The 250857-nt window shown below is 42.0% G+C and overlaps 12 protein-coding genes across 26 annotated transcripts; 4 read left to right on the top strand and 8 right to left on the bottom strand.

Annotated features, from left to right (window-relative positions):
* Window positions 1-9757: 9757 nt before the first annotated feature.
* vps54 (VPS54 subunit of GARP complex) lies at window positions 9758-40772 on the bottom strand. Of its 2 annotated transcripts, XM_049572478.1 has the most exons (24): window positions 40634-40772; window positions 34041-34206; window positions 33452-33693; window positions 29834-29918; window positions 28661-28695; window positions 28429-28560; window positions 27959-28344; window positions 26544-26670; window positions 26144-26173; window positions 25044-25151; window positions 24782-24837; window positions 23466-23562; window positions 22902-23233; window positions 22392-22521; window positions 21816-21997; window positions 20116-20228; window positions 18451-18514; window positions 18186-18291; window positions 15388-15475; window positions 15125-15246; window positions 14695-14775; window positions 14480-14587; window positions 13780-13874; window positions 9758-12784 (listed from the first exon to the last, which is right to left on the bottom strand). In XM_049572478.1, exons 2-24 carry the CDS (start codon window positions 34174-34176, stop codon window positions 12679-12681), a joined length of 2961 nt encoding a protein of 986 aa, XP_049428435.1. In that variant the 5' UTR covers window positions 34177-34206; window positions 40634-40772; the 3' UTR covers window positions 9758-12678. The 2 variants fall into 2 exon arrangements, with proteins under 2 accessions (XP_049428435.1, XP_049428436.1); XM_049572479.1 differs by lacking the exon at window positions 26144-26173.
* A 4394-nt stretch (window positions 40773-45166) lies between these two features.
* LOC125886371 (E3 ubiquitin-protein ligase pellino homolog 1-like) lies at window positions 45167-71054 on the bottom strand. The gene is made up of 7 exons (XM_049572549.1): window positions 70834-71054; window positions 57723-57905; window positions 51688-51817; window positions 51244-51345; window positions 50368-50565; window positions 50082-50270; window positions 45167-46328 (listed from the first exon to the last, which is right to left on the bottom strand). The coding sequence occupies exons 2-7, from the start codon at window positions 57806-57808 to the stop codon at window positions 45750-45752; spliced, it is 1284 nt and encodes a 427-aa protein (XP_049428506.1). The 5' UTR covers window positions 57809-57905; window positions 70834-71054; the 3' UTR covers window positions 45167-45749.
* A 5225-nt stretch (window positions 71055-76279) lies between these two features.
* Window positions 76280-239037, top strand: LOC125886369 (equilibrative nucleoside transporter 2-like). Of its 3 annotated transcripts, none has more exons than XR_007449027.1 (14): window positions 76280-76855; window positions 80989-81047; window positions 81126-81207; window positions 82075-82226; window positions 82332-82471; window positions 82653-82787; window positions 83126-83223; window positions 83518-83593; window positions 85115-85221; window positions 85590-85698; window positions 86709-86794; window positions 86882-87078; window positions 87194-87967; window positions 239003-239037. XR_007449027.1 is itself a non-coding variant. In XM_049572546.1 (13 exons), exons 2-13 carry the CDS (start codon window positions 81010-81012, stop codon window positions 87303-87305), a joined length of 1332 nt encoding a protein of 443 aa, XP_049428503.1. In that variant the 5' UTR covers window positions 76717-76855; window positions 80989-81009; the 3' UTR covers window positions 87306-88039. The 3 variants fall into 3 exon arrangements, 1 of the variants encoding a protein (XP_049428503.1); XR_007449026.1 differs by lacking the exon at window positions 239003-239037 and adding an exon at window positions 100216-100340; XM_049572546.1 differs by lacking the exon at window positions 239003-239037 and having other exon boundaries at window positions 76717-76855; window positions 87194-88039.
* On the top strand, window positions 89903-102571 carry LOC125886386 (galectin-related protein-like). Of its 3 annotated transcripts, none has more exons than XM_049572572.1 (6): window positions 89903-90027; window positions 93032-93081; window positions 95595-95678; window positions 96372-96460; window positions 99934-100117; window positions 101576-102569. In XM_049572572.1, the coding sequence occupies exons 2-6, from the start codon at window positions 93043-93045 to the stop codon at window positions 101717-101719; spliced, it is 540 nt and encodes a 179-aa protein (XP_049428529.1). In that variant the 5' UTR covers window positions 89903-90027; window positions 93032-93042; the 3' UTR covers window positions 101720-102569. The 3 variants fall into 3 exon arrangements, with proteins under 3 accessions (XP_049428529.1, XP_049428530.1, XP_049428527.1); XM_049572573.1 differs by lacking the exon at window positions 89903-90027 and adding an exon at window positions 91083-91540 and having other exon boundaries at window positions 101576-102570; XM_049572570.1 differs by lacking the exon at window positions 89903-90027 and adding an exon at window positions 92015-92609 and having other exon boundaries at window positions 101576-102571.
* On the top strand, window positions 104676-126572 carry aftpha (aftiphilin a). Of its 5 annotated transcripts, none has more exons than XM_049572483.1 (10): window positions 104676-104826; window positions 107842-109546; window positions 113172-113344; window positions 114643-114772; window positions 115140-115196; window positions 115985-116107; window positions 118712-118772; window positions 120028-120111; window positions 122345-122468; window positions 122614-126572. In XM_049572483.1, the coding sequence occupies exons 2-10, from the start codon at window positions 107876-107878 to the stop codon at window positions 122753-122755; spliced, it is 2565 nt and encodes an 854-aa protein (XP_049428440.1). In that variant the 5' UTR covers window positions 104676-104826; window positions 107842-107875; the 3' UTR covers window positions 122756-126572. The 5 variants fall into 5 exon arrangements, with proteins under 5 accessions (XP_049428440.1, XP_049428438.1, XP_049428442.1 ...); XM_049572481.1 differs by having other exon boundaries at window positions 118709-118772; XM_049572482.1 differs by lacking the exon at window positions 104676-104826 and adding an exon at window positions 104896-104957 and having other exon boundaries at window positions 118709-118772.
* LOC125886380 (SERTA domain-containing protein 2-like) lies at window positions 128212-148692 on the bottom strand. The gene is made up of 2 exons (XM_049572564.1): window positions 148374-148692; window positions 128212-133749 (listed from the first exon to the last, which is right to left on the bottom strand). Exon 2 carries the CDS (start codon window positions 133743-133745, stop codon window positions 132771-132773), a length of 975 nt encoding a protein of 324 aa, XP_049428521.1. The 5' UTR covers window positions 133746-133749; window positions 148374-148692; the 3' UTR covers window positions 128212-132770.
* Window positions 169538-179491, bottom strand: LOC125886387 (ras-related protein ORAB-1). Its single transcript, XM_049572574.1, has 6 exons — window positions 179305-179491; window positions 176267-176339; window positions 175983-176078; window positions 175792-175887; window positions 174120-174251; window positions 169538-170949 (listed from the first exon to the last, which is right to left on the bottom strand). Exons 1-6 carry the CDS (start codon window positions 179316-179318, stop codon window positions 170752-170754), a joined length of 609 nt encoding a protein of 202 aa, XP_049428531.1. The 5' UTR covers window positions 179319-179491; the 3' UTR covers window positions 169538-170751.
* Window positions 183644-196545, bottom strand: LOC125886361 (E3 ubiquitin-protein ligase TRIM39-like). Of its 6 annotated transcripts, none has more exons than XR_007449024.1 (3): window positions 196394-196545; window positions 192036-194870; window positions 183644-183895 (listed from the first exon to the last, which is right to left on the bottom strand). XR_007449024.1 is itself a non-coding variant. In XM_049572535.1 (3 exons), the coding sequence occupies exons 2-3, from the start codon at window positions 194859-194861 to the stop codon at window positions 184712-184714; spliced, it is 1644 nt and encodes a 547-aa protein (XP_049428492.1). In that variant the 5' UTR covers window positions 194862-194870; window positions 196394-196545; the 3' UTR covers window positions 184483-184711. The 6 variants fall into 6 exon arrangements, 4 of the variants coding, with proteins under 4 accessions (XP_049428492.1, XP_049428491.1, XP_049428493.1 ...); XR_007449023.1 differs by having other exon boundaries at window positions 183644-184078; window positions 192215-194870; XM_049572535.1 differs by lacking the exon at window positions 183644-183895 and adding an exon at window positions 184483-184900 and having other exon boundaries at window positions 193407-194870.
* On the bottom strand, window positions 199431-201077 carry LOC125883232 (E3 ubiquitin-protein ligase TRIM21-like). Its single transcript, XM_049567470.1, has one exon. It carries the CDS (start codon window positions 201075-201077, stop codon window positions 199431-199433), a length of 1647 nt encoding a protein of 548 aa, XP_049423427.1.
* On the bottom strand, window positions 205322-212806 carry LOC125886362 (E3 ubiquitin-protein ligase TRIM39-like). Its single transcript, XM_049572537.1, has 2 exons — window positions 212701-212806; window positions 205322-209081 (listed from the first exon to the last, which is right to left on the bottom strand). The coding sequence occupies exon 2, from the start codon at window positions 209070-209072 to the stop codon at window positions 207438-207440; it is 1635 nt and encodes a 544-aa protein (XP_049428494.1). The 5' UTR covers window positions 209073-209081; window positions 212701-212806; the 3' UTR covers window positions 205322-207437.
* Window positions 218884-220443, bottom strand: LOC125883224 (E3 ubiquitin-protein ligase TRIM21-like). The gene has a single exon (XM_049567458.1). It carries the CDS (start codon window positions 220441-220443, stop codon window positions 218884-218886), a length of 1560 nt encoding a protein of 519 aa, XP_049423415.1.
* Window positions 228698-249556, top strand: actr2a (actin related protein 2a). The gene is made up of 9 exons (XM_049572581.1): window positions 228698-228817; window positions 236150-236248; window positions 237525-237740; window positions 237882-237954; window positions 238757-238893; window positions 239983-240132; window positions 240243-240388; window positions 241584-241716; window positions 242454-249556. Exons 1-9 carry the CDS (start codon window positions 228770-228772, stop codon window positions 242622-242624), a joined length of 1173 nt encoding a protein of 390 aa, XP_049428538.1. The 5' UTR covers window positions 228698-228769; the 3' UTR covers window positions 242625-249556.
* Window positions 249557-250857: the final 1301 nt, after the last annotated feature.

Here is a 250857-nt window from a genome sequence, read left to right as displayed (position 1 = left end):
TGGTTTCTTTGAGGCACTTCTGGAGGTTCAGTAGGCTGATATATCTGATGTGTATATGTGTATATATACACAAATATACACATATGTATACATCTATCAATCAATTTAATTTATAAAGCCCAATATCACAAATCACAATTTGCCTCACAGGGCTTTACAGCATACGATATCCCTCTGTCCTTAGGACCCTCTCAGCTGATCAGGAAAAACTCCCCCAAAAACCCTTTAACAGGGGAAAAAATGGTACATAAATTAATTGATTAATGTAACGGTACATATTTATGTCCAGTTTTACATGTCAGTGTTTGTTGGGGATTAAGTGTTTGAATGCATTAAGGCCTTTATCAGGGGTGTCACACTCACTTTAGTTCATGAGCAACATACAGCCCAGTGTGATCTCAAGTGGGCCGCACCTGGAAAACCACTGCAGATTTAACCTATAAATAATACTCTTTTAGTGTGAAGAAGTAAAAGCACATTTTGAAAACCTTCATCCGGAAGGTTGAAGAGTGGGCCAGACTGGACCCTCTGGTGGACCAGACTTAAGGTTTAAATATCTCACTAAAATACACTTACTCTGTGATGATGGTTAATTTAACCTGCTGACATGATGTAAATATTTTGAGGGTTTGTAAAAAAGTAGAGCATTAACAGAAGTATCTGAGACAGTGTCACACAAACCTAAATCCTAATCCTAAAATTGCATTTGACAACAAACACAAAATAGTAAAAAATAGGAAGTCTTAGCACAACCGATGGCAGATAAGAACAAAGACAGTAGCTCAGTCCATAGGGACTTAGGTTGGGAACCGGAGGGTCGCCTGTTTGAGTCCCCGTCCGGACCAAATATGGAGCGTGGACTGGTGGCTGGAGAGGTGCCAGTTCACCTCCTGGGCACTGCCGAGGTGTCCTTGAGCAAGGCACCGAACTCCCCCAACCGCTCGGGGCGCCTGACTAAGGGCAGGCCCCTCACTCTGACATCTCTCCACTTTGTGCATGTATAGGTCCTGTTTGTGCATGTGTGTGTCTTTCAGACCTGTGTGTAATTGACAAGCAAGAGTGAAAACATTGAATTTCCCCTCAGGGGATTAATTAATAAAGTAAATAAACTTAAACTTAATAGAATATATTTATTTATTTATGTACATATATAATTTATATAAATATATGTAATTTATATTTAAATAATTAATTTATCTATTTAATTATCTATTTACATGTTTGGGAAAAACCGGAGCACCCGGAGTAAACCCAATAAGTTGACATTGCTGCTCGAGCCTCAAGTGAAAATTTTGTCCCTCTGCTAAGAGGCCCTGGTGACTGCGGGTCAGGTGTTTCAATATTTCCTCAGGGTCTCTCATTTACTTTTCTTGGTGTGTTTTCTCTTTTCTTTCTTCTTGAGGGTCTCGCTGCCCGAATTACGACTATGCTCAGAGTCTGTTTGGGCTCCTGATGGCACAAACTCTTCTGGGGTCGATACATTCAGCTCAGGTTCTGCTGCATTAACCAGGGGTGAAATGGGGCGATAACGTCTCCCACCACACATACAAAGTCTACCCAGATGCAGCAACCTGAGTTTACATGTCTTTCTGATCGCCAGGTCTGTTTGAGCTGCTGGGGTCAGTGCAGATTCATCCTCAGATGAATCATTGTGCTCAGGTGCTGGTGTATTAACCGGGGGTGAATTGGAGGGATTACGTCTCCCACCACACCTGAAAAGTCTACCCAGATGCAGCAACCTGAGTTTACTTTTCTTTCTGATCCCCGGGTCTGTTTGAGCTGCTGGGGTCAGTGCAGATTCATCTGAGGATAATTCACTGAGCTCAGGTCCTTCTTTGGAAACAGCAATGTCTTCTTTACCAGATACAAGATCTGGTGACCCTGGGTCAAGTGTTTCAGTGTTTTCCAAGGGACTCTCATCGGAGCAGCAGGGATGGCATGGGGATCCAGTGACTGGTAGTTGAGTAGAATCATCTAAAGATGATTCATTGGCCTCAGGTTCGGCTGCGTTAACCGAGAGTGAACTGGGGTAAAGAAGTTCCTCATAATACCTGAGGAGTCCATCTGGACACAGAAACCTGAGTTTCTGTTCTGCTGCATTAACTGAGAGTGAATAGGGGCGAAGATGTTCCACAGAATACCAGACCAGTCTACGCGGACACAGAATCCTGACTGTACTGTAGTTTCTGAACTCCACGTGTGTTTGAGCTGCTAGTGGTTCAGAGTCATCTGAACGGGATTCACTGAGCTCTGGTCCGTATTGGCTAACAGCTTCGTTGCAGCAAGAAAAATGATCAGATGACTCTGGGTCAAGAGACTCAGTCTTTTCCCAGGGTCCCTCATTGGCTGGACCACAGCATGGGGATCCAGTCACTGGTGATGGTGCAGATTCAACTGAGGATGACTCATCGAGCTCAGGTCCTTCTTGTGAAGCAGCTTCTTCGCTGCAAGGAAAAAGATCAGGTGACTCTGGGTCAAGAGACTCAGTCTTTTCCCAGGGTCCCTCATTGGCTGGACCACAGCATGGGGATCCAGTCACTGGTGATGGTGCAGATTCAACTGAGGATGACTCATCGAGCTCAGGTCCTTCTTGTGTAGCAGCTTCTTCGCTGCAAGGAAAAAGATCAGGTGACTCTGAGTCAAGAGCCTCAGTCTTTTCCCAGGGTCCCTCATTGGCTGGACCACAGCATGGGGATCCAGTCACTGGTGATGGTGCAGATTCAACTGAGGATGACTCATCGAGCTCAGGTCCTTCTTGTGAAGCAGCTAGTTCGCTGCAAGGAAAAAGATCAGGTGACTCTGGGTCAAGAGACTCAGTCTTCTCCCAGGGTCCCTCATTGGCTACACAAGGAATGAATGGGGATCCAGTCACTGGTGATGGTGCAGATTCAACTGAGGATGACTCATCGAGCTCAGGTCCTTCTTGTGAAGCAGCTTCTTCGCTGCAAGGAAAAAGATCAGGTGACTCTGGGTCAAGAGACTCAGTCTTCTCCCAGGGTCCCTCATTGGCTACACAAGGAATGAATGGGGATCCAGTCACTGGTGATGGTGCAGATTCAACTGAGGATGACTCATCGAGCTCAGGTCCTTCTTGTGAAGCAGCTTCTTCACTGCAAGGAAAAAGATCAGGTGACTCTGGGTCAAGAGACTCAGTCTTTTCCCAGGGTCCCTCATTGGCTGGACCACAGCATGGGGATCCAGTCACTGGTGATGGTGCAGATTCAACTGAGGATGACTCATCGAGCTCAGGTCCTTCTTGTGAAGCAGCTTCTTCGCTGCAAGGAAAAAGATCAGGTGACTCTGGGTCAAGAGCCTCAGTCTTTTCCCAGGGTCCCTCATTGGCTGGACCACAGCATGGGGATCCAGTCACTGGTGATGGTGCAGATTCAACTAAGGATGACTCATCGAGCTCAGGTCCTTCTTGTGAAGCAGCTTCTTCGCTGCAAGGAAAAAGATCAGGTGACTCTGGGTCAAGAGACTCAGTCTTCTCCCAGGGTCCCTCATTGGCTGGACCACAGCATGGGGATCCAGTCACTGGTGATGGTGCAGATTCAACTGAGGATGACTCATCGAGCTCAGGTTCTTCTTGTGAAGCAGCTTCTTCGCTGCAAGGAAAAAGATCAGGTGACTCTGGGTCAAGAGACTCAGTCTTTTCCCAGGGTCCCTCATTGGCTGGACCACAGCATGGGGATCCAGTCACTGGTGATGGTGCAGATTCAACTGAGGATGACTCATCGAGCTCAGGTCCTTCTTGTGAAGCAGCTTCTTCGCTGCAAGGAAAAAGATCAGGTGACTCTGGGTCAAGAGACTCAGTCTTCTCCCAGGGACCCTCATTGGCTACACAAGGAATGAATGGGGATCCAGTCACTGGTGATGGTGCAGATTCAACTGAGGATGACTCATCGAGCTCAGGTCCTTCTTGTGTAGCAGCTTCTTCGCTGCAAGGAAAAAGATCAGGTGACTCTGAGTCAAGAGACTCAGTCTTCTCCCAGGGTCCCTCATTGGCTGCACAGAGATGGGATGGGGATCCAGTCACTGGTGATGGTGCCGTCTTGACTAAGTATGACTCATCGAGCTCAGGTCCTTCTTGTGTAGCAGCTTCTTCGCTGCAAGGAAAAAGATCAGGTGACTCTGAGTCAAGAGACTCAGTCTTTTCCCAGGGTCCCTCATTGGCTGGACCATGGCATGGGGATCCAGTCCCTGGTGATGGTGCAGATTCGTCTGAGGATGATTCATCAAGCTCAGGTTCTGCTGCATTTTCCAGGGGTGACGTGGGGCGAATAATGTCTACATTATTCTTGTTGTGAATCTCGGAGCTGGTCCATACAGAGGTGCTGTCCAGCTCTTGTGTCCTGTGCTGAGTGTCATCACCCAGACAGTCCAGACCAGAGCTACTGACAGCACGCTGATGCAGCAAGCCCACATTATCCAAGCTAATGAACTCCGAGTCTGTTTGAGCTGCTGCCTCTACAACAGGTTCATCTGAGGACGATTCACTGCGCTCAGGTTCCCCTGTGTTAACAGGGAGTGAACTGGGGTGGAAAAGTCCCTGCATCAGCGTGCTATCCAGCTCTCGTGTCCTGTGCTGAGTGTCATCACCCAGACAGTCCAGACCAGAGCTACTGACAGCACGCTGATGCAGCAACCTCACATTATCAAAGCTTCTGAACTCTGAGTCTGTTTGAGCTGCTGCCTCTACAACAGGGTTGTCTGGGGGCAATTCACTGCGCTCAGGTTCCCCTGTGTTAACAGGGAGTGAACTGGGGTGGAAATATCCCACACCAAACCTGATGAGTCCTCCCTGACCCTGTAACCTGAGGTTACTGTAGGTTCTGGCTAAATCCCAGCTGTGAATGATCGGCATGACGGCGGTTGAAGTGAACTGAAAGGAGAATTTCAGTGTCTTCTGATGTCTAACAAGAGTCGTCAAGTTTCACAAGAGTCTACACGAACGTGAGACAATGTGGTTGCTGGCGACGGGGAACTCAGAAGGTTGGACGGGGTATATTTACAAACTTTTTAATCAAAGCTGTGACGTCACAGTGACATCACGTTCAATTTACCCCCCCCCCTAAGCCCCGCCCCCTTAGTTACTGTTGCCACGTCCGTCAATCTTTCGCTCCCAGAAAGAGATATGGAGTTTTCAGCGAAAGGATATTCCAAAGGAAATAACATCAAATTTCTGTTAAAACTGTTCGGAGATAGAGAGAAGACGACAGAAAGGTCTTCAATGTGCATGTGAGAGCTACATTCACAATATCATCTGCTGGCGGAGTATAAAACGCGAGAACATGCAACGCAAGCATCAGGCACCCCACGTCTTGACACTTCACGTGAAGGACAAAAACAGGAACAAATAAGGTTCTTGTACAGCAGGGTAAGTCAATTTACGGTTTAAATTTAAGTTAATGTTGAGTTATGTTCCCTCCTTGGGGCAGACAAAGGGAGAGCAGCTAGCACACAAAGCTAGCGTTAGCTAACGTTAGCTAGTAGCATTAGCCCGACAGTGAGTTTAAACGAAAAAGACAGTTACTGTCAGACACATTTACTCACCCGGAGAAAAACAAGATGGCGCAGAGAGCCACTGGATCCGTGTATGCTTTTATCGGCTGGCTGTGTAACAACAGGAGTCATTTGTAACGACGACCGTGTTCACTGTGGGCACATCACACGGCGCTGAAGTTCGCTTCCGATTCGGTAGTTACCGTTAATGACGTCGCGGGGCTCCCCGGCTTGTCGCTATGGCAAGCCTTTTAACATTTAATCGCTCGACTGGATATTCATTACTGATATCTGCAACATAGTTTTGCCTAGTCAGAACTCTTATTCAAGATATCCCTTATTAAATTTTGCCTAGTCAGAACTCTAATTACAGATATCTGTAATTCAGTTTTGACTAGTAAGATTCAAACTATTTTTGCCATTCATGTGTATGGGGTTTGTCATTATAGATATCTCCAATGTAGTTGCAGATATCTACAATTGTTATTGCGGATATCTGCAACTGAATTGTAGGTATCTGTAATTCCAGTTTGAGATATCTACAATTTAATTTTGACTAGTCATAATTCAAGTTCAAGATCTCTTTAATTATCATCAATTGAAGATATCTACATGGTCCTTTCTAGATATCTTGAATTGAGTTTCAGATAGTCAGAATGACGTAGATATCTGCAACTGAATTATGACTAGTCAAAATGACGTTGTAGATATCTGTAACTGAATTGTGACTAGTCAAAATGACGTTATAGATACCCGCAACTGAATTGTGACTAGTCAAATGACGTTGTAGATATCTGTAACTGAATTATGACTAGTGAAAATGACGTTGTAGATATCTGCAACTGAATTGTGACTAGTCAAAATGACGTTGTAGATATCCGCAACTGAATTGTGACTAGTCAGAATGACGTTGTAGATATCTGTAACTGAATTATGACTAGTCAAAATGACGTTATAGATATCCGTAACTGAATTGACTAGTCAAAATGACGTTGTAGATATCTGTAACTGAATTGTGACTAGTGAAAATGACGTTGTAGATATCAGCAACTGAATTATGACTAGTGAAAATGACGTTATAGATATCCGCAACTGAATTATGACTAGTCAAAATGACGTTGTAGATATCTGCAACTGAATTGTGACTAGTCAAAATGACGTTGTAGATATCCGCAACTGAATTGTTACTAGTCAGAATGACGTTGTAGATATCTGTAACTGAATTATGACTAGTCAAAATGACGTTATAGATATCCGTAACTGAATTGACTAGTGAAAATGACGTTGTAGATATCTGCAACTGAATTGTGACTAGTCAGAATGACGTTGTAGATATCTGTAACTGAATTATGACTAGTCAAAATGACGTTATAGATATCCGTAACTGAATTGACTAGTCAAAATGACGTTGTAGATATCTGTAACTGAATTATGACTAGTGAAAATGACGTTGTAGATATCAGCAACTGAATTATGACTAGTGAAAATGACGTTATAGATATCCGTAACTGAATTATGACTAGTGAAAATGACGTTATAGATATCTGTAACTGAATTATGACTAGTGAAAATGACGTTATAGATATCTGCAACTGAATTATGACTGATCCCAGAGAGTCTCAGTATTATTTAAAATACAGTCTCAGATTTGTGAAACCTGTTCTATTTGTGGAGATGCAAAAAAAAAATCAGTGTTTTTCACGCATAGACCGCTTTAGACCAGGTCCAGATCAAAAAACAATGTACTTGGTCAATTCTGGACTAGACAGGACTATTTATACTAGACGTGTCCCCTTTTTTGTATTTTCACAAGCAGAATGAATATTTTACGAATCTGAAACTGTGTTTTATCAGCATTTAATCTCTCTGTGATAATCCAGTCCATGTTAGACAGGATTTAGTATCGTGGTTTTCGATCTGGATCTGGTTCAATGTGGTCTTTTTGTGAGGATTCACAGCCTACACCTGAAAACTACAATCCCCAGAAGGTGGTGTGGCCGCTAACTGAGTGTGCACAGGTGTCCTTCATACTGCTGATGATTAGAGCAGGAGTGACATGCTCTTAACCTGCCTGTTCATTGTGTGTGTTGTATGCTCTGATGAAGGTCTTACTGACCGAAAGCTAAGCAATAAATGTGAATTTTAGTGCAAATTTAAGTGTGCGGAAATCCCCCTTTTTTTAATTGTGGACCTTTTTTGTTGTTTTTCCAGCACCTTAACCAAGACCTGGCCGGGTTGAGCAGTGGTCCTCCCTCAGTTTGTGAAAACCACAGACAAATGTATTTTTTTTTTTTTTTTTTTTTTTTTTGCATCTCCTTACATAGAATAAAATATTTCACAAATGTGAAACTGTGTGGTTATTTGTTTTTTTTTATCAACATTTATTCTCTGTGATAATCTAGTCCATGTTTGATCCGTTTCAGTATAGTGGTTTTGATCTGGACCTGGTCTGACATGGTCTATGTGAAAAATACAGTGAAATGTCTTTTTTTTTTTTTTTTTTTAGCTCATTTTCACAAACAGAATAAAGGTTTAACAAATCTGAAAGTGTGTTTTTGAATAATATTTAGACTCTCTAGAAAAATCTAGTCCAGATTTGATCCATAGAAGTGTAGCAGTAACCTGGTCTAATGTGGTCTACATGAGAAAAACGCCTCTCTCCTTGCTTTACATTTTCACAAATAGAATAAAGGATTCACAAATCTGAAAGTGAGTTTCAGACAGCACTGAGGATTTACCTAAAATGTCCAACCTGCTTTTACGACAATAAAAAGTACAAAAAGTCAAAGATGTCTCTCAGCAATATAAATGACTTTTCCCTTAAGTCTCCCCTTAACTGCTGAATCAGACGTGAACTTCAGCGTCATGTAAATCAGTTAAGTTGAGGGAAAAATTACTTCTTAGTTTTGTCTGGATGACGTCCAACATGAGATTCAATTTTCCTGTTACCTGCAGATTCATTCATCTGTTTTATGTAGTCATGTTCCTCTATATCCATTTCACACAGTATATCGATTTATGACTTCCTGACCGTCATCAAGGAAACATTCGTCTTTTTTTTTTAAAGTAGCTATATTAAATTTTGCTGTTAACCCTAATAAACAGCAGAGATGCTGGTCCCATCTGTTTCTGTATGTAACGCACTGACTACAGGTCAGTATCTCATACAGCCCCACCTCAGAAAACAATATATGAACTGTGCCTTTAAAGCTAATGCCTGGTTCACACTACACGACACTACTGTCCATTCCAATGGTCACCATGTTAGATTACACGATTGTGGAGTCATAACATCGTGCTGTGACTTGGCTGACAGACATGACACACTACACATTGGCCCACACCATAAACCCCCGACGTGTGTGATGTCATCAGGTTATTCTTGTCCTATTTTTATTGTTGTTACTGTTATTTCAGTCACTGTGTCTGTTCATGTGCCAGCTGAAATGTTACTGTAGTAATGTAAAGAGTGCCACCAGAGGGGCGGAGCTACATTTGAAGCACAGCATGCAAACATACAAGCCACTAAATCCTCCACAAGTTCCTGCAAATGTTTCACAATAAAAGCCTTTTAGAAAATGAAGGGATTCACTCAACTGAAGTTAAAAGAGGCTTTTAATTTGAAACAGATACAGGAAGAGTTGAGTTTGAAATGACGGCGCGATGCATTAACTTCATCAAGGCAACGGAAGCAGATAAAAAGTAAAAAATATAAAAGTACAGAGGGAATAATAAATAACGGCCCGTTTATAATGTGGTCTGTTTCAAATGAGGTGGTGAGGAAAAGCCACGATTTTTTAATTTATTACTTTATGCTCGTCTCCATTATGAAGAAATAACACTGTTTGCTAGCTTGATGCTAACCGTTGATAAAGTGCCTCTGCTGTTTCCTTTTTACTCTGTGTGCTAACGTCCCTTACAGGAAATATCTAAAAGCCTGGGGTGTTCTTGTTGCACAGTTTCCGTGACAGCAGATCGCTCTGTGTTCCTATTGGTCAAAGTGATGGCTGTGACGGGAGAAGTCATGAACTACAAAAAGAAAATCAACTTTCTGTCGGGATGTCGTGAAGCGTCCCAGATGTGGCGTTGGTTGTCGTCTACAATGACACACCACATGAGAAGAAACGACGGATTATCGTGTACGACACTTGCTGTTCACGATCCAGCCGTCACCGTACGACGCTGCGTCTGTAATCGTGTAGTGTGAACACGGCATAAAAACGTGCAGCAGATGAACAAACTGAAAAACAACAAGTCGCTCCATCATCCTGTTTTATTCACATCAGGTTTGAAGGATTCAAGACATTTTGGATTCTCAGACATGCAACCCAACTCATTCACTCTCTCACACACACACACACACACACACACACACACACACACACAGTGGTATGGTAGGCACACTGTAGCAGAGAGCTCAGATGTGTCGTCTCAGATCAAAAGTAGGCACTTCTGAAGCAGACAGTGATGACAGACTGACAGCTGCGGTCACATGATCACACACTCTGAATTCAGCCTCTTCTGTTTCTAAACTGGGACGGTCAAGATCAGCTGTCGCATCACATGACCTCGGGAGCTTTCTCGTGATAACAGGATATAATCTGGAAACAAACTACTTATATGAAAGTATGTCAGCTGTTTAATGCAGTGAGACAAGAGACATGAGACCCTGGGGTCATTTCATCCTGGACTTTCTGGGAGCCAAACGCTGCCTGTAGTGTTGACGTCCATTTCAGAGACGGGACATGATGTGGCCGCAGCTGGTCAGGTGTGTTTTGTTGGGCTGGAGCGCAGAACGACTGAACTTCACTCAGGAACAGAAAATCTGACATTTCAAGAAAACTACACTTTGGCGCCCCGAGTGGCCGAACACAGTCAGTGCTGTAATAACCTGTACAGGTGTGGCCAGGTGTTCAGACTCTGCTCAGGCTGAAGTGTGCCAAGGTTTCAAAAAAGTTTGACAGTACAGAAGCCTCACCTCCTCACTCTAACCTTCCCGTATAATCAATCTACCGTTTGTTATAGTTATCCTGCAGTAATCAGTGTGTAGCTGCTGCCATGTTGAGGCAGAGGGTGCTGTCTGTAGCTCTGGTTGAGGGTGAGAGGCTGTCAGCAGATAAACAGAGATCTGTGTGGGTACATGAGACCCTAAAAAAGAGGCTGGATCATGGGGAGTACCACCAGTTGGTCCAGGAGCTTCTCCTCCATCATGGACGCTTACAGGCAGATTTTAGGATGACTCAGGGGCAGTTTGACAACCTGCTGTCTGTCATCAGCAACCACTACCACCAGTTTCTCCTCCGTTGTTTACTAACTGTAAACTTGTTGTTGTGACCACCACAGAAGCCCCGCCTCTCAAATCACCCCATTGGAAAATTGGGAAAAAAGAGATGACGTGGGGCGCTTTTCTGCTCTGAGTTGAAGTTTTCTCAACTCGAGTTGTTGTATGACGCATTTATCTACAGCGTGTTACCTTCAGTGGATGGCGGTTGCCGGTTTGTAGAAGCAGCCAAAGTATCACCACAGAAGTTAGACACTGACTGTTGTCGTGTTTAAGCAGCTGATATTGTATCATACCGACCATGAGAGATGCTGCCTGGCTGGCGGTGAGTCAGAGACAGGCAAAGAACGTAAGGACATGGAAAATGTACCAATAACGTTGGATGATGCGGCATTTATTAGCAAGCTTGATAAATAGCTAGCAAGCTAGCTTTCTACGTCCTTTAAATCCATCACTGCTCATATTCAACACAGATATCACGTCAGCGGGCTCGTGTGTGACCGTGACCACCTGTAACCAACATCAGCCTGAACACAAACACCTGGGAGACACAACTTGGTCACTTGATTATCTTCTGACTTTAGGAGCCGATAGAGATTTAATTTAATTTAACCTCCTGACATTTGATTTATTTTGGAAAAACAGGACGAACCTGCTGCAGACGCATTGTTTGATTAAAGTGTCACTTTGTGCAGATTAAATCCTGGCGGTTTGTTTTCTTCATTAAAAAACAAGAAGAAGAAGATCTGATGTAGATTGTAGAGATGGAAATGAAGTCAGATTTTCTGTTCCATTTTGAGTCATTTGAGCCTCGGAGGAAACAAAAAGCTCACGTTCTGTTCATGCAGATTAAATAAAACTACAGTAGGAGGGAGAACAGTAGTTTGAGTCAACAGCTGATTTTCATGCTTCATGTTCTGCAGTCAAACTCATCCATTTACTACACGTATAAAAATCACCTTCGTCTCTGGATCGTCACGACTGAAGAAAATTTAATGCATCATTTGAGTGAAGGAAAAAAAATTGTGTAGCTGAAGAGTCTATTTCCTGAATTAGAAAGTGTTTTACTTTGGTAACAACAGGATGTAGCGGAGAGTCGCAATGCTTTCACAGTCTGGATGTTGTTTATTTAAAGTTTTTAAGGAAATTAACTCTTCAATTACACATTTTTGGGTTCCTCCAGGTCTCCAAATGTCTGGATGTCCCGGACTTGACCACAACAAGTCTGGAATATATTCCTGTTTTGGAGTATAAAAGTTTAAGAATCCATTTTACCGCAGTCACCTCAGCAAATAAAACCAAAACCAGCTGATGAAGGAGGTTTGGAAAAAGTCTGGAAACACCGTGAAGGAACCCTGTTGATTCTTTCAGAGCAGGAAAGAGAGAAATATTCTGTTATCTGAACCCTGAATCCTCGGCTGGGAACGTTGAGCAAACGTTTGTGAAACCAGCGACAGAAAAAAATCGGTCTCAGTGTGCATTGGTGATAAAAAATCCCTTCAGCTCCGACATCTGGAGAAAGAGTCCGCCACAGTATAGAATGTTTTCAAGACGACAGAAAAATAAATTACCCCGCCATTTCTTAAACATTATCTACACCCTTGGCTCCCACTAAAAGTGTCTCTAATAATTTACTAGTATTCCTGTTGGATTGCACACAGTGAGATGAGGTGGCAGCAGTTTTTAAGGAGGCTCTGTGTGTTACTTGATTAAGTCTTTTAAGGTGGAGCAGTTCAGGAAGCCTCCAGTGTGTTGCTGCGCTTCTACTCCCAGTTTTGTATTTTTGGTCCCTCCGGGCCTCCTCCACCCTCAGCAGGCCGCCGTCGGCCCCCGAGGTCGGCCCCCCCGTCTCCGGGTCAGTCGGTCGGTCCTGGACGTCCCGTCTGCGTCCTCCATCACCTCTTCTGCTCCCAGATCTCGGCCATGTTCAGGTCGAGCCGCTCGAGGCTCTTCAGCGCCTGGACGTTCTCTGTGTAGAAGGCAACGTCCACCACCACCAGCCTGCGAACAACCACAGTCAATTCAACTGTCAGATAAGAGCTCAAACTGTTCATTGATTAGCCGAGTGATGGATCACTAATCCCAATCTATTTTGTTGTTTTTTAAGGAAGTTGAGAACGGTCGTCTGTGCAGTTATTTTGTTAATGCCGGAATTATTTTTGCTATTGAGGTAACAGCTCATTTTTTAATGATAACAGGTCGATTTTAAGTTGGTTTTCAGGAAAACAAAAGTCTAATTTCTCAAAGTAACGACATTATTTATCACGAGAAAACATTTTCTTTTCTCACAATCACGGAGAACTCAAAAATGAGACTGTATTCATAATCAATACGCCACAATAATATAAATAACCAGCGCCATGACAGTGACCCACCGTCTGACACCAGCACACCGTGAGGACGGAACCAGCGGTCTCAGAGGGGACGGAGCACCTGCTGCAGCAAGCCAACGCGCCGTCTGCGGTCATTCTGACTTGACCAGCGGACTTCACTACAAGCTGATTGGCTGTTGAAACAGGTGACGTGCTTTAAAACCAGCTGCCGGCCATTTGACCAGCTGAGTGTCAGGTGACACCATCAGTCGGCTTGAGTCCAGCTCAGACCGGCCAGTTCACACTGCTGACACTTTTCTCTGCAACGTTCTAAAACGGTTTTAATATCATTGCGAATCTTTGGTCTGAACTGGGCTTAAAAACTCCAAAAGCAGTTTACAGAGACAACGAGCAGGAAACTGAGTTCATATTTGACGCGACCCTTAAACTATTCGTAGATGTTGTTCAGTTTATCTTCTCCAGCCACAAACAGCTGTGTGTGTTGACATGAATTAAGACAGGAAGATGTGAAGACAGAGTGAAAAATACATTCTTTAAAAATACCTCGGTCGATGAGACTTGAATTCTCCTCGCAGTGGACCAGGAAGTTGTCAGTCATTATCTTTAAGTGTGACTTTAGTAATGAGCCGTGTGTGTGTGTGTGTGTGTGTGTGTGTGGTTTACCCGTGCTGTGGTCCTCCGTCATTAACGACCCCCAGTCGAGCCAGCTGCCTCTTCAGGTGCATCTTATAACTGGCATTAATCCTCAGAAACAACATCTGTACAGGAAAACACACATCTGTGTGAGCCTGCAGCAGATTTATGTTCACACAGCTGCACATCAGAGGCCGGTACTACGAAGCCAGTTCAACATACCCAACATATCTTCTCGTTATCTGGTTTCAGTAAGCCTAACGCTGACTGTCAGACAACGGGTATCATGAAGCTGGTTACCTTCTTCCTGTTGACCTATTACGTCACAGACCAAACAATGGACAAACAAGTTAGCCGTAGCTAACTTGTGGAGCATGCTCAGAGCGCCTCAGCCAGTTTGGGTCGGACTGACTGTATACATGCACATTATCTGGGTGTGTTAGTCCCACTGCAATCGTACTAAATCAAATTTCTCAATGTCTCAACATGCCTACAGATATTTTAAAAGTCCGGTTTTAGTCAGCATGCACAATAAATCCATTTTCTCTAATGTCATGTAAACATACAGACTGATTTATGCTGGTGAATCAGTTTCACAGTAGGTGAAGTTACGTCGCTAACTTCAAATCCTGCTTCGTCGTACAGGCCTCGGAACACACACACACACACACAAAAACAAACCATGATGCATTACAATAACAACAGAGGGGTGAGTTGTGTCGAGTCTCACCTGCGTCTGCTCTTCAGGTAGAAGTTCAGAAATGGCTTCGTGCATCTTCGCCATCTGTTTGCAGACGTTTCTGAAGCAGGCCGAGGGCATGGGAGCCTTCACTTCATACTGAGCACACAACAACAACAACAACAACAAATACGTCCTGACAGATCAGCATCAACATGTGTTCAGTGATCAAACTGAAAGCTGACGTGCAGAACACCTGATCTCACCTTAGATAAAACCTTCTCAAACAGACTGTCCATGATGGCCACCAGCTTAGCAGATATCTCTGCTATGTGATCGTTGTAGTCCTGCAAAATATAACAAACAGCCTCAGCAACACGGACCACAACATTTTACCACAATGACTCAAAGCAGAGAGATGAAATGTTCACAATTAAATTTTCATTTCACGCTACTTAATACTTCTGCTCCACTACATCTCAGAGGGAACGTGTTCCTTCATGTGTTGAGAAAATTCTCCTCCTTCTTGAGCTAAATAAACTCTTCAAAAACTCTCTTGGATCAGCTGTAAAAGTCATCGTCACAAATCTGATGCGAACACTTCTTCTTCTTGTTTTTTAATGTTGAATGAAGTGATGTAAGGAAACCATAAAGTCACCGTGTGTGTGTAAGTGTACATCTCTTTCTGTGCTTTACCTTGGTGATGTGGTCGAAGTGTCTGAGGACGCTGAACTGTTTGGGCTGCAGTTTGGTCTCAAAATGAGCTCTGATGATGGGAATGTAGTGAACCACGAGCTGCAGGCAGCGGGAAGCTAACGCTGCAAACACACAGATGGAGGCTGAATATTAGACAGCAGACACAACACTTGTGTTTGTGGCTGAGTGACAAACTGAGCATCTTCATTTTCAGATAAACAAGCCCTAAAAGCAACGTGACTGATGTGTGCAGCTGGTCATACCGAGGTTTTTGGTGGTGATGGTCTTCAGGCCGACGACCTGCAGAGCTCCGGCTCCCAGAACCAGCTGGCAACTCCGAGAGTTGAAGTGCTGCAGAAACACAAAAACACGGTGATAATTTAAACGGGACCTGTTGTGCTTTCCCTTATTTACTGTCACATGTATAATGCTACAGTGTTGGAGGGTCATATTAAACATGGCCACAGTTACAGATAATAAGGTGAAGGTATAGAAAAACAATCCCTGTGAAAACCTCAGGCTCCAATGCTCTGTTTCTAACAGGTTTTTTTTTTCAACTCTGGCGTCAGTAATGACATCAGCTTGTGACAGTTTTGTTGCAAGTGTTTACATCACATACACTGCTACATGTAGCTACATGCTAACGTCACAGAAACATGTAATCTTGGATGCTGATGTAAATTTCTCCCCAACTTCAGATCATATTCCTGCTGGAACGTGTCCTGTTGTGTTAAGAAGCTTTTATTGGGTGATTTTTCACAGCAGAAAATTGTTACCGTCATTCTCCAGCTTCAATGATGGTCCAGAGATAAGAGCTTAGATCGGGCCCAAAAAATCCAGCCCAACCCCACCCAAGCCTGTGCGTGCTCTGTCCGAGCCCGGCCTGGTGACTGTAATCATGTGAGCCCGAGCCCGGTTTAAACCCGACATTTTTCGAAGGACACAAACGTGGACATTGAAAACTGACTCTCGTCTTTCTTTCCATGGCAAGCCTTCATCATGTGCCTCTGAAGTGTCGAGGTCCCCGTCTTTTTACTGTTATATACCAGCATCGGCTGCACTTGACGAAGCTGTTAGACACGCTGTCACCGTTGACGACTCACGTGTGAACATCTAACATTTCTGACAACTGTACAGGGGCTGAATTTTTATATAACTCAGCTGTTTACATTTTATTAAGGCTTACAGTTATGCATAATTAAGAGCATGATTACTCTGAGTGACACTTAGGGGTGGCTGATTGACAAGTGGCTACCATAGCAACGTCAGTCAGGTAGCGTAACCACAGATTCAGAGTATAGGTGTAGCCGTAGCTGTTGCTATTTCAGTATGTTCATGAAAGTCAGCTGTAATGTTTTGGTCACCTAAAAGAGTCTTGATCAGTGTTTGGTCACACTTGCCATGACAAACAGCGTCACGCTACGTCACAGACATGTAACATCTAAAAGCGGAAGGCTTGGCCAGTATTAGTCATGGAAAATAAGAACCATTTTAAAGTTTTCCATTTGTATCAGGCATCGAATAAGTTGTTTGCTCACATTACAATGTCGATGCTGAAACGATGTATCGTGCAGCTCTTAGCTGATGCATATTAGCGCCACGTTATGTCACCAGCTAACTTACAGAAAATAAATTCGCTGTAATGTTACATGACGTGGAGAGTTATACCTGGAAGATTGCTCTAACAATTTATTTCATTACACACAACAAAATTGCACGACTTGTCCAGGCCTGGAAAATGAGACTGACCTTTCCAGGTTTTCTATGACCGTGTGAATCCCGCTTCAAAAATCTAAGATGGCGTCAGCCAAGATGAAAAAACTCATCATGGCTGTGTCCATTGTTTTGATTCAGTCTGCAGCATTTCTACAGCTTAAAAATGTAAATGTTAAATTTTAAAAGTGAGAAGTTTAGAAACAGCTGCTGATGACGGTGTGGGCGTGTACAAAGGCTACGACCCTGCTGTAGCGGCCGTGGGTTTGAGACATGTATAGCTGCAGACAGAGTCCGAACACGACATGCCGCTACAAACTGCAGCCTCCTCTGGTACAAGACAAACCCACCAACCTGACTGCGGTCTGAACCCTGCTTAGGGTTGGGACTCGTTAGGATTTTAACGATTCCGATTCCTTACCGATTCCTACATTATATTCATTATACTTGCTATACTTAAACAAGTATATAATAAACACAGATGCAGTCATACAAATACAAAAACTTTATTCTAACTGTTGCACAGTACAATTAGATGAAAATACACATTTGTGTGTGGTGTGTATTTCAGATTTAGAGCTTGTATCATCTCCCTGAGAATATATAACAACAAGAAGTGATTCTCTGATTTCTACAGTAACACTATTACCTCAAATTAACCACAGCAATGTAATAAAAAATACTTAAATGCATTCATGCTTGGGCACTGTTATTTACGTGACAACACCTGAACATAACACACACAGACACACATTGGCTGTTTGTTTCTACCGCTCCCCTCGCTGGAAGCATCGGACCTCCCGCCGCCCGCTCCTGTCTCAAACACGGAGGTCTCCCTCTCCGCGGAGCACCCACGGTGCACGCCCGGCCTGTTAAATAGCCTGTAACCATGACAACTGTGTGACACAAACTTTAGTCATTAAATAATGTCGGGCTCGATCGGGTTCGGACAGAAATATGCGGCCCGTGCCGCGCTCTAATGGAAATGCACGTGACGTTTTTTTTTTTTTTTACAATCTAGGAACCATTTGCAGGAACCGTTACTCCAAATGTGATGGAAACGGTTCCAGAACCCAAACTTTGGACCCAGTTCCAAAAAAGAACCGGATCCGGATCCCAACCCTGACCCTGCTACAATGCTGTCATGAATAAATGAGACCGAATGTAGCATTAATGAACTTTATAATTCACATTATATGAAGACGCAATTTACTTTTTAAGCAATAAGATCTCACCCTTCCCATCACCCTCATCCTACCCTTAACCTCCACTCTTTAACATAACACTTCATGACCAGCTAAGCGCTAACTGAACATGATGTGGTCTGAGGGTTCAAGGTGGTTCTGACCTTGAGGAGGTCCGACAGACGTGTCAGCATGTCGGTGGCGATGGATGGGATGTCGTTAACACACTGACAGTATTCCAGAAAGATCCGGATCAGCAGCAGAACCGTCCTGAAAACAAAAACAAAGAGACGATGGTCACAAACAAACTCCTCACAGGTCAGTGTCCTGCCGTCTTTTATCGTCCTACATTAACAGTACTGTGTGCTTTGGTTTAACTGATGTGTTACATCAGGAATGTTCCATCTGTGGCTGTAGGAGGTCACGTACCCGACGACAGCGTATTTCTGCCCGTTGACGAGCAGGAACTCGGTGGGCTTCCTGTCCTCTGGACCTGCACACAGGAAGTCAACATGTCACAGCTGAAGTCTTCAAATCTTCACATACATTAACGGAGCTCTGTTTGCTCTGAGAAGTGACGTCTCTCTGATGATTATCAGAAATGATTCCCAAACAGATTATTGATCACAGCTCATATTTCCTGTCTTTTATCAGAGTGAAGGTCAAACGGGAGCTGATCCACACCCACGATGTTGTATTACGTATTTATGGAGCACTTTCTGTCCTCTATCTGACAGACGGATACACGTCCATGTCCACAACATCTTGCATCCTTCAATGCAGAGTCCCTTTGTGTCAACACAACAAGCAGCCAATCAGAACACCCACAGCTAAAACTTTGTGTGTCAGAGCTGTTGAAGATCACCAGTTCCTTTTTGGCTGAATAAAAATAAAAAAGGACATGTGCTGTTGCACTGTTTTTAGACATGTAGCCATAGCTAACTTCCCCCTGAAATCCTGTTTTGTCCCCTGAACAGTAGGGATGGGAATGAGATCCGGTGTAACAGGCCCTGAGGCCGAATTGTTAAAGACTGTAGTATCGATGAGCTCCAACGTTAACAGTTCTGCTAGTTTATAAGAGATATTTCTTGTTCATTTAGGTCACATAAACATTATCTTGTACAGTATTTATCTCACCAACTCTGTTTCTAATTTGCAGTAAGATGAAGACATTCATCACTGATGCATTTCTGCTGTTCAACCCAGAGGTGTCGGAGCCTCACAGCCGGCTGCATGTGCGTGGGGCGGGGCCACGTCTGCCACTCTGCGTCACACCATGCTCTCAGTGACGACAGCGGAGAGCGCAAAATGCTCCTAAGTATACTTCACAAGAATTAATGCCGACACTGCTTGTTGCCATAAGTTCAACAACTTCTTTTCATGTGAGGGCAGAAACACGAGCAATCTTTGGACACATCCAGACAAAGTGAATCACATACAAGTGGAGAAATGCTCCGTTTTCGACCACCTAGCTCGTAGTTCATCTCCCGTTACCACATCCACCCCGGGTATGTTATAGTCTAGAACAGTGGTTCATTCAGGTTGCTGAGGTTTCTGCCATTTTTCTCTCGTTAAAGGGATTTCTGGGGAGTTTTTCCTTGTCTGCTGTGATCTGTGATATTGACTTCAAAACAATGTCGTTGCAGAATATTAATTTATATACTGTACTAACACACATAGAAAATAAAGCAATGTTGATTCTGTTCTTAGTTTGTTTAATTTTTTTTCTCGATCGATAAGGACATGTAAGAGTAGTAGTATTGTTAAAACCTTAATGTTCCCATTCCTACTGAACAGTCAGACATTTTGGTGAGGACAGTTTGTCCCTGAAGCTCGGCTGCAGCTGAAAAGAAGACCAGCACGCTCAGACACTAAACTAAGACCATGCAAACTGTAAACTGTAAATTAGCACAAGCATGGATTGTGCAGAAAAAGGAAATCATGAAGTGTGATGTTACAGAGTATGATAACATCCACATCACTCATGTGTGTAAGTGTTTTATAGTAAAATGATTATCAGCCAGTTCCAGTAACTTCTGTTATTACAGTTTTGAGAGGTTGTATGTGTTAAAGGTTTTGGTGTTTTTTGGTCACCTGGGATTTTGCGCTCTGGTAGTGTTATTCTTCCATCAGCAATGGAGTTCACAAGATCCTGAAACTCAGCAGGAACCTCCGCCTGCTTCCAGCGCTCATTATCCAGGAGGAGGCTGCAAATAAACGACAGACAACATCAGGACACACAAACAGAGCCGACACTGCAAAACAAAGAACTGGAAGAGTTTAAAAAGTTAAACTCAACATTATAAAAGCAGGAACTAAATCATATGAACACTCCTCAACCTTTTCATGTTTGATACTGATATAAACTTCAGTGATTGAATGGAACCAAGTACATTTACTCAAGCACTGTACTTAAGTACAAATATGCAGGACTTGTACTTGACTTGAGTATCTTCTTCTCACATCACTTTCTGATTCTATTTCACAATATTTATCTGACAGCTTTAGTGACTTTACAAATTCAGATTGTTGCACGAAGAACAAAGAGTTAATAATACTGGATGTTTTCTTGGGATTGTCCCAAATTGAGTTTGTGTCTCAGGCTGCTGTCAGCCCTAGAGTGGTCTCCTCTGGTCTGAATCAGGGACTCATGTTGTTCCAAAGTTGTATAATTGCCTAGAGTTGGTTCGTGTTCTCACGGCAGCATTTACAAGAGGACCAGATCAAATGCCTTGTGTGAGAAAGCTGCTCTTGATTGGTCAGAATTTCCATGTGGGAAAAATCCAGGAAGTAAAGCAAACGTTGAAGAAGAGTACACTTGCAAGATAAATGTGACACTTTCTAATGTCACAATGGAGGGACAACTACGCAGGTTGATTTTAGCGCTGCTCATCGTGGACTATATTGCTGTCATTGTTCATTTTAGTCAAAGCATACAGTTTGAAAACGAGGCAAACGCGGCTCCAACTAGAAAACAATGTTTTGATGCATTGGATGTGCTGAATGTGCATATTAAGGCAGTACAGGAGGAGGTGCACATTAATAATCCTCCAGGACTGTAACATGCTCATGTTTAACCCAAACAATGTGTCATGTGACTGCAGTTGCTTCACATCCAGGTCGGAACACCTTCTCACCACAAACCAACCGCACCAGAGTTCCTTTGGAACCGGACTGAGACCACCTCTTCAAGAAGGTCTCAGTCCGGTTGTTTTGGTGTGTTCACACCTGAGTGTGATTGCTGTGTTCACACCTGCCCAAACGAACCGCACTGAGGGGGCAAACTAACTTGAGTTTGACTGAACTGAACCAAACAGTAAGAGAGCACCCTTAGCCTAAAGTACCTCTGAACTTAGAGACTCTTTATCTGGGTCACGTTGTGTTTTTGAAACAGGGGAGAGACACAAAGCTGCTGCAGGCCAACTTGGCTGCAAGTAAGAAATCAGTCACTATAAAACAGCTAAACCCAGCACCACCTACTTTGGAAGATACGTATGTAATAATTTTAGAAATATTTAAAATGGAAAAGTTGACCTTCTCTTCAAGGATCCAAAAGAACATATTCAATTAAATCTGCAATAAATTGATCAAATTTATGCCCACATTAAGAGCAGACTTTGTAAAACTCCACGACTGTTTCTTCTTCCTCTCCCCTCCTGATACGAGCAGTAGAAATGTAAACTCCCTTAGTTCTAGTGTATGTAGTCAAGTTCATGTACAGGGTTTGGGCAGATATGAATGTGTACGAGTATATCTTCCATATCTGTGTACTTCATATTTGAGCTGCAGGTTACCTGAGTTTGGTCTTGCGCTCTTCGTGGAAGCGGTGGACAAAGCGGTTGGCCTGGCTCTGCAGCGCCCCCCTCAGGGAGACGCTGCGCCTGCCGCACAGCTCCTCTGTGTCCCTGACGAAACCCTCCACGGCCTGAGAGAGGCACACAAACTCCGCCGAGCTGAGACGCTCCAGAGAGCCGTCCTGTTGGAGACAGAGACGATACCAGAGGTCAAACCAAATCTTAACATTTATGAAAACACTTCGAGGTTTGAATAAGTTTTGTTGAATTCAGTGAGTTTTCCTCTTCGCAAAACAAACACATGAAAATATCGACCTCTGCAAAAATGAAACAAACTGGAGCATCATGAGAGACGTGGACACACTCTGTTTAGGCTGCTGTTGTTTAACTTCACCTTTCTGCATCGATGTGATCCTGAGTGCACCTATTTAGTTTCTGACATTTGAATTAAGCAGTTCGGTGTCGGCTCATTTCACATACAGACATTAGGAAATAAACTTCATATATAAGATAATTATCTTATGCGATAATAATGTCGTCATTAGTGTCTGATGTGAGCTGATGTTTATATCGTACCTTGGCTCTGGCTGTGAGGACTTTGACACAGCGGTCGTGGCTGACGTCGGACGCGTTGTAAAGCAGCTCCTGGATGTTATTGATCACACGGTTCAGCTCCAGATCAGTGGGCATCATGTTCTCACCGGACCTGAACAAAAACACACACACACTCACTGTCTGACACATTTACAGACAAGACACCTGAAAACTTCACCTGCCATCTTAAAATTAACACCGGGTTCACCCTGGACAGGTCACCAGACTATCACAGGGCTGACACACAGAGACAGACAACTATTCACACTCACATTCACACCTACGGACAATTTAGAGTCACCAATTTGAACTTGAAAACATTATTTAATTCCAAACCTCGAGGGAGTTACTGGTCAAAATATAAAAGTTGCTCATAACCACGTCATCATCTGAGCAATCTGTGTCAACATGTTCTGTGTCAGAGTTACAGAACGAACCAAACCGAACCCCAACAAAGCTCGTTACTGCTGAAGGTAAAGCAGAGTGACGTACATGAAGCTCTGCTCCCTGCTGACGGAGGTCTCTGATGTCCCGGATGCAGAGTCGCTGCTGGCTGCCTCCACCCGACTCTGCTGGATCCTGGAGCCCACAGTGGAGCTCTGATCCTGGACCGCCTGCTGCTGCTGCTGGGCGTCGTTCAGAGCGTCGCTGATGAACAGACCCTCGTGGGTGAGGTAGGCCAGCTCGGCCTCCCCCTGCAGGAGCGACGTGCCGTGGGGAGCCTCCTGGACTGAAGCTCCGGACCCGACCTCCTCCAGGAGCCGGTTCTTCTGGTTTGATGCCAGAACCTCCAGAACCACGTTTTTAACCACACTCAGAGTGGCCTGGGAGACAGATGGGAAATAAAAGATGCATCCAGTCATGTTTTGATGACACCTGAGCCGGTTAAGCGCTTGAATAATCTTCTACGTAGACCTCTGCTCATGGATTAGTCTGTTACATTTACATTTCTTTTCTTACCACATCTATGATACCTGAGCCTCCCTCTGAACACTGACTGAATGAGATGAGTCAATCATGCGGGATCATTTTCTGTAGCTGAGACATTTAACTCACCTTGATCCTCTGCAGGAAGAGAAGGAAACTCTCAAAGACGGTTTTCAGCAGCTCAAACCACTGAGGGAACGTCATCAGACGCATCTGGTCAGCTAGCCTTCAGACACATACACATTTTATATAAAGTCAAAGGCATCCTGTGACATGAGAGTCATTTCTATATCATAATTAGGGATGTCCCAGTCACCTTTACTGATAAATGAATCATTTATCTGCCAATACAGAGTCCTGATCCGATGCTTTTATTCCTAGACCAGTGGTTTACAAACTTTTTGTCCCCGAGGCACACCAAAGGGCGAGCCAAAATCTCAATGCACCTGTGTTTATATCTGTGCACAACAGCTTCTAGAACGTGTGTCATCACTCTTATCACGACATAACATGATAAAAATAAGAAAAGGTAAGACAGCTTTCATGATTCTGTCTACTGACAGTTTTTCCTCTTTTATTTCAGCAGTAGGTCGTCTTCGCTGGTGCTGTGTTGTAATTTGCTGCGTCCAACAAAGCGACCGATCGTCCAACTCACAGCTTTCTCCTTTAAATGTTATCATCCCTCACACTGGCTGCCAGTCAGGGCCTGTGATGTGTCACACACTAACAATTCCCACATAAAAATAGCAACAAACAGGTTCCCTGTGAAGGATTTCTTAAATTAAACTGAATTAAATTCCATTTTTTAGCTAGTTTGCCTCCTTATTAGGAAATGAGTGCACACAACACACTGATACATTCATTCATTTTCCGTAACCGCTGTTAGGGGTCATGCGGAAACCAGTACGTGGCCTCCTGGGAGCTCCTGGGAACATTATCTACCTGCCATTTATGAGACTCAACAGTCCTGATTCCTCACAAAGTTTAAAGTGATGACCTTTAATGTCAGTGCTGAATGATTCACCTCTGAATTAATCACACATCTTATCTAAAGTTAATCACTTTTAGCTCTTTGATTTCATTTTCTTTCATTTATATAGCACTTTTAAAGTTATTACTATTATTATCATTAAAAAAAACCCCAGAGAATTCCTGTTACAACAACAAACTCACTAAAAAGAAACAACTGTACTCTAGAGAAGGCGATACAGGTGACACGTAACTGTGACTCTAACCCACAATATTGACATATATCATGATATAATACATTTAAAAAGAAGTTTACAGTCTATGATGTCCAGCAATATGTGACAAATCCAGGTCACACTGATGCAGTTCAATTTGTAAATGCCACAGTAAAGTAACAAAACCAATATGTGATCACAGTATATGATGGCTAGCAGTGTCACCCTTTGAATCAGCTTACATTCACATTTCTCACTTACTTAGTGACGACTTCAGTGTCAATTTCTTCTATGTGCAAAACATTTTCTGCCACACACTGAAAAACACAAACACGACAGATGAGGAGAGTTACGTCATTACATAATAAACAGGACTGCCCCCCCGAACAGTCGACCAAACGGTAGTCGACCAATTAGGTAAACGGGAAACTATTAATATAACATATAATAAAATAACAACTGAATGTTTGATGACTGATCTGCAGGTTAATGTGCTTCACACAGTCGCTGTCAGCTGTTGTACCTGAGAGACGATGGCCTTCGCAGCCATGATCATCTCATCGCTGTAAATGTCCAGAAAGTCCAGCTTCCTCTGCCGCAGCAGGCCGAACACCAGAGACTCCAGACGCTCCTGAAACACACACAGAAATAAAAGCAAAAAATAACAATTCCTCAACAACAGATTCCAAATTTGTGCAAGTCAAACTCGATCAGCAGCGTTTCACACGACAAGAAATTTAATTAGATTATACATAAATTAAGATTTCTTTCACAAGCTGAGATCACAAACAACAACTCCATAATTCATAATTATTGTCTAGATATTGACACTATGATTATCTAACTCAATCTATCTATCTAAAACACACAGGATGAATTTTTAAATTGCAAAAGAGACACAAAAACACAACCAGCTGTAAATAATCAGACCTGATTAAATTAAGGATTAATTGAGTTGTTTAAAGAAGATTTTGTTCAACAGTATTTGATGCAAACATTCATTTTGCACTACAGCATTAAAATCCTTACTTTATCACTGTATGATTCGACTGAAAATAAATATTAATATATAGTAAATTAAAAATTTAAAAAAAGGAGAGCCCAACCCAAACTCAAAGATCATCCTTCAGAATGAATTAAAGTAAAACACATTTAACTCACACTCAGAGGGTTTATTTAACCTGCTTGGAGATCAGACAGATTCACCACATGGGTACAAATGTTAACTCGTAATCAGAAACTCTGTGGAAGCCATAAGTGGAAACGAGGTGTGAAACACGCCCATGGGTGCAGAGGTGGCTGACAATACATTTGCTTCTTACAAAACGTGGCCGCTAGCTGTGAAAGAAGGTTTCTCATTATAACGACTTATAACGACTAAGTTGTTTAATGAGCGTTCTGGAGCTTGATGAGCTACTTGACACCATCTGAATCCTCCTGAAGACGCTAACTCCTCCCACCTGGCGCTCCAAGCACGTTAAAACAAACACTCAAATAATTACATTCAGGATTTGATGGATCACTGACTCACACTGCAACAACGAGACTGATTTCAGCAGCAGGCGTGATTTTGATGGGATTTTCATGTATATGTGTGTGTGTGTGTGTGTGTGTGTGTCCCACCTTCTGTGAGGCAGCGTTTGGTTGGTGGACCTGTGATGGGCACAGCATCCGTTAAACACACAACAGTTCACATCAGTGCTGAGAGGCGTCTCTCTGAGTAAATGTGATTGTTGGAAATCTGTCTTTTTGTTGACAAATTCCACTCCACATTTACTGATTTTAAATAACTCACATCCTTTGTGTCACGTGACATAACTCCCCTCAGCTGATTTCTTTCACCTGTGGCTGATCCACGTTTGTCTAGTTGTGTTCTTATATTTATGACAAGCTTCAGAGTTATAGTTCCCATCAGGCACTGGGGTAAATACTGTGTGAAGAGGGTTTAACTATAAAAGGTGACAGACTCAGGGATGAATGAATGAATGAATGGTTTGGAGGTGATGGAGGAGTGTGTTCAGACCTTCTCGAGGACCTGTGGCTCGTCCCTCAGGCTGCGGTTCAGGTCGCTGCGTGCGTACATGCTGAAATCCTCCACCATCATCTTATCGATCAGCTTCTCCAGCTCACACAGCTGCGAGCCCAGATGTCTGAGGGACAGGCGGACAGAAACACACACAGACAGTCAGACAGTGAGATGAAGTGAGTCTACAACTTCCTGTACGGAGGCTTTAAAGACTGTGACTAGATCTCTTTTAAAAACCTGGATATTATTATCATTATTGCTAAACAGCAAACCCGCCTGTCACTGCGCTCATCATCTTCTGCTGTGAAGATTCAGCCTCATGATGCTCTCATCTATGCTCGTCTGTCTTTGACTAAAAATAGACTTAAATCTTACTGTTGCCATAAAAAGACTGCACAAATTATGATAGCTGAAACGTGACTAAAAATAAAAGCAGACTTGGACGAATCAAGGGCTCCAATTGTTCTTTATTTTCCTCCACAATGAATTCAGATTTGGTTGTGTGAACCCAGGTGTACTGCTCGTAAGGTGTTGAGTGTGAAGGTGTCTGGATGAGCGTTGTCGACAAAAGCTTCCAGCAGCAACACCACAGGCCGAGCAGTTATAGTTCCTGTTCTGATCAGGCAGGTTTTCAACAGGCACTGCACTTGTATTTAAAATGTTACGACACTCAGTCTTATATTATCAGGCTCTGCTGAAAGAGCAGCAACTCAGGAAGAGACTTCCTCTTTGTATTTATTTTGCAACAGGCAAATGAATTTCACAGAGCCTTCTTATGGTGTGATCAGGCGGTCGACGGATTTTCAGCCTGAACACAAAGTCAGTGGAAACACACAACACACTCACACACATAAATGTGAGTTTGTTGTAAAGGCTCAACTTTAGATACGTATCCACACACAGACGGAGCCTTCTGTCCGTAACCTGCGTTCTTGTCATCCGTATTCGTGCATGTTTTCTGAAAGCTCACGGATACAAACAGAGCGGGACCACAGGAAATCATATGAGCAGTATAGCCAACAGTTCAAGCGAGACACGACCATATGACACGACGAGGACCTGATAAAGACGAGAGAGGTTATGCAAGTTGGTCAGAGATTTTAACATCTATATGACGCCACGCACAGGGGCAAACAGCTGGGAGGAGACTGGACGGCATTAAATGTGAACTGGAGAGGAGCCCAAGAAAAGTGGAGGTCCATGTAAGACCGATGGATCTATGCCAACGTGAAGAACGTGAAATTTAAGTGTCTCTTTTTGTATGTAAGGGAGGATAAATGAGCGCTGGGCTGCTTCAACTGAGGCAAAGACAAATCTGCAGTGGCTGAAAATGTTCAGCTTACATTAACATCCACACACATTTGGTACAATGGCTGTTTGTAGAGCATCAACACAGACACCTGCCCACTCACCTGAAGCTGTGGATTCCCTGCAGCTCCTGCTGCAGCACCTCCTTGGTGGTGGAGATGAGCTCCAACGCTCCGACGAACTCAGATGTGGAGAGCAGCAGCTGCACGGTGGGCTGCGTCTGATGCACCGCGGCCATTAACTTCAGTTTGTTGTGCAGCTTTACGCAGTTGTTGCGGGTCAGGGCGGTGCGGAGGGCCTGTAGAGGCCCCTGGCACATGACCCTGTCGATGGCGGCAGTTCGGCCCCGCAGGACGGCCACGGCCCGCTGCGTTTCCTGCAGCCGGTCCTGCAGCTCGTGCTGCGAGGACATGGCGTGGAAGAACGCCTCGGAGCGCAGCGAGATCTGCCGGGCAATGCTCACCTCCACCACGTCCAGGTAGTGACTCAACTGCAGGAAGGCAGAGACACAGAGTTTAACTTTAAGTTTACGTGTCTTAGAAAAGCCTGTGATGTGTGTTCTGAGAGAGTTCACCTTCTCCTGCAGCAGTTTGGAGGACGCCACGTCTCTGCTGCTCTTCCCACCGGCACTGTTGAAGTGCGACCAGGGCAGGACGGTGTTGAAGGTGGCCGGGTCCTCCAGAGCAAACTCAGGCTTCATGAAGATCTGCAAATAAGTTTCAGTTAATAAAAATCAGGTTTCTGAGCAGAAATTTTAGTTTCCTCTACTCTGATCCAATAAAAACAGAATAAAGTCGACGCGTTACCTTCGGGACTTGTTCCAGCTCAGCTCTGGATTTATCTAGGAACAACAAAAGCTCTGAATCAGTCTCTCATCATCGATTGATTAGTCAGTTGTGCTTTAGCTCATTTTACATGATAAACAAACAAAGTTGAATGATACATAAATAACCAGAATTATCGCCCTGCAGTTGTTCGCCTTTTTCTCTGACAGTCTCCATCCATGTCAGTGAAAACATGGATGCTTCACACACAGAAGATCTATACAATCAGCACAGTTTAAAGATTAGAGTCACCAATTCAGTATCTGACCAAATGTCTCCCCTTCTGTTCCTGAGATATGACGCTGAGACAGAGAAGTATTTTATGTAGAACGTTATGATGTCACAGTGAAGCGACGACTATTGGTCGACTAGGAAAACGCCTCATCGGGAGCAGCTCTACCTTGGTCTGGGAAATTACACAGCTCGGCATGTTCCACTATTTTCTGACATTTTACTGACAAAAAAATGAATCAAGAAGATAATAAGCAGGTTAATCAACAATGAAATAATTATAGCTGCTGCCCTAAATTAAAGGGAGATAATGAAACTATCTGTCTGTGCAAAGTGCCAACAGTCAGAAACAACCTACTGTCACATTACTCATCTCAAAACCTCGAAACCAAATCATACCTGATGTTTATTACAAGTGCCATTTCCTGTCAGGGGTTTCCACGGTTACAACTCAGAGCAATTCAAGTGCATCTTTGAGTTCTACATCAATCTGTATTTAGCAAATTAATTTGATTATTAATCAGTTTGATTTATTTACTAAAGGAAAAAGTAAATATTGTCCGATTCCAGCTTCTTAAATGTGAGTATCTTCTGGTTTCTGTCCTCTGTGACAGGAAGTGTGGACAAAATAAGGAATCTGAGGACGTCATCTTGAGCTAAGGAAACACAGATCAACATTTTTTTTTTTACCATATTCTGACATTTTATAAACCAACTACTGATGACATGATCGAGAAAATAATCCACAGATTAATCAACAATGAAAGTAACTGTTAGTTGCAGCGCTATCAGGCGTGTCCCGCTGCAGAGGAGCACGACACTGGTGGTGGGAGGTCTGTGCATGTGTGTGGGTCATTTTATGGACTGGAGCGGAGGCGGTCAGGGAGCGTCCTGCAGCAGCAGCAGCTGGTTAATAATTCATACCGTGGTTGGTGGTGATACTGGAGACAGCGTCCACGTCGTCTTTGTTGGGACAGATCGTCTTGCAGCGCTCGTGGATTCTTTCCCTCTAAAAGTAAAAACACAGAAAACACAAAAAAGCTTCAGGATCATTCTGACTGAAACTCAACATCTGCAGCCGCACTTTGATGTGTTTGGCCTGAGGGTGGCGCTCAATGACAAAGAGGAAAGTTTCCAAAGGCCACGGTTACAAGCAGCACGCCACAGGAATAAGGAAGCATCAGGGGAACGTCTGACAGCTGTTCTTCGGTCTCATTGTTTTATCGTCTCTAACACATCACCCTGAAACCTGAAGGGGGAAATGAACACGATGTGACAATGACATGTCGATGGTGACATTTCTAAGAACTCAACAGCTCTTACAGGAACGAAAAGAAGTCGGTTCAGGTGACAAAGTTCATAAACAACTCAGCCTGGAGTTTAAAACCACAGTCGGCTTATCTGAAGAGTTTTATAACCAATTTCAAAACGTTTACTCCCTTTCACAGCTGTAAGGGCGTGAAGATAAAGCTGAGTAATAATGTTTTAAAGAAGGAATAAAAAGCTGCTGTATGAGCAGATTTGTGACGAAACTTCATGACCCAACAAACAGGAAGAATGAGAAAAAAAAGACCTTAAAACACACATGCAGCTAAAACAACAAAAAAAGGATGTGACGTGAGGAATGTAAAACAAACCCGAGATATTCTAATACTCTGTCAGGTCTAAAAATGTCAGCGCAAAGCAAATCAGTACAAGACCCAAACCACGACATGTCAGAAAGGATTCAGATGAAAACACTTTATGTGCTCCTCCAGATTCTGTTGTGTTGTCGAACACAGCGTTACAACATTAAAAATGTGTCCCAGATTCCACCGTACAACACTGAGGCTTGTTCCATTTCCAGCGTTTGACGTGTCTAATGATTTGATCTGATAATAAAACAGGAAACGGTCGACACGTTCAGCTGAGCAGCAGGACGCCTCCATGTTCCTGGCTCCTCCCTGATGTTTTACTGTGGTCACATATTGTAAGTGTTCCCCATTAAAATCTCATCTGCGGTGCACCGCTACAGTTTTACAACAACCACGGCACAATCATAAATAATAAAGTACACAAGCGGAGGAACAACACTGCCCTGACAGATTTCAGTAGAGAGCAGACTCACCAGTTTTCATACTGTCAACAATAAAAATGTTAAATACTTTGATATGGGATTTAATCTGAACGTTACAGTGGCATGATGAAGTTTGGGCAGCCCTTTTGTTAGTGAACACGAAGATGAACTGCAAATGGCATGACGTTAAAGGTGAGGATCAGGGTTTTATTTCTGTTTTGTACAATATTAGAGTAAAACAAAAAGGAGCAGCGTGCAGAAGTTCGGGCACCCCAAGACATTTGAGGTCTCAGACAACTTCTACCAGCCCTTAATGAGCTCGTTAGGGCTCTGGCTGGTTCACAGTCATCGTAAGGAAAGGACAGACGCCTGTACTACGACGCAGGAGTTGGAGTTAGTGAGGTAACTTCAGGGTTAACTCTGGGTTTTCAGTACTACAAAGCTGGTTCTCTTTTTACCGGCATAAATCACCATGGTAACTGATGCTGAACAGCTGACCTGATCACAGCCGGTCAACATCCCGACCTCTGACCAATCAGATCACTGAAGACAAAAGAATCAGTGAGCAGAAGTCCAGAGTCAGGAGAATCATTTCACTGTTTCCACTGGTTTTCAAACAGAGCTCCATTCAAACACTAGGGCTGCAACTAACGATTATTTTCACTGTCGACTAATCTGTCGATTATTTCTTCAATTAGTCGACTAATCATTTTATCGAAAAATGTGTTAAAATGTTGAAAAATATCGGTCTGTCTCTCCCAAACCCCAAAATGATGTCATTTAATGTCTTGTTTCGTACTCACGCCAAAGGGTTTTAGTTCACTGTCACGGGAGAGTGTGTAAAGCTGCCAATGTTTGACCGTAAGAAGCTGCAATAAGAGTATTCTGGGGTGTTTTTATAGTACTTTCCTATGAAAAATGACTCAAACCGATTAGTCGAGTACTGAAATAGTCACCGATTATTTTATTAGTCGACTAATCGTTGCAGCCCTAACAAACACAGAGATCATTCACACACTAAACACATGATTTTAGCAGGATTTAAAATGATGCAAAGTTTGTTTGAATCCTCAGTGATGGCTGACAGTGCTGCTACTTTTACACTCTGATTCATCACTGCAGCTCAACTTAACATGAAACACCTGTGTGATGAGAACTGGGATAAAACACATCATATTTTGTCAGTAAAATCATCCACACACTGTTAATCAGCTCCTGTTATTATAAATGTGTCAGTCAGACAGACGTCGTCAGTCATTAACTACTCCTCCACTCTTTACTTCAGCAGCAGAAACAGTCTGGTGTTACTTTAACGTGTTTATGCGACATATTCAGAGGAGTTTCATCACATATCATACGAAGCAGCCTTCATTCATGGGATATTTAAAAATAGCAGCTTTGTGCATTTAGTCCTTCTCAGGCAAGCTCAGGGGTTTAGTGTTGCTGTAGCCCACAGGAAGTGAGGATTAGAATATATGACCTTCACATAATCCGCTCCAAATGAATCTATATTTTTAAAGTCCTCACTAAAAGTGTGTGTCATATAAAAACTAAAGTGATGGTCAAAGTTGTCACAGTGAAATTTAAGGTGTGCTGATGGATTCACGTCATCAACTCATGCATTGAGTAACATTACAAGTTAACGTTCCACCTTAAAAGTTGCCGGCAGTCGGCCCAGTGAATGAAGTTATTTTTTCTCAGACTCCAGCTGCTGTGAGAGGCAGCAAAACATCCTTTCATTTTATAGTTACAGTTTACTAATAAAACTCTCCACAGTATGAACAGTGGTTACATGAGCCTCAAAACCAGACACAACTCAGCCCTGAGCAGAGTGACCGTCCTCTACTGACCAATCAGACTGCAGTGTTCACAGCTCCACCTGTTAGTACCAGATCTGTGTGCTAGGTACCCCAACAGAGCTTCATATCCTCACAGGCTCTAGCTCTCCTAAAGCTTGTCATCGTTTCCTCCTCTTTAAAACATGCTTCCTATTTTTTAAGGATCTCCATATTTGATGGTATGACAGTTAGGGAAAAAAATCACATCTGGTTTTAAACCTCTCGACCAACAGGAAAAACAAAAAAACTTTCCATTTCTGCAGTTACACGACACAGAATGAAAGACAGGGAAGCTTGAAACTGGTCGATGTGTTTCCATCCTGTGTATTTTAAATTTGAGGATTCAAATATATGAATGAAAACATTCAAACTGAGCCAAAAATCTCTCCGATCTCAAGAGGCTGCTGTGTTGAGCCTGTAAAAAAAAAAAACAGCAGGAGCTGAAACTGCTTCAACAGGATTCCTGACACACCCACAAACACAACAGATATCACACACGTCACATGTTCAGCATCAACGCTACGCCCTCCTTCCCCAGCAGGAAGGTTCAGTCAGTGGGTGTGCCGAGGTCTGAGCCGCAGTGATGCTGAGTGAATCCGTTCTCTGTCTATCACACACGCTCTGAATAATTCAGTGTGGGTGTGTTACCTGAGCCATCTCCTGCAGGTAGGGCCCGAAGTGTTCCCTGGTGATGTTGGGGAGGTAGAAGGAGGGCATCACCTCCGTCTCTGCGAAGTCCAGCCCCCATGTTTTGGTGAAAAAGTCGGACTCCCGCTTGGCGAGCCGCGGGTCGTTCAGCGCAGCGGGGAGGTTGACCTTGGAGCTGTACACCGTCCACCTGTCGTGCTCCGCCACCACGGACGGGCCGTCACACAGGCCCCGCCCCTCACCTGCAGGAAAGCAGAGTCAGGTATTAAAGCAAAGTGTAACGTCTGTACCACTTTGGCATCAAGTGCTGACATGATGACAGAAAATGAATCTTAGACAATTTGTTATCAATCATAAAAGTCACTTTAAGTTGTCAGACAAGAAAAAAATCCAAACATATCCTGATTCCAGCTTCTCAGATTCAAATATATAATATTTTCTTTGCTTTATATCACTGTTAACTTTTGCTTTTCAACTGTTCAAAAAATACAAAATAATTTCAGACGTCACCGCAGACATTTTTCACTACCGTCTGATAATCTATTATCTAACTTAAATGCTGCGACAGACGGACTGCAGCTGTTCCCACCTGTGGGCTCCTTGGGGCAGACGTCAGGCAGGGAGCGGATGGACCGGCAGCGAGGGGGGGAGGTATCCCGCTCCTTGCGATAGATCCCATCTCGGCCTCCACGAGGCACTGGGGAGGAGCTGTGGCTGGAGGCCATGGCATTGGGACTCGCCTCCCAGGAGGCTAGCTGGAGACACACACACATGAATGATGCTGGCGTTAGACACAGGACAGGAAAACTAAAGGACGGGGCTGTCGATGTATTTCTCTTGTCAACAAATCCCATTCAAAAAACCAAACCAACAGTGTGTGTATCCTCTGTGCTGCAGAGCTCCACTCTTGTTTAAAAAAAACACGTCGGTGAGTCACACTGTTGCACCGGGTCACACGTTCCTTCATCACCACGAACACACACTCAGTTTAATTTGACTCAATCTCACACACACCGCCCTGCTGCCACAAATACGACAGCACCAAATGTAGATCAGGGCTGCACAATGAACTGAAATCATAATATGGCCGAGTGTAAAATCAACCTGAGGAGCTGCAGTTTTTGATAAAGGTAAAATGTGTCCCGACAGAGATGCCCCCGCCCACAAATCATACTCCAGACTTAAGGAAACACGCTCGTCTCAGGGATTCCCACACATTCATTTATTTGTAGCAACATCTGCCGCCATTAACGATTGTTTATAGCAGTGCTTCCTAACTGGTCCAGCTACAGGGTCCAGATTTCTCCTTAGTCATTAGTTCACGGTCCACACAGTTAAATACATTAACCATCAAACTTGTGTTTGACCATGTGGTCGAGGAGTTTGCTGTCTCTGTGAAGTAGCTTTCCATTATTCACTCACTCTACATCAGGAAACCTCACTTTAAAATAAAAGCTCTGTGGCAGAAATCCACTGCAGTGTGTTTTCTACAAACTTGACTGAGATAATTCTGCGTCAGGTGCAGCCCTCGTCACAACATACCATTATTAATAAAGCGCTGGGGTGTTATGGAGATGCCCTGGCCTATAAATCATTTACCAGACTTACACATGCCGCATTTTTGCACCCTCAAATTCACTGTTTTAAGACACACACACACACACACGCGCACACACACACACTTTTGTGCCTTTTTTGAGCCTTAAAGCTGGCTCAGAAAAGGCATAAAAGTAGCCCCACGCCCGAAGTCGTGTTCCCTAAAGAGCATGTGTGCAGCCTCTTTAGGGAACAGGCTTGTTTCAGGGTGTCTCACACATTCACCGCAATAACAACATCTGCTGCCGCCTATTGATTTTTTATTTTTGGAGCTGGACCGTTCATTAGGAGCGCTGTTGGAATATATATACCGTTAACTTATTCACTGCACCACACTCTCTGAGAGCAGATCGTACTCTGGGCACAGACAGAGCAGCAGAATGCTGAGCGCAGTGAAAGCCAAACTTCAGTGTTCATTGTGCTGGCTCTGAAAGTTTGCTTTCACTGGCCTCTGCAGCAGCTGCTCCTCTCACCCTCGATCGACTGATCAATTATCCACCCTGCGACTTTAAACTGTGCAAACTGCTGCTGAGGAAGAAAAGGAATCATGAAGAGTTACACGCTGCGTTCATGAACCCTGAATTTAGAGAAGGGACACACACACACACACACACACTCAAAAAGTAAAGTTTGGCGATTCATCTCCATCACAATGGCAGACCCGTTCCACTAACTTCCACTAAAACTGCAAATATCTGCAGCCCTGATGTGGATTTTTTTTTTTTGGTCAAATTATTGAACATGTTCAAATAATACAAACGCAAAGTAAAACTTATCGGCAATGAAAAACAAAAACTCGTTCATGTTCATGTTCAAAAGAGATGAGAAGAAGTTAAAACGTTTCTGGTCCTACCAACTCTTACTGTTATAAATTAACTATAGAAAATAAATCTTCAGATTAATTAAATTAAAAGATAATTACAAGATTAATCAGCCACTGAAAACAGTCCCAAACAAAAGCACTATTTTCTCCTGTTTGACAAAAAACTACACTGAGCAGCTGTTTTGGGAAACTGAGACTTTTCCTTTCTTCTTGAGAACATGTTATTGGTTTTGATATTTTCATGGACTTTAAAGATGATAATAAACATACAGAATAACATCAGGCAGATCCTGTTGAGCTGCGCTGCAACATTTTAAATCGCCTGAATAACGATGAGCATCAGGAGTAAAACATCTCGTCCACACAGACCGATTGATCCAAACTGTCTCAGACTCTGTCACTGGTGGAAAGCTCTCCAAAGTACAGGAAGTCACACGTGTTGTTCGGTGACGTTGACTTCAGCCAGCTGCAGAACTTCAATCCAAAACTGAAAGTGTATTTTTGCTTGCTGTGTGCGGCAGGTTCAGGGCGGCGATGCCAACTGAATCATAGTTCATCCTCTGTGGCACGTCCGCACCATCTGTACTACGTCTCTATCAGTTCATCAGCTACACACTCTGAAAACTGTTTTTACTGTTAGTCAAGCAACGCAGGCGATGAGAAGTGACTTCTTCACACTGAATGAAAGTAACGTCACTTGCGCCCGTGTAAACACTACAGGTTGTGACTACAGCCTTATTTGCACGGACATACAGACGTCTACATTCAAACAGGATAAGCAAGGCTGTATTTTTCTCTTGAATTTACTGACATTATCCCGACTATGACGTCAAGGCTCTGCAAAGCATCATCACTATAACACATCCATCTCATTATCTTTTGATATTTTGCTCTTCTGATGGATTTGCTCCTGAAACGCATTCACACCAGGATAGTCCAGGGTTCAACTGGGCGGGGAGTGCTGAAAAATTTCACACCTTCATTTGGTTCAGTTCACTTTCACACTGCACTTTTTTTAACGCGGACCAAATCGCCCGGACAACGTCACGCAGTTACAACAGCTGCTCGTTTGGGGGTGGTACTGCCCGAAATGACCACTGACCAGGAAGAAATAAAGAAACCTCGTCTCACTGATTGGCCAGGACCGATAACGGAAATCCATCCCCTTCAGCCGGCTTGGTCACCACAAAAACAACGGAGCAACACCAAATTTATGCAGTTTTGGGATTTCTGCTTTTACTTTGGTGTTCAAACCTACTCCACGTCTGCCCAGGAAAAATTTTCCAACTTTTTCTTTCGTTTTTTTTTTTTTACCTCTGCTTCTTCCAGTTCACGCTGTTGGCTTTGTTTTTTTTTCTACCCAAAATGCACTGCGCTGTACGTCACTTCCTCTCTTTGGTTCACTGGATAGTCCGTTTGCATATCCCACTGTAGGGTTCACTTGCAAGTGAACCCTGGTGCAGTTGACATGTATTCTGGGAGTGTCCAGTGATCAGGCCTTTCTCGACAGAATTTCATACAGCACTAACACAGATACTTAACACTGATCTTCCTTTGTAATTTTTTACATTAATTTTAGGAAGCACTGATTTTAAGGCAAAGCGTTCTGACAAATATGTGTTTGGTATTTTGATATCTGCTTGCAAGAAAGCCCTCACAAGGCGCTAGTTGCTTCCTGAAGCTCCACATTAGACGAGTGGATAGATAATGTAAATTATATTTATGTTATGAAAACGATCACTCTCTCTTCATCTTCAGAAAAAGGTGTTCATTAAATTCTGGGCGAAGTGGGTAAAATACATAAGACCCTTACAACATGATTCAATGTGACAGTAAACTGAATTTATTTGGGGTTTTCTGCAATTTCCTGAACATGTTGTGTTCATCTTCAGGAAACTGTAATTGCAAAAAATGTTGTTTTTTTGTTAAAATATTTTTGGGATCTTACGGACAGCTACTGATGAATAAAATTATATTCAGATTAATCAACCACAGCCCCAAAAACTGGTACAATACCCAGCACTAATTAAGACCGACTAAAAGTATGTATGACACTAGTACTATGATGTAACGTTAAGTTTATTCACTCAACTAGAGTGCAAATTCAAGGTATTTGTACTTTGAAGTCAAAATGCTAAACACGCTCTCGTACCAGCTTCTCCAAATGTGAGGATTTGCTGCTTTTTTTGTTCCATGTGACAGTAAACTGGATTTATTTGGGTTTTATAATTCTAGTACAGACATATGAAGATGTCATGTTCATCTTCAGGAAACTGTCATCGCAAAAAAATTCAATTATTTTGTTAAAATATTTTTGAGATCTTACAGAAGGCTATTATTTCACAAAATAACATCAGATTAATTAATCGCAGCCTAAAAACTTCAATATAAAACCAGCACTATTTGAGACCGTGCTCGATCTACTGTGCAGTGCTACATCCACCTCATCACCAAAAAGCAGTGATGACACAGAAACAGAGCTGTTAAATGAGCGTGGTGGCGCCTGACTGAGCAGCACAGGATGTGAATGTGTTGTTTCAGCTCTAATCTGACTGCTCAGACAGTGGAGGTGTAAGACCCTCTGCTGTTAATCCCATCACACTGACTGACTGAGAGGATTAGAGGAGAGGTCTGCAGCCTCACTCTTACTACCACCACTGTTTTTAGCTCATCCTGTCAACACATGAAAAACTGTCTCATCGTCTCATCGTCTCATCTCCAACGACAGAATAAACATCTCAAAGTGTAAAACTTCAGAGTCTCACAGCCGGCCTGGCTGCTCATCTGCCCACTGAGACATCTGTGAGGTAAAAATAGAAATAATTGGCCGATTTATTTTTTTGGATGACAGGGCTGCTTTGTAGAGCGAGGTGTTGCACATTAAAACAGATAAAATACTTCATTATCCGCCGTCTTACAAACCTTTAAAACTGATTTAGATCTGTGTTTCAACATGAGAGGGAAAGAGTATTATTTTACAGGTGTTTACTGTGTTTCCATCGTCATGTGTCCATGCTTGGTAGAAAAAGATGCTTTTCTATATAATCACTCTGTAATAAAATGATCCCAGCGCGCTGTCTGAGCAGAGAAGAATCAGAATTAACCGACAGCCTTTCAGACCAAGTGCCTCCTAAGTACTTGTTATTGTTTTTGTTTTTTGTCTCCCTGTAGTTAATTCTGTTTTCTTTTTTTGGCATAAGGCTGCAAAAAGGGGAGGGGATGTCAAATATTTTTTAAGCACTGGGGAGGGACTTAGGGACGGGCATACAGCTTTAAATGGTTATATTTGTTACCTATTTTACCACAGATTTTTAAAAAGTTAGTATGCCTTCCAAACCACTTCTCATAACCAGACGATTTAAAAACAGAAATTAGCATTGACTTTTCAAATTTGCGACTGTCTTAGGAGACGTCATGTGCGACAAACACCTTCCTCAGAAAAAACAAATCAAAACCAGATTTAAGCTTAAAATACCGATGTCATCAAAATCACTTAATTGTAAATCTTGTTTCAAAGTTGGGGGGTTTTTTTAACTCCAGGATTTTGTCTTTTCTTTGAGCTTTCAAACATCACAGAGTAAATTAGGGATGCACGATAATATCGGCACGCCCTTGGTGTCGGCCAACGTCAGCTTTAAAATGAACAATCAGAATCAGCCAACATGCTTTTTCTCATCTTACACAATGAATGAATATTACATACATTAAAAAGTACTGTATTTCATGTCTCCATCAGCTGAGGGGCTGTCACGATAAAAGTATGCATGTATAATATGATGTTAATTCCATGACAGAAGAGACTTGTTGATCACTAGAATTAGGTGGGGAAAGAAGTGGATATATTGATATCGGTATCAGTGTTCTGTCAACTGATCTGTTATCTGCATATCAGATATTGACCCCCCCCCAAAAAAACAATCAATATTGTGCTTCCCTAGTAATAACAATTTCTGGTGAAGGGAGGGTCATGCATTGTCAGGCAGTCACTCAGGGAGGCTCAAGGAAAAATATTTGTTGCTTTGGGGAGGGTCCAAATAAATCACACCCCACCACCCCTCCTCCAAGTAAAGAACAGTCCCTAAATTAGACTTAGCAGTTAATGAGTTATTCATGAGAATATTCAAAGCACAGTTGGTAAGCAAAATAAGCTCCAGCCTACACATCGGTCTGTATTTTTAATTTAATGCCTTGGTGTTGTTTAATCTTTATTTTATGTAGCTTGTTCCTCTTGGAAAACTGGCCGAAATAAATTCTTACTAAGTAACTGAGTGACTACAAAGTACAGTATTAACCTCTGAGGTGTAGAGGAGGAGCAGAATACACAGTGGCATGAAATGGAAATACTCAAGTTAAGTACAAGTACCTCAAAATCGTTACACTAGGTTACATTCCTGCACAGCTGCCTTCCAACAGGACAGGCAGCAGTGACAGAAGCTAGCCTGCTAGCGTTAGCTTAGCTCCCGTGCATTCACTGCTGCAGCCGTTAGCGTTAAATCCACCGAGCTGACGGTGAAGTCGACAATAAACGGCAACACAACACACACGAAACCAGATTTCAGTGTCGATGACAGGGCTGACAAGGCTCTGAATACCCGCGGGCCGTGCCTGGAGCTAACGCTGAAGCTAATGTTGTCAGCGGGGGTTACACGTAGACTGGCTAATGCTAGCAGGTTAGCCGCGCGGCTAACAGTCTGACAGGCGGAATGAAACGAGAGACACACCGGGGAGGTTCAGTGACCGCGGGGCTGCGGCCGCGTCCGTACCTGTCGTGTGAAGCACAGCAGCCGGTGTTTCTCCTCTTCACCATCACAGGAACACCGGAGCAACCGGGAGGAAAACAACAGCACTCACAGCAACAGATACACCGACCATCATGCACTGCAGGAGGAGGGGCAGTTTCTTCTTCGCTTCTCATAAAGCTCGCTGCTGCCACCTGCTGATCAACTGACACCTGTATGAACACACAGTAACAGTATGTGGACACCAGTGGTGGGATGTAACTGAGTATACTCACCTCACTGTTGTATTTAAGTACAAATAAGGGTACTTAAACTTTACATGAGTACACTGGTTTGCTTCCTACCTACAAAACTCCACTGCCTCTGTTTCAGCAACAATGTGTCCTCTTCCCCTTTGTACCCATCTCCTGTGGCGTACCACAAGGCTCCATACTAGGCCCCATCTTATTTTCCTTGTATCCACCTTATTCCTGAGGGCACGACTGTAGAAATGATTCTGGGCTCAACTTCCTGTGAGACAGAGGAAGTAGCAGTAAACTAGTTAGTCCCAGTGGCTACTCTTAGTGGCTATCCGCCAACGCTGGTTCTTTTCCAAAGTAATTTGCCTTCAGTTTAGCAAATACTGATTTATCTTTTGACAAATATTTAACTAAGGTTAACTTGGCATTTTCTAAAATGTCTTTGCGTAGCTCTGGTACCTGTTGCGCTGTCCGTGTCTGTAACGACCAACAACCAGTCTGAGCTGAAGTTTTATCTTCAGCAACTGCGTGTTGAACGTGTAACCGGAACAAAAAGGGATTCTTCCTGTTGCCATGGTTACCGTTGATGTGGGAAATAAACCCACAAGAGTTTAACCAGACATAGCGAAAAGGTATTAAATCAGAATTATCATATCGTAGACTGACAGGTCCATCACTCAGCGTCAGTACATGATGTCCCTGTCTTTCCCCGTCTGACTTCATTCTCAACCTACTTTAGAGAATAAACTGTGAAATATGTATTTAGTCATCAGGGCTGAGAATGTGTCACTGATTTACTTCCTTTATATCATATAAAGAATGAACGTCAAAAGTTATTTCTTTTACTCTTCTACTCTGTATTACTACAACTGAAGTCTGCTGCTAAATTCAGCATCATGTTTCACTTAGAACAGTTTTTAATAAATCAGAAGACATGCACCACCCACCCAAACAACATGGCAGACAAAGTGCACCCCCAACCCCCCACCCACTCCCCGATGGAAGTGTGCCCCCCAGGCAGGACAATGCACCATGCAACATCACAAAACTGCTCAGGACGTGACAAAGAGCTCAAGGCATCCGATCAAACATCCATTGGGCATGCCGGTACCTTACCTCACAACCCACAGGACTCAAAGGATCTGTCCAAAACATCTTGGTGCCAGACAACACAGGACACCCCCAGAGGTCCTGTGTCCAGGCCTTGACAGGCCAGAGGCTCCTCCATAGATCGGACTTGGCTCTGACCCGTCAAGGCCCGGACAAAGGACCTTTGGGGTTCCGGTTTGTCCCACAGATGCTCTATCAGATTGGGATCTGGGGAATGTGAAAGCGAGGTCGATGCCTTGAGCTCTTTGTCACATTCCTTGGGCCATCCCTGTGCAGGGTTGGCAGTGTGGCATGGTGCACTGTTGCAGTGAGTGGGGGTACTTGGTCTATAACAATGTTTAGGTGGGTGGAGTGTGTAAAGGAGCATCCACATGAATGTGAGGACCAAAGATTTCTCAGCAGAACATTGCACTGTAATGAAATGATCGATGACTTCACCTGTCAGCGGCTGTGATGTTTTGGCTGATCGGTGTACCATAAAACTTAAATTAAATGCTCAGTCCCTTTTAAGGTATGGCTACCTTGACAAATTAACGCCTGTCCCAATTAGACGTCTTGAATAGAAGTTCTTTAGATTTATTAACGCGGGTTCTTGGCTACCTTAAATGTTTTGAACCACTGGGCCCAGATCTTTATTTCACAGTGTGAAAACAGTTTGTATAAGTAAAAGTCCCGCAGTTAAATTATTACTTAAAAGTTTTAAAAAAGTATTAGCAATGAAATATGCTTAAAGTTCCCATTGTAAAAGTTCTGATTATTTTGCAGTGTGGCTGATTTCAGAGTGTATTATATTATTGGATTATAATTATCGATGCAGTAATGTGTTGTTCACTCTAATGTCGCAGCAGGTAAAACCTAGAACTCATTTTTACAACCTTATGTACGTTGCCACCTGGATGTGGTTTATATTAATTGTGGTGTCTTGTCACAAAAGAATAAAAACCTATTTATTTACTATCGTTTAAGAAACTTGTCTGTACACAATATTTTCTGAGGGTGTGATTATTATCTGTAAGGTAATATCCCTCCAGCACACGCAGCTTTCCACCGACACAAACACACACAGCTGCACAAACATCAGCAGTGTGTGTTTTTATTATTTGCAGTAAAAACAGTCAGCGTGCAGCACGACCACAAAGCTGCGAGGCAAACATAAATAACACGTTCAGTCTGGATCACATGAAATGAGTCAGTGAACTGGTCAGCTCCTGTTTTTACCCTCCTGCTGGTTTCATCTGTGCTCACTCACACTAAGAACAGCTGAGGTTTTACTGGTTTGACTGAAGAATAGTTCATCGCTAAATTCACTCATTAAAGGTCTGTACTTTTCAACCTGGGCCCTGTTTTCTCATGGTTTTGTGTCAAAGTGCAAAAGGCCGCAGCGTCATCCCTCGGGGCATTTGTGCACCGTCAACATACGTCCAGTTAAAGTGAGCTGACCGGCTCAGACTGTTATTCTAAGTGTCTGACAACATTATGGAAAGGATCCCTTCAGAGATAGACCTTCTTGTTTCACTAGAAACAGCCCCAAAATCGCCATCGCCAAACACACCAGACTTCATAAGTAATTTTGTAATTGTAAAACACACTTACCATGAAACTTCAGTTACAAGCCTAGTGCCAGTTAAACACAGTCTCTTTCTCGCCCAGTGTGACTACACATTTTGACAAATAAAGGCCTGTCTCAATTAGAGGCCTGGTCTGGTTGTCAAGCAGTTCATTTTATAGAAGTTCCTTAGATGTATAAAACCAGGTTTGTTGACTATCCAACGCTAATAGTTACCTGCTTAGATCGCACACATAAATATTAATGTGTTAACTTTTGTCGATATGGAGATGCTATACATCGCCAGCTCAGTTCATTTCATTTTACTGAAACCATGAGCAACAGAGAAGACTGTAATTGCAATGTCACACATTTAAGTGGTGACTCCCTACGTTACCTCCTACGTTATGTGTCCGTTCCTCAATTACCCGATAAGTTATTCATATTTCTTTAGTCCCTGAGAGTCCACCGATCAAAAGAATCAAATGTGTTTTTATAAAAGTTAATCCAAGTTGTGAATGTTGTTTAAACAGTCATGATGTGTCAGTAGGCTCTAACCCTTGAGTGCTGTGAAAGCCTCTCTGTGTGGAGTTTGCATATTCTCCCCGTGTCAGCGTGGGTTTCCTCCAGGTGCTCCAGCTTCCTCCCACAGTCCAAAGACATGCAGGTTAACTGGTGACTCTAAATTGTCCGTAGGTGTGAATGTGAGTGTGAATGGTTGTCTGTCTCTATGTGTCAGCCCTGTGATAGTCTGGCGACCTGTCCAGGGTGAACCCTGCCTCTCGCCCAGTGTCAGCTGGGATAGGCTCCAGGCTCCCTGTGACCGTCAACAGGATAAGCGGGTACTGAAAAAGAATAGATGAATAAATGGAAAGGTATTTTTATGTTAGAAATGCCTTCCAGTATTTTGTGCACAATCTCCAGGGGAGCCTCTGTAATGAAGAATCTAATTTGACATTTCCAACCAAATTCTCTCCATGCACATGAATTAGAGCACTTCCATTGAAAGCTGCAACAACTACACCATCCCTCCCTCGACATCTCAAAATGACCCTTGTCGAATTTCCCCCCATTTATTTTTAAGGTTCTCTGTAGAATGGGATTCCTCTGACAGATCCCACTGGCACTGATAAAGAACTGTATCTAAACTCGTCTATTTCACCAAAGACAGAGGTTAAAATGAAAGTTCTGAGGGTGACAAAAGAGGTCATTGGGTCATATAATCAAAAACGTTCATCATCTTGGGAACAGGAATGATTGGAGCAAGGTGAAGGAAACAACATGATAGATTTGAAATATTTCTTATTTCAAAGTGGCCTCATGGTGGCACTAGAGGTCAGAAAGTCACCAATATCACAGGAATCCTCCTCTGGGTGCATGACATGGTGATCTGGTCATCTAAATGTTAGTTTTTCAGTATTAGTAAACCTTTTTATCTGATATATGCAAAGTGTATGTAAATGCATGTGTACAAGAGTGGCGTATCCCTTTCACAGCACCTTGGCAGAATGTGAATCATCTAATGAGTTTATTAAATGTTGACTCGTCATGTAACGACTTGATCACGCTGGTTTATGGACACTCATGCCTGTAGTGTATTTTTATTTTGTGTAAAAACGACACTTAGTCTGGATGTGTGTGCTTCAAGTCACGAGACAGCCGTTAAAAAGTTTCCCACGAAATATATTTTTGTCACGTTAAGATACAAAGCTCGTATTAAAGTCATAAAATACAGTTATTCTGTGTACAAAGAGGAAACAGCAGTACAGAGGAAGGTCACTTGATTTCAGAGAAAAGGATCAAACACAGAAATATGTTATGGATCACCTGATTTCTTTTTCTTTCTTTTGTTTTTTACCATTTCCTGCATACAAATTCTGCCTTTAAAATCATGCACTGGACCACAGTGAGACACTGAAACCAAACTGGGGATCTCGTCTTAGTGTTAATGGCTCTTTAAGGCAGCTGTTGAGTTAAGACATTACTGAAGACGACAGGGAATAAATAAAAAGCAAATCACACATCGTCACAGTTTTGTCTAGGGAAGAACTTTCACCACTTGGAAAGAGGGCGACACTGCCTCAATCATATATAATATTAGAAAAAGCGGGAGTCAGCCCAGTACATGTGTCGATATTGGTCAAAATTAAGTTAAATTAAGTTATAAAAATTAAGTTATGTAAAAACTCAAAGCTGTGTCCACCTCTCTGTTGGTTAAGGCTTGACGTAAGAAGTCTGAGTGGGTTCAGTCCAGCGGGCTTTGGAAGATGAGTCTGATGCAGCCAGACTCTCCGCTCAGCGGATGGATGCAGAACGGGCAGGCGGCGTGGAAGGTGTGCGTGCCGTGCGGCAGCGGGATCTGACTCCAGTACGCCGTCGTCTTCTCTGAGCAGACGTGACCGCAGGGGACGAAGGCGTGGGTGGGGGGCTCTGCGTCCACGTAGAAGCCGGCCTCGCAGCCCAGCCACAGCGGCTTGTAGGGGCCCCGCGCCCGGCACATGGGGCACTCTCTCTCCTGACACTCCGCCTCCACCTCGGGGTCCCGGCGGCTCCCCCAGCCGTGGTAACCGTGCACGTGGCCGCAGTGCAGGTAGGCCCAGGGCTGCTTCTCATCCAGGACGTCTTTGCGGCGGAGGCTGGGGAAGGCCAGCGTGTTGAAGCCCACAGGGCACTGCGGACGCCCGGCGTTCAGCTCCTGCCGCAGGGCCTCCAGGTGTTTGACGGTGGGTGTGTGCGCCAGACCCTCAGCTGTCCGCCACAGCAGGGTGGCACCGCACAGGTCGATGAGAGACCCGTCCACCAGCTCGTTAGACTCGGGGTCCACCTGGAAGACAGACGAGCAGAAGATATTTAACATCCTGTTTAAATTTGAATTGTATGAGAGCCAAATTCAAGATGTCAGCTCCTGTCGTGCTGCTGTTCCAAAAGATCCTGTCACTTTCTTCAGCCTGTCTGAAAAAGTGAAACGTGTCCCTGGAGTTCATTGTCCATACTCTAAGATAAATGACCACCAACTTGATTTTGGAATTTAAACTTTTAGATTTTAACAAACTTAAAGGAACCCTGTGGAGTTTGTAATTACTCAAGGCCCAATCAAGGACAAGCTCTAGGCGCCTGGCGTTTGTGCGGCAGCGCTCTGAACTCCTCAAATTGAAACTTGAAACCTTCTGTAGTGGTCAAAGGGCTTTCTCCAAGAAATCCCTTTCTGAGAGAAACCTGTTCATCTTAATCCAAACCACAACTTTTTTCCTAACCTTAACCAAGAGGACTCTTTCTGGTAAAAAGCCCTCGAGGAAAATTTCTCCCAACTGCTCACGACAAGAAGTTTACAGTTGTTAAACAATGAAGGAGAAACTAGTGGTGCTCAGTCGCTCAGCGGGACCACTGGACTCCCTGTAGTTAGTATTCATTCTAGTTTTGCTCGGCCGACAATAGACAGCAAGAAGTCATCCTTAAAATTTGCCTATAAACATCCATGATGGAGGAGAAGCTCCTGGACCAACTGGTGGTACTCCCCATGGTCCAGCCTCTTTTTTAGGGTCTCATGTACCCACACAGATCTCTGTTTATCTGCTGACAGCCTCTGTTTCTCAAGCACGCTCTCTCTGCTGCACTGCCGTCAGTGGCTCCTACAGAGGCCTGTGTGTGTCCAGCTGGAGGAGGAAGAGCCACACGTTCCACTGAATTCCTATAAATCAAATGTTCGGTGACACTTTTCAGCAACGGATTTTTCTAATTAGACAACATGACAAGATGCATGTAATTTGCACAATATGCCGTGCCGCTATAAAGTACACAGGCAACACGACTAACTTAGGTGCTCGTCTGAAGTGGTGACATGGTTTAAGTGTGGAGACGTCTGCCTCCCCTTCCTCCTCAGATTCAGCTCCTACTAGACCCCGGCAGTACTTCTGTCAGAGACTTTTTTTGTGCACTACAAAGGCCTGTTTGTAAAAGGGTCATGTAGTTTTCAGAGGTCAAAAAGAAACAACAAGAACAAGATGTTTACTGAGCTGCAGGACGAGAGAAACAAATGTGAAGTAAAAATGACACTTTTTTCGTTTTTTAATAGTTTGCTGTTTGCAGGAAAAACTAAAGACATAAAATCAAACTCCGCGTTGAATCACACTGCATCAAATTCTTTTGCATCACATCAAACTGCTTTGTATTGTGTCGAATCGCACTGCATCACACTGGGGAGAATTATATCGCAGTGGTAGCTGCTTCATATGTTATCTGTAATGAAGTGGATCTTTGGTGATGCATTGAGATGTTAAGCACAGTGGCCTCAGTGACTGAGTCGCACATCTGCAGTTTGCATCACTCACATAAGATAAGTTAAAGCAGAACTTTGCTTATCACAGAGTAAGTTGTTGTTCAACAGCTGGAGCACAAAGTAGAAAAATGCAAATATAACTGAAATATCAGTAAACAAAGATCCAAAATCCACAAAATTGAAATGCACAGTGGCAAAAATATAAAGTCCAGACTGAAGACTACGGCCTCGATCCCACAGGAAGCATGTTAGCAGGTGGAGGTGCCTTTTCATAACTGTTTTTAATGAAAATCAAACTCACGCTCCTGCGCTCTAGGTGCCTGGCATTTTTGCCACAGAGCTCTGAACTCCTCGAGTTAAAAAAAACTTCAGCTTGAAGCAGAAAAGCGCCCCACATCATCTCTTTTCCACATTGTCCAATGGGATGACTTAAGAGGCGGGCCTTCTGTGTTGATCACGACAAGTTTACAATTGGTGAACAATGGAGGAGAAACTGGTGGTAGTGGTTGCTGATGATAGACAGCAGGTTGTCAAACTGCCCCTGAGTCATCCTAAAATCTGCCTGTAAGCGTCCATGATGGAGGAGAAGCTCCTGGACCAACTGGTGGTACTCCCCATGATCCAGCCTCTTTTTTAGGGCCTCATGTACCCACACAGATCTCTGTTTATCTGCTGACAGCCTCTCACCCTCAACCAGAGCTACAGACAGCACCCTCTGCCTCAACACGGCAGCAGCTACACACTGATTACTGCAGGATATTATCAATATTATATTATTATAAAAAAAAGTTAGTGTTAAGGTTGCTCCTTGGTGTGCTGCATATAGATATGTATGTACAATATCATATTTTACATACAGGTTAAAGGGAAATTTCGGTTTATTTCAACCTGTCTCCTATCGTCCTAAATTCGTAAAAATAATAGTTAGCATGTTAGCCGTTAGCCTAGATACAGCCGGGGCGCATAGTAGCATCAGACCTGTTAAAACGTAAGTGAACGGGCAACCTTCAAGTGCAAAGTTAGTCCACTAAACAAGCTTTTTTCCACAAAGACCGCCTCATATCGTTAGGATAAATGTCAGAGAACATATAGAAAACGACATGTAAACGTGTTGTCTTACCTTACCGGTGTGCTGCCATGTTTGTTTACCATCTAGCTCTGCTTTCCAAAGCACGGCCGAAATATCGCGAGAACAAGCAGCGATCTCATAGCGTGCCTGAACATGCAGCTGGAAGGATACACTGACGAAGAGCTTCGTGAAACTGAAGAACGGAGGAGGAGGAGGAGGAGAGAGAGAGGCGCAACAGGTAGAGGACGAGAGAGGAGGAATGGCTGCTGCAAGGCTGCGTAGCTCTGGAGATTGGTGGTGTACCTGTGAATGCTGTGCCCCAGTGCCCACAGAAGAGGAATGCCTCTGTTGCAAGGAATGGGACCGGTTGCAGCCTTATTTTCAAGGTCTGAATGTGACCGAGGACGAGACACCTCCACCTGGAGTAGTATCCAGCTGGGCTTTATCTAGAGCTCGCCAGATATATTTCGGCCGCGCTTTGGAAAGAAGAGCTAGATGGTAAACAAACATGGCAGCACACCGGTAAGGTAAGACAACACGTTTACATGTCATTTTCTGTATGTTCTCTGACATTTATCCTAACGATATGAGGCGGTCTTTGTGGAGAAAAAGCTTGTTTAGTGGACTAACTTTGCACTTGAAGGTTGCCCGTTCACTTACGTTTTAACAGGTCTGACGCCCCGGCTGTATCTAGGCTAACGGCTAACATGCTAACTATTATCTGTATGTCACTAGTCACTTGAACCAAATTTAGGACGATAGGAGACAGGTTGAAATAAACCGAAATTTCCCTTTAAGTGCACATGGTTGATTCAAATGTTCTATGATTATGTCACTGATGTTGCACGGGATGAACCATCAGTCCTGTAAGTCAGAGGACAAACATGCATCCATTAAATATTGCATGCATGTTCCTGCCTCTGGTTTCCTGCTGATCTGCTGATTGACAGTTGGTGGCAGTAATGTGCAAAATAACTACTAAGTAATAGCACAGATGAAGGCTGTTAGCAAAGAGACATAAACTGTAAACTACCACAAAGATTTTAAAAATTGGCTTTGCAAATGTTTTGAGGAAAGAGTGTGCATTCAACTTGTTTGGAAGATTTCAAGGATTCACAGTGAGCTTTGGTGAGAAACACTGAATCTCCACAGAGCAGTTTTAAAGGATTATTTGTGTTTACATTAATGAAAACAAATTACAGCTCCCATGAGGAGCCGACGGAGTCACCCACCATCTTGCCCCTCTGCTGAGATGATCTGGTTTCCCGCAGCGTGAAGACGTTGCCGCAGACAGATATTTCCCTCCACAGACCAGGTTTAGAGTCTTGGCTGAAGCCGTGTCGCGGGTGCATCACCAGAACGCCATTGGTGGTCAGTCCGTCCATCTGACCGTCCTGCATCCTCCACTTGGCTGCTTTTTCCTGCGAACAGGTCGAGATTTCACCTCTTAGTACACAGAACACAAGTGATGAATCGCAGCGTCGTCAGCCTCTGACAGCACCAGTTACTGCAGCCTACCCCGAGGAAGATGTTCTTGGAAGAGTCGAAGCCTGCGGCGTAGATCCGTGCAGAGTACGGAGGGTTTCTTTGGCAGATGATGCGGCAGGCGAAGCGGGAGATGGTGCTCTGGACTGTCTGACCATCAGATTGATTCTGACCGCCGGGCAGCGTGTCCGTCACCACAAAGTCGATGGGATTCTCTGTCGAACGACCGATCTGTAACGACACAGGGATAAAATTCATGTTGCCAAAAAGTGTGTGTACACAGGAGCGTTTATCTTAGTGTCATGTTCACATGAAGTGGCCTGTAGGTCCCACCTGTCTCAGGAAAATGATGATGACTGTGCAAGAAACAGCATGAAAAGTCAAACTGAGAAAATGTAACCTTCGATATTTTTTAAAAAATGGGTTAATTTCTGGAATTTTTCTCACAGCAGTTTGTCTGCAGCTGTGTTGATTCTCATTTCTGTTTCCAGTTCCTCAAAATGTGGTTCCTTGTTTTTTTGTCTTGGCTTTCCTGTCGCTCTTAACTGTCTTTTGTGGGTTGAGGAAATTCTACCAAGCGGCCGGCCCACATTGAGCAACATGCAAAATGTACAGTGGTCAAAAACAAACACACCCAGGAACAAAAATCACTGCTATTCTTCTTAGACGTGAAGACGTTTACAGTTGGGAAACATTAGTGGACTTTTTAGAGATGCAAGATTTCAACAACAGCGATGAAAAAATAAAATAAAATGAACTGAAAGCAAGAACGGGCACCAAAAATGAAGCTCGTACTATTACACCAAGAACTCCTTCTCCTCATCCTGATGTAGCAAACAAAAATAAACCACGAAAAGTTGAATCTGATCTGTGTGTCTGAACTGACATCAGTTAGTGGATGCTACAGACCTGGAACATGTCTGTGTTGCTGTCGTGAGTGTACTCCACCACCACCGTCTGTGCCCGGGACAGTGTGTATGAAATACTGTGCTGCTCCTTGTTGCTTACAGCCTTCAGAAACACACAAGAGATGCACTGTTATAACGTGTTTAATGCTTTAATGCTGAAAGACAAACACCACTGTCATTGTTCTTAATGTTAGATAATGGCATATTTTATTCATGCTGCAGTGTGTGGAAACATAAATATAAATCCACTTATTAATCCAGGTAATGTTACAGACACAGAGCCGATAAAAAACACAAATATACAGGTACATGTAATACGATGTTTCCAAGCCTCATCAGTTTCACTTTCTGTGTTCTTGTGTGCACACAACATTCAAAGCTCTCACTCCTGTGCTGTGTGTCGCAGGGCCTTCTGTGCACAGTCACCTGTGTGTTGTGCTCTCACCTTGGCAGCCTGAGGTGTGCATGATGAGTGGACAGTGCTGGGTTTCACACCGTTGGCCTTGTTCCTGCGACACAGAGCGAAGCGACTTTTCCGCCTCCCCTTGTCACCGTTGGGCAGAGAGCCGTTACACCTGAACACACAAGACGGGAAATGTATTAGAACATTCATATAAAATCTGTACAGGTTATCAGGACACGTCAAACCTGCAGCACTGACTACAGAAATTACTTTTTATTAAGATCAACACATTCTCACTCCGACCTCGCCACATACTGATGTTTGGTTTCAGCGTCCACATACGACGTGCAAGGTACCCTGGGTGTGTTGGTTATTGACGTTCTAGGACACTGTGTCAACTACAAGCATTGTCTCCTTTACAGTTTACATGCAGTCTCTTTCAAAATAAAAGCACTATGTCAGTACAACACTGCGAACTGATGTTTTTTTTTTCCTCCAAAAACAAACACAGGTGGTTAGGTTTAAGAAAATACAAAGAACAGGGTCTGGCTTTAGAATAATCTTACGGGACACAAACACCGCTCTCTTGGGTGAAAGTCGTGGTGTGTTGGACACATCCACAAACCGTCAGACAGGTGGCGTAAAACTATAACGGCAACAGGCTGCGTATCATGCTGACGTTAAAGGACGCCTTTTTTCGTTGGTTTCTGATGCCGCAAGTCACTGCCCATCTTTGGATTACGACAACTTTGGAATGAGTTGATATATGACGCCTTAAAGGCTTATGAGGCAAACATGTAAATGTACATATTTGATCATATAAATCTACTAAAACAAGCCCAAAACCCTGGTTCCTGCCTCAGTGATGAAACAAAGCAGGGCTCAAAATACTAAGTGGATAAGCACAGTAGTACACATTAAATCTAACCTGTGCACATATTTGCACCTGGGTTAAATAGGTCTTCCTGAATATGGGACGTCACCAAAGAAATCCTAATTTGATAAAACAGTTTCCATGTTTGGTTTGTTGGGATGTGCAATGGATTTTTGTTAAACACATTCCAATGACTGTATAAGACTAGTAAATAGGAAGTAGTTTCACTGCACATTACTGTACAGGGAACAACACTTTGAGAATATGTCCTTATTTTAAACTCATAAATAAAATGCACAGATGTTTTCCTTTAGAGGATTTGTGGATATTTTCATCATGTTCTGAATGACCCGGACTTTGAGCAAGTCGAGTTTTTACTGTACAGTTTATGGGAACATTAGGGGAAGGGACAGTCAGCTCAAATTACATTACAACATGATTTCTTCATATTTGAACCGTCATAAAAAAGAAAGCAGTCGACACTGGATTTCTTTTAATCAGATCCGGCTGTGGGCAAAGTGCAGAGAAAGAAGAAGTACCAAAATTACATAAATAAACTGGTGCATGCAATTTTAAAAGTTTCAATCACTGATGCATGTACGCAGTGAGGAAAGTATTTTAAGCCCTGCAGTGTGACGGTCCAGGGTCCCAGACAGCTTTAATTCAGCTCTGGATACAATAATACAAAAGCAAACAAAAGGTCTGAGACCACAGCAGCAGACCTCCCTGAACCACAGGCGCTCCTTGTGTCCACACTGAATGGCCTTCAGTCAGGAAGTCAGCTGCATTCTTCACTGTGGTGGAGTTTCTCAACACACTGAACAGTGTTCAGGCTGAGTTATGCTGCTCCCAAACAATAAACACTTTCTACCAGAGGTGGGGCGAAGTCATTGTTTGGCAAAACACAAAATAAGTCATGAAATCCTAAATCAAGACAAACGTCTAAAGTCCTGATCTTTGTGTTTTGTGCCTTAAACAAGTTGTTATGTGCCCTTCACTGAATGTTAACTTACAGAAATAATAATGCTCTTACTAATTTCAAAAACATGTTATAACACCTAACAACATTTTCTAAAACATCCCCTGACTTGCATTATGGATCAGAGGTCGACCGGTTCATCTGTTTGGCCAGTAAGGACTTTATACAAGCTATCATAATGAGGGAGCGGGGCTTCGATAACGGCATGTAGGTATGGCCGAAAGGATTCTGCAGGGAGTTCCCCACATGTAAATACAAGGTAGTCTGAGTGGGCGGAAGTTCGCTGCAAAGATCAGCCTCTCATTGGGCGGAAGTCTCGCCCTACCACCTCCGGTTGCAGTTTTCAACACGTCCTTTACTAACTTTTGCAGTGTTTGATCTTGCAGGGATGTAGCCATTTTTCTGCCATGGTTCGCATCCTGTAGGTGATATTTTTGTGGGCGTGTTACACCAAACCCTGTTTCCCCCCGGCAATATTTTTGCAAGTGCACCGTTGCTGGTGTTTTAATGATAATGACATTTATTTTTAATGTAAATACATAAAACTTCTACTGTCAGTGATTTAAGTCTGTAAGTAAATTGTTGTAGATGTTGTAAGGTGTACATATGCCCACATATCAGCACATATTGCTTCAATAACTAAACTCAACCCGTGTATATTTGGAACAAGCGTCCATACGGGACAAGCCTTTAATTCCTTTCACACAAACCTCTTGTTCATCAAAGATGGGAAACAGGCTGCTAGGATATGGAAACCGTTTATTCTATCCATCATGAATATTAGTCTACTTTTGCAAAACAGAGAACGAGAGAGACGGAGGGAGTTGGGGGCCGTACACATGCCCTCAGATTCATTGTTTTTAATGTAGACGCGCAGCAGGTGCACTCAAACACCAGAGCGATGCCTCACACGTGTTCCTGAGCAGGGCACAATGGCTGCACCCTGAGATCAACATCTGGAAAGCAGCAGCATGTACCGCATGTCATGTGACGAGGAACAACCAATCACAGCTGACAGATATCTTACTTTCTTCCATAAATATCAGTCTGTGATAAATATGGAGGGGAAGTTATTTATTTAAGTGCAGGAATGTCAGAGCTTTACATCTGTCCCACGGACGATATGTTTGGCTTAATACTTGTACTGGTGTAGTACAAAACAGCGCCTGGAAGAAGATCAGCTCTGCACTTAGGATAACTGGTAAACAGACTGATATGGTGCTGGTTATGGTCACTTAGCAATCTTGAAAGTTGACAGAGTTAGCAGCAAGAGTAGCACTAGGGCCGGGCAATATGGTATGATATGATACACGATATATATCAAGGGAGTTTCTATGAAATGGGCGTCATGCTTTCAGCTGCAAGTCAAAGCCACATTTTGAGATGGCACAAGCACTTTTATAAAAACAGACTGTGACCAGAATAAAATACAAAGACAGCTGCACAACATTATAAATGATATAAAACAAACAGCAGGGCTGTACGTTAACGTTTTGCACACAGCACTGGAGCTACAGAGGTTTAAAGGTTTGCAGCACAGGACACTAAACTATAACATGAGTATAAAGGGATCAAGTCGGCCTAAATCCACTGTAGTTTAAAACAATTAAAAATCTTTGCTGGAGGAGTAATGTCTCTTTCCATGGCCTTTCAAATGAATCTAGTGCTGGAAAATGATTTAAATATTTTAATTTGTTCAGGCTGTTAATCATGTTTATGCACCTAACATGAACAGAGAGGCCGAGGAAGGGACAGAGACAGTTTGCCCTCATTATACACATCTTGTATGTGAAGCGTCTGTGTTGTCACTGCTTTTATTAAACACATCTGTCGCCTGCATCCAGGCGCTGTCTCAGTGTCACAAAACAGACTACAACTACCAAGAAGGACGGCGATGATCCACCTCACACACAAACTAGCAGTGCAGTGCTGTACTGAACGTGTGCTGCGGTAACTCTCTCAGACTGATGTAGCGTAGCACGTACAACATATGGAGCGACGTCACACTGTAGACGAATGAACAGACAGATTAAACAGAGGAGCAGCTCTGTGTCTCTCTGAGACCCTACATCGATATAAACAGTGTTGTCTAAATTTATATCTTGCTTGAAAATATATCGATTTATCGTACATAGTTGACAAATCGCCCAGCTCTACCAAGCACTCAACCAAGTGTTTTCCAGGGGGTTAAAGACACGTCATGTGCACGGCCCCTTCTGACAGTCGATTCACGGCTCCCAGCAAACCAACACAACACACCTTCATCCAGTATTATGAGAAGCACTTTTTGAATCGTTCGATCAGTGGATCCTTTGAGACTAAAATGTAATCAAGGACTGGTCCAAAGTCAAGTCAAACAAACATATTTCCCAAATGTTTCTCTCACAGCTTTCACTGGAGACAGGAAGCTCTGTGGGGGAGAGAAGGCTGAAGAGCAACGACTGATTGAGTCCACATTTAAAAGCAGGACGTCGTGGTGAAGTGGTTTATTATTTATCCATCAGGGCGCCTGTTAAATACAACTCAAACTGAAAACATTTATCTGCAGAACGTTATTCTCGTCCTGAGCTGTTGTGCATTTATGAAAGCTGAATGTTATTGGACCTTTAATTTAAAGTTTAGCTGGAGGTTATCTTCAGAGCCAGACTGCTGCCAACCACGGGTTAAGTAAACATTTGAGTTCAGTTAAAAGTGGAGCCATTCTTTGGCTGGATAATGCAAACTTCCTGCGTTTCAGATAAAGAGACGCCCACCTCCTTTTCTTAGACAAACTCAGACCACCCCAGCTCCACTGTGGCTCCACTGCATGACATATAACACAACCTCTGTTTTCACAAACTATACGGCTCTTTAAAATTAAACCTTGTGACCAGTGTAATTGCCAGTTACTGGCTCTCTCAGATTGTTGAGTTCCACATGTGGACACTATGATCCGAAAGCAAACAAAGGGTCTGAAACCACAGCAGCCACAACTCTCCTGACATCTCTCCACCTCCCTGAACCACAGGCGCTCTCTTGTGTCCACAGTGAACGGCCTTCAGTCAGGAAGTCAGCTGCATTCTTTGCTGTGGTGGAGTTTCTCCACACGTTAAATGGATGAGTTTTGCTCCTGAACATTTTCATACTGCTCATAAAGATGCTACACGGTGCACTGAGCTCATATGATTTGTTTGATCCTTTATATCTATCAAAATTGGCAGTGTTCAAATTATTATCTGCACCTAAAGGGTTTTACACACTTAAAGGGACAGTTCTCCCCAAAATCACATATTTTCCTCTCACCTGTCGTGCTATCTATCAGTCAGGATACTTTTGGTGTGAGTTGCTGAGTGGTGGAGATGTTTACCTTCTCTCCAATGTAATGGAGCTAGATGGTACTCAGCCTGTGAAGCTCAAAGTGCCACAAAAACATTTGAAAAACTCAACATCAACGTCTCTTTGCAGAAATCATGACCAGGTTTCTCAAGATAATCCTCAGACCTTGTTGTGAGCAGCTTCATATAGGAACTATTTTCTGTCTACTGAACTACACCTGCCAACTGTATCAGAAGAAAGTGTGCATCTACTGCTAAGAGTTTACATCTTGCACTATCACGAGCATGAGCCTCTTGTCTCTGAGCAGATGCACGCTTCCCTGTGTCAACACAGAAAACTATGACAGCAATGCTGCGGCACGTCACCGTACCGTGACCGCTGTAAAAAATAATACAGTGACAGAGACCTATCCACAGGAGATGTACTGAATTCAGGTGAAAAAGAACTTTAAGTCTTATTTTGATGAAAAGATTTTTTTTAATTAACAGGAATGTGGCACAAAGTGAAAGTGAAGTGTTCTGATTGTTTGATTTTGCGTAGAAAGATTTGGCACAAATTTATTTATATTTGGCTCCACATTTAACACGTCCACACAGATAAAGAGTAACCAGAGTTTTGATAAATCTTCACCTTAGAAGGTGTTTTAAAAAAACATTTGTTCTAGTGACCTAAAACTCTGTGTTTTTAAACATCTGTGTACGTATAAACAGGGCCTTATTTTTGTACAATTTAACAAACCTGATCTAAAAACAAATTTTATTCTTCAGAGAATCAAATGCTCAGCAGTAACGTGAAGTGCACATATACGAGTAATTAAAAGGCTGAAACAAGCACAACCTTTAAAACTCTCCATCTTGATGATTAAAAGTTTCGAGCGCAGCTGTTAAAGCTCCTCAGAGAGCTTCTTACCCGAGCACAATGAGCTCTCCATATTTGACTGGTCCTTTGGTGGAAGCAGGGGAGGTGGGGATGTTCTCCTGACCGAGAGAAAACATCTGTGCAGCCTTCAGGGGGGGAGGAGGGGGAGGAAGGATGAGGTCTTTCCCACTGTCACCTTCAGAGCGTCTCCATCAGCGCAGGTACAAACATCACCTGCACACACAAACAAAAGAAGTCACTTTATAAGTTTGAGTTCTCAGGAAAAACGTAACTTTGGAGGTTTCATTTAAAATGTAACAAACACTCTTGAGACATTCACACAAACACACACACAGAGGCTTCAACACAACAGCATTCATCACTACAATACACCCACACTGTCTTTGTGCTGGGAGCAACAGTGAGACAATGTGTGAATTCACTCCAGTACACTGAGCACGGTTGTTAGGTGTGCGTCTGTGACGGGTGACTCACTGAGCAGCAAACTGGAACTGATGTTATGATCCTTTGTGCCATGAAAATAAAACAGGCCGAGTGTCACTCAGAAACATGACTGTGATGTCAAAAGGCCGAGGACGATGCAAAAACCTCCAGGAGCTTCAAAAATGGTTGTTATGACGAATCATATCTTCTGGTCGTTTCTCAATGGAATAGAGCAGTGATACTCAATTTACTGCCCACAGGCCAAATCTATATGAAAAATTCTTACGCTGATACTCGCGGTATTTTGACTTGTTGGCATATTGACGTTATACTGTTACCCACGGCAACAACAATCATGGCTGCCAGCAAAATTATTAGCGACTCTGCAGTGGTTCCAGAGAGAGGAGCAGCTTCAGTAGTGTGGAATAAACTGTGGCGTCCTGAATGTTTTACTTCTCTTAGCGCTCAGAGGGAACGCATTCAGCGGCTCCTCTGGCAGCAGCACAGCGTCTCTCCCTCTCCTCTCTCGTGTCGTCAAGTGATTTTGTCATAAACTTCTGGTAATGTAACCCTACTGTACGTGAAGCTCGCAGCTCGACAACAAACTCCATATATGTGAATAAGTAGAGGACGGTCACTCTGCTCAGGGCTGAGTTGTGTCTGGTTTTGAGGCTCATGTAACCACTGTTCATACTGTGGAGAGTCTGCAAAATCTGCAAATCTGCTTGGATGTTTCTACAAGAAGCGTCTCACATGAAACATTTTGGTGTTAAGATTTTATCTTCTTACCTCACAGCACACAGCAACAGCAACCAGTGAACACCAGTGAGGGGTCAAATTTACCGTGGGCAGCATCTTTATGTTTCTAGTCAGTGTTTGTGTTATCTTTGTGAAACCACTGATGAACTTTTAACTGAAGTGAAGTAAACACCCTTAAGAGATAAAAAACCAAGACCACAAAATGCTTCATATCTAAAAATATTTATCTATATAAAGCCAAACTGCCGAATTAATTGCATCGGACAACCACCAACATGAACCACTGATTCTCTGAACGCTGCATTTTGTTTTTGCCCTTGGGAGCTGTAGTTTGACAAAATAAACTCAACTTTGAACCCACTTAGAAGCTTTTTTCTGAGCTTTCATGACAGAATTGAGAACAAACAATGTAAAGAACATACCAAACATATGACAAACATTAACCTTGTTGTGCACAAAAGCCAAAAAAGACAATTGTTTCCAAGAATTCAACTGACTGAACATCTGTTTGCTTTAATACCTCCACCTGCCACTGATATCGTCACTAAAACTATTTCTTTATTTCACTTTTTTTCCCATCACTATGATCCTCACAACTCAAACGCAGTTTAAAAAGAAAAATTCCAACTGAATTAAATGAAACAGATTAGCCACATGTTGTCACAAAGTGATTTGTGCCATATGAGAATAAAAATACTCTGAATACCACAAACATGAGGGCTCACCTCTCACTGTTACATGCTAAAAACATGTGAATCCAGGTATGTGACTCCGCCCCCACATTTGTTCACCGACACAGCCGTACCCAAGCTCTAGAGAAGTGAAGCATAAAGCTGAGGAACCTTTGAGAACAGCAGGAAGGGTGGCGCTAACCTGTGACACCTGGACTCAAAGCTCAGTGGATTCATATCGTTCATATAATGAGGACATTATCAGACAAAGGACAAGAGACCGCTGTCTCACGTCCTCAAAACTAGAGTGGGACATTATCTGACAGAGGACAGGAGACCGCTGTCTCACGTTCTCCAAACTAGAGCAGGACATTATCTGACAGAGGACAGGAGACCGCTGTCTCACGTCCTCCAAACTAGAGCGGGACGTTATCTGACAGAGGACAGGAGACCGCTGTCTCACGTCCTCCAAACTAGAGCGGGATGTTATCTGACAGAGGACAGGAGACCGCTGTCTCACGTCCTCCAAACTAGAGCGGGATGTTATCTGACAGAGGACAGGAGACCGCTGTCTCACGTTCTCCAAACTAGAGCAGGACATTATCCGACAGAGGACAGGAGACCGCTGTCTCATGTTCTCCAAACTAGAGCGGGACATTATCTGACAGAGGACAGGAGACCGCTGTCTCATGTTCTCCAAACTAGAGCAGGACATTATCTGACAGAGGACAGGAGACCGCTGTCTCACGTCCTCCAAACTAGAGCGGGATGTTATCTGACAGAGGACAGGAGACCGCTGTCTCACGTTCTCCAAACTAGAGCAGGACATTATGTGACAGAGGACAGGAGACCGCTGTCTCACGTCCTCCAAACTAGAGCGGGACATTATCTGACAGAGGACAGGAGACCGCTGTCTCACGTCCTCCAAACTAGAGCAGGACATTATCTGACAGAGGACAGGAGACCGCTGTCTCAGGACACCAAAGTCACAGCGGAGCAAACACTGCAGACCTCCTGTAACAGACAACACGTCTAACATGTGTGTTGTCATTCAGTCAGCAGGACACCTGCATGAGAAGTGTTCAGGTGCTTCATCTGTCCTCTCAGTGGGTGTTTGTATCGCAACACTCAGCATGTTGCAGTATCTCAATAATATCATATCATGGGTCATTTGGTGATTCCCACTCCTACTGGTTAAATGTCTGACATTTAAACTGAAGAGTTTACAAATGTTGGCTCATGATACCATGCTGATGAGTGATAGTTTAGAAGTGATGACATCTCTTGCTGACCTTTTGAGCTAATGATCATGATCTTCTCAGAGCCCTCCGCTCATCAGTGGGGGTAAAATACAGCTTTATGTGTTAACATGATAAATAAGGTTACAAACATCCACCTCGAGGCCTGACTCTGACTCAGGTTTCCTCTTTTAACAGACACTCGAGATAAAATCACAAGAGTCAAATGACAGGAAACAAAAACAGTATCAAGAGTTACTGGTATTAATGTCAAAGCAAAAAAATATCTGAGGTTAGGATGTTGCACGATGAAGAGATGGTGAAGATGATGATGACTATTCTGTGTTTCCACGAGCTGAGATACAGAGCTGCAAAATATATTAACAGCTATCAGCCTGGTTTGAAAATATGACATCAGCGCCTTCAGGACACACTGCACCAAGAAACCTTCACAAGTTTTCTCTGGTACGCTTCAACGTACCATGTTATAACTCATGTTTTGCAGAAAATATCACTATTCACTGTCACTGTGTTTCACACTATCTCACTGGTCTACAGGCAACACATCAAGAAATGCAGCAATACACCAACAAAGGCAGAGAAGAAGAAGACAGCTACTGAGTAAACATGAACGTAAATAAAATTTGAAGAAAAAAAAAACAGCTTTGCAAATGTTTTATGAATAAAAAACTGCATTCAATACGTGTGTACACTGTGTTCTGATGAGCAACACTGGACGTAAACAGACACTATGTTTGTTTACAAGAAAACTCCACAGGGCAGCTTTCATGAGTGAGATGACTGTTTAGGTCATCAGTTAGCAGCTACACTGATCACAAGACGAAATGCGTCAGAATACGTCTGTCACATGTAAATAAACTGCAGTCATGTAGCTCTTCTTAAATCAAAGTGCTTTATAATGTGACTCTTGTTCAGTTTCCTACATGTTACATGACGGTAAACTGAATTTATTTGGGCTTTGGACTGTTGGATGGACAAAAAAAGACATTTGAAGATGTCAGTGAAACCTTCTGAGATGTACAAGTTGGGAAAGGTCAAAGCAAACAGCTCAGTTAATCCCAAATTAGTTGGGAAATGTGAAGGAAAACATCACAACTGTTACAGTCTGACTCACCAGCTGGACCTGTAATGACATTTTCTGTAATCTCTGGCAGAGTGAAATACATTTCTTATACTTTTTATTATATAATAACATTTATGCATGTTCTTAACAGAGCCTTAATTTCATTTGCAAACTTGTGTGTGAAATTTATCTTTGCATTAGGGATGCATGATTTTTTGTCAATATCTAATATACAGATATGCGACAACTCATTTGGCCGATAACCAGCAAAGGGGGGTGGAGGGGGTCGGACTCCGGGTTTTTTTCGGACCTAATTGTATTGTGGAGTTTTGCACAGCGGCGACCGGATCTTTGCTCTCAAAACACAAAAAAATGTGATGGCACAACAGTCTCTTTCAGTACATTATTCTGTGCTTTCTTTTGATTTTCACATTGGCTAGTCATCCTGTTTAATTTGTCTTCTGATTAAATTGGAACCATTGAAACAAGTTGTAGGAAGCCTCTGCAAGTAATTGGTTGCTGGCAGACACTCTGTGCTGCAATAAAATGGTTAATCAGCAGTGCCGTGCACTGTAGAGCCGATGTGCTGCTGGTTCTGCCGGCCTGAATAGAATATAATGTCTATAGCCTTACTGTTGTGTAGGAGCATTTATAGACTGAGCTGAGCAGTGATGCGCGGGTCGACCCGTAACCCGCGGGACCCGCAAATGGACCTGCGGGTCAGGCAGCAGTGATCGTCTGTTAAATCGGTCTGTAAATGATATTTTGACATTATTGGCTATTACTGTCATGGCATCCGAAGGTACTGATGCGTTGAGCAGGTGACAGTCTGCGGCCGTTTTCAAAACACACTTGTGCCATGCACTCCAAAAGAAACTTGTTGAAACTTTAAACAATAATTTATTGTACAAAACGGGGGAAACAAATGTTGACAAAAACGGTTCCATAATTCATATTAAATTCAAAAGATAACGAAGAAACAGCTACAAGTTATAGGGAATAGTGATAAAGTGGTAAAACTTGGCATTGATCCACAGCCTCAGACGGATGTGCTCAAGCGTGCCGTGCACACAAGCTCAGTTGGTAGGCTGTACTATATTTTCACATTTTTAACAATGCAATTTAAAAGTTTTGATTTTTATTGATAACCTACATTTACCAACAACAAAAAGACTACATTTAGCACGAATACCTACCCATAGAAACGAATATTCGAATATCTGAATATTTGGCCCTAGCTGACACTCCACAAAAATAGCACTTTAATTCCTGTGTGTGATTTATCCTGGCTTCATATGAGCAGAGGAAATCTCTGTTTGTCGCTAGGCTAATTTATACGATGTAAAATGCCATAGGCTTGTGCTAATAAAGTTAGCATGTTGTATTTGTTTGGAAAACGTGTTTAGTATAAGACAGCTGTTTTGTCAGTGAACCTTGTGAGCTGTAATGGAGCTAAATGTTGTAACGTTACCTTTGTTAAATGTTGCTGTTGTCCCTGGCTTCATATGAGTAGAGGAAACGTCTGCTAGCCACTAGGCTAATTTATACAATGTAAAATGCCATAGGCTTGTGCTAAAAACATTAACATGTTGTATTGGTGGGGGAAATGTGTCCAGATAAAGACAAGTGTTTGTCTGTGAATGCTGCGAGTTATAGTGAAGCTGATTTGTGTTTGAAACTGTCTCTATTAAGCCATGTTTAATGTGTGTTTAATGTGTGTTTTAAATCAACTAAACTTCACAGCACTTCACAGAAACCTCCGTCACTGACTCATGTTTTGGAGGTGTAACTGCAGAGTGACACAGACACACCACCGCACAAGTATAAATGCTCTCAACAGCGTAGGCAATGTGTGTAGGCTACGGCGTAGGGTCTGCCACACAAGTATTAATTCCGCAGGTCCTTCTGCAGCAAAAAGTTAGTAACGATATCATAAGTACTTAAGACATGTTATCTTTGGTTAATGGCCCTTTAATCGTCATTTACCAGCATGCCACAGTTATCTTTTCTGCTCCGTTACTCTGGTGGTAATAACGGCAGTATGAGGCGACTGTGGAAGGGTTACACATATTTATTTCATCGTCTATTTATCCTTCTTTTGTTTTTTGCCCCTTATATTCTTCATACATACTTATATCTTTCAGATGTGTTGTTTTGTTACTTGTGCTTTATCATTTACCTTTTGTACACAACGACTTACTGACAGCTACTTTTACTGACAGTTAAAAAAAAAAGAAATTGGTTTGTCATATCGGCAGAAATTGGCGTGTTGGCCAATTCCAATATTTCATTTTAAAGCCAATATCATATCCGCCGACACCTATGATGTGCTGATATTTACATGCATCCCTTCTTTGCATTTTTCTTTGTACCGTGTGGTTTGTTCGTGTACTGCTGTTGTGACGTTTAAGCTTTTCACCTGGAAAAAGTACAGTATCTTTCTATCTTGGTTTAGAGCTAGGTGCTGATCAGCTGAACTTGTATTTTAACCTCTGTGAGTCAGTGATTAATGATTAATTGTATAAATGACTCATCAGGAAGTTATTTTATTTTTGTCTGCAGTAAAACCAGTGGCTGAAATCTTCCACACTGCAGTTCAGTGCTCCTCCAGCCTGATGCTTCCCACCTCCTCTATCCCATTTCCTGTGGGGAAACCCTGCAGCCCTGTTGGAAATCTGCTGCGCTCAGTGGGTGAAAGACATTTATAGGTCCACGTATCATGAAAAGAGCGCCTCACCCCTCCATCAGCTTATTTCAGCGGCCATGAATACAGCCAGTGAACTGCAGGAAGACAGAGACCCATTCACTGCCTGTAACTGGACACCAGATAAAGAGGACGACTTCTAAAGTGACTTCACTCCTCCACAACAACCGCTCTTTTGTGCGTCCCTTTCCTCTCGTGACGGAGACGTAGAGTCCCCCCGACTCCGACATGGAGGTGAATCACACGTCGCTCTGTTCACGCCGCGGCTCAAAACTGATTTTATCCCTCACATGTGACTCAGATCTCATGGTTTCTGATCAACAACACAAAGCTGCATGGGGTCGAGGTTACACAACCTACTTTTGACTACAGTTTGCCGACATCACCATGGCAATGGGTGATTCTTGACATCATTCAAGTTAGCGCAAGTTATTTATTTATTTATTATCATATGCACAACAATTACAGAGCGGCAGTAGTTGGCAAGAAAACTCGTAGATCTCATGATACTGGAATTTCTACCTTTGAATGTCTAACATTTTTATTAAAAGATAAATATAACAAGGCTATGACGTGAAAACAATGACTTAGTTAGTAGCAGAGAGCAGCAGAGTGACTGAATGAGAAGGCACAGCTGGTACTGGTTTATCAATACTTTGAGAAAATGAGTATTCAAATATCGTACCAATACATATTTTTGTACAACACTAATCTCAGGCTCCCTCCAACAATACTCTTTACATATGTATAAAAAGAAAATCATGCAAGTAAAAAATGAGAATCTACGACAGGGATACTCAACTTGTTTTGCTCAGGGGGCACTTCCCCCTGCACTTGATTTAATAAACAAGATCTCAAGATAGGGAAGGCGGCAGAGGGGAAGCGCTTTTGAACATGGCGGCAGGGGTATGAAGCAGTTGCCGCCCATGTGAACGTGCACAGATTTTGCTCTGAGTTCACAGTATTGAAATTCTGGTATCATGGAAGCAGAAAGACGACAAGATGGAGCAGCTGATGATGTTGGTGTCTAAATATCCAGAGTTGTCAAACACAGTGTTGCCAACTTACAAGGATGACTAGAAGAAAAACTGGGCCTGCGATAACATCTCCACCAAACTTCAGACGACTGATAAATTGTCCAAACACGTATAAAATCACAGCGGTGTAAAAGCATCTTAATGTATAATAAAAGTACAAAAAAAATGCCCACTGTGGATTAGGAAATGATTTGGGAGACCATTCAACATCCTGTCGGGGCCAGATTTGACCTGCAGACCGTAAGCTGAGTGTCACGGATTTAAGACTTAAAATAGTGCTGACGTTAAAATATAGGGATAATATAAATGTTAATGCGCCAAAGTATCTAATGACTGAGTTCATGTCTGTGTCTGTGTTGTAGGGCTGTGGAGAAAATCAAATATCACCATATTACCTCGATATTGATATTGTGATGCTAGTGGTGCTTTCAAAAATATTTACACAATGAGATTTCTTATAAATGATCATCAGTATTTTGAGTATGATGACTGAGGCCCTGATCACACAGAAAGTGTTACAGCAGCTGGAGGCGGCATTTTGTAATTGTTTTTTTTTTTGTGTGTGTTGCTTCACACCTCGTGTTTCTGCGCTCTAGGTGCCTGGCGTTTCTGCTAGAGCTCCCTGAACCCATCGAGCTGAAAACTTCAACTCAGAGCGTTCAGGAAATTACATCACATTACTGCAATACGGCCTTTAAAACCAGGAAAAAGACGACACTGACGATCACGCAATATCCAAAATCTAAGACGATATCTAGTCTCATATCACAATATTGATATAATATTGATATATTTGCCCATCCTGCTGTGTTGTTGATTTAGTATATTAATCACATAGTCTGCTCTCATGTTTTAACTTATTATTGTGGTGATTTTATGTTATCTATGTTATTATTGGCTTACATTCTCTTTCCATTGTCATCACAGCATACCGTAGTTTTCTTTCAAGTGTTGTATACTTCATCTAAGAATGCAGTGTTTAAAATATGTAAAATATCCAACAATACTAATTATTAGGCTATGACAGAGATCTGCACTCGACTGACTGCTTTCTTCTTCTGTTATGTTTCCCCTTTGTATCAGAACGTTCAATGCAACAGAGAAACTAACAGAAATCAGCTGTGGATGTTAAAGAACAGTCTGAGCCCGACTTCATGTGACATCTCTAACGCGTAACCACCACCTGACGTCTATTTAAAGGCAGCCTAAGTTTGTGCTGGCTAACCAGGTGCAGAGTGGTGGTGAATTTAAACTTGTGAATTATTTATCTAGAGCGGAAACAAACAACACAGCAGGTTTCACTAACATCACCTGGGGAACTGTACTGCGAGGCCAAATAACTGGGTTAGACCGCTATCTCTGGGCTCGACTCAGGTTTTCCAGTATCACAAAGCTGGCTTGCTTTTAACAGGGGTAGATCACCATGGTAACATACACGCCCAGGAGCAGGTTCACGTGAGAGGATATGATAAAAACATGTAATCAGCCCAACTACTGACCAATCAGATCACTGGAAAAACCGAGTCATCATTCCTACAGGATCCTGATAAAATAACTGACTTTACAAGTGACAATAAAGAGCAATAGATATTTTTACGAGAGGTCGACCGATTTATTGGTTTGGCAGATTAACTGGCAGAGGGCAACACCAGCTGGGTTTGTCTTCACACCAACCCTGAAGAGGAAATACCTCCCTCAGCCCACACACACACACACACACACACACACACCCACAAACTAACCCGGTTCTCAACGACAACAGACAGAGATAAAGACTGTGGCTGTGAGGTATCAGTGAGCAGCCTGTCAACCACATCAAACTGTCTCCAGAACAGGCGGAGTGCGGATGTGTGCGCTGGTTGGAGGGAGGTCAGAGACACAATACCGTCAGTGTGCACCAATAATTCAATTACGAGCAGATTAGGGCAATAGTCTGGTCTCATTACTGCTTCTAACTGAGTTTAAAACAGATTATTTCAGATGAGTTAGAATCAAAATTAGGACACATGTAACCAGATTAAAAGACGGGCCATTCATCAATCTTTGAATTAAAGCACAAAAGACGTAAAGCATCAGATCAAATCATTATAAAATCATCATAATTAAGTTTCGGAAATCTCTTAACAAGGCTGGGTGATGGTTCAATATAATAATCTGGTGTCTTAAAGGTCCGGTGTGCACGATTTAGGGGGGTATATTGGCAGAAACAGACTATAATATAACAAGTATATTTTCTTTAGTGTATAATCACCTGAAAATAAGAATCACTGTGTTTTTGTTACCTCAGAATGCAATGTTTATATCTACACAGGGAGCAGGTCCTTGTTTACAAAGATCGCCATGTTTCTACTAGGGATGTTCCTGGCGACTAATTTCCCTATTGACTAAATGGAAATTTGAATTAAGACTAGTCGTCTAGTCTTAATAAAAAGACTTTAAAAAAAAAAAGGAAAACACTCAGAAAACAGTCACAATCTTCAACAACCATGTTGGATTTTAAATGCTGCTGAAGTACGAAACACTTTGCTCCGTGCGGTTTGAACGTAAACCTGCACATTATCTGACAAAAACTCACTTATCTTATTCAGATAATATAACATCTCTAAAGTTTTGTGAGAGCACATCTCTCCAGTTTAAAACTCCAGTCTACTGGAGCATTAACACAGGGAGGGGGACTGCTGTCTGACGGCTCTGTAGCAACTACTAGTGGCGGGCGGCTGCATGACAGTTAAGCGGCCTCATACATGAATAAAACACCAATTGGTTTAACCGACTAATATTTCTGGTGCCGACTAGTGAGGGGGCGGACGTTTAATTGTTTAGACGTCTAATTACGCGCATCCCTAGTTTCTACAGTAGCCCACAACAGACAAAACAAACCCTGGCTCCCCAGAGAGATATTCATGTTTTTGCGTTGGCTATTGTAGTCAGCAGCCCCTCTGCAATGTGTTTTAATCACCTGGTCCATTTGTTTTGCAGAGGAAACTTCTGTGGACAATTCAGCTCATGGCAAAGTCCTCCTAAACATCTGAATCTTCAGTTACCAGAGAAAAAAGCTGGGTGCTGGGCTAACAGCCTGGCTCTGTTATGCCAAAGTAAAAGACTAATGTGTAACTTGAAACTACTTTTTTCAATCTCTTTACCGGTTTTAATCACCTAGTCCGTTTGTTTTGAAGAGGAAGAGACCTCTAGAATAATTCAGCTCCTGGTTAAAACCTCCTTAGCAATGAGCACTGAAGGAATTCTAACCGGGAAAAGTTTAAGCTAGCTGATGTCTGTAACCCTCACCGCGAGACGCCACCAAACCCCCCTGAATCTTACACACTGGACCTTTAAAGTTATCAATAGTGAATCAATAACTGAAGGTGTAGTTCAAGAACATGTTCATTTCAATCAAGATTGAATTAAATTAAATTAAGGTTCATGTTTTGCACATAAAAAGAGTTTGGTTTGTGTTTAATGCATTGTGCACAATGCGTAACAGTTTGTTGCTTTTAACATAAGGTTGATTATCTTATCTATTCTTTTTTTTTTAACATTTGTCATGCTGTGACTTGTGTCAAATTCAGATTATTTCCATATCACAGCGATTCCCACAAGAAATGGTTTAGTCGAGGCTGTAAATAACCCAAATCCCAATGCATCGTATGGTAGATAACGGCCTAAACAATAGGTACATTATATGTGATGTGTTTTTCTGTGAAAAAAGTTTCTCTGTTCCTTTTCGTAGGGGGCTAATGCTATATTTCATAAAGTAAAATAGGTGGTGATACGAACTTCCACCCTTTCGCCCAGCTTTAGGTCGAACATGACAGCTTGAACTGTGACAATCACTTCTGGTCACCCTCTGCTTCAGCGCTGCTTTAATCCACCCACACTAAACTTTCTCTGGGTTTTAGGTCAACATATGCGTGTGGAGAAGAGGGTTGACGACGTGTCTGTAAGCTTTAAATGTGAGCGGACAGTTGGACAAAGAGGGCCAACTTTCAAGTTTTACATGGGGAACAAAAGCAGCGTCTGTGGGGACAGATGCTCTGGTAGGATGGTGCATGTTAATCAGTTTGTGTGGCCTGAACAAAAGAGGCCAGCTGGGCCACAAAGAGACGGACAGACCGGCGTGACAACCACAACCGCTGCTGGAGCCCTGCGTAGGACTACATAATACATATACGTACACTATGGTGAAACACATGTGTACGTGGAGTTGTAATTATAAATGCTAAAAAAAGGCAACTTAAAATTAAGACTTATAAACTAATTATATGGAGAAACACAAACATCATGAAGTACAGGAGTATTTTTGGATAACATACTGCATATACATACACTATGGCAAAAAGTATGTAGAATAATATTTATGATCACTCTGTGAAAAAGGCAACTTAAAATTCAGACCAGAAACATTATAGAGTGTAGGAGTATTCAAGGACTACAAACTATAGTATGGCAAAAAGTTTACATGCATGGGGTGACATTTATTACCCTTTTAAAAGACAGCTAACTTAAAATTCAGACTGATAAAGTCCATATACATAAATGTAAAAACATCATAGAGTAAAGGAGTACTTTGGTCATAGTGTATATATGTAGCAGTGATCCCAAAGTACCTAGAGAAGTGTATATCATAACTCTTTAGTGGTTAAATTGGTCATTTAAAATCAGATGTCAGTACCACACGCGTTTGAAGAAAATATAAAAACAATTCAGTGTATAGGAGTATTATAGTGCCACTTGAAGAGACAAAGAAAAACATTTAAAGATTAAACTTATATCATTATAATTACATTATAAGTCACTATAAGAGTATTTAAGTGACGCCTATGGTTGCTATTATTATATATCACCCAATAAAATAATAAAAAAAATTACCCAAATATCAACATAAACACACCACCATTAAACATCATGACTTTAACATAGGAACATAAGCATTATTGGATATTTCTGAGAGAGACACAACCTTTATTCCTTAATAATAACTTTTAATTACGGATTTTTATATTAAAAAAACATGTGAAAATACTAGTTATTAGTATTTAAACGTTATAAGTTACAGCAGTTAGCTAGTTAACGTTAACGTGTATGATTTTTGGTCGGTTCAAGTAAAGAACTCATAAAGTTGCTAATTCGTCGCTAACTAGCTCGTTAATTAGCACTTAGCATAGTTAGCAGCTGTTAACGTTAGTAAGAATGAATATAAACTACTTTTTAAACAATAAACTTACCGAAGTTACCGGTCGTCCTAAAGCATTTTCTGTTCCCGGATGTGTCCGTTCCGGTTACCGACGGTGTTAACTGTTTGTGAGCAGTTAGCTGAGTTAGCTAGTTAAATGTAACCCGGGCAGTTTAACGTGTTCTCCAGTCGGTAGTTGAGTCGTTACATTAAATAAAAAGTCAGTGAGGTTCGACTCCGTCTGTTCCGCGCTGACACCAACTGAACTGCATCCGGAACCTGAGCCTTCAAAGTAAACTGCACCTACTTCCGGTGCACATTTCAAAATAAGACCAACAAATTCAGAACTCGTATTTCAAAGGTGAAATAATGTGTAGTGTTAAATTAAACAGCTAAAAAATACGTAATAAGAAGTTGTCGGTAACACAATTTAATTTAATTTAATTTAATTTAGTTTTATTTTATTTTATATTTTATCTTATTTTATTTTATTTTGTTTTATTAATTTTAATTTTAATTCAATTTCATCTAATTTATTTTAATTCATTTAATTAATTAACAAATAAATATTTTTTAAATACAAAATTTCATTGTTAATATATTGTTATTCGATTTACTGTATAAGATATAATATTATATTATCGTATTTTCTTTAATATTATTTTTCAATATTTTTCAAATAACATTTTATAACCATAGACCTGTTCCAAAGCCTATTACTTTAAAATCTTGAGGGGAAATTTGGCTGGTGCATCAGCATAAGGATTGCAATAGTACAGAAATTAGTCAAAGTAAAAGAAATAAATAAAAAGAAGTGTATAAGGAAACTAAAATCAGAATGGAATAAAAAAGGCAAGGCAGTTTTATCTGTATAACACATTTTATACACAAGGTCAGTTCAAAGTTCTTTACAAAGCAATAAAATAAAAACACAATAAAGGATACAGAAAAGAGCAAAGAGAAATATATATACTTAATAAATGTCTTCAAAAAAATCACCATTAAAATAGCAGAGTGCAGACAAGAGGTGCAAAGATAAAAAGATTATTAAGAATAATTCAAAAATGAGAAATGTTTTTAGCTTTGACTTAAAATGAGTCAGAGAACAAAAGAATGAATATTATTACAGTATTACAGAATTATTATTCCGTTAGTTTAGAAATAACCCTTAAAGCAATGAAAACAGAGGTGTTATTTTACATGAAACCATTTTGTAAAATGGAAGTTGTGTAAAAAGTCTCCCTTTTGAAAATAACCATCAATCTTAATATCACATTATACCTTAAAACCAGTGTACTGCTGCAGCCTGAGTCCCTTTGCCTGATGTTCATACAGTTGGTGAACTATAATAATAAAAAGAATACAATATGAAGAATACATATATACAATGGTTTAAAGACATACAGTACAGTTAACAAGGAAATGAGGTGTGCACACACAAGATTCAAGATTAACTTTATTGTTTGAAGGGGCAAATTTGTCTTGGGCTCTCCACCCATGCTGCAGCCATAAAAGATAAAACATACAACATAATGCATAAATAAATAAACATTACACACCAAACATAACAATAGTGCAACAAAAGAAAGAAAAGAAGGAAAAAAATACAATAAATGAATATGAATTGTTGTATATTTTTATCAATACCATTGATAGATAAGTAAATGTACCACGTTGAAACTACGCAACCCGACTGTGTAGGAACTGTTTTCTCTGTTTTGTTAATATTTGCTGTCAAGAGGTAAATTTGTACCAAAATTTAACAAGTAACAGGTGTTTTATTGTGAAAGGCCCAAACCAGAACTTCTTGTTTTTACTGGTTTTACTGGTCTCTATCTAACTGTGTCTGATAAATTCTGTATTGTACAGTAACTCATTTATAAGGGTATATAACCTGTAATGAATTTATGAAGGCAGATTAATCGTTAACTTGTGCTTCATGGATCAGTTATAAGCCAATCAGAGTACATGAGAACAACTTCTATGCTCTAAATTTGTGTTGTTAAATCTCTTTCAGCAGTGGTTCTCAAAGGTTTTACACCATATTCTACTTCTCCAAATACCACCGCTATCCCCAGTGTTACATCCAGTAACATGAACCTGCTGTATTCAGCTACACAAGGTTCACTCAGCAGGCAGGTTTATTCCTAATCAGATTATCTATTGTTGAATGTTGACAGTCACAGCCATGCTGTACAAACGGGTAGCACTAGAACTGGCAGCTAAAGGGCCAGTGTGTGAGATTTAGGGCGATTTAGTGGCATCTAGTGGTGAGGACTGCACACTGCAACCTGCTGAAACTTCTGAATTCCTTCAGTGTTCATTGTTCAGGAGGTTTTGACAGAGAGCTGGGTTATCTGCAGAGGTCTTGTCTTCACCAGAACAAACAGACCAGCTGATTTAAACAAGTAGAAACACTGATTAAAGCACTTTCACGTTAAAAAAAAAAAAAATCTGTGTTTTTGTCACTCTCAGTGTCACATGGAGGTCGGGTAAGGTGTCTGTGGAGTGGCAGACCTGGGTGGTGGTTCCCATTTTCAAAAAAGAGGACCGGAGGGTGTGCGCCAATCATCGGGGTATCACGCTGCTCAGCCTCTCAGGGAAAGCTTACCCCAGGGTGCTGAAGAGGAGGCGCCGACCACCTGTCGAACCTCAGATTCAGCGGGAGCGTTGCAACTTCTGCCCTGGCTGTGGAATGAACCCGGTCTCACTCTGAAGTCGTCGCAGCGACTTGCTGCATCAGAAACCAATGAAAAAGGCATCCTTTAACATCACCATGATACATATAGTACTTATAGTTTAATGGCACCCGTTGGCATCAGGGGGAAATGTGGCAAGACAAGGATGAAAGTTAAGGCGACAAAAGTCCAACAGTGTTGGGTGGGAGGGGTGGTGGATGGGTCCAACAAACGTCAACTTTCATCCAAAAGAGGGGTGTTTGCGTCTCGTAAGATTCGGAAGTCAAACCCTGTTATTTTTTCCTAAACATAACCACATGTTTTTGTTGCCTAAACCCAACCATGTGTGTTAGCTGTTGAAGGAAAAAAAAACATCTATTTGTAGTGTTGTACCGATGTAGTGCTTTTATTTTGAAAGAGACTGTATGTGAACGTTAAATTTCCTGTGAAAACGGAGGTGAATTTTGAAAGAAGACAATGCATTAACAGGCTTAAGTTGACATGATGTCCCAGAACATCAACAACCAACACACCCAGGGTACCTTGGACGTGGACATGGAAAGTCCATGACCAAACGTCGATATGTGACGAGGTCGGAGTGAGACTGTGTTGGTGGAACAGTGGACCAGCTCTTTGCTGGAGGGGTCATGGGAGTTTGCTCATCCAGTCTGCATGTGTTTTGTGGACTTGGAGAAGGCTTACGACCACGTTGCTCGAGGAGTCTTGTGGGGGATGCTGCGGGAGTATGGGGCACAGGGTCGGTGCTACGAGCCATCCAATCCTTGTATGATCAAAGTGAGAGCTGTGTCCATGTACGCGACGTAAAGCCAAACATGTTCTCAGTGTGTGTTGGCCTCCGCCAGGGTTCTCCCTTGTCTCCAATTCTGTTTGTGTTATTCATGGACAAGATCTGAAGGTGCAGCTGGGGGGAGGAAGTTGTCCAGTTTAGTGACCTCAGAACTGTGTCTCTGCTTTTTGCAGATGATTGGGTGGTGGTGACTGATGAATGGTTCTGTTGGCTCCATCACACCGTGATGAACTGGGGCGGTTTACAGCCGAGTGTGAAGCAGTCGGAATGAGAGTCAGCACCTCCAAATCTGAGGCCATGGTTCTCTGCTGGAAACCGGTGGATTGACCCCTCTGGGTTGGGGGAGAGTTACTGCCTCAAGCGAGGGAGTTCAAGTATCTCAGAGTCTGGTTCACAAGTGAGGGTAGAATGGAGCGTGAGATGGATCGGTGGTTTTGTGCAGCGTTGGCAGTGATGTGGGCGCTGCGCCGGATCGTCGTGGTGAAGAGGGAGCTGAGCCAGAATGGGAAGCTTTCCATTTACTGGTCCATCTACGTCCCAACCCTCACCTATGGTCATGAGCTCATGACCTCAGACAAACCAGCACAGGAAGGTACTGGCCTCAGTTACACGTAGCACACGAACACATTCCTGCAGTGTGTGGTGTGCAAACATGCAGAGCAGGGCCAACCAGCCTGGCAGCTCAAATATATTAAGTAATCCTGTCTCCTGGAACATGAGCCACATCATTTAACACGTAGTAAGTGTCTAAATGTCTGAGTATATCCGTCTCAGATTAAATCTACCTGAAAGAAACTGTTAGTGGATTTAGGTTAATGTTTCCCTTTCTGTGAATAGCTTTCCACTGAAACTCAAAGAAGAGAAAGACAAGCTTCACTTCTGTCTTTGCCTCTTCCTCTCACATTAAAGCTCATGCTCATTTTGACAGATAATGTCATGTTGACTGACTCAGATAACCTGTATTTACAGAGGTTGTAGTGAAGTTGGCAGTGTGTAAGGCCATCTAGTGTTAAAGATGTGAAATCACTAGAAAGAAGGCTACATGTAGTTTTTGGAGACTCAAAATAAAATGTTAACAATAAAAACAAACAGCAACACTTGAAAGAAAAATTAAATGACATACATACAAACATTTTAAAACCAGAGAATATATTTAAGACATCTTTCAGTTTCTGCTTCTAAAAGTGTTTGAATGGATGAAAAGTTATTTTGTTGTTTTTCATATTTTGTTGAGAAAATAGAATTATATTAAATTATTTATTTAAATTATAATTTAGTATTGTAGCCTACAAGTTGAGGAAAACCAGTTTATACAAGTCACATTAGGAACAATCTGGAAATCCATCGGTAAAAAAATAAAATAAAATTTTTCTTCCTTTACATCTACAATGTAGATTGCAGAATCTGTCCTGAGGGATTACATTAGGAACATAAATATCTAAATAATAGCTTTCTAATAGGCAGGCCTAAAGCTTTGGGTCACAACAAAAAAACAAAACAACCTATATAGACTTTTTTATTATTATTATTTGCAGATGTTAAAGGACGCCTTGTTTTTGCTGGTTTCTGATGCCACAAGTCACTGCTGCCCAAGCACCAGATTCTGACGACTCTTTCTTTTTGAACAGTTTCTGGCTGTGATAAATGGTGTCATTTTTGGCGAATTTAAAAGAAAACATGCCTTCCAAACCCACCGGTTTGGAAACCTTCAGGTTCTGAGGGCAAAAACCAGCAGTAGAATAAAATCAAAATACAACCAATTGAATTTGTATGCCTAAGCTATAATAATAATAATGATAATAAAAGTCATTGCTCAGTTCTTAAAAAATGATTTGACATGCCTCCCCCCTGTTGGCACCGCCTCTTCCCCCCTCATAAGTAAAGAACAATAATAAATAGTGTAACATTAGCAAATTAAAAAAGACATCATGCCTTCTAAACATGTTAAAAATAGGCTATGCCCCTCAGCTAAGCTAAAATAATAATAATAAAAAAAGGTTCAACTCCAGTGGTTAAAAAGTTATTTGACATGCCTCCACCTTTCTTGCACCACCTCTTAAATCAAGAACAGTCCCTGGGCTGATGTATTGTAATTAAGTTCATTTTCAAAAGCTAAAAGGAGGGTTTATGATTGGAAAATTTAGATTTATTAATATATTTTGCCAGTAGAATTGAACAGGTGATACATTACCCTACTGATGTGCTTTTGTAGAAAAGTAAGTAGCTTAGAAAAGCCAAACTGTACATTAAAGGGAAATCAGTGTGCTATGCTGGGAAATAAAAGAACAGACATCTTTCCAAATAACACGTGAGAGGGGGGAGGACCCAAACAGATGTGTCAATCATCTGTAATCAGTTAACAAATGTTCTTCATGTCTTTATAGAAACAACTTGGTGATAAAAAAAAATCTGCATAAACTAGTTTCCCTCATTAACCACTGTGCAGCACGCGCTGGCAACACTCCATAAAGTCCCGGAAGAAGGCACACGAGGTCTTCCTCTTTAACCGTCATCACTGTCCGCCCGCGCCAGATGCTCCATTCATTCAAACAGAACCTGACGCACGAGGACCTCCCTGCGACCCTCAGGTGAGCCCCGTCTCCTTCATCTTCATCACTTCTGCTTAAACGTGGTGATTTATTATGAACCTCTGAAACATGTCTCACATGAGGAGCCTCTCTCCACGTTTTACTATGACTCTCTTAAGGCGCCATTAAATGAGGAAGGCGCGCGAGTTAAACGTGTCATTACTAATACATGACAGGTAGACTGTAACCTAACATGTTATATTATATATATATATGTCCGACATAACCGGACACGTGGGATAACGTCTTTACATTTAGGCTGCTGTGTAAGGTCTTTACTCTGTTGTGCTGCTCAGAGGGTTTATGAATAATGATTTTACACAAACTGGATCTTTGTATGTTATCATATAGATTATGTATGTTGCCTTCACAGCTGGAGGAAACATGGTAGATACACTCGTGCTGTGTTGCCAGATTGGACCGATAATAAGTAGCCTAGTTTTTAAATTTGATTTAGGTTTATAATAAAAATAATAAGTAAAATGTGGATGTAACCTGTGCAGAGGAATATTGAGTCATGTTGCCTCCAGTCTTCTGTGGTTCTAACACTTATTAAATATGTGTAATAGAGGTCAAATGGAAAATAAAAATATCTTGTATTTATCTAAAAGTCTTTTAGACAGTTGCATTCAAACACCAAATGAACAGATGCACACGGAGGCCTGTTTTATCACTATGCTGTGACAGAATAATTATAATATTAACTTTGTAATGAACTGAAATCATAATTAAGTTTTGCAGGTGATCAGTTATCAGTCATTTATTGATATATAGAAATATAGCTGAACTTTTTGTTAGTGTCCAAATGGCACAAAAACAAAGCCCAAGTGATCCCACCCACCCAAAACAAGTTTACCCGCCTAGTGAACTCAAAATTAAACGGAAAACCGCGCGAATTGGCGACAACAGCTGATGTGGCGCCAATGTGGAAACTACTGTAAGTGAGATGACGCAACCAGATGAGTCACAACCTGCCCGTATCACTGAGTTACTGACAGTGTGAACTCAATGTGCTGGCTGAATGACAGACTTTAGTCACTGTTCTGTGTTTTAATGGTGAAATTTAGTTTTAAATAAATGAAAATACCAAAATAATTAGTGAGAAAGTTCCTGTGTGCACAAATAAATAGATTCAAATCCAAATTTCCTAATGCACACTGTCACTTAAAGTTGTTTTAGTGATGAAGAGGAGGAATCAAGGTGATAAAATCTGCATTCAGACCTTTAGTGAGGTAGAAGTCCTAAAGCCTGGGTTCTCAACAGGGGGTCTGTGGCCCCGAGAGGGGTCCTCAGAGTTACTGCAGGGGGTCAGCCAAGTTATTGTTTGATAATGTGAGTTTGAATCCAACATATTGATAGCAAAAATAAATCACCCTATTGATACAAAAATAATAATTTACAGGTCACAATCTTAACGACAGGCTAAAAGTTCATTTATACTTCTGCGTTGAATCGACACTGTAGCTACGTGCACCTCTCCAGAACTGTAACTACGTGTTGTGGTGACGTAGACCTGCTGTCTGTTTCTGTAAGCTGAAACCATTTCCTTCAGTGGAAACAAAGCTTGTATTTAATTTCACAGATAAGAAACACTAAATTGTGAAGACAATAAAGCCTCCACTAAAATAAGATTTTAAGTCTTGTGTGTGATTTATCCTTTATGGATATATACTTCGGGATCTATCCTGACTTTATATGAGTAGAGGAAAAGATCGCTAGCTGCTAATTTATACAATGTAAAATGCCATAGGCTTGTGCTAATAACGTTAGCATGTTGTATTTGTGGGGAAAATGTGTCCAGATAAAGACAAGTGTTTGTCTGTGAATGCTGTGAGTTATAGTGAAGCTGATTTGTGTACTTGTGTTTGAAATTGTCTCTATAGAGTGTGCCAGGGCTGACGTCAAAACCCAGAAGTTTAGCATCGCGCTGGTTCCCGGAAGAGAAAGTGAATGTGATTTTTGCATTGCGTTTTGGATTATGTCAGAAAATAAGCTCTGTGGCTAACACAAGTTTATGATACTTACAGGTTTTGTTCAGCGAGATAATCTTCACATATGAACACCTTTCATACCGCATTTGAAGCTTAAATGCCGTCACCAGAAGTAAAAAGCTAACGTTAGGCTTTAACGGACTACATGACTACTCCACGGTCGCATGACTCTTGACGTCACCGCCACTAAGCTTTCAACTGATTTCAGCCTCTTTATGTTAAAAACATTGTATAATGGGGAAATCGGACTGTTGAAGCTAAATAAGAAGCTGTAATGGCGGACTGCCAGCACTCTCGCCTGTTCGGGGGTGATGACGTTTAATGTCCCTGACAGGGTTTGTAGTCGTATTGAGCAACTTGTTAGCAACCGCCTTTTTTACGACACGTAAAATCTTCAAAATTCACAAGTAGGGTATTTACTGACGTGTTTTATGTCGTAGAACAAAACCTGAAACTCACTTAAGCTTTTGTTAACCACAGACCTTATTTGAGGCATTTTACCAAAATTCCATTCAAAAAACGTATTGACTTTTAGACGAGAGAACCAGAAGTGCTAAAAGCGCTAACGGAGTTCCGGGTTTACTGGCACACTCTATTAAGCCATGTTTAATGTGTGTTTAATGTATTTTTAATGTGTGTTTTGAATCAACTAAACTTAACAACACTTCACACAAACCTCCATCGCCGACTAGTGTTTTGGAGGTGTAATTGCAGAGTGACACAGACACACCACCGCACAAGTAAAAACGCTGACAATGGCGAAGGCCATGTGCGTAGGGTCTACGCACAACCATAAATCCCTTTTAACCGTTACCTATGAATCCTTGTGCAATCACGCTAAATCACGCTTTGGCTGTGTCTGAAATCACTCACCACTCACTGTATAGAGAGGTCGCCATTTTGTAATGCTGAACGAACAGTGGGGATTATTACACCCTATAAAGTGGACTCAAAGTGTCCCACAATGAAAAGTAATGAACAATGGATGATCACTCACCAAGCAATATAACTGTCAGTTTAATGTGTCGTCGTCTGTTAACGAAAAGATAAAAATAAATCAGCAGTTGATTTTCTTTAGGCTAATAACGCTAGCTAATGTTAGCAAGCTGGGTCGCCACTGGCTCTGATTTATGCTATACGATATTTTCTGTTGACCATTGTCTCATTTTGCTTCAGCTCGTCAGTTGTTTGTTTATAAATGATGTTTATAAACGCAGTATGGGCTTCTACATGGATTTCTTTCATCGAGTCACAGTTAAGAGCCAGACTCAGCCTCTGAGCAGCTTTTCTTTTATATTAGTCACTACAATTTATCGGAGCCAACACTCATCCTCTCTGTGTAAAGAAACCGTCACACCAGTGAAAGAACTGGTCAAATATTGTGAAACCACACCCACACCTGTGGCAATTACCACCGGAACTGAAAGTGACCCGAAGAGTGTGTCCAGCCTCACAACAAATAATAAACAACACAGGTTAAATACACAGTTTGGCTCCTACAGGCGTAATGCCGAACGTCACACATTAAGTTCACAAGTTATTACACGACTGACGGTAAAACAAACTTCAACCAAGGTTAAACAGAAAACGAGTGACATCAGTAGGACAGGTTAATGATATATTAACCTATCACAGGGCTGACACATAGAGACAGACAACCATTCACACTCACATTCACACCTACGGACAATTTAGAGTCACCAATTAACCTGCATGTCTTTGGACTGTGGGAGGAAGCTGGAGCACCTGGAGGAAACCCACGCTGACACACGGAGAACATGAGCCCTCTTGCTGTGAGGGGACAATGCAAACCATCCGCCCCAGTAACCTAACAGTTAAATATTATTTATAATTTCGGCCAGTAGAGTGCTCCAGCGATGACGCTTTTCACCCTGGTGTCCTCGTCAAAAAGCATGTGGTATTTTTCCACTGGATTTTGGATTATTTCTAAAAAATCCGCTCTGTGGCAAACAAACATTTGTGATACTAACATTTTGTTCAGCAGGACAACCTTCACAAATAAAACCCACCCTCATGTTTACTGAAGTCTTAACGCACACGCCAGAAGTAAAGAGCTAGCTCGTGTGCTGTGAACACATCCTGTGGGTTGTTTATTCAGAGGCTTCTCTTGGCTTCATGCAGAAACGTGACAGAAGCAACAGCATGTGGAACGAGAAGAAACAGAGTCCACCTGCTGACCGGTGAGTCTGACGTTTGGTTTGTACATTTTATTTGTATAAATTCTAAATTCAGGTTACGAGAGTGTTTTGTCTCCACAGCGGTCAGGCTGTAGCCGCCATCATCTTTGTGCTCGGTCTGGGAACTCTGCTGCCCTGGAACTTCTTCATGACGGCCTCTCAGGTTGACAGCCACACCTTCCTCTTCTTCATGATTTTAATTTATTTTACAAGTGTAGTTATTGACTGTTCTTCTTTTTACAAACAGCTCAGCAAACCCCATTGGGCATTAAAATAATAAAACATTTAGATGTAAATACACAACAACAGCACAGTGTAAAGGTGCGGCGTCTTTAGTTGGTCATGCAAAATGCTTGCGAGTGTTGAAGCCACAGTATAGTTTGAGAAACAGAGCTGTGGAGTCCATATTTTCATGAACTGTCCCTTTGTGGAGTGAAGCAAACAGGTCAGGTATCCGAGAGGAAAACACTCCATGATTATCTTGTGGCAGTTTGCCTCACAAGACGGTTTGTCACTTATCGCAGCATGTGCAAGAATATCATACAATCGGCCGGAGCAGGGGAAGGCAACCTGCCGCTCTTCAGCTTCTCTCCAGTGACATAAAATTATCAGGCCTAGAGTGATTATTGCATTCTACAACTGTAAGACCGTGCAGCCTATACATCAAAGTAAAAAATGTTTTAACGTTTCATCAGCTATAATGTGTGTTGTGTGGCCTAAAGCAGGGGTCAGCAAACTTTGCTATTGAAAGATCCATTATTGACCAAAAAAAAGACAAAATAAAATCTATCTGGAGCCACAAACATATTTGAATAAAGGCATCTCTACTTAACTTCAGGAGCGATGTAGCCTGGAGCGTCTCTATCAAGGCTCGAGAGGGAGAAAAACAGAGGATTTAGTAATGTGTGGACAGATTAATTAACTGCTTAATAAACCATAAACTGCTCAGATCATACACAACAAACATTTCCCATGTTATTTAATATAAAAGTGTTGATCGATTCATCTTCTTTTTCCCTCCGTGTTAAAGTATTTCAACAAGCGCCTCATGACGCCGAACATCACCTCCAACGGCACATCAGGCGCCACAGCCAAAGACTACAACTACGACAGCTGGATGGCCTTGCTTTCCCAGCTGCCCCTGCTGCTGTTCACGCTGCTCAACTCTTTCCTGTATCAGTGGTGAGTTAACGCCGCCGCCGCCGAAGCAGCAGCTGACATGAAAACACTCGTATTGACCACAGATGACATGTTGATGATAATACCTCCTGTCTGGTCTGTGTGCAGGGTGAGGGAGCGTCTCCGTGTGGCCTTCAGCATGATCGTCATCCTCATCCTCTTCTCCCTCACTGCCGCTCTGGTCCAGGTCCCCATGCAGCCGGACACCTTCTTCTCCGTCACCATGGCGACCATCTGGTTCATCAACAGTAGGTCCACACACACACTCAAATGAATTATTATTATTAAATTAATAATGAAATATTTGTTTACTAATTTGTCATATCGTCAAGGATACCATAAAATATTGTGATTACATTTTAGGGACATATCGCCAACCCGCCATATGCAAACCTCTGTGTGTGTGTGTGTGTGTGTGTGTGTGTGCAGTGTTTGGTGCGGTGCTGCAGGGCAGTCTGTTCGGTGTGGTCGGTCTGTTTCCTCCTCGTTACAGCACTCTGTTCATGAGCGGTCAGGCTCTGGCCGGGATCTTCGCTGCACTCGCGATGCTCCTCTCCATCTTAAGTGAGTGACAACATGAACTAACCAACACAAGTGTGTTTAAACTCCAACACCAAAAATACACAAACTCCATGTAGATATCTTCCTCAGTCCTATACATATACTGAGTTACTGGGACGGTGAAAACAGCCGGTGACTTGGTAGGTTTAAAGACTTCAGGACATGAGTGAATGTAGGCGCAGGGGTGGTGCAGTAACTTATAACCTATTCACCAGTATAACTGTAATAAACTGGGAGTCACGCAGTAATAACGGCCTGCAGAATGCGTAGTTTGGTAAAATAGTTATAAGAAATAAACCTGTGGTTGTAAATGGAGCTGAAGCGTCTGATTCTCTTGGCAGGTAACGCAGATGAAAGCTCGGCAGCGTTGGGATACTTTATCACTCCGTGTGTGGCCACTCTGGGGACTCTGGTGTGTTACCTGCTGCTGCCACACCTGGTGAGGAGGACACGTTACAGTACAACACACACACACACAGACACACACACGGGAGGTTAAATAACAATTATCTCCAGTTCCTAAACATTCAGAAGGAGATAAATCCAGCTGTGCACATTGTCTTCATTTATGATTACTATGATTTTTAAATCAGTCAAGGTTATGTTGTTGTCTTGTGTATGAACTCTGTCCCTGAAATATGAGATATAATCATTTTATTGAATAACATATCATCTCGGAGCCTGTGTAGAGCTCACAGTATTATGTTCTGACAGTGTCGACTCTCCTCTGCAGAAATTTGCTCGTTTCTACCTGAACAGAAGTCAGTGTGAGAATGTGGACACGAAACAGGAACTCCTCAGCAGCACAGGTCGGTTCTTACAAACTCTCGGTCAGCGACACAATAATGTTACGTCAGTGATATGAGGGGGGCAGTTTCTATTATATTTTAATTTATGTTTATAAAATGTAGCTAGAATAACAAGAAAATTAATTAGATTAGATTTTTGAATATTATTAACAAATCAGGTTCTTTGAGTGAAATGTTTTTGCCAGAATGTCTTTGGAGACACTGAAAATCAGTCCTGAAGACAGTCACACGTGCGCACTGAGAGAATAAGAGCTCCAATGTTTCTGTCGTATTGTCACAGGGGGTGTATGTGTCATGTCTTTAAATAATTACACATATTTACACACACATTTGTTAGGAGGAGTAGATACAGTGTCCCACGTCTCACCATCAACAGTATGGTCTGTCTGTTATATTTAGCAGGTGGTAATGCTATCAGAATACGTGAATATCTAGTTTAAGTATTTTTTTGTCAAAAATGGAGATTCCATCCTCAGTAATGTTGTAATCAGCTACAGAAATATCGTCATGTATATTTGAGCTTCAGTGTGATAAGAACATTAAGCCAGTTGGCAGTGCGTCACCGTTTATACTCAGCAATGACACTGCGTATTTTTCTCATCTCGTGCTGCTCTCATTTAAGGTTTGTTGTGCTATTTAAATAATATATCCTAAATATTTAAATTAAATTATTTATTAAATTATTATTTAATTATTAAACAGCATTGAACAAGTTTCAGGGACCGGCTACACAAAACACCTTAAGTTCTGTCCTTAAGTATAGACACTTATGGCTTAATTTCTCCTTAGCTGAGGGACTAACACGGTTGCACAGAATCCCTTAAAAGCTTTGCATCAACTCATTAAGTGTGTTGAAAGAGATTTTACAGCAGTCAAAGTTTCCATGGAGATGATTTGTTTGCTTGGACTCACACTTGTGACGCTTGTTATCGTCTCTCAACGTTGGCTGATAGTTAGACAGTGGAAAAATGGCAGAAGAGAAGAAGAATAGAACAAGAAACTGGTCAGAGGAGGAAAAGATTAAACTTCTGGAGGACTACAATCATAGAGAGCACAAACTACAAAGTAAATTTGATCCCCAAATACCAGGAAACAAAATGATTGTAGGGAGAAACTGAGATAAAAATGAATTCATATCTAAAGTGTAAAATCAAAACCATATCCACTGGATTCTCCCGGTTGCAGAACACTCTTCTCAGGGTCATGTTGCTGTTAAGATAGAGTCACAGGTACCTTAAGATTTATTTTACCTTGGTTTGGTTGCTAAGGTCTTTGTGCAACGGTCTAGGGATTCACAAGATAAGGAGAAAAAGGACTTCTTAACTAAAGGTGTCTTGTTCAACCGGCCCCACACTGGATATGTCGACCATATTCTATATTTTCCTTTTTGCATTAGCATGCTAACGTTAGCGTTGTCAGTTAGCTACACAACAGATACACCCGACGGATCATGAGGTGCAACCTGCTTTAATCACACAATCAGTAAAGTCACTGATGTACTCTTATTTCCTCCCTTTAAAGAGAAGAAAGTCTTGAACAACGAGAAAGAACTCGAGGCCCATGGGAAGTTCATCATGGAGCCAGAGGAGAACCAGGAGCGTTCGTCGGTCCTGAACGTCTTCAAGAAGGTGAATGACTTCACGCACTTTACTCTATTTAATATTTGTCCAGATGGTTGAAGACATAGAATTTATACAAATGATTTGGACATTATGACTTTTAAAAGGACCGAAAGTAGCAAACAAACTGTGATGAGTGAGTGTTCCTGCTGTAGTTTATCATTAATTAAATTCTGACTTTTGTGACTCAAACATTTTGGTCTTTGTCTACTTCCTGTTAGCATCAATAACATTCTCACTCTGCACTTTAACATGTTGATACTTATATTAGAAATATTCTTTTTGTTACCTTAGAAATGTTGTTTTTTACTTTTCTTTTTACTAATCTCTACTGACAGTATGAGTGTGTGTTAAACGAGTCCTTGTGTGTCCTGCAGATCTGGCTGATGGCTGCCTGTGTGACGTGTGTGTTTGCCGTCACCCTGGCAGTGTTTCCTGTGATCACAGTGCGAGTTCGGACCGTCTACACGGGCAACGCTGCCTGGGGTGAGACGTCGCACCATCATGCTGTGTTCATGTCTTAAGAGAGTGATCGTAATTAAGAGTTTACAAGCCTTGAAATAGCATCAGAGTCTTAGTTATGTCTGGCTTGGTGCTCAATAATATTTTGGAAGTGCTCGAAAACCAACCAAATATAAGTCACATGGTGAAAGTAATTACACACAAAGGGTCTCATGCATGAAACGTGAGCAGAATGAATTTGTGTGTAAAGTCTTTGCAGAAGGAAACGTACATGTATTCATAATTCATCGGTATGTTAGCAGCTCTAATCTTTTCGTGGGTACTAACAAAATAAACGAGCTAGGTTGGTACAACACCGTGAATTTAAGGTATTTTTTTCTTCAACAACCAATGCATGTGGTTATGTTTGGGGGGAGAAGAACAGGGTTTGGCTTTTATAATCTCACGGGACGCGAACACTGCTCTCTTAGGTGAAAGTTGGTGTTTGTTGTTCACCCTGGACAGGTCACCAGACTATCACAGGGCTGACACATAGAGACAGACAACCATTCACACTCACATTCACACCTACGGACAATTTAGAGTCACCAGTTAACCTGCATGTCTTTGGACTGTGGGAGGAAGCTGGAGCACCTGGAGGAAACCCACGCTGACACACGGAGAACATGCAGACTCCACACAGAAGGGTCCAGGTTCATACCCTCTATCCAGGGTTCGAACCAGGAACTCTCTTGCTGTGGGGTGACAATGCTAACCACTGCACCACTAATTGCTAATTGGAGCACGCTGTCAATTTACAATTGACTGGCATTCATGAACAAACACACGTGTCTACGATTAAATCCGAGTTTCCCGCGGCGTTCATGAATCCTGTGTAGGTTTCTTAGTACCAAGGTTTTTTATGTGCAAATCTACTCACAGATTTACTGACTTATTTCATGAATGAGACCGACTGGACGCAGTGTTTCATCACCAGGTCACAGTGTGCATAAGCGTCACGTCACCAGCTCAGTCCCGCTCTCCTTCTCTTACAGAAAAAGTGTTCACTTGCGTTTGCTGCTTCATCGTCTTCAACGTCATGGACTTGGTCGGCCGCAGCGCCCCGTCTCTTGGCCAGTGGGTGAGTCTGCTGCTCAGTGTTGCTTTATGTTCGATTCAAATGTTCAGTCGTCATAGTAATGGTTCGACTGTGTTGCCGTTTGTGCAGCCCTCGAAGGACAGCCTCCTGTTTCCCGCCGCCGTGTTGTCTCGTCTGGTCTTCATTCCTCTGCTCATGCTGTGTAACGTCCACAACTCCAGACTCACCGTCCTCTTCAGCCACGACTGCGCCTTCGTCACCATCATGGCCCTGTTCGCCTTCACCAACGGATACCTGGCGAGCCTCTGCATGGCCTACGCTCCACAGTGAGTCCGCCACAGGAAGTGCAGTCTCTGCCGCGTCTACTGCACAAAAAGATTTGATTGTTGAAAGTCACAGTGGCGAGAGGTCATGTTGTAACTGTGTCTATGTGTCTGTCAGGTTGGTGCGGTATAAAGACTGCGAGACGGCCGGCTCCCTGATGACCTTCTTCCTCGTGCTGGGTCTGGCAATAGGAGCGTCTTTCTCCTTCCTACTGGGAAGACTGGTTTAGACGACTGGGTTGAGCAAACCACGTGAGACTCAAACAAAACAAAGCACCAACATGTGATGAAATGTTTAGTTCATCCTGTCAAGAAAGAAAGAAAGAATGAACCCAAGTACGGGCTCTTATTTTGTCAGCATGCTGCGAATCTGAGTATTTATTTTTCACTGTAGACACATCTTTTATTTTTGGTCCCACCACTGGTTAAATGAAATTACACGGCCCCTCAAGAGTCACATAGTTTAGAAACAAATACCTGTAAATCAACATTTACGGTGTCAGTAAATATACATGGATTATTGAAGGGAAAACTACAATTACAGGGATTATTAGGGATTATGAATTATTATTATCAAAGAGTGTGGTTGTCTCCGGAGAGGCCAGATTAATAATTTATCAAAAACAGGAATTTTATTTTTTTATTGATTTGTACTTTTATCACATGGCGTAATGATCAACCTCAATTATGTGTATTTTTTTCCCCTTTAATTTAAAATTCCTGCTTTTATTCTGAAGACAAGACGAACATTTCAGAACTCAGAGCTTTCCAAATTAATGTCTTTTGCTCGTCACAGTGGTTAGCATTGGTGCCTCATAGGAAAAGGGTTCCTGGTTTGAACCCTAGGGCGGAGTTTGCATGTTCTCCCTGTGTCAGCGTGGGTTTCCTCCAGGTGCTCCTGCTTCCTCCCACAGTCCAAAGACATGCAGGTTAACTGGTGACTCTAAATTGTCCGTAGGTGTGAATGTGAGTGTGAATGGTTGTCTGTCTCTATGTGTCAGCCCTGTGATAGTCTGGTGACCTGTCCAGGGTGTACCCTGCCTCTCACCCAGTGTCAGCTGGGATAGGCTCCAGCCCCCACCCCACCTCCTAACACAATAAGCAGAACGGAAAATGTTGTATGTTGGATTAAATTAAACGAGACACTGATCGAGTATTGAGAGTTTAACGGGTTAACAGAAGTCACACGCTGATGAGTTTTATATTTTACTTCATGTTACTGTATTTAAAATTCAGAGTGTGTATCAATCACTGAACGTAAGTTTTTTTGTTGGTTTGTTTTTTGTTATTTATGTTTTAATGCACAGATTTTGAATTTCAACTTGTTTTTATTTTTACTGCATTTTGATGAGCGACCATTCATATTATATTAATGTGTTTTTACGTCATACTGCTGGGCCTGGTTGTACTTCATTTTTTATAACTGAAGACATTTTTATTACTTGCTTATTTATGTTTTTCCTGCCTTCATATTTTATTAACTGAAAAGCAATTTTCTGTTCTCTTTTAATAAAAAGCACAAAACTATCATTGTTTTTGTTTTTATTTACAAGTCAGTTGTGTAGGTTTTTACATACAAGGAATTTGAAACTAACCTGGAGTGTGAGATGGATCAGCGGTTTGGTGCAGCTTCTGCAGTGATGCAGGCGCTGCGCTGGACTGTCATGGTGAAGAGGGAGCTGAGCCAGAAGGCGAAGCTTTCGATTCACTGGTCCATCTACGTCCCAACCCTCACCTATGGTCATGAGCTCTGGGTAGTGACTGAAAGAATGAGACTGTGGACACAGGCAGCCGAAATGAGTTTCCTCTGTGGGGTGTCTGGGCTCAGCCTTAGAGATAGGGGGAGGAGTCAGACATCCAGAGGGAGCTCGGAGTAGAGCTGCTGCTCCTCCGCGTCAAAATGGGTCAGTTGAGGTGGTTCAACATCTGATCAGGATCCTCCTGGGCGCCTCCTGTTAGAGGTGTTTCAGGCACGTCCCACTGGTAGGAGGCCCCGGGGCAGACCCAGAACACACTGGAGGGATTACAGATCTCATCTGGCCTGGGAACACCTCGGGGTCCTCCAGGAGGAGCTGGAACGCTTTGCTGAAAAGAGGGACGTCTGGGGTGCTTTGCTTGGCCTGCTGGCCCCGGATAAGCGGATGACAATGAATGGATGAAAAACAAGTATTGCAACAGTCAGGAATCACAGAAATAAAAAAGAAATGTACAATTAAGAATATATGTAAACTTTATGTTGCCGCCCAGACTTTGGCTTCCTTAGCTTTCCTCCTTGTCCCGCAGTGTTTCCCCCTGATGCTGCCGGATACCATTAAACTATAACGGCAACCAGCTGTGTATCATGGCGACGTCAAAGGACGCCTTTTTTCCTCGGTTTCTGGCGCTGCAAGTCACTGCCCAAGCGCTGGATTTCAATGACTTCGGAGTGAGACCAGGCTCCCTCAATCATACACACTGGACCTTTAAAATCAAAAGAGCTGTGCAAAATTTAAAAACGAGAGAGAATGGAATGTTCAAAATATTGACTGCAGAATGTGCAATTGTTCACAATTCAAAAAATATGTGTGAAAATAACTCATACCAGTAACTATGACATCCCATAACCTAGCAGTGACTAAGAGAGATAAGAGTTAAACACTTATTATCAGCTGTAGAAACAGGAGTCATTCGACGGAGTCAGCAAGCTTCATAAATTATGACGAAATATTTGAAATGAGCAAATGGATTTGTTTTTACTGTTCAAGCACGGATCCTCTGTTGCTTCCTCTTCCTCCAGCTCGGCCCTTTCCTTTGACCTCATGTCCTCCTGCTTCCTCCCATTCTTTTACTCTCCACATGGAGAATGAAAAGGAAAGTTGCGACAAGACTTTGAGGTTTTTAAGTGTTTAAAAATGAACCAGCAGAGCCAAAGATAGAGACACTGTGCTGTTGGTGAAGCTGCAGGCGTGTGAGGTGAGTTCTTTGGCTTGATTCTGTTCTTGATTTCTCTCTTTATAAATAAACTGTGAGACTAACAACTGTTATATTGTTGCCGAAGTTAACCTCACAACCAGTGTTGTGGAAGCTAAGCTACCAGTTACTTCACACTGGACGAAGTTGAACTACAGCAAAGCTACCTGAGGGAGAGATATAGTTTGGTTCATTAAAGCTATGCAGAAAAATTACTTCAAACTACTTAGGCATACATAACCTCAAAAATAATAAAATAACCCACTATTCATGGGAAAGTGCAGGAACGAGCTTTAGTTAAAAATGTTTTTACTTATAAAGGTAACAATTTGCATTCATCTTCTCGAGGAGTTCCAACTCTGGCCTTTGAGAGTAAATCCTATGAGTCCTTTATAATCTGACAAACTCAGTAAGTTTAGTAAAACCAACATGATTTGCTTTCACCTCGGAACATTTAGTTAAGTTTATCAACTTCATATTTATCCAAAAGTTGTGTTGATATTTTGCAGTCAGTGCTCGGGCAGTGACTTGCAGCGTCAGAAACCAACGAAAAAAGGCGTCCTTTAACATCGGTACGATACATGGCCGGCTGCTGTTACAGTTCAACACTGCCCGGCAGCGTCAGGGGGAAACACGGCGGGACAAGGACAAAAGTTAAACCACCGAAAGTCCAACCGAGGCAGGCAGGACGGGTGGTGGATGGGTTCAACAAACACTGACTTTCATCCGACAGAGCGGCGTTTGCATCCCACAAGATTATAAAGCCAAACCCTGTTTTTTTTTCCCTAAACCTAACCACGTGTGCTTGTTGTTGAAGGAAAAAGAACGTCATTTGCGGTGTTGTACCATTGTAGTGTGTTTATTTTGAAAGAGACTGTATGTAAACGTTAAATTTCCTGTGAGAACGGAAGTGTATTTTGAAAGAAGAGAACTTGACACGGGTCCCAGAAAGTCAACAACCAACACACCCAGGGTACCTTGCACGATGTATGTGGACGTGGAAAGTCTGTGACCAAACGTCAATATGTGACGAGGTCGGAGTGAGAATGTGTTGGTCCCGTAACTATTGTTGTTATCTATTTTTGTTTGTCATTGTATATCAATGGTTTGTTGTTCTGATGAGACACAGAGAGACATGTCATCAGTGTGTGGGCTTACTGATGGGTTGGACGCGTGAAATTATATGATGACAATACAAAATACTAGATTTTAATTCTTGGTGTCACAGAGTCAACAAGGTGTTGGAAACATTCCTCAGAGATGTTGGTCCATATTGACATGATGACATCACACAGTTGATCCATGATGAGAATCTCCCGTTCCAGCACATCCCAAAGGTGCTCTATTGGACTGAGATCTGGTGACTGTGGAGGCCATTGGAGTACAGTGAACTCATTGTCATGTTTGAGATGATGTGAGCTTTGTGACATGGTGCGTTATCCTGCTGGAAGTAGCCATCAGAAGATGGGTACACTGTGGTCATAAAGGGATGGACACGCTCAGCAACAATACTCAGGTAGGCTGTGGTGTTTAAACCATGCTCAGTTGGTACTAAGAAAATCTCCCCCACACCATTACACCACCACCAGCAGCAGCAGCAGCCTGAAGCGTTGATACAAGGCAGGATGGATCCATGCTTCCATCTGAATGTGGTTTTTCCAATCTTCTATTGTCCAGTTTTGGTGAGAAAACCCGTGTGAATTGTAGCCTCAGTTTCCTGTTGTTAGCTGACAGGAGTGGCACCTGGTGTGGTCTTCTGCTGCTGTAGCCCATCTGCTTCAAGGTTGGACAAGGTGTTGTTGCTTCAGAGATGCTCTTCTGCACACCTTGGTTGGAACCAGTGGTTATTTGACTTCCTGTTGCCTTTCTATCATCTTGAACCGGTCTGGCCATTCTCCTCTGACCTCTGGCATCAACAAGGCATTTTGGCTCACTGGATATTTTCTCTTTTTGGGACCATCCTCTGTAAACCCTAGAGATGGTTGTGCTGAAAATCCCAGTAAATACTCAGACCAGCCCGTCTGGCACCAACAACCATGCCACGTTCAAAGTCACTTCAATCACCTTTCTTCATCATTCTGATGCTCCGTTTGAACTTCAGCAGCTCGTCTTCACCATGTCTACATGACTAAATGTTAATGAGCTGCTGACACCTGATTGGCTGATTAGATGTTTGCATTCAGGAGCAGTTGAACAGGTGTACCTAATAAAGTGGCCGGTGAGTGTAAAAGGACATTTAAAACAGTTTAAAACGTGGCTTAACTCATTCATAAAATCACAGAATTGTAAAACTATAAATCATAAAACCAAGTGAGATTCTAAAAGAGTTGCAGCAGCATGTCAGACCTGTGTGACGAAAGTCAGTTAAAGACTAAAGTGAACGATACCTTTTTAGTTTTCTTTTTAAAATATTTAGCGAGCTAGCTTCCCTGATATCTGTTGGTTGTGTGTTCAGTAGCTTTGGGGCATATTTGACAAAGGCTGCATCCCTGATAATCTCCCGGCTGTTGCTTTAATTTAAATGTACAGTCAAATATTTGACGGTGCAGCTGTGTGGGCTCGGCTCTCTGTCATCAGACATACAGGTAAATATCAAGATTCTCTGTCTGCTTTATTGTTAACAATTATGTATTTTTCTGCCATTATTACATTAAATAATGAGTCTGAGAAACTTGTTGTTTTCAGGAATAAATAAAAGGTGTAAAGTATTTTCAGTCAGCTGGGAGAGAGACCTGTGGAGGATTTAATATTTGGGGTTTTGCCTGCAGCTACAGCCTCACACAATAAGCTCTCTTGTTATTGACCTGAGAGAGAGAAAGGCATGCAGGGGCAGCTGATTAACACAGCAGAGTGTGGCAGAGTGTGTGTGTGTGTGTGTGTGTGTGTGTGTGTGTGTGTTGGAGTGTAATGAGGCAGGTTGAAGCTGTTACGTCAGCGTGGTCTCAGTCGACAGGAGGCAGACAAACTGGACGTGCAGCTCACTCTCTCTGCTGTTTGTTTCCTTCAGGTCGACTCAACATGGCTGAAACACACAGAGTGACGGCGCAGGGCAGGAAGGTGAGTTCACACACACACGCACACACACACACACACCTGAGCAACAGGAAGCAGGTGAGGGAGATTACATAAACCAGCCCAGCAGAGGAGCCTCATCAGTACACGTCTAACCCTAACCCTACATCAGACTGACTTTTCTGATCTGCAGCTTTAAATCTCAGGTGACTGAAAACCTGTTCTGTTAGTTTGGACAGAAACCTGTTGTTGTCAAACTACCAGAAATGAAACACGGCAACTTCTGGTCAGAACTAACAAAATAAAAGCGGCATTAAAAATGTATTAACAAAGTAATGTAAAACAATTAAACATGCTGTATTCAGGAGACTCACTAGGGAAGCATTTACCTTTTTACAGTAATACTTTAAGCACCATGAAGACAGTATAAATACTTTACTTTCGTACAGTTTTGAGGTACTTGAACTTTACTTGAGTATTTCCATTTTATGTGACTGCATGTTTTACTCCTCTACATTTATGTGACAACTTAAGTTACAAGTTAATAATACAATAAATATATAATTAACTGATAATTCATGTGGATTAATTTACCCAACAGTGTAACAAATAATTTTAAAAAAAATGAGTTCCACCTTTACGAGCTGCAACATTAAAGTGATGAACACATGAATGCATCAATAATTTTAATCCTATAATATCAAACACGGTTGTGAAAGAGGCAGTTCTGCATATACTTTTACTTTTGGTGCCTTTTTCATACTTTTACATAAGATTTTGAATGCATGCAGGGTGTCGGTGGCTTAGTGGTAGAGCAGGCGCCCCATGTACAAGGCTGTTGCCGCAGCGGCCCGGGTTCAACTCCAGCCTGTGGCCCTTTGCTGCGTGTCACTCCCTCTCTCTCTCCCCCTTCACACTTGTCTGTCCTATCAATTAAAGGCAAAATGGCCCAAAAAATATCTTTAAAAAAAAATAATAATAAAAATTTGAATGAATGACGTTTAGCTGTAACAGAGTATTTCTACACTGTGGTGTTACTGAGTAGTTCTTCCACCACTGGAGGACACCAGGGTCATGTCCTTGTGTTTTGGGGTTTTCATTTCTTTGTATTTTGGGGTTTTATTGACTTGAGATGGCAGTCACAAATAAGTTATATATAATATGCCTGAATTTTTGATAATTATATAACTCAGTACTGCTAAATCTAAACGTTATTGGCAAAAAAATAAATAAATAAAATAAAATAATTAATTTTAAAAAAGAATTTGGTATTCGGTATGTAACAGGAATATAATATAATAACAGTGCTTTGAAACAGTATTACGACCCTCATGTAGAGGGATATTATTCACAGAAAATATAATTTAGTTTGACAGAAAATATATAAAGACATTTACACAGATTTTTTTTTTTTGTGTGACTACAAAAATATTTTTTAGAGATTTGGGACACCAAAGAAAGTGGGACTTTTTTTTTTTTTACCAAAAAAATAAAAAATAAAAATGTGATGAATATTTTTTTTGTCTTTTCAGCTGAATATTATTCATTTAAAAAAACTGAGGGTGTTTATTCTAGGTGGTTTATTCTGAATTTGCATTTCGCTACATCGAATAAAGGATCTTTCTTTTTCACCTTGGATTCAAACCCGATCTGTGAACCTTTTTAGCAACATGTTCAGAACAGATAGCTTTATTTTGAAGGTAAGACCTGAACTCATTCAACTTCCTGTTTTAGTCAGACGTGACGCAGCGTGTGTGCTGGTCACAGGACATGTGACGTCAAGCTGTGTGTCGCTTTGACTTCATTCAGTTAAATTAGTGTCAGCATCAGTGAATTAAATACAAAATACAATACAAAACTTTTATGTTATTTTTTTTTTTTTCAAATTTCATTGTATTTTAATTTAATTTCATTTTTATTTTATTTAATTCCTATTTAATTTTATTTGATTTGATTTTACCCAAAACTCTCTGAAAGGTACGAACTGTCTTCGTATCAGTTTATGTTACTTGATACTTTAACTTTTGACGTTTTTATAGACAGACATAATGCTAAATCAAAAAATGTATTCAACTGGGATGTTCTTTCTTCTGGAAAATATAAATAATAAAACTATGCTGAAAAATATGTAAATATGTAATGTACGTTTTAAGGAAGAAGCTGAAATACAGATACAAGCACTGTGCTTGAGTACAAAATTTGACATACTTATGATAACATTAATAATAATCATTATTTTATACAGCACCTTTGAAAAACACCTGTTACAAAGTGCTTCACACATGAGGACAAATAAAAGATAACCGAAAACAATCAAATATAAATTCACAGAGTTCACAAATAAAAGTGCACATAAAGAACAGATGACAACAGTTAAGAACTAATTAAGAAAAAGTCAGGAGAAAGCCAGACAGTAGAAGTGAGTTTTGAGAGATGACTTTAAAAGAGGGCAGTGAAAAATCTAACGGATGAGTGATTTCAAACAATCTAAATATCCTCAGTGATTCTGGAAATGCAGCACTGATCCAGTGAAGTTACATTCATGTTTTGTCCTTCAGAAATGGGCCATTCCACAGAGAAGTGCGACTCATGAGAATAAACCGAGTGTTCGTCCTCCTGACAACGATGCCGAGAGAAATCTGGTAACATTTTCCTCAAAATTACAATTTTATTTTCACAATGTTGCAGCGTGTTTCTCGAAATATTTTTCCCTCACATTGACCCAGAGACTTGATTGAGTTTTAATAATGGTAAACTGAATCAGTGACATTTAAATCTTCTTATAACTCTAAAAAACTAACTATTAATTTCAGCACACTGCTAATTTCATATATGTCTCATTTGATTATCTTTATTGTTTTATCTTGTGTTGTCAGCAGTTACTCTCTTATTTTGTATTACTCTAATTGCTGATTTGCCGTACCTCAGAGCAATCTACAGAGCAATTAGTTGCTTATCTTCAGTGATGGTATTTTATCTTTTTATTTTTTTGTTTGATGTATTTTCTTAAAATTGCTCATTTTATTTGCTTGAATTCTGCATGTTTTAAATCCGGGATCAACAATGTAAAGCACTTTGTGACTTTATTTTAAAAAGCACTCTATAAATAAGGTTTATTATAATATTATATATTACTAGTATTTCTGTTATTTAAATTAGATGATGTTAATGACTTTGTATTTTACAGCATTTATCATTTTTATTCCATCGATCAGTTTTTTAATTGCATGTTTTCATTATTCTTGTCTTTTATCTTTAATCAGTTCGACTCCAGAATAATTAATCACATTTCCTGTTCATCTTTTTGTCGTCATTAAATGTTTGTGTGTGTTCAGGCGGTTCCTTTCAGAGGTCACATCACAGGTGGGATGCGGCCAGGGAAGAAGGTTGTGGTGGTGGGTGTTGTGGACTCCTGTCCGGACAGGTAAAATATAACTTCCTCTCTCTTTTATTAATCCGTCCTCCTCCCATCAGTTTCACTGCACTGCTACTAACTGGATATTCATGGTCCCCTGGGAATGAATCATAATGGATATCTTCACGTGCCACCATCATGCTAACATTCACAACTCACCTACACTTTGGTTCATGAGGGATTTTGAAAACACATGACCAGATTTCAAATAAGGTGAACTAAAGGTGACTGGGACGTTTTTTTAATTTCCTCCCTCTCTAAGCTTTCTTGCTATTAGTTAGAGAAAAAGCACAACAAATACTAATTTTCGATAATACCGAAGATGCTACTGATCCATCTGAGGAGGAAATAAAGTTATATCATATTCAAAGAAGGTGTGACATAATCTTTTAAGTAAACTGACCCTAAATGACACAGATTATTTCATACTTTATATAATTTCAGAAGCACAATCAGCGTACACATGTTAACTTAACACATTACAACTACACATAATTACCTTGTGAGCTGGACTGAGGCAACAGCAACGGCTATGAATGTAGCATTTAGCTTAGCCTTTAGCATCTTAGCACGTTAGCGGCTAAACAGGTCTCTAATATCTGCCACAGGATACACATAGCTTCAGTTCACACATAATATCCTGACTAGTTTTTGCTCTGTATATCATGAAATAAAATGACATAACACCAAAATGTTAAACAAAGGAATTTTTCCCGGGCTAATGAGCTAACTCACCAGGATATCCACGTTAATATGAGACAACAAAACCTCCTTCACACGGTGACTCAGCACTCCGTCACTCTGCTGACTCATCTCAAACCCACTTCAATCTTCGTAAAGTTATCTTGCCTCTCCAGGTGTAACTACGCTTTTCCTAGACACCTGCCCGTTGCCATGGGGGCGGTTACACTTGGGAGGACGTTTTAGCGGGCAGCCATTTTAGGGAGTACCGGAAACTTGCTCACGATGCGTTCAAGGGAAAATCAAAATAACGTAAACTCTATAACTACTGAAAATAACCTGGGTTACAACATGAGCACATTTTTTACTGATCTTAGAGCAGGAGTACATCATGCTCATGTTTCCATCAAATGTTTGTACACTATATTAGCTTTGACAAGTTAATGACCTTATGATTAAAACGAGCTAAAGCTCATGTCTGCAAGTCAGTCCGCGACGCCATGGACCCCAGGGCCCCGCCCCTGCCTGCAGCCCAGCACACGATACACTGAACCCTGCTTTCCGTCCCTGCAGATGGTGGGCCCACAGGGCGAGGGCTCTGTGTTATTCTTCCGGGCGGAGCCTGACGGGGCCCCATGGCCTAAGACCTGCCCGCCAGACGCTCGTTGGGGTGTCTAGGCTCAGCCTTAGAGATAGGGTGAGGAGCTCGGACATCCAGAGGGAGCTCGGAGTAGAGCTGCTGCTCCTTAGCGTCGAGGGGAGTCAGTTGAGGTCAGCGTTGCCAGATAGGAAATGTAGAATTATCGTACCAGAGACTGACAATTATCGTATTTTGAGGGAAATTATCGTACACCCGTCATAACCAAAATAACAAGCCTAATGATGCGCTATGGGCAAATATAGTCACTCTAGTGTTTACTTTTTTGGTTTAATTTTGTCATAGAGAAACTGTATTCATGATACCAAACAAGAAAATTAACAGTAATCCTGCTTCACTTAGTCTCTTCACTTAGTCAATCGTGCTCGTTATTCTGAGACAAACATCACCTGTATCTCTCGCTAAGCAAAGCGCGATTGGCTGGAAACATGTCACATGGGACCAGATGCCTTCAGGGTTCACAAAAAATCTCTGGCATACTGATTACAACCACACATTCACGAAATGGTCAAATTATCGTACATTTGGCCTTTTTTGGGATTACTGTTCATACATCGTACAGAGGGCCAAATTATCGTACAAATGCGATAATTATTGTACACCTGCCAACGCTGGTTGAGGTGTTTCAGGCATCTGATCAGGATCCTCCTGTTAGAGGTGTTCCAGGCACGTACCACTGATAGGAGGCCCCGGGGCAGACCCAGAACATGCTGGAGGGATATCTCATCTGGCCTGGGAACGAAAGGAGCTGGAAAGCGTTGCTGGGGAGAGGGATGTCTGGGGTGCTTTGCTCGGCCTGCTGCCCCTGTGACCCGACTTTGGATAAGTGGGGAGGGAAAAAATATAAAAAATCTGACCAAAGGTGAGAAAATCAACAAAATGTAGTTATACAGTCCCATTGGACCGTATGTCCCCGTCACCCTTAATTCACCCCACACTCGTGTTTCCAAAAGGATGAACCATTTTGATTTTAATGACACAGTGGCATTTCCTCTAGTGCCACCCTCGAGACAAACATTACATTTCTGCCTCTTGAAGTTATGGGTGGGACCGTAGACTTCAATTAAACTTGTTGTTCCAAATGGCATTTTAACCATCAGGATATTTCAGGATATGGGCTATAATGGACGCAGACATTCAGCAGGACAAAGACAAAACAGAAGGGGGGCTGCAGAGTTCAGGAGGCGGAGGGGGAGATGTGAGGTAAAAAATACCGTATGGGGTGAATTTGGGTCAAAAATCACACTCCTTCTTCGAGTCAAATCTAAACACACAGAAATGAAACACATACCGATATCGGTCAGTGTTATGCTCCTGTTTAAAGCCTGGGGGATAATGGGAGTTACAATAAAATGAAACCCTGGTTAAAAGCAGCAGTACAAATGGAAGTATGCGCAACCTCCCCTCCCAACTTGTCACATATCACCACCTAGTCAGTGCCATTCATATCTACGTGTCATATGCGCAGTATCCTTCTGCGTTTGACGTTCCAGGACGGTGTGTCAGTTTACACTATGCAACACAACCTTGTGGTTAGGTTTAGAGATAAACATCATGGTTTGGTTCTACATTCACATGGGGATCGAACATCGGCCTCCTGGGTGAAAGTTCAGGGTGTGTTGGACCCACCCGCAGCTCCTTATATTATTTTGTTATCGGCAGCTTTTCTAAATGACGTGAGATGCCGTCCGGCCGCATTTTGAATTGACGCCTCTTGGTAGCATCTCATTCTACTGGGAAAGGTGGCTTTTGGCGTTGGTGTCGGACACCAAAGTCACTGACAAAAGCGGTTGACGACTTTGGAATGAGAACAGGCTGGTATGTGTATAGTCAAAATGTTAAGGTTTATTTCCAAAAAAAGAGACAGAAAAAGACATAAAAGCCAACAAAAAGTCTTCAGGAAACAACCACGAAGAGAGACAAAATAACTACAACAACAAAAGAGGCAAAACCACCATCTGTGTGTCCTGCTCATATGCAGCAGAGGCTTGTCTGTGCCCAGGGGCCCATTGACTCATAACCCACCCGTGGGTAGTTGGATTTTGCTGAGAAACCTCTGTTTGCTCTCTACTGTTAATGTGTCCCCTGAATCCTTTATATAAAGTCAGTTAAGTGTCCGATTTATAGCTTGTCTCTCCGTTAGGTTCTACATCGCCCTGACATGTGGTCGTGGAACATCCAGGGAGCCTCCGCCTGATGTGGCTCTGGAGCTGTGTGTTCGATTCAGGGACCGACAAGTCCTGCGCAGAGCCTGCGTGTCCGGATCCTGGGGAGACGTCGACAGAGCCGTGCCTTTCTTCCCCTTCATCAGAGACCAGCCGTTCAAGGTACCGATAAACTCTCAATCTGTGTCACTGAGATGTGGCAGCAGCCCCTCTGTGTGGAGTCTGCATGTTCTCCCTGCGTCAGCGTGGGTTTCCTCCAGGTGCTCCAGCTTCCTCCCACAGTCCAAAGACATGCAGGTTAATTGGTGACTCTAAATTGTCCGTAGGTGTGAATGTGAGCGTGAATGGTTGTCTGTCTCTATGTGTCAGCCCTGTGATAGTCTGGTGATCTGTCCAGGGTGAACCCTGCCTCTCACCCAGTGTCAGCTGGGACAGGCTCCAGCTCTAGCTCATACACGGAAAATTACAAATTTATTGACCATAACCAAATGTCAGGTACACCTAATCTTTGTTTGTACTGTGACACAGACTTATTCACCACCCAAAGGTGATGAGCATGACAGTCTGCAGAGCTGAAATCAAAAGAATAACAACCACTGGTTCCTTCCAAACGGCAAGTGGCTGAAAATGGAGCCAATGTGGAAGTGCCAAAAACTGCAGTTCCCCTAATGTCCACTAGAGGCTGGCTCCAAGAGTGAGCCAATCCCCATAGACTTCCATGTTAAAATGCCCAACTTTACAGCAGAAATAAGCATGTTTACAGTTTGGTCTCTATGGCTAATTTCCCCGTTCCTGACGACTGTACATCTAATTCACCCCTTTACATTTCATTAAGGCTTAAAGTAATGCATAATTACGGGTGGGCCACTTAGCTGTCTGCAAGGCGTCACCACAGTCTGTCTCGCTCCTCTGTAGCTCCACCCTCTCGTTCAAATACGTTCGAATTTGAGGCATCAAAACCACCATCCACAACCAGTGGGGTGACGTCACTGTGGCTACGTCCATTATTTTATACAGTCTGTGGTTCCTTTACCAAACTTTAAATTATTTTTTTCCAACACAAGGTTTTAAATTTTTAGAAAACAGACGGTCACATGACCATAGCTGTCATAAACTACCGTATTTTACCCCTCTTTCCCGCCGTCCTCCCATATTAGTATTTTCCCGTAAATCTCCCGTATTAAAATATAATTAAAAAAAACAAACATTCCTCTGCCTCTCCAAACTGAACTCTGTCACTAGCCTCATGAAAACTGCCACCTGCAGTAGCCTGGGTGGCAGTTGTCACGAGGTTAGCGTCGACAGCGGGTCTGGTTGACAAGTGGTTATTTTAGATTTCCTGTACACCTGTCTTAAAATGTAAGGTATACTGGAGCTCGGTTGGGGTGGTGGGATGGCTTGCGGCGGGCGCTGGAAAATTTCCCTTATTTTCAAATCCAAAACTTGACAGGTATGCACATGAACCTGTCGCATTTTGTTCTGGTACATAAAATGACACGTTTTAAAGCTGTAATGTGACCGTCATGTTGGCATTAGTGTAATATCTGACAGGGATGATTCATGTTTGAATCTGTTTCACTTTGTCACAAACATCCACTTGTGTCTCGCCTCTCCCCCCAGATTGAGATTCACTGTGAGCAAAGTCGGTTTCGCGTGTTCGTGGACGGACAGAAGCTGTTTGACTTTCACCACAGATTGACGTCACTCGGCGACATCGACACGTTATGGATCAAAGGAAGCATCACCATCACTAAACTGGCTTGAAATAAAGACTTCAGTGTTCAATACTCTGCACACGAGCCTCTTTTTGGAAGATGTGGATCTCAAACTGTTTGAGTCATCACTTTGTTGAGTACAAACCTCCTCGTCTGAACATGCTCTGTACTCACCCTTTATAGTGCCAAATGTTAAACATGAGGAGAAAGTGATGTAAATATGAGTAAGAAATATGTGTTTTAAGACCTACTGAAGGAAACTGTGTGGGAACTGTCATTTGTGACTGTGTAGGAATGTTCGCCAACCTCCCCAAAAAGTCTCAAGAACATTTATAATTTGTAATTGTGATGCTGTTTATTGTTTTGTTGTTGTTTGGTTTCTCTTTCTGTCACTAGAGGCACCATTTTTTTTATAACATTCAGCCCACAGGACACAACCACTGCAACTGTATATATTATATGTGTCTCCTACAAATAAAGGCATTGATTGGGATTAACTGAAGGCGACAGAGGCCATGGGTAAGATTGTTTTATTAATATATGTATATTTTTAATCATATTTTGTGATAATGAATAAACAAAGCAAAGGCCCATGTGATCTGTATGTGACGACTACCTCAAACCACACAGTGACGTCCTGCTGCCGTTCATATATAAAAGACTATGCACATAATTATCTTTATGAGAAATATATGATTCTGTTTGAACTATTTTTCTATTCAGTGTGTGCCTGTGAGTCTTTAACATCCAATGAAAACTGCTGTAATTTTTTATATTTTTCAAAATAAAGTGATTAATGACATTCAAAAATGTCACATTTCTCTGAAGTAACGGTAAAATAAAGTAGAAATGGTGTGGTCTGATGTGCATGTCTGCAACCAACCATTATTTTCCTAATTTTATTCATTATTATTTTATTATTTTATTATATTCATTAATATCATAATTTAGTTTATAAAATGTCAAAGTAGTGTATTTTTTCATCTCAGAGCTTTCATGAATTTGTGAGAGGAGGAAAAAATACTTACACTACGGATACAAGCAGCTAAAATGAGTTTCCTCTGTAGGGCGTCTGGGCTCAGCCTTAGAGATAGGGGGAGGAGCTCGGACATCTGGAGGGAGCTCGGAGTAGAGCCGCTGCTCCTTCTTTATATCCTGTTGTTTTATAGGATGTAATATCAAGCCTATTGTAGCCTATTATTGCATCTCTCCACTAGAAGTCCTAAAGGGCACTTCATCACATTTGCTCAACTATAAGGGCACCCTAGAGCTGTGGTTCCCAACTGGTGGGTTGTGGTCCAAAAATGGGTCGTGGGTCCATTCTGAGTGGACGTAAGTGACTTGTGAACACGCCGAGTTTGTAAAAAACACACTTTATGTTTTCTCTACTAGAACGACACATGACATGTTATACCCTAGACGGGCCCCATAGAGGGCACACTATCACGTTTTCCTCACTAGAAGAGCACTTTATCCATCTATTTTTAGACACTTATCCAGGGGCCTGCTCACAAAGGCCCCTGGATAAGTGCTGCAGGGGCAGCAGGCTGAGCAAAGCACCCCAGACGTCCCTCTCCTCAGCAGCGCTTTCCAGGTCCTCCTGGAGGACCCCAAGGTGTTCCCAGACCAGATGAGATATGTAATCCCTCCAGTGTGTTCTGGGTCTGGCCCGGGGCCTCCTACCAGTGGGACGTGCCCAAAACACCTCTAAAGGCCCCGACACACCAAGCAGACGGTCTGCCGTCGACCAAAGTCTGGCCGTCGGTGAGCGTCTGTTGCCCTAGTTTTTGCGGTGTGTCCCGCACTGTCGGCACTTTGGTTGGGTGTTTCCTCGCCCCTGTAGCGAGTGAATCTGCCTGTAGTGAAACCTGGGCTAACCAGTGCTTCCTCCTCAGGCTCCACTTCACTCAGCTGCCCCACAGACCCGCTGCTTCTTCCCACTTTAACCTGAATAACAAACCGGAGCTAGCTGGGAGCGGCTAGCGGAGCGTTAGTCGCAGCATGACCAGAGGGAAGCACAGCCAGTTAGTCTCCGCTAGTCTCTGAGCTAGCCCCGGCTCTCCCTTTGGATCCAACCGGAGCACCAAGCCCTGGTTTGTTATTCAGGTTAAAGTGGGAAGAAGCGGCTGGTTTATCGGGCAGCTGAGTGAAGTGGAGCCTGCGGAGGAAACACTGGTTAGCCCCGGTTTCACTACAGGCAGATTCAGTCGCTACAGGGGCGAGGAAATAAAACCTGAACCGCCAATCAGAGTGATCTCTCTCACCGACATGCTCTGCCGCTGATTCAACATGCTCAGTTGGCCAAAAAGCCACCGATGCCAAAGTGCTGACGGGGCGGACACACCACAAAAACTAGGCCGACAGACGCTCACCGACGGCCCGACTTTGGTCGACGGCCGACCGTCTGCTTGATGTGTCAGGGCCTTAAGAGCTCACATGACCCCTACGACTCTGCAAGGGTTCACACCCACACAGGGTTTATAACCTGCAACTTCATACCAGTCATTTAGAACTGAAGAAGCTTCTTGGATGAGAGGCGAAACATCTTCAAGAAACGCAAGCTAATCCAGTTGCCTATGATATAGCACCTACGATCTCCACTAGAGGAGCCTCCCAGTGGGCACCTGGTCATACTCAAACAACTGTAGGAGCATCCAAGATCATACATCTTGAGATACAAAGTTCTCACAGGACAGGAAGGGGATGAAAAACTGTAATCTGAAGAGTTACTAAAGCTTCAGACAAATGAAGTAGAGTAAAAGGTGAGGTGTAGTGGTGGAGTAGAACTGTAAATGTGAACAAAATGGAAATACTCAAGTAAAAGTAAAAGTACATCAAATCAGTACTTCAGTATAGTACTTGAGTAAATGTACTTGGTTTCGTTCCAGCACTGGTCTTTGCTCCACTGTGCAGTCTAAAGTGATGTACCTGTTCAACATGGAAAGTTTTGGAAGAAGCAGCAGAGAGCCGAGCTGCCACAGCGGTGCATGCTGGGTGACATTGAGGCAGGGGAGCAGCAGCAGCAGCCGGCTGACTCAACCTTCAGTTTCTGCTTCACTTTCAGCCGTCCCGCACTCTGCAGCTGGCTCAATCTGACAACCTATGGAGGACGCCGTCTTCCACTGAGTCATGGACATCAGCGGACCACATCTCACGGTTAGATCACTTGTTTCTTTTTTGGTAACTAAGACACCAAGCCGGATGATGAGGATCGGCTAAAGCTAAAGCTAATGAGGGAAGATGCTTGTTGTTGTCGTTGACGTTCGCTAGCTGCGCAGTTAGCCCAGGTAGTTGCCTTCTCACTTACTTGTACCTGATGATGTTGCTCTGCTAGACTTTACACACCTGGTATGTTTGTGTTTAACAATATAAAATCGGCAAAGTGGCGACAAACTAATGAGACGTTAACCGCCACCATCGGTTATAAACTAGCTTGGCTTTTGGTTTTTCTACACAGGCTAACGAAGCTAAGCTAAGTTAGCTCCCGTTACACCCCGTCTCAGCGAAGTGTCTCGGCCTTGTAGTTTAATTAGATGCCTCCTAGTTAAGGCTAGCCGGTAGCTTCACGTCAGATTAACCCTAATCTAGTCGTTTTTAAGGTCTACACAACTCTACTGAGCTGACAGGTTTCTGCTGAGCTAACGATAGCACTAGCACAGCCTGTTAGCCTGCTAAGCGAGATGCTTAGCGATGTTAGCAACGTTAGCCTCCTAGCTTCACTAAAACGTCAGACAAGTGAGGAAAATGTGTGAAACTTGGCTAACTCGAGACATTCCTAAAGCCAGCGGACCTTGAGCGAGTTCATTTTGACACAAACAGCTGTGAGAAGATGCTAACGTGTCATAAAGGTGACAGCTCGTCTGGATACATGGCATATTGTGTGTGCTGATAAATTAACTTTGTGTTGAAGCGTTGGTTTAAAACAGCTGCTTTCTCTGAACAGCAGTTGTGTAAGAAGTACATCAGAGTAGAAATACTCAGTTACAAGTAAAAGTACTGTATTCAATATGTAAGTGAAAGTACAGAAGTAGTAGCACCAGAATATACTGAAAGTAAAAGTACTCATTATTGGGCTGAATTGCCCATTTAAGATATTACATTATTGAATTATAATTATTGATACATTCATGTGTTTATCATTTTAATGTTGCAGCTGGTAAAATTGGAGGCAGTTTAAAGTACATTACCCTGCTGGGTAGCTGGTGAACACCTCCCTGGAGATGGATACAGTCCTGTTGACACTTTTATATCATCATTTATGTGTCAGTTATGTTTTATAATCTCAATCTGTATCGTAACTCATAACGTAAGTCGTCAAAAAAGTCCAAGATTCGCCTCCAGTGGTGACGGAAGTATATTGATCTTTAACTTATCAACAGAAGTAGTGATATTATTGTGTAAATGTTACTGACGGAGTAAACTTGCAAAGCACAGAATTGCAGAATGGTCAATTTTAGATCTGCAAATTATGGGATTATGATTATTGATGCGTTGATGTGTTCAGCACTTAAATGTTGCAGCTGGTAAAGATGGAGGTTCAGTGAGTTCAGCAGACGAACAAATTAAATGCTTTAATGGGGATGGAGGCACAGATCACGGCTTCGTCTCCTTGGGAACAAAGTAGGAAGAGGAAGAACATTTATGTTTTTTTCTCTGTAATGTTGCTTTGTCGTTAACTCGTCTTTCTGGACCTGCATGTCTGTAGTCCAAGTCAGCGCTACCTGGGTGTAAACGTACCTGCTCCCAGGTATTCAGCGAGATAAGGCCAACAAAGCAAACACACGTATCCGACGCCACCCACTGCTCTGACTGGTGTTTGAGAATGCAAACAGACCTTTCTTTTTCAGTTAGAAGTCAAAGCGGTGAGAAACTCCTGTTTGTGCTTCTCGTGTAATCAAAGATCTTGAGATCAGAAAGTTTTGTCTCACACAGGGTTGTAATTAAATTCTCAGGAAGGCTTTTAAAAGAACTGTGGAACTTGGCATGAGCTAAGTAGGGCTGCAACTAGTGATCAGTTTAAAAAGAATCTCTTGATTATTTCAAACAACCAGTAACTATTTCAACCATGAAATTGTCCAAAAGTTGTCGTAACATCTCATCCCGCTTCAATTGCATTTTCCAAAACCTTAACATAATCATTTTACAGTGGCTATGAGACACAGAAAAGCCGCTGGACTGCTTTGCGTTTGTGCTCAACTTACATGATTAATTTTTTGGTGTTGACCTAATGATTAGACTTTGTCCATGGGAAAGCATACGCTTCAGCGTGTATAAAGAGTAAAGTTTCATACGAGAAATGGATGATGATTAAATATTTATTTCAAGGATGTTGTTCAGCCGAACACAAGATTAAATTTTCCTTCAGTGATTGCATTGCAAGTCACAGAATTCAAGTAAAATCTGAAAAAACTTTTAAGAAACCATTGTGTGTTTTTTTGCAGTACATGTCACTGATCTGTAAAGACTCTTTTTTTAGTGCTTGTAAGACAAATACTTCTTGCATGAGGGTTGTGGTCTACATGATACTCACTGAGATTCAGCCTTTGGAGCACATCCAGGAACTCTGCAGAAAGAGAAAGTGAAGAGAAAATTCATATTTCAGGTTTAGATAAGGAATTTTTTGCTTGTCAGAAACATGCAAGTGAGAATTCAGTGAAGAGGTGAAATACTAGTGGATGTAACACCAGCATAAAGTCAAGATTGATTTGTGTTGACAAGGCAGAGTTAATTTTGATAGGCTCCATCAGCAGGCAGTGTTTCTGTGCTTCATGTTGCCCTGAGGTTATTCGTCAGGTCAGTACAAACATCACATGAATTGAGGAGTTTATAAGCAGAACTTGTCGGGTGAGAAGATGCACACTGATGCGAGTCCTCGTAGTTCGTTTACAGCGCTGTCTTCGTTTTATACATCACAGCACTGGTTTCTCATTACCACTTTATTACTGTCAATTTGACGCCAATCTGTCCTCTTTTAGTGCTTCAGTAATTCAATTTGTGCTTCGGCTTAAACCACACATCAAGCTAATTGGCCCTGGAGCGCCACGGAGAGCTGCGCTTATTTACTGCTTGTGTTTATGAAGCCTGAATGGGGCTGAAACACATGTGTTTTTATGAGTGTATCCACTGTGGAAGGTGACTTGTCTCTGATGATGTCTTTTCTCGCTCTCTCAGGTGTAGCCAGGAGGATTCGTTGATTGAGAGAATCATGGAGCCCGATGTGATCCGTATGTACTCCTCCTCGCCGCCCCCGATGGAGGACGGTGCAGAGGAAGAGGACGAGTTTGGAGACTTCGGCACCTTTGCTAGCGTCCCAAACAGCATCAGTTTCACAGAATTCGACACCCCGACCACTTTTAACCAGACCCAGGCTCTGACCGCCACCTCGCCGCCTGAGCTCCTCAACACCAGAGGGGTGATGGGATTCAGCCACAGCTCCTCTAATGGCACACACACCCCCAACAACGAGCTGTCCAAGGCTAATGGCATTGTGCCAGCGAGCCACCTGGGCAGCAGTCCCTCGGAGAGAACTGAAATGAAAAAGGTCCTCTCCAGCTCTCTGGATTTTTCAGTGAGCGACACAGCTGGCAGCGAGCCTGCTGATTGCAACGGCGGAGGCACAGAGGTGCTAACAAACGGGTTTGCAACCTTTGACGTTCAGGGAAGCCCTTCCTCACAGAATTCTGTCCACTCTCATATAAAAGGAACGTCCACTGAGGACACGGGCAGCGTACCCGCCGGCAGCCCCGAGGACGATTTTGCAGACTTTGCTGCTTTTTCCAGTGCTGAAGGACACCTCAGCCAGACGGCAAACGAGGACTCGGACAATCCCACAGGGGGCAGCCGGCTGGCGGAGGCTGCCTGCCACGAGGAGCACTGTAATATAGAGCAGGGAACGACTTCAGAGGACGATGTCAGGGACACAAACAGAACTGGACCCAGCTCTGATTCCATATCTGTCCCTGCTGAGGCCCCAGACGGCTCGTGCAACACGGACCGGGGCTCTGGCACGGATGCTGACTCTCAACAAAGGGACGTAGCCTTTGCACAGGATCACTTGGCCTCAGAGGCAGTTTGCACTAACAGACCCCTCACTCTGAACGGGGTGGATGTAGCCGACAGGGACGATTCCAAAGACGCCGCGGGCTGCAGTGAAAGCGACCTCTCACCGGACGCAGCTGCAGACGGTGAGGCGGGACAGTTGGACGGGAAGGGCTCCGGTAACGAGACTGAGACAGAAACGGAGACGGAGACGTCATTGGGCCGGCCGCTGTCAACAGATGCTCTAGAGGAGTACGGTGACATGAGCACCACGGGGTCCGTGCCCTCTCCGCCCCTTCAAGGGGAGACCGCCACGCCCGCTGACCACAGCCAGCTGGCAGAGGACGACGAGGACGAGGACTTTGGGGACTTTGGAGACGCCGGCTCCTTCAGCTGTCAGGGCTTTACCGACTTTGACCAGCTGGATGTCCAGCAGGAGCAGAGCAGGTCGGACAGCCCTGCTCCTGCACAGGAAGCTGCAGACGCCAAGGACAATGACGACTTTGGCGACTTCAACTCCCCCAAATTTCACAGCAGTGGAACCGAGGGGGAGGATGGATCCAAGTTTGCAGAGTTCCCCGTCAGCGACAGTTTTGGGAATTTCAGCTCAGCCGCCGAAGGCGCAGACAGTGAGGCGGACGTAGGGTGGAGCGCCTTTGGGGAGCAGCAGCACCAGGTGGAGGAGGGGGAGTCCTGGGCGGCGTTCAGCACGGGGCAGAGCGTCGCTCCTCCTGCAGAGAGCCAAGAGGAGGTGGAGAAGGAGGAGGAGGAGGAGGAGTGGCATGAAAGTGAACCACCTGCAGTCATTGAGCAAACCAGCAGGACAGACAGACAGTCGGTAAGAACTGTGGGAAATAAACTGGTCAGACTGGGAAACTTTGTCGAGATACTCAGCCATGAATCCACATTATGGTCCAGCTCATGTTGATTATATTTATGTAGAGCTGAACAGCAGAGAACCAGTCTGGTGAAGAACCTTTATGCAATGTGGAGTTAATAAATTGCAGAACAAGGAGGCACAGTACGAGCAAAACGCAGAGATCAGTTCATCCAGATTACCCTCAGTGGTGTCTGTAGTCTCGGTTTCATTTGTCCAGATTCTTTACTGTTTCTAAAAACAACCACCCAGATCCAGTGGAGGTTAATTAAAATTTAGTTTGTTGTGTTCAAACATTGAAGTTTATATTTAAAACATTTATGAGCAAAAACAGCGTCCCTGTTCCTCTGGATCATCACCAGATGTTCTCACAGGGACTATTTCTGTAGCAGTTAGTAGTTTTGATCAAATGAAACTTGTTTCCTATCAGCTGTTAAACATCACACTGGTCACTGACAGTTAAAGTACGTTAAAATTTGACAATAACACACATAGAACAGAAAGTATCTGCGGTCCACAAACCAAAAGAGGAAGTTATTTTGAAAAGACTTCATTTAAATCTGGTGTTTCTTCATATTCAGCTGAGTCACAGCCCTCGCACCAACCTGCACTGTTTGCATTAAACATTAACCGAGCCATTAATGCCTTCTGATGTGGTGAAGTGGAGCAGAGACTGAACTTTGCAAACAGGAAAAGCAAATCAGAAGGTGGCGAGTGTCCTCAGATGGTGGTGTGTCCGCTGTCTGTGCAGGTGGATAGGTGTGGATGATGCAGCCACACACACACACACACACACACACACACACACACACACACACACACACACACACACTGATGTTTATTCTGAGCGTAGAGAAGCTCTGCCCTCAGGATGCGACCTGCTCAGGTATTTGAATTGAACCACATTAACACACAGTCTCCCACAGTCTGCAGCCTGGTGCAGGATTCATTCACAGCTGCATCAGTCACGCTGGGAGCTCCTGTCCCATCATGCAGCACTGGTGAATGGCCAGTATAAGTAGTGTGACAGCCAGCAAGAAACTGGGTCACAAGTTTGAGTCCGAGGTCACACTCTCACACAAATAGAAACTTTTCCTCTCTGTTTGGGAGAGAATAGTGCACCAGGATCCTCTTCTCTTCGTCCGCACTAAGCTGCCATCTCCCTCGTCCAAACAGATTTCCTTCCACATGAGATTTATTAAAGAGTGAAAACAAAGCCGCGCTGGCTTTTAAGGGTTGGTGGCATTTTCTGTTGTTCCCTTGGTGCCAGCCAACCTCACAGCAGGGTGTGGTGAGGAGTGGTCTGTGTTACTGTGAACACACCCAGCTGTAGTGATGTTAGATCCGTGAATGAATCATCCTTTTAGAACGACTCTGAAAGAGGAACAAGTTAACTCAGTCTGCAAGCGGGAGTGAATCCAAGATTCTGCCACGGTGTGCTGCAGGCACAGTTCTGCATAAGAGCCAGGTAAACATCCCAGCGCCGCCGCTCCAGACTCTCGTTCAGCGCGAATCTCGTTCAGACTCTCGTTCATTGTTTGTTCCCAGAGCTGAAGAACGTGGCGTGAATCAGGAGAGCCTGTTTACACCTGGTATTAATGTGCTTTTTGTGATCTAAACACAAATGGACAGCGGAGACACATCCCTGTTCGCGCTTCTGTCTATCATGCCTCTCTAGCTGACCACAGATTTAGTAACTGCCTATGTCACTTGCGCAGTTTTTATCTCCACACTCTTGCTAGCATGTGCGCCAGTCACGTTAGTGGTTGTGTCAGTACAGCCAGGGATAACACAGAATTCAATATGTCTTCTCTCATTGGACAAAACAAAGGCAACGCTTCATCCAATTGGTTGTAAGATGGGCAAGTTACAGAGTGTTAGTGCGCTGCCACCAGGCTCGCAGGAAGTGCGCTTGACCTTGAAGCCGATTCGACACAGTGGAGCAACGGTGCAACAACTGTGTTGGTCATGTGATGTAAAACAACTCAGGAGTTCAGCTGCGCGATTTAATCATTTTCTCCCCCTGTGAGTTAGTGGAGCACTAAACTAATACAGCCGCCTCCGCCAGCGAAGTCTCAGGTGCGCCTGCTCTGTGGGCTCCACGCTGCAGAAGATGTGGGTAATTTTAAACCCAGGAAGTTTAACTTTTTGGCCTTCATGCACTGTCACCAAAACAACCACTACATCCTGCACTGATGATATATTTTGCTGTTACGTTGTTATCCACTACAAAAAATATGTGGTTAAATGCGTCAGAGACCACCTCAGCAAGTGGTTTGAGTGATCGGGTCACAGTGCGTCTTGGTGGTTGTTTTTATTCAGTGCTGTTCGCTTGTGATTGGATCACCCAAGATGCATGTTAACACCAAGTGTAAACATGCTCAGAGTTGTTTATTTATAAGACTAAAAAAAAGCAAGCAAAGTGGGCTTGTGGAACATAGCGTACTCGCCGCTTCTACACATCCCTGCTAGTGGTGGGTGAGTGACACTGATCTTCTCAACACTACCAGGCTGCACAGAGTCGTCATGAGCTGGTGCGGAGAGCCGGATTATTTGACTGTGTGCAGCTTTAAAATAAATAACCTCAGTGTGTCATTGTTGACTTGTCAAAGCTGATAAAACACTAAACATTAAAAAGACGACCAGCGTGTTCATCATGGCAAACATCCACCCAGCGACACTCCTGACCTGACCTGATGGTGGCGCTACTGAGCCGTTTATTAAAGTAAAACATTAGATTTAATTGTTGTTGAAGTTTAAGTGTGGCAAACTTTTCAAAAACTCTCTGAAAACGTTTTATCATTCATCAGTGTGTCAACATGTTCTGAGTGGATGTAAAATGGAGTTGTTGCTGGAGCACAGAGCTCAGCAGACAACCATGCAGCATACTTCACACCCTCTGTAACATGAACACCTCTCACACTCAGAGCTGCCTCACACCAACACAAGGTGAGAAGGTACTGGATGTACAAAAAGATGTAGTGAATGAACACAAGTTAAAGCATCCACACGTTTATCTTTGTTGCCAACACACAGTGAAAAGTCGGAGCTCACAGACTTTTATCAGACCGGAGAGGTGTGGCCAGATGATGTGTTTCAGGTCTGTGACAAAAGATGGGACTGCTCTGCTTCTAAGTTCACATCTCTGAGTCCATCCACGGCCTTAAAACAAAACACAAACTCTCATTCAAAGAGGAAATATTCAGCTCTCTGCTTTAAGATGCTGCTCTGTGAAAATGAATCAACCAAAGATCTAAGCAGAACAGATCAGACACCTTTTAACATGCTCGTCTCAGGAATCTGTGCGGCTTCTGTTAATGCCAGCAATTTAAAATCGAGACTCCCGAGAGTTTAAGGCCTGACAGGAGGAAAACTCCTGGATTAGTTTCTCAGCTGCAGCCTCAGTTTGTTTATGAGCCTGTTACAGACAATTCCTGAGTAGAGCCGCGAGTGGAAAAGGCTCTTTGATAAGTTGCTAAACAAATCAACACAAATGCAAACTGTGGTTTTCTAAACAAATCATTTCCTCAGAAACTGTGAAAGTGTTTTGTGTGATGTGCCTAAACTGCTGCTGTGCTCCCTGCAGGCGTCGCTGTCGAGCCGACTGGAGAAGCTGTTTCAGGGCAGCTTCCCTCAGACCGCCGCCCTCTCTGTGGAGGACGAAGTGGCGTCCCTGAGGATCCTGCTGGGACCTCCAGAGGACAAACCACAGCCAGGAGCTGAAGGGGAGGAGGAGGAGGAGAAGTCGCCATGCAACAGGTGAGTGTGTCCCTCCTCAGTGGGCCACAAATTTAAACATGTCAGCATCTTTTCTGTGTCAAACCCACAAGTTAGTCCGCTGTGTCCCGTTCTCTTTGTTGTTGTCTGCGGGGCAGTGTCGTAAAGATAGACAGATAAACTTTATCGTCCCACAGGGGAAATTCCTTTTAGGCGCAGAGCTACGGTCTGTTTCTTCACATAAAAACAACATCAAACATCTTAAAACATAAAAACTTAAAGGTCCAGTGTAGGATGTGGGGGGATATATTGGCAGAAGTGGAATATAATATAATACGTGCGTTTTCTTTAGTGTATAATCAGGTCCTTGTCTATGGAGATTGCCATGTTTCTACAGTAGCCCAGAATGGACAAACCAAATACTGGCTCTAGACAGGGACGTTAGTGTTTTCGTGTCAGCCACCATAGTTTGCATCCCCTTCACAACAAGCAGTGTCAGAAAAACACAGATTTTTTAAATGTGAGGCTCAGTGTGTTTCACAGTGCAGTGGAGCTACAGTCCCAGCTGGACGAGGACATCTAACTGGCCTACTGTCCTTGTCCCAGTATACAGGCACGGGAGGGGAATCCATTTATTGAGCCAAGTATGTGCGACTCCTCTACGATAGGTGGAGATATGCCCCCTTTCAGCTTGTTAGTATTGGACCTTTTTCCTGTTGACCTATTACGTCACAGACCAAACAATGGACAAACAAGTTAGCTACGGTTAGCTAGCTGCTAACTGCTACCATGGTGGACAACTTTACAGCTCTGTACATTTGGTCCGTCCAAAAAGTCACGGCTCTGGATGTAGATTTCTCCATGTTACCGGCTTCTTCTTCTCTTACACATTTAATTTTAAAGGTCTGGTTTAGTCAGACTGACGCATTAGATTGATTTTCTGTAATGTCATGTGAACGCTCTGAGTGATGCATTCAGTGTTGTTACTGGTCTAAATCACAGCACAGCTGCGTCAGAGACATGATTTTTATGATCAGACTGTCTCATTTACTTTCAGAATACAGTGACAGTTTCAGCAAATAAATAAAAAAGTTATTGTCATGAAAATTACCCAGAGTTTGTTAAAGTCAAATGTGTGATGTTGGGCTGTATCACTTAACATGATTCAGCTTAAAAAAACAGTGCGGAGGATTTAAAATATGTTTTAAATCTTTTCTGTGTTTATACCAATAGTCCTCTTCCTCTTTTTGTCACCCACTGTATTAATGTTTAGTCTCTTCATCCTTTAAACCTGTCAGTACCTTGTCTTTGACTCTGCTGCGTCTCATTGGGCGGTGCAGGTTTGTGCATGGCGGCGTGTGGACGCAGCTTCAGGACATCAACGAGGCGTTTGGCCTCAGATACCAGTGGGGGGGCTCCTACTGCAACAAAGCACTACTCTGCTGCCTGGGCATCGACACCCGGAACATTGTAAGTCCCCCGAGAGCTCACCAATCCAGCTGGATAATTATTGTCACAGATGGGAAGCAAAGAAAAGTAAAAACATCAGAGCGTGCACTTGAAGATCGTCACAAGTCGTTGGTATTAAATAGGCCGGAGCCTGAGCACAGTTATTCTGCACAGATAACCTCCTGATCTGCACAAAGTGTATTTTTAGAAATGATTTAATGACGCTTCAAGTAATTTGTGACCTTTATTAACCTCTGCTGGCAGCCATCACAGACTGCAACATCAAACTTTCTCTCATGTTTTTTTTTTTTTTTTGTTTTTTTTTTAACATGACCTTTGCAGCAGGATTGTGTGTGATGTTTCTAACCTGCTGCTTTAATGTGTGCAGCTGTTCACGGGACAGAAGAAGCAGCCGGTCATCGTGCCCATGTACGCCGCCAGCCTGGTGAGTCGTCTGCCTGCTTCACCAAAACAGGACGAACCTTCATTCAGCACTTCACATGTTCATATGTTTTCTGTTAATCATGTATCCACAAACAGCGAGGCTTCTCAGCAACACTGAAGCATCATTAGTCATTAGTGTCACACGCCTTGACTGGAAATAGTCACGTTATTTACTGTTCTCAGATGATCAGTGCATTTTATTTATACCTTTTTAATTCAACGTCATTATAAGTTCTGTATCTTTTTGTTTTTTGCTGAACAGAAGCAGCAGTCTGAGGTCGTTTTAAGGAAAGTTTGCAGTTCTGCCTAAATCAGACGACTCAGTCTGAAAACACAAACACATTTTTTAAGCACCACATTCACATGAGACATGAAACAGCTGTGAGATTTCTGTAACCGACCTGCAGCTGTTTGGACCAGAGGAAGAATCTGACAGCAGCTTCCTGAAGGCAGGATAATAAATAAATGAAATAAAAAAACAAGCTGTACAGCAGCCCAAACACAAACCTCTGGATCCAGCTTTTCACAAGGAAACTGCACAAATACAAACTTACACACACGTATAAAAGCATTTTGATCTGATAAATAAGCTTCTCACTGTGTGTTGAAACGACCCTGAGGTCACTGTAAAGTTAACTCGCCACATCATGGCAGATACAGCATCTAGTTTCTGCTTGTTTCAGTTTTTAATTAAAACCAAGGTCCACATATTCTTCATCATTTCATCCAATGAAAACACTCGGCCTGACGTGTTTGAAACATGTTGTTGTGCGTGTGTGTCGTCTGTAGGGGATGCTGGAACCAACCAAAGAGCCTGTGAAGCCCGTCTCTGCAGCAGAGATGATCGCTTCGATAGCCCAGGCGCCTCCAGTGGCTCCAGAGAAAAGCTCCTGTCCCTCAGACACAGTCCAGGTGGGGCCTCAGAGCGTCTGCAGGAGGACACCGAAACACTGAAACACACTGAAAGTTAGGGCTGCACAATTAATCGAATATCACAAGTTTGGCTTCTACAGTTGAATGAAAATGATCAGCTGCGATATTGGCGTTTAAAATGTGTGCTCCGCCTATAGAAAACTCAGCTACTCATTTAATCAAGAGCTGCCTAAACCAGGGGTGTCAACTCATTTTAGTTCAGGGCCCAGTTTGATCTCAAGTGGGCCGCACCAATAAAACCACTGCATAATAACTAATTTTCCCCCTTTTTTCGTGGAAGGAAGTCCACTCTGAAAGTGTTCATCCATTTACAAAACAGATGATGAACAGTGCGTGATATCCTCAGAAAAATATCTGCAAACTCAACAGTGTGTCTCAGTTTTTCCACATTCGGTCATTCTACCACTCACTTTCATTACATGTGTAGTTTTTTTAATAATTTCTCACTAAAGTGGAAGCTACTGGAGAAAGACGTTAAGTCATCCCCGGCCTTACAAACCATTTACCCTATGAAGCTTTGTCAGTGCCTTGGCAGCAGGGTTCCTCCCAGATTGTTTTAAGGAGGATTTAAGGGAGACCAAATTCTTTGCAAGGAGTTCATTAGGCTTGTGTCTGCACCGCAAAGCAGCACAACTAACTCGTTAAACCATTACAATGAATGCATGAAGACCAATAAGGATAACGTTGCTGATGTTACCTTATTGAATCCACGTTCTTTTCCACCGTCAACTCAGACATCTTTAACAGCGCTGCTGTGCAGTGTGTCACAGTACAGTGACCACGGTAACCAAAACAAATAAAATAAATTACAGCTGTGGATACTTATCCATGCAGCTCTCAAAGACGGACTGAAATGACCAATGTGATTCACTCTCACATTCACACCTACGGACAATTTAGAGTCACCAATTAACCTGCATGTCTTTGGACTGTGGGAGGAAGCCGGAGCACTTGGAGGATTGCCTGATTCAGTGACGTCAGCGCCACGCCCCCGTAGGAGACTTGCGGCAGCTCTGAATGTATTGTCGTCAATGAGGAAAATGAACGTGATCACAATTTATGGTCAGTTCTTTCGCCCTGTAGTCACTAAAGTAAATACTGGGTTCGTTTTCCACAAGCCACACATCTTACCAACATACTGACACTAAAGCTGCATTTTTCATCCGCACAGATCAAGAGAAAGTTAACTTTGTTTGAGCCCTGTCCGTCTCAGAAAACAAGTTCTCGCGTGTGATCTTGATAAACAGTCGGTAAAATCACAGTTAGCTTACAAACAGTTATTTACTGCTAGTAATAAATAAAAAATGCCCAAGCTTTGTGCAACAAAGGAAGAATGTATTTTCATTCCACCTGCTTCTCGATCTGCATACACAGACATCCACAGATCCTCTGTTCAACACGAGGTGGTGGTAAGGGAGAACAGGCTCTGAATGGAGGGAGAGCTAACCACGCCCACTTAGGAGACAGGAAGAGTAACCGTTTTCTTAACATTGGATAAGCCTACAGTGGGGTATCTCCTTTATCCAATATCTCTGCCATAATCGTGCAGCCCTACTGAAAGTTCTCACTACCGACACCTGAGGAATGTTCAACATGCTGATTGGCTGATTGTTACATGTTGTTTAAAGGATGAGGGTTGCAGTATTTCGACAATATTCAAAGCGGAAACTTTCCACGGGAATAAAATGGAAATATAGGGTTTATTCGCTCGGGCTTAAATTTGCAGATAGAAACAAACCTGTTAACATATTAGCAGCAGACATAACCCTTTAATTTGCCAAATAAATCTATTCAGTTGTCAAATACATACAATTTGAAATGTGCCATATGATGAGTTACCTAGCAAAAAAAGGTAAAAGGTAATGTGGTTACAATTCAATTAAGTGGGCATACACTTAACCACAACATGCCATAAGACCTTGTATTGATGTTTGTTTTGTATTTCCCCCCCAAGTAAGTAAAATAAATGGTAAAAAAAATGATTTTTATATTGAAATTGTGCAAAATCTCAAAATTCAGGATTCACAAAATTTAACTTTCTTTGGAAAATTGTTAGAAATATTTATGGAAAATGATTGACCCTTTACAGCTCTAATCCTGTTGCTCTGTTCTTCATTTATTTATTTAAAAAAATCCATCAAAAGAAGTGGGGTTGAGATGTCTCAGCTGTCAGCACATTGGTTCCTACTGAAAATATAAATCTGTAAACACACAAATTAATAGTTTCAACAGTAACTTCTTAAAACAGCTGCTCAGTTTAGTTTTTTTTACACAAACAGGAGAAAATAGTGCACTTGTTGGGGACTATTTTCAGCGGCGGATTAATCCACATTTGGCTCTCTAGTGAGTGTTTGTGGCAGCAGGACGGTGTGTGTTGGATTGAGTCTGGATAAATCACAGTGTGTGTGTTCATGGTGATGAAGGAACAGTGACACAGTGATTTGTTTTGAACAACAGTGAAGCTTTACTGCACTGAGGAAGAAGATATATCAGACTGTAGATACACACTGTACTTGTTAGTAGTAAATGTGTGTGTATAAACTGGCTGGCACACACTGACCTCCTCTCTTGCTCCTCCAGCAGGAGGCGCTCCCACCCATCCAGTTTGACTGGAGCAGCAGTGGCCTTACCAACCCTCTGGACGGTAGGTGACCTGTCAGCGCCTCCCTGAACCCTTCCTGGCTGCTCTCGTCTTGTCTTCCTCACACTTTTCTAACCCTCCTAGTGTTTCTGAACGTCACATGTTTGTAGACTCTTCAGTCCAAAATTCGGCAGCCGCTCCCAGCCAATCAGACATCAGGAGGAGAGACAAACATGACAGCAGCATGTGGCTGGTGGTATTTTCACATCCTGACTGAGCATGGAAATGTCACACCATTAACAGTTTTGTAGATGCAGAGAAAACTTTCTTCATTAAAGGAAAAATCCACACTGAACATCGCAACACTGGCGGTGAAACAACGAGCCAATCACAGCAGCAGTTCGGACTCTCGCAAAGGGTCACGTGATGAGACTAAAACATTTTGATTTTAAAACTGTTTTAAGATGAAAACGATCTGCGCACACACAAGTGTTCTAGCACTGCCTCAGATAATCTATATCCATACCAACATGCCAGAAAACACACATGGACCTCTGCAGATAATTCGGCTCTTGGTAAAAACCTCCTGAACATCTGAGACACAAATAAGGTGAGCAGACAATAGCAGGTGCTAAGCTAACGTCCTGTCTCCTACGTGCCAAACAGTGCAGGAGAAACACTGATGTGTGATGTTAAACTGCTTGATTCAGTGTTTCTACCGGTTTAAGGGTGTTTTCACATATAGTCCTCTTTAAACAAACCGAACTCTTAAAGTGCACCAACAAGTGGGCCGACAGAAAAGGGACTCAGCTCTTTTTATGTTCACATTGTCAGCTCATTTTAAAGAGGACTCAGTTCTCTTTCTGGTCCACTTCAGCTCTGATGGGGCCTCGGTTCTCTTCCTGTTCACACTCTAGCCTATGTATATAGAACACTAAAGGAATTCTAACCAGGAGGAGTTTCAGCTGGTTGTATTGTGCAGTCCTCACCACTAGGTGCCACCAAATCCCCCTAAATCTGACACCCTGGACATTTGAATCAGGAAATGTCTCACCAAGTCACTACGCTAATGAATCACTCAAACTTGAGACATGTTGAGTGAGTCGCCACAGTGAGCCGAGGTGATGGTGGATCTTTCCTTTAACCTTGTGAGTGAAACAACATGGCTGCTCTGCATGAAGACGTGTCATCAAACCTGTCTAACATTTAGCGGACTCTCTGATCACTGACACTGCTGCATGTCTCTGGTTTCTTCTCTCTCTCTCTCTCTCTGTGTTTGTTAACCTCGGCTGCCCCCCCCCCCTCCCCGGCTCTGCAGCGAGCGGAGGCTCGTCTCTGTTAAACCTGGATTTCTTTGGTCCTGTGGAGGATTCAGGCTCCACCAGCTCACCTTCCATCCCAGGTCAGCAGCTGCTCACTGCCTCCTCCTCTTCCTCCTCTGCTGCTCCTCCTCTTTATATTAACCTCCCATCTCTGCTTCTCGTTTGTAACGCTCCTCTGTGGGAGAATACGGGACAGATGTGATGATAGTGAGCACGTGTACAGGCTGGGCTTTGGATCAGATCACAAGTTTGACTTTGGAATCAGAACCTGTAACGTTGGAGCTCATCAGTACAGCGGTCTTTAGTAATTGAGCCCCATGGGCAGTTTGGGTTGGGGGTTTGGTTCCCATCCACGCCAATAATGCTGTGTTCATATGACAAAATAAAAAAAGACTTAAAGGCGCTGTATGTAAGAATGTGGCCAAAACGGTTACTGCACTCAAATTCAAAATACTGCCGTGAGTCGTGTCCGCCCCCCCTCCCCTACAGACTCGAGGTTGCTGGAGACTGATTTGTTTGCCCACAGGCGGCTGCCGTGGCGGGGCTGCGTTGCCGCGTCCTTGATCTTCAGTTTTCCAGCAGACCGTTTGAGCAAGTCCGGCTTCTCTGCTGCTAACGCTGCTGCCGGGATACAGCTGAGGAGGAGCCGGCTGCTAATGCTATGTACTGGGACACTGCTAATGCTGCTTGCTGTGCTGCTGTAGCTCAGTCGTAACTGTAACTGATGCTGAGACTCTACTGACTGCGTGACTGGTAGACGGCGGTGGGTGGAGCAACAGGCCAAAACACAAATTCAAAACAAATCATGATTTGCAGACTGTAAAAATGTTTTTTAAATGCGAATATTCTGGCTGTACTATTGTTGTTGGTGAGATCAGTATGTTATATGAACATTATTCCTTAGTCTCTGTGACATATTAGGAGGATTTTACAACTATTTGCTTTATGTTTCTTACATATAGCTCCTTTAAGACTTTCTCACATGTTCAAGTTCCAATACAACAACTTGAGCAAATCCATAAAAATCCATAGAAAATAATTTGACCACTACAAACATGGACACTGTTCAAAAAGTTTATGTGAAGTTAAACAAATGTTTACGTACCTCAACGTGCTCTCTGAGGCTGGACAGTCAGTTCACTGCAACAGGTTTTTTCTTTTGGGCCAAACAGCAAGCCTGCCACGTTTTAGAAAAGAAAACTGATTCATCAGCTGACGTCAAAGCTATCCTTCACCAGCCCCTTTTTATGCCGCCTGTTCAAGGTGGGAATTTTATGCAGTTACACAGCCTCACTGTTCTGTTTAAAGCCTCGTCTCCACCAAACCCTTTCAGTCCAGCACCTTTGGAACCAGCAGTAAGCCTTCAGACATGGTACCTAGACCCTCGGTGTGTTCAGACAGTCCTCTTAAATATGGGCGGGGTTGTTGTCACTCACTGCTCCGTCCAGCACTCGCTGTATTTCCTCATCAGCGGTGACACAGATGGAAGTCTGCACCTGGTTTATCGTCCACAGAACGAGGCTGCACGCCCACATTTTCACAACAAAATAGAACAGGCTGCAGTGAGAGTCTCTCTCCATGGGATATTTCAAAATAGCAGCTTTGTGCATTTAGTCCTTCTCAGGCAAGCTCAGGGGTTTAGTGTTGCTGTAGCCCACAGGAAGTGAGGATTAGAATATATGACCTTCACATAATCCGCTCCAAATGAATCTATATTTTTAAAGTCATTACTAAAAGTGTGTGTCATATAAAAACTAAAGTGATGGTCAAAGTTGTCACAGTGAAATTTAAGGTGTGCTGATGGATTCACGTCATCAACTCATGCATTGCGTAACATTACAAGTTAACGTTCGCGGTGACGATGACGCGGGAGTTGTCTCGCCTTTAATGAAGCATTCGAGGTAGCAACAGCACTGAAATGATGTCTGTATTAACGGGACGGGATGGGTCCATGAACAGGATGAATGTGAAGTTTTGATGACGTGTTATGCATGTGACCCACTGTGGGAGATTTAATAAGTAGCTAGCAGCAGTTAGCAGCTAACTCAAAGCAGAAGAACAGCAGCTGTAAATGTCCATCAATTGGGAAATCAAGAGATCCTTACTGTACAAGCAGAGGATGAGACCAGTGGCCATATATCAGTGATGGTAAATGATGGTTACTGTTATTGTGTTGTAGTTGAAGGTGAGCGTGTCTGTGACGCTGCCCGGTGTGAATCTGACTGACAGCTGCTGTGACACAAACTCAACCTGGACACGTTTCTGTTTTCCTCCTTCCTTTGTCACTTCTTTTTTTGTTTCTCCTTTTTTTAGGAGTCGACCCGGAGCTTTACGAGCTGACGACAGCCAAGCTGGACTCCGGCAGCTCCGGCAGTCGGGTGGCAGATGCCTTCGCCCGCCTGATGTCCACCATGGAGAAGACCAGCACCTCCACCAGGTCAGAGGTCAAAGAGCAGGGAGAGGGCAGCAGAGGAGTATCATGAAAGAAAAGCTCAGGGATGACATCAGAGTTTTTGTGCATCATTGGCACACAGGTGTGTGTGGTGACGCCTCTTGTGTTTGTTTGTCTTCCTGTTTGACAGGAAGCCGAGGAAAGAAGAGAATCTGAGCGACGAGGCGGCCAAAGTGATCGCAGGTCTGCCCGATCTTTCCTTCATGCAGGCCAAAGTGCTGATGTTCCCCGCCACGCTGACGCCGCTCGGCTGCCAGGCCACATCGGACTGAAGCTCCTCCCCCTTCACATGACATCACCCCTCCCTCTCCCATAGCCCCGCCCACTGACTCGGCCCATTTTAACAAGTTCTCTTCTTCTTTTTTTGTTCTCTCGCTGCGGCTCAGTTCCTCCCTTTCCATACGTCTTTTCTTTTTCTTTTTTTTAAATTAAATTTGCGCTTTTGTTTTTCACTTTATACTTTTAAAAAAAAAATAAAGCAAAGCATTTATGATCACAGGAAGCAGCTCGGACGTGGAGGAGGGAGAAGCGCTTGGCGGACAACCTGCACATCTAACAGAATAGGAGATAAATTAATTTATAGAGTTGATAATTTATAGAGGAAGGTGTAGAAGTGTGTGCTGTTCATATCTAGAAGAATCATCGTGTATATAATCAGGGATTAAATGTTAATTTTCCTTTTTTTTTTTTAAATTCTGAATGATTTGGGATGATTTTACGTCTCTGTGGTGGGAGTATGTTCGTGTCTGTCTGTGAAGGAAACACTGGCTGAAGCTCTTTAAATCAAACTGAAGTGGAATATATGTAAGTTTAAATTAATACATTTATATACATATATAAAATCTATATATATATAAATATATATTTATCGACTTGAAACCACACTGCCTGCAAAATCCAGCTGAATGTTTTGTCCCTGCGTTGTGTTTAAAGGCCTTAGTTTTTACCTGCAGTCAGTGTAGATTTTATCTTTAACCCACTCTGTCTTTTTCCTTTTCGTTACTTAAAGGTTACGTTCAGTATTCTTCAACCTGGACCGTTTTCCCATTTTCTCGTGTTGACGTGACTAATGCCAGTCAGCCGCTTTGAAATGAGTCCAGTGTTGAAAGAGAGCGCTGCAGCCGTGAGCAGCTGAACAGGCTGTGATGTAACCACTCCGAGCATGTTCGCACCGTCAGTGTACGTCGACTAGAAGTGTCTGTTTTTGCCACTGACAGGCTCAGAGTGTGATTTAAAGTCTCTGACATCATGAAAGGATCCCTACAGAGACGGAGCTTTGTGTTGAAGCGTAAGATCCTTCCGAAATCGTCATCGCCAAACCCACCAGACTCAAAATTAAACTCACAAAACCTTTCCACTGTTCCAACAATCACCAGCTCTGGTTTAGTTGATATAAACTGTTAATTCACCCAGTTAGATGTGTAAATGTCAGACTGTATATACAGACGAACGACGCGTCCCCACTTACCCCCAGTATGCGTCAGTGAAGCTAAAATATCCAGGACACGGCCGCTGCCATCTTGTGCTGGTGACATCATTCGGAGCCAGAGTCTGCACAGTAGCGATCACTGTGGTGGAGCAGTTCCATCCAAACACCCGTCCGACCAATCGCAAGCAGCACCATTGAACGTATTGGCTCACACAGCTGTCAATCATGGCGTCAAACCTCCATTTTCTAGCATTAAGTAACTAATTAAATCCAAACTTATCAGAAAAACACTTGAACAAACGGCAGCGTGATTAAAATACAGTAAAAGATCAGTCATTCAATGTGTGCTTTTGATTTTCAGTTTGGCAAGTGTCCGATTTACAAACATGGAGAAGGCAAGCTTTGTGACGTGTACTGCAGCGAGCCACCAGGGGGCGACGGAGATGTTTTGAGCTGTGATGTCGTCCATCTTTATGTACAGTCTACGGACAGTGGACGAGTCTGGTGGGTTCAGCCTGTTTCTGGTCAAACAAAAATCTTACTCGTCAACATAAACGTCCGTCTCTGTAGGGATCCTTTCATAACGTTATCAGACACTTGGGATAACAATCCAGGGTTCCTGCGGTCATGGAAAACCTGGGAAAGTCATGGCATTAGTAGAAATCCTTGAAAGTTTTTAGGAAAGTTGTGGAAGTGTGTTGTATGTTTCCAGATCAATTGTTACATTAATCTTCCATCAGTAACCTTCAGTGTAATTAAAAAAATTATTTTTCTGTAGTTGAGGACGTAACGTAGCTTTTAATGAGACAATGTGTGACGTTTCCTACACCATCACGTACACATCTTAATTTTCTCCCAGCGTTCCGTCTCTCTCCCTTCATGTGCGACCGCCAGCTGGAATTAGGTTTGAATTAAATTTGAATCTGATGTGTTTGAATAAGAGAACAGTAATGTGACTCTGTCCGTGCAGTGTTCAAAGTTTCACAACTTTTCCATGACTTTTCAAGGACCCATAGTCTTTTTTTTTTTTGCTTGCCCCACTTGCCTGGCGTTTTCACATTCAACTTCCATTCAGACATGATTCCAGCGAGCACGTATACATTTAAAAAGAGATGGAACGCTGGGAGAAACATACGTGATGGTGAATGAAACGTCACACACTGACACACGTTAGAGATCCGTACGCTACGTCGACGGCTGATGATTTTTTCAAATTCAATGACTTTCCAACACATTCTCACTCCAACCTTTCAAAATACACTTCTGTTTTCACAGGAAATTTAATATTTACATACAGTCTCTTTCAAAATAAAAGCACTTATAATCAGTACAACACTGCTAGTTAGTGGGGTTTTTTTTTTTCCGCTTCAACGACAAAAACACGTGGTTGGGTTTAGGAAAAAAGAACAGGGTTTGACTTTACAGTCATACGGGACACAAACACCGCTCTCTTGCATGAAAGTGTTTGTTGGACCCATCCCGCCCGTCCCAGTCGGGCTTTCGCCGCCTTAACTTTCGTCCTTGTTCCGTTGCGTTTTCCCCTGAAGCAGTTAATCTATAACAGCAACCGACTGCGTGTCATGCCGACGTTAAAGGACGCCTTTTTTTGTTCGTTTCTGACGCCACAAGTCACTGCCAAAGCACCGGATTTTGACAACTTCGGAGTGAGACCCGTGGTTGACTTTTCCCGGTTTTCCATGACCGTGGGAGCGCTGTTTGTGTTATACATCGGGAACAGTCATGGAAATTTTATCATGTGTCCTTTGTCCATTTAAATGTGAGGGGAACCAAACAGTTCGAGCCTTTTAGCGTACTGAGCGGTGAGCGGTGACAACGCAGCTTGTTTCGCTGTCGACTTCAGATCACTTTGTCAAAACTGGACGCAGGGAAATAGGAACACAGAGTCCAGGTTGAAAAATACTGAACGCAGCCTTTAATGCAGCTTTTTAACATAAATTATATCCGCCCCCCGTCACTGTTGCTGCAGTCCATCCACCGTCTCTAGAACACAGGAGGGACTGATATTATTTTATTCTTCAGTTTGGGGAACTTTGTGTCCTCAGTCGTCATTTGGAGGTTTTATTTTTATTCCGTGTTTATTCCAGCTGTTGTGGTCGGTGGATAAAAACAAGTTTCCTTCCTTGTTGGCGTCCACTCTCTCTCACACTGTTCCTTCTTGTTGTTCTGAGGGAATGAAAATGGGACTTTGTTTTTTTTTGGTTAAAACCACTGAAACTCGAAAGATTCTCGGCAGTGAAGGTCGACTCACATCAGAAGGGAATTAAGGGACCAATTTCTGCTTCCATGTGTCGGGTTTTGTTCACTGTTCCTCATATGAAGTGCTTTTTGTTGTTGCGGCTCTTATTGGCTCATGTTTTGGTTTTGTTTTCTTTTTGCTCATACTACTGTCAGCCCCGTCTCCCAGGAGGATTTTGCACATTGTAAAGATGAAATGGATGTAATCATAGTTCACTGTGGCTTTAGACTGTGTACAGTTAAACTATGGACTGTAAAATGTACGGGAAAATTCCTATGGAAAAAAACTGAATCACTTGAAGAGCCTGTCAAAAGGTTATTGTGCATGCCCAGGTTCTTTTGAGACTCTAAGTGTGTAAATTTTACTTTTAGTGTACACAAGAAATTAAAATAGTTATCTTCTCTGCTTGTTTCGGTTTCTTTGGGACAGACACAGAGTCTTCATCAGCTGCAGGCGAGGTGTGTGTTCAGTTCTTTCAGACTTCAGGACGTCGAGGACGTTTCTCCAAACTGTCGGCTGCAGATTAAAAAAATATTCTGGCAGAATCTCTTGAAACCAGCTCATATAAGTTAAAGTTTCTGGAGGGTGGAGAGTGCCACAGAGAAAATAAATGAAATAATAATTAAATGAAACTAAATTAACCAGTTTAATTGTTAATTCAATGATGCATTTAAAAAAAAACCAACTAATTTAATTAATAATTAAGACTTGGATTTCAATTGCATCGTAAAGCTAAGAAAAAAAATTATAATTACAAAAATGTAATTCTGCCATTCACTAATTATATTCCTAATTCAATCTTGAAATATGATTAATTTAAAAAAATTGTATTTATTTACTGATGGATCATATTTTTGTCACAATATATCTGTGTTATTTAACCACAAATTTAACATTTAAAGACAATAATAAAGTTGGTGAACAACTTATTCATTTTTTTTTTATATTTTTTTGCTCTATAATAAAAATTTTCCTCAATTTTTTTAAAGAGTGCAACAGGAACATCACCAACTTTTATATTTATTTCAAGTCGACCAGTTTCATTTTTAACTTGAATGATGCATTAAAAAGTGTTGATTAATAATTAAAAACTTTATGTCAATTTGCATTTAAATGATGTATTTTAAAACTAATAAAAAATATTCATGCCATTCACAATTTTTTCCTACTGTCTTTAAATAATAAAATTAATAAAAAAAAAAATGAAGTGGAATTAATAAACAGTAAATTTAATATTTACACATAACTGAAATACAAATTTTCTTTAACTTTCGAAAACCAGAAACATGATAGGCTTTTACAATGTTTAATTATATTAAACTGACTAATTTAATTTTAAATATTGCATGAGAAACAAGTCAATAAATAATTAATAAAAATAATAAAAATTAAATTACATAATCTGCAAATTTAATTTAAATGTTATAAAGCTAATGAAAATAAAAAATATTCATGCCATTCATTAATTATTTTTCTCTATTTTATCTATAATGAATTTTAAAACTGCTTTTAAATGTAACTTTATTTCATAGTGTGATCATATTCATGTCACAATACATTTGTATTATTTGTACTATTAATTTTACATTATAGACAAAATAAAGTAGAATTAGTGAGGGGCATATTTAATATATATTTTTAATAATTTGCAAAGTAATTTATGACATAAATTGAAAAACACGTTTTTAATGTTTTTTTCTAACCCTGTCCCTTCTTTTCTGAATAAAGTTTTGAAAAATAAACCAATTTATTTATTGATTAAACTCAGTTACATAAGACAGTTATTCTGGTGACACACTCCTCCAGGCTTCATACAGAAAATGTTATTTTGTGGTGAACTGTTCCTTTAAGTGCTGCTTTGTCTCAGGGAGTCACAGGTTCAAACAGCTCATGAGACAAAGACCAAGAGACAAGTTAAAATATTCCTCCTGAGCTCTGTAAGAAACGCCCACGGAGACAAAAAGACACGAGAGGACAGAGATGACATCATTTCCTTTTAATGTAGAAAATAAAATTACTAAAGTGCCCCCCCCCCCCCCCCCCAATCATCATCAGAGCTGAATCCTCATCTGACACATTCAGATTTAATTCTCAGAAGAAACATGTCATATTGCATAAGAGAAGGCACAGAGTCGTGTAGTTTCATCCCTCCTGTTAACGTCCAGTAAAAACCTGCAGCAGCCACACACACGCTACAAACCACAGAAGAAGAAGAAAAAGAAGATTTGGTTTGATGAGAGACGTGTCAGTCTGTCAGTCTCTGGATGGAAACAAACAAAACCAGCAAAGAAGAGTCTGGATAAACAGTCTGGAGCCAGTTTCTTTTTTAAATCTGGTCAAATTTTAGTTTGACTTCCTGTTGAGTTTTACGGTCGGTTCAGAGGTGAAGGTCTCAGATACCAGACACTCTGAGACACTCTGGTGCTGCTGATGATCCAGGTGACGTAGAGTTTCCTCCATCTTACTCGACATCAGAAACAGTATGTGAAGTGTCTCAGTTCGGCACCACACACTGATTCACAGCAGCAGTTTGAGTCTGCAGCGTGCTCATGATAAATTAAATGATTTTTAACAGCTGAAAAAAATAAAATAAAATAAAATAAATGATAAATCAGCTCCAGGAACATCTGAGGAAACTACTAAAATAAGCACTAAAGCTTAAAAAGGACTCGGGATGGGTATCGTTAAGGATTTATTGCTACTACTACTTTAATCGATACTGTTATTGGTTATTTTTCATTTCTAAATAACTGCTTTTTAGAAAATAATTTAAAAATAAATTCAGAACAGCGTTAGTGAATGCTTTAAATACATCAAAATGTTATATGTGGAGCAGCAACAGCAGTTTTTACAACAGCAAAGTCACTAAATAAATAATGTTCCTGACATTAAAATACTTTTTAAAATTCAGTCTATCTCCTCTTAAATTCATCGTGTCATTGTAAAGTTTGATGGCCTGTACCAACTCCACATACAAGATTTGGCATGTCCCTAAATATAGTATGTTGAATGCAGTGTGCCAAAAAATACCAGGATGTTCTATAATATGCTTTTCGGGTTATGACCCACAATCCTCTGCACACGTTTGACGGCTTGTTGACCGCTGTCAGAAGCTGTAACGATGGATGACAGTGCATTCAAGTGACTGACGACCAGTCGAGCAGTAACAGCAGGAATATAATTTGTTTAAGTGAACAATTGTGAAAATAACGATGACAGAAATGCAGATGTATTTTCACTGAGGTGAATACGCTACAGTCTGCAGTTATAACTTTAAAGTTAACCTACCAACACTGCAGAGTAACAACAGCAGAGCTCTGCAGGTTGACCTCCATCTCGAGGTTGCCGAACAGTGTTTGGTTTTATCTCCAAGGTAACAGATTATGAGCAAGAGGGTCAAAGTTCAGGGCGCAAGAAGTAGTACGTCTTGATGGTGTTCACACTGCAGGCAACAGTGCAGTGACTACTGACGGCAGAACTACAAAAAGGTAGGTGGATCAGAGCGCATCTTTTTACATTAATATAAAATACACTACATAATAAGACATAGTACATGCTGTTACATCATCTGACCAGCGGGTGGAGACACAGAGCGCCTAACTCAGCCTTTAAGTTGTTTCTAAGGAGTCCGAGCTTAAAGTTCTCGGAGCGAGGGAGGGACAGAAAGGTTTACCTGAGTGAGGAGGTGTGTTTGACCTCACTGCCAGGTGTGATGCAGTCTTTTAACAGACGTGATTGGTTGTCACAGACACATCCTTTTGTGAGCCTGCAGAGGAAATGCAATCTAATCTGTAGCATTTCCTCTCTGTCATCCTGTGTTTGGAGCATATTCGTCCGACCTCTTTGTGTTTCCACCATTTTCTCCTCTGATTCAGAAACTCTTCAAGTCCTCCTCCCTGCTCCCGACACTTTGTCACCTTAGGAGCTCCTTTAATGTCTGAGATGCTCTGTGAATAACTTTCATCTTTACGAGGACCTGGTCTTAACTTTAAGGGGAAATTCTGAGAAAATTGTCACCAGGAGCAGCTCTAAGTACGGGGAAGCTTTGTGAACACGGCCCCTGGATATATTTTAGATTCTAGTGGAAATCCCAATGTCTTCAAAGATCCCAAATATATCAGGATGAATTCTGGGAAAATGTGTTTAAAATGATGCCTAGTACATCTGGAATATTTCAATCTGATAGACTGGGGTTGAATATTTCTCTCAGTTTAATTGAAACCTGGAGCGACGTCACTTTTCTTGGGCTGCTTTCAGACGCCTTTTGCAAATATTTAAACCTTTGAACTCAAATTCAAAAACATGGGGAAAAGGCAGTGAGCAACTCGGTATAAAAAAAAAAAAGATTTAAAAAATAATAATAAAATAAATAATTAATAATAAAATAAATAAAATAACAATAGAAAATTATTTTTTAAAACTACAGACAAATAGCTAGGGAAAAAATATCTATAATTGTTATTATTACATATTCCTAATTATGATGTAGAATTCTTGAATTTTTCGGCACATGTTCAGATCATTTCCTTGTTGGTTTGTTTTTACTTTCTTTTTTAAAACGACTTTTCTCTTTTCACAGATTTTTTGGCTAATTTCTTCTCTCGTCGTTCATTGCCGTCGTCTTCCCATGTTTTTAAAATCAAGCCAGTTTGCTCAGGTTTCAGAGCGTTAGCCATCACAGAGCTGCTTAAGCAAAGGAAGGATCCATATGCAGTGACTCTATGACCTGACTCAAACTACCTCCAGATCAGAAGCAACTTTGCACATTTGATTAAAACAAAATTCAGATTAAAAGTTTAAAAACTGGCCCAGTGTTTATCCATTTCTATCTTCAGACAGACACACACACATCAGAGCTGTGGCACAGGCTGACTTGAGGGCGTTTGCATTGCTGATATCCTAAAATATATTACATAGCATTAAAAAACAAAACAAAACTCAGATCATTTATTAAATGACATTTCATAGAAGAGATTTCCGCCAAAAATGACCTCAGAGTTCATCTTTCCCCAAAAATCTTCCTCAGATCAACTCGGAGGTCAGTTTTGGTGGATTTGTCCTTTAAAATAAAACATTTTTATGTTCTGTACAAACAAAATATTAGTGTCCAGAGTTGCAATAAATACACACTGAGAGCTGAGAGATAATAAATAATTCATAGTTCTGCTAAAGGGAACGTCTGCATATGGAAGTCTGCATCATCACCACCACTCACTAAAAATTATTGCAATTTAATTTTGCTTAAACTGAGCCGACACATGTTGAACTACAGACTCGGACAGGAAGTGTGACAGATAGCGTTAGCAACAAACTGAAAAGAGAAAGTCTGAAGATGTTATGTTTTTTTCTTCTTATTAAATCCAAAGAAAAGAGCAAGATAAAACTGTCGACTACGCTCTGCGTCTGTTTTCATGGGATTCACTGATAAGAAGAAAAACTTTACATTTTCTTTTTAAAAGCTACGACACAATAAATAGCTCCACATTCACACGTTGCATTTAAACAGACTTTGATGTTCTTTGATGACAGAGTGAAACCCACGTTGCAGGCTGGATGCTCGGGACTTTAACAGCTGTCACATGATGAATTTTTAGGAAATGAAACTGCATGTTGGAATAAAACTTCCGTCAGAGTTCGTATTGCTACGTGACGAGCAACAGCAAGACGTGACTGCGTGATCGAGGTTTAAAAAGGCACTGGATTGTTTTTCATAAATGCTATTGAGATTTTTTTCTTCTTATTGGTAGAAACATGCAGCGACGGTAGAAAAGTCTCTAGAGATTTTTTTTTGTTTGTTTGTTTCTTACAATTTCTCGGACAGCGGTAGAAAACGGGACTTCACACCGGTGTTACTGAGGAAATTATTCACACGTGGGCTCCGCGGCGTGAAGCTCAGTGTGACCGCGTGGCTCCAATACTGTAACTCAGTGATTAAAGCTGCTGTGTGGATTTTTAGAAACATTAGTGAACCTTTATTAGCATGAACAAACTGCATCTCACACATGAAAGGCCCGCAGTGATGGGAGACGTACTCAGGTCTTAAGGAAAAGTAGTAATACTGCAGGGTAGAAATACTCTATTACAAGTAAAAGTCCTGCATTTAAACTCTTGCTTAAAGGCCCTGACACAACATTTTTATTTCATTTAATGTTTGGTTGGTTCGGGACAGAGCACATTAATAAATATTGTAGCTCTGCGTGTTCTCACTACGTCACCAAGACATAAGAACCAAACACTTGAGACACAGATTAATGTTTCTGCTGTGACCGGGCCGTTACACTGTTTCCTGTTTCTCTCCGCTTTCTGAAAAGCTTCAACAGGTTGAAGGATTATTTTTCTGTTGCTCTTTTATCATAACCTCCACCTGCCACCTGTGAAACCTTCGTCTCCGTCTCTTGACCCCTCTACGCTCAGTAAAAGGATCCACCAGGTTTCTCTCTGTGTGAGATGCAGTTTATGCAGGTGAACTAATGTTGTCATAATTTATCCAGACTCGACACACAGCAGCTTGAACCCTCCAGAATAAAACCCGTGTGAAGTCCGCTGTGATTTTAAAACTGTACAAAATTAACAAAACGTTATAAAAAGCCTCGTCGTCCTCTCAGCTGCCCACCAGCACCTCCATGATGTGGTCCAGCTCCGCCAGGTCCATTTTAAAAGGCTGGTTCTGAGCGCCGCCACCCGCCGCTCCGTAACCGGACATCGACCGGACGAGGTCGTCCGCCATCACGACGGGAGCCATCTTAGACGGCAGCGCTCCTGATGGGGGCGGGCAGGGGCCGAGGTCGTACATGGACGTGTCAATGTCTGTGAAGAGGACGTCGTCCAGGGCGAAGTCAGTCAGGAAGGAGGAGCCCGGGGAGGACGGAGAGGGAGGAAGAGGAGGTTTCTCCAACCTGCTCTCCACCTCCTGAAAGCCACGCCCCTCCTCCTTCATGATGACGTCAAACAGAAGCCGAGCAGGAGGGGGCGCCGGCGGGCCGGAGGAAGAAGAAGACGAAGAGGAAGGACAGAGCTCCTCTATCTCCTCAAGGGCGGAGGAGAAGCTGTCTTTGGGTGACGGCGAGGGCGGTGGCAGCGGCCTTGGGGAGTGGTGCAGGTGGTGGTGTTGGGTGGAGGAGGAGGGCGGCAGGGTGAAGAACATGGGCAGGTCCTCCTCCAGCAGCGAGGCGGGAGTGAGGCAGGAGTCCAGCGCCGTCAGTCCTGACAGCGACGACGAGAGGATGCTGAAAGAGGAGGAAGGAGGCGGAGGCTGCCGGTAGCTTTCGTCCTCACGGGCGGCGGCGGCAGCAGCGCCAGGCGGCGCAGCAGAGAAGAAGAGCGTGTCGACGCCTCCTTCTTGCCTGAAGTCATCTTGGATGCGGCGGATAATGTTGTTGATGAGGACTCGGCGCTGCAGGCCGAGATCGGCGCCCATCCGCGGACCGTACAGCTTCATGAGGGACATGTTGAGGACCGTCTGACGCTGCAGGGTGTAGGACGCCTGCGACATGCCACCGACTGCCAGAAGACGCTGGTCCTCCTCCAGAACATCCTCATCCTCGTCCAGTTTCCGCTTCACCCCGTTACCCAACATAAATCTGTGGAGCAGAGACACAAACAGCTCAGAGACAAACCACAAGAATGGCATCAAAAGATAAACTTTACTGATCGCACGCAACAAACTGAAGCGTCAGAAGTACAAAACCAGACGGCATCATCGTGCAAATATCCCATAATAATCTTTGAGCACACTGTTATTCAAGTGCACTGAGAAAACCAGACTTCTGCACCTTCTCCTGGCTCTGTTTTCAGGCTGCAGAAAATCTAGCTCGGGATGGGAGACTTTAGCCAATCACAGGTCATTTCAGAGGGAGGGCGTTCCTTGGCTGATCTACAAATGCAGATGCACGTGCACGTCCCTTCAGATGGTGAAAGTCAGTAAAAACACATGTCAGTATCAGCGAAGTGTTTCAGAGACGGAAAGAAAATGTTGCTGATAGTTTAGCCTTCTGCTAACCAAGGCTGAAGGCTCACAGCTATATGTTTACCTAGCTAACGTTAGCTACAGCCTCAAACCAGTGTGTGTCCTCTCAAACTTTCTGTTGCTGCTGTGACACAAGTTAGACCCAGCCCGCTGTGACATGCAGTGCTGGAGGGTTTGTGCTGGCTGAAATTAAGCCGCTACAGCCACCATCTACAGGAGCGGCGTCTCCAGAGCTGCTGCCTGCTCTTCTCCTCAGCGGAGGGACTGTGAGGTGGAGAGCAGCTAATTCTTGTTTTATTTGTTGTCTGATAAACAGAGAGAGAAAGCGGGGCAACGAGGGGCTGAGTGAATGTGCTGAATGCAAGTGTGCAATGAAATAAGATTAAATAAATCAATGTCCAAGAAACACGGCGTTACTGAAGTCACTGCACACACATGCTTGTGGTCGTCTGGTGGGAGGCCAGCTTTAAATCAAGGTCTACTTATTATTTTTCGCGAGCTTTCAACCACCTCTCACACTGACGAGAAAGACAGTGAGCTGTGGCTGAAAGCTCTGGAACAAAAATTAACAAGATGACCTGTGAGCTGTGATTATTTGTTTTTAGAAACTGTGTGAAAATTTAATAAAACATGAATGGTACAAACATCTTGGTGAAGAATGGATTAAAAACATCTTCAGCACATATTCTGAGTTTTGCTTATTTAGCAATAACTCTTGTAAATGTTTGATCTGAATGGGAAAAACAACTTTTGGATTCTTATTTTTGTCAAATCTGTACAAAAATATAAATAACGAGCCGTCCTTACAGATGTAAATATCATTAACACAGACGCGCTCTCAGGAAGAAAATACAAGGACGATAAAATGTTGTACAGAACAACAAACAATCAGGAAACTGAAAGAAGATCTGAAATAACATTCAGAGCAAAACTCAAAACAGAAAATGAAAGATGACAGAGTGTTGGAGATCACCTACAGATCCCAGACAGACTCTTGTGATAAGAAAGTCACAGGTTCAAACCCCCTGATCCACAGCTGCTGCAGAGGTGCATGTAACATTTAACCCCTGTGCGGGGAACTGAAACACATCAAGAGTGATGCTGAAAAATACTGAGCTGCGTGTCACATGACCGATGACACGTAGAGTTGGTGTGATGGACGACTGTGTGTGTGTGTCTGTGTGTGTGAGTTAACAGTCAGCTGACCTGCACCCATGTGAGCTGCAGTCAGCTGATTGGGTGGGAGTCGGTCCGACACCTTCTGACTCTCTGAACAACAAAACACAGGAAACAGGCGACTTCCGTCCTGACAACCAAACACTGAACAAATCACACACACACACACACACACACACACACACATTTTCAATACCCTGGGTGAACAGCCGGTGCCCCTAAACTCTCTCTTTGCTTTGTGTTTCCCACAAGATGTTTATAATTTAACTTCTGAAATAAATAAGTTCAGAAAAGTTAAAATGTCTGAGTCATGACTTTAACGTGTCCAGAAGAAGAATCTGGAGGGAAACTGTTTTTACTTGAGCTTTAACTTTTCACACCAACAACAAACCCCAGGAGGTTTTACTGCTTCCCACTCCACAAAGTTCTCGTGCACAATAAAGTCTTAAAGACGTGAGTCAGATCAAAAACCGATCTGCTCTGTGTCCTCACTTTACTCTACTAACAGTGTCTCAGTCCGAAATCCTTTGTTAGTTAATTTAATGTGTTGGTCTGAGGACAATCTGGCCTCCAACTGGCTACCATTTGATGATGCAACATATTCTCACTCAACTCATCACACATCGCCGTGGACTTTTGCGTCTACGTATGACGCACTAGGTACCCTGAGTGCGTCGGTTGTTGACGTTCACAGACGTTGTGTCAATCAAGTCTGTTAAATGCATTGTCTGTTTTCGAAATACGCTTCTGTTTTCACAGGAAATGCACAGTTAGAAGCATTCAGTGTTTTTCAAAATAAAAGTACAACATTGGTAAAACACCTATTTATGTTTATTTCATTGTGCTTGTGGTTGGGGCGCCCACGAGCTCACCTTAGAGCAGGGGCCCCATGTGCAGAGGCTGTGTCCTTGCTGTGGTTAATTTTAGGCAACAGAAGCACATGGTTAGGTTTGGTTTGGCTAAACATTTGTATGGGAAGCTAACATCAGCCTCCTGGGTGAAAGTCCAGTGTTGTTGGACCCATCCAACTCAATGTGATGTGGTGTTATTAACTGACGCCTCCTGATGTGTATCATACCGCCGCAAAAAGATGCCTGTTTGTCACCAGTGTCTGACGCCAAAATCAAGGACCAAGCAGTGGTATTTGACGACTTCAGAATGACAGCAGGTTGGACGACGTTAAAGCCTCTGAGGGCGAGGGCCACGATTACACAAGATCCTGCGTAGCGGGGCACGTTGGCGTATCTCTATCAACAGATAGCTCCATATGAATTTTACAAAAAGCTGATACACAGCTAAATGATTGTCAGATAATAGCTGATGGGTTCTTAAATTATATCTGCACTCTACTCAGACTATTACTGGAAACCAAAACACTTCTGATCTCAAAATCTCGTGCCGTCACTACAGTGTCTGCGTTCATATGCATTTATCTGTTTACTGAGAGTGGTGTCAGGACTGAAATGACGTTATTAAGCAGTTCAGTGAGTATGAAAAGGGAAAAACAAGGTAAACATATGTAAACTTTCATTAGTTTCTTTAAACATTCAGCGTTAACCTGCAGCACTTAAGATGCTCATGGGTTTACACCAGAGTCCTGCACCAGGGTGAGTACCCATGGGTAACCTGCAAAAATCTGTGTAACGTTTAACAATATGTATCTATATATATAAATCCATGGGTAAAAATGAACTATGTGCAGGCTGGCAGCAGGTGAGAATAAAAATATATTTTTTCATTCTTCAGAATTAAATACAGTAAAAAGCTGTGCAGTATATGTGTAATGTTCTAACATCTAAATCTCTATTATCAAGCTGCAGGTCCTTTTATTTTGAAAGTCAGTGACACAAGTGTAACCTTTGACCCCGTGGTCACATTGGTCACCGACGTGGAGGACTCCAGCCATGAAACTTTGCAGCCTGAGGGTGAGGTGGCAGCCTACATGGAGGATCCTGTGGAGGTTTGATGGTGGTGGAAGGAGCATGCTAACATGTTTCCTGACCTGGCAGTGATTGAATGTTTTCACCATCCAGTCAAAGAGACGTCCAATTCAAGAACGGAGACCCAGCTTCATGTGAGGGGGGGGGGGTTTGGTCAGAGGTACAGGTAGCTGGACTTTTATTGTGTGGGTGGGTGTGGCTTTGACTTAGACAAATTTACGGGTCGGTTCTGGTGCTGAGCTTTGTGGGTATGGGCGGGTGCAGGTTTTCAAAAATGGACCCAGGACTCTGATTTACAGTTTTTCAGCTGATGTTTCATATCAGCTCACTTTTAGTTTCACTTCCATTAGTTCAGAAGTTCAGATCTGTGGTTCACGGCCTGGTGACACAGACCCTCGACTGAGGTCAAAACTGTATTTCAGTACAGTACTTGAGTAAATGGATTTAGTTACTTTCCTTCACTGGGTTAGACGTGACAGTGTGTGTGTGTGTGTATCTGTGTGTAGGAGAGCTGATGAAGCAGCTGTTTGGTTGGAGGTCTGTGGTGGTGGTGGTGGTGGGGCTTGAACCTGTGACCTCTCGATTACTCGGCCAACGGGCGTCTCAAAGTGCTGACAGGGACTGACTTAAGCAGCACACACACACACACGCACGACTTCTTCTTATAAATGCCTATTCCCCAGCTCCTCCTCCTCACTACTTTAAACCCATGTGGGGCCCCTCAGAGGGGCCATCTGCTCCGACACCCAGAGAGGACGAGGTGAGGAGGTGACAGAGCGAGACAGAGAGACATCCATCCTCCCCCCATGTCTGTCTGTCTTTGCCTAATGAAACTTCTGACTGACTATAAACACCAAACTGATCGTGAATCATCACGAATCAAAACTGTACCTTGTGACTGACCTTGGATCAGCTAAATGAGGTTCGTATATGTCACACACACACCCTCCCCCCACCAGCTGTCTGTCTGATGAAGTAAAAATCCAAAAATAGTTTCAGATTTGTGGGAAAAAAGCAAAGTCTTTGTCATGAAGATCTGACGTGTCAGGTGTGTGTGTGTGTGTGTGTGTGTGTGTGTCAAATACCTTTCCATTGAGTAAACTAGTTGGTGTTGTGTTACAGCAGCTCTGCTCTCAGAGTACAGACTAACATGAACTGGTTTTAAAACCTGAGGTGCATTTAAAGGTCCAGTGTGTGTAGGATTTAGGGAGATTTAGTGGCATCGAGCGGTGATGACTGCAGATTACAACCAGCTGAAACTTCTCCTGGTTAGAATTCCTTCAGTGTTCATTGTCCAGGAAAAAAAAAGAAAATCGGTGTTTTAACAAAGCTCTTGTTACTACTGTAGAAACATGGCGGCGCAACATGGTGATCTCTGTAGACGAGGACCTGCTCCCTGTGTAGATATAAACGTCTCATTCTATGGTTGCAAACACAAAGATTCTTATTTTCAGCTGATTATAAACTACAGAAAACATACTTATTATATTATATTCAATGTGTGCCAATACGTCCCCCACATCCTACACACAGTAGGGCTGCAGCTTACTATTGTTTTTACTATCTGCTGTTTATTCTTTTGATTAGCGTTTGGTTGTTGGACCGATTACGATTGCCTGTAGACCAAAGTAATGTTATCAAATGTCTTACTTGTCCGACCAACAGTCCAAAACACAAAGATATTTAGATTACTTTACTGTTGCTGTTGAAGCTGAAGCCAGTGAATTTTTGCTATGTCTTGCTTGAGAAATTATTGCATATTAATGTGTCATCAAAGTAGCTGCTGTTTAATTTAATTCAGTTTAGTTTATTTGAGAAGGGACAGTGCAAATTAATACACGTACATGCTATGAAAATGCCAGAGTTAGCCAAGAGGCTATTGTTCATCTGTAGTCTCTTGGCCAAGATGTTACACAAGGCTAGCTAAAATACAACAAAGCACAAAAACAAAACAGGGCATACAGTTGAAATATAATTAATTAATTAATATTAATAATTAACTAATCGTTGCAACTCTATTCCACATCATTTGAGATGAGAAAATCATGCGTTTAATCTGTAGATATCTGTATTACTGATGTTTCTCGACCATATACCTCGCGCTCTAAGGTTCAAAACCAAAACGTATTAAGCTTGTGATCAAACAGGATGAAGAGACGCAGCAAAACGTCACATTAAACACGCCAGAACAATCAAATGTTTGCTGTTTTTCCTCTAAAAAATAACTGACTGATTGATTATCTTGTGCTGAATTGTTTAGTTAAATTCTAGTCTGCGACACCGGGGGTCAGTACGCCCTGGTCCCCGCCCCTGCCTGCTGCCCAGCACACAATGCACCCGGCCCCGATGCCAGTCCCTGCTGGTGGTGGGCCCACAAGGCTGCGACACACTGTTACTCATTGGGGCTGAGCCTCACTGGGCCCCACAGCCCAAGGCCTGGTCACCAGACACTCGCCGGTGAGGTCTGGCTCCAGGGGGGCCCTAGTGTCTCCAGGTAAGGTATTCTTTTTCCGAATGTGCCTGGCTAAGCAGCTTTCAGGATCACACACAAACCCCTCCACCACGTTCAGGTGGCGGGGCTCAGACATCTGGAGGGAGCTTGGAGTATAACCGCTGCTCCTTTGCGTCAAAAGGGGTCAGTTGAGCTGGTTTGGGCATCTGATCAGGATCCAACTGGGTACCTCCGATTTGAGGTGTTCTCGGCACGTCCCACTGGTAGGAGGCCCCGGGGCAGACCCAGAAAACACTCGAGGGATTATATATATCTCATCTGGCCTGGGAATTCCTCAGGATCCTCCAGGAGGAGCTGGAAAGTGTTGCTGAAGAGAGAGATGTTTAGAGTGCTTTGCTCGGCCTGCTGCCCCCGTGACCTGGCCCCCGGATAAGTGGTTGAAAATGGATGGATGGATGGATGGATGGATGGATGTTTAAATTCTGCAGCATTTCTTTCTTAATCTGTCCAGATAAGACTGACGCCATTTAAACTCTGGTGATGACAAAACAAACCACTGACACACCTGCAAGTCTCCTAACAACCAACCAGTGGGGTGAGAGAAATCATTTACGCTGTCTGGTATTAAAATTAATAACAGCTAAGCACACAGACCAGAAACTCCGTCCAATAAACCACCAACTCCAGAGTCATGTGACCTGTCTGGTAAGTCAGCTGCTTGAGCGTAATAAAACTTAAATACAGCTGAGTCAACTTTTCTGATTTAAGATTAAAAACTCTCTGCAGGAGTGATTTTCACAGTGAAGAGTCAACATGACAGCGTCTCCGTCGCTGCTCCTGGATCAGTGTTCACACACTGAGGTCAGCGTGTTACTATCACACTGTGGGGAGCTGTTGAAGCTGCAGCTGCCTCCTTCACAGGAATTTTCTTGCTCAGCAGGCTTCAGTGTTTAGTCATCCTGACGACAGCCAGCAGCACACCACCGACCGCCATCTTTCTTTTTTCTTTTCACAAACTGACTCCTGCAGTGCAGATTCAGCAGGAGCTGCGTCCTGTGGACACGATGTCTGCTGCAGAGTCTTTTTATTCACTCTGGTTTCACACTTCTGATCGAGCGCTTTGGTGTTTGGAGATGTAAAGATCAAATCCAGATTACAGACAAAAGCTCTTATCGTGGGTTTTCTTGAATAAACTGTGATTCAGCGTCATGTAAACACATCTTACAGGTTTGTGATCACTATCTGGTCTCTGTGCAGGGGGGACACGAGGCTTTAAATCTGCAACAAAAAAGCTTTTAACTTTCAGAGCGACTAATACACTCTAGAGCTGCCTGATTGAACTGTGCATCTATGGTTATCGTTTTGTCTATAAAATGACTGATGATAGTGAAAATGTTAGAACTTCCCACAGCTCAGGGTAACGTCCTCAAAGCCCTTGCTGCTTTTGTCCGTCCATATATTCAGCTTACTATCATGCAAGACAAAATACAGCATCAACTTTTCACATTTGAGAGGCTAAACACACACAACGTTTGGTACGTCTGCTATGAAATATTACTGAAGAAGTTGCAGTGCAGATTATTTTTCTGTTGATAAACCAACTAATCATGTTTTTATCCACTCTGAAGACCACTTTTAAAAAGCCCTGTGAAAAATCAGTGTAACTGCTAAAATAATAATCTGCAGATTGATCGATAAAGGCCTCAGGTTTTGGTGTGGCTGAGGAAAACGATGACTAAGGCGGAATTTATACCACTGCGCCGAGTCGAAGCCGTACCTACGCTGTAGCCTGATGTGCACCTCCCCAGAAATTTAACTATACCTTGCAGTGACGCAGACCTGCTGTCATTTCCCTCAGTGGAAACAAAGCTTTCATTTACTTTAATTTCACAGATGGGAAACAATAAATTGTGAAGACAATAAAGCCTCCACTAAAATAGCATTTTAAGTCTTGTGTGTGATTTATCCTGGCTTCATATGAGCAGAGGAAACCTCTGCTAGCTACTAGGCTAATTTATACAATGTAAAATGCCATAGGCTTGTGCTAATAACGTTAGCATGTTGTATTTGTGGGGAAATGTGTCCAGATAAAGACAAGCGTTTGTCTGTGAATGCTGCGAGTTATAGTGAAGCTGATTTGTGTACTTGTGTTTGAAACTGTCTCTATTAAGCCATGTTTAATGTGTGTTTAATGTGTGTTTTGAATCAACTAAACTCTACAGCACTTCACAGAAACCTCCGCCCCCAAGTAGTGTTTCGTAAGGTGTAACTGCAGAGTGACACTGACACACCACCACACAAGTATAAATGCTTGTAGGCTCTGCTGCACCACTGTCTGTCAGTTAAGTTAAGCAGACCTTTCTGTAGCTGCTAACTGACTTTTTGTGCAGTAACTCATTTAAAATGTCTACAGAGCTGATCACATGCCTCAAGTCGTTTCTGTTGATGTGCTCATGCATCCTGATAATCATAAAATAATGCTTGTATTGATGTCTCACCACAGGAAATAATGTTAGTCTGAACAACAGCTTGTATTCATGCACTGATCAAATTACTATTTTCTGCCTGTTCCACTGTCTGACAACAGAAACAGAAAATACGCCAACCAGAACAACTGAATAATGAATCTGGCTCAGAGCGAGTGATCACAGATCAGAACCAGCTGAGACTCTGCAGAGGAACCAGACCATCTGAACACATGCTGACCGACCAACAGAGGAGGAGGAGGAGGAGGTTTACAGTCAGGAGATCTTTAGGAATATGACCAGATAACACAATGACGATGATGATGATGACGATGCGTCATCTTGACACACAGACAGCAGCGCAGTGTAGATGTTGTTTGTGCTTCAGCTGTCTGACAACAGAGAAAAGTGATGGACTTGTCTAAAACTCAAACTGAGCGACCACACAGAGACTGTTGGCTTCTTAGCTTTGCTGCTGTGTTTCTGAAGGGTGACGATCACACCTCGCGTTTAGTGCTGCGTATTCAAAGTCAGTTCTTTCCTGTTACAGACCAAACAGCGTCTGCAACACACAGTGGGGACGCACCATGTTGGATTCTGTGCCGTATCTGATTTACCGATATGTAACAACTCATTTGACCGATACCTATATCAATATATCCACTATTTTCTCACCTAATTTTGGAGTTAACGTCATATTATGCATGCATACTAAAGGTAAATTAATTCATTAAGCAAATTAGGAAAAAGCATGTTGGGCAATTCTGATATTTCATTTAAAAGCCAATATCTGCCGTTATCTATGACGTGCAGATGTTATCATGCGATTCATATAAGTATCTCAATTTGGCCCTGTAAAAACGTGTCTCCGATTTTTCATCAACTCTCTCAGATTTCTACAAAAACATCATTTAATCAAGTATAAAAGGGTGAAACCTTTAATCAAAAACAGCTCTGTCTGACTTCCTGGTTTCCAGAAAGGTGGTAATGCTGCTCTAGTTCTGGTCAGCTTCCTATTTTTGATAAATTCATTAAATAATATTGCTATCAGTCGTGTCTCTACCATCGCATGTCAGCTCTGCCGGCCATCTACATCCAAACTAAATGTGAATTATTGTTTAAAAATGAGTATTTTAAGTCAGCATTAAGAGAAGTCTGAGCAACTTCTAGAAATGAAATGTCTCCTCACTACGCCTGCTGTGAAATTAATAAATAAATATATAACTTTTTGGCCTTTCCTCTGACGTCTATCATGAATGCTTTTCAAGAAGAAATTAAATAACTGGGAGGTTAAAAGGTTTCAAGACTGATCTTTTAAAATATCTTTCACAACCTAAGTGAAGAGTAAAAATCAAAATAAGGTTTTAACCCAATTCTCAAGAATGAGTCAAATATTTAAGTATCAGCATTAATTTGAATCTGTTTTTCATTGAGTCAATGCTACTTGGAAAAAACAGAGAAGACGCTTTTTTGGTGTTTTTTTTCTGTAAGATTGTGGAAAGAAAAAAGGGTTCAGCCTCTGGATGGTTCAGTGTGTTAGTGTTTGTCTATCTGACGAACAGTGTGTGTGTGTGTGTGTGTGTGTGTGTGTGTCTGCCCACGCCGCTCAGGCTGACATGTAGGAACATGTTGCTGACGACTGACCTGTTTAAAGAGACGCTTGTATTCACAGCGCTCAGCAGAGGAAGAGACATATTTTCTTTGTTTCCTTTAAATCAAAACATTTTCCTGATTCTCCTCACGTCAACAAAATACTACAATAAAAGTTATTTTGTCTTTACATGAGCCACTTGTTTTATTTTTTACCAAACTTGCAGAGATAACCAGCCTCTTCTGTTCTTTAACTTTGTAATGTGAAGGTTTTGTGTCTGTGTGTTACTGGTTAGAGCTCCAGTATAAAAACATAAAACCAGTCTGTACCTTATTGCTGCTGATAACTGTGTTTTAAGGGAAATGGAGACTTCAGGAAGTGAAGGTGGACTTTACTCACAGAGGAGAAATCCTGTGTGTTCACTGCTGCTGACGCCTCCTCAGCACACTGCAGGATATTCCCCGCTGTGTGTGTGTGTGTGTGTGTGTGTGTGTGTGTGTGTGAGTGAGTCATCGCGTACAGTGCGTCCAGCAGCAGTCACTTCAGCTTAAAGATGAAAAGCAAACAACTCCGGTTTCAAACAAACTGATACGAGCGTCTTTTATCTGTCGCTCCTTGAGTCACTGATGAGTCAGTCTGTTGTTTCTTTGTCACTGAACTTTTCTGTCTGATGTTACAGAAAATATTCTGCACAGCGCTTATGAGAAATCGTCGTGTTTACAAAAAGAGTGGGTCGCAACTGAAGTGTGTAAAGACAGTGAAACTGAAGTCATTTAAGCTAAACTTAACCCTGAAATATGACACCAATGTGGAAAGAAGGGTAAAAATAGAGATTTCACAAAAATAATTTAAAAAGTTGTTTTTCTTGATTGTCTTGCCGGCAGAATGGCGGCCAGGAATAAATGAGATGAACGTGCAGTGGAAGCTACGTGACATAAACCCTGACAACTCAAGATAAATTTTAAACTTTACCAGCTACACTGACCATTCTAGAGCATTTTCAAACAAAAATCTTAGATCAGTTGTTCTCACAGTATTGATGACTAAGGGTGCATTCACACCAGGATAGTCCGGGAGACTTGCTTTGATTGGGCGGGGAATGCCAAAAAATTTCACACCTTCATTTGGTTCGGTTCACTTTCACACTGCACTTTTTAAAGTGGACCAAACCGCCTGGACAACGTCACGCAGTTACAACAGCTGCTTGTTTGGGGGTGGTATTGACCGAAACGACCACTGACCAGGAAGAAAAAAAGCATGAAGAAGAAGAAAACCCGGCTCACTGATTGGCCAGGACCGAAAACGGAAATCCATCCAACTAACCAGCGAAATATATTTCTCTGACCATATATCAATAAGCGCCTGCACCTCCTCATTACTCCACGTCTGCCCACGAGACATATTTGAACTTTTTCTTTTCTTTACCTCTGCTTCTCCCAGTTCGTTCACGGCTTTGTTTTTTGTCTACCCAAAATGCACTGCGCTGTGCGTCACTTCCTCTCTTTGGTTCGCTGGATAGTCCGTTTGCATTTCCCACTGTAAACAAGACCCCCAGTTTCCAAGCGGACCAGGGTTTGCTCGTTTGGTCCACACCAGAGTTCAAATGATCGTTCACACCATGACAAACGAACCAAACTATCCGTGGAAGCGGACCAGGGTTTGTTTAAAGCGGACCAAATAGCGCCAGTGTGAATGCGTCCTTAGTGTCACTGTAGGGAGCCAGCATATGACTTTTTTATGACGTGTATACGACATACTAACACTCTACAAAAACTATAACGATCGACAGCGATATGGTCTCTCTGACACTGATATTATATTCTAGTTTTCCACTTTATAATACAACTAAAATAATGAAATGGAGACAGCACAGTCTTCAACATTGTACCAACACACCACGGTACAAAGGCAAATTTTAAACAGGGTTGCAGCGATACACAGCTGATATACATCTCTGGCATTTTGTGCATTTGTTTCCTGCACCTCTTTAATAATCTATATTGTTTTTATTTGTTATCTTTGCACTGGTTCTTTCCTAGTTTGTCCTGCGACTGCTGCACAACACAAAAAGTATCTTATCTCAAACTACAGGAGCATGGTAAACATTATCCTTGCTAAACATCAGCATGTTGGCATCGTCTTTGTGGGAAACTTGAAGCTTAAAGCGCCCCTGTGTGTGTTACAGCCTCACAGTGCAGCCTGCATGGCTGTAAACTACTGTTTTCCTTATAAAGAAATTGATTAACTATCGATTGATCAGCTGATCTTCTGAGCTCCACACCGCAGCTCACAGTGAAGTAACACAATTGTGTCTTCAACATCTTCTTGACTCAGTCCGTCAGCTCTTGTATCAGAGTTGAGTGTAACTGGCATCCTGCGGAGTGTGTGTGAGTCCAATGTCAAAGTCTTACATAATACACACAAAGTGCTGATTGTACTGCGAGCAGAGTGAACGTCTGTCAGTCCGCTGTGACTCCGCCTGCTCCACTTTTCAAAACTCCACCGACCACATTCTTCCCTTTAAACCTCGACTCCACACCAGGAAACATGCAGCACGCTGACCTTTGACCCCCCCCGGCTGCCGATCTCTGTCACCACAACCAGAGTAAACACAACTCTGGAGAACTTGTTTTACACGCTGTCGTCCTGTAGCTACTGTAAATCAGGTCTACACGCACCTTTTACACCTTTTACACGTTACTTATTCCCTACGTGAAAAAAGAAAGCTTAACAAGACTTTCTTCTTCTTTTCTGAGTTTGTTTATTTATTTATTTTTTTAAATATAAATTGAATACAGTTGGGGTTGTTTCTTGACTGCAGGTCAGACACCATAGTAATTTAAGATATCATTACTTTTGTCCATTTACAGACACAGACAGCTAATGAACTGATAAAGTAGCCTCAGACTTCATCCGATTATCGGCTGATTTTAGATATATGTTGATATTTTGTAGTGCTGTTATAATCTTGGCTGATAAATAACAACAAATTGGAGCAGAGGAATGCATAATGACACCAGTTAATGGTGGATAAATGTCATTGTTGACAGGCAAAAATTAATTTAATGTTTATATTACAAGTGTGTCCACAACACATACTACTTCACGTGTTGATTATAGTTAAATATAGTTTATTGTATTTTTAATGGTTTAACAACACATTTTAAAAGCTATTTATAGCTGTTATTAATTTCATTTTCCACAAAAACATAGTGTGTAACATTAGGTGTCATGCATTTGAGCAGTTCATTTTTTTAACTACATGTCTGCTTCAGTATTTGGGACACAACTCTTTAATAACTCAAACCAAACCCATTTTTAAGATGATTTAAACTCTGTAAGTATTTATTTGCAGCCCTACTTTATTCTGCCAAAAGCTGGGTACGTGACAGTTATGCTACATTTTGGTAATACAACGGTATAATTAGATGACGGTAAACTAGATGCCGAGTGCCAAAAATGAACTACAAGTCCTAACATGAACATTTAAGTGACTTTAAAGTTCCACCACAGGAGATAAACAGCCCACCAAGGATTAATAAAGTCACCACTGAACACCATTCACTCATTACAACCAACTAAAACAACATTACTGTCATTTAAAAGCTATTTCTCATCATGTTCCTGCCCAGGAAATTTGCACAGAGGTGGAAGGTAACTAAGTACATTTACTCAAGTATTGTACTTGAGTATAGTTTTGAGGTACTTATACTTTACCTAAGAATTTCTATTTTCTGCCACTTAAAACTTCCACTTTATGTCAGAGGAAATACCTGACAGCTTTATCTGCAGATTCAGATTATTAACACAAATATAAATCAACTAGTAGGCATGATGTGTTGTTATCAAGATATTGATCCCTTGTTTGGTGACATTCACAAACTAACCATGTTGTAAAATTGTGAATACAAAGCTTTAGTCATTCTGCAGATTCGGATTATTAACAAAATATATCAATCAACAAATACATTATTAAGTGTTGTTGTTATTATTATGATAAAACTTTATTGATGCCTGCCTTGGTGAAATTCACAAACTACATACTTTTGTACTTTTACTGCAGTAAAACTGTGAGTGCAGGACTTTTATTTGCAGCAGATTATTTGTACAGTGTGGTATTAGTATTTTTTGCTTAAATAAAATATGTGAGCACCTCTGTCACCACTGGTATCTGTGAATCAGTGCGGGTGACCCACTAAGAGCAGCATAAAGCTGTCAAAGCAGCAGCTGGTCTCCAGACCCTCCGGGACCTGGAGGCCACCGGCTGTTCCCCGCCACCTGCCCGGCCACCAGGCACCCGCACCCGGCCACAACCTCCACACAGCACCGCAGACAGAAGCGGTTGTTCTTGTTACATTTTAACACAAACCCTCATTATTCTTAATAATAAACTAGTTTCTATGTGGACAAAGGTGATAACCACGATGTGATCAGTATTTTAAACACGTTAAACAACACAAACAACAGCTTTCTTCTTCTCTCCATAAGTTACCACGGACCGGCCGCAGTGTCCCGGGATCGTAGCCGACAGACAGCTCCCCCGGTGCGGCGGCACGGAGACAAGTTTGCGTGTATTAAAGGTGACGGTCCGGTCGGTGCTGGTCTGTCACTCACCACATGTAGCTAGTCCCATCCAGGGTCTCCTCTGCTGCATGGGTGTCGTCGGTCGGTGAGGCCGGGAGTGGGAGCGGGAGCAGCGGACGGACGGCAGGAAGAAGAAGGAGAAGAAGATGGAGGAGAAGCGAGCCGTTAGTCCGTTTGTTTGTTCCTACTCCGCCATCGTTCCCCCGGTGGCTGCCTCGACCTCGACACTCACGGAGCTCCGCACACAATGGCGAAGTGGAGCAGCAGCAGCGGTGGAGGAGGAGGAGGAGGAGGAGGAGGAGATGTGTCACTGAGGAACGTCAGTCAAGACGGCAAGAACCGCCATTACCCCTACTTCCGGTGACAAACTTCAAAATAAAAGCTGCTTCCGGTTTAGCAGATATAACGTTACTCTGGAGGCAATGTAGTTAATGCATTAAAGGGATAGTTCAGATTTTTTTTAGTGGGATTGTTTGTGTAACCCTTAAAAACTGAACAAATTGACTTGATTTCTTTTGAAAACAATGAGCAACAAAAGACGATGACCCAAAAAATTTGCAAGAAATTAGAGAAAATTAAAAACAAGAAAATTAGTTCTAAAAAAATAATTAAATTAAAAATAAAATAAAAAATGATAGTATAAATAGTTTATCCCTAGCCTTTTCATTTTCTCCCAAATTTTATTTTATTTTATTTTTTTGTTATATATATAATTTTCCTAAATCGTTTTGGGGTTTTTTTCATCTTGTGGGACGTTTCTTCCCCAGCTGCTCATTACCTTTTTTCCCATGTTTTCTAAATAAATCGCACCAATTTTTAAATAGTAGTTTAAATACCTGCAAAAGGCATCTGAAAGCAGCACAAGAAATGTGATGTCACTCCAGGTTTCAAAGAGTTAAAGTAATTTTTCAAAACTATTTTATGCCTTAAAAGGATAGTTCAGATTTTTTTTGTGGGATTGTATGTGGTAGTTAAGGAGTATTATTATTATTATTATTATTATTATAGGTAGAATAATACATTCATTCTGTTGCTTTGCATGTTTCGGACATTTTTCAGCTTTATTGCCCAGTTTAACACATTTGTTAGAAAGTAATCAAATGTAATAAGTTACATTACTTTGATGGAGTAATTAAAACAATTACATTACTTATTACATTTTTAACTATTAATCTGTAACCTGTTACATTTCAAAGGTGTACTCTTCCGTAACTGGTAATGAAAATACTCAAAGTACAAGCAGAAAAATTAGTACTTAGTTACTTTCAACCACTGTAGTACAGCCAATATTAAACATTATCATTATCAACATTCTCTTTGGTATTTTTTGGAGTACTGGTCAATGTTGGCTTAGAAATGAATAAATAAATAAAATGAATAAGTTAATAAATAAATTGATATATTTGCAAATATTGAATTATATTAATTATATAATAAAATACTTTGCATTTTTATGAATTTTTAGATTAAACATATTGTTAATAACATTAATTATTTAATAAAATAATATATTACTATTACAGTATTCCAGAGGGGAAAAAAGAAACATATACATTTCTATAAATAATATAAATAAAAATATGGTAGATAAAATAATAATCATTGACCAAATAAATCAATGAATAAAACACTGAGTGCCGGGCTTACGTACAAAAAGTGCATAAATAATATGCAAAAATTATCATAAAAATATAACATAAAACAATGTGGGGGTTTTTTGTAGTTAATGTATCTCACATGTGTTTTATATTAAGTACATGTTGGTACACATACAGGCATCATTAAAATACATAAGTTTTGTGCAGCTTTAAGGATTTTTCCCTTATATATAAACTGTATAAGGAAATTAACCAATCATAAACTAGACTGCTTTACAGTGTCATTTTATGTAGTTACACAGGTCACTATAACGTCATATACAGCCAGCAAAATATATTAATATATAATAATATGATGATAAAAAACACACGTAAGTGTCATGATGGGCAAATATATAAAAACAAGTCTTATGTTTTTTTAACATGTGAAATATAAAGCTTTTAGTTTGAAGGCCAACAGGAAACATTGTCCTGACCTCACTGTGATGAGCTTGATGCAGCTCCTGCAGAGGTGCTCACAGCACACTCACAGAATAATGGTGCACTGTGGGACCTTTCTAAAGACACACAGCTTCTACACAGGAGAGGAGGCTCAGTCAAATCTGGCCCTCCACAGGGGGCCCACCATTTTATAATTCATGCTAACAATAATTTCATTCACACGTGGTTTTTTTTGTTTTGCTTTTTGTGGCCCTACTTTGAATATAAATAAGGTGTCAGAAAGCATAAAAACACATTTACAATACAGCTTGTTTATTTAAAAAAAAGTGCCAGTGGAGTTCACTGTTCACTGATCCAGCCAAACACCTGCAGGTACTGGAGATTTCGTAGTGATGTCATAGCTTGTGCCTTCCACCATCAACATCATCAACATCTTATGGAAGCTAAATACAGACAGTGATAGAGGAAGTGCTCAGATCTTTTATTTAACCCTCAGGCATCAGTTTAATTTACGACCCTCTTAAGTCATTAAGGACAAAAATGTCCACTTCCAATAAACTGCTATAAAAACTTTACGGATTTTTTTGTTGTTAAATCTTTTGATTAACTTAAGTCCTGATCAAAACTATCAAATACTGAATAATTATCAGATTTTTAACCCTTTAAATGCCAGTTTGATGACATGATGCTAATATTTGTTATGACAGGCTGTGAGGCCTCCTGGATTTAGCATCAACTTCCGTTTTTCGAGCCACTTTGAAAACGTTGTGTGTGCAAAAATGTAAATCAGAACCGTAACTAAAGCTGTCAGATATATGTAGAAGGAAGCAGCATGAAAAGAAAAGACTCAAGTAATGTACAAGTACCTTAAATTTGCTGTGAAGTACAGTGCGTGAGCAAATGTCCTTAGCTAGATCCCAGCACTGAATATAAAATAAAGCAAAGGCCAGTGGCGTAAGGTCAACACTGGTGACTGTCAGTCTTGAGATTCTGCGTCTAAACTAGCTACCTGATATCGTCTCGTCTTGTCACATGATCAAATAAAGACGTGACACCAACATACATGTTCCCAACTATCATCATCACACACCTGTATATGACAAAAATATCAAAGAACATGAGAAATTATTTATCTAACTGAATAGTTTTTTAAATATATAGTTATTCAGATTTTTAGTGTATGCAGAATAAATATTGTTATCTTGTTATAGATTACTACCCAGAACACACTGGAGGGATTACATATCTCATCTGGCCTTTTAAAGGCATATAGCTCATAGCAAATGGCACTATTTTTAATTTAATGTGAGTTCTTCTATGAACACAGGAGCAGCTCTGAGGTGGCAGTCTGAGTCATTTAGCTGGTCATGAATGACGGAGTTAAGTTTACGTTGAGCTACTCAGATGTTACGTGTACATAGTTCTTTTGTTTAGGAGCATCTGAACGCAGTTAGACCCCCTCCATGTTTCTCTTTACTTATTATTTTTCTTTGCATTAAGCAACTGGTCAACAAGGGGCTCCTCTGGTTTATCTGAATATGTATCAACGTAAAAGAAATAATTTATTTTAATTAATCATTTTGTTTATTTTTTCCTGCTCAATATTTTCAGCAATAACAGTTTTCTCAAGGGTTGAAATATCCTTTGTAGGTTTATTTTTGTTCATTATACCACTAATACCATCTCTGCATATATGAATGGTTATACAACAAATGTTTTATCTTTATTTGATCGCTTTATTACTTTATTTAAAAAAAGAGAGAAAACCCAGTAGTTGTAATGTGCTGTAAGACTCCAACTTTGTTCCAAATAAAAAAATCACACTATTTTTTTTCGATGCAGTCTGCCACAAGCTCTTTAAAATCGCCTAAAAAAGCTTCCTGATTATTATCTGAGGTTAATGGTCTGTTCATAACTGCAGTTAAATACTCTGGACGAACTGTTTTCCATCTGTCTCAAGTTATGAAACTGTTTTCACTTGCGAAACAGCCGAAGCTTCTCGAAGCAGAGTGTGTTCGTTTAGTTCAGCTGCGGTGGTTTGATTCATTCAGACAGTTGGGAGACAGAGCACAGAGAGTTGTGGCTGAGTTGGAACTTACTGATCGACACTCGGCTCCATGAGACTCTCGGTGCTTCACCATCTCTGGAAAACTGTCTGAAAGATTTCATGCACACTTTTGAAATGTTAGAAAAATAAAAGTCAGATCAGGCGGGTGAGTAACTGTTGCCGCTGCTTCTCTCTGCAGCTCAGACCAAAACAAAAATATGATCCACAGAATGTGTTCACACTGCAGGTCTGAGCTGAAGCTGATGTCTCTTTGTTTTGAGAATTTGTTCTTTGATGTTACCGCTGTTTGAACTGACAGCAGAGGCAAAAAGATGCAAGTTAATGTGCTGCATCTTGTATTTCCTCTGCTGCAGCCAGTCTACATTGTTCTTCATGACAGGTACAACATCCATCATTCATCTGGCTGTACATGGTCGTGTCTTGTTGAGGTCAGAGGTCAGTGGTGACTGTTAAATTAATTGCAGGTAACAAGTCTCAGTATCAGCGAACTTTCCGCCTGGAAGACACAACACTCAGTATTCAAATTTAGTACCTGTCAGATCGTCTGACAGCACCTGAAACCCGGCGGTGGAACGTAACTGAGTACATTTACTCAAGTAGGTACTCAAGGTACTTGAACTTTACAACCTCAAGGGCTGAAAAATTAAGCCAACGTGTCAGTGCCAAAAACTGCAGTCCCTCTAATGGCCACTTGAGGCTGGCTCCAGGAGTGAGTCAGTCCCCATAGACCCCCATGTTAAAATGTCCAACTTTACAGCAGAAATAAACATGTTTACAGCCTGGTACAAAAATGGTTTTGGTATCTAGAGCTTATTTCCTCCATCACGACAACTGTAAGTAGGTGAATTTTTATATAACTCACCCATTTACATTTTATTAAGGTAAAAGTTACACATAATTTGAGTGTCTGCTTCTCAGTAGTCTGGGGCCATTTAGAGGCGGTTTTGGTAAGGAACCGGAACCAGGGCGAGAGAGACAGGATCCGGAATTCAATGGATGTGCCTTTCCGTCAAAATAAAAGCACCAAGCTAATAAAAATGTGGTGAAACTTTTTAATTTAAAGAATATAATTTACAAGAAAAGCCCCAAGCCATTAAGTTAACCTCTTCTTTTATTGTAAATCGATGGTGCACCAGAATTTAAAGTTTTACTTTGGTGAACACTTTTACTTTGGTGAATTTGGTGAATTCCGGATCCACTCTCTAGACCGAAACCAGAATCCAGACAAAATTCAGAGTGAAAGGAAACCAGGCTCTTCCCCGTACGTGAAGAGCCTGGTGATGCGAGGTTAGCTTCTCAGTCAGATCCAGCCCTCACTCCTTTACAGCTCCATCCTCTCGCCCAAATATGGTCACTTCTGGCTCCAGACAAAACCAAGATGGCGACAGCCAAAATACCAAAACCAGTGAGTGACATCAAGGTAGCTACGTCCATTATTTTTACAGTCTATGCTTCATGCAGACTATTGACTTATTAGAGATACGCAGGCTGTTCTCATGAAAAGTAACACACCAAAATTCATACATATTTCACATAATGACGAGCCAGTAACTCATGCACAACCGCATTTTAGAATGTTGCGGAGAAAAACTGCAGCGGTGTGAACTGGCCGGTCTGAGCTCCACTCAAGCTGGCTGATGGTGTCACCTGCAACTCTGTTGGTCAAATCACAGGCAGCTGTTTGAAACCACGTCGCCTGTTTCAACAGCCAATCAGCTTGTAGTGAAGTCCGCTGGTCAAGTCAAAATGACCGCAGACGGCGTGTTCGCTTGCTGCAGCAGGTGCTCCGTCCCCGCCAAGCCTACTACAGCTCACTAATACAAATGCAGCTGTAGCCAGTATATCACTATCACTGTCCTCATTCAGATTGTAAGAAGCTACAAATTATATTCAGCCACAAAATAAGTCTGAAAAGATGAAAATCAGAACGAAGCACAGAGAGTTGTTGACTAGAGATGATACGCCGTCTCACGGCGGTCACTTCCTGTCAGCGTTACAGATCAGAAGCACAGAGAGTCGTTGACTAGAGATGATACGCCGTCTCATGGTGGTCACTTCCTGTCAACCTGCAGGTTTTTAGAACGTTGCTGAACGGTGCATTGCAGGTAGCTGTCTGTCTGAAGTTGTCTTATCGTGAATCTTTGGTCTTTAAGTGTGTCTGTTCTGAACAGTCCCTGACACTTCATGACACCTTTAAAGGTCCCTCAGTGCATCCGTGTTTCTAACAGCGCTGGCTGCTGCCTCTCTAACAGCAGGCCCGCCTCTCTCATAGTAAATATCCCTCAACTTCAGCCAGGATCAAATGTACCATCACTGTTAACCTGCTGTTTACTGTACATATAATACAGAGTCTTTAGAAAGAGCTCTCAGTTCAGTTCAGCCCAGCTGCTGCAGAGTTTTCCGCCTGAATATCAGTCTGTTTATCCAACCGACTGTTTTCTTGCTTCTCCTGCTGAGTGAAAAACCACAACTATGTGAAGCATTCCAGTTATTCAGCATTGGACATCTCAAGTCCTTTACTGTCAGCTGTGCACATGAAACCCAGAGGGAAAGTTTGTTCTTCTTACAAGTCCAAACTACGTTCATGCAGACAGCTTTTTCTTTACTTAAAGTGTCTTTTTTTTACATGCAGCCCTAAAATTAACTTCATAACTCTCGCTGTAGTTTTCTCTTCTGGTTAGCAGGTTGGATTTATTTTATTACAGCATGAGCAGTTTTATTAAACTCCCCTGAAACATACTTATTTTTTATTTTCTACTAGTTGGATTTTATTCAGTTGTATGAGAGTGCAAATAAAAAAAATAACTTGCCCATTTTTAACGAGTTGGACAAAGTGTTATGTGACCATCTATCGTTTTGCCCTACAGAAGGAGACATGTTGAATTCTGCAGACAGCCAAGGTTTAGGCAACAAAAGGAAGTGGTTAGGTTTAGGAAAAAGAACAGGGTTTTGCTTTAGAATCTTACGGGACAAGAATACTGCTCTCATGGGTGAAAGTCGGTGTTTGCGTGACTTTCACCCTTTCCTGTCAAAGATAGTATGTGATTTCACTTTGTTTTAATTATCCTACAATGTCTGCTGATGTAACGCAGCTGCTTTATTATTTAAGGTCCACACGTTTGCAAGGTATCTGTGCTAGCCCTCACACCCTTTCTAGAGACTCTACTCATACACGTACCTACCTTTCACCCCCCTAATGCTGCTGACGTTAAAGAACACCTTTTTTTGTTGGTTTCAAGTCACTGCCCAAGCGTCTGATTTCAACGACTTTGGAGTGACACCGTGCTGACCAAGACGCATGTGAATACCAGGTATAAACAGGGCCTATGATTCAGGGTCTAGGGCGGCACTGTCTGCACACAGTTCTCAACACGGTGGTGTCAGAGCTGGCGGATAAACAGCACCAACAACAGCAACAGTGCTGACGGAGTTAACATTGTTAGGATGGCTGAAATTTAATTTAAGTTCTGTGAAGTTGCTGCACTTGTTACTGCTCCTCTAATATCAGCACAGACTCACAGGGTAGGAACACGGGTTGCTACTGTTAGCCTACAGAGCAGCGCTAATGGTCTGGTAATGAAGCAGTGTTCTTTTTTATTGTGTGACTTGTTGATTGGTGGATAGCGTGAAACTTAAATTAATAATAATACATTGTATTTGTAAGTGCTTTTACAAATGCTCAAAGACAGTTTTTAAGAATCATAAAATAGAGCTAAGTCAGAATAAAACAAAACTCAAAAACAGCAAACTGTGAACAAATTGCCAGCAAAGACAATTTACCACAGAAGAAGACAGCATATTCACAATGTCCGGCAACATTCTTTGCATCTATTTACATTAACACCAGCACGACCAGTGACGTGTCAGGGTCTTGAAGGGTTGTCCCATTTCATAGGGGAATGTTTCAACCACTTACCCTTGTAACTCTGCTCTGAGGGGTGAGGTGGCACTCAAAAATGAGGGGTAGGGATAAAAATAAGAAATGGGATTGGGCCTAACGCGAGTCAAAGTCCTGTGACTTGGGTCCACACATCTGCAAACATGCACCGCAAAATGTTGCTGCACTTTTTTTTAACTCTCTAAATGTACGAGACTTGGGAGAGCTCAGTTAAACACTCTTCATGGTGAACTATCTGCACAGCGTGCTGACTCTCTGTCTGACTTCTAACTTAAGACATCTGCCAGCAGCTCGTCCTGACGTCACAGCTCACACTCTGTGACTGAGCAAAGTTAAACTGGTCTGACGAGTTCGACCAAACAGACAGCTGTTCGTTCTCCTTCTGCCAGAAACCAACACTGACTTTCATTTTCAGTTAAAACTTCACCCAAAGTTCACAGTGGCTGCACCTCTGAGTGTGACGTGATGATCCTGCTGCTCTCAGGCAGCTGTTCAGTGATGTGCTGGTCAGGCCTGAGAGAGGCAGAGCGCGACATAATTGCAGCCAGATGGCCTGAATAAAAAGCAGAAGCAGCAGCTGATCCCCTTTAAATGAACATGTGAGCAAAGATATGGAAATCCCATCTGTGAGTGCTCGGCTCAAACAGACATGGATCACTGATGGCAGCCTCACAGTGGGCAGGTAAGGTTTTCACACTGTGCTCACGCTGCAGCTGAAGGCTCTTCCAATGATTTCTCCCAATCACATGAGACTCAGGTCTGATGTTTTCTAATGAGCGTGAAGTGCAGAACAATCTGCATCAGTTACCATCTGGAGGATTTGGAACAAAGACTGCAACTGACAGCATCTTGTAAGTCAGCGTTGTGAAGACGAGTTTTTATTAGGTCAGTAAAGTCCTTGTCAGTTGGTCGATTGTTTGGTCGTTATGCTCGTCCAAACAAATTCTCATTGGTCGGACGTTCACTGGTGTGACTTTAATAAGGACGTGTGTCCACCAAAGCTCTTCTTTTCCCAGCTGAAAAACGACAGCTGTTGTTGTTCAGCACTTAAATTTGTCCTCTGTGAAGGTTTGTCTTTGCTGTGTTTGTCCTGCCCCTCCTCCTCTGTGATTGTTAATGCAATGTTAAACATTCTTTGACAGTTATTTCTAATCAGAAAAACAGATAGATAATCACAGAAGACAGTGTCAGTGTCGGATTTATCACTATTCATCACAGATTTATTTTACCAAGTCTCCAAAAAGACACTACAGTCCAAGGCTGGTTCAAGGAATAGCTTCACACCAGAGCTCTTGCTGGAGCGGCAGGATGGCTAACGTTAGCTTCTGGGCTTAAAATAGTAAGATATTTTATTTGAGTAACGTTATGTTGTGTATGACATTGTCAACGCCAGAGTCAACTTCTATAGTGTTCAGATTTCCTTTCATCAGCCCTGTTCAACACGTAGTTGTGAGATGGACTCGCACAAGCAGGTCAGGTGGAAGTGTTAAATGAGCGCAATTTATTTTCGGACGTTATTACATCAGAGATCACATTTATTTTTCACTCAGGGGCGTTCCACTTGATCTTGGCAAGTGTTAATGTCGAGCCCTGTGACAGGAAAAAAAACCTTTTGGTGGACACACTATGTCACATCAACCACTTTTTTAGGTACACCTGTTCAACTGCTCCTGAATGCAAACATCTAATCAGCCAATCACGTGGCAGCAGCTCATTAACATTTAGTCATGTAGACATGATGAAGACGAGCTGCTGAAGTTCAAACGGAGCATCAGAATGATGAAGAAAGGTGATTGAAGTGACTTTGAACGTGGCATGGTTGTTGGTGCCAGACGGGCTGGTCTGAGTATTTACTGGGATTTTCAGCACAACCATCTCTAGGGTTTACAGAGGATGGTCCCAAAAAGAGAAAATATCCAGTGAGCCAAAATGCCTTGTTGATGCCAGAGGTCAGAGGAGAATGGCCAGACTGGTTCAAGATGATAGAAAGGCAACAGGAAGTCAAATAAGCACTGGTTCCAACCAAGGTGTGCAGAAGAGCATCTCTGAAGCAACAACACCTTGTCCAACCTTGAAGCAGATGGGCAGCAGCAGAAGACCACACCAGGTGCCACTCCTGTCAGCTAACAACAGGAAACTGAGGCTACAATTCACACGGGTTTTCTCACCAAAACTGGACAATAGAAGATTGGAAAAACCACATTCAGATGGAAGCATGGATCCATCCTGCCTTGTATCAACGCTTCAGGCTGCTGCTGCTGCTGCTGGTGGTGTAATGGTGTGGGGGAGATTTTCTTAGTACCAACTGAGCATGGTTTAAACACCACAGCCTACCTGAGTATTGTTGCTGAGCGTGTCCATCCCTTTATGAGCACAGTGTACCCATCTTCTGATGGCTACTTCCAGCAGGATAACGCACCATGTCACAAAGCTCACATCATCTCAAACATGACAATGAGTTCACTGTACTCCAATGGCCTCCACAGTCACCAGATCTCAGTCCAATAGAGCACCTTTGGGATGTGCTGGAACAGGAGATTCTCATCATGGATCTGCAGCAACTGTGTGATGTCATCATGTCAATATGGACCAACATCTCTGAGGAATGTTTCCAGCACCTTGTTGAATCTGTGACACCATGAATTAAAAAGAGGGTCCAACCTGGTACCAGCAAGGTGTCCCTAATAAAGTGGCTGGTGAGTGTAGTAAATCCAGAGATAAGGTGCTGTTTTTTCCCCATTGACCGATGGATTGGTTGAAGAGTAGGTATAATTTCAGTTGACCAAGACTTTCTTTGGTTGATTACAGTGATGTTGGTGTGGATTTGGAGCGTTTGCATAGAGGACCCTGAGATACAGCAGGGTGGAACCTTCAGAACCCCCAGATAAATAAACTAACTAGACATGTGTGTCCACATACTTTTGGCCCTACATGTCAGTTAGTGTATCCAAACCAAAAGGATGGATGGAAAGACTGACAAGCATTGCTGTTAAAGTTTAAGCACAGTGTGATTAGGACCTGTTCCTGTCCTCCTCTGTTTACTCATTAAACAGTTTGTGTGTTTGACTGCAGCCTCGGAGTCTCCACAAAACACACTGGTGGCTTCTTCACCGCAACGCAAGGCATCATGCATGCGCTGCTTCATGTTTACGCTGTTGCCATGGATACGAAAACCTCGTCTCTCCAGGAACTAAACCATCAAAAAAAGGTAATTAACTTGTGGATCCCCTAGCAGGTGCCAAACAGCCGTCTCCTCTCTGCAGAGACAGAGGTGGAAACCAGGAAAGTAACAGTCTGTGGTTTTAGAGCGTGGGCGTCCGTCCATCAGCGTGTTTTCCACTTTTCTCCCCTTGAGTCACTGCTTCAAACACGCTGCTGCTGTCAGGAGGAGAGGAGGGCAGCGTGGTGTTCAGGACAGAGGACAGAGGCACTTATAAAGGTGAAAACTTCTAAATGAAACTGAGGTTTAGCTGCTGTTATGGGAGTGGAGTATTTAGCAGCAGTGGATAAGTACTAAAGGTCCAGTGTGTAGGTGTTAGGGGGATATACTGGTAGAAATAGAATAGAATATAATACGTTTGTTTTTCCTTTAGTGTATACACACCTGAAAACTGTGTTTTCGTTACCTAAAAATGAGCTGTTTATATCTACGTGGAGAGCAGGTTCTCATCTACTGGAGCAGTTTGCAGCCAAGTGTGAAGTGATTGCGATGATAGTCAGCACCTCCAAGTCTGAGGCCGTGGTTCTTTGCCAGAAAACGGTGGATTGCCCCCTCTGGGTTGGGAGAGAGTTACTGCCTCAAGTGAAGGAGTTCAAGTATCTCAGAGTCTTGTTCATGAGTGAGGGTAGAATGGAGTGTGAGTTGGATTGGTGGTTTGCTGCAGCATCAGCAGTGATGAAGGTGTTGCAACGGACAGTTGTGGTGAAAAGAGAGCTGAGCCAGAAGGCAAAGCTTTCGATTTCCTGGTCCGTCTACGTCCCAACCCTCACCTATGGTCATGAGCTCTGGGTAGTGACTGAAAGAATGAGATCGCGAATACAAGCAGGAGTTTATTCCGAAGGGTGTCTGGGCTCAGCCTTAGAGATAGGGAGTCAGACATCTCGAGCACCACTTCGACCTCGTCACATATTGACGTTTGGTCACAGACTTTCCAAGGTACCCTGGGTGTGTTGGTTGCTGACGTTCTGGGACGCTGTGTCAACTTCAGCCTGTTACATGCATTGTCTGTTTTCAAAATACACTTCTGTTTAAACAGGAAATGTACAGTTTGGATACAGTCCCTTTCAAATTAAACACACTATATCGGTACAACACTGGGAATTGATTTTTTTTCCCTTCAGCAATAAGCACATGTGGTTACATTTTGCCAACACAGGCACGTGGATAGCTTCTTCTGTCTGTCTGACGCTGGAAGTCACTGACCAAGCACTGGTTTTTGACGACTTCGGAGTGAGACCAGGTGGTCCAGAGGGAGCTCGGAATAGAGCCGCTACTTCTTCTCATCGAAAGGAGTCAGTTGAGGTGGTTCAAAATCTGATTAGGATCCTCCTGGGCGCCTCCTGTTAGAGGTGTACCGAGCACGTCCCACCGGTAGGAGGCCCCGGGGCAGACCCAGAACACACTGGAGGGATTATATATCTCATCTGGCCTGGGAACACCTCAGGGTCCCTCTGGAGGAATTTGAAAGCGTTGCTGGAGAGAGGGATGTCTGGAGTATCCCCACAACCAGGCAAGTGGAAGATAATGGTACAAGTACAATATTTGTCCCTGAGATACAGTACAGTGGAAGTATAAAGTTCATAAAATGCAAAGTAATCAAACAGTTAAAGCACAGCCTCAGAGTAGCTGTGACTGCATCGACTATAGAGCCTCTGCTGAAGATCAGACCAAACTTGCCGGATTGTTACTTTAACTTGCTGACTTGGTCCGACTCGTCATACAACTCAAAAAATACTTCTTTATGTGACTCTGATCTCTCTGTACGTGACTGGATAGAAACAACTGCACAGTGTGAACAGAGCAAGAAAGAAACCTTGATTACGTCATGATGGGATGAACCTACACACACACACACACACACACACACACACACACACACGTACAAAGCAGCCAGGAGGAGTCTGTCAGCATTCAAGGGCTGAGTAAATGCCTCGGAGGATGAACAGTATGTGGATCACGTAAAGCGGAGTGAACAGAACAGAGAGTTCACATCAGGTCTTGTTGTGTTTGTACTTGACCGGAGCGGCACCAGAAAACAGCTGTCAGTCAGTCGGAGTACGATGTCTGGCACAAACAGGCTGAGGTCAAGTGAGGACACAGTCAGGAGTCTTTCAGAGGGCTGCAGACGTTACTCAGATAAAAGAGGAATGGTTTGATGATTGAATTTTTCTGCCTAGAACAGATCCATCCGTCAGACTGTGACCACCAGAGAAACCACATCAGCTGCGGAGGCTGTTTTATCTCTTCGACATGAAGCTACAAGAAACTTACAGCAAGCAGTTTGACTTGAGTCGTCCAGGACAGCTTTTAAACATGCATATGAAGTTTTCCCAGATCTTTACCCTCCAAAAATTCTCAAACCATGTTGCAGACTTAAATTCGATATAGTTATATATTTTTAAAATAAGATTAAAAGATTTGGATTTGTTGAGCATCGCAAGGCAGTGTCACCTGGACGTGGCGATATCACACACTTCAAATCATCAAATAAATATAGCCACTGTGACGTCACCCATTGGTTTTTGGACTCTCCTTTTGAAACCTTGGGTTCAGCATTTTGGCTGTCGTCATCTTGGTTTTAATTGTTGCAGACAGAGGTGACCATATTGGATGAGAAGGTGGAGATGTGGAAGAGCGAGGGATGGATCTGACTCAGACTGTAGTGATGCCTCACAGTCTGTCTGTCGCTCAAATTGTCCCCGCCCCTAAATATGAGTAACTTTAAGCCTTTAATAGAGCGCTGCAGGGATGACGTTTTTTTGTAGGCTGACCTGGCGTTGCCCTGGTTCCCTCATCAAAAAGCCAAAAGGATTTTTCCACTGGATTGTAGATTATTGCAGAAAATAAACTCTGTTGTGAACAAATGTTAATGATACTTAAGCATTTTGTTAAGCAGGATAATCAAATTAACACAACTTTTATTATTTTTGAAGCTTCAATGGAATCAGCAGAAGTACAAAGCTAATGTTAGGTTAGAAACAAACTACACCACAGTCCGTATGACTTAACATTGTCACCACAGCGAGGCTGTAAAGTTGTGTTCGGCTTGATGGCGTCTGTGATATCATTTAGCCACTTGTTAACCGCCTTTCCTTAAGACACAGAAAAGCTTCAGAATTTATGAGTGGGGTATTTACTAATATATTTTATGTCTCCTAAGCTTGTGTTAACAGGCATCTAACCAAAAAACCTGTTCAAAAAACACACTGACTTCGAGACGATGGAACCAGGAGTGCTAAAATGCTAACTCATTTCTGTTTTGTAGGACTCATTCCTGGGGCGCTCTAACATTTCAACAGGTGAGTTATATAAAAATTCACCCTTGTGCAGTTTTCATGAATGTTGAAATTAACTACAGAGACCAAAACTGTTTTTTGTACCAGGCTGTAAACATGTTTATTTCTGCTGTAACATTGGGCATTTTGACATGGAGGTCTGTGGGGATTGACTCACTCTATGAGCCAGCCTCAAGTGGCCGTTAATGGAACTGCAGTTTTTGGTACTTCAGTGTTGGCGTTAGTTTTCAGCCCCGCAGGTTGCAGCTTGGCCGACATATTCCACATGTAATACACACAACTGACTTCTTGTATCGGCTGTACGTGTTGGGCCAACGTATCCTCGTGCAGTGATTGGTATGATATTGTCACAACTCCTCCTCCCTGACTCTGCCAGTGACAACTGTGTGAGGGTGTTTGGGTTCTTATTTTTTGTATTTGTGTGAGTAATTTGCTCTCTCTCATTCTCCTCCTTGATCGTCTGCACACCGGTTTTCCATCTGTAATCAGCACACTGGTCCTCCAGTCAAGCCATTCCTCCTCGCCACTACAAATACTCTGCCTAACTCGGTAGTGATCCAGCTCTTGTTCAGTTTGCTTGCTAGTCTGTTTAAGAAATCTGTTTGTTTGCCTGCTGTGAAGATTCATACCTATTTTCCAACTTAGTAAAGCTGCCAGTAGTCTTCCCTCACGGAAAACCCCTGCCTGCCAAGACCATCCACCCCCAGACAAGACACCAACGCCTTCTGCCTGAACCCCTGCTCGTCATCCCCAAACCCCTTTAACCATTCACCTCACCTAGTCCTGTGTCTGCTTTTGGGTTCAGCCTCAACAAAACGTGACAGATATCCTATAAATTAAACGAACGTAATCAACATTAAGTTACAGAGGTTAGGTTCAGGCAAGTCAAGTTACCGTGGTTAGGTGTAGGAGAGCAGTCTCCCTCCAAAGTCATTGAAATCCAGCGCATGGGCAGTGACTTGCGATGTCAGAAACCAACGGAAAAGGCGTTCTTTATGCCGTTATAGTTTAACAGCACCTGGCGGCGTCATGGGGAAACACAGTGGGACAAGGACGAAAGTCCACTTGGGGTGGGGGGAGGGCTCCAACAAACACAGACCTTTATCTGAGAGAGCAGTGTTCGCGTCTCGTAAGATCCTAAAGCCAAACCTTGTTCTTTATTCCTAAACTTAACCACGTGCTTTGAAACAGAGGTGTATGTTGAAAGAAGACAACTTGACACAGTGTTCCAGAATGTCATCAACCAACGCACGAACGTCATATGTGGACTTTGACAGTCCATGACCAAAACGTCAATATGTGACGAGGTCAGAGTGAGACTGTGGCGTTTCGGATGAGAAACACGGTGACGACATACTTCAAAATGACTCAAAGTCCACTCGGCTCAGATCACTGCTCTCCCAGGGAAAGTCCTGTGTTTTGTGACCCATCCACCACCCCAACCCCCGACCTTATGGGACTACTTCCTTCTTTATTCTTTACTCCTGTCAGGGCATTGGTCACATGACTGCTGCTTTCCAAAATACGTGGGTTATGCACCAATTGTTGGTGCATGAGTACGTGGGATATATATGTTTTTATGGAAAAACGAAGCAACGCTGCACGACAACAGCCTGGTTGGGTAGTTTAATTTTAGTTTCATTTATAACAAGACAAATTTATCTTCATATTGTTTAAAAAAAAGTAGATTTGTAGAGTAACTAAAGCTGCAAGACAAATGTAGAAGTAGAAGTAGAAAGTGGCGTGAAAAGAAAATGCTGAAGAACTTCACATTTGTAGTAAATGTTATTTTCCACTGCTGCGTTTTAAACAGCAGTTGGACAGTTTGTGGTGCGCTGCAGGTTTTAACGAGGCCTCCAGTGTGTGTGTTTATGTGTGTGTGCCCTGACAGCTGTGTGACACTGCAGGTCTGTTTCTTTACAGCGAGCCATCACACGCATCAGCTGCTGAGCAGCCGACTGACTGAGGGACTGAACTTCACACATGGACTCATAATAACCTCCTCCCTCCTTCTCCTCCTCCTCCTCCTCCTCCTGCAGCAGCAGCAGGGTGAAAGACTTCGGCCTCTGCAGCTGTCACAGTCACCCCCACCCCACCCCCACCTCCACCTCCACCATCACCCAGCAACAGGCTACAAACGAAGCCGGCAAACAGACCCAGCTACTCAGATGCACCGCCACCGTCCTCCTCCTCCCCCCATGCTCCACCACTGCTCCCTCCCATTCCTCCACACTAAAAACATCTCCCTCTGCTCACTGTGGGTTTTGTTGTGCAGCTGAAAGCAAACTGGGGGTTCAGTCTCAGAGGGGGAGGGGGCTGATCTCATGCTCCCTTTTTCTTTTTTATTGCTTAATATAATCAGAGCGTGCTGATAAACGAGGGAGGACGGGTTCACACAGAAAACACTTTATGTTCACAAGCTCCACTGCTTTAACACCAGACCAGAGAGCTGTGCTGGAAAAAGTGCTCACATCATTTTACTGAAGTAAAAGTACTAATACTACACTGAGACGAGACTCCACTACAAGGAAGAGTCCTGCATTCAAAGCTCTACTCAGTTTAAGTGTGTATGTTGCAGTAAACTGTTCCTGCTGTCAGTGTTTTATTCTATCTGATGTTTTGGATTAATATCACCGCTGCATTAATGTGTCATTTTCCTGCTGTAGATGTTTCAGGTTGAGCTCATTTGAACTCTTTCATATGCTCTTGGCCAGTTTAATCTACAGCGAAGCATCATGGCCTAAAAGATCATCATATGTTTGTAGCGTGGCTGTCCTGTGAGAACCACCCATCTCTAAAAAGTCAGAAAAACATCCTGATTTCAGCTTTGTGATGACGACGTCTCCAGCTGATCCGAGAGGGTTTCTAAGGAGTTTATTCAGCTTAAAGAAGGAGGAGAATGTTCTCAACACATGAAGGAACACGTCATCCTTCAGTTTATCACAAACACTCAACATCAGCACATCTGGAGATACATGGTTTCAACTAAAGCTGTCAGACAAATGCAGTGCAGTGAAACGTACAATACTAACCTGTGAGATGTGGTGTAGGGGAAGAAGTCTTAAAATACTTAAATACTCAAGTAAAGGACGATACAGAAGAGATATTTTGGCAGATACATAGACGAGGACAGGTTGTGTCAGGGGAGTGCATATGTATTGTGTAACACTGGGTGCTACTTGGACTGTAAATAAACTGGGTTTATTACTTATTTATTTAATTGAGTGGTAAATGGTTGGATATTAGTTGTAAATAATATATGTGTTAAAAGAAATGTAAGAAAGAGGCAGGGACATTTAAGTTTTACGTCGATCTACTCCTTTTCGGACACTGTTATTGTTGTTTATTTTTATTTTATTCATTCATTCAAGTACAAGTATTCGAACAGTACTTGAGTAAATTCGCATAGCTGCATCCACCACTGTCAGAAGTAAATATTATATGTTCTACTCATGCATGTATGTTTAGGACCTACTCTGATGGGATTTATATTTCTGAATGATTTTAAGATCCATGGTTTTGCTATGATCTGCAGGCATTCTGGGGCAGCTGTGGGTCGTACCCGACACGGACTATACCCGCAGTGAGGTCAACTCTTGAGCAGACGTTCAGGGGTAATCTGAAAGATGCTTATTTCGGTTATTCAGATGATTGTTGACGACATCAGAAGGGCTAAACGGTGACACACGAGGAAACACTATAGAGTTTGATTATTAGGATCTCAAATCAACACCACTTTTAAATTTAAAATTGTTGAATCAGTTGATCCATGTTTTAAACTGTTTTTGAAACTGTTATTGAATTACCTTGTTTGTCTGTTTCATGTTCACTATTTCTATTTTCATATGAAGCGTTATTGTAAAGTACTTAATGCTGCGTGTCTTGTATGAAAAGTGATATATAAAAAGTTTATTATTATCATTATACATAATAAAACTACTACTTAATATCTTAAGTACTAGTGTTAAACATCGTAGCACAATGCACATTTTTATTTCTATTCCATTACATTCACATACCTCTATTTCATACTCTTATTCTACCTCTTATAATTCTCTACTCTCTCCATCAGAGACTGTATCGAATCACAATTTCCCCTCAGAGATCCATAAAGTATTTCTGATTCTGATTACTGACCCTCAGATGGACTGTGAGCATCAGCTGCTGCATTGAATTAAATTTTTGTATGCAGGAAGTGGACGCTGCCCTCAGCTGGTGGGGAGCTGTAACTTCACTTCACACCGTCAGGAGATGTGAGCAGGGTCACACTGTCATTTTTATTTTTTATTTCTTTGTACTGTTTGTACTGTGTCTTGTCAAGTATTGGTTTGTATCTTTTTTCCAGTATATTTTTACACAACACTGCATTAATACACATCTAATATTTATTATATTGTGCTATATATTATAGTACTTTTATTATATACTATATGTTATAATATATTGCTGCATTCCAGTGTGCAGGATTTAGAAGGATATACTGGCAGAAATGTGATATAATGAGTCTGTTTTCTTTAGTGTATAATCACCTGAAAATAAGAATCGTTGTGTGTCTGTTACCTTAGAATGAGACGTTTATAACCACACATGGACCAGAGGTCTGTAGTACCAAGCAGTTAGTGACCTCTGACCGATAAGATCACTGAGGAAAAAGTAAACATATACAAAACCTTGGAGCGACAGATGAAAAATAGGAGCCCGTATGTTGTTATAGGTCAGTAGAATCATCTCATTGTTTCCACTGGTTTTAAGACAGTGGTAGAGGGTCATGGGAGGATGCCAATGAAGCAATATTACATCAATTGGCCAAAGGGGGGCGCTATAGCAACCCATTGAAATGACAAACTTTGAATGGACATATCTCATGCCCCGTATGTCGTAGAGACATGAAACTTTGCACAGAGATGCCTCTCCTCATGAGGAACACATTTGCCTCAAGAACCCATAACTTCCGCTTATATAGATTTTCCGCCATTTTGAATTTTTTGAAAAACACTTCAAATGGATCTGTTCCTAGGAAGTTTGAGCGATCTGCATGAAACTGGGTGAACATAATCTAGGGAGCAATATCTAAAGTTCCCTCTTGGCAAAAGTTGGAAAACTTCCTAAAACTGAGCTTCTATAAGGCAATGAATATTGCGGAGGGCGTGGCTCATCACATAAAGGTGTAGAACATCTCAAGGGTTTCACCCATCACCACGCAACTTTGTAGGCATATGAGCACACATAATCTGAGGGGACCCCTCCATTATTGAGCCCATCAAACAAAATGGGGGCGCTAGAGAGCTCATTTCTTATCTAGGCCTAACCGCCATATGGATTTTTGGTAGATATGTAGAACAGGACGCCTCAAGGTGACTGGAGAAATGTTTTGCCTATATTTGACAGGACAGTGAAGCATGACAGGAAGGATGGGAGAGAAAGAGCTTCCTTGCTCTCTCTCTCTCCCATAAATGTCAATCAGACTTCTGCACCTGTCGACAGGTATTTTGGCCCACTCCTCGTGAGCAAACTGCTCCAGCTCTCTCAGGTTTGAAGGGTGCCTTCTCCAGACTGCAGGTTTGAGCTCCTTCCACAGATGCTCAACAGGATTTAGATCAGGGCTCATAAAAGACCACTTCAGAATAGTTGAATGTTTTGTTCTTAGCCATTCTTGTTCTTGCCATTATCCTGTTGGAGGACCTATGACCTGCGACTGAGACCAAGCTCTCTGACACTGGGCAGCACGTTTGGCTCCAGAATTATTTGATAGTCTTGAGATTTCATTGTAACCTGCACAGATTCAAGACACCCTGTGCCAGATGCAGCAAAGCAGCCCCAGAACAGACCCGAGCTTCCTCCATGTTTCACAGTAGGTACAGTGCTCTTTTCTTTGTATGCAATGTCTGATTTTCATTGGTTAATTTTTCTTTCTTTAATGGAGAGGTACCAACAATTTTGTTAGAGCTACGTTACATCAACAGCTACAGAGGAAAAAGCCGTGATGTTGCATTACATGGAGGTTATCTGTGGAATATTACTGTATTAATGTCATTACACATGACAAACGTCTACGACTTCGAAAACTTTTACCCATTTTTACTAATTCAGTGACTTTTCCAGGAAAATGTGATTTTGAATTTCCTTGATTTTTCCAGGTTTTCAATGACTGTGGGAACCCTGAGTGTTCCTTGTGTCGCTGTTCATGTTTGCACCTTTTTTATGTTCATATGTATTTGCTGAAATATCTTGTGAAATTCAAAAATTATTTGTTTTTAATGAAGCTTTTCCTCGTCATCTTGGAGAGCAGTGAAACTTACTTTTCTGCCTTGTGCTAGAAAACTTTGCTACTGAGGCCCTGAAACGGCCACTGAGACATTGTATGACTTCTTTACAAGAACCCATAAATAGAAACTGAACACTTCAGATATTGAGAAATGTGACTTTAACTTTAGGGTGAGGTTTTATTTTGAACACTTGAATTAATGGTAGTGTATCCACGTTAGAGCTGCGGTGAAAATACAAGCTGCTGTGTCAGACTGCAGCCTGAGAAATGTAGGCCAAAGGTCATCATTCCTCTCAGCTTATGGTGCGCTGAAAGAAACCCTCTGAAACAAAGGTCGAACTGAGACCGGCCAACAAGTGTGAGGAAAGTGTGCAGTAGGGAAAAAAACCACACCGTGAGGACGAGCAGTTATCAAAGATCTCCTTCATTGTTTTAATAGTAGACATTGTGCCACAAAAATGTCATGTCCGCAGCCACAAATCACGTGCCGAGATTACTAATTCCAGCTATTCATCATGTCATTCGCTTCACTTGCTTCTCTACACAATTTGCAAATCACTTCTTACATTTATGTATAAATATATACAGTTTATAGATTATTCTCGAGCTGGGATGGTGGTTTCGTTTCTCCTGTTGTGGTTGTGCTGTTGGTTGAGGAACATTAGCAGAGAAAAACACACGGCTGACGTCACGTCTCCCAATGTAGCACATGCTTATTGTATCATGAATACCAGCAGAGCACACACAGAGCCGAATATAGATATATACAGGAATGTTAACTGCTATCATACAAAGTGGATTCTCTTAAGTAAGAAGTCACGACTGTGGGCATATGAGGGGAATACGCCGACAACACAAGAGCACCGAAGGCATAAATGTCATGTAGATCTCCTGCCACAAAGGCACTGGCACATCGTTTTTAGGGGCGACACGGTGAAGTTGGAGCAGGTGACGTTTTCTTGTGTGTAGTATGAGCGGGAAGCCACTCGCTTTCATGACTGCATCATGACTGCAACTGCTCACATGCAACTGAGGGAGCATGTGATCTGTTCTGAACATGCATGATGCTGGTTTAAGCATGTGCTTCATTTGAAGTGCTTCATATGTCTGAGGAGATTCAGGGCCAAAGTCATGCTGCTTTATCCACAGCTAAATAAAGACAACTGTGTGGTATTTTTCTCTCAGTTTTTAGAAAAGTGACTCATTTAACAAAGGAAGAGCAGGGCAAACAAAACAAAACAAAACAAAACAAAAAAAGAAAAGTTGTATACACGTGTTCTCTTTCATTGGTTAACTTCACACACTGTTAAAAATTGTATACATTTTGTTTTTTTATTCCAGTATGAGTGTGTTTTGGTAAAGTAAGAAAAAAAAAACAAGAACTGCCCAGTGTGTTCTGTGGGTATGATGGGCTTACCGTCCTATTGCTGACTTTGAAAGGGGGTTGGGGTGGGGATCTGGTGTTGTAGCTGCACACACACTTACAAACCGGTCCACTCAAAGTTTTCCTCCTGTCTTTCTTTCCCTCCCTCTCTTTCTGGTTCTTTCCCTGTGGAGCATGGTAACATTGAGACTGGTCGTGGGCTCGGGGGTGGATTCAGGTCGTGGCTGTTTTCGGGGTCTCAGCAGCAGCCTCCGGACGAGGTGTTGACTGGCTTGCTCTGGATCTTGACGTTGGACTTCTCCGAGGAGCCTGCCGTGGCCCCGGGGCCCATCCTCTTCTTGATCTCGGCCGCCATGGTCATGAAGGCTTGCTCCACGTTGGTGGCGCTCTTGGCGCTCGTCTCCAAGAAGGGGATCCCCAAGTTGTCGGCAAATTCCTGGTGAACGAACGGGAGTGCGAGGAGAGTTAAATCAGTTCAGTGCCATAACATAACAACAAATGATGTGCTGGGGAAGACTGTGTGATACGATTGAAAGCTCCAGAGCTGCTGCTAAATAAACCTTGTGGTGGTGAGACTGTTAAGTTTCCGTTTTCAATCTAACGCCTCATTTCCGCTATACAGTTCGACTTGACTCACACTTGTGGTACCAGGTGCTTTTCTCGTTTTTGTTTTCCACTGCAGATAGTACCCACTCATGTAGGCGAGATTCTTAACTAAGATTCTGTTACTACTGTGAAACTGGCGTCGTCAACTGGCCGTCAATGCAACACATGCTGAATTCTTGCACTGGCAACCAAACCAAAGCAACATCTGCACTTCATCAAATGACCACAGCAGGGTTTTGCAAGCAGCCATTTATAAAAAAAATCTGGGACAGGTGAATAAAAAAACTGCAGTTGCTTTTGACGGTAGCTTGGCTTTTTAAAAATGGTGGGTTTGTGCAGGAGGTCACGTGTGTGAATTTACGTTTTCTAGGATAGTGAAGACATGACCCTCCCTACTCTCTGTAGTTGTTGCCTTCGTTGGTCAGACTGGTTGGATTTGACATGAGGAGTGAACTTGGTGAGGGTAAGAATGTCAGGGTGAGCCAATCAGAAGCAGAGTAAGGCAAAGAAGGGCAGGTCATGCCTTCACTATCCTAGGGAACACTAATTTGAATCCCATGTTGCACCAGTGACAATTCTCTCTGACCAATTTGTGGTCTGCAGTGTTTTAACTCCACCATCTAGTATCGGCTCAGTTCACCTGGAGCCACAACTGAGGTGGCACCAAAAAAAGCACCAGGTACTATCCAAAACTTTGTTCGTGAAAAAACAAAAAATAACTGTTGAGTGGAATCAAGCCGAGTCATACTCTTAACTTATGAGTTGAATATTGTGACCCATGAAAATCTCCACTTAAAAAAAAAAAACTTGCTTTTTCCAGAGCTTTCAACAGAATCTCACAGATGGAGTTTGCACAGTTCTCGTAGAGAGCAATCCGAGCTAACTCCTGAGGAAGACTGCATGGGTGTGAGTTAAAGGAATAGTTTTAAGTCTTTATGCTAAGTCAGGCTAAGCTACACTAAGCTAAGCGGCTACAGGCTGTAGCATCATTTTCCAAGGTCAAGGATGAGCTTTCACACTTAAGAGTTTAATCATCAACCCCCCCAACCGTATAGACTCTGGACTATGTTACCCATATTACCCATTATGGCACCAGCCACTTTAACCCTTTAAAACCTGAGCAAATTGACTTGATGTCTTTTAAAAACATGGGAAGAGGAAAGTGAGCAACAAAATAAGAAATTAGCAAGAAATTAGTAAAAAAAATAAATTAAAAAAAGAAAAAAAAGAAAATTAGTTTAAAAAAAAAGTTAAAATGACATGGAAAGAGTGCTTAAAAATATAAGAATTCTGTAAAATGCAATAATAATAAATATTGTTTTCCCCAAGCTTTTTTCTTTTTTCTGTAGTTTTTTTTTCCGTAGTTTTTTTAAATTAAATTTTTTTAAAGAAATTGCACCAATCTGCTCAGGGTTCAAAGGTTCCAATACTTGTGAAAGGCATCTGAAAGCAACACAAGGAAAGTGATGTCACCCCAGGTTTCAAAGGGTTATACAGATGACCAGAAACAAAACAAAATGGTGGACGTAAAGAAATAAAAATTTGACGACGGGTGCTATCTGAGTTATATCTAATTTTTGGTCAACAAAATAAATAATTATGATGTAAAACAGTCGATCAAAATTTACCTTAATGTTTCTAACAAGTCAGCCCAAAATGTTCCATTTAACATTTAAGAGTTTCCAGCTTTAAGGTTGTTAAAATAATCTGATTTCACACTGTCTGACACTAACATTCACATTCTGCATCATCATCACTGAAGCTACGCTGTGTTTACAATGAGCGAAATATTGTAAACATAAATGTTTGGTGCACATGTTTTAATGGATGCAACTTTACACCAAATGAAAATATTCAGGATGTGTAGAGCAGCTTTTTACAGACACATTACTCCAGTATTCAGCCTGACAGAACTGGAATGTGAAACGCTGGAGTTGAAAAATAAAGTTCCGTGGATCTTAATAATGTTTGCTTTACGGCAACACTTTGTAATGATTAACCTGCTGGCAGCCGACTGATTGTTATATTAAATAAAGATATTAAACAAACACAGTCGAGGTAATCTTTGAATATTTGGTGTCATGACAAGGAAATGAGTGGTGTTTTATTTGATCACTGACTCAAAGGCAGTGTATTCAGCCATATTTTGGTGCTAATATGAGTGTTTCGAACCTACTGAGCACACAACTAGACAGAGAAGTGGATTTTGCTGCAGTTTCTCTGGAAACTATGCTACTTTTTATACTTCCAAAAAAAACTGGTCACTGTTGAAATCTATTGTGACCAACATCAATCTGACCGACAAATTTTTTAAAGACACCTTTTAAGCAGTGGGGGAAAATTTGATCTTCAAAAAAATCTGGAGGGAGTATTGCTTTATATTTCTATCTTTAACTATACAACTAAAGAGTTCTATTAAATCTAGTTGCTGCCAGTGCCTCCTATAAGCAGGCACATCTGCTGTATGTTTAGATTTCTTGTTATTTACAGGAAATTAAATGGTGCAGTCGATCATGGTTGAGGTGCCACCTTCACCTCATTTTAGGGCCTGAAAAACCAGAGTGGGTGTGGTCCGTACACACAGACCAAAATGACTTTGCACCTCAGTGGTGAGCCTTTTACAAGTCATTACTTGTATAAATATATATAACCCAAATATGATGATTATTAAACGACATGCCTCACAGTCAACAACTTCTAAACCACTGCCCACAGTTCACCCAGCTGTCTGACCAGCAGCTGAATGCTCAGTCGATTACAAGCTCATCTTTTCCACTCTGATATCTCACAGCAAAAACTGAACTCATCAGAATGTCAAGGTTATTACAGTGAGACCACAGACTGATGGAAAACTGCTGCTCAGTCAGCTAATGCTTGTTTCCTCACAATTCTAGCTACAGATATATTTGGACAGACTATCAGATACAAATGTCAGAGGACTAAATCAGACATTGCTGTAACAAAGAGTCTCATCTCTGTGTCAGGGTGCCGTCCACTTGCCTTGGCTGTGGTGTAATCCACAACTTTCTTCGTTGTGAGGTCACACTTGTTGCCTACTAGCAGCTTGTTGACGTTCTCGCTGGCGTAGCGGTCGATCTCCTGTAGCCACTGTTTGACATTATTGAAGGACTCCTGAGGACGGAGAGCAGAAAGACAACAGCCATTAAAACAGACACTGAACACTGAAGACGCTGCACTTAGCAAGTTGCAAAAGATGAGTTTTATTGAAGCAGGCCCCGATCAGACAGAGCACTTTTCAGTAGCAGCCTGGTGTCTGTAATTGTTTTCAATGGAAGTGAAGCTTTTCCCTTTTGTGATGCTGAGAGACGTTTCCCCCTCTGTCCCCTTTCTTCCAACAAGACAGGGTGAAAAGGATTTCAGCTAACAGCTGGTCAGTTGCTTTATATTAACCCTTAACGTTACAAAGTGAATCTGCAAAACTTTACCGTGACTTTTTCTTTATATTTTACCCCACTGCCATGACTTTCATAGGTTGTCCCATACTACCATACATTATTACACATGCACTACCAAGGCAATTGCGGAGACACAAGCTGCAACACTTGCTAACTTTAGTTGCTCATTAGCTGCATATGGACCAGATATAGACCAGACTGGCAAATGCGGGTACTTTGCAAAACACTGCAAATGGCCGTGCTCCTATTTGAGAGATAGAAACATGAAGATCCTGTCGATGTCAATGCAATTTAACACGCCTGTATCATTTATTTCCTGTAAAATTTGTTTTATGGACATGTTTGACAATTATTTTGCAACCTTGCATGAATTTGAGTGCTCACGATATCCTAATAATCCAGGTGGATCAGTGACCCAACACACTGACCGGATATTGCTTCTCCAGACATCTGGCCTTGGCGATGATGTGATGCCGCTCCGGTTTATGTGTATCACATGATACTAGTTTCAACGGTCACACAGTTACAATTTTCATGTGAATTTATGAATATATTGTAAGCAATAACGAAATGATGTATTTATTCAAAACTTTTCCAAAACATTCTGTTAATTCCAAACTGTTTTCCAGGCCTGGAAAATAGTTTTTCTAATATTATTACTTTTCCAGGAATTTCATGACTGTGGGAACATTGAATTTGTTCAGATATATTTTGTAGCTGAGCGCCCAGTAGCCCTCTAGAGCAGGCGCCGCATACACTAAGGCTATGTCCTTACCACGGGTTTGACTCCAACCCATGGTTCTTGCTGTTCTATCAAACAGCTAACATTAGCTTTACACAAACCATGAACTGTACGCCACCACCTGTTGTCAGTACCACCACAGAACGCCTGCCTCTAAATTAATTCGATTAGACAAATGGAAAAATCATGTTAGGAGCTTTTCTGCTCTGAGTTGAAGTTTTTTAAACTCTAGGCATTCAGGAAGTTCTGCAAAAACCCAGGCGCTCAGCAAAAGCAAAGCAGCGAGCGACAGGCTTCACTTTCTTTGAAAATAATTACAAAACGCTGCTCCAGGCTTCTAAAATTCGCCCTGTCTGATCGAGGCCGGAGGAGTCTGTAAATAAAGTGTCATCGTATCTTATTAAACAAACATATTCAATTAGCTTTATCATCACTGTGTGACTGGATGAAGACTGGGTGCTGTGGATTTTTAAGGATGTGGAGAAAAAGTTGTTCATCCTGGAGAAGCACTGACCTGATCCGTCACATCATAAACTACTATAATGCCGTGAGCTCCTCTGTAGTAACTGGACGTGATGGTGCGGAACCGTTCCTGACCAGCAGTGTCCCACTGAGAGAGCAAAGCAGAGCTCGTTAGTCCAAACATTATGCAAAGTTTATCAGTTCTTATCTATTTACAGCCCGGTGACACGACGCTCTCCTTACAATCTGAAGTTTTATGGTCTTTCCGTCCAACTCGATGGTCCTGATCTTGAAGTCCACACCGATGGTACTAATGTAGCTCTCTGTGTACGTGTCATCCTAGGACAAAACACACACACACACACACACACACACACACACACACACACACACACACACACACACACACACACAGGTGGGTCTGGGTGGCAGATACGATCCCTGCAGAGTTATCAACCATCACAGCGCTGACAGAGAAAAAATATAAAAGCCTGTTACGGAACAGAAGCTGAGAAACAGACACTTACTGCAAACCGGAGGAGGAGACAAGACTTTCCGACACCAGAATCACCGATCAGGAGCAGTTTGAATAAATAGTCACTGTGAGGATGGAGGAGGGAAAACAACATCATCACAAAATAATAATCAAAACACCTGCAAGACTTTAAATCACATAACATTTGACCTGTTAGACTCACAACACTTTTAACAAGTGCTTTATCGGCAAATTAAAAATGTCACTGAATGTGTTTCGTCAGATTCTTAATCCTGTTTACATTGATCAGACAGTGCCTTATTTAAGTAATTTAATTTTCATAATCCTTTTATAATTTTCAAATTCTTATTGATTGGATTGATGCTTTAAGTAGTTTGTATTAAATATATATATATATATAAAATATATGCGCATAATAAATACTCAGCTATATAGTTTTTTTTTTCCAAAGGCTGCTTAATTGAGGTATTACAGGATCAACATTAAACTTATTCAGTGTCAGGTAATAGAACTGAGACTCCATATTATGATTATTTTGATTATCAAATAATCTGTCTATTGAAAAAATGCAGAAAAATGCACATTAGATTTTCCCGGAGCTCCAGGCGACATCTACTTTTCCAAGCAACAGTCCAGAACATATCCGATTTATAAAAGTATAATAAAGAGAAAATATGAGACAGCTGGAAGCAAGGAAGGTTTAATGTTTTTGCTTAATATATGTCTTTAATTTTGATTTTCCATCAGTCAACCAACTGTTTCAGCACTAAAACTGAACAGTTACATAATTAATAAACTCATGAAAACATGAATGTCAAAGTAATCTACAAATTACTTCTAATTTATGTGTGTTACAAACATCTGAATAATTCAACAACATATGACAAGCTTAATAGTGTGGTTTTGTTTACACATTTATCAGTCGGGAGAAGATTAATCTCCAACTATTTTTAAAACATTGAGGTTATTTTACTCAGAAACACCACAAATTCTCTGGTTCAGTCTCTTAAATGTGAGAATCTGCAGTTTTGCTTTATTTATTTATTTTATTTCATTTGGACTGCTGGATGATCAACAGTTTACATCACCCTGTGCTCTGGGAAATTATGATGGCCATTTTTAATTATTCTCCTGACATTTTATAGAGCTAACATCTACTCTAAGTACATTTACTCAAGTACTACACTTAAGTACAAATTCAAGGAACTTATACTTTACTGAAGTATTTTCATTTTACGCTACTTTATACTTCTGCTCCACATCTCTGAGGTAAATATCGTATTTTCTACCTCACTACATTTATTTAACATTATTAGTGATTTGCAGATTCACATTAATACACAATCTATAATCAAGAAACCAATGATAATGTGTTATTACAGATTAAACTACCCAGCATTATATGAAGTCATTAAACGACCTCCACCTTCTTTACCAGCTGTAACATTAAAGTGATGAACACATTATTGCATTAATAATTATAATCCATTAATATAATGTACATGATTTTGAAATGGGGCATTCTGCATAACGAGTACTTTTACTTTCAGTTCTTCAAGAATATTTTGATGCTACTGCTTTTGTACTTTTACTTGATATTAATTGCAGACAGTGGTGGAATGTAACTCAATACATTTACTCAAGTACTGAACTAAAGTACAAATTCAAGGTACTTGTACTTTACTGAAGTATCTTGATTTTATGCTACTTTATACTTCTACTCCTCCACATCTCAGAGGGAAATACTGTACTTTAAATTCCACTACATGTATGTGACAACTGTAGTTACAAGTCACTTTGCAGATTGAGATTTCACATCAAAAATTATAATAGTGTTATAAAATACAATGCATTATTAAAGAGGTTCCAACCTTTTAGACTAAAGGGAAATGCATCTAAACTCATCACATGGTTTCATTACTATTCTATCCAATACACTGATTAGAGAAAAGTCTAAAAACACAAATAGCACAAACAGTTCCTTCCTCATCTATCACCCACTAATCAGATTTATATGGCGACCCTATGGAGGGGCCTGACCCCCAGGTTGGGAACCACTGGATTACACTAGCTAACTGTGTATAAAGCCAAACTGGAGCAGCCGCCACAGTGACATGCGACTCTAACATTGATCATCAGTATTAACTCTGTAATAATGTCACATAGAACCAGATATTAAGAGACATTTTACTGCACAACATGTACTTTCACTTTTGATTCTTTTAGTACAGTGAGGTGAAAACACTTCCATCCTTTTACTTAAGCAGGATTTTGAATGAAGGACTTTCACTTGTACCAGAGTATTTTCACAGTCATGTATTGGCACGTTTACAAGAGTAAATGATGTCAATCCGGTGTTTTCACGGTATATTATCACCACATTTAGTTAATATTTTAAATACATCTTCCATCACTGAGTAAACGAGTAATCCATTACTCGAAATAACCGATAAACTGACTCATAATATCAACAGTCGTTGGTCGCAGCCCTGTAGTGAAGTAACGCTGACATTACCTAACTAACGTTAACTCCACATCATCAGCCGACAATTTAGCAACTTCCTGTTTGCGGCGGATAAATTACAGTGAAATTACCGATGGACAAAGACCGGATCGGTACAGAAACATCGATTAGCTTGTACTGTCACGACCGTGACCTATCAAACTGTCACTGTGTGTATAACTATCTCAATAGCAAAATCTCCAACCGTGTCCGGTAACGCTACGTAGCTATTCAGTTAGCATACTAGCTACTAATGCTACTTCCATTTAAGTTCCCATAAGTGAGCTAACAAACCGCACTGACGGAACACACATAAATATTCGGTTTAATCGGTGTCATATTGATCAGAAAATGTTGATAACGGTGAGTTTCGTGATAAATATCAACGCTGTCATTTGATAGTGCGTACACCCCACCACAGCCCTTTAGCTCGCTAGCTTAGCACCGGAGACAAAGCAGCTGACGTTCATTTTGTACACAGTCTAGCTAACGTTAGCTTAGCTTCCCCGGCTAAGCTGACAGCTCAGCCGGACCTGTCATAATCGACATTAAAAATTCACACTTACTATTCGGGATTCATCGTTGACTACAGGTTATAAACTGTTGTTACTGTGAATGCAGCTGGATTTCGTCGGAGATGAACCTAAAGGCTGGCCTCGTACACAAGAAATGACACCGTTTTTTTTGTAAATCAAGAACTGGCTAAACTGGTTGTCGCAGCCAGAACAGCATAATCGAATCAAATATGGCTGTCAGCAATACCTACCCGGAAATACCAGAGGATATGAATCATGGGTAGTGTAGTCATGTGGCAATGGGCGTTTACACAGCAGTCAGGTGTATTTCTACTGTGAAGAAGTATTCAAATGTTTTACCTAAGTAGTTTAAATATACCACGTTGTAAAATGATTGAAAATGAAAAAATATATATATATAAGATAGAAAGATAAGAGTGAGTTTAATCAAAATGAATGTTCTTCCGAGAATCCTGTACCCAATGCAGATGCTCCCTTTGAGGATAAATAATTCTGTTTTCTCTGATATTGATAAAGCTATTTCAAAATTTATCTGGCATGGGAAGAAACCGCGTCTCAGTTTGAAAACGCTGCGGCTGCCCAGGGAGAGTGGGGGTCTTTCATTGCCTGACTTTAAACTTTATAATTGGGCATGTCATATGCGTACAGTGTCTGGGTGGCTGAAACATTTTATGGATCCTACACAGGAAACCCACATTGACGCTTGGCACTGCCCCTTATTGTCTCCACTTAGCCTTGTTGTTAACGAGAAGTCTTTGCTCCCAGTCAAGGTCAAAAACAGTCCCATTATGATGAACACAATCAGAACATGGGAGAGGATTGTTAAGCCCACTCAAAGTAAAGGTCCCTCACCAGCCCCTCACCCCATTATTCAGAATAAGGCCTTTCCCCCAGGACTTGATACAAATATATTCCAGTGCTGGTATGATCTTGGTATTAAAATTGTTGGAGATTTGTTTGAGAGGGATGCACTGTTGTCTTTCGAACAAATAAGGGCCAAATGTGGTGTACCATCTCAACATTTTTATGGCTACCTCCAGGTCAGACATTTTATTAATAGCCTAGGTCTCACTGAAGCCCAGCCAATAACCTCAGCTATTGACTCATTTTTGTTACAAAGTCAACATAACAAGAAAATTATTTCCCATTTCTATAGGAAACTACAGTCCCTCAATCTATGTAATATTGATAAAATTAAAGGTTTATGGCACAGGGACTTGGAAACTGAGTTTGGAGAGGAAGCATGGTCAGATGCAATAGCATCAATAGGCAAGATCTATTTATGCAACAGACTAACTGAGAGCCAGGATAGGATCCTTCATAGATTACAACGCATGCCCCAGTCCTTGAACTCTTTCTATCCTGAAATCTCTCCCCTGTGTAGTAAATGCAAGCAGGAGGTTGGGTCTTACATACATTGCATCTGGCGCTGCCCTTTGATATTTAAATTTTGGGAAAAAGTCTTACAGGAAATTAACTTAATTTTTGTTAAGAACATACAAATAGATCCTGGTTTATTTCTACTTAATCTTTCAGGAGTGGGACTCTCTTTGTCAAGTCTCCAGCAAAAACTCCTGTACAAGTTATTTCTTTTAGCTAGGAGATGCATTTTATCTCAGTGGATCAAGCCCAGACCCCGATCTGTTAACCACTGGTATGGAGAGATATTTAAAGTTCTGCCAATGGAGCGCCTGAGCTCAGTTTTAAAGGGGAACAAGAGTTATTTTGATAAGCTGTGGGCTCCCTTCTTGAACCGCTTACCAGGTGATGTAGCAGACTTAATACGTAGAGGCCGCTGCAATGTGGATTGGCGCCCCCCTTGCACCTCTGCATCTCTCTAATGCTCTTTCTCAAGTGTTGATTTTGTTTTATTGATATGGCTGCACAGTCCCTGTTCCATGTATAATGTCTAAACTGTAAACTCTCTTAGAACTTTCCATGTAAAGTCCGTTACAGTATTGTTATTCTTGTGTTTGTTTTATTTCTACCTGTATTTTCCTTATTTTTATTTATTTTATTTTATTTTATTGCCTCTCTTTCCATATGTCATTCAGTCTGTGATATGTTTTTACTTGCCTCTGCTGTCATGTATGTTCTCTGTTCTGTGTCTGTTTAAAAATGAATAAAATATTGGATAAAAAAAGATAGATAGATAGATAGATAGATAGATAGATAGATAGACAGATAGACAGATAGATAAATAGACATACACTTTATTAATCCAAAGGAAAATTAAGTTACTAGCAGGTTATTACATGACGTATACAAAAACACAGATACACATAGGGATAGAGAATATAAGTGTAAGAATAGGAACACACAGCAGTGACATGTAGTCCCAGGACTACTCCAGAGAGCTGTTACTACAGTCAATATGCCTATAATGGTTATGCAAATTTAGGTGGTTGACAGTGCAGGTGTCACATGTAAGGTGATTACATCAAAGTGTGAGAGCACTTACAGATAATATAAATGCAGTTGAAGATAAATATATGTACAGATATCAATGCAAATGCAGATTTGTCTTTTGGAGAAGGTGCTTAAAAGTAAAAAAACATGTAAAATTAGGAATAAGGAATGCTGGGAAATATAAATTCTAAAATGCACAGAAGGCTGAATATGAAATGCTAACAGGGTGGGTAAATATCTACATAAATATAAATGCAAATAGGGTGTAAATATCGGGAAAAAAAATGAACTGATTGACAGGCAAGCAGCCTAAAGACAGTCGAGCAGGTGAGTTCTCAGTTGGCTCAGTCTGTCATAACCTGGCATTGATGAGAGTTGTTGAATAGTCTGTCTGTTGAGCAGGACAGGGAGAGAAGTCTGCCTCTGAACACACTCTGCTTAGTGAGTGTGCTGTGCAGAGGGTGGCGGGTATTGTCCATGATGGACAGCAGCTTGTTACAGGTCCTCCTCTCCAGCTCTGCGCCACCTGCAGAGCCAGCTCTCCTCACCAGCCTGTCCAGTCGAGTAGCGTCCCTCTGCTTAATGCTGCCACCCCAGCACACCACAGCGTAGAGGAGAACGCTGGTGACAACTGACAACTATTGATTAGCAACAACATATTGTTTAATTACAAAACGTATGCAGCATGTCCCATTTCTGATTTGTATTTTACTGGATTATAGCCTGGGTCTTCAACAGGTGGTCCGGGACCCCAGGGGGTCCTCAGAGTTACTGCAGGGGGGCTGCCACAACTTCTTTGTCCTATCTCAAATTGAAGTCTCCTCCCTCACCTACCTGAAAAGCAAACACAGGTCATGACTGCAGACTGAGGCTGATATGGCCTTCTGCCTGACAACCTCTATCTGCTTGGTTTAGTATACATGACTTAAACGGGACTACAACGAACTACCACGGGTCGTGCACTGGTGATGTCATAGGTGATAGAAACATGGGATTTTGACTGGTTGCGGAGCTCTTCACACACATAAAGTGTAATTTAAAACAAATCAGTTGAGTCGTTCCCCTTCGGATGAAATGGCCAGTCAGGCTACACGCTACAGAGAGAATTTAAGAGGTCCTGATCGCCTTCGGTACGACGAGAAAGTGAAAATGATAGGAGGTGTATGCCCTTTTCAGCTGCCAGCCTCTGTGTGGACGAATGACCCTGTCAATTCAATTCATGTCCTGTTGATTCATTACTTAACATTCTTTAGAATATCTCATGTTATTGTTGAGTTCAACTGACTTTAGCTAGCTAGCCAATGTTAGCCAACTGTGCCCGCCACAGATGTAACGTTAAGTGTAGTGACTAGCTGGATCCACAGCTTTCCGTCTTTACCCTGCCGTTTGATGGCTGTGAGCCACAGATTCCTTCTTTCCCCGTTCTTCATTCTCTGCGGGAGCAAAGAAAATCGCAAATCTTTTTTTTTTTTTTATTGTTTGCTGTGCAGTGAACAACGCAGCAACTTTTTGGCATGATGAACTCCTAGCCGTGACTAGCGTCTCTCCCGGGTCGAGTTCAAAACTTTCACCCAAAAGGGGGCGTGGCCGTTGTTACGGCAGTTAGTGACGTTGTGTTGAAGTCTATGCAATGCAACAGGGTGCACCAGGAGTGAGTCCAAAAACCTGGACATGAGTTAACATTTTACGACTAACGGTTCCCTTGTCTCAAAGTCGAGGGGTTTTTAAACATAACATGTAGTATGGGGTCCCTGCATCTTACAATCAGTGGTGGAAAGATTCTGAGTTTTTCTATTCTGTGTTAAAAAATATTGTACAAGTAAATATTGCACTTTTTACTGCATTAATTTAACACTTTTTTTGTTACCTTACAGATATAAAATAATACTTTAACTCACATCCAAGGTTTTTACATCTCCTTTTATTTCATTTTTATGAAGATACAAACAGTAAACCTGGAGTAATTTAGATTGAAAATTTTATGTATTCATACATCTGTGTCACAATCAAGCATTCTTAAATGTACACTGGTGTACAATGTACACCTTTATGGTTTCTTGTTTCTGTGCATCTTTACTTCGTGATGTTTTGGCATTCTTGCACACAGCGTTTGCAGTATTAAGTGCAGATGTGAACAGACTACTGTAACTTCTTGAGCCCTGATTTTACCCGTAAACATCTTTAAAATTAGAAAAACACTATTTAAATAAACCTTTGTACTGCAGCAGTGAGTAACAGTGTGATTAACTGAAGATCAATATAATATAATACCAAAAATCAATAACTGAGTTAATAAGAATCAGAAGGAAAAAAAAGTCTAAATACACTGAGCATTACCAGCACATATTTTCTCTTATTTAAGACCTCTACTCCTGTAAAATCCACCTAAATTCAACTGAAATGCCTATCCAAGGCTTAGCCAAAGTAAACTGAAAGCTGTTCTTGTTCCATTTTTAGTACATGTACATGCATGGTCTCATTTAGAAGGAAACACTGAAGTTTTTTCCCAACAGTGAGAAGTGCCATAAGTGCTTCTATCATTGACAAACTGAAAGTAAAGTAAACACACTGCGTCAGTAAAACACAAACTGACATTTTTTTTCTTTCAACAACAAACACACATAGTTGGGTTTAGGAAAAAAGAACAGGGTTCTGCTTTGGAATCTTATGGGACGGGAACACCACTCTCTCAGGTGAAGATCCGTGTTTGTTGGATTTATTCACCAACCCTCCCGCCCACCCCACTGGGACATTTGTCACAGTACCTTTCGCCTGTCCTGGCGCTTTTCCCCCTGATGCCACCATTGTACCTGCTGTGGTGATTGTATCTTGAAATGGTCAACATCAATCGAACCACAAGGAGCGTGGCTTTTGAACAATAGGTTTTATGAGTAAATCAGTTAAACAAAGCAAATACAGCAGTTATTTACATATTATAATCATTAAATAAAACCTTATGAGGACCCCTGGACGGGCCGTCGGATTGCTATTCACACTGATCACTTCCATGCAAAATCAAATAATTGCTCTATTCAGTGTGATTGACAGGAGTGATGATCAGAGGTGCAGAGTTTTTACCACCGTCATTAGGACAAGGACCAATGTACAGGTGAAGTTTCTCAGTGAAGAAGCAGCCAGTAAAGGAGTAGATGAGAGCTGCAGCATCTACGTCATAAAAGGAGACCAGACCCTCCTCATAATCCACAAACACCCCCACCTTCTGAGGCCGAGACTTCAGAGAGAGACGGACTGAAGGCTCATCCAGAGCTTTGTACTCATCGCCATTTCTCAAAGAAATTGTCCAGTAACCTTCCTGAGGGCTCAGTGTGATGTTCTCTCTCCTGTTGATCGACTCTCTGGCCACTCCTAAAGTCCATTTAGTTTTTCCTTTTACTTGAACCTCACAGTAAAATTTGCCTGAAGAGAAACTCTGCTTTCCCAAGACACAAATACAGCTGGAAACTCTCTCAGGGTTGTTTGGGAGATTCCTCTTCACATCACGGTGATGCACTTGTTTCCCATCATCAGACAGGATGAGACATGGATGTGCTGTGTCAGGATCAAGAGTCACATCCACTGCAGACTGCTGGACCCAATTCAGCTCAGTTTTAAACAGATGAGCAATCCCTTCACAGACTTCCTCCATCAGCTTAGCTGCAGCTCGCTCTACAATTCTCTCATAAAATGATGGACGGACTCTGATCTGTGTCCAGTCCTTGGTGGGTGGGGCGGCTGACAGGGATGAGAAACTTTGGAGGAGGTGAAGGTGGTCTTCAGAGCGTGAGAGCTGCTTCACCTCAGCGCTTCTCTTCGTCAGCTCAGAGATTTCCTGTTCCAGCTCTTTGATTAAGTCATCAGCCTGTTTCTTTGATGTTTTCTGCTTCTCCTCAATTTCCTTAAAGAGCTTGTTCATGCTTTCCTCAACAAACTTCTTCAGCTTAGTGAAAAACTGAACACCATATGCTATTTCTCCGTCTGCATTTTTCTTGCTAAGTTTGACTGACCGTTTGATCTTCTGAATCTTCCGTTGTCTCTTCTGGATCATCTGTTGAATTTCAGCCTCCAGCTCAGCCTTCTTTCCTTCATAGCCTTCTTTCAGAGGAACAACATCATGTGTCTTGTGGTCTGAAACAGTGCAGAGCATGCAGACACATGTCTGGTCGGTCTTACAGAACAGCTCCAGAGGTTTATCGTGCTTCGTACACATCCTGTCTTCCAGGTTCTCCACAGGGTCGATCAGCTGATGTCTTTTCAGGCCTGACATTGTCAGATGAGGCTCCAGGTGAGTCTCACAGTAGGAGACCAGACACACCAGGCAGGACTTCAGGGCCTTCAGTTTGGTTCCAGTGCAGACGTCACAGGGAACTTCTCCTGGTTTGGCAGCTTGTTGCTGTGAGCTGCTGCTGCTGGTTTTCTGTTGAGCTGACTGTCTGAACTGAGCGACCATCTCAGAGATGAACGTGTTGATGTGCAGTTCAGGTTTGGTGGGAAAGATCTGTTTACACATGGGACACTGTAGTGGGACGTTGACATTCCAGTTTATAGTGATGCAGTTTTTGCAGAAGTTGTGTCCACATGATGTGGTGACTGGATCAGTGAACACATCCAGACAGATGGGGCACAGAAACTGATCCTCAGACAGTAAACAACCGGCTGCAGCCATATCCAAACACTGAGAACACAAATGGAAAAGTCAAATACAACACTTGTTTTTTGGTTGATGGAATGTTGAAGGGAAATTGTCTTTTTTGTTATAACACTGGAACACTAGAGACCTGCGGTGGCTGAGCTATGAGCATATTATTTTGCGTAAGAAGAAGTGGAGCCACCAGTAGAAAAGCCACCTGCTTAAACAACCTGCTCTCATTTCATAATTTGTTAAATACTTTCACCAGAGAGAGCGTTGTTCGCATCCTGCAAGATTCTTAAGCCAAACCCTGCTCTTTTTCCTTAACCCAACCATGTGTGTTTGTTGTTCAGTTAAAAAAAAAACATCAATTTGCGGTGTTGTACCGACATAGTGCTTTTATTTTGAAAGAGACTTATGTAAATGTTAAATTTCCTGTGAAAACAGAAGTGTATTTTGAAAACAGACAATGCATGTAACAGGCAGAACCTGACACAGTGTCCCAGAACGTCAACAATCAACACACCTATGGTACCTTGGACGTCGTATGTGGACGTGGAAAGTCCATGACCAAACGTGGACATGTGACGAGGTCGCAGTGAGGATGAGTTGAAAAATAATCTTTAAAAAAAAAAAATGCTATGAAGAGTGTCCCAGTGTCGCTGACATCCACTGACAAAGTGGCGGGTATTTGATGAGCTCAGTTGTTGCAGGTGGCGTCAGAAATAGCCACCACGCAGTGCACATAATCCTTCTGTTAAAGGTGCCACTGTCCGTGAGTATCTGACGCAGAGATCACTGACAAAGTGGCAGTATTGACAAGATGGCAGTGATAATGGGCCGGCTTAAAGGAGCTTTCTCAGATGGAGTACTTATAAAGAAAACAAAAACTGAGCCAGGAAATCTACTGAAAGTAATGGGACTGAATCCCTGTTATTAAATTTACTAGAAAGGTTCAAATCTTGAGACTCAAGTCCCAAGTCAAGGAAGGGAAGTCCCCTTTGAAATCCTACACTGCAAAAACTCAAAACCTTACCAAGAATATTTGTCTTATTTCTAGTCAAAATGTCTCATTTCTAGTCAAACAAATCTCATTACACTTAAAATAAGACTCATCACCTAAAAAGTTACTTGTTTTTAGGCAATTTTCACTTGTTTCAAGTAAATTTTCACTTGAAATAAGTAGAAAAATCTGTCAGTGGAGCAAGTTTTTTTTTCTTATTTTTTTTCTTATTACAAGCAAAAAAAACTTGCTCCACTGACAGATTTTTCTACTTATTTCAAGTGAAAATTTACTTGAAACAAGTGAAAATTGTCTAAAAACAAGTAACTTTTTAGGTGATGAGTCTTATTTTAAGTGTAATGAGGGTTTTTTTTTGACTAGAAATGAGACATTTTGACTAGAAATAAGACAAATATTCTTGGTAAGATTTTGAGTTTTTGCAGTGTAAAAGTTAAAGTTTGGGTCTCAAGTGCTTGACACCTTGTCATGTGTTTTTAATTACAGTTAATGCCACTGCAAAAAGTAAACAAGCACTAACAGCAAAAAGTTAGTACCATATCGGCCTGAATACATTTGAATGTCATCTAAATGTTTTAATGCATTCACAACAGCAGGTGGCACCTGTCAATAAGAAGCTCTGACTACATATGAGTCACTCAGGTCAGGTGACGACTCCAGAGGTAGGTGTGACAAAGTGATGCAGTGACTGTGCTGGCCTGTGAAAACAAAAACCGAAACAAGACAACACACCCACAGCGTGATTTCTTATAAATGATGGCTCTGACTGAACTGACACTGCTGCATCTGACTGACTCATGGTGTTAATTTCTGGGGGTTTTTTTTGAGTGACAAAGGTTAAACAATATTAACTGAATCATCTCCTCCATAACAAGCTCCCGTCAGTTGACTTTATTTTTAATTCTGGTTGTTGAAAAGGGGTAAGGAAGTGCACATGCAAAGTTTCTCTCAGCTGCTTGACAGAGGACACACACCAGTATTCAAAAGTATAGAAAGTCCACAACACTGATGGGCTCCCAGTTCATTTTTAGACGAATTAAAGCAAATTATTTGGTGAAAATGAAAAGACCCATCAAAATATATATTGGAAGCTCCAAAGTGTGGCACACAAACGATAAATATCATCAGCTGTACTCACCAGTGTTCGTCAGAGATGCTGCTATGTTGCGGAGAAACACCTGACGGATTCGTGAATGAATTGTTCTTTGGTTAGAAACAGAGACTCATCTGGACTCCAGCTCCTCTGATGCTCTGACAAACTTTCTGTTTCATCTGAGGACTTGTTGTTGAACCTTGTCCCTCCTTTCTGTTACGTAAAGTAAATATTCCCTCACAGGCAGATTTTCCCGACAGGCTGAATAATCCCGCCTCTTTTTGAGGGTCAGTCACACCTTCAGCTTCAGCAGTGGACTTCACTCACATAGCAGCAGACAGGATTTAATGGGTGTAGCTTTCTGTACATGTCTGCAGGGGAGGGGCTCCCTGAGAGACAATATTTTAGGGAAACTCCAGCTTTTTCCTTTTTGTTGTCACTCCTGTTTGCAGTGACGTTGCAATGGTTCGTTGCCTCCCTCAGGTGTGGATGTCATTTCAGTGACATGTTTTGGCCCAAGTTTAGTTTCATTTCCTGGTGTGACGGTTGGTCATGATTGGAAAGTTGAAACATCACACAGCTTATTGTTGATCAAATGTAGCCAAAATAAAGCAGCACTTATTTTGTTTGCAATTAGAGCTCTGATCTGGACCAAAACAATCAGGCTCAACCCTACATGACCTCACAGTTTCTGTCCAAACCCAAACCTGAGCCCGACCCTCTGCAGCAGTTTTGGGACCAAGCCCGATTAGAAACCCATATTCCTACTGTAAAAGAACATCTTACCATATAATGAGGAAAAATGTGTGTGTGTGTGTGTGTGTGTGTGTGTGTGTGTGTGTGTGTGTGTGTGTTCCACGTTTTTCTCCTCACTGACTTGGTCAATCCATGTGAAATTTGGCACAGTGGTAGAGGGTCATGGGAGGATGGGAATGAAGCAATATTACATCAGTTGGCCAAAGGGGGGCGCTATAGCAACCGATTGAAATTGCAAACTTTTAATGGGCATATCTCATGCCCCGTATGTCGTAGAGACATGAAACTCTGCACCGAGATTCTTCTGTTCTTTCTGCTATTCAATAGCGTGTCAATCCATAGTGATGCAGCGCACAGATGATGATTAGTGCTCTTCTCTGCACATTAGCCTACATCTCTCCCACTGTTGGGGAGGCAGAAGGAAACGCTGCTGAAAAAAAGTCGCCTTGCAGCCCCTCTCTGCCAATTCAATTCAGTTTAAATTCAATAAGCTTTATTGGCTTAACATTTCTTATGTTGGATTTAAGACAGTGAAAATTCAAAAACAGTTAACAACAACGTGTTATTACAAATGCTTAGACATAAAGTTTAAAGGAACGTATGAAGTGAAGGAGTAAATAAAAAGGCAGAGTGTGATCTGTGATGAGATGAACGTGTTGTTGTATTGGTTGTGACATCACTGACATGTCTCGCTGCATCTATGGCACTGACACTATTTTCTCCAAGCAGATGTTGCATGTCAGTCTGGTCAGAGAGTGAATCAAAATCTTGGAGTTTACACTGAACTTTTGTAAAGAACTTTGTTGTGATGTCTTCATATGTGCTACACTGGAGCAGGAAATGTTGCTCTGTCTCCACCTGTCTCTGAGGACAGAGCTGACGCAGCCTGTCTTCTGCCTGTGTCTGCCAGTCTCTATGTCCAGGCTGTGATCACTGAGTCTGTACATAGTCAGTATTTTCCCCACTCTCTGATCTGTCACAGCGGTCAGATAGTTTGCCATCATGTAATGTCTATTTAGGGCCAAATAGCACTGAAGTGTGCTTTGAGTTTTTGTGGTAGATGTCCAAAAGTTGATGTAGTTTTCTTTTTCTTTAGATATAATTTAGTTGAGCTGGATTGTGTGAGGGTTGTCCTGAGGCCTTGTGCTGTCAGAGGAGGTGAGCCTCAGGACCAGCTGACTGAGAGGACTCCTCTCTATGTTCTCCTCTTGGCAATGGAGAGCCATGTAATGGTAGGAGTTGGTGTCTCTGTCTCTCCTTGTTTTATGTCCGTCTTTCACGTCACTCTCTACTCCGTTGTTACGACACTTTCCCTTGCAACATTAGGGGGACACACATGAAACAGTGGAGTGAGGGGTCCTCTGCCAGAGAGTGTCAAACACCGTCCCCCCCGACTTTCATGTTTGTACTGGGGGAGATAAATGCACATGCTCTAAATATTGAGGGGGACATGTCCCCTGCATTGCCCACCCTACCACCACACCCTGAAATCTACACCTGCGCAACACTTTAATGTTGCAGCTGGTAAGGGTGGAGCTGATTTAAGGGTGTTTTACATATCATCTTTCTTAGGGTGTTTTCACACTTGGTCCTTTTCAGCCCTCTAAGCGGACTCAGAGCAGTGACTCAGCATTTTTTGTTCAATGTGAACACCCCAAGAGAACTCAGACCCCTCTGAAGCGGACCTAACTCAGACCACCTCCCGGTCGCTTAAAGTCTGCAGTGTGGTTCACTTAACCTGTGCCTTGTGAACACAAAATGCTCCGGGTCCACTTTGCCTTCTGTTATTGTATTGTAGCCCTCCAGGCTTGCCGTAAACAGATCACATGCTATTTCAGTGGGAGGCATAATAAACACAATGGAATCATGGCCACAGGTAGCAACAGCACGACCAGTGGATGAGGAGTACTTTGGTCTGATGATGAAACAACAATTTCTCCAGATATGGAACGAGGGAAACATCAAACAGCAACTGTTCACAACGCACAGAAACGCTACAGTTTTCCTCCAATTTTAAGTTCATAACCGCACTGCAGCGTCACATCAAAGTAAAAACTGCTTTGTCAGATAAATGTAGTGGAGTAAAAAGTGCAATATACATCAACTGTACTAAGTACAGTAACTGAGTAAATGTATGTCATTGCATTCCAACAACTGTGTTACCATCTCTCACAGTCAGTGGTGGAAAGTTACTAAGTATTTCCATTTTGTGTTAAAAAATATTGCCCATGTAAATATTGCACTTTTTACCACGTTAACTAAATACCTTTAGTTACCTTATGGGTTTAAAATAATACGTCAACTCACATCCAAGATTTTTACATCTCCTTTTATTTCATTTTAATGAAAATATAAACAGTAAACCAGGAGTAATTTAGATTGCAAAATGATATGTAGTCATACATCTGTGTCACAATCAAGCATTTTTAAATGTACACTGGTGAGACAATTTAAAGTACTGTATGCATAGATTTGAAACCTCAACACCCTTTATGGTTTCTTGTTTCTGTGCATCTTTACTTCGTGATGTTTTGGCGCTCTTGCACACAGCGTTTGCAGTATTAAGTTCAGATGTGATCAGACTACTGTAACTTCTTGAGCCCTGATTTTACCTGTAAACATCTTTAAAATTAGAAAAACACATTGTAAAATAATCTAAGGCACAATATTCAGTTTGCATATCTTGACACATTATTGAGTAAAATGCAAATCCTGGACCCATAATCCAGTGATCTACACCTCCACATACAGTGAGAGTATATTAAGTGTTCATCATTTGTACATTTCAACTCACTTCCAGACACATTAGTGGGTCCCACAGGGTTTGCAGGGTTAAACACACAGCATGGAGAAACCTTTGTATTGCAGCAGTGAGTAACAGTGTGATTAACTGAAGATCAATATGATATAATACCAAAAATCAATGACTGAGTTAATAAGAATCAGAAGAAAATAAAAAATTACACTGAGCATTACCAGCACATATTTTCTCTTATTTAAGACCTCTACTCCTGTAAAATCCACCTAAATTCACCTACAATGCCTATCCAAGGCTTAGCCAAAGTAAACTGAAAGCTGTTCTTGTTCCATTTTTAGTACATGTACATGCATGGTCTCATTTAGAAGGAAACGCTGAAGTTTTTTCCCCAACAGTAAAAATTGCCATAAGTGCTTCTATCATTGACAAACTGAAAGTAAAGTCCTTCAAAAACAAAATCACGTGGTTGGGTTTAGGAAAGAAGAACAGGGTTCGGCTTTAGAATCTTACGAGCCGGGAACACCACTCCCTCGGATGAAGATCCGTATTTGTTGGATACATTTACAACAGTCTATGTTGCCTGTAAGCAGTTCTGGTGGTGAGGAGTGTCATTAGTAACTACAAGACCCACGAGTCATCGGGCCAAGTTCTGGCTGTTGATAGGCTCTGAGACCTAGAGAAGGAAGGCAGGGCCTTTAGTTAAACACAGGTCTTGGCTGGCTGTTGAGGCCACAGTGATGGCATGGGACTTTGTATTGGCTCAGATGAGGTGTCAATCAAAAGGTGAGAGTTCAGACACTATTTTGATAACGAGCTATTGGCAATATTAACATGCAAACTGGAGTTATTATGGACAGTATGTGGAGAAATATAACAGCAATTTGAGGATATCTCTGGATATAATAATGTGTTTGGACTGAATATCTGGCTGGGTATGGATTGTCTAGACATTTGGGAGAGCAAAATGACTGTTTTTTGTTGGATTATTATCGATCTGTTGATTATGATAACACTTCAAAGGTAAGCTATAACTGTTTGTTTGTTGTTTGTCTGACAGAGGTGATTATTATACCTGCTGTGGTGGCTGTATCTTGAAATGGTCAACATCAATCAAACCACAAGGAACGTAGCTTTCAAACGACAGGTCGTATGAGTAAATCACTTAAACCAAACAAATACAATAGTTATTTACATATTAAAATCATCAAATAAAACCTAATGAGGACCCCTGCACAGGTTGTCGGATTGTTAGTCACACTGATGGCTTTCATGCAAAATCAAATTCAGTGTGATTGACAGGAGTGATGATCAGAGGTGCAGAGTTTTTACCACCGTCATTAGGACAAGGACCAATGTACAGGTGAAGTTTCTCAGTGAAGTAGCAGCCAGTAAAGGAGTAGATAAGAGCTGCAGCATCTACGTCATGAAAGGAAACCAGACCCTCCTCATAATCCACAAACACCCCCACCTTCTGAGGCTGAGAATTCAGAGAGAGACAGACTGAAGGCTCATCCAGAGCTTTGTACTCATCTCCATTTCTCAAAGAAATTGTCCAGTAACCTTCCTGAGGGCTCAGTGTGATGTTCTCTCTCCTGTTGATCGACTCTCTCGCCACTCCTAAAGTCCATTTAGTTTTTCCTTTAACTTGAACCTCACAGTAAAATTTGCCTGAAGAGAAACTCTGTTTTGCTAAAACACAAATACAGCTGGAAAATCTCTCAGGGTTGTTTGGGAGATTCCTCTTTACATCACCATGATGCACTTGTTTCCTGTCATCAGACAGGATGAGAGCAGGATGTGCTGTGTCAGGATCAAGAGTCACATCCACTGCAGACTGCTGGACCCTCTTCAGCTCAGCTTTTAACAGTTTAGTGGTCCCAAGACGGACCATCTCTACCAGCTTAGCTGCAGCTCGCTCTACAGTTCCCTCATAAAATGATGGATGGACTCTGACCTCTGTCCAGTCCTTGGTGGGTGGGGCGGCTGACAGGGATGAGAAACTTTGGAGGAGGTGAAGGTGGTCTTCAGAGCGTGAGAGCTGCTCCACCTCAGCGCTTCTCTTCGTCAGCTCAGAGATTTCCTGTTCCAGCTCTTTGATTACGTCATCAGCCTGTTTCTGTTTGGTTTTCTGCTTCTCTTCAATTTCCTTAATGAGCTCATTCATGCTTTCCTCAACAAACTTCTTCAGCTCAGTGAAAATCCTTACACTGTATGTTATTTCTCCATCTGAATTTTTCTTGCTGAGGTCGACTGAGTGTTTGATCTCCTGAATCTTCTGTTGTCTCTTCTGGATCATCTGTTGAATTTCAGCCTCTGTCTCCCCCAGCTCGGCCATCTTTTCTTCATATCCTTCTCTCAGAGGAACAACATCATGTGTCTTGTGGTCTAAAACAGGGCAGAGCATGCAGACACATGTCTGGTCGGTCTTACAGAACAGCTCCAGAGGTTTATTGTGCTTCGTACACATCCTGCCTTCCAGGTTCTCCACAGGGTCGATCAGCTGATGTCTTTTCAGACGTGAAGCTGTCAGATGAGGCTCCAGGTGAGTCTCACAGTAGGAGACCAGACACACCAGGCAGGACTTCAGGGCCTTCAGTTTGGTTCCAGTGCAGACGTCACAGGGAACTTCTCCTGGTTTGGCAGCTTGTTGCTGTGAGCTGCTGCTGCTGGCTTTCTGTTGAGCTTCCTCTCTGAACTGAGCGACCATCTCAGAGATGAACGTGTTGATGTGCAGCTCAGGTTTGGTGGGAAAGATCTGTTTACACATGGGACACTGTAGTGGGACGTTGACATTCCAGTGTATAGTGATGCAGTTGTTGCAGAAGTTGTGTCCACATGATGTGGTGACTGGATCAGTGAACACATCCAGACAGATGGGGCACAGAAACTGATCCTCAGACAGTAGACAACTGGCTGCAGCCATATCCAAACACTGGGAACACAAATGGAAAAGTCAAATACAACACTTGTTTTTTTGTTTAATGAAATGTTTAAGGGAAATAATCTTTTTTGTTATGCCACTGGGACACTAGGGACTTACGGTGGCTCAGCTGTGAACATTAGCTTACTTTGCTTAAGAAGAAGTAGAACCACCAGTAGAGAACAACCAGCCACTTCTAAGTCAAAGGTTCTCATCCCAACTCATTTAATACCACCCCTTTTTCAGTGGACCTAAAGATCCCAAAATGACGTTCTATGTAACCAGATGTTGTCAGTTTTGGATGTTCATGGACAGCATCTCAATTGACACCTGTTATATGCATTGTGTCTTTCCTGTTTCCTGTTTTCACAGGAAATGTACAATTTCTGCTAATTACAGTACGTACATACAGTCTTTTTCAAAATAAACTTACAATGTAGGGAAAATATTTATTTTTCTGAGGTTTGGGGAATAAAAGCATGTGGTTAGGGTTGGAAAGAAACATTGTGGCTTGACTTAAAAGAAGTAGGCCACAGTTCTTACCAGTGTAATGTCTATGTAATGTATAATGTCATGTGACATAGCTCATGTGATGCGTGTCACTACTGTAGCATCTTGCACATGTAAGCACACCAGGTTTTTATTAAGATAAGTTTTGGTTTTATGAGGTATAAATGGTGCAGACTTTGGCATCAAATATAACACCAATAAAAGCAACATTATGATAGTTGGATGTTAATTAGTATTTTCATGAATTCTATATTTTGCTATTCAGAGTTGTTACTGTTCACTTGTAGTCATGTAATTAAATTAGTTGAATTTGACAAAGAAAGTTAAAAGAGGACACAATACTTACAATAAAGGTTGACTTGGGACTAAAGTTTGGGTCTCAAGTGTTTGACAATTTGCAATGTTTTTTTAATTACAGTTAATGCCACTGCAAAATGTAGCACAAGCACGTATGTATACCATATCGGCCTGAATACATTTGAATGTCATCTAAATGTTATAATGCATTCACAACAGCAGGTGGCACCCGTCAATAAGAAGCTCTGACTGCAGTAAGTTTCACTCAGGGGACGACTCCAGAGGTAGATGTGACAAAGAGATGCAGTGACTGTGCTGAACACACACCCACAGCCTGATCTATTGTAAAGAGTTGTTCTGACTGAACTGACACTGCTGCATCTGACTGACTCATGGTGTTAATTTCTTTTTTTTGAGTGACAAAGGTTAAACAATATTAACTGCATCATCTCCTCCATAACAAGCTCCCGTCAGCTGACTTTATTTTTAATTCTGGTTGTTGAAAAGGGGGAAGGAAGTGCACATGCAAAGTTTCTCTCAGCTGCTTGACAGAGGACACACACCAGTATTAAAAAGTATAGAAAGTCCACAACACTGACGGGCTCCCAGTTCATTTTTTAGACAAATTAAAGCAAATTATTTGGTGAAAATGAAAAGACCCATCAAAATATATATTGGAAGCTCCAAAGTGTGGCACACAAACGATAAATATCATCAGCTGTACTCACCAGTGTTCGTCAGAGATGCTGCTATGTTGAGAAACACCTGACGGACTCGTGAATGAATTGTTCTTTGGTTAGAAACAGAGACTCATCTGGACTCCAGCTCCTCTGATGCTCTGACAAACTCTCTGTTTCATTTGAGGACTTGTTGTTGAACCTTGTCCCTCCTTTCTGTTACGTTTAACAGGATGTAAACCCTGACAGGCAGATTTTCCCGACAGGCTGAATAATCCCGCCTCTTTTTGAGGGTCAGTCACACCTTCAGCTTCAGCAGTGGACTTCACTCACATAGAAGCAGACAGGATTTAATGGGTGGAGGGGCTGCCTGAAAGACAAATTTTAGGGAAACTCCAGCTTTTCATTTTCACTATTACTCCTGTTTGCAGTGACGTTGCAATGGTTCGTTGCCACCCTGAGGTTTGGACGTCATTTTAGTGACATGTTTTTAGCCCAAGATTAGTTTCATTTCCTTGGGAACAAACACTAAAGACATGTAACTCTGTCACCCTATAGCCTCTGTTCAATAGCCTGAAACAGACATTGTACATCCCCTTATCAAGCGTCTTTCATTTGGTCACAAATGGAAAGTTGAAACATCACATGTCTCATGATAAGTCAAATGAGCATCTACTGGGCAGCAGCATACGAGAAATCTGTTTGGTGTCACCAGAATGAAGCAACAATGTTATTTTGGTGACAATACAATAATTACATCATTAATTAGGTTCCGAGATACTAAACCAAAAATGGTTTTATCTTGGTACTTGAGTGAGTTTCTAAAGTCACATTATACTTAATTTAACTAATCCTACATGTGACAAAGAAGATTTCAAACTAAGTCATGAAAACTCGGTGATAACATAGATTTTTTTATTATAGATTTGAACAGTTACAAGGGCGGCACGGTGGTATGGTGGTTAGCACTCTTGCCTCACAGCAAGAGGGTTGCCGGTTCGATCCCGGGCATGGGAGCCCTTCTGTGCGGAGTTTGCATATTCTCCCCATCTCAGCGTGGGTTCTCTCCGGGCACTCCGGCTTCCTCCCACAGTCCAAAGACATGCAGATTGGGGACTAGGTTAATTGGTGACTCTAAATTGTCCGTAGGTGTGAATGTGAGCGTGAATGGTTGTCTGTCTCTATGTGTCAGCCCTGTGATAGTCTGGCGACCTGTCCAGGGTGAACCCTGCCTCTCGCCCGATGTAGCTGGGATAGGCTCCAGCCCCCCCGCGACCCTCAAGAGGATGAAGCGGTTAGAAGATGAATGAATGAATGAATGAACAGTTACAAGTCAAATTAATATGAACACAAACCTATCTTTGTCACTTTTATCCCTGTGAGTATAGATTATAAAAAACAACAACCATACTCAAAGAAACAACCTTTACAATTTTAAAAAATATTTAAAAAAAAATGCCCACAAGAAAATCTACATCACAACATCTCCCCCTGATATTCACCCTAATTATCTGCACATTATTGTATTGTATACTCTGTAATCTTACTCATAACCCACAGCTTCAAATCAATATATTTAAAATTCATATTCAAAATTCATTCAAACAAAAATGTTTGAGTTAAGAAAAAGAACTGAACATATTTGGTTGAGGTTGAAAAAGTGCTAATAAGGTTTAGTTAGGGATGTGTTAAGAGGTCATGGCTAAGTGTGAGGTTTAATGCTTTTTGCTTTCCTGCTTGCAAAAAACACCTTGCAAAATCCATTAACATTTTCATGGTTGATTGGGGCTCTGCACACATGAAGAGATTGGTAAGCACTAATCTAGAGCATACAGAGCAGCAAAAGCCTTTCAGCTCTGTCCCACTCACCCACAGTGTGTTTGAGTTAATGGGACAAAATATAAACAGCTTAATTCCAAAATAGACACAAGACATAAACACATTTTTACTGATCTTAGAGCAGTGGTACGTCATGATCGTGTTTCCATCAAAGGTTTCTGCAATATATTAGCTTCGACAATTTTATGACCTTATGTTTAAAACAAGGTAAAGCTCGCCTCATGCACCGCAGGGTCAACTTCCTGTTTAAATCTTACCCCACCCACCAATGTGATGTCACACCTATGAGGGCATGCAGTTTTGAACATATGGTTTCACACTATGGCTCAGCAAAAAAGCTATTTTTTTCCTCATCAGGTGAGATAATAAACCTTGTATATCGTTAGACTGTCCCATTTGACCTTATGTGGTGATGTCCCTGATGATGAGCACCTTTGCTGCCTTTGGTACTGGTCCATTCAGTCTGATGAATATTTTGCAGTTTGAAATCCATGTTGCTTGAATCTTGTTTGTTAATTTAAGGATGCGTGCTCTGCTTGCAATGTCAGCATTCTTCTTGGTCAAGTGTTCCTTGATGTAAACAGTGGTCCTGTTTAGTTTCTTTCCTGTTCTGAGGAGTGCATGTTTTTCTTTCTGTTGGTGAACTGGATTATTATTGATGGTGGAGGCCATATTGTTTTTGCTGGGCACGGTGTGACAAATGTTGATGTCTCTGCTGTCAACAGAAGTGCCTTTGCTGTTCGAGAAGCAAAGCACGTGTTGCTCCAGAGACTCACGGTCATCCTCTGAAGTGTTGGCCTCACAGCGGAGGTGTCTGTAGAGGCCGGGGCTGCCCTAGCAAAACTCCGCTGTTTAGTCTTCAGGCTGCCAATGATCAGATCGTTCATCTGGGAGTATCTCTTGAGGTCGGACACTGGATTCTCCAGAAAAGAAGAACTTTTTATCCCTTTCCACGTTTTGTGTCATAAGTGTCTGAATTTCTCCCGTCAGATCCGTGATTTTCTTTTGTTGAGCTGCTACTGTTGTGATCTCAGCAGACAAGAAGTGGAGACATTTCTTGATCTCCTCCACCTCGTCAGGGTGGTTTGCATTTTTCTTTGGAGGCGTTTTTCCGCCAATCGGCAGTCCAGCAGTGAAACAGGCCAGTACTTGTTAAAGACAGAGTTTGTTTAGAAATCTTTTTTTTTTTTTTTAATTGGTCAAATTGAATTTGAAGTTATCCAATTCATGAGGTGGGTCACACTGAGGACTAATTCTGATCAGTCTCTTCAGTGTGATTGACAGGACAGATGATCAGAGGTGCAGAGTTTTTGCCACCATCATTAAGACCTGGGTTGAAGTATGGGAAGAGTTTCTCAGTGAAGGAGCAGCCAGTAAAGGAGTAGATAAGAGCTGCAGCATCTACGTCATAAAAGGAGACCACACCCTCCTCATAATCCACAAACACCCCCACTGTCTTGAGTTTAACCTTCAAGACAAGAGAGACTAGAGGGTCATTGAGAGCTCTGTACTTCACTCTCTTCCTCAGCCATATAGCCCAGTAACCATCCTCAGGGCTCAGTGGGACGTCTTCTTTCCTGTTGATCGACTCTCTGGCCACTCCTAAATCCCATTCAATCTTTCCTTTAACTTGAACCTCAAAGTAAAATCTGCCTGAAGAGAAACTCTGCTTTGCTAAAACGCAGGGGTTGAGAGAAAATCTCTCAGGGTTGTCTGGGAGATTGCTCTGAACGTCACCAGGATTCACTTGTTTCCCATCATCAGACAGGATGAGACATGGATGTGCTGTGTCAGGATCAAGAGTCACATCCACTGCATACCGCTGGACCCTCTTCAGCTCAGCTTCAAGAAGCTTCTTTATCTCTTTACTGAGTGTCTCCTCCAGCTGAGACACAACTCTCACCACAATGCCCTCATATGATGGACAGATGCTGACCACTGTCCAGTCCTTGCAGGATGGAACTGCTTCCATGGATGACAAACTCTGAAGAAGATGGAGGTGGTCTTCAGAGAGTGAGAGCTGCTCCACTTCAGTGCTTCTCTTCATCAGCTCAGAGATTTCCTGTTCCAGCTCTTTGATTAAGTCTTCAACTTGTTTCTGTGTTGTTTCCTGCTTCTCTTTAATTGTCTCAGTGAGCTCGTTTAGGCCTCTCTCGACAGACTCCCTCAGAGCAGTCAAGATCTGAACACTGTCTGCTATCTCTCTGTCTGCATTTTCCTTGCTGAAGCTGGCTGACTGTTTGAGATCCTGAATCTTCAGTCGTCTCTTCTGAATCATCTGCTGAATTTCAGTCTCCAGCTCAGCCTTCTTTACTTCACATCCGTCTTTCAGAGGAATAACATCATGTGTCTTGTGATCAGAAACATGGCAGAGCATGCAGACACATGTCTGGTCGGTCTTACAGAACAGCTCCAGAGGTTTATCGTGCTTCGTACACATCCTGTCTTCCAGGTTCTCCACAGGGTCGATCAGCTGATGTCTTTTCAGACGTGAAGCTGTCAGATGAGGCTCCAGGTGAGTCTCACAGTAGGAGACCAGACACACCAGGCAGGACTTCAGGGCCTTCAGTTTGGTTCCAGTGCAGACGTCACAGGGAACTTCTCCTGGTGTGGACACTTGTTGCTGTGAGCTGCTGCTGCTGGCTTTCTGTTGAGCTGACTGTCTGAACTGAGCGACTATTGCGGAGAACAAAGTGTTGACCTGCAGCTCAGGTCTTGCGTTAAAAACCTTTTTACACATCGGACACTGGCACTGGTCGTCAGTATCCCAGTGTTCAGTGATGCAGTTTTTGCAGAAGTTGTGTCCACATGGTGTGGTGACAGGATCAGTGAACACCTCCAGACAGATGGAGCACAGAAACTGATCTTCAGACAGAACACAGATGGCTGCAGCCATATCTAAACCCTGAGAACAAAAGTGAAAGTATGAGTTACGCAAACGTAACTCTTGTATTTTGTTTGATAAAAAGTTTGAGAAAAATAATCATTTTTTTCATATAAGTGGAACACTAGCCTCACACAAGCTCACAGTTGAGGTCCCTAATGTTACATGTGGGGAACAATGGTAGCTCAACAGTAGGGACCCACAAAGAGAGCCATAAGTACACACTGAGAGCAAAAGTTAAAGTGTTGACAAAAAATGTCTTATTAAATGCACAGTATGATTTTTTTTTTTCAAAAAAGGTAATTTAGTTATTTGATTATCCATAAAGTCAAATTAAACATAACTATTTGACAAGCCTTGGTATGAAAAGAGAGCAACATCCTGTCTGAGTATAGCTGAAGATTTGTGTTAATGCAGGTTAATGAAATGTAAATATGTAAATATCACTTGTACTCACCACCGATGTTTGCACCTTTGCTGTGTTGTTGAAATAGACTTGATGAACTCAGTTTGATTTTTTTGGATCTCACCTGCCACTCTGCTGTCGCTCGGACAAACTCTCAGTGTCCTTTTGATGTGTGTAACAGGTATAACTGCATGCCAGTCAAGTCACCTGATGGTGCCATAAAGTATTACCCTCTTGTTTCATTGAGAGCTCTGTAGTTTAGGTTAAGAACTATGTTTATGAAAAACAGTGACTTAAATCAACACGTCTTTGGACTTCACTGAAAAATAAAAATTAAGCTTCAGGAGGGAATCATATGTTACTCACTCTATCTCATCCTCCCGTTCTCTTCTTGTGCTTCATCTTATCAGCTGATTAGGAGTGTTTGTTCTTTTAGTTAAATCAACCAGATTTAGCCGTGATATTTATCAGCATATCATATCTTTGCTGTTAATATTTAATTCTGTACTCATCTCTGGCTGCGTTCTAAAAAAACAAACAAACAAAAAAAACAATATTCCCACTGTGATTTTTACATGGCAGGTGAAAATGCATATTCCACTGAGATATTTCAGCTGTGCATACTGCGACTAACATGCCCTAACATGTCGTTTATCATGTCGAAATATGGAAAAGTGGAACAGCTGTCATTTGTTTGGTGGACTTGTTGGACCGTGTGAACACAGCCTTCCTCTTTCATTCTTCCGACCACCCTCTTGAAAAAGTCAATGTTGGGATATTTGCACGTATCCAAAACCCTGTTGACATCCAAGTCTTTCATAATGTTTAAAAGCAGGTGTGTTTCACCTGCTGAGCAGAAGTGTGGGCTTTTCTTTTGGGCATACATCTCTGCCCTAAAGCCTTGCAAACGAAGTTGTTGAAAACTGGTGCTTGGGCAGTGAATTGCAATGTCAGAAACCGACGATAAAAGGTGTCCTTTAACGTCAGCATGATATGTGGCCACTTGCAGTTATAGTATAGGCTAATGGCGCCTGGTGGCGTCAGGGGGAAATGCAGCGGGCCAAGGATAAAAGTTAAGGCAGCAAAAGTCTGAGTGGGGCGGGCAAGATGGGTCCAACAAACACCTACTTTCACTTGAGAGAGTGGTGCTCAATTCCCATAAGATTCTAAAGCCAAACCCTGTTCTTTTTTCCTAAACCCAGCCACATGCATTTCCCAGATAGCACACATACATCTGGTTGACGTCAGCCTGATGTATCAAGTTTAGAATTAAAATAAAAACACCACAGTTGTAGCGTGTCAGCTAACATGAGCTAAACTAGCTAACAAAAGATAATGTTAGCTGGTGGGGACCTGTGCTAAGTTATATACACCCAGTCGTGCCTCACCACTCACCAGGAACCTCTTTCAACGGTCACAGAAGAAACAACATAGCTATTTTCTGCCAGTTTATTCCAGTTAGCTTACCTGAAACCAACTGCGATAAGATGCTGTGTCCTGCATACTCAGTTCCAAAAAAAAAAAACTGCAGAAATGAAATTCTGCCTTCCATGGCGACTTCCATATGTGGGCAGGTATGGGCTGACCCAAAGCCGATGTAACAGAGACGTTTGATGAGCTGGGACAAAAGAGTATTAAATTTAAAGATATTCGCCCATGCGGCCAACGCTTGTCAGACATTATAAATTCAGGGCCGATGTGTCGTCCTTAGGCTGACGTCGGCCAGATGTAGGTGTACTATCTGGATTGTTGTTAAAGGAAAAAAAAAAGGTCAGTTCACAGTGTTGCACTGACGTAGTGTTTTTTGTTTTTTTTTTTGTTTTGAAAGAGACTATAAGTAAATGTTAAATGTCCTGTGAAAAAGAAGACAGTCTCGAAAACAGACAATGCATGTAACACGCAGAACTTGACACAGCGTCCCGGAACGTCAACAACCAACACACCCAGGGTACCTTGGAAGTCATATGTGGGCGTGGAAAGTCCATGAGCAAACCTCATTATGTGACGAGGTCGCATTGAGGATGTGTTGGCCTTGCAAACTGTTAGCTAGTTGGTTTGTGTACAACACAGAGGGCTGACCGTAAACAGGCAAGAGGTATTGTGCGACAAACTGCAGTAAAAACCTCAGTTGGGACGCATATTCCAAATGTGCTAAATACATTTCCAAAGAATACTCAGTAATACAGACATATCCGACGTGTCTAGTGCGGCAGAGATGTGTGGCAGGCTTAGGTTTCTCAGTTGCTAAAATAAAGCAAAGAGATGAATTCTGAATCAGGAAGTGCTCTTTATTTCACCTCAGCTCATCTTTATGTCAACTGCTCTGATATCCACACAGGTGGGAGCTCACTTAGTGTGTTTACAACTTCACTCAGGGTGCAAAAAGTCTTGTACCACAACAGTAACTGTAACCCATTTGAACCATTGTGAAATACGGAAACATGAATCACTGTGTGATGGGTAACCTCAGTGATGTACAACACATTTAAACACAGTTTTTTTTGTTTATGGTCTTAAACACATTGTCTCATGGCATGCTGGGAAACTCCACCCATTCAGCCCCAACACACAATATGTTCAGTGCACAGTGACAGTGTTGTTTATTGGCTTTAAACTAATTAGGCGAAATTGGCTTTACACAGGTAAACTCAAAAACTGAAAGAAAAAAAAAATGATATCACGCTCCTAAGGGATGAGTTTGTGTGTGAAGAGAACATAGAGTTTTAATGTCATTTTGTTCAGTTCACAGCGTAGGTGAGAAGCTGGCCAAGCTGCAGCCGACTGTTTGAGACAAAGAAACAACAAAACCAGTTATTTCTGAGTGAGTCATTGCTGTGTTTCCAGCAGCTTTTTAGCAATCTGTTGCTGTTTTTAAAACTTCATTTGAGGCACCAAATGTGGGTGTTTTGTAGCAACCTGATGCCATTTTTCCAGTGACTTTTTAGGCACCAAAAGCAATTGTTTTTTACTGAGACACGGCTGCTTCTCCTGCTGGGACAGTGCCTATTTCCGACCATAACCAAGTGTTTTTTGTGTGTAAACCTAACCACGTTTACCACACTGTTGTGTAAAAGTGTCAATATTTCCACCACTGACCACATCTATGGTTAGCAGAAGCGTACAATGCCGACATTTCTACTGGCGCCTGAGTTGTCCCTGAACAGTTGCAGAGAAGTTCTTCTTCCCAGTGAAGTGTTCATATTTTTATTAGCAGATTTATGTGCTCTGTGTTTCACTCAGATTGACATGAAGGCAAAGGGATAAGCACCTAAAGCACCTCTATGTGTACTTCCACTGCAGCTGTCTGACTCTCAGTAACCGAACCCAGTTAGGCCTCGCTGTAACTGCTGGTAATCAACCAATGGAATCTATGTATGTATTTATTCACTGAACAGGAACAGGGTTGGCTCGTTACAGGCAGCTCACACACAGCACGCTACAAAAGAACAGCACGTTATTTTAGCACAGAGGCCAGCTAGCTGTTTCACAAAGTGCATTAAGTCGATATCTGGACGCTCTATCTTTCAAATAGTGCAGCAACCCATTCATAACTCATTACAGTTACATTTCCACTGTGCATATACGTTCATATGGTGGACATACAGACATTAATACATGATAATTGTACACAGTGCTCAAAAATTCGCCCATGAGCCAATGACACAGGTATGAACACATAACCACATAAACGCATGACTATCACATTATAGCAGTAATAGTGGAATTACACACAGTACAAACTCTGTCACATCAGCATAGCACACACATACTGTGTTCCTGACTTTTACTGGTGTTGCACACACAACTTCCCATTTCAGCCTCTCCTCAGGCTCAGAGACGCAAAGGACAGTTACTTTCCCTTCCTCTGCAGCTCTCTGTGCCCACTGACAGTTACAGAAATGGAAGCCATCTTTGGGCCTTTGTCTAAAAAGATTTTATACACAGTCATTAAAACTGAATAAGACGGATTGATTTTTACAGACATCTCTTTTATTATATGTAAAAACTTACAGGTGAAAGTACAAAATCAACACAGTGAGTCTTTTTGTTTTCCTTTACTGTTTCTCTTCTTATAAGTATAAAGTACACATCTTGTAACGTTATGTAGAAAATAAGACACAAAAAATAAATCTCGGATATTAACAGGAAATCCGTTGCCTGATGTCAGACAGAATTACCAACTTGTTAAACTTCTAAGAGTCGGCAGAGGTTCCAGACTCTTTTCATCTTACAGACTGACAACTCAAATCAATACATTTAAAACAAATTAGCAGACAGGGTTTATAAATTGAATTTTACCATAATGTGGGGTCAAGTAAAAGTTTGCATGTACTGTACATTTTGATATTCATGTGTAGACAGTTTGTTTGCATGTGATTTGTAACAGAGGTCTTACTGGTGGGTCTTTTATGACTGGAGAAGTCAGTGTATATTTAGAAGTTATTGTGGAGCTTCAGTGAGCAGTCAACGAGCTAAATGCTAACATCAACATGCTATAATGCATACATGTTGATGTTAGCATCTTACTTTAGCATGTTAGCATGCTGACATTTGCTAGCTAGCAATACATACAAAATCCAGCTGAGGCTGATGGGAATGTCAGTATTGGACACATTAGAATACATTTAGTTCATGAGTAAACTAAAATAGAGTATAAAAGTCATGTTGTACATGATGTTGAATCAAGTCATATCGACAATGACTTTTTGACTTTATTCAATGATAGAGTTCTTAATTTCAACCAGAGTCTGACGGGTCCTAAAAAAGCCCAAGAGGTTGGACCGGATTTGGTGATTGGCTGGGTCGGGTAGGGCTCGGGCAGTCTCTTTCCAAATAAATGCACTATGTCCGTACAACAGTGTGAATTGACGTTTGTTTTCCTTCAACAACAAAAACATGTAGTTACAGGATGTGAACACCGCTCTCTCAGGTGAAAGTCAGTGTTTGTTTGACCCATCCACCAACCCTTCTGTCCGCCTCAGTCAGACCTTCGTCGCCTTAGCTTTCGTCCTTGTCCCACTACAACTGGCTTAACTGATGTTAAAGGAAGCCTTTTTCTGATGCTGCAAGTCACTGCCCAAGCATCGGATTTCAATGACTTTGGAGTGGGACTGGGCTCGAAAAACAAGTTTTGTTCACAAATCCAAGGTAACTCTGTATGAACAGCCTGGTCTCACTCCGCAGTCACTAACTAGTGCTTGGTCAGTGACTTCTGGCATCATGAAAAAAGCCATCCTTTCACATCGGCATGATATGCGGTTGGTTGCCGGTGTCTGGTGGCATCAGAGGGAAAAATGGCATGACACCAACAAAAGTTAAAGCGGCGCAAGTCTGAGTGGGGCTGGTGGGAGTGGCGGCGGGTTAGTCCAACAACCACCGACTTTCACCTAGGAGGCAGGTGTTCACTTTTCGTATGAATGTAAAGCCAAACTATATTCTTTTTTCTTAAACCCAACCAGGTGTGTTGGCAACATGTAACCATGTTGTTGAAGGAAAAAAACATCAATGTGTGGTGTTGAACTGACCCAGCGCGTTTATTTTGAAAGAAACTGTATGCAAACTGTACATTTCCTGTGAAAACAGAAGTATATTTTGAAAACAGACAATGCAAGTAACAGGCTGAGGTTTACATAAATTATCATAACAAATCGTGCCACGGAGTTACAGTTCATTTAAAAGTGCCACTGGCCCCAAGTTTGTCAGCAGGTTGAAAAATGAATGTCTCCCATCTGTCTTGTGCTGTTGGACTGTCTAAGAATCTTCCTCTTTTTGGAAAGGGGAAGTTTATGAACACAGAAGGCTCATTTCCAAGAAAAGTCATGAGACATTTGAGCAAATTTTGTCAAGCTGAGTATGAAATAAACTCATAACTTGAGCTTGAGTGCAAGTTTTGTGACAGTAGTCCACACCCATGTTTGTTACATAGCATAATACTGAATCTTTTTGTCGATACTAAAGCTTTAAATCTATTTAGTGTGATTTACACAAGGGATGATCAGAGGTGCAGAGTTTTTACCACCCTCATTCAGACCTGGGTTGAAGTATGGGAAGAGTTTCTCAGTGAAGGAGCAGCCAGTAAAGGAGTAGATAAGAGCTGCAACATCTACGTCATAAAAGGAGACAACACCCTCCTCATAATCCACAAACACCCCCACCTTCTGAGGCCGAGACCTCAGAGAGAGACGAACATCAAGATCATCGAGAGCTTTGTACTCAGTTCCATTCCTCAACCATATGGTCCAGTAACCATCCTCAGGGCTCAGTGTGACCAGTCCCTTCCTGTTGATCGACTCTTCGACCACTCCTAAATCCCATCCAGTCTTTTCTTGAACTTGAACCTCAAAGTAAAATCTGCCTGAAGAGAAACTCTGCTTTCCTAAGACACAAAGACCGGTAGAAAATCTCTCTGGGTTGTCTGGGAGATTTTTCTTCACATTATCATGATTCACTTGTTTTCCATCATCAGACAGTATAAGTTCAGGATGTGCTGTATCAGGATCAAGAGTCACATCCACTGCATACGGCTGGACCCTCTTCAGCTCAGCTTCAAGCAGCTTCTTCATCTGTTTACTGAGTGTCTGCTCCAGCTGAGACACAGCTCTCACCACAGTCCCCTTATATGAAAGAGGATGGATATTGATCTCTGTCCAGTCCTTGGTGGGTGGAGCAATGTTCAAGGACTGGATGCTTTGGAGAAGATGGAGGTGGTCTTCAGAGCGTGAGAGCTGCTCCACCTCAGTGCTTCTCTTCATCAACTCAGAAATTTCCTGTTTCAGCTCTTTGGTAAAAGCCTTGGCCTGATTTTCTGTTGTTCTGTGCTTCACTTGAATTGTGTCCATGAGTTCATTCAGTTTTCGCTGAGCACACTCTATCAGAGCAGTGAAGATCTGAACACCTTCTGCTATCTCTCTATTTGCATTTTCCTCACTGAGGTCGACTGGCCGTTCAATCTCCTGAATCTTCTGTTGTCTCTTCTGGATCATCTGCTGAATTTTTGCCTCTGTCTTCCCCAGCTCTGCCATCTTTTCTCCACAAGCTTCTTTCAGAGGAACAACATCATGTGTCTTGTGGTCTAAAACAGTGCAGAGCATGCAGACACATGTCTGGTCGGTCTTACAGAACAGCTCCAGAGGTTTATTGTGCTTCATACACATCCTGTCTTCCATGTTCTCCGCAGGGTCGATCAGCTGATGTCTTTTCAGGCCTGACATTGTCAGATGAGGCTCCAGGTGAGTCTCACAGTAGGAGGCCAGACACACCAGGCAGGACTTCAGGGCCTGTAGTTTGGTTCCAGTGCAGACGTCACAGGGAACTTCTCCTGGTTTGGACACTTGTTGCTGTAAGCTGCTGCTGCTGGCTTTCTGTTGAGCTGACTGTCTGAACTGAGCGACCATCTCAGAGATGAAAGTGTTGACTCGCAGCTCAGGTCTTGTTCTAAAAACCTTTTTACACATCGGACACAGATATTGGTTTTCAGTATCCCAGTGTTGAGTGATGCAGTTTTTGCAGAAGTTGTGTCCACATGATGTAGTGACAGGATCAGTGAACACATCCAGACAGATGGAGCACTGAAACTGATCTTCACTGCTGGCAGTGGCCATATCTACACACTGAGAACAAAAGAGAAAGTTATTCAGACGTTATTAAGAACACAAATAGTGAGGATCCATAGCACAAACATAGAATATAAATATAGATAATAAAAGTTAAAAAAAAATAATAAATAATAACATAAAAAAAAAAACAAATTGCAGAATTCTTGCTTTTTGTGGTAATGTTTTACAATGCACAAAACTGGTGTACTGTTTTTGAAAAAGTGGGTTTTAAAATGATCATAGGAAAATAGCTTTTTTATCAACAATTTTAATCAGCACCCATTTGAACACAATAATTATGGAGCAATTAGATTGTATTAGCAATGCAATCTATGTAGAAAATCCATTCCATCAATCTGGCAGATAAAGTGTATTGCACAATTACCCATAATCCCTTTGATAACCTTATTGTTATGAATTTATGTGTTGGTATGTGTTGACAGATGACATGAACAATACTGACTATCTCGTTACTATTCCATGTTTCGGCTTGTAAAACTCAGAATGTTGTCACTGTCCCCTCCACCTCCTTGTGCATGTGTGTTGTATTCAGTCAGTGTTAAAATCAAAGTTAGTGAGAAGAAATGTCAAAAATAAGATTTACTGTTAATAGATTGTTAATAGATTACAGTGTTAACTTTGGCAGCTATTTTAGACTAGTCTTAGTCTTGAGACAAAAATGCTTATTAATTTTAGTCACAATTTAGTCATTTTTATCCTTCGTAGTTTTAATCAACGAAAAACTATATATTATTATTATTATCATTATTATTATTATTATTATTATTATATTTTTTATCATTACTTTTAGTCATTATGTTTGCTGGAGTTAACCAGCCTGTCGCTCATGCGGCATTTGAAGGTAATTGCAAGCACAGCTGTTCTCAGCTTTCAGTGTCTTATAATCCACCACTAACATTTTCTTTACGTCTTGTTTGGTCAGTGAAAATGAAACATAGATTTCGTCTTCGTTTTTATTATCAGATCTATTTTTAGCTTTTTATCGTCTCGTTTATGTCATGGAAAAAAGTTCTCTCTGCTTCATATTGAGCCTTCCATTGTAATGGCCAAGTGTCCCACATTTTGTTGATTGACTTTTCTAACAAATTTTTACATTTATTCTTGAAGTACTCAAGTAGGCCTACACAACTCCTCAATAACATCAGTGTTGGGGTGTGTGAGCTTTTATTTAGTTTTACATCTATGTGAGTGTTGTCTGCTTGGTGTGTTTTGGTTTTGGTCTGCACACGCCTTTCCCTCCCTCTCTCTTATTCTCCTGCTGTCAGCACACCAACTCTCCATTTGCAATCAGCACACCAGATCTACATCCATAATCAGCACACCGTTCCTCTGTAAAATGTGGTGTTCCCCAGGGATCAATCCTCGGGCCATTGTTATTTCTTATTTATATCAATGATTTGTCCAATCTATCAGATCAGCTATCCAAAATTTTATTTGCTGAAGATACTAGTTTGTTTTATTCCCATAGAAATCCTGATGTAATTATGAAAGTTGTCAATGAAGAGTTAGACAAAATCTCCAAATGGTTCAAAATCAATAAATTGTCACTAAACATTAAGAAAACAAATTTTATTCTGTTTAGTTACAATCACAAGAAGCTCACAGAGAATATAACAGTGTTGATTGATAATGTTTCAATAGCTAATGTTGAATCAACTCGTTTTAGTTTGTACTAATTGATAAAAACCTATCCTGGAAGCCTCACATTTCATTTATTTCATCTAAAATTGCAAAATGTGTTATCTTTTAAACACAAAAGTTTCCCTCAACCTTTATTATTCTATAATTTATCCCTTTATCAGTTACTGCAACATTGCTCCAAGAAGTCATTCATTACCTTTGTTTCGTAAATTTGGCATCCTCAATATTTATCAGATTAATAAGCTCCAAATAACTCAATTTGTATATGGTTCTTTAAATAAAACACTTCCTACTTTCTTTCACAATTTCTTTTTTCCCAAACAATCAATTTCACAATTATTTAACCCGAAAAGCATCCCAGCTCTGACCTCCTCAATCGCGAACTATTTCATCCCAATTTAAGATTTCTCACAGAGGTTCCAGGTTATAGAATTCTCTCCCCACTTTGTTAAACTTTCTTATGAATCATTTAAAAAAATCTGTAAAACATTTCTTGCTATATCAATAACAATGACCTGTTCTCTGTATCTTTGTGTGTGTGTGAGAGTGTGGGTGTGACATCATGCCTTTATGCACATGACAATGTTTAATTTAATGTTTATCTAGGGAAGTCCTCTTGTCAAGCCCCTTGAGGGTTTTTTGGACCTCCTTGCATGTTCCCCATTGTTCTTTTTTTTTCTTCCTAAAAAGAAGTTCTTATATCACTGTCTGTAAATTGTTTTAATGGTAATTGTATTACTGATTGTCAGTTTTTTTATGGTAATTGTAATGTTGACTTTTTTTTTTTTTTTTTTTTAAATATGTGCTAAATAAACAAAATAAATAAGCCATTCCTCTCCACAGCAGATACTCAGTGCTAGCGAATTTTGTTAGTTTTGTCTGCCTGCCTTGAAGATTCATACCTGTTCTCCTCTCACCAGAAATGCCAGTCAGCCAGCCACGCCTTTATTCCCAGTGGATTAGATTACTGCAATAGTCTGTAAGTAGGCCTTTTAAAACAAGCTGTTCATCAACTTCAGCTTATTCAGAGCGCTGCTGCTCGGGTCCTAACAAAAACTAGGAAATATGACTTCATTACTCCAGTCCTAAAATCTGTACGCCAGTTACCTGTCACTCAGAGAATTGATTTCAAAATCTTGCTGCTTGGGTATGAATCACTCTGTGGTTCAGCACCCAGATATATCTCTGACATGCTTGTGACATATGAACCATCTGAGGCCGGCCGACTGACCGCCCCAAGAGTTAGAACAACACGTGGTTAATCAGTGTTTTGTTATCATGCAGCACAAACTTGGAATAACCTCCCAGATGACTTTAGACAGATCTGACTCGGAACACTTTTAAGTCGAAGCTAAAACTGTTTCTTTTGTACACTGCCTGCTCCACCCTGAAATGACTGCAGCTCATTTATAAACTTGATTTTGAATCATTTTAAATAATGTTTTTATCTCTGCTAGTTTTAATGGTGATTTTTTAAATTGTAAATCATTTAATCTTTTATATCTTCCTTCTTTTATTGTAAATCTGTACCCTTTGTTATGTTTCATATCTTATCGCTCTGTAAAGCTGCCCTGATGTATAAAATGTGCCATACAAATAAAGCTGCCTCGCTTTGCTTTGTTCCCCCAAAATGATTTTATTGCACCTGGAATCACCTGATTTGCGTTACTTAAACACATTAAAAGATGTTACTTGTTTTGTTGCCCTGTAACAACAGTTCTGCACCCCTTAATTATTTTATGTCAGTAATCACAGTTACATCATTGTACCTGGAAGTATTTTGAGATTATGTTAAATTTTTTAGATTTTTTAAGTGCATTACCCTATTTGTTAGAAAGTTTAATGTACTTTTTTGCAAAACTTTTTGATCCCTGAGGCATGAAATTTAAAAAAAAAAAGTGGAACTTTCTGAGTAAAGAAAAGGAAGAAAAGCTGAAGTTTTGCTGAGATAATTATTATCAGCTATACTCACCGGTGTTGAGCGGACACTCTGCTGAGAAAGTCTTGATAAACTTTATTTTTCGTCTTTAGACAGAAACATGTCTTGCTTGCAGCTCTGCAGTCCCTCTGACAAATACTGAGTTTCATTTCAGGAGTGTGACGTTTAAGTTCTCCCTGATTTCTCCCCTGGTGTTGCTCCGCCTGCTCTGTGGGTGAGGGTTCCTGTCCGGTGTCTGCTGTGTACATAATTATAACAGCATATAATACATAGACTGGGCAGAAGACGAATATTCAGGGAGTAATGCAACCTGTGGCTTTTGTACCTTTCTTTTTGAATGTTTTTTTTCTTGTGTTTTTCTACAGCGGTAAATTCTTACAACAAGAGACAGGTTGTCTTTATTCTCAATGCTACAGTCTCGTCATCGGCCAAAGTTCAACTCAGCTTTAATAAAGTCTGCTCAGTTTTATTTCATTTTTTTTTTAAAAAATGACACTTTATGTTTGAGCAAAACCACATCTTGGATTTTTTGGCCATGACTCACGAACCTTGTGACAAAAGCAAAAGGAAAAGGAAAAAGGAAGTGAAACATTTCTCAGCATAACAAGTTCTCATGATCATTAACGACATAATATAAAAGGCCTATGATAATATACAGGGCGGCTGGACCATCAGAGTTAAACATGCTGTTACTCCCGGTGTGGTTTACAGGCCATTTCATACAAGGACAAACTAACAACTGAATGTGTTACTAATTTGACAAAACAATCACAACTGAAATAATAATAATACTTAATAATACATGGATATGCTCAGCCTCAACAGGACATGTTTGAGGCGTATAACTCTCTCAGCAACTTCCGGGGACAAATATTCAAAGGTTTTTTTTTTTGCATATTTGTAAACGCACCGTTACACCTGATTTTTTAACATCACCATCTTTGGTATCCCACCACCAAATTGCAAGTTCACAACTCTGCAGGCAGGTGCTGTAGTGTTTGCTTCACTGGTGGCTTGCAGACTTATTCTTTCTAACTGGAAGTCAAATAAAGCCTCATCATTCTTACAGTGCTTAAAGGAGTTGCTCTCTCTTCTGGTTGGGAGAGAGTTACTGCCTCAAAGGAGGGAGGTCAAGTAATTCAGGGTCTTGCTCACGAGTGAGAGTAGAATGGAGCATGAGATGGATTGGCGGTTGAGCCAGAAGGCGAAGCTTTCGATTTACTGGTCCATCTACGTCCCAACCCTCACCTATGGTCATGAGCTCTGGGTAGTGACTGAAAGAATGAGATCACAGATATAAGTGGCCGAAATGAGTTGGGGGAGGAGTCAGACATCTGGAGGGAGCTCAGAGTAGAGCCGCTGCTCCTTTGCGTTGAAAGGGGTCAGTTGATGTGGTTCAACATCTGATCAGGATCCTCCTGGGCTCCTCCTGCTGGAAGTGTTCCAGTCACGTCCCACTGGTAGGAGGCCCCGGGGCAGACCCAGAACACACTGGAGGGATTATTTATCTCGTCTGGCCTGGGAACACCTTGTTGTCCTCCAGGAGGAGCTGGAAAGTGTTTCACTGACAGACATATTATAAGTTCTCACTTTCTGGCAGCAGCAGCTGAGATTAGCTGTCTTTAACACATTTCTTGTGTTACCAAACAGTGGTCCATATCAGCAGTAACAGAGCAACATGATGATTCTCTAGGAGCCTGTTTAGACCTGGTAATAACATGTGTTTTGAGTGATCACTTGTGATCACAAGTGTACAGGGCTAAATAGAAGTCTAAACAACCTGTAAGACTCATTGTCAGACGTGCAGGAACTTTTGAGGCTCAGTGGCAACCCATCCAAAATTCAAAACACCCAGGTCCCACACAACATCACTAATAACTTCCCTGTACCCCTCTCCAGCCAAGTCAAGAGCCTCAGTGTCATACTTTCATTCCAACTCCACTTAATAAACATTACCCAGACTACATTCTTCAGCCTCCGTAACATCTCCAGACTCTGCCTATCACTGTCCCAGTCCAGCATCTTGTATTACTATTGTACTATTGACTATTGTACTATTAACTCTCAAACTCTCAAACTCTCAAACCCGTAAGTTAAAACAAATATCGCGAAAATTTGAAAGGAACTGGCGATTAGCCAAACTGGAAGAATCTCATTTAATCTGGACAGACAGTCTCAAAACTTATAAGAGGGGCCTCTGCAATGCCAGAGCAAACTATTACTCAGCATTAATAGAAGACAATAAGAACAACCCCAGGTTTCTTTTCAGCACTGTAGCCAGGCTGACTGAGAGTCAAAGCTCTATTGAGCCTTGTATTCCCTTAGCCCTTAGCAGTAATGATTTTATGAGCTTTTTTAATGACAAAATTCTAACTATTAGAGGCAAAATTCATGACCTCCTGCCCTCAGATAGTACCTATCTAACCTCAAACACAGCTGTAAAATCTAATATATATTTAGATTGCTTCTCCCCAATTTCTCTTCAAGAATTGACCGCAGTGATTTCTTCATCTAAATCATCAACGTGTCTCTTAGACCCCATCCCAACTAGGCTACTTAAGGAGGTCTTTCCTTTAGTTAACACTCATATATTAGATATGATCAATATATCCTTATTAACAGGCTATGTACCACAGTCTTTTTAAGGTAGCTGTAATTAAACCTCGACTAAAAAAGCCCACCCTGGATCCAGAGGTGTTAGCCAACTATAGACCAATATCTAATCTTCCCTTTATGTCAAAGATCCTTGAGAAAGTAGTCACAGACCAGCTGTGTGATTTTCTCCAGGATAATAATTTATTTGAGGAATTTCAGTCAGGATTTAGAGTGCATCATAGCACTGAGACAGCTCTAGTTAAAATTCCAAATGACCTTCTGATTGCTTCAGACAAAGGACTCGTCTCTGTACTTATTTTATTAGATCTTAGTGCGGCGTTTGACACAATTGACCATCAAATTCTACTGCAGAGACTGGATCACTTAATTGGCCTAAAAGGTTCTGTACTGAGCTGGTTTAAATCTTATTTATCTGATCGTTTTCAGTTTGTTCACGTTCATAATGAATCATCCTTATGTACCAAAGTTTGTTTTGGAGTTCCGCAAGGTTCTGTGCTCGGACCAATCCTATTTACTCTATATATGCTTCCTTTAGGTAACATCATTAGAAATCACTCTATAAATTTCCATTGTTATGCGGATGATACACAGTTGTATTTATTGATGAAGCCAGAAGAAACTAATCAATTAACTAAACTCCATAACTGCCTTAAAGACATAAAAACTTGGATGAGCACCAATTTCCTGATGTTAAATTCAGACAAAACTGAAGTTATTGTTCTTGGCCCCAAACAACTCAGAGACTCTTTATCTGATGATATAGTTTCTCTAGATGGCATTGCTCTGGCCTCTAGCACTACCGTAAGAAACCTCGGAGTAACATTTGATCAAGATTTGTCTTTTAATTCTCATTTAAAACAAACCTCACGGACTGCATTTTTTCATCTGCGTAATATTGCGAAAATTAGGCCTATCCTGACCCGAAAAGATGCAGAAAAATTGGTCCACGCTTTTGTTACCTCTAGACTGGATTACTGTAACTCTCTATTATCAGGTAGCTCTAGTAAGTCCTTAAAAACTCTCCAGCTAATTCAGAATGCAGCAGCATGTGTACTAACAGGAACTAAAAAACAAGATCATGTTTCTCCTGTTTTAGCTTCTCTGCACTGGCTCCCTGTAAAATCCAGAACTGAATTTAAAATCCTACTGTTAACTTATAAAGCTCTAAATGGTCAAGCTCCGTCATATCTTAGAGAGCTCATAGTGCCTTATTATCCCACCAGAACACTGCGCTCTGAGAACGCAGGGTTACTCGTGGTCCCTAAAGTCTCCAAAAGTAGATCAGGAGCCTCTCTCTCTCTCTCTCTCTCTCTCTCTCTCTCCCTGTGTCATGTGGATTACTGTTAATTTACTATGCTGATCTGTTCTGTACGACATCTATTGCACGTCTGTCCATCCTGGAAGAGGGATCCCTCCTCAGCTGCTCTTCCTGAGGTTTCTACCATTTTTTTCCCCGTTAAAGGGTTTTTTGGGGGAGTTTTCCTTATCCGCTGTGAGGGTCCTAAGGACAGAGGGATGTCGTATGCTGTAAAGCCCTGTGAGGCAAATTGTGATTTGTGATATTGGGCTTTATAAATAAAATTGATTTATTGAATTGATTGATATTGTAACTCAGTTCTCTCTGGCATTCCCACCAAACTCATCAGCAGGCTTCAAACCATTCAAAACTCTGCTGCCTGGATCATCACCCGCACCAAATCATCCAACCACATCACCCCCATTTTCATCCAGCTGCACTGGCTCCCTGTTCAGTACTGGACTAACTACAAACCTTCTGCTCACCTTCAAAGCCCTCCGCAACCAAAATCCCCCCTTATCTCTTTGACCTTCCTCCAGGAATACAACCCTCCCCCCAGTATTACTGACTTTATCCCAGCAACAATATGTGTCTACCCATTTCATGTCTCTTGTTCTGTTTGTTATTTTATGCTCTGTAAGGTGACCTTAGCTGATTTGAAAGGCACCTTTTAATGAATGTTTTTGCATTGTACAAGGCAGTCTGTTGATGACACATCCTTGATGACAGTGGTTCGGATCAAAACTGGTGGGACACAGGCTGGTTCACTTTAGTACCAAGGTTCCAAAAGTCCTGAAGAGAACCACTGAGGCATTCACATAAGATTACATGACATTAAGATATTTTGATCTCGAGACAGAAGATTTCAAACAACGTCATGAAAGCTGACTGATAAGGTTGAGTATATTTTAATGTTAAAAGTTACAGGTCAAATGAAAATGGATACAAACTCAGTATAGCAGGCTGTCAGTATGTTACAAAGTCAAAAACCAAATATAAGGAAGCCACTTTCACCACAATCATGGGAAATAAAAAAATAAAGAAATCAACATGTAATGTAAAAAGCTGAGATAGATAGTTATAGCCAGCTTCTGGTGCTGATGTATGCAGATGATATAATTCTTATGTTTACAACGACAGAAGGTTTACAGACAGACTGTATGTGTGAGAAATTAAAGTAAAAGGCTAATCGTGATAAAACTACAATTTTTGATAACAGAAAAGCAAAAAAAAAAAAAGAAGCAAATTGAAGTTTTTGTGAAATGAAGAGAAGATTTAGAGAATTTCACTGCCTCATTATGAATTCTAATGGTTCATTCAGGACCGCTATTGAGGAGCTGCATAAACAAGCTTCTAATGCAATGTTTACCATTCTCTGTAAGCGTAGAAAATTTGATTTACCTGTAGATGTCACACTTGATGTTTTTGACAAACTGGATACACCAGTTATGTTGTTCTCATTCGAAGTGTGGCAGTTTGAAAGAATAGATATAATGGAAAAACTACATTCAAATTTCTAAAATATACCCTAAAAGTTAAAATGACAACCTGTCATAATATGGTCTATGGGGAGTAAGGAAGATACCTACTCTGTATTGTAGTTAAAAAGAGAATTATTTGCCACTGAGGGAGGCTGATAGAGGGTAAATAACTAGTATGTGCTCAGCCTGAATAATACGGGTGTATATCAGTGTTAGTTTTGTTGATAAAAACTATGACAAACATTTTTTACCAACAAACTTTTTTCCATGACAAAAACAAGACGATGACGAGCTAAAAACAGATCTGGATTTTTTTAAAAAGTAAGACGAAATCCATGTTTCATTTTTGCTGAGGAGATGTGATGAAAATGTTCGTGGTGGACTGTCGGACACTGAAAGCCAAGAATGGCCATACTTGTAATTATCTTCAAATGCTGCGTGAAACTCCACCCGTTAAAGTCAAGTGCTGCGCTCCTTTAGAAAAAGACAGGTAGGGGGAAGCAAGAGGGGAAAAACAGCCACACCCACTAGGGTGCTCTGTCACAGTCTGCTTCCCTCCCTCAGCTGCTCCTGGTAAATTTCCACACACCTGCACTCTGACTGCCAGTCACATCCACCTCATCAAGGCAACTCTGCTCACCTGCTCAACACACCTGGTACAATGTAGGGCAGCACGCAACAGTCCTCAATCCCATATTTTTGTATCTTATGAACAGAGATATTGATTATTATCATTTTTGATGAGTGAAGAATAAAATAAATAGGATAGTGAGTCAAATTGTGGGTCTGGAGTTTTAACGGTAAAAAAAATAAATGATCAGTCTACATATGAGAGAGAACCAGTGGGGCAGAGTTTTTACCACCCTCATTAAGACCTGGGTTGAAGTATGGGAAGAGCTTCTCAGTGAAGGAGCAGCCAGTAAAGGAGTAGATAAGAGCTGCAGCATCTACGTCATAAAAGGAGACCAGACCCTCCTCATAATCCACAAACACCCCCACCTTCTGAGGCTGAGACCTCAGAGAGAGACTGACTGGAATGTTATTAAGAGCTTTGTACTTATTTCTTTTCCTCAACCATACAGTCCAGTAACCATCCTCAGGGCTCAGAGGGATGTCTTGCTTCCTGTTGATCGACTCTCTGGCCACTCCAAAGTCCCATTCAGTCTTTCCTTGCACTTGAACCTCAAAGTAAAATCTGCCTGAAGAGAAACTCTGCTCTCCTAAAACACAGGGATTGAGAGAAAATCTCTTTGGGTTGTTTGGGAGATTCTGCTTCACATCTCCAGGATATACTTTCTTTCTGTCGCCAGACAGAATGAGAGCAGGATGTGCTGTATCAGGATCAAGAGTCACATCCACTGCATACTGCTGGACCTTCCTCAGCTCAGCTTCAACCAGCTTCTTCATCTGTTCACTGAGTGTCTCCTCCAGCTGAGACACAGCTCTCACCACAGTCCCCTCATATGATGGACAGATGCTGACCTCTGTCCAGTCCTTGGTGAGTGGAGCAGCTTTCACTGGTGGGACGCTTCGGAGGAGGTGGAATTGATTTTCAGAGTGTGAGAGCCGCTCCAGCTCAGTTCTTCTCTTCATCAGCTCAGAGATTTCCTGTTCCAGCTCTTTGATGAAGCCTTCTGCCATTTTTGTTGTTGTTTTCTGCTTTGCTTTGACCGTGTTAATGAGATCGACCTGGCCTCTCTCAACAGACCTCTTCAGAGCAGTGAAGACCTGAACACCTTCTGCTATTGCTCTGTCTGCATCTTTGACACTGAGGTTAATGGAGCGTTTGATCTCCTGAATCTTCTGTTGTCTCTTCTGGATCATCTGCTGAATTTCAGCCTCTTTCTTAGCCAACTCAGCCTTCTTTTCTTTATATCCTTCTTTCAGAGGAACAACTTCATGTGTTTTGTGGTCTGAAACAGTGCAGAGCATGCAGACACATGTCTTAGGATTGATCAGCTGATGTCTTCTCAGGCCTGGCATTGTCAGATGAGGCTCCAGGTGAGTCTCACAGTAGGAGACCAGACACACCAGGCAGGACTTCAGGGCCTTCAGTTTGGTTCCAGTGCAGACGTCACAGGAAATTTCCTGTTTATCACATTGTTGCTGTGAGCTGCTGCTGCTGCTGGCTTTCTGTTGAGTTGACTGTTTGAACTGAGCGACCATCTCAGAGATGAAAGTGTTGACATGCATCTCAGGTCTTGTGATAAAAACCTTGTTACACATTGGACACAGGCACCTGTTGCTGGTATTCCAGTATTCAGTGATGCAGTTTTTGCAGAAGTTGTGTCCACATGGTGTGCTGACAGGATCAGTGAACACATCCAGACAGATGGAGCACAGAAACTGATCTTCAGATGGCAGATAGTTCGCAGCAGCCATGTCTACACACTGAGAAGAAAAGTGAATGATTATTGCTTATTTGTCATAATGTCTGTCATTACACAAAAACAGTGTAGTGTTTTTAAAAATGTGGGGCATAAAATATTCATGAGACAGTAGCTTTATTATAAAATAATATAATTAACATACTAATTAGGGCAAGAAAATGAAAAAGTGCTTTAACCCTTTGACCACAGTAAAGCAATTAAAAAGTGCCATAAAACTGAACAACATGCCTCCCAGTTTTATGACTTTATGAATAACAGGTATGCAAGAAGCAAACTGAAGTGGTTACTTGGATGTTCACAGCAGTAATGGGTTAAAACTGGCTATCATTGATATTGTTATATATTGTTATATATTGATTTGTCACCCCGTACGTTACTGTACCACAAATAACCTCATGGTAAAAAAAAGCGAGGCTGTTACCCCCTTAGTTTTCCTGTTTTGTTTCCCCACAGTTATATTATTGTACCTGGGGCATTATATTATTTGTGTTGGTTACAAATATTAAATAATGTTTACCGCACAAACCAGGATTCTTGTTTTCTCTTTAACAACACTTCTGCACCTTTTATTTATCTAATGCCATCATTGGAACATTTTAACACTGTGATCAATTTACAGAAACCTCTTCATTCCTCATCTGTTATCAATTTTATTTCCAGACTTTTTTTTCTCCCCTTAATAACATTACTGCACCTGAAACTATTTTCAGTTTACTTTTCATTTCAGTGCATTACCTTATTTGTGGGCTGCTAGTTTAACATAAAACATGTTTATGTAAGAATCTTTTAGCAAAACTTTTTAATTGCTATCATAGTTGGTTTGTTGAAATAGTAATTATTATTCGCTGCACTCACCAGTGTTGAACGTTGACTCTGTCGTGCTACTGAGAAAGTCTTGATACACTCGCGCCTTTTGACAGCAACACCCGCAGCTCTGCGGTTACTCTGAGAGACATCCTGTTTCATTTCTGCACTGTGACGTTGAAGCTCTAGTGTTGCTCCGCCTTCTGTTGGTTTGCTTTTGTGTTAATTATCATACAGTATAAAACTAAAGGTATGGCACAAAACTGATTTAAGATTAGGGAGCAAAGCATCATATGTGTCTGGCTTTTGTGAGTTGTCATTTCTTTTATTCTTTTTTTATTTTGTATTTTCACAGCAGCCCATCACACATTTATTTTTAAAACAAGAGATCAGTTATCTTCATAATCCTCTTTCCAGTAATCACATCACCAGTCAAAGTTCAGCTCAACTTTAATATAGCATAGGTGTATGTGACCAGAGGGCGAGGCCTGGTACCATTGCAGATGGTCCTCTTTACCAATTTGACACGAAGGGGACAGCAGAGACATGGTTTCCAAGTAATGACAATAATGTTGATTAAATATGTGATTAAAAAACAAGATGTAAAAAAACAGTATTTGTTGGCAACCATAAAAACTTACGTGACAGTCGTAGGCGAAGCTAAAACTTGAACATTCACAAAACAAAATGTGGCTGTGTAAGTTAAGAAGTAGTAGTCGGTGGGAGTGTTGCTGTCCCGTGGAACACTGGTCCGCTTCCACGGTCAAAAAAGTGAAGTGTGAAAGTGAACCAAACCAAATGAAGGTGTGAAATTTTTCCCCATTCCTGGCTCAATCGAACCGAGTCCCGCGGACGATCCTGGTGTGAATGCTCCCTAAGAAGCTCATCATCTGGATCTTGGTTGTTTGGTCCTGGACAGTGGCTCTGATGCTCACCAGTCCTCGGCCCCCCTCACTACACTTAGGGTACAGTCTCAGGATGCTGGACTTGGGATGAAACCCTCCATGCATTGTGAGAAACTTCCTTGCCTTGATATCAGTGGCCTCTATCTCCTCCTTTGGCCAGCTTCTTATACCAGTGGGGTATCTGATGACTGGCAGTGCGTACGTGTTGATGGCTCCGACCTTGTCCTGACCATTCAGCTGACTTCTCAGGACCTGCCTTACTCTGTGTAGATATTTGGCATTGGCTGACTTCCTTGCGGCCTCCTTGTGGTTCCTTTGCCTGCGGGACCCCAAGGTACTTGCAGCTGTCCTGAACACCTGCAATGCTGCCCTCTGGTAAATCAACCCCCTCGGTTCCACAGCATGTGAGCGGAGCGGGGAGCGGAAGAATTTTGTGTTGAACGAGGAGCGGCTATTTTTTTTTTTTTAAAAGGTGGAGTGGAGCCTTATCTCTCGCTCCAAATTTGCTCCCGTAGCTCATGCCCCACCCAGAATGCACCTTTGCACCTGCGCACACCCACTATTTTCTTTCAAAATTATGGAGTTTACTGTACACTTCTCAAAAGAAACTGAGAAGTCATACAAATGTACCATTCCTGTAAAAGTAACAGATGGTGATAATGTGGAGCAAGAAAAAGAATGCGGCGACGTTGTTTCAGTAGGTAAAGGGTTGTTTTGGAATCTAAAAAGACACGTTGGAAACACGGCAGTCTACTACAGGAACATGCTGCGAAATCAAAAGGTGAGCTAGTCGCTAATGCTAGTTAAAAATATGCTTTGTATGTGTGTAGTAATGCTCGATTAATTTAATTTGGACCTCTGTAAATTTGTATTTCATAGAGCAAGAGGCACAGCTGCGGGAACAAGAGAAAGAGAGACAAATGGGTGGGGAAGAAAACAAGCCGTTACTTCACTCCATGCAAAGGCCCAACTGTGACAGCGGCGAGAAAAAGGGAGCTGGATGAAGCCCTTTTTAAAATGATTTACATGGACTATGAGCCACTAAGTAAAGGAGAACGAGAGGGGATGTGACACTTCGCGAGTGCGAAACCGACCGATTGGGAGTACGCCCCACGACTGCTTGCACAACGCGATGGAGCAGCCAACTGCAGATGATTCAGTCGGTCCTCCGGTTGTTCCAAAAAGACCCGTTATGGCAAAACAAAATCAAATCTACTGCCGCCAACATCACCCTAAACGAAGTGTGCCAGCTGACGCACCTTGTCAGCGTATTAGCACCGCTGGCGGACCTCACAGACAAAATGCAGAAGGAGCTGGGGAACCTAGGGATGATCCTTCCAGCTGTCAGTGAGCTCAAATCCCTGCTTACCAACACTGCACTTCCCATGGGCATTTCTGCTTTTGCAGAAACACTGGCTAATAATGTGTCAACTCGCTACGGAAGGCACTACACAGATAAACGCATCATTTTAGCCTTGGTGTTAGATCCCCGTTTCAAGACAGAGTGGGTCATCTAAGATGAGTCAGTCTGCAACAAACTTAAAGAGATCTCCTCCTTTTCGAAGAAGCCGAGGAAAACACTCCTGCCGTGTCACAAACTGTGACTGACACCCCACTCACTGCCACCCCGGATCCTGAGCCTGAACTAAGTAAAAGAGCTCGCCTGTTGGAGTCGTACGTGCTTCAGTGAGCAGCAGTGCGCACCTGGAGATGCCAAAAGTGAAGTCGAAAAGTACCTCAACTCCCCGAGAGAGAACCCAGATGCAGATGTTACTGACTTCTGGAAAGAAACCTCCAGGTCCTTCCCGCGCCTGGCTAAAGTAGCTCGCACAGTGTTCAGCATCACAAGCGGCTCTGCAAGGAGTCGAAAGGGTGTTCTCCGCTGTGGGCCTGCTATCCAGAAACCACCGCATGAGTGTGAAGCCTCAGACTTTGGCCAAACTTGTGTTCTTGAAGGTGAACTCAAAAGAGCTGTACTGTAGATAGCAAACAAGAGACTCCTCTTTTTATTTTGTTTTAAATTGCACTTGACAGTGAATGTAAGCTAATTTAATTTTATACAATATGCGCAATTACGCATGGCGCAAGCAGTATAGGCATATCATTTATTTAAGGCAAGTCCATTTTATTTACAAGTCAACATTATAGGCTTGGCCTAATAGTTTATTTAGTTTTAAAACTGGGATGACTTGCATTTTGTAGCCTATATATTTGAGTTGACAATGCCTATTGATTAATTTAATTTTATAATGACTTTGTATTTTCATTACGGTGTAGGACAGGCATAGTCTGAGAGAAATAATTTCTAGATATTTGTGGCTGCTCAGGTCTTTTAGAAGATTGACGACAATTTTGGGAGCTCTAGTTCTGCTCAGTTTTCTCAGTTTTGTCTCTCTTGGTTTAAAAATAAAACGTTTAAAATTAATAACCTATGGTCTCACTGTTTTTGTTGGCTTAAAAACGAAATATTACCTTTATGTCTTAGTTGAGTTGGGTTGTGGTATTTTTTAAATGAAATGAAATTACGTAGCCTGGGGAAAGACAGAATCATATCTGCTAAGCTCATGTTTTATTTGTGAATAAAGGATTACAGGTTAGGGTAGTACGACGCAGTGGAGTGGACCGGAGCGGAGCGAAGAATGCGCAGAACCAAGCGGAGCGGACGAGCGGCGCAAAGTCACAGGTCTGCGAGCGAGGAGCGGAAATTTTCACCCGCTCCGCTCCGCTCACATGCTCTGCTCGGTTCTGATCGTCTTCCCTCTATTGGACTCCATCCGACCACACTTATCTAGTCTGAATGACATCCCTATGTCCTTGCTGTAGATCCTGGTGAGGTGGATCAGTGAATCTATATCTCGCTCACTCCTGGCACAAAGCTTGATGTCATCCATGTAGAGGAGGTGACTGATGGTTGCTCCACTCCAGAACTGGTATCAGTATCAACTCTTGGTGATGATCTGACTGAGGGAGTTCAGGCCTATGCAGAACAGTGGCGGGGACAGTGCATCACCTTGGTATATGCTGCATTTGATTCAGGGCTGTTTCAAGACACTCTGGGGGCCCTAGGCAAGAGGCACCTTGGTCAATGGAATAAATTACTTATTGACTTATTCATACTTCAAAAACAGCATCAATAAGTGATTAACATAGGAGGCATCAAAATAAAAATAAATAAATAAAATAAAAATCAACCAGCCACCCTCCTCCCCTGACAAGTAAAGAACAGTCCCTTCATAAGTAAAGAACAGTCCCTAAAGTGCGGTGAGGTTTGTGGGCCGTTACCTGCCACAAAGACTGAAATGTGACACATCACACCTGTGTGCCGCCACGGCTCGGCTGTTCAGGTATTTCTGGGCAGTCATGAAATCAACAAAGAGGAAATTATTGGACACTGGAGCCGGACTTCCCTGTAAGCCTTATCTTGCGGCGTATTTGACAGGAATATGGCGTCTGTGACCCCCGTTCAACCCACAACTGGCAGGATTCGCCTTTCGTTTCTGCTGCTGGTTGAAATCTGTACTCACACAGCGTGCTGAATGATTTGTTTTGCTTGGCAAGAGGGTGAGTGTCACTCACTCACCCTCTTGTGATTGGACTTTGAACTTATCCCACAGTAGTGGTACCTAAGGCACTGTGGCGGGGCATCTGGATTTCCAATGTATATATATATAGGCTGACCAAACATCCTCTTTTGCCCGGACACCACTTTTCACGTCCTGTCCGGGGAGTCCAGGGGGTGTTTATAAATTGATGATAATGTCCGGTTTTCCTTGTGTGTGTGTGTGTGTGTGTGTGTGTGTGTGTGTGTGTGTGTTAGAGATTTTTGTCCGAACCCGACAGTCACTCTATTTTGTTATGTCCGAAACCGAACCGAGCCCAACATTATTTAATGACTAAAGCACTGAGTTTGTGTCACACAGTTGTTATGGTTATGGCGTGCTCCGCTGGGAGGGAGACATCTGTGTTTGAGACGGGAGCGGACTGTGGGAGGTCTGAGGCTTCCAGCGAGGGGAGAGGTAGAAACAAACAACCAATGTGTGTGTGTGTGTGTGTGTGTGTGTGTGTGTGTGTGTGTGTGTGTTCTGTTCAGGTGTTGTCACGTAAATAACAGTGCCCAAGCAATAAACAGGACAGACAAAAGGATTTTATTTATTTTTACACTACATTTTCACTGAAAGCTGACCGAATCCGACCCGAGCCCGAATACAATTTATACATTTTTGACCGAACCTGGCCCCACACGTCGGGCTCGGATCAGGTAGCCACACTCTCGTGTGTGTATGTGTCCCCTATCTATAGGGGCCTATCTGAATTTCTGTCTCTCAGAGATATTATTTTGTAATATAGGCCTAACTGAATTTTCTATCTATACATATAAACTTTAAATATATTAAAATTATAAGGCATCTTTGAGTAAACTGTGAGTATCAAAATCAAAATATGGTCACCCTATAAATAACCCTCAAACTCCCAGGCCTCTGGTAGAGGACCTGAGCTTGAGGATGACACAGATACCCCCCTGAGAGGGTGATTATTATATAAATATATGTATATATAAATATATATATATATATATATATATATATATATATATATATATATATATATATATATATATATATATATATATATATATACAGTACAGGCCAAAAGTTTGGACACACCTTCTCATTCAATGCGTTTTCTTTATTTTCATGACTATTTACATTGTAGATTCTCACTGAAGGCATCAAAACTATGAATGAACACATGTGGAGTTATGTACTTAACAAAAAAGGTGAAATAACTGAAAACATGTTTTATATTCTAGTTTCTTCAAAATAGCCACCCTTTGCTCTGATTACTGCTTTGCACACTCTTGGCATTCTCTCCATGAGCTTCAAGAGGTAGTCACCTGAAATGGTTTTCCAACAGTCTTGAAGGAGTTCCCAGAGGTGTTTAGCACTTGTTGGCCCCTTTGCCTTCACTCTGCGGTCCAGCTCACCCCAAACCATCTCGATTGGGTCCAGGTCCGGTGACTGTGGAGGCCAGGTCATCTGCCGCAGCACTCCATCACTCTCCTTCTTGGTCAAATAGCCCTTACACAGCCTGGAGGTGTGTTTGGGGTCATTGTCCTGTTGAAAAATAAATGATCGTCCAACTAAACACAAACCGGATGGGATGGCATGTCGCTGCAGGATGCTGTGGTAGCCATGCTGGTTCAGTGTGCCTTCAATTTTGAATAAATCCCCAACAGTGTCACCAGCAAAACACCCCCACACCATCACACCTCCTCCTCCATGCTTCACAGTGGGAACCAGGCATGTGGAATCCATCCGTTCACCTTTTCTGCTTCTCACAAAGACACGGCGGTTGGAACCAAAGATCTCAAATTTGGACTCATCAGACCAAAGCACAGATTTCCACTGGTCTAATGTCCATTCCTTGTGTTTCTTGGCCCAAACAAATCTCTTCTGCTTGTTGCCTCTCCTTAGCAGTGGTTTCCTAGCAGCTATTTGACCATGAAGGCCTGATTGGCGCAGTCTCCTCTTAACAGTTGTTCTAGAGATGGGTCTGCTGCTAGAACTCTGTGTGGCATTCATCTGGTCTCTGATCTGAGCTGCTGTTAACTTGTGATTTCTGAGGCTGGTGACTCGGATGAACTTATCCTCAGAAGCAGAGGTGACTCTTGGTCTTCCTTTCCTGGTCGGTCCTCATGTGTGCCAGTTTAGCGCTTGATGGTTTTTGCGACTCCACTTGGGGACACATTTAAAGTTTTTGCAATTTTCCGGACTGACTGACCTTCATTTCTTAAAGTAATGATGGCCACTGGTTTTTCTTTAGTTAGCTGATTGGTTCTTGCCATAATATGAATTTTAACAGTTGTCCAATAGGGCTGTCGGCTGTGTATTAACCTGACTTCTGCACAACACAACTGATGGTCCCAACCCCATTGATAAAGCAAGAAATTCCACTAATTAACCCTGATAAGGCACACCTGTGAAGTGGAAACCATTTCAGGTGACTACCTCTTGAAGCTCATGGAGAGAATGCCAAGAGTGTGCAAAGCAGTAATCAGAGCAAAGGGTGGCTATTTTGAAGAAACTAGAATATAAAACATGTTTTCAGTTATTTCACCTTTTTTTGTTAAGTACATAACTCCACATGTGGTCATTCATAGTTTTGATGCCTTCAGTGAGAATCTACAATGTAAATAGTCATGAAAATAAAGAAAACGCATTGAATGAGAAGGTGTGTCCAAACTTTTGGCCTGTACTGTATATATATACACATTTCATTTATATAGCCTATAATTTATCTCATATTTTGTCCCTGTATTTTAACGCACTATCTTATATCTGTTTCATTCCGTTGCAGTTTTACACATATTTTATGAGCATTATCGAAGGGAGCCTCAAATTCTCACTGCCTACGGCTGCTTCTCTGTAATTTTTGTGCATGTGACAGTAAATAACGTGAGACTTCCAACTTTGTGGAGACGACGCTTTTATTTTGAAGGAACCACACCTGAAGTGTTGGCTGTGTTACTTCCGCCGGTCTGTTAGCTTGACGTCAGAGTGCAGGCAGGGGGAGGCTGCTGCTGCTGCCGCCGGATTCAGTGAACAAAATATGGACAGTCAAGGCAGAAAAGTCGTGGTTTGTGACAATGGAACCGGGGTAAGTTTGAGACCAGACGGCGCCGTTAAATCTGTCGCTCTCGGTGCACCGGCGGTGCAGTTTGACGGGAAGAGTAGAAACAGGAAGTAACAGGGAGCTAACAGGCTAACGCGTTAGCATGTCTGGGTGTGAGGAATGTGTCTGTCAGCTGGATTCAGCTCATTCATCTGCAGCAGAGCTACAGCTGGCAGATTTCAGCCCTGCTACTACTCACACTTATCGGCTTCACATTGTCTTTTAGTCAAGAAACTCCCTGACACAGAGTCGTGTTGAACCTGGGAGCTAACGGTTAGTTTAGCTGTTTGAGTTAGCTTTGGTTAGTAACTTTGGAAACGTTAACGTGTGCAGTGACAGTTAGCTGCTGCACAGTCAAACTAAACACCACAACAACAGTCCCGTCGAGTAAACACACATCATTTAAGCATCTTAGGTTTACTGTGTAGTTTAATTATTGAAGTCATAAAGCAAATTCATGTAATTTGCGAAACAGCGGTTAGCATTAGCCACGCTAGCTAGCTTCGCGTCCTTAGCGCTGTGTATTACATATCTAGAATTTAAAGCAGAACCAGCAGACACCAGCTGAAAGGACGAGTTACCAGAAAGATTTGGCTTTTGTTTCTACTTAACGGACTCACTATTGTTCTTTACTTTCCAGTTAATTATGATAAGTCAGTAGGCAGTTCAAATGGCGCTGCCCGCGTCACTAAAGTGCAGTATTTGTTGACACAGTACAGATGTAAGCATGTCTTTAAATGGTCGTGTTTGTCAGTCGCAGCTTTATGAAATGCTAAATTAATTCATCTAAATCAAACGGACCAATCGGCAGACAGGAGACATCGGTTGCGGAAGTTGAAGCAGTTCTTTCCATGTAAGGAAACTTGTCAGATCTGCTGCAGCTTCCACCAGTTTGCATCAACATTTACACAGTGCTTCAGTATGACACTTAAGGCTTAATTTCTCCTGAGCTGAGGGACTCACACAGTTGCACAGAATCCCTTAAAAGGTTTCCTTTGTTGAGGAAAAACTCATTTACTGTATTAAAAGAGATTTTACTACAGTACAAGTCTCCATGGAGATTGTTTGTTTGCCTAGACTCGCGCTTGTGATGCCTGTTATTGTCTCAGAGTTGGTTCATAGTTAGATAGTGAAGAAAAGAAGACAAGAAAACCAAATTGGTCAGAGGAGGAAGAGATTATACGCCAGGAGGAAGAGATTATATGTCAGGAGGAATACAGTCACAGAAAGGACCTAATTAAAACTAAAGTTGAGCTCCAAATACCAGGAAACAGGAAACAGAAAACGACTTCCAGAGCCTTTGTGCTCCGCTGTCTCTCAGGATAACTCGTATCACAGCGGTGCCTGGATAGCATGATGTGTGTGGTTGTGCTGCTGCCGTGGTCCTGCCGGATGCCTCCTAATGCTGCTGTTATCATTAGTCATTAGTCAAACTTCTACTGTTATTATACACACATGATTATTGTCACACATGTATACTATCAGATATTAATATATACTTTCAACATATTGTACCACAGTAGCCAGAACTGTAATTATTAGGAGTGTAAATCACCAGCTTCATCACGATACGATATTATATCGATTTGTTTGGATGACGATACGATGTTTGCCGATATCACAAAGTCTGTCACGATACGATTTTGATTCGATTCGATTCAGGAGCCTGCGATCAATATGACGCGATATCATATGCCCATCTAACACAATCATTTACATCAACTCACAAAAACAACTAGAATATGATTTGACCATTTTATTTCTGAGCTCTGTTTGTTGTTTGAGCGGAGGTGTACTTGTCCAGAAATGGTGACACAGACGTGCTATGTGAATTTAAAAAAAAATGTGTATCTTTAAGATGACGATATGGATCGATGTTTTCATTTTGCATCCATATAATCAGATCGTTAATCAATGAATCGATGTATCGAGGTGGATCGATGTATCGTTACACCCCTAATAATTATAATATTATTACTTTCATTAATGTTGTTGTAAGCTACTGTCATTACCGTCTGTCCTGCATCTCTCTCTCTGTGTCTCTCTCTCTCTGTCTCTCTCTGTCTCTGTCTCTCTGTGTCATATGGATTACTGTTAATTTATTATGCTGATCTGTTCTGTACGACATCTATTTCACGTCTGTCCGTCCTGGAAGAGGGATCCCGCCTCAGTTGCTCTTCCTGAGGTTTCTACCGTTTTTCCCCTGTTAAAGGGTTTTTTGGGGAGTTTTTCCTTATCCACTGTGAGGGTCCAAAGGACAGAGGGATGTAAAATTGATTGGCTGAAATTGAATTGACTTCAGGAGGAAATGCAACCAACATTAATTCGGTCAAATCTATAGTGTGAAATCAAAAATGTATCCATTGGAGTGTGTTCGTTTTTCCCATTTATCACCATAAACCGGATATGTTGCAGTAAAGATAGAGTCACAGGTACCTTAAGTTTTATTTACCTTGCTTTGGTTGCTGAGGTCTTTTGTGCAACAGTCCAGGGATTCCTTAAGAATAAGACCAAGGCAATGAGGAGACTTAAACACTCCTTCAGTGGACAGGATGGGGATGAAAAACTGTCATCTGAGAGGTATAAAGCTGCCAGACAAAATAAGAAAAGCAGTGAAGTATATAGTATAAAGATGCATAAAATGGACATACTCGAGTAAATTACAAGTAATTTGAATTTATACGCACATTCCATCACTGCATTTACACTGCCTACACATTTTATAAATCATAAACTACAAGTCTGTTTGCTCCTGGTTAAATACCTGAAGAGAGCTGCTCCGGGACTTTTTAGTGTTAGAGATAAAACAAACAATAAATGCATCGATTGAAAACTGTTGTACTTTTAACCTCTCTAACTCCGCCCGGACGCCGATGTCCTCACTCCCTCCCTCTGATAAATGGTGGCCCAATCCCAAACCACACCCTACCCACTACCACTTTTCTACCGAGTGTCACTCCAAATGAAGTTACACTCACAGCTGCGGAGGGCACTCCTGATTAAGGGGAAGTGTATGAAAGAGAAGCCAAACCATGGGACGCCCTCACCACTCTACCGGAAGAATGAAGCAGATGTAACCATGGATACCGACAGACACTTTGTGAAAGCAAAATAGAGCGACAGGCTATTAAGAAAAACATTTAATTAATTAAAATGAGTTAAATTAAAAATAAGTTTGAATAAGTCAGATAAGAGATACAGTGCAGTGTAATCAAAGTAATTAACTTGTTCATATATTCTAAACACAGTTTACACATTCACAGATGAACCTCATTAATTAATCTGGGCAATCTTACTCCCATCCCTGCTTTGCAGCATTCCTCTTTTTAGTGAAGAGACACTCATTTTTAATTCGTAGATCGATTAACTGCTTTGTTTTTTCTCCTGTCCCTGTGAACACCTAATTATATATATATTTTTTTAAAAATCATGAGAATGGGATGAGGAATTTTTTAGACAGTTTTAAATAGTTTATTTAAGCATAAGACATGTAGGTTTTCATCTTTTGACACCAAACATTCTGTGACTTTGTGTGAGACTGTAAAGTCAGTGTGAGGAAAACAAGTGTGTGTGTTTGATCGAAAATATTTTACAAAGTAGAAAGACGTAACTCTTGTTTCCTCCATTGTGATGTTGCACTTCCTGCTGGCCTCATCAGAAGCCTGCACTGATGCACACTTGGGGTCCGTCCCAAGTCTCTTAAATTACTGCTAGTTATCTTACCTAGCCAACTTTGCTAGCTGTTTAGCCCCTCCCGCCTAGGAAAAAATGCGAGGAGCTAGCGCTAGGAGCGATGAGCGAGCATTGTCGGTTTAAGAGGCATGAAACGACGTCCATTCCTGATGACGGCGACTCTGGTCACACACTTTTGCATGTATTACCATTGTTAATGAGTCATTTGTCCAAGTTTGTGCAATTACAGAATGGTCTGTAGCCCTGCTATTCCGCTGTCACTGTGATGAGCACTATCATTCAATTAACTCACCACCATTCAACACAATCAGCAATCCATTGCAAAGAATGCATGTAACGGGTACTTACTCTTGTACTGCTTCTCCGCCATCTCGTTGAAATGTGCCAGATGTAGAGGGCGCGTATTTATACATCATGGCATTCAGCTGAAAAACTCTTCCGGATAGGAAGCTCTCGACCATCCTAGCTCGTAGCTGCTTAAAGCTTGCTGCTAGCTCCTAGCGCTAGCTCCTCGCTGCACAAATAAGAGACTTGGGACGGCCTAGAAGATGGCGGACCTTGAACGACTTCTGATTCAAGCGAGGAGCTAGCAGTAGCACTATAAAAATAAGAGACTTGGGACGGTCCCCTGCTATCTAAGGGCTGAGCAGTTCACTCGCACTCAGCGATAATTGGTTTGGGACGGCCCTTAATATGGCGGAGCTCCGCGTGACTGCGCAAACGGAGGGGGAGTGAATAGGGCAAGGGGATAGGGGCCGGTTTGGGATTGGGCCGGTATCTCCCAGGCGCACTACGTCATCAAACCATGTGATGTTTGCTATTGCCAGATTCAGGAAGCTCTCAACTTTTCAAAAATAACATAGTCTTTCTTTTATTTCTTATGTATTTCGCACCAGAGCAGCCTAAACACACAAAATCCAAAAACGCGATGAGTGGTGACAAGTCATGTCATGCTGTTTTTCGACAGGAAAAGTTAAAGGATTACTTGTGATCTTATGTGGAGCTGTTGGGGGGGGGGGCTTAGATCTTTTATAAAAGGTAAGAGTCTCACTCCTACCACTATTTTTGGCTGAGATATACCGTCTAGAAAGTGGGATCATAACTTTCACGTTTCATATGGCTTTATTTGGTGATATTTTATGGTGTTTCTGTGTCATAAACAACATCAACTATCATAATCACACCTGATTTCAATAAGGTACAATGTTTGAAGCTGGCTGAGTGTTGTTTGATCACTGGTAGTACTGTTTTGAAGCAGAGTTAGCGCTCTTGTCATTTGGAGCTCTGCCTGGATCTTTTCATGGTAAAAACACTGTAGAATGGTCATACTTGGAGCAGTCATTGTTGTTCACTGATAGTGTGCCTACAGCCCCACAGTGTCATTTATCTGCTCAGATGAAGCCACAGACAGTTATTCATCCTGAAACACATTTTTTAGTTTATTTTAGGCAAAATCTTCAATTTTTTACTGACTTCAGAGGCCCATTACTCTGTCTCTGTATCACCTAGAGTGTTTCTGACACTCTCACAAGAAACTTCAGGGAGTTTTCTTTCTGGCAAGACCTCATGCATGCATGTAGTCAGAGCGGTTCAGAAGCTACAGTCATTTTAATTTGGGTATGTCATTTTAGGTGTGTGCAAGAGGTTAATGCCAATCGTGACACATCTGATCCATTTTCTGAAATAAAAACATTGTGAACTGGGCGAAGATTCATCATCTCATTCATCTCATTTATTATTGCTGAGGTTAGAGACGCATAGATTTGATGTGTTGGATATTCGCATCGGCCACTGTGCTGAACTTACTAAGCAGATCAGACACTGACCAGACATGAGCACTTAAAATGCAGTTTCCTGCTCAGCTCAGCTGTTTTACTGTGGAAAGCCGACGCTGAGCTGTAAAGCTGTTGGTGATATCACTTCACTTCCTGCATGTGCTTCACAACAAGAGCATTCTCGCATAAGGAACAGACATGAATGAAAGTGTTTATTATGTGTTTTATCAATGCTTGTTGACGGAGAGGGTCAGAAGACTACATCTGATTTTTACATTTTATTAACAATGAACTTTTAGCAATTGGAGAAAAAGAAGAAACACTGCAGGAAGTGTGTTGTTTGGCAGGCCGGGTTTGGTTTGTGAGGGAAAAGACGGAGCCATGCACAGATGAATCAATCCATAAGCCATCTGAACAATGTACTTAGATTACTCACAAGCCTTAAATGGATGTTTGTTAATGAGCATTAGCATTTATAGATAAAACTCGTGTAGTTTCAGCCTCAGTGCTTTATTCTCCGTAGATATGATCATTTGACACAATTTTGCTTCCCCATTACTGATTCAAGCCGAGTAACCTCTGTATTGGCAATACCAAATACCAATCTGATGCCTTGCATAAAAAATAAATAAATTAAAAAGCTATATATTGTCCTAACTCTGTATGAATGTGATATGATTGCCATTGTTGTTGTATGGCATGGTTTAAAAAGACTGCTGGTGTCAACATTGACAACCTTTCTATTTCTAAACTAGGGCTGCAATGATTGGTTGACTAATCTATGACTAGTCAACTATTAAAATAATCGGTGACTATTTTAGCAGTCGACTAATTGGTTTGAGTCATTTTTCATAGAAAAGTACTATAAAGTACCCAAAATACTCTTACTGCAGCTTCTTACGTTCAGATATTGGCAGCTTTACACACTCTCCCATGACGGTGAACTAAAACCCTTTGGCGTGAGTACGGAACAAGATGTTAGAAGACATCATTTTGGGGTTTGGGAGAGACAGACCGACATTTTTCAACATTTTAACACATTTTTCGATAAAATGATTAGTCGAAGAAAATGGACTCGAAGAAATAATCGACAGATTAGTCGACAATGAAAATAATCGTTAGTTGCAGCCCTATTCTGAACACATTGCTTTTTACTTTTTTTTTACTGGTGGGACTTTCCAGTGTAAAATATTGCCAAACTGCTGACATCTTGCTAACAGCTAATGTTACACTATTTACTGTAAATCAGTTCTTCTTCGCTGCTCTGAAACAGTAGCTGCCAGTGGCTGCACAGCACGACTGAGAGCACAGTCGGCTACAGTTTTAGGGCGGCGAAGAAGAATTTTTCTGGGAGCACTATTGATTAATCCAGGTGTAAAAACTCTCAGGTTTTTTTTTTTTAAGATATGTTTTAGGCATTTTTAAGCCTTTAATCAATAGGACAGAAGAGCGTGAAGGGGGAGAGAGAGGGAGTGACATGCAGCAAAGGGCCACAGGCTGGAGTCGAACCTGGGCCACTGCGGCAACAGCCTTGTACATGGGGCGCCTGCTCTATCCACTAAGTCACCGACGCTTGGTCAGGTATCAGGGACTATGTGAATCTATGCACCGATCTGATACCCGTTCCAGTGTTTTAAACACTATCAGCAGTATTTCTGGTGCTGGTGTCAGTATCTGAGCTACTCTAATGATCATATAACCTCTTGAAATTAAAAATCTCTTTTCAGGAGTGTCCTGTCCGAGACAGGCAACAGCATAAGTTACAGACAGAGAACACAGAGCAACATGTGCTATTGCTTTGCTACCTTAAATATGGTAACATGTGATTTTGTTTTTTTTCTTCTTTTAGTTTGTCAAGTGTGGCTATGCAGGCTCCAACTTCCCCGAGCACATCTTCCCAGCTAACACTGAGTTCTTCACGAGGACGGCTGGTGGAAAACAGAACAAAGTTAGGCCTTCGATAACACAAGTTAGGTTTCCAGCCTTTTTTATTAAGGGACCCCTTCCCTATCATTGAGTAAACTGATGACCCTGCTGACTTAGTGGTGTACTTTTTGGGATATTTCATATTACATGCACAACAATAACAGGACAGGACCCAAGTAGTAAACACAATAACTGCAGGAAGTTTGTGTAAAACAAAAGTTGGGATTAAATATGAGAACATCATTTCCTGTAAATACCTCAGACATGATATTTTTAGGAACTTTTTATACAATTCTCTGTCTGTACTGTGTGTTATTTATTTATTTATTTCTGTTATAACAATCAAAAATACCTAATAGTCCTCAAATTTATATCTTGAATAATAATCTAAACATTAAAAATAATGATTTTATTTAGTTTTCCGTACTGAAATGAATGAAATGCTGAGACACAAGCCTACAGATTATTTTTTGGAAAAGTTTTTTTTTTTTTTTTTACATTCCCTAAAATCAAGAGGGCTTCATGACCCCTGTGAAGCTGCATCGACCCCTAGTGGGGTTGGGACCCCCAGGTTGGAAACCAGTGACATAAGTGATCCTGTAATGTAGAGCAGGAAGTTTTGCATGGCTGTCTTAAATGCTTCGAAGCTTCGATCAGCGCCATGGTAATCAACGTCCAGATCAATATTCGAGAGCTCAGTTTTATATTTATATTTATATATATTATGCTTTAGTGCTAATTATTTTTAGTTATTCTCAGACAGGGACATTTAAAATTAGTGATAGTTTGTGACACCGACTCACTCTCATCTCACCTCAGTCAGCAGCAGTCCTTCAATACTAAAACTGCAACAGTTTGACCACGGGCTCACAGATTCACTAACATGATGTTGGAAAAGTCAAGCGTCTGGAATAGGTTCAAAAATTGCAAAGATGACCCCCAAAAAGTCGAGTGCCAAAGGACGCTGGCATATCACATGTCTACAAAGAGCCCAGCAAATCACCTTAAAAGTGTTAGTAACAGCTTAGCCGTCTTCCAAGTGTTTTTTTTTTCTGGTTATTTTAGCTAATGCTAATGTAAGTTTAGATCTCAACCAAACTGCAGCAGCTATTTTCAATGATTTACATCACTTCAGTCAGACAGGAGGGACACAATTTGATAAATCAGCTGCTACGAGCCTCTGAAACAGAAACACTGGCCAACAATAGTGAATAAAAGCAGCAGGTTAAGAGCCAACAACCGCTGGTCCAAAGCACGTCTCTTAGTCTGCTGAACTGTTGACCTCTGACCTCTCGCAGGACCTGATGGTGGGGGACGAGGCCAGCGAGCTACGCTCCATGTTGGAGGTGAACTACCCCATGGAGAACGGCATCGTCAGGAACTGGGACGACATGAAGCACCTGTGGGACTACACGTTCGGCCCCGAGAAACTCAACATCAACTCGCGCGACTGCAAGATCCTTCTGACCGAGCCGCCCATGAACCCCACCAAGAACAGAGAAAAGATTATAGAGGTGGGCTGTGGCAGAGTCACCCGACAGTCATCCTAATATATTTTATAACTGTGCATGCTTAACATGTGACAAAATCACAAAACTGTAAATCTTCGTTGTGCTTTTGTAGTTAACTGATATTTTCTGTTTTTCTCTCGCCAGGTGATGTTTGAAACGTACCAGTTCACAGGAGTTTATATCGCCATCCAGGCTGTCCTCACGCTCTACGCTCAAGGTTCGTTTCTCTCTGTAACACTTACGATCACGACTTTAAGGGATTTATGGACTGTTTGATGTGGGGTTGTATGAAGCACATATCTATAGTCGGTGTATCTCACACAGTAGATGTCTGTCAGCACACTCCCAGTTTGGAGGAGCAGACAGGAGTCTGACACGGAAGCTAAGCAATGTGCTGCTGTGGAGTGGTCAGCAACAAAAAATCAATATCAAGTATTTTCACTGCTTTACGTTTATGTCCGACAGCCTGATCCGACAGGGAAACCCTCAGCAACTTCAGTTCCCCATCTATGCTCTCGTCAAAGTCACCAGACTCCGCTGACAAAAACAGTAGTCTTAGCTCGCTGAACACAGGAGCTGCTGGTCGACTGCTGCGTCCAGCAGTCTGTTAGTTTGTGTTATTGTGTGACTCTGGTGAATCCAAACTAAACCGTTTGACGCCAAAGTACACAATAACACAAACTAACTCACTGATCGAGGCAGCAGCAGACCAGCAGCTCCTGTGTTCACCAATGTTAAATCACTGTTTTTCTCAGTGGAGTCTGGCTCTGAACACAGCGGTTTAACAGCTTAATTGCATGTCAGAAATCACTGTAAGATGGAAAGGTAAAGCAGTCCAAATATTCTGAATACACTTAAACTGATATTGATTTTTTTTGGGGCTTTTTTAGGTGGCTAAAATATGTTTTGTTGCTGACCACTCCACAGCAGTAGATTATGGATAAACATACCCACCAGTGTATGTGCCTACCGTACACGAGTACTGGGGCTGAACACATCTTTTTAATTTACTGTTTTAGGGCTGCTGACCGGAGTGGTGGTCGACTCTGGCGACGGCGTCACCCACATCTGTCCAGTGTACGAGGGCTTCTCGCTGCCCCACCTGACCCGACGCCTTGACATCGCAGGGAGGGACATCACACGCTACCTCATCAAGGTACCGCCGGCAGCACACAGTGATGGCCTGTTCAACATAATATTGGATACGTGATTGGCACTGTCGCCTCACAGAGGGTTCCTTGTTTGACTGTGTGGGTTTCCTCCAGGTGCTCCAGCTTCCTCCCACAGTCCAAAGACATGCAGGTTAATTGGTGACTCTAAATTGTCCGTAGGTGTGAATGTGAGTGTGAATGGTTGTCTGTCTCTATGTGTCAGCCCTGTGATAGTCTGGCGACCTGTCCAGGGTGAACCTCTCGCCCAGTGACAGCTGGGGTAGGCTCCAGTTCCACCCACGACCCAGTACCAGGATAAGCAGTTACGGCAAATGAATGACTGAATGTTCAACAGTTACAGATGGGTTTAATACCTGGGTGTCCACATGCTTGTAGCTGTAACAGTAACACACTACCTGACATGAATCATTTGACATAAAATAATCTTTTTACCAGGAAAAGCAATGCACAAGTTTTTCCAAACAGAATAACCGTTGGTTCAGAGTGTCACCGAGTGATGATAGAGTCTTACAATGTCTGAAGTTACAGTGCTTAATGTCAAGGCCTTGAATGTCACTGTAAACCAATGGTACTCAAACACAGACTGTGTGTGTGTGACACGACATCACGGCTCCCCAAAAGTGAAGCTGAAACGTCTTGATTGCCCCCTGGTGGCTGGCTGCAGTATAGGTCAGAGGAACACATCAAATAAATGTTGTCCAAAGATGTTTCTGACATTGCACACGGTGTGAGTAAACAAACAGAAACATCTTTCGGCACAAGGTGGTGCCGTTTGATGTAATTATGAATCAGTAAAATGGACCAAACCTCTTGTCCGCAGGGTGATCTGATCTGTTACTGAAAGACAGATCCCTGTTATCAAATCAACATTCAGTATTTAAGAAAACTGCTCCAGAATTAAATGTCAGAATAATTAACGTCATGTCAAACTTGAGCTCTTGATCGCCGCCATCTTTGTTTCTCATCTCTGGGAAACTGTTTGTTTTACACAGCTGCTTATTCTTCATAAAATGTACAAGTTATGTATTTGTGTAACATAAAAATGATAACCACGATCTCCGTCCATCCACCAGCTGCTGCTGCTGCGAGGCTACGCCTTCAACCACTCAGCAGACTTTGAGACGGTGAGGATGATGAAGGAGAAGCTTTGCTACGTGGGTTATAACATTGAGCAGGAGCAGAAGCTGGCACTGGAGACAACAGTGCTGGTCGAGTCGTACACGGTCAGTGACACTGCGTCTTCACTGATAATGACGTCACAGTTAGAGACTCTTTAACAGTAGTAAGATGTTGTTACCTTTCTGAACGTAGAGATGTTGTCGTGTGTCCTCAGCTTCCAGACGGCAGGGTGATCAAGGTGGGAGGTGAAAGGTTCGAAGCCCCCGAGGCTCTGTTTCAACCTCACCTCATCAACGTGGAGGGGGTGGGTGTGGCCGAGCTGCTCTTCAACACCATCCAGGCCGCAGACATCGACACCAGGTGAGCTGGCGGGGGACGACGGAGAGTTTCCTCTTTGAGTCACATGATCGTCCGAGAGATTTCTGTTTAACAGATTGCACAAACCAACTACAATGTCAAGAGCAAACGTTTTGTCACTAAATGAGACACAAATTCTGACATTGGAGTAGAAATACTGAACTTTTGAGATATGATTGAGTTTGAATTGTTTATATAATATCTTTAAACTCCAAATATTTCCAACAGTCCAGTGTTTGCATTGATTGTCACTGATGACTCGGTTACTCGGTACTCGAGTGTTGATGGTCATGAAACATTAATTAAAGACATGATATGTAACTTTTTCGAATTAAAACTTCTAAAAACAAAAGTCCAATGTTAGATATTTTGCTGAGTTATGTACTTATGTTATTGCAAATGTTACCAACAACATTCAAACCCAAAGAAATCAGTCATTTTAATCAAGGACACGGTCTGTGTTGCTCAACGCCTCCTGTCAGTGATGTTATATCCCCCTTTATGTGTCAGGGTCGTGCTTGTCTGTCAGAACCTGTCATGAATCAACTTTTTAAGCCACATTTTTATGACACATTTTAGATCTTGGACATTCATGTTTTAACCAGATGAAAGATTTTAGTAATTAGAAGTCTGGATCTTAAGTTATCAGAGAAACAAGCTGAGCAAACATCAGCTGCAGCTCGGCTCCAGCCTCTGCTGTGCCAAACAGTGAAGGAGAAACACTGGTTTTTAACATGAAACTGCTTCAGTCAGTGTTTTTACCAGTTGAAATCACTGGGTCTGTTTAGTTAGAGAGGAGGAGGCCTCTGTGGATCATTCGGCTCCTGGTAAAAACTTCCTTAAAGCTAGCAACCCCTTCCTGACAAGTCAAGCAGCGACGGAGAAACACCAACATGCAGCATCAAACTGCTGTATTCAGTGTTTTTACGAGTTTAAATAAACAGGGCCATTAGTTTAGGAAGGGAAGAGACCTCTGCAGATAATTCAGTAAAAACCTCCTGAACAATGAACACTGAGGTAATTTTAACCGGGAGAAACTGACGGCATCACTCCCTCTTTTGTTATTTTTTGATTGAGACACCTGATGGCAGAAAATTATATATTGCACGTTTCAGACTTCTCCCAGCCAGCCAGGGTGGAGCAACGTAATAAAAAGTAAATTTTGATAATCAGTACATGATTGTGTTTGTCTGATCAGGTCTGAGTTCTACAAACACATCGTCCTGTCTGGAGGCTCCACCATGTATCCCGGCCTGCCGTCCCGCCTGGAGCGTGAACTGAAACAGCTGTACCTGGAGCGAGTGCTGAAGGGAGACGTAGACAAGCTATCGGTGAGTACAGGTGTCTGAAAACCCCCCGAAAAACAAAAACATGAGGCATCGCGGGAAGACGTCACTGATCACCTTATTTGTTAAAATGATGGTTACAGAATGTCCCCAACAGATCAGTGGCAGACGGCTGCGTTAGGTGTGGTGCCTCCGAATCAAATAAACTCCTAGTTATGTGAAACATCATATTGTGATGATGTGTTTTTAAAATGTGTTTCTGGAGGAGAGAATGGCGGGGAAAGATTTTCCAGGTGAAAGTTGTGAAATGTTGCTTATGTACGGTTGTAAACACAGTCAGAGAGAGTGAAGCATTGTGTGTTTCCAACTATGATTTTTAGCTCATTTTGGATTTTTGTGTTGACTCGACCAGGTTGATCAGTTAGAGAAGAGCAGTGACAGAACGTATCACTGCTTCCTCTACAGTTTTCATGTGCAGTTCTCATATTTGCCACAAGAGATCACTAAAGCCACAGTCTTGTTAATGCCTTGGACACCTCGTCTCTCTGTGTCGTGGTTCCACGATGACAAGGTGAAAATATAGCATCTCATTGTTCCTCTAGAGGAAGTGCGCTCTGCTGCTCCTGCAGCCGCTCAGGGAAATCCTCCAACCTGTAATTAAAAGACAATCTTCAGTCTATTTTAGGGACCTCACAGGGTGGCGGGGGTTTCAGCACATTATTATCTCCTCCTTTTCTCTGTTGACACTCTGCTCTTCTTTTCCGCCTCATCTCGACCGGCAGAAATTCAAGATCAGAATAGAGGACCCCCCTCGGCGTAAACACATGGTGTTCCTGGGCGGCGCCGTGCTGGCAGACATCATGAAGGACAAGGACAACTTCTGGATGACGCGGGAGGAGTACCAGGAGAAAGGGACGCGAGTGCTGGAGAAGCTCGGAGTCACCGTCAGATAAAACACAAACAAACAGAAACACTTCCCACTCCCCAACCTACCTGCCGCCCCCTCCATCTACCCTCTCAGCTGATACCCATGCGGCGCTTACCTTGATGTGTCCGGATGGTCACACTGTCCTCCGTTCACATTCACTTTTAAAAAGCAAGGAGGGAGGAAGGGAACGAGGCATGGAGGATCTGGGGTAAGAAGTCTCATGGCGAGGGCAGAGAGTTTACAGAGTTAATGAATATTTGCCCACAACACAAACCCCCCCGATAAATTATGTTTTGAGATGCACAAGGTAGCGCCATAAAGTTCTCTGTTTGAAGGAATAGTCCAACATTTCAGGAAACGTTTGCTTTTTTTGGAAAGAGATAACAAGAATGAAGCCACTCACATCAGTGTGTTTAACATAAACCTGGAGCCAGGACACTGTTAGCTTGGCCTAGCATAAAGACTGGACGCAGGGGGAAACGGCTCGCCTGGCTCTGTCCAATGTGAAAAAATTACTTACACGAGCATCATGTTCGAGCTGCAGGTTTCTGAGACCTGGAGGTGGCCGGATGACTCACTGGATTTTTAGCGTCACATAAAGCAAGGACGTAATCTCTAAACTTTGTCAAACAGGCCAGCCAGCACAAAGCAGATGAGACAAGAGAGGATTTGATAAAAGTATTGATCAGCTCACCTGAGTCACCTTCACGTGTTAGAGCCAGATTTATTGATATCTGGACTTTATATGCCCTGAGTGTCTCCTCTCAGGCTACATACAGGCTGCTCACCTTCTCTATCTGTTTCTACGGTTTATTATTTAATCTATCATGGAAACTTAAAATGATTTCAGTAGTTAGTGCATTAACAATATCTTGTTTGTGTAACTGTGGTATAAACAGATTAAATAATTTAGATATAACAACCCAGTCAGTGACCTCTGGAGGAGCTGGTCGGCAGATTTTGTTACCTTCGGACAGAGTTTCCAATCTTTATGCTAAGCTAAGCTAACCGAGCCTGTTCTCTTTCCAATGTTGTCAAATACCGCCGCTTTGTCAGTGATATTGGCGTCAGAAACTAACGCAAAAATGCACCCTTCACAGCGGTATGGTGCACTTCCGGGCAGAGTCAGTTTATAGTGGCGTCAGCTGTCATCTGGTAAAAGCGTTGCTATGATACACCCCTGAGCAGTGCATTTTATTATGCTGCCAGACAGCATCAGTTTGAAACGGCAGTGATAACAATGTAATAGAAGAAGCTGAAAAGTCCCTGTAGGCCGTGTGGGAGAGATGGTGGATGGGTCAATCAAAGCTTGGACTTTCACCCAGGAGCCCGATGGTTCACTTCCTGTATCAATGTTGAGCCAAATCATGATGTTGTATCAAACCTAACCACGTGCATTTGTTGCACAAGGAAGTAGACAAGAAGACAAGTATGTGTCTAACGAGCAGAAGCTGAACATTGCCTGCAGAAATAAAAGTGTGTTTTAAAAGACAACGCACGTAACCAGCGTAAAATGACAGGTGTGCCAGAACGTTAACATCAGACGTAGGAGGATACCCAGTGCAGCGTATGTAGATGTGAAAGTCACCGAGAAAACGTCCATATTTGAGGAGCTGGGATGAGAACATGCTGGCTAACCTTGGCTTTATGGTAACGGCACAGACATGAGAGTGATCGTCTAACTCCCGGCCAAAAAAAGCAAATAAGGGTATTTTTCAAAATGTCAAACTGTTCCTTTAAGATGAAATCATTAACCATGGCATAAAAAAGTCAGACTGTTCACGCTCAGACTGTTCACTTTGATCAAGTGCAGATATTCCTCCTTTTTTTTGGTTTGTTTTTAGAGCAACTCCGCTGCAGGTATTTCGGGACATGTGCCCCTCATGCAAGGCCAGAAAGAGCTCTTGGTTGTTTCCAACTTGAAGACGAGGATGATGATGATGATTATCATTATTATTATTAGTGATGCATTTGAGTTCCTTTCCAAAACGAGACCCTCGCCATGTGAAAAATGTGCCACCTAATCTGTGAAAACAGATGCCGGCATTAAAAATAATGCTCACAGTGTGGAGCATTACAGAGATTAGCTGTGTGAACAAATAGATCATTACATACTGTGTCTTTTAACAAACTGATCATCCAATAACACCCCCCCCCACATTTCCTGTTTAAAGTTTGGGAATGAGTCACTGTACTGTTGGTGCAGGGCAGGTGGCCATTTTTAACCCGGCACCTCATTTGTCCATCTCTGCGTGTTCTCTTTGTTGGGACGTGTGTTGCTTCGTATCTTCCACACCACTTAAATATGAAGATGTGAGATGAACGCGTGGGAAACGTCTCAGTGAAACTTGAAGTGTTTTAGTTTTCCCGCCCTCTTCCTGAATCACAGTGTTGGAAGGTTTGCGTTGTGGTGGTGAGAAGAGTTTTGATTTCTCCCTGTATGTGTTCACCACCAACAAATCAACCATCGCAGAGAGAACGGTTTCCATTCCGTCATGATTACAAAGCTTAAAGTCATTCCTTAGTCTTGATGCAGGACTGTCATTCTGTGTATCAACGTCCTGCATCGATACATCAAGTTCATACGTTTCCATCACTGAGCAGCTCTTAACAGTTGTTACAGGAAGTTATATTAAAAGTATGAACTCACTGGGTGTTAAACAATCTTTATAGTGACCTGTGAGGTGGGAAAATGACGTTAAGTGTGTTTTAAAGTAACAAAAAATTTACCCTGACAGAGAAAGGTCTCTCCTATGAAAGTCTCTGAGCTGTAATTAAACTTCCAGCCACAAGCAGCCACAGTGAGCAGAGATCTACGCTGTGTTCAGTAGTAGTTCCACTTGCCCTCATTCACTTCCCCTCAGCCCTTTGGTATTTAGTAACAGCTCACGTCCCACAGAGGCCACTTGGAGAGAGAAGGGAAAGCGGGCGGGGGATTTAATTGGAACACACCTTCCCTCATTCACTCTCCACCCAGCTATAAAGGATCGACCGCCAGTTGCAGGATTAGTGCTGTACTGCTTTTCTGCTTTACAAATAGACCCGCAGGCTCCTTTTTGTGAAGTAAAGGTGTCCTCTGCAATAATTATTGCAATATTAGCTGCATCAGTTTCTGATTAAGACATTTCATTTTATGATCTGTATCATGATTTAAATTATTGTTACTGGTGTGTGATATCTTGTAAAACGGCAAAGTTTCCATGCGTCTACAGTGTTGGAATAAAAAAATTACACAGCAGTACAACAGTCAAATTAAATAAAGTGCAATTAATTATGATATATTTTCAGTTAAATATCAAGCTGTCAGAGATTTTCTTGAGAAACTATCTGCTGATAGTCGAGTGAATCTGTACACCTGTATGTGTACTTATACATACAGACCTGTTAGTAAATCTGAAACTGAAAAGCATGTTGAATAATGAATTTATTTAATTTTATTTATTATTTTATTTATTTCCAGAGTTATTCATCTTCCTCTTCTGTGGCGCAACCAGATTTTTACGTACATTACTGGCTCCTAACCATGGATGTATTTTCTTGCATCTGCATAATTGCAATGCGTTATGGGTGATAAAGACCTCTGGAGTGACCATCGCTGTTCACTCGCTCCCTCAGCCCTCAGAGGGTCGACCTCACCAGGTTCACTTCAGTTTTTCCAGACTGTTGGAACGACACTTTGGACGGCAGCAGGGAGTCAATGAGGGCATGTTGAACTACTATTGAAACGCAGCACTATTTCACACAATTTGCAGCCAACAAGCTGTGATGTGAACATGACATCACTTCCTCTCGTGCTCATTTTGACACGTTATTTGTGACCCATGCATGAGCATGTGAAAGGCTTTTAGGACTCAGTGATTTAAAGAGCTGCAGAGATTAGCTGATCAGTTAACTGACAGAAATTAACCGGCAGCTGTTGTCAGTGTTGACTGTCATGTTCTAAGCCAAAAATTAGAGATGTCCCAGTCAGGTGTCTTTGTCCCCTGTCCCTTATAGAGAGTATTCTCCAGTGTTGCTGTGCAGCCTCTGCCTGAGTTACCTGAACCAACTGTCTGCTTCTTTTGTGCAGATTAGATTAATATATTACTTTGATAGATAGATTACTGAATGCGCCCACCGGGCACAGGCCCGGGGCTGCAAGATTTCACTTGAAGAGACACATACCAACCAGGAAGAGACGCAAAATGACCACAAAGAGACACAAAACAACTACAAAGGAGTTGCAAAACAGCTGCAAAGAGACACAGACTTGCGACAACTTCAGAAAGAGGCAAAGTAACAACAAATAGACACAAAACCACAGACGCCAAATAACCAAAAAGTCTGTCAGTACATTCACACGACATCAGAGAAAACTGATTTATTGTGTTAGTCCGACTAAAACCAGACACATGTAAACATGTTAGTTCAACTGAAGTCGTAATAAACTGACTAACACACCCAGATCATGTGACTCCTGCATGTATACAGTCAGTCAGACCCAAACTGGCCGAGGCGCTCTGAGCATGCTCCACAGTTTCCACCCCGGGCTTTGACCCGGAAATCCAGTAGCATTAAATGTGTAAGAGAAGAAGAAGCCGGTAACAACATGGAGAAACTGGATGGACGAGGAGACACAGTTCATGTTGTGTCAGCTGATATATGGATGACAGGAAAACATGGAAATGTTCAAAAAAAGTGGCGCCGCTTGATTGTTTGGTCTGTGATGTAATAGGTCAATCAGAAAAAGGACATACTTGGCTCAATAAATGGATTCCCCTCCTGTGCTTGTATACTGGGACAAGGACAGTAGGCCAGTTAAATGTCCTCGCTGTGCTGCAACTGTAGCTCCACTTCACTGTGGATGTTAACGTACTGAGTGTGTCTCGCTCTTCAGTATCAGAGTTGGTGGGGCCGTCTGCATGTCTGTGCCCAGGGCCCCATTATCTCTTATTCCGCCCATGATTACCCTCATTGGCTGTTTGCTCACTGAGCTTTTGTTGCACCTGCAGTGGCACAGTGAGTGTGGACTGTCTCTACCCCGCCTGCTGTGAAACACCATGCGCCATAGATGACAGCAAAACACAAGAGACACACACGCTGAGCTGAAAGGAAACAAGTGCTCATGGCTTCAATAAATAACGCTGTCGTTTATGGCGAGTGGTGTGGCGCTCAGCGGAGTGGAGGAGAGACGGACAGTGAGAGTTGGAGAGTTGACAGCTGCACTTGTTTGGTTGCTGTGCATGAAAGCTTTGTGAGTAAAAACACCTGTGTGGCAGTGAATGTAAAACAAAGGAGTTAAACAAGCTCAATATAGCTGAATCATCAGTTAAGAAATATCTTGATCGACCCGATACCAATCTTTGATATCACACTGGGACATCCCAACAAAAAAAATCCTAACATTCTTTTGTACCAGCTTCTTATTTGTGAACATTTTCTCCTCTGTGTCTTAGTAAACTGAACGTCTTTGGGTTTTAAACGAGATATTTAAAGATGACACTGTGGAAAGTGTAGCGCTGTGACAATTTACAGACCAAACAATTATTTGAGAAAACAATCAGGAAGATTGATCGTTAATAACAGCTCGACACATTCCTCCCCAAATGTTTTTCAAAACAGAAATCTTTCAAAAAGAAATCTTGCTGCACTTTTGATTCTGTGGAAGAGGCCTTTCTTGGTCAAACGAATTCATGTGTTTTGTTACTTAACACTTGTGTAGCACAGATTTTTCCCATTTTACGGGTCACGAAGACGAAAGTTTGTATTCATTCTTTTCATAACAAGTTTAATGAGCCGCTCAGTGGGAGATGCAGGACTGTGATACAGAATATGACAGTCCTGAATCATAGCTCGTCTTTTTCTCTTGTGCCAAAATGCACCATGCTTCCAGCTCAGCTTCTTCTTTTATAACGTTTCTCTTCTCTTTATGTTTTTGATCATTGCTGTGCTTTTTGTTTCAGAGACCAGGCTGTTCTCTGACCGACTGTTATACGTCTGATTGTACAGCTGTTTGTTGACCTGTATCATTCCCCGTGTTCGCTGTAGTCACAGTGAAGCTTTGTGGCCTCAGCAGCTGATCTGGGTTCAGTCATCACTATCAAACTAAAGTGTGATGAACAACTTGATTGGCTGGTCCTGGGTCAGATGTTTGTGGCAGAACGAAACATCCTGTTTGAAGATGGAAATGTCTGAAAGGAAATTATTCCATGTGTTGGTCGAGAAGGAAAGGAGGTGTGGATGAAGTCAGTCAGTGTCTGCTGATGACGCATATATTCCTGTAACCATAAACGATCTCATTGGTTGAAAGAAGTCTCAGTGGGCGGAGCAAAACAAAGCCAAGTAACACCAAAACTTGATAACAAAAGACAAGAAAGCTATGAACATTAGCTTCCTGCTGTACAATGCTAACTGTTAGCTCATCAGTGCAGCTGGACTTCAGTGTTCAGGCTAGCCTGTTGCTAGTTAGTGAACATATGCTCTTCAGCCAATGAGATCATTCTGGGATGTTTGTGCATCTATAACACTGACTCTGCGCTCTGCTAGGATATATAGAGAACCTTTTCCATTTGAATGAACATTTCCTCTGATTATAAATCGTGCCGTTGTCTTTTTCCTCATGACCACACCTCCGTCTCCTTCTCGGCCTCGGCTGTACTGAAGATGAATTTGAGGAGAATATGATTTGTGTGGGTTTACTGAAATATTATTTGTAATATTAATAAGAATCTGGTGTCAGGAAATGGAGACCATGTAAAAGCTGGTATTTGTGGTTTTCCGTCTGGGTTCTTACGTGTATATTGGAGGCACTTTGCTCACATATATAAATATAAAATGTATAATTTCCTCTTGACAAACACGGTCATCAAGTGCCAAGTACAGTTATTCTTGCTGGATATTATTTTTGGTCGTCCTTTTTATGTTTTGTTTATAGCATAACTGCCAACCGCCGATTTAAATAAAGCAGAGTGATTTATAGACGCCTGGTGTTGCAGTGTCTTCATGTCTGTTGTCTTAAATAGCGATGACACCGTCCTCTCCAAGATGGGATTAAAGGGAAGATTTAGAAAGAAGCAGTCGGTCTCTTTATGTGCAGTTGTAAGGATCTCTGGAGCCGACAAAGGACGGACAGAGTATGTGTCTCATTATGGGATGAAACCTGCTGCTTTAGAGGGGCACTGTTGCACAACCGAGCTGCTGCTTTTGATGTGGGACAGTTTCCTGGGCGCTAACTGAGGAATTCCCACACACTGTGGTCTCCATGGTAACGGGATTCAAACTTCAGAGCAGCTCCAGCTCACCTTGGTGCCATCACATCGCCTGCACGTGTTCAGGAGGAAACCTTTCACCATATTCTGTGTTTTTCTTTTTGTCAGAAAATATTTTTTCCTCTTCCTCCGTTGTTAAAACACATCAGTGAGACACACTGCTGCACTGACATGTTCCTTCATCACCATGAACACATGCACTCTAGTTTAATGCTGCCATCAATATGCACGTGAGGACCAAATGTGGATTAATCCGCCACTGAAAATAGTCCCGAACAAGTGCACTGTTTCCTCCTGTTGGTTTGATTAAAAACCACAGTGATCAGCTGTTTGAGGACATTACTGAGACTTAATTAAAAAATGAAACTATATGATTGTGATTTGATTTAATATTGTGATTTACCTCTTCAGTAGGATGACGTTCAAAGTTCAAGGTTCAGTTTATTGTCTTTCAAACATATTAAAGAACATGTACCCAGGTCCAGGTGTCAGTGATGCTGCTCTGCTCTGTTCCCGGGCTGTCCTGGCTGCTGCTCTCCCTGCCTTAGGCTTTCCATGTAGGCACATGGAAGGGCAGAGAGGTGTCCACATCCCTCTGCCTGACGGGAGGGAGGTGAACAGTTCGTGTGCTGGGTGGGTGGAGTCCTTCATGATACATGACGCTCTGCGCCTGCACCTGCTGATGTAAACGTCCTCCAGTGAAGGATGCTGCTGCTGGGTATTTTTTTTAGCAGATTTAAGCACTTGTTGCAGCGACTTCCTGTCAGTCGCAGAGCAGTTCCTGCACCAAACTGTGATGGAGGATGTCAGGACGGCAGGGCTGAGGCCGGCCTGCTTCAGCCTCCTCAAAAAGCGCAGGCGTTGGTGGGCCGTCTTTATGATGCCGGCTATGCTGGTGGCTCACGTGAGGTCGCTGGAGATGTGCAGGCCCAGGTGTTTCAAGTTGGGCCTGTCTTCCTAAAGTCCACAACCATCTCTTTAATCTTCTCCACAGTGATGCAGAGATTGTTT

The sequence above is a fragment of the Epinephelus fuscoguttatus genome, linkage group LG3, assembly GCF_011397635.1.
Source record: "Epinephelus fuscoguttatus linkage group LG3, E.fuscoguttatus.final_Chr_v1".
Classification (NCBI taxonomy): Eukaryota; Metazoa; Chordata; class Actinopteri; order Perciformes; family Serranidae; genus Epinephelus; species Epinephelus fuscoguttatus.
This window is presented reverse-complemented; position numbering and strand designations above follow the sequence as displayed.

Excerpts from the sequence above, each read along its gene's own strand:
- LOC125883224 (XM_049567458.1), bottom strand. The coding sequence starts at position 220,443 with ATGGCTGCTGCGAACTATCTGCCATCTGAAGATCAGTTTCTGTGCTCC.
- actr2a (XM_049572581.1), top strand. The coding sequence starts at position 228,770 with ATGGACAGTCAAGGCAGAAAAGTCGTGGTTTGTGACAATGGAACCGGG. Across the intron at positions 237,955-238,756 it reads CCTCACGCTCTACGCTCAAG|GGCTGCTGACCGGAGTGGTG; the intron begins GTTCGTTTCTCT and ends TTACTGTTTTAG. Across the intron at positions 241,717-242,453 it reads GAGACGTAGACAAGCTATCG|AAATTCAAGATCAGAATAGA; the intron begins GTGAGTACAGGT and ends CTCGACCGGCAG.
- LOC125883232 (XM_049567470.1), bottom strand. The coding sequence starts at position 201,077 with ATGGCTGCAGCCATCTGTGTTCTGTCTGAAGATCAGTTTCTGTGCTCC.
- LOC125886380 (XM_049572564.1), bottom strand. The coding sequence starts at position 133,745 with ATGTTGGGTAACGGGGTGAAGCGGAAACTGGACGAGGATGAGGATGTT.
- LOC125886369 (XM_049572546.1), top strand. The coding sequence starts at position 81,010 with ATGTGGAACGAGAAGAAACAGAGTCCACCTGCTGACCG. Across the intron at positions 83,594-85,114 it reads GGAACTCCTCAGCAGCACAG|AGAAGAAAGTCTTGAACAAC; the intron begins GTCGGTTCTTAC and ends CTCCCTTTAAAG. Across the intron at positions 86,795-86,881 it reads CCCCGTCTCTTGGCCAGTGG|CCCTCGAAGGACAGCCTCCT; the intron begins GTGAGTCTGCTG and ends CCGTTTGTGCAG.
- LOC125886387 (XM_049572574.1), bottom strand. Across the intron at positions 175,888-175,982 it reads AGACCATAAAACTTCAGATT|TGGGACACTGCTGGTCAGGA; the intron begins GTAAGGAGAGCG and ends TTGCTCTCTCAG. Across the intron at positions 170,950-174,119 it reads TGGATTACACCACAGCCAAG|GAATTTGCCGACAACTTGGG; the intron begins GCAAGTGGACGG and ends TTCGTTCACCAG.
- vps54 (XM_049572478.1), bottom strand. The coding sequence starts at position 34,176 with ATGGCCTCCAGCCACAGCTCCTCCCCAGTGCCTCGTGGAGGCCGAGAT. Across the intron at positions 21,998-22,391 it reads TCCTCACAGCCAGAGCCAAG|GACGGCTCTCTGGAGCGTCT; the intron begins GTACGATATAAA and ends TGTCTCCAACAG. Across the intron at positions 14,776-15,124 it reads ACTTCGACCACATCACCAAG|GACTACAACGATCACATAGC; the intron begins GTAAAGCACAGA and ends TATATTTTGCAG.
- aftpha (XM_049572481.1), top strand. The coding sequence starts at position 107,876 with ATGGAGCCCGATGTGATCCGTATGTACTCCTCCTCGCCGCCCCCGATG. Across the intron at positions 113,345-114,642 it reads GAGAAGTCGCCATGCAACAG|GTTTGTGCATGGCGGCGTGT; the intron begins GTGAGTGTGTCC and ends TGGGCGGTGCAG. Across the intron at positions 118,773-120,027 it reads CCTTACCAACCCTCTGGACG|CGAGCGGAGGCTCGTCTCTG; the intron begins GTAGGTGACCTG and ends CCGGCTCTGCAG.
- LOC125886386 (XM_049572570.1), top strand. The coding sequence starts at position 92,546 with ATGTACAGTCAAATATTTGACGGTGCAGCTGTGTGGGCTCGGCTCTCT. Across the intron at positions 93,082-95,594 it reads TGACGGCGCAGGGCAGGAAG|AAATGGGCCATTCCACAGAG; the intron begins GTGAGTTCACAC and ends TTTGTCCTTCAG. Across the intron at positions 100,118-101,575 it reads TCAGAGACCAGCCGTTCAAG|ATTGAGATTCACTGTGAGCA; the intron begins GTACCGATAAAC and ends CTCTCCCCCCAG.
- LOC125886361 (XM_049572533.1), bottom strand. The coding sequence starts at position 194,861 with ATGGCTGCAGCCAGTTGTCTACTGTCTGAGGATCAGTTTCTGTGCCCC.
- LOC125886362 (XM_049572537.1), bottom strand. The coding sequence starts at position 209,072 with ATGGCCACTGCCAGCAGTGAAGATCAGTTTCAGTGCTCCATCTGTCTG.
- LOC125886371 (XM_049572549.1), bottom strand. The coding sequence starts at position 57,808 with ATGTTTTCTCTCGGTCAGGAGAACATCCCCACCTCCCCTGCTTCCACC. Across the intron at positions 51,346-51,687 it reads GCACACCTCAGGCTGCCAAG|GCTGTAAGCAACAAGGAGCA; the intron begins GTGAGAGCACAA and ends GTGTTTCTGAAG. Across the intron at positions 46,329-50,081 it reads CTCAGCAGAGGGGCAAGATG|GTGGACCCCGAGTCTAACGA; the intron begins GTGGGTGACTCC and ends TCTGTCTTCCAG.